Source organism: Leucoraja erinacea, chromosome 17, assembly GCF_028641065.1.
Source record: "Leucoraja erinacea ecotype New England chromosome 17, Leri_hhj_1, whole genome shotgun sequence".
Classification (NCBI taxonomy): Eukaryota; Metazoa; Chordata; class Chondrichthyes; order Rajiformes; family Rajidae; genus Leucoraja; species Leucoraja erinaceus.
Window position 1 is genome coordinate 16,736,284 of NC_073393.1, and position 288,358 is coordinate 17,024,641.

At 46.3% G+C, this 288,358-nt stretch overlaps 3 protein-coding genes across 5 annotated transcripts; 1 reads left to right on the forward strand and 2 right to left on the reverse strand.

The window, feature by feature from the left end:
- Positions 1-44,782: 44,782 nt before the first annotated feature.
- fbxl9 (F-box and leucine rich repeat protein) lies at positions 44,783-62,364 on the forward strand. Of its 2 annotated transcripts, XM_055648688.1 has the most exons (8): positions 44,783-46,146; positions 46,239-46,449; positions 50,787-50,888; positions 52,752-53,735; positions 55,687-55,902; positions 57,530-57,739; positions 58,665-58,882; positions 59,870-62,364. In XM_055648688.1, the coding sequence occupies exons 2-8, from the start codon at positions 46,417-46,419 to the stop codon at positions 60,036-60,038; spliced, it is 1,932 nt and encodes a 643-aa protein (XP_055504663.1). In that variant the 5' UTR covers positions 44,783-46,146; positions 46,239-46,416; the 3' UTR covers positions 60,039-62,364. The 2 variants fall into 2 exon arrangements, with proteins under 2 accessions (XP_055504663.1, XP_055504664.1); XM_055648689.1 differs by having other exon boundaries at positions 44,783-46,449.
- A 7,462-nt stretch (positions 62,365-69,826) lies between these two features.
- Positions 69,827-153,318, reverse strand: elmo3 (engulfment and cell motility 3). 2 transcript variants are annotated; one of them, XM_055648691.1, is made up of 22 exons: positions 153,172-153,297; positions 152,685-152,793; positions 124,494-124,610; positions 118,863-118,903; positions 115,058-115,130; positions 114,006-114,056; positions 109,737-109,906; positions 107,111-107,210; positions 105,199-105,350; positions 102,289-102,367; positions 101,858-101,908; positions 101,263-101,385; positions 100,231-100,362; positions 97,887-97,991; positions 96,897-97,005; positions 95,723-95,859; positions 79,894-80,057; positions 77,983-78,095; positions 74,520-74,624; positions 73,563-73,645; positions 71,313-71,393; positions 69,827-70,118 (listed from the first exon to the last, which is right to left on the reverse strand). In XM_055648691.1, exons 3-22 carry the CDS (start codon positions 124,569-124,571, stop codon positions 69,906-69,908), a joined length of 2,160 nt encoding a protein of 719 aa, XP_055504666.1. In that variant the 5' UTR covers positions 124,572-124,610; positions 152,685-152,793; positions 153,172-153,297; the 3' UTR covers positions 69,827-69,905. The 2 variants fall into 2 exon arrangements, with proteins under 2 accessions (XP_055504666.1, XP_055504665.1); XM_055648690.1 differs by lacking the exon at positions 152,685-152,793 and having other exon boundaries at positions 153,172-153,318.
- A 5,567-nt stretch (positions 153,319-158,885) lies between these two features.
- e2f4 (E2F transcription factor 4) lies at positions 158,886-191,222 on the reverse strand. The gene is made up of 10 exons (XM_055648692.1): positions 191,042-191,222; positions 177,900-178,009; positions 172,136-172,297; positions 171,211-171,254; positions 170,812-170,876; positions 170,400-170,682; positions 168,754-168,957; positions 167,592-167,639; positions 164,277-164,321; positions 158,886-163,789 (listed from the first exon to the last, which is right to left on the reverse strand). Exons 1-10 carry the CDS (start codon positions 191,156-191,158, stop codon positions 163,674-163,676), a joined length of 1,194 nt encoding a protein of 397 aa, XP_055504667.1. The 5' UTR covers positions 191,159-191,222; the 3' UTR covers positions 158,886-163,673.
- Positions 191,223-288,358: the final 97,136 nt, after the last annotated feature.

Consider the following 288,358-nt stretch of genomic DNA (forward strand, 5'->3'; position numbering starts at 1 on the left):
CTCTGTACTGTACACTGACAATGACAATTAAAATTGAATCTGAATCTGAATCTGAATTCAGCCCAGTTTGCAAAAATCTCTGCACATAGGATAATGCAGCAACCTCCTGTGACACCCCGGAAATCAGTCTGGAGATGGATGCCAGTATGCGGGGTTATATGCTATATCTTTGGTCCTTCGCTTGTGTCAGCTGACAGCATCCAGCACAGCTCAAAGTGGTTTCCCTCAATTAGTTTTAGTTTAGAGATACAGCGTGGAAACAGGCCTTTCGGCCCACCATGTCCATGCCTACCGGCTATCACCTATCTGACATCCTTTTGTCTTCTTTTCACCTCAAGGCTTTATCACTTACTCCACCCACCTGCCAATCACCCCCCCCCCCCCACTTACCTGTATCCACCTATCACTTGCCAGGCTTTGTCTCGCACCCCCTCCTCTCTTTTCTCGCTTGCTCTCCCCTAACCTAATCATTTTGAAGAAGGGTTCCAACCTGAAATATCATCTATCTATTTCACACCACAGATGCTGCCTGACCTGCTAAGTTCCTCCAGCACTTTGTTTTTTTGGCCTGTATATAGTAGTGAGAGGGAGAGGTGAGACAGAACCTGGCAGATGATAGGTTGAACCAGATGAAGGGGGGAATGAAGGTTTGGTAAAGCCCAGTGGGGTAGAGGGAGGGGGAATGATGTGGCAGAGGCTGGTGGATACAAGATACAAAGACAAATATATAGGCAGTTGGAGCCAGGAGGGGTGAGGAATAAGGCTGAGGGTGGTAGGTGAGAATGGGAAGAAGATTTGGTAGGAAGGATGGACAGATGAAACCTAGCAGGGGAGGGGTATAGGAAAGGTGAAGTGAGGGAGCAGAAAGCCTTGCATAGCTGATGGGCGGATGGAGACAGATGGGAGCGGGAGATGATTCTAAGTAGCAAGGAGCCGGGGGGGGGGAGGAGGTGGGGATGGGTAAGGTGAACTCCAAGGGAGGGAGATCCATGGATGGAATGTTGAGAATGGGAAAGGAACACATTTACAGTGGCTCACCTGTAATGGGAAAATTCAATGATTGGGCCATGGGCTACCCAACAGAATATGCGGTTGCCGTTCCTCTATTTTGTGCTTGGCCTCGTCATGGTGGTGAAGAAAGCTGAGGACAGATGGGTCAGTGTGGGAAGGGGCGTTGAAATTTCAGCAAGAGATCAAGATGTCGTTTGTAGAGAAAGGACAAGAGTTCTGCAAAATGGTCGTCTGGTCTACACTTGGTCTCGTCATTGTAGAGGAGGCCACAGCGAGAGCTGAAGATACAGTAGATCAGTTGGAGGATACAGTGTATTTATATCACTGGCTCGCCTGGAAGAGCAGTTTGGGTCCCTGGATGGTGGTGATGGAGGTGTTGGGTCAAGTGTTGCTGGGGAAAGTGCCAGGGGACAGGTGGCTGGGGGGGAGGGAGTCACGGAGAGAGGGGGGTGGAAAGCAGAAAGGGGGGGGGGGGGGAGAGAAGAAGTGATTGGTGGTGAAATCCGATTGCACTTGGCAGATGTTGCAAAAGATGAAGGTTACACAAAAAAGCTGGAGAAACTCAGCGGGTGCAGCAGCATCTATGGAGCGAAGGAAATAGGCAACGTTTCGGGCCGAAACCCTTCTTGCAAAAGATGATGTTCAGCTGGGATGAAAGGTGAGGGCCAGGTGAACTCTACCCATGTACTGTCTTGGAAGGTGTGGGGTGAGAGCATGCGTGTGACAAAATGAGTTAAATACGTGTGAGATACTGGCCATCTCCTCTCTAGACTCAGTCCTGATGCAGACTCTTCATGCAAAACATTGACCACCTTTTTCCCTCCACAGATGCTGCCTGACCTGCTGAGTTCATCCAGAGTTCTTTTTCTTTTGCTCCAAATTCCAGCAGCTGCAGTCTCTTGTGTTTCCAGCCTGGGGTCCATGTTCTAGGAGCATACAGAAGTCCGTCAGCAATGGCAGAAGGAGAGGACCACCTCACAAGTAATCCAACAACTCCAGCTCCTGTCCCGTCTGTGGAACTCTCCGCGGTTCCAACATTGGCCTCTTCGGTCTCCTCGAAACACACGGGACCATGGTGGAAGCAAGCCACCATCTACAGGGAAGATAGACACAAAATGCTGGCGTAACTCAGCGGGACAGGCAGCATCTCTGGATGGGAAGGAATGGGTGACGTTTCGAGTCGAGAATGATGGGGAAGGATTGCCAAAGAGGAATCCCATCGGCATCTTGACGCGGAGTTGTTCAATTATTCTTGGCTGAGTAGGGGTGAGTATTTAGTGAGAATAAACTGAAGTATTTATACAGAACAGCCTTAAGCCTTTTATTCACCCTTTATCTCCTACCCTGCTTAGTTCCATCTGTCCATCCCCTATTTTGTTCTGTTTATCATCTACCAGCTGATTATTATGAAGGGCAGCACAGTGGCGCAGCGGTAAAGTTGCAGCCTTACAGTGCCAGAGACCTTGACTATGGGTGCTGTTTGTACGGAGTTTGTACGTTCTCCCTGTGACTACGTAGGTTTTCTCTGGGTGCTACGCTTTCCTCCCACACTCCAAAGACATACAGGTTTATAGATTAATTGGCTTGGGTGAGTTGTAACTTGTCCCTAGTGGGTGAGATAGTGCTAGTGTATGGGGTGTTCGCTGGTCGGTGTGGACTCATTGGGCCGAATGGCCTGTTTCCATGTTGTATCTAAAGTCTAACTGGAACGTGAGCTGAAAATGCTGGTGATAATCAGAAGGTCAGGCAGCAACTTTGGAAAGAAAAAGATTTTTAACTACAATTTTAAGTTCCATTATACAAATTGGCAATATAACTCAATGTACTAGGTTTTGTAACTTGGGTGCAAAATGCTTACCTTTGGTTGCAGCTTTTGATAAATTCACACACAAAACAAAATAAAGCCCCACTTTTCCTTTTGATCTTTCCATTCATTTTTGCTGCTGTCGTTTTTAACTCCATTTCACAGCCTCCGCCCCAGAAGGACTTCTGTTGAATGGGAATTCCTGGCATTTCTGTCCAGGCAGTGGATTTCACGGTGGCCTTTGATGAAGAGCTGGCTCCGCTCTTTGTCCCTGTGAGGCTGTACAGTGCAGTGAGTTGACAGAGGGGAGAGATGCAGTGCCTCCATTGTCCCAGCCATTAAAGGGGCCATTGTGGGAAGCAATTCCAGGCATCAAATTCCTGGTTATAAAGCCCGTTTAATAGAAGCGAGCTGGGTGAGGGGGGAGGAGGGGAGGTTTGGAAGTGCAAAAAGGGAGGGGAAAAAACCCCTCTTTGCTGCACGGATCACACATTTGGCAGAAAACGCAAAGTTGTTGTCATAAATCAACAAAGCTGCATCAAAGTCACAGGGAGGCCCTCGCTGAGTGACACACAGTTGTTTGGTTGTGGCTGGCTTTGCCCTGTTGAGGAAACTGGTTTGATGGGTGTGTGAAGGAGGTCTGTTTATCACCCGGCTTGGCTGTGTTATTGCAGCTCCAGCCCAGTGGGAAACTGCATGTTTGTGGCTCATAAAACCCAATTACCCCGGCACCATTTGGTGCGTTAATGACCTGTAAATGGCACCACTTGTGTGCTCGTCTTGGCCAGTCACCAAGCTTTGTCGCACTCCTTTTTTGGTTCAATCTACATTTTGTTAAGTACTTTTTTTCTTTTTTTTTAAATCTCCTCCTGCATCGCATCCGAGCAGAGAAAAATCTAAAAGTAAATTAGTCACAGAGTGATACAGCGTGGAAACGGGCCCTTTAGCCCAACTTGCCCACACCGGCCAACATGCCCCAGCTACACCAGTCGCATCTGCCCACGTTTAGTCCATATCCCTCCAAACCTGTCCTATCCACGTACCTGTCTAACTGTTTCTTAAATGTTGGGATAGTCCCAGCCTCAACTACCTCTTTTGGCAACTTGTTCCATATACCCACCACCCTTTGTGTGAAAAAGTTACCCCTCAGATTCCAACCTTTTCACCTTCTGTGCATCTACCTGATCGATTCCTCTCATGATATTCCTCTCAATTGATAAGTAAAGAGATTTAAAAGGTGCTGGTATACTATTTTTCTATCCTGTCTGCTTTCCCACCTCCTTGTGTTGTGATATAATTGCACCGGCAACTGTGGCCACATGGAACGCTCAACTCCAAATCTGTAAATGGTCAGGAAGTGAAAGGCAGCAACTTTTGTCGGTGCCAAAACGTGGCGACACTTGCATACTGCTTAGGTGAGGTCTGCTCCATGATTTTACCAGGTTGTATGCAAAACAAAGCATTTCACTGCACTTAGGTACATGTGACTATAAGATATCATTGAATTATCGTGCATCTATCTATACCATCTATCTAACCTGTTCTCCAGCATGTTGGAGAAAAGGATTAGTGTGGATAGTTCCATAATGGTGCAGCACAGAAACAGGCCCTTTGGCCCACCACGTCCTTTCTGACCATAGCTTAGTTTAGATATATAGCGAGGAAATAAACCCCTCGGCCAACCGAGTCTGTGCCGCCCAGCGATCCCCGTTACACCAGCACACACTCGGGACAATTTGCCACTTTTACCGACGCCAATTAAACTACAAACCTGTACATTTTTGGAGTGTGGGAGGAAACTGGAACACCATGGGAAAATTCACGCGGTCGTGGGGAGAACGCAGAAACTCTGTGCAGACAGCACCTGTAGTCAGGATCAAACCCGGGTCTCTGGCGCTGTAAGGCAGCAACACTACAGCTGCGCCACTGTCTTTGTTCTTTTCTATATGGCTCCCATTTACCTGCAGTTAGCCCATCACCGTCAATGCCTTGGTGAAACAAATGCTCATGTAAATACTTGTTAAATTTTGTTACAGTCTGTGCCTCCACCTCAGACTGTGTGTTTTCTGATTGAACAACCCACTGGGTGAGATAATTCATCCTCAATCTAAATCTCTAATGCCTCACAGTACAACATTGCTTTGAATTTTAAACAAGGTCTCCTCAGCTTGAAGGAAGACAACCCTGATTTGTGCAGCCTCCCCTCATAAGGAAATGCTCCATCCAACATCCTGGTAAAGCCTCTCTGCTTACATTGATATAGCACCCCTCCCAACCTCAGCATAACTGAAAATGGCTAAAGACAATTGGATGACTTTAAAGATGGACACAAAATGCTGAAGTAGTTCCACTGAGGTACTCCCATCTTTTTGTGTCTATCTTCGGTTAACCAGCATCTGCAGTTCCTTCCTACACACTGGGTGCCTTTGAAGATGGACGCAAAATGCTGGAGTAACTCAGTGGGTCAGGCACATCTCTGGAGAGAAGGATTAGATGACATTTCAGGTCAAAACCATTCTCAGCTCGAAATGTCACCAATTCCTTTACTCCAGAGAAACTACCAGACACACTGAATCACTGCAGCATTTTGTATCTATCTTCAGTGTAAACCAGCATCTGCAGTTCTTTCCCGCACGGGGTGCCTTTGAAGCTTAGTTGACTTTGTATTAGGGAAACATGCACGCAGCATGATCCCACAATCTGAAAACCGATATTGAAAGGAAATCATGTGAGGATGATCAGCCATGATCACAATGAATGGTGGTGCTGGCTCGAAGGGCCGAATGGCCGCCTCCTGCATCTATTTTCTATGCTAATATAATTGTATATGTTTCTATAAGATTCTTAATGGAAGACAATGGATGTTCTTACCTTCTGAACCTTCCGAATTTGTAAAATGGCAGGGCAGTACTCTGCATGTTGCCAATTCGGATGTGTTGTGCATACTAACGTGCTGTTAATGCCCCCTTAAAACTGTCTAGGGAAGGTGATTTGACTACATTGTCTAGTTTATTCCATTCCCTTAAGGTTCTAACAAAGAATGAGTTCTTATAAATATCTGTCCTGGCAAATGGGGTTTCTATTTGCATATAATTACTCTTTCTTGTTTTCCTTTCTGTTGAGTATGTTATGTATCTATCTGCAGTTCTGCCCACGATCCCTTTTTGAATCTTGTACAACATGGCTGGTCTGTTCCTTGTTCTTCTTGTTTCCAGCGTTTCCCACTCCAGGTCGGACAACATCTAGGATGACACTGCTACCTCTATTGTAGTTCCCGATGCAAAAGCATGCTGCTTTCCTCTGTACCCCTTCTAGTTTGTTGATATGACCAGTTTTGTATGGGTCCCAGACGCATGAAGCGTATTCCAGTTAAGGGCCTGTCCGACTTACATGTCCTTGGCACGCTAATTACGCGACCTCGTGGCCACGTTGAGCGAAGGTCACGCGCGACTTCATTCGACCGCACAGCCGTCTGGAGCGTGTGACGTCAGAAGCAATGGGTGATGTTTCGGGTCGAGGACCTTCTTCAGTCTGAAAAGAAGGGTCTTGACCCGAAACGTCACCCATTGCTTCTCTCCAGAGATGCTGCCGGTCCAGCTGAGTTACTCCAGCATTTTGTGTCTATCTTCAATTTTCTTGGCCCCGCTCTGGGAGTAGAAGTGGGGGGCGGATCCGGACCGCAACGGCCATGAGCCCCAGGCTGAGTTCGGCAATCGTTTACCTCCTGCTGCTGCTGTTGGAGGTGAGATGTTGCGTCGCGCCAGGGTCTTGGGCCTGTCCCACTTTGGCCGTCAGTTACGCGACGGGCCTTTGGCACGCAAAGATTTAGTTTGCTACAAAAATTTCAGAGCCCCGCGCGATGTCGCGCACAACTACATACCCCACCGCGCTTCTCAGTGGGACCGGCCCCGCGTGGCCATACGATGCCCTTGCGCCTCAACGTGACCATCAGGTCGCGTAAATTTGCGTGCCAAGGACACGTAAGCGGGACAGGCCCTTAAGGGTCTAACCAATGCTGTATATGCTGTGCTATCCTTAATGGAAGACAATCCTTAATGGAAGACAAGGCTTAAGGCAGATCAGATGATAAGGAGCGCGAGTAGGGACTATTAGCGATGCATTTTATAGAAATGGGGTGAGAAAGAGACATCAGCATGACAATGGGAAACTATGAGAGCAGTTTACCAACAGTTGGAGCATTTCATGTTATTGCAGAAGGTGTAAAGTGTCTAGACACAAGATAAGATATTCTTTTAGTTTAGGTTTATGATTTTCACATGTACAGTTAAAAGCTTTGTTTTGCATGCTATCCAATCAAATCAGATAATACTATACTAAATGCAATCTATCCAGACTCAAGTACAATAGGTAGAGTGATTAGAGGGAAAGATACATAGTGCAGAATACATTTCTCAGTGTTGGAGCACTACAGAGTTCCAGCATACAGCACAGAAACAGGTCCTTCGACCCAACTTGTTCGTGCTAACAAAGATGGCCCATCTAAGCAAGCCCAATTTTCCCGTATTTCGTCCATATATCCCTCTAAACCTTTCCTATCCACATCCGGTCCAAATTATTTAAAATGCTGTTTTAGTACCTGCCTCAACTAACTCATCTTTCCAACTTTCTGTCCTCCAAGGGACAAAGTTCTGGCCTGCCCAACGTCTCCCTATAGCTCAACCCCTCAATGAATGTATCATCAGATGGTCGTCGGTTTGTGTTTGGTCTGTCCAATGAAGAGGAGATCACATTGTGAATATTGAATGAAGTACACAGAAGTCATGGCGAGATACAGAACAGAAACGGGCTATTTGACCCATCATGTCCATGCCGATCATCGATCGCCCATACACTCGTTCTACATTTTCCCACTTTCACATTGTACACACTAGGGGCAATTTATAGAAGCCAAATAACCAACAACATCACACGTCTTTGGAATATGGGAGGAAACCGAAGCACCCGGAGAAAACGTACAAGGCCACAGGGAGAACGTACAAACTCCATCCAGACGGTACTCAGTATCGAACTTCCGCTGTGAGGCAACAACTCTACCGCAGTAGCCCTACTGCTGTGCCACCCTTCACCCAGTGACTCTACCTCCCTTGTTGTTGGAGCAAGTCCTCCCACAGGCTTTGTTTATGTTCCTAGCCAGGCACTGCTGACAACACTCGCTGCTCATTCCCAATCACTTTGTGCCAGCAACTCCCTTCATCTCCAAAATTCAGGAATTTCAACTCTGGGAATGCTGGCGCCACCAGCACATGGAACAGACAAAGGGATCAAGAAGAGGTGGGGAGGAAGGAAGGAGCATTCTGTGGCCCATTCTCACTAGGAGCTATTTGTTGTGTCTGTCGCATGGGGTTGTTGTCCAAGGGCAATTCAGTGCTTGACCATGCAAGCTATTTTCATTCTTGGTTTTATGATCACGGCAGGGGGGGGGGGTCTGGTCTCACCTCACCGGATGGGGGGGGGGGGGGGGGGGGAATACCCTTCGCTCTCCTCACAGTCTGCTCAGGACATTTGTTTATTGGGAGAGGCTGGTGGGGGGATGGGCCAGGCAGACAACATCAGCAGAACAACATGGAGGATTCAGAATTAAAGAAACATTGCAATTGGGATCATTAGATATTTATCTCTGTGTTGCTGTGTTTACAGGCCCGTTACGCTGCAGCAAGTCAGAGTTTCATTGTTCCCTTGTTGGTAATGACAATTAAACGCTCTGCTTGAGTAAAGCAGCATAATATCCGGCAGAGGGAAAGGAGGCAAAGACAGGAGCCAAGCAGCATTGGAAATATCCAAGGTGTCACTAAAGCAGCCATCTGCTCGGTGTGACGGTTGGTGTCCAGCAGAATTACGGTCTGATCTACGATGAAACCTGCGGGGTACGGAAGGTTTTCCTGGTGAATGGGATCAGGAATGCGGTCACCTACATGGAGCATGTCAAGCGCAAGATGGTCACTGCCATGGATGTGGTGTACACTCTGAAACACCAGGGCCGCACTCTCTATGGGCTCGGCGGCTGAGGAACAGCCCCTTTTCTCCAAACCACAATGAAACACTCTTGACCCGTTATTAGGGAGTATTTGGGGGGAGTGTGTTTACATTCTCCCCTCCACTGCCCACACTCTGGGCCACAGACTGTCAGATGCCACCTCTGTGCCTTCCCATACACAGGGCACACACACACACACACACACACACACACACACACACACACACACACCAAACCACACACACTTACACACACTGCCCGCACTCGCACACCACAGCACACACACACACACACAACACACACCACACACACACCACACACACACACACACAGACACACACACACCTACCACACCACACACCACACACACAACATATCACCACCCCGCCCACACACACCTCACCATCCCCCCCACACACACATACCTCATCAATCCTACACAGCCGCACACATACACACCTCACCACCCTACACATACACACAGCCTACCCCACAAAACATACACCTCACATACCTCACCACCCCCACACACAGCACACATACCACTCCATACAGCACCCTACACACACACACACACACACACAGCCTAACCCACAGACTATGCCCCACACAAACTCCACACCTCCCACACAGCCCAACGCCCATGTCACACCTCACACCACCCTAAACACACACACCCCACCCACACACATTATCAGATAATGCACACCTGCACCCACAGACACTCCAAGCACACTCATCACACTCAGATATCCCACATATAGGTCGCTCTCTCCAAACCCCACACAGTCCACACCCCGTACACTTTATACTAACCAGAGGCCACATATGGTACATCCTCACAAATCCCACCCTGTGTTGAAAGACCTGAACCAGTCACAATATAACTCCGGTAGACATAAATGCTGGAGAAACTCAGCAGGTTTCGACCCGAAACGTTGCCTATTTCCTTCCCTCCATAGATGCTGCCTCACCCGCTGAGTTTCTCCAGCATTTTTGTCTACCTTCGATTTTCCGGCATCTGCAGTTCCTTCTTAAACAATATAACTTGGGCCGAGAGCACACTGCAAACTGCCCTCCTGCAAGGTGTTGGGGGATGTAGATAGGGTATTGTCTAATCATTGTCCATGTGCTCAATGCAAGTGGCAGTTTTTAATGGTAGATCAGGTTCCCCTCTCTGGGACATCCACAATGTCCGCTTGCTTCAGTAAATGTGGTTTCACCCCTGCTGTTGCGGGTGGAGCCCTCACCCGTGTCTCCTCCGTGTCCTGTTGTTCTGCTCTCGCTCCTACTCGGCCCCGGATAGAACAGGGATAGAATTCCCCTGGTTCCCACCTTTCATCCCAACAGCCTCCGTATAAATCTCCAACATTTCCGCCACCTTCAAAGTGATCCCACCCCCATCACATCTTCCCGTCCAAACTCCTTTCCACTTTCTGGTGGAGGCCACTCCCTCCACAACTCCTAGGTTCGCTCATCTCTCGCCACCCAAACCGCATCCTCCCCAGGCACCCGTCCCTACAGATCCCCTCCCACTTCCATCCCGGGATCACAGCAGCTTTTCCTGGTGAAACAGAGGGTCACATACACCACTTGGGTAGCTTACACCCCAATGATATGAAGATTAAATTCCTAAATTTCAACTGCTACACCCTATTGGCTGCTTTTCACCTTTAGCCTGTGTCACTTCACCCATCTGACAATCACCCCATCGCTTGTTTCCACAAAAGGACACAGAGTGTTGGAGTAACTCAGCGGGCCTGACAGCATCTCTGGAGAACATGGATAGGTGACGTTTTGGGCCAGGATCGTTTTGTATCCACCTATCACTTGGCAGGTTTTGTCCCAGCCTGCTCTGGGCTCTGTACCCCACTGCTGGAGTGGGACTGTCCTCACTGCCCTTGTCTCAGTCATGAAAGGGCTGCGGATAATATGGACAGAATGGCTCCCTCTGATGGATTGATTTACAGCCGCACAAGAGGCAGATTACCCAGCTGGTCAGAATGGATTGCTTTTCTTTTTGTTTTTTTGGGTTAAATGTTGGAACCTGCAGGCTCTCCACAGGAGTTTGTACGTTCTCCCTGTGACCTGTGACCTGCGTGGGTTTTCTCCTGGTGCTCTGGCTTCCTCCCACACTCCAAAGACGTACAGGTTTGTAGGTTAATTGACTTTGGTAAATTTTTGGTCCTTAGTGCGTAAGATAGTGCTAGTGTATCGGGTGATCGCAGGTCGGCGCAGACTCAGGTGGCCGAAGGGCCTGTTTCCTTGCTGTATCTTTAAAGTCTAGATAAGGCCTAGGAAATGCACACTGACCACAGGAGGGATGAAGCCATTGACAAGCACGGGTTTCTAATCTGAAGTAGGGTCTCAACCCAGAAAGTCGCTTAGTTTAGCTTCTTATTGCCATGTGCAGTAAAAAGCTGTTATATTGTGTGCTAACCAGTCAGCGAAGGATTTTACACAATTACAATCAAGATGTCCACAGTGCACAGATATATAGGATAGACACAAAATGCTGGAGTAACTCAGTGGGACAGGCAGCATCTCTGGAGAGAAGGAATGGGTGACGTTTCGGGTCGAGACCTTTCTGCAGACTGAGATACAGAGATAAGGTAAGTGTAAGGTATGAAAACGAGACAAAGGGGATGGAGGTCAAGGAAAATGTCGAATAGATCATTGTTAGCTAGGAGAAGGTAATGACAAAGCAAACAGATATAAATTGTAAATGTGAGTCAGACAGATACAGGATACAAGATATAAAGTTTAGTGCAAGATAAAGTTGAGTAAAGTCCGATTAAAGATAGCTCGAAGATCTCCAATGAGGTAGATGGGAGGTCAGGTCCGCTTTCAAATTGGTGAGAAGACAGATCAGTTGCCTGATAACAGCTAGGAGGATATTGTCCCTGAATCTGTAGCAATGTGTTTTCAAACCTCTGTACATCTTGCCTGATGGGAGAGGGGGGAAAAGGGAGTGACCCAGGGTGAGACTGGCCTTCTAGAGATGTTGCCTGAAAGAAACATAGACAATAGGAGCAGGAGTAGGCCATTCGGCCCTTCGAGCCAGCACCGCCATTCAATATGATCATGGATGATCGTCCAAAATCAGAACCCCGTTCCGGCTTTTACTCCATATCCTTTGATTCCTTTAGCCCTAAGAGCTAAATCTAACTCTCTCTTGAAAACACAGCTTTACTGCGGATCATTGCGTTCTAAGTGATCTTCTACTGATCTTCCACTTTTCCATTTCCACCTACTGTGAGTGACAGAGCACAGGACGTTGCAATCCGTCCACTGGGGCCAGTGTTGGGGGAAGGCCGCTGGGCTGGGGTGATGGTTATATTATCAGAACCTCTACAAGGCTACTGGTAGAAACAGGGAGTTGGAGCTCTGGACATGGCTGGGTCACACCGTTCCCCAGTGTTTGGTTGAAGAGGATGTTGCGTATAGTGTAAGGCCTCCTGGGTCAGGAGTGGTTGGAATGTTTATTTTGCTACGTGTAGGTTTGCATTCTTCCCTTGCACACAACTAACAATGACCACAATCGCCGTACCCTCCCCCTCCCCTACACAGACCAACCCCTCCCCCTCCCCCCCACCAACTCCTCTGACCAGAGGTTTGGTGTCAAAGAGGCCTTCTGACTGCGAAGCTGCTGCCCTGCTGCTGAGCTGCTTGGTTGCCACGGAGACCGCAGTTAAAATGGAGCAGAATCCTGATCCGGAGCCGCCTCTGGAATGCTTTCTCCCTGCCTTTCCACCCTTTCCACCCCCACATCCCTCCCGGATTGCTTGTGGTGTTTTCCTGCTCTCCTGAGGGGAAGCAACACATGTCTCTTGTGGAGATGGTGGTCCAGAACTCTTCCCAATCTCAGTCCCCATTCCCTACCCTCACCCGACTCTTCTGCAAACCCTCCTTCTCATAATTATCATTATCGTAATCATACTTTATTAGCCAAGTATGTTTTGCAACATCCAAATAATTATTTCCTCCCTCCTGACTGTATATGTAGGAAGGAACTGCAGGCGTTGGTTTATAGGAAGATAGACACAAAGATAGAGACTAGAACTCAGCCTGAGGAAGGGTTCCGACCCAAAACGTCTGGCATCTTTTTTCTCCAGAGATGCTGACTGACCTGCTGAGTTACTACAGTATTTTGCATCTATCTTCGCTCCTGACTGGATGAGTTTGTTTTACAGATACAGCATGGAAATGGGTACTTCGGTCCGCCGAATCCGCGCTGTCCAGCGAACACCCCGCGCACTAACACTATCCTACACGTTAGGGACAATTTACAATTTTACCAAAGCCAATTAACCTACAAATCTGTACGTCTTTGGAGTGTGGGAGAAAACCAGAGCAACCGGAGAAAATCCATGCGGTCATGGGGAGAACGCACAAACTACGTACAGACAGCACCAAATCGGGTCTCTGGCGCTCTAAGGCAGCAACTCTTACCGCTGCGCCACTGTGCTGCCCCTACTCTGAGCCAGTTCCACACAGCCCTCTGACCTGTTGGAAAATGTATCTACGTCCACTTTAAATATTTCTCATGATCCAGCTTCATTTTAAATATTTCTCATGATCCCGGCAATAAATTCCAGAGAGTCACCATCCTCTGCATGAAGAAATTCCTACCCACCTCTGTTTTAAATGACCACCTCCTCATCTTGAAACTACATCTCCTTGTTCGAGACGCTCACTGGCGAAAACATTTCAATGTCTATTAGTTATATCCCTTTAGGATCTTGTATACTACAATAAGATCACTCCTCATTCTTCTGAATTCCAATGCATATACACCTTCAAGCGTCAAGGGGGCTTTACATAGATACATAGAAAATAGGTGCAGGAGTAGGCCATTCGGCCCTTCGAGCCTGCACCGCCATCCAATATGATCATGGCTGATCATCCAACTCAGTATTGTCATAAGTCCCGAAACAGAACAATGAAATTCTTACAGCAGCAAAACACATATGTAAACATAGTAGGTACTCTGTAAACACTATAATAAACAATAGAATATGTGCATATGGCCCAATATGAAACAGAACAATGACATTCATGCATATATAAAACAATCAAAGAATACCAGTGCAAAGACAAAAACAATACCCCTAAGTCTATGCAGTTAAGAGCTTATTTGGATGTTGCAGTATTTAATAGCTCGATGGTTGAGGGCAGAAGCCGTTCCTGAACCTGGACGTTACAGTTTTCAGGTTCCTACACCTTTTCCCCAATGGCAGGAGTGAAGTGAGAGTGTGGCCAGGGTGGTGTGGGTCTCTGACAATGTTGGCTGCCTTTTTGATGTTGATCCTTTTGAAGGTGGTCCTTGAGAGTATCCTGCCCCCTCAAGCTGATGTAAAAAGTCCAGCAAGACCAGCAGTGCCTCTCCCAAATGCTGGACAACAGCATTATTTTGCTAATATTACTGATACATGTTAGTACACATAATGGCTGGAGAAACTCAGCGGGTGCAGCAGCATCTATGGAGCGAAGGAAATAGGCCACGTTTCGGGCCGAAACCCAAGGGTTTCGGCCCGAAACGTTGCCTATTTCCTTCAGATTCAGATTCAACTTTAATTGTCATTGTCAGTGTGCAATACAGAGACAACGAAATGCAGTGTCCTTTGCTCCATAGATGCTGCTGCACCCGCTGAGTTTCGCCAGCATTTTTGTGTACCTTCGATTTTCCAGCATCTGCAGTTCCTTCTTAATCACTGATACATGTTGCTGGGTTACCCTCCATCCATGGACTCTTGCTGTGTACAGATTCAGGCTGTTTCCTCATTGGTTGCAATGCAGCTAGGGAGGCTGCGATGTGAATGCAGGTCACGGAAGCCCGTATCAGCGTGAGTCAGCATCATCTGGAGACGAGAAGTCACAGGCAACCCGATGAGTCGAAAGAAAAGTGACTCAGCTCCAGGTGATGAATTATTCCTGGGCTTCGAGATATTACTTTCCTATTGTTTGAACTCGGTCTATCATCTTTGCAGATGCAGCCATCGCTGTTTGTCTGCAAAGCTTTCCTGATGCAATGAGTCATTTAATCAAAACTCGGAGAGATGCGTAATCCCTTGTGCTATATTTACAAAGGTGAGGTGAAATAGTCTTCAAAATGGATGTAAATAAATGATGGGCTCCTTGTTAGGGGATGTGAGGGGAGGGGGATTGAATTAACACTTGTCAACCAAGCTAGCGTTGAACTGCCTGCAGGATTATTTGTATGGTAATGTATGCATGAAGCTCCCAGCTGTTCCCTTTGGTTGGGGAGGTGGTCCTCCAGGAGCTACAAACCCCCGCCTTGTATTTGCAGTCCCTCTCTGCCTCTCCCTTTATGCGCTTCTCATTGTGAGAGGGAACTGGTTTCAACCGGAACGGTTCGGACACATGTTTATGAAAACCTGTGTTTCTGGGTCTCCCCGGCAACTCCTCAGTAGGGGTGGTGGAGGGGGAGGGGGCGTTAACCCTTTGACGGCTGCTACAGGTCAGTGCTGCAGTCCCTGGTCTCATTCCAGGATTAATCTAGTTTAGAGATACAGCGTGGAAACAGGCCCTTCGGTCCACCGAGTCCGCACCGACTAGCGAACCCCGCACATTAACACTATCCTACACACCATGTTTTACACATACACCAAGCCAATTAACCTACATAGTGAAGAAGGGTTTCGGCCCGAAACGTTGCCTATTTCCTTCGCTCCATAGATGCTGCTGCACCCGCTGAGTTTCTCCAGCTTTTTTGTGTAACCTACATACCTGTACATCTTTGGAGTGTGGGAGGAAACTGCAAATCTTTGAGAAAGCCTATGTGGTCACGGGGAGAGCATACAAACTCCATACCGACAGCATAGAACCATAGAAACATAGAAAATAGCTGCAGGAGTAGGCCATTCGGCCCTTCGAGCCTGCACCACCATTCGATATGATCATGGCTGATCATCCAACTCAGTATCCCATCCCTGCCTTTTCTCCATACCCCCTGATCCCTTTAGCCACAAGGGCCACATCTAACTCGATCTTAAATATAGCCAATGAACTGGCCTCAACTACATTCTGTGGCAGAGAATTTCACAGATTCACCACTCTCTGTAAAAAATGATTTTCTCATCTCGGTCCTAAAAGACTTCCCTCTTATCCGTAAACTGTGACCCCTAGTTCTGGACTTCCCCCAACATCGGGAATAATCTTCCTGCATCTAGCCTGTCCAACCCCTTAAGAATTTTGAAAGTTTCTATAAGATCCCACCTGTAGTCAGGATTGAACCTGGGTCTCTGGTGCTGCAAGGCAGCAACTCTACTGCCGTGCCAACCCGATGCCCTGTTAAACTAAGTGTTAAAGAGGGAACTGGGCAACGAATATCAAACGTCCAGCAGGAACTGAAGAAGGAAACGCGATATATTCAGGCTGGTTAGAACATGAAACATCGAACAGTACAGCACAGAAACAGGTCCTTCAGCCCACAATGTCTATGCCGAACCCGATGCCCTGTTAAACTAATCTCCTCTGCCTGCATATGATCCATATCAATCGTTCCCCTGTAATTCCATGTGCCTATCTAAAAGCCTCTTCAACGCCACTATTGCATCTGCCTGCATCACCATCCGTGAAGCGTTCCAGGCACCCATCATTCTCCGTGCCAAAACACTTGCCCCAAACATGTCCTTTGAACTTGCCTCCTCTAACCTTAAAGGCATGCCCTCTTGCCTTTGATATTTCCACTGTGGAAAAAAGTCTCGCCTGCCCTATCTATTGCCCACTCATAATTCTGTATACTTCTAGCAGATAACACCACAACATTCGACACTCCAGTGAAAACAATCAAAGTTTGTCCAACTGTTCCTTATAGCTAATACCCTCTAATAGAGGTAGCAGTCTGCTAAATCTCTTCTGCACCCTTTCCAAAGCCTCCATATCCTTCATCTAATGTGGTGACAATACTTCAAGGTACTGCCTAATCATAAAGCTGCAACATGACTTTCTGACTTTTACATTCAATGCCCTGGCTGATAAAGGCAAGTCTACCAACTGTCTGACAGGTTGAGTTCCTCCAGTAATTTGTATTTTGCTGCAATGTTTTTTTTCACAATGGCCAATGCACCAACCAACATGCACATCTTAAGGATCTAGGACTGAGGAAACCCACACAGTTGCAGGGAGAAGGTGCAAACTCCACACAGACACTACCAGAGGTCAGGATTGAATCTAAAGCTTGTGAACTCTGATGAAGGATCCTTGGTCCAAAACTTTTTCTCTGTTTTTCTCCCGACAGATAGTCACAGCATTGTACAGCATGGAAACAGGCATTCTGGCCCAACTTGTCCATGTTGATGAAAGTGCCTTCCTGAGGTAGTTCCATTTGCCCATATTTGGCCCATATGCATCTAAACCTTTCCTATCCATGACTGTTTTTAAAATGTTGTAATTGTACCTGCATCTACCACTTCCTAATGCCCACCATCGCCCGCGTGAAAAAGTAGTTCCTCATGTCCCCTATAAATGGGGACATGACTTGAGAATTAAGGGACTGAAGTTTAGGGGTAACATGAGGGGGAACTTCTTTACTCAGAGAGCGGTAGCTGTGTGGAATGAGCTTCCAGTGAAGGTGGTGGAGGCAGGTTCGTTTATATCATTTAAAAATAAATTGGATAGTTATATGGACGGGAAGGGAATGGAGGGTTATGGTCTGAGCGCAGGTATATGGGACTAGGGGAGATTATGTGTTCGGCACGGACTACAAGGGTCGAGATGGCCTGTTTCCGTGCTGTAATTGTTATATGGTTAAATCTTATATGTAATTAAGATGCTGGTTTGTATCAAAGATAGACACAAAATGCTGGAGTAACTTTAGTGGGTCATGGAAACACACATGGAGAAAATGTATAGGTTGTGTTTCAGGTCGGGACCCTGCATAACGTCATCTGTTGCCGCCCCTGATTTATCCTAGTCTTTTCTTGCTTCCAGTTCCCTCCCCCTACAATCAGTCTGAAGAAGGATCCCAACCCTAAACTTCACCTATCCATGTTCTCCAGCGATGATGCCTGACCCGCTGAGTTACTCCAGCAGTTTGTGTCTATCCTTGTAAATCGTTCTCCTTTCACTTTAAACCACAACATTTTACACTCCCTTAACCTGGGAAAAAGACTGTGACCATCCACTTTATCTATGCCCCTCATGATTTTATAAACCTATACAAGTTCACCCTTCAGCCTCCTTCACTCCAGGCAAACAAATCTAGCCTATCCAGTCTCTCTCTATAACTCAAGCTGCTTAGTCCTGCTCACATCCCTGTGAATCTTTTCTGCACCCTTTCCCATTTAATCACATGCTTCTTCCAGTAGGATGACCACAACTGCACAAAATTCAGGTGGACTGATTAGTAAAGCTGTAGATGACACAAAGTTGGTGAAGCTGTGGATAGTGAGGAAAGGTTCAAAGGTTTGGATAGTGAAGAAGCTTTGGATAGTGAAGATGCTTTTCAGGTGAAAGATCAGTTACTAAATGTGAGCAAGGAAATAATAGCTGGAGTATAAACTGGACAAGTGTGAGGCGTTTCATTTTGGGAAGTGAAGCTTCCCCGTGGTCTCAACGTCGGAGCTCCCCCCCCCGTGGTCTCCGTGTCAAATAGTAAATTTACACGTGCACAATTGCACTTCTATTTCTAACTTACATAACTTCTGACACGCAACATAGCCCTTATGTAAGTTGGGCACCGGCTGTATGTAAAATTCTAGGAGACATAGATCTGGTAAGTAGCGAGAGTCTTTTTCCTCTGGTGGGAATGTCAAACACTGAAGGGCATACCTTTAATGTGGGAGGGGAAAAGTTTAGACGAGTTGTACGAGGTTTTTTGCACAGAGAGCAGTTGGTACCTGGAATTGACTGCCAGGCGAAGTGGTGGAAGCAGATAGGATAGCAATGTTTAAGAGGCATTTGGACGGACAGTCAAAGAATAGAGGGATACCAACCATGTGCAGGCAGATGGGATTAGTTTCAGATTCAGATTCAGTTTGGATTGGCACTATGGCTGGGATAGATATCGTGGGCCGAATGGCCTGTTCTTGTACTGTACTGTTCTACATTCCAAGTTTCAATGCTTCAGGTGCAGTCTGACAAGCATATTGTATAACTGTAACATGACGGTTCGCGTACTCAATGCCCCGTCCGCTGATACTGCTTGAGCTGCTCACATTTCCAGCCTTCCCTGGGTTTGTCTTTGCGTATTTTTGTTCCCTGTCAGCGTGGGTCCGTACTCACATGGCAAGGACGCTCCCAGCCAGGGTTGTTAACTGTAGCAAAGGCCAGACCAGGCACATCACTCAATGAGAACCGGACAAAGGCTATAAACGCCACATCTCTATAAAAACACACAAACAAAAATCATGCTGTGGATATTTTTAGCAAGCTAATTTGAAGGCAATAATGGATAAAGTTATTTAGTTTAGTTTAGAGATACAATGCAGAAACAGGCTCTTCGGCCCACCGAGTCCGGGCTGACCAGCAATCCCTTCACACTTACAGTATCCTACACACTAGGGACAATTTACAATTCCTGATGTTGGGGGAGTCCAGAACCCGGGGCCACAGTTTAAGAATAAGGAGTAAGCCATTTAGAACAGAGACGAGGAAACACTTTTTCTCACAGGGAGTGGTGAGTCTGTGGAATTCTCTGCCTCAGAGAGCGGTGGAGGCAGGTTCTCTGGATGCTTTCAAGAGAGAGCTAGATAGGGCTCTTAAAAATAGCGGAGTCAGGGGATATGGGGAGAAGGCAGGAACGGGGTGCTGATTGTGGATGATCAGCCATGATCATATTGAATGGCGGTGCTGGCTTGAAGGGCCGAATGGCCTACTCCTGCACCTATTGTCTATTGTCTATACCAAGCCAATTTAACCTACAAACCTGGCACGGCTTACGGAGTGTGGAAGGAAACCGGAGATCCTGGAGAAAACCAATGCAGGTCATGGGGAGAATGTATACAAACTCCGTATTGACAAGCACCCATAGTCAAAATTGAGCCTGGGTTTGTGGCGCTGTAAGGCAGCAGCTCTACCGCTGGGCCATCGTGCTGCCCAATTATTCCTGCCTTTGAAATCATTTATCTCAGCATCTTGCAATTTACTCCATGCATTTTAAGGTTGAAAACTGCCTAAATTATCACATTATTTAGCACTGAAGACCCATAAGTCAGAGATCACGTTTGTAAGTTCTGCCTAATTGGAAATTTGGTGATTCAATCACACCTATTGTCACATTTTTACATTAGATAATAATAGAAAGTGGATATGCAGGGATCTGTAGGAGGCAACATGTGTGTAATACCGTAATGGCTATCTTTCAAATTGTAAGAAAGTTTGATGTCAGCCTTATTCATTCTTTCTGCTGGCATCAGAAATATTTCCAAACTTGGAGCAAATGAGGGAGATTACCAGCAAATGGGAGTGAGGGAAATTTACTAGTAAATACAGGGACAGTCAGAGAGAGAAAGACATAAAAAGGTGACAGAAAGGTAGGTAGAGAGATGAATGTGAATGGGAGAGACCAAGCGGGATAGCGAGAGGCAGAGAGAGATAGATAGAGAGTGTGAGAGAGAAAGAGAGACTGAGAGGGTGTGTGAGAGAGAGAGAAAGGTGTCAGAGAGAAGGAGATAAAGGTGTAGGAAGAACTGCAGATGCAGGTTTATACCAAAAGATAGACACAAAATGCTGGAGTCAATGGGTCAGCAGGTCTCTAGAGAAAATAAATAGGTGACGTTTCGGGTTGAGACCCTTCTTCAGAGAGGTAATGGGGAAAGCCAGTGACTAAGAACTGAGAGAGAGACAGAGACAGAGAATAGACAGAGATAGACAAGGAGAGAGGGATAGCAGGGCAAAGTTGGGATAGAGTTGAAAGACAGGAAGGACAGAGAGAGAGGGAGAGTCAGGAAGAGACTCGGATAATGTGGAGAGAAGAGGGAGAGGAATAAAAACATGTAAGAGAGAGAGGGAAGAGGAAACGGAGAGGGAGAAGACAGATGATCACTTTTCTCCATTTGGTCGGTGTGCATTCAGCACAGATTCAGCGGCCTGCATGGGACCAGTAATTTGAAACCCACGGGCTCTTTGTAGCCCAAGGACTCCCCGGGGTTCCATTCACTGGTTTACTGTCAAACCCAGCAGCACGCAATACCAGGGGCCCCACGATCACTGAGGTTGGAGCCAAGGCTTGAACCTATGACCATTGGCAGACTGGGACACGGAGGGTGGTCAGGGCAGGAGATCCCAACTCTGAGGCACAAGATGAGGGAGAGGGAACCTGATGGTAGGGAGGTTGGGAGGGGATTGGGGAAATGCAGCACCTCCTGAGGCTGAGACCTTATCGTGGGCTGACAGTCACTGATGCAGCCAATAAATTAGCTACTCTGGTGTTATGTTCTTCACGAAGCGTCCTCTGCAAAATCTGAACTCTGGAGGGTTGTGCAGCCGAGGGGCTTTTTAAACCTGGTCTCGCTGCGGAGCATATTGTAAATCGAGTCACTGCAGTCCGTTTCTTCCACAACCTGGAATATCCAAGTGGGCAACATTGCTCCCTTATAGACATGTCCTTATTCTGTAAGGTCCACCTGTTTTGGGCAGCCCAAAGGCATGTATTTTAGAGTGACGATCTTCCAGCATCTCAGTATAAGGCCCAGTGAATAGCATGTAGATCAGAAAGTACCCTGTTTCATAGCTGCTGGACACAATCTTCAATAAAGGCCATAGATCAGAATATCATAAGTGAACGTAGAATTAGGCCTTTTCGGCCCATCAAGTCTACTCCGCCATTCAATCATGGCTGATTGTCCGCGTTTTATTATTTTTTTGTCTGTGTTTTTATGTAGTTTTTGTTATTTTATGTTGGGGTGTGTGTGTGGGGGGATCGGGGGGGAAAGTGAGTGCTGGAGACCCGACCTTTTCCTCGTCGGTTTCCGTTTCGTTGGGGCCGCAACGAGGAGCGGCCTCCAATGGAAGAAGCCGGGGACTGGTGCAACTCACCGTCGCCGCGGAGCTGGCCGAGACCGGAGCGGGTGGATGGGAGGACATGCTGCCTGCTGCTGCCGCCGCTGCTGCTGCTGCTGCCTGCCGATGCCGCTGCTGCTGCTGAGTCGGAGGCTGCTGCTGCGGGTCTGCGGACAGCGGCGCCGGGAGCCCGCGGATCCCTGGAGGGAGACCGCTTTTCTTCCTGCAACGCAATTCTCAGTGTTGCGGGGGTTGAAGAGCTCCTGGAGGGGCCTGAATACTGCCCCGCGCGGCTGGAATGGCCGCGCGGGACTTTGCGAGCACACACCGGGGGCTCCAACACCAAGACCCGGTGTGCGACCTCGCACCACCGGCGTGGCTTCAATGGCCGCGGGACAATCGCCATCGCCAGCCGGGGGCTTTGACTTTGACTCTGACATCGGGGGGGGGGAGAGTGCAGTGGAGAGATAAGTTTTTTTGGCCTTCCATCACAGCTATGTGATGGATGTTTATGTAAAATGTATTAGTGCCTCTTTTGTGTGTAATGTATGGCTGCAGAAACAGCATTTCGTGTGGACCTCCAGGGGTCCAAATTACAATTAAATTGACTCTTGACTCTTGACTGATCTATCTTCAGACTCTGCTAGAGAGCAGTATAATCACAGAGGGGGAACAGTGAGAGAGCAAACCACAGAAAACTTCCTCATGAGAGACACTATCTTTTTAAAATTGTGACTGTGTGACTGCGTTGATTCACCTCGTACACTAGCAGACCCATTGCCACACTCCCCACTTCCTCAGATTCTGCCACGGGGACCAATGCAGCCAATATATTCCCACATGATTCTGCAGCCAAACAGGAAACCAAGCCTGTAAACTTCCTGGGAACTGCAGTAAATTGTACAAAATCATAGAAACTCTTAGTTGCCTTAGCAGGACTTAGAAGCCAAAAAAAAAACAAAGAGTTTGAGTAAACTCATCAACTGTAAACCATCCCACAATTTTATCTCCAGAATTTTTAAACACTCATTGAAGTACAGCTCTATATTTATTTATTTTTTAAGCAATGCCTTGGGATTAAGGCTGACTTGCTTCCACTCCAGTTCCACAGAGGCTGAGCGGTGGCTGTGGGATTGACGGGACGGTGTGTCCACGGGTCGAGGTGGTGGTGGAGTGGGCCACAAGAGGCTCTGAAGCAGCCGGGCGATCACGTTGAACGGGTGCCACTGGAGGCTCCACTGAGGCCGAGCTAGTAGATCAGACGTGGCCTGCAGAGAGGCAGAGCAGTGGTAGAGGACACTGGCAGCATCGCCAGGCCAGGTCAACCCTGCAACACTGACCCAGTGTCGCCACCAGGACAATGGGCCTTTAAGGTCAAGATTAGACAGTACTTTTAAGAGCTTTGAAACTTGAAGGGCACATTTTGGTGCCAGAGATGCGGCAACTCTTTGTGTACTGCCACGGTGAAGTCTACTATTCTTACACTGCAGTCGTTGGACTTTTGTACCTATCCATCATTGTACCTATGTACAGTATGATTTTACTGGATTGTATGCAAATCAAAGAATTTCACTAGTACTGAATCATTCTAACAAAAATACACTGAATCATTCTAAGACAGATCCCCGGACCCTGTCACAAATGGGGCAGGAGGAGCCCGATGGACTGGGTGGACAGATAGATTGGGACGTTTCACTCTCTTTCCACCGTCTGCAGAGAATATTCTGCACTCCTGACACTGGGACTGGGACACTAGGATTCCTCCAATCCACACCCAGAGCTGCCTTCAGATGAACGAAAATCCAAAATGAAAATTGCAGATGCTGGAAATGTGAAATAAAAAGAGTAAACAGTGGAATCACTCAGCGGCTCAGGTGGCAGATAGAGAGAAACATGAGCTGGAATATGTTCTAAGCAAGTTCCAGTGACGTCAGTGAGTTCGCGGAAGCAGTCACGGACTTCATCGCAACAGTAACCGACAACATCGTCCCCACGGTAAGGGTAAGCACCTTTCCGAACCAAAAACCCTGGGTAGACAGGTCTGTTCGTGTGGCCCTGAATGCTCGCACCGCTGCCTACAACTCGGGCCTGGCATCAGGAAACATGGACGTCTACAAGGCAGAGTCCTACCGACTGCGAAGGGCGGTGAAGGACGCAAAGAGAAGGTACAGAGACAAGATGGAGTTACAGATGGAGCAGCAGGACACCAGAAGCCTGTGGCAGGGGCTACGGATTGTAACCAACTACCGGAGCACCCCTCCCTCATCCGCAAGTGCCGGCACCTCCCTAGCTGATGACCTGAACTCCTTTTACGCTCGTTTCGAGAGGGGCAACACCACTCCAGGTCTGCCGACTATCGACAATACCGCCAGCGGGCTGGCTACCGAAGCTGAAGGGAGGAATGTGCACACATTCTCGCTGTCCGAGCACGATGTGAGGAGGGCTCTGACACGGGTGAACACGAGAAAAGCTGCAGGCCCCGATGGCATCTCGGGGCGAGTACTCAAGTCCTGTGCTACGCAGCTAGCTCCAGTGCTCACTACATTATTCAATCTCTCCCTGGACAAGTCCGTGGCCCTGCCTGCTTCAAAAAATCCATCATTGTACCGGTACCAAAAAATGCCTCCCCAGCCTGTCTGAATGACTACCGTCCGGTGGCCCTTACCTCGGTAGTCATGAAATGCTTTGAGAGGCTGGTGAAGAATCACATCTGCGCCTTCCTCCCTCGGAACATGGACCCGTTGCAGTTCGCATACCGTCCGAACAGATCCACGGACGATGCGGTCTCCCAGGTCTTGCACACCGCTCTCTCCCATCTGGACAGCCAGAAGGGGGGCTACGTGAGGATGCTGTTCATAGACTACAGTTCAGCCTTCAACACGATAGTCCCCACCAGACTGGCCGGGAAGCTACTGGAATTGGGGCTCAACACCTCCCTGTGTGCCTGGGTCCTGGACCTTCTCACCGCCAGGCCCCAGGTAGTCAAGATGGGAGGGAATACATCGAAGTCCCTCACCCTGAGCACAGGATCGCCCCAGGGTTGCGTCCTCAGCCCCCTATTGTACTCCCTGTACACACATGACTGTGTGGCTAGGTTCAGCTCCAACTCAATAATTAAGTTTGCTGATGACACTGTGGTGGTGGGCCTGATCTCAGACAATGACGAGAAGGCCTACTGGGAGGAGGTGGCTGGTCTAGCACTCTGGTGCCAGGATAACAGCCTCCTCTTGAACATCAAAAAAACTAAGGAGCTGATCATGGACTTTAGGAGGGCACATCATCCGAGGACGTACACTCCATTGAGTATAAATGGGGATCCTGTGGATAGGGTGAACTGTTGTAAATATCTGGGAGTCCACATCTCCGAGGATATGACATGGGCATCACACGCCTCAGCACTCGTGAGTAAGGCAAGGCAGCGCTTTTACCACCTCAGGCAATTGAGGAAATTCAGAGTGTCTCCGAGGATCCTCCAGTGCTTCTACGCAGCGGTGGTGGATAGCATCTTGTCCGGGAACATTACCATCTGGTTTGGGAATTGCTCTGCCAAGGACAAGAAGGCTCTGCAGAGAGTAGTGCGTTCGGCCGAACACACTATGGGAACTTCACTTGTCCCCCTGCAGGAACTATACATCAGGAGGTGCAACTCCAGAGCCAACAATATCATGAGAGACCCCTTCCACCCCTGCAACGGACTGTTCCAGCTGCTATGGTCAGGCAAACGCCTCCGTTGCCATGCGGTGAGAACGGAGAGGTTGAGAAGGAGTTTCTTCCCAGAGGCCATTCGGACTGTAAACGCCTATCTCACCAGGGACTGACTCTACTGAACGTTTTTCCTTCCATTATTTATTATGTAAAAGAACATGTGTGTTATGATTGTGTTTATAGTTTGGTTGTTTGTCTTTTGCACAAAAGTCCGCGAGCATAGCCACTTTCATTTCACTGCACATCTCGTATGTGTATGTGACAAATAAACTTGACTTGACTTGACTTGAGCTAACATTTCAGGTTCCTGTCTCAGAAGCTACTGTCAAATTTAAATTAGTTGTCAAGGAAAGGACAAAGCAAAACTGCTTGCATTCTTGAGAACGCACATTTCCTGAATGGATGAAGGACAGTTTTCTTAACCAAAATGTTTTTCAGCTCGTCAAAAATCAAATGCAAAGAGAACAGCTGGCAAGAAGGCCGTCATAATGTGTTAAAATTCAATGTTAGCATGGAGAAGGATCAATCACCAAGCTTTTACATTGAGGTTTTAAGTACAAAAGGGACGAGGAAGGAACTGCTTAGAGTAGTCTGGAATGAACTATTAATTAATAAAACTATAGAGAAGCGAGTACACTGAAGTATTTAATGGCAGAAATAAGTTTTTGGGAAATCCTTAAAGGACAAGGGCTTTACTGGGGAGTTAAGAGAGGCTGGATAGAAGAATTTATGGTGAAAAAGGCCAGTGGAGCTATAGGGGAGACCATAAACTACAGGGCAAGTGGTAGAATGATTAAACACAAGGAATGTGAGGAGAATTTTGAAGGACAAGAAACAAAAACTGGAGACTCGTATAAATTAACGGGAAAGTGGGGTGGTTGAGGTGGGGGAGGAGGAGATACTTGTGACATTATAACCCAAAATTAGGAAATGGCAGGCTTAGTGAATGGCTGCATTGTATCCAACTTCACAGCAGAGAATGGGGATCAAATACCAGAGATTTGCAGGAGCCTAAAAATAGACCAAGGGGTGGAACTAACCTAATTCAGAATAACTAAAACAAAATAAGGATGGAAAAAGTAATGAGTTTCCGTGCTTCCTCCCCGGATATTAAAAGCAGGAGTGAGGACATTTTTGAATCGCCAATCAGGATGTTCGACATCTCAACAACTGCTCTTGGACTGGAAGCCTGTTGCCACGTCGATCACATACTGACTGGAAGCTATAAATCTCCTGTAACAGGAGATATAACAGAAGAACAAATAAATTCGAAGCAGGAGTAGACCATTCAGCCCTCCTGCCTCTAGCGCCATTCAACGTGAGGATTCCATTGCTATCCCTATATTGCCCCAGGAATGGACATTGATCTCACCCGCGAATATACCCAGCCACTGAGCATCCGTAGCGTGGGGCAAGTTTTTACACAGAGGGTGATGAGAGTGGGATCATGCTGCTGGGGGTGTTGGTTGAGGCAGATACGACAGATATCTGGCAAATGAAGCTATCATTTGTCAAATCTTATATTTACATAAACCATAGGAGGCCATTCAGCCCATTGAGTCCATGCTGGCACCCAGTGTCTTCTCACTTTTTTCCCTGCAATCTATTCTCAGCTATTCTCTCTCACATGTCCATTTACACTCCCAGCTCCTGATTTTCCTGAGTATTTCCTACCTCCCACTAACACAAGGCCAACTAAACCACCTTTGGATGTGAGAAGAAAAGATGCAACTTCCACACAGAGAGTACCATATGCAGAATTAAACCCGTGTCACTGGGGGTTTGAGACCGTTGAGTGAGTTGGCCTCTGATATCCATCTCTGACAATCACCCTCAGTGCTCTGGGTAGAATAAAGAGGAAGATACAGAGTGCAGAATATCATTCTCAGCATTGTGGCACAACAGTTCCATAGACAAAGCCCATTGTTTGCAATGTGGTAGAGATGAAGTGGATAGTATCCTAACATATTGAAGGACTATTTGGAAGACTGATAACATGGGGGAAGAAACTGTTCCTGAGTCTGGGTGTGAATGCTTCCAAACTTCTGTACCTTCCGCCCAAAGGCAGCAGGGAGAAGAAGGAATAACTAGGGTGGGACACGTCTTTGATTATGTTGGCTGCTTTTCCGAGGCAGTGCGAAGTGTAGATGGAGTCAATGGTGGAGAGTATTGTCTGTGTGATGAACTAGGCTAGATCTACAACTCTCTGCAATTTCTCGCATACTTGGGCAGTGCTTTGTTCTGTTTGCAGTTTGCGCATTTTCCCTGTTTTTTTTCTGGGTTCTCAAGATTCCTCCCACATCCCAAAGATATGTGGATTAATTGGCCACTATAAATTATTCCCCAGTGTGTGGGTGAATGGTAGAGTCTGGGGAGGTTTTTAGGAATGTTGGGAGAATAAAATAGGATGACTTCAGGATCAGAGTAAATGGATGGCTTATGGTTGACATAGACTTGATGGGCCAAAGGGCTAGTGTCCATGCTGTACGACTCTACCCAGACCAAGAACTTGGATTGAAGTGAGACAAGGAGCTAACTGACTCCCCTGTCAACAGGTCTGGCTTGTATCAGTGGAAAGACCAGATGGATACATCTAGTCTTTATCCCATTGGATGAGGTGTGGTTGACACAAACAGATCTACCTCAACCAGCTGATTCTGGTCGAGTTTTGTGCTCAGCTTTATTGAGAGAGTAACAGCAGCTTTCTCTCTCTTCCTCTTAAAAGTCTATTAGGCCGTGTGGGCAGAACTAACATAAGTGGTTGCAGGTCATGGGTTTTGGACTGAAATTGTGTTGAAACTTCATTTGTGAGCCTAACCCCTACCTCTGTTAGTTCTTAACCTGAACCCATTACCTGAGTCAGGATGGCATCAGATAAGATGCAGTCACTATCAGGGCGGCCTGTTTGCTTTGGTGGTGACCTCGGAGGTGACAGGTGAACAACCGGGTGGTGACCTCCACTGGTGGTACTAGGTCAAGCTCTGCGACCTCGTCTGCAAGACCAGTTAGAAGGGAAAGGACGGTACAGCCAGTGGTCACAGCAGGTTGACAAACTGATCGCTTGCTTCTGAAGGTTGATTCAGGAGGATCATTGAGATGTGCTTGGTGAACCCTGCAGCCATTCAGAGACTGCCCCAAGGAGGCCTCTGCTCTGAATTGTACTGTTTCAGTCAGGTCAGCACTGGCACCTGTTGAGAAGGGCAAGAGACTTTACAAGGTGGTGTGGGCAAGTTGGACCGAGGGGCCTGTTTCCACACTGTATGATTCCCTGACTCTAAGGCGGCTTAGTGGTGCTGGAAGATGAATGAAAATCACCAAAGAAACAGCTGATGGAAAGTTTAAATGTTTTTCTCCGAGCACCTGTTTGCAAGTGTATGTCTGAATCTGTGTGTTTGCAGGCATGTGTAGTGTGTCCAACTGCATGTAAATGTGTAGAAACGAACTGCAGATGCTGGTTTAAACCCAAGATAGACACAAAATTGTGGAGTAACTCAGTGGGACAGGCAGCATCTATGGAGCGAAGGAATGAGTGACGTTTCAGGTCGAAACCCTTCTTCAGACTGATGTCAGGGAGAGGGAAATACATAGATAAGGAAAGGTAAGGTGTGAAAACAGGACAAAGGGAATGAAGTTTGAAAGCAGGATAAAAGGAATGGAGATCTGCATTATAAATGTGGTCAGGTGTACACGCATGTATATGCTCGTATGCAGGTGGACATGTGGATTTGCGCCTGTTTGTACATATGTATGTTTAAAACATAATTGGGTATATGTCATGTCACATGAAATGAATTCAAGTCGAGTTGGGTTTAATGTCATGTACACAAGTATGGTGAGGGCAGACATAAAATGCTGGAGTAACTCAGCGGGACAGGCAGCATCTCTGGAGAGAAGGAACGGGTGACGTTTCGGGTCGAGACCCTTCTTCAGGCTGATGTCAGGGGAGTGGGGCGGGACAGAGATAGAATGTAGTCGGAGACAGTAAGATTGGTGAGAGAAGACTGGAGGTTCTCCAGTTTAAACCAGCATCTGCAGTTCTTTCCTACACAAGAATGGTGGGCTACAGGTACAATGAGAATCTTACTTGCTGCAGCATCACAAGCACATAGACTCAGACAACACACAAACATCATAAATTATACATAAATTACACTTGAATGCTGCAAGACATTGAAAAAAAGACGGCAAAAATACAAGATGGTGCAAAACACGATTAGAAAGAAAGCAAGTCCATGGTAGTGCAATGGGTTATCATAGTTGAACACAAAGTGCTGGAGTAAACCAGTGGTTCAGGCAGCATCTCTGGAAGGCATGGATATGCAACGGATCAGGGCTCTTCTGAAGATGGGTCACAACCCAAAACATCTGAAGAAAGTGTTCCGACCCATAACGCCGCCCATCCATGATTTCTGGAGATGCTGCCTGACCTGCTGAGTTACTCCAGCAGTTTGCGTTCTACAAGTCATCCCAGTAGTGATCCTTCAAGCAGTTCAACATTGTAGCTGGTGGATCCGCTGGTGCAATTCATCCCCTGCCAATTGTACATGGCATTGGCTATACAGCACTTTTAGATTCTGAGAGGTTGAGAAAGTAATCAAAATCCAATTTTTTTAACCACAATGTTGAATGATATACAGACAGTCCCCTAAGTGAACTGTGCCTACAGTTATTTCAACACATGCTGCCTCTGAACAATAAATCCTCTGAAGTTGTTTTAGTCCATGGGAGCAGCAGCAGGGATGTTATTGAGGGTATTTGGAAAGCTCTGAGCATGATTCTGACTGTGTAGAAAGCACCAGTGTAATCAAGTAGCTGCAAGATTTATACTCTATAACATGCCTTTTCTCTGCCTCATACATCTTTTTGGCAGCAGGTTTAAAATTTGCAGTGTGCAGGTGCGTTGAGTGGCTGGGCTGCTGGCAGCCAGCGTGCTGCCTTGCATTGGTATCGCGGCCTGAACCTGCCTCGGTTTAGGTCAAGTGGGATGACCTAACATCAATAACATCATTAGATAACATCAGAGCTGTTTGTAGGCGACACAGTTTGCAGCTGGTGGAATCATTGCCTCACAGTGCCAGCGACCTGCGTTCAATCCCGACCTTGGGTGCTCTCTGCGTGGAGTTTGCACGCACTCCCTGTGAATCATGTGGGTTTCCTCTGGGTGTACTCGCATGCCTACGAAGTGTGGGTTGGTAGATTAAATGCCCCCTTTAAATTGCCTCTGGTGTGTAGGTGAGTGGAAGAATTTGGGGAGGAGCTGGTTAAAATGTGGGGATAATTTAAAAAGTGTCAGTAATGTAGAATTAGTGCAAATGACAGCGTATGGTCAGCATGGACTAGATGGGCTGAGAGGCATGTTGCCATCTTATATCGTTCCGTGACTATTAATCCAGAGCCTACAGGCAACTGTTGAATCCATGATCCGTCCTTAAAATGTCCCTCTGGTTCACCAATGTCTGTCTGCATGGAGTTTACACGTACTGCCTGTGACTGTGTGGGTCTCTTTGCTTTGTGGTTGATTCTATCTGGCCCAGGACCTGATTCAGTTCAAGTACGACAGACATCGGCATGATGACGTGAAAGACGCAAACTGAAATGAGTTCTTGCCTGTCTGCTCAGGAAGTAACACTCTCGCAGGGCTGTTTGGTCTGGACTCCTGGCCAAAGTGTAGTCGTAATCCAAATTCAGAGTACTTGATCATTGCTGTGTGTGGATCTTGCTGCCTGTAGAAACTTGAATTAGGATCAAGAGTGGGACATCTAATCCATCATCTCCACCATTCATGAAGGTCATGGTTAATCTTCCACCTCGAGGTGATTTTCCAACGTCAACCCCATAATCCCCCTTTCTCCTCCCACACCTTCCTGAAGGGCCCCACCTGGATTTCCAATCTCTCCACCTCCCCCCCCCTCCCCCCGGCTTTTCCACAACAAACCTGTCAACCCTAAAGCTCTGATCTGTGGCCTTCGTTCTCCCACACAGCCCCTTCTGCCATGTTTACCAATCTGCCATGTTTACCAATCTGGTCCATATGTGACTTCTGACCCACCAATGTGGATGCATGCCACCTAAATAACCCAACAAGCCACACTTCATACAATGCCCAAATCCCCCAAAAAAACAAAAAACAAGTGGCCACAGTTTAAAAGAGTACGCATTCAGCTATGGAAAACTTGCAGGCATGCTGAGGCCATGGGATTGGTCCAGGTGTAAAGGGTTACGGAAAAAGCAGGAGAATGGGGTTGAGAGGGAAAGACAGATCAGCCATGATTGATGTGCCGAATGGCCTAGTTCTGCTCCTACAACTGATGGACATGAACAGGTGACTGCCATATAATTGCACATGAGTTGGGTTTGATTGTTGTGATGTAATCAGTGGTGGTGACCTTTGGTGAAACCTGAAGATGTTGACCTGAAGAAACAGAGACCGACTCTTTACAGAGAACATGGGGTTCCCAAGGGGAAAGGGGGAGAGGCGCTGGCAGTACAGCTTGATGGAACTACTCAGTGGAACACTTAGCTCTTGGTTCTGGCCTGTCATCAACCAAGCTTGAACCTAGCATTGGGAGTACAGACCTCAAACTCCACAGGGTAACTCCAACCTGAGTCCCTCGAATCAGGTTTCATCTCCTCCATACTCCCCTATCCCAGTACACATCTCCAGAAACTTACTGTGTAGGAAGGAACTGGAGATGCTGGTTTACACCAAAGATAGGCACAAAATGCTGGGGGAACTCAGTGAATTAGGCAACATCTCTGGACAGATAGCCTGAAGAAGGGTCTCAACCCGAAATATCACCTATTCCTTTTCTTGATATGCTGCCTGACACACTGAGTTACTGCAGCAGTTTGTGTCTATATCCAGAAACTTAACCCTCCCTCTCCAAGTAAGCCCCCTATAACTCATACATCTCCAGCCCATTACCCCCCCCCATTCCTCAGCCCTCCCTTCTCTATACAGCCTACCTGATATAGTAACCTCCTCCATACCTCACACCTTCTTACTTCAGTAACTCCCTCAACATCTCACCTCTCCCTTTCTCAGTAACCTCCCCCAGACCGCACTCCACCCTATCCCAGAAACATCCATACCACCTCACCCTCCCTATCTCAGCATCCTCCTCCAAAACCTCATCCCTCCTTATCCCAATTGTGCCTTCTTAAGCTCTCGTTTAGGGCGTCCAATTCCCAGTTCATCTCATGCTCCCCACCCCCTGCCAGGTACTTGATACCCCCTGCGTATCTGCCCTGGGGTAGACACAAAGTGCTGAAATACTTAGCGGGTCAGAAAAAGGATGGGTGACGTTTCGCGTCGCGGCCTTTCTTCAGACTGCCCAAAAAGTTGGACTGTTGTTGATGTTGTTGGAATTACTCCCAAAGCAGCCTGTAACATTTGAGACAACGCCAGTGACTAACAGGCCACCACAGGTAACCATAGCAACCGGCCTGTCTGCAGGCTTCGTCATCGTCTAGTACTCCTAATCATGTGCTAGTAAACCACAAGCACATAATTCGGAGTACTAGTCACTGAGAAAGTACATCTCTTGATGATGATTCTGGAATAGTTTATTCTAAGCTAGCCCCAATTGCCTGCATTTGGTTCATATCCCTTTAAACCTTTCCTATCTATGTTCCTGTCCAAGTGTCTTTTAAATGTTGTTATAGTACCTGCCCCAACTACATCCTCTGGCAGCTCATTCCTTATACCCACCACCCTCTGAGTGAAAAAGTTGCCCCTCGGGTTCCTATTAATTTTTTCCCCTCTCACCTTAAACCTATGTCCTCTGGTTGTTGATTCTCCTATTCAGAGTAAAAGACTGTACATTCACAGTATCAATTGATTTTACGCATGAGGGGGATTGATAGGGGATTGAAATAAAAGTAAAAGCAGAAACAGAAAGTGTTGGAAAAGTTCAGCAGGCCAGGGAACATTTACGGAAAGAGAAACCAGGTAATGTTTTCAGGACAAAGACCCTTGTATCAAAATGGGCTGGGGTGGGCAGTGAACAAAGTGAGAGATCAAGGAAAGGACCTATCAAAGAAGGTCAAACCAAAGAGAAATTTGTTTAGTTTAGTTATTTTCACGCGTACAGAGATACAGTGCTTTTTCTGCATGCAATCCAGTCAAATCATTCTATAGTCAAGTACAATAGATCATCTTGCCACATTCTGGCACCATCTTGCAACTTCTATGTCCCTGAAATGTCTGATCATGGCCCAAGGGGATGTGTTTAGTTTAGTTTAGTTTAGAGATACAGCGCGAAAACAAGCCATTTGGCCCACCGGTTCCACGCCGACCAGCGATCCCCGCACGTTAACACTATCCTACACCCACTGGGGACAATTTTTACATTTACCAAGCCAATTAACCTGCACGTCTTTGGAGTGTGTGAGGAAACCTAAGATCTTGGAGAAAACTCACGCAGGTCACGGGGAGAACGTACAACCTCCGTACAGGCAGTACCCGCAGTCGGGATCGAACCCGGATCTCCGGTGCCGCATTCGCTGTAAGGCAGTAACTCTACCGCTGCGCCACCGTGACCGCCCGGTCATATGTAAGTTCTTATTTTCTGACTTTAAGGCCCGGTGTCCTTGTGACACTGGTGGCCTGCCCCAGCACGATGCCGGCGGCACTTTCCACCACCCTGGAATCATCCTGGGATTTACTCATGTTAGATGTTATTTCACCTCAATTAGTGGTAAGAAAATGGACATCGATGACTATAGACTCATTATTCCCACAGCAATAAACTGGATTAAACTGCAGAGGCATGAGGCTGAAGGCTATCTGATTTCTGACTCCTACTAAACATGGGATTATTCTGACACATTTAAAATATCCTCCCTGGAAAGTGTGAAAAATTAGACGTGTGAGGATGTTACCAGGTCTGGAGGGTTTGAGTTATAAGAATAGGCTAGGTCTTTTCATTCCTTGGGGCACAGGAGGCTGAGGGGTAATGTGTAGAAGTATTTTCCATCATGAGGGGCATAGATATGAACAGCCAGAGCCTTTTCCTAAGGATAGGGGAGTCTAGAGATTAGGTTTAAGGTGATAAGGGAACAAACTAAAAGGGACCAGAGGGGCAACCTTTTTACACCAAGGGTACAAAAAACGAGCTGCCAGACAGAGGAAATGGTGAAGGTTGGTACAATTACAACATTTAAAAGTTGCTTGGACAGGTGCATGGATAGGACCGAATTAGAGGGATCAGAGCCTGGTGCAGGCAAATGGGTCTTGTTTGGTTTGGCAACTTGGTTGGCATGTATGAGTTGGGCTGAAGGGCCGGTTTCCGTGCTGTATATGTCTCATTGGAAGATTCATTGATAGATCTCAGGCTCATACCGCCTGTGTGCGGTTCATGTGCACCGACCTCATAAGTTCCTGCACTCAGCTCCTGCTGAAACCCTTCCTCCACAAGTCCGCAAACTAACTGCAGTGTGTTTATACTTCGGCCTCAGTCTGTTACAAGTTCATCTCCGAGACAGCCAACGCAGTTTATTAAACACAGGCCCTGTGGTGAGACAACATGGAATGCTGTGTCACAGTTGGTCTGGAGCGGAGCTGCCCATTAGTGGAGCCCTGCACGGCAAATGTTAGCTTGTCTGGCAACCGAAGTCAGCCTGAGAGGCACATGAGCTCCCTCTGTGCAAAGATACTGTGGAGCACTGGGGCTTCCCCCAGATACTAGTGGAGAAACAGAGTTCAGATACCAATCCTCCAGGAACAGAACCAAGTTGAGGGGCCTCCTGCTGCCCCAATGTTCACAGGTTATAGACTGTGGACCTTCAGCCCACTGAGTTTGTGGTCTCTATTAAACACCCATTGACACAAACCCTACATTAATCCCCTTCTGTTTTTCAATATCTCCCCACGTGTTCACCGATATTTTGGCTAGGGGAAGTGCCCCCGGGGCACGAAGGTTGAAGATGGCCAGGCAAGGAGAGGGAGGCTGTTCCGTGGGATGAGGAGGCTTTTATGGACAACTGCTGTTAGGACTGTGAAATGGCACCAAAACCTGACGGACTATTGTATATTGACTCAGTGGGCTGTTTCTGTGCATTATGTACTTAACTGAGGATTGTATTTATATATGGCAATAATCTTATTGATCTGTATGCAAAAAAAAAAGAATCTCAATCCCAATATATATGGCTCTTCGGAATCTCTGGCACGAGGTTGCTGGAAGCGGGGATGAAGCATTGGGAATGGCACGGAGAGGTGTTGGTCGTTGCCTCAGGAGCACGCAGAAGTCAAGTGTCAATGACAGAAGGAGCGCTCCACCTCCACCATCCTCACCCTGGCCTCATCAGTCACCTCAGAACCAGGGCGGAAGCAACTCACCCCTGATCCCCAGGGACCTACTAGGAAGAAGATGGCTCAGAGTCATTGAATCATCCAGAGACGCTGGTAAAGGAAACACTTGTATTCCTGTAAAGTCTGTCACAACCTGGGGATATCCGAGAACCTGATGAAGACAACTGACACCTTTGACATACGGTCAGTGTTTGGCTACAGGAAACTGCCAGCTGCATTTTGAATGAATTATAAACCATTTAGGATAGTGTGTTATCCCTTTGGGTGAAACAAATTGTGTCCTTTATCCTAATTGATTCGTACAAATAATAAGTGCTCCCAGAAATGTAGTGACCCAGAACGTCGTTATGAGAGTCATAACTTCACTTGAATAGAGGTCAGTGACCAGTGTAGACAGCAGATCCCAAGTGACTCATCATGACTCTGCAATTCCAGGTAGCAGACACTTTCTACCCAGCAAGATCCCACCACAGGCAGTTAATCTGCTTTAGTGATGATGACAGAGGCAGAAGTGTTGGTCAGGACTCCGGGGAGAATTTCTCAGCACTTTTTTTTGAAGAGTACCAGGTTCCCGTAAATGTCGACATCTCAGGCTGCGCATAGCTCTCAGCGGGCAACAATGTGGCGGCTGCTACTTATCGCATTTAGCCAGTGATGGGCAAGAATGGAAAGCTTAGAGTTATGGAGACACAAGGCACTCAGATGCTGGCAAGTGGCTGAAGGAACTCAGAGGGTCATAGTCACACAGCATGGAAACAGGCCCAACTTGCCCATGCCGACCAAGATGCCCCATCTTAGTTAGTCTCATTTATCCACATTTGGTCCATATCCCTCTAAACTTTTCTGATCCAGGTCCAACTATCTTTTAAATGTTGTTATTGTACCTGCCTCAACGACCTTCCCTGGCAGCTCGTTCCATGCACCCACCAGCCATTGTGTCAGGGAATGGGCAGATAACATTTCAGATTGTGAGCCTTCATCAGTCGAAGGAGGGGGAAGAAAAGAGAAATAAGGGTGGGGCAAAGCCTGGCAAGTGATAGGTGGGTACAGGTGTGGTGAGGACAGATGATTGGCAGATGGGTGGAGCAAGCGACAAAGGCTGGGGGTGAAAAGGAGACACCTGGAGGGAGGAATATACAATATGGGAGAAGGGAACAGAGAGGAAATATGTGTGACTGGGCTGGGGAGGAAGAATGCATGTAGGGTGGGGGTTTACTTGAAATTGGAGAATCAATGTTGGATTGTAAGCTACCCCAAAATATATACAAAATGAATAGAAGAATAGAATAGTTTCTTTATTGTCATTGTAACATGAACCATGTACAACGAAATTTAAAATGTCAGCCAGTCAGTGCAGCATTCAAACATTTCTAAAAGCTAATGATACATACAAGGTAAAATATTAAAGATAAACAACTAAATAAATATCACGGACAAAGCACGCATACACACCCAACCCTCCATCCTTCTGTCGATTCCACAGTTACCACAGTCCCTTAGTCTGTATCGCCCCTGCGTTCCTTGGCGGCTACATTTAGTGCTTTTATAGCAGTGGGGTAAAAACAGTTTTTTAGTCTATTTGTCCATGTCCTTGTAGATCTGTACCGTCTGCCTGACGGCAACAGTTCAAACAGGGAGTGTCCGGGGTGGGAAATGTCCTTTATGATGGTGTAACTCAAGTCTGAAGAAGGGTCCCAACCTAAAACACTGCCAATCCGTGTTCTCCAGAGTTCAGGCATGTTTTCCATGTTATTCAGTAATACCAGGTAACCAGACCATAACAGTGCAAGGTGAAGTTAATAGTTTAACCATATACAAACTCCATTGAAGTTTGGCACTGGCTGAGGTCGAGTTGTGGTTAGGGTTGTGCCGGGTGGTTCAAGAGCCTGATGGTTAGTGGAACGAAGCATTCTTGAACCTGGTGGTAACTTCAGAGGACTTGTGAGAATTTGCACAATGCTGATGTCTGTGTTTTTTAAAGATTGAGCCAGAATAGGACAAGGGTGAGAGTTTCCATACCCAGGATTGGACTGCACCAAGATGGGTGCCATCTCACTGTTGGATTCGGATTTCTGAATTTCCCTGAGGGGATCAATAAAGTATTTATTACTATTATTATTATTATTATTATTATTATTATTATTATTATTATTATTATTAAAGGCAAAGAGCTGCAGATGCTGACTTACAAAAAGAAAAGACGCAATATGCTGGAGTAGCTCAGCAGGTAAAGTGAAACCCCTGGAGGATATAGATAGGTGATGGTTTTGGTCGGGACACCTCTTCAGGTTGATTGTAGGGGGGAAAGAAAGCTGGAGGAGGGATGGGACAAAGCCTGGCAGGTGAAAGGTTGATTACGGTGACGAGGACTTTTTGATAAGCAGGTGGTTGGACAAAGGCTAGAGATGAAAAGACAAAAGGTGTGAGAAAGGGTTTGAGGAGTTGTGAATTTTGAAGCTGGAGCAAGGAATTTAGCTGGAAGAGGAGGGTAGAAATAGGTGAAAATCTATGTAGGGCACAGGGGGAGGGGGAAGGTATAAAGGTGAAGAAGGAAAGTGGGAGACTTATGTAGTTACCTAAAATTGGAGAATTCAATATTGATACTGTTGGGTTGTAAGCTACCCGAGCGGAATATGATGTGTTGTTCCTCCAGTTTGTGTGTGACAATGGACGGGGCCCCAAAACAGAAAGTTCAATATAGGAAAAGGAATTAAAATGGTTTGCAATGGGAGATCCAGTAGGCATCCAGGAGCGCAAGTGTTCACCAAAGCAGTCATATAGTCTATGTTTGGTCTAGCTGATATTTTCAGGTGATGGATGTTGTCTGTTGATCAGAATCAATGCTCAGGTGGGGAAACTGGGTAGGAACTATCATTTACAGAGACAAGGAGAGAGTGAGGGCATAGGACTGATGTTGGTCTACTCAGAGCCAGTGTAGACTTAATGAATCTGAAGGCCTCATTCTATGCCATATCTTTTTTACAATTCCTTAAACATGCCATCCATTGAGTGAATTATCTTTGTTTGCTTACAATTAACTTGTTGCTGTGTCACACGCCCTTCCAATAAATTGTCTGACGGTGTTGAGGGTACATGTTGTACCTTATATTGGGGAGGGGGGTCAATACAGGAAAGTTCTGCTGTAACAATCAAAGGTGTAGAGGTCTGTTTACCTGTAAAATAAAGACCCGATGCAAATTCCATTTCATGAGACCAATCTGAAAATAAGGGGTTGGCCATTTAAAATGGAAGTTTGTAGAAATTTCCCTCAGAATTTTGGAATGTTTGGAATTCCCAACCCTCCAGCAGGGTGACATGAGACATATTCAAGGTGGAGATGGATAAATATTTGACAGATCGAGGAACTGGCACAGAAGGGGAGATGAGGCCAGCATAGATCAGCCATGATCATACTGAATTGTGGGGCAGTCTAGAAGGGCCGAGTGGCCTGCTCCTGCCCCAGCTCCTATTTTTTGTGCTCTTGTCATGAGTGAAGACTGTCAGCTACAAGTTTGAAGCATTCAGTGACCTTAACATGCTCATCACTGCCCTGACCCAGTACAGTGACTGTCCTTGACAGTTCAATCATTAACTGTACCTTCTTCCCTCCCCCCGCATCCCAGATAAATATCAGCTAGGGCTCAAGCAGCGGCATTCTCACTTCTCAATCAAAGAGTTGTGTATCAATGCAGATCATTAGAACATAAAAACATCAGAAAGACACATTTAGTCCCTCGTACCTGCTCCACCATTCCACACAACCATGGCTGAACATTTATTGTGTCACATTCCTGCACTAACCCTATGATTCCCTGAATACACAAAAGTCTATTGAGCTCTGACTTGAATATCCTCATTGCCTGAGCCTGCACCACCCTCTGGGCGAAGAGGTTTGTTCTCATCCCTGTCTTGAATGGTCGACCTCTTATTCAGAGACTGTGACCCCTGGTACTAAATACCCATTCAGAGGAAGCATTAATTCTGCACCAGCTCCGTCAAGCCCTGTAAGAATTTTGTACATTTTGATTCACTGCTCCATTTCCTAAATTCTAGAGAGACCATGCTCAGTCTTAAGGACTCCTCATATGACAAATCCACCATTCCAGGCATCAGTCAAGTGAATCTTTGCTACGCGCCGTCCATTGCTTGATTATCCTTCCTTAGTTTGGAAGATTAGACCTACTCCAGATCATTCTTGATACAGTCTCACCAGCTCTAGATAATTAGTCATCTGTACTCTTGTTTGAAGGCACTGGGCCTGTACTCGCTGGAATGTAAAAGAATTAGGGGGGACCTCAATGAAACTTACCGAATAGTGAAAGGCCTGGGTAGAGTGAATGTAGAGGGTGTTTCCTCTAATGGGAGAGTCTAGGACCAAAGGCCATAGCATATAAAAATGACATACCTTTAGAAAGGAGATGGGAGGGAATTTCTTCAGTGGGGAATCTGTGAAATTCATTGCTAAAGACGGCTGTGGAGGCCCTCAATTGATATTTCTAAGGCGGAGATTTTTGATTAGTAAGGATTTCAGGGGGTATGGGGCAAAGGCAGAAGAATGGGATTGAGAGGGAAAGATAGATCAGCAATGATTGAATGACAGAGTTGACTTGATGGGTTGAATGGCCTTATTTTGTTCCTAGAACTTACGAACTTTAAATCTTCTTGAAATAATCAACATGCGGTTATTCTTCCTGATTGCTTGCTGTACAATTCAAGAGATTTGGCACGTCAGTGACTTTGTTACAAACAGTTACTTTGCTACACCGATCAGGTTCTTGAACGGACTTGCACAACCCTAATACTACCTCAGCAATAGAGTACTATAGACCACTTCTTATACGACCATTGACTTGTTTTCTAATTGTGTTTTGCAGTAATATCTATTTTTTGCTGTCTTTTTCTGTGCACTGATTTGTAGAATTTATTGATAATTTATGTTGTCTGATAGAATCTAGAGTTCGCAACTCCAGAGGGTTGTGGAGGTAAGATCATTTAAAGAGGTAAACTATTTTTTTGGAAGATCAGGACATTGAGGGCAATGGGGAATTGACACAGAAGAGAACATGAGGCCAGCATAGATCATCCATGATTGGACTGAATGGCAGGGCAAGCTTGAGGGGTTTAGTGACATAGTTAGTTCTGTTTCTACTTTTGCCTCTCCATATGCCTCAGCTCCTCTGCTGCCTAAACCCACATATTGGCATGGTGGCACACCGGTAGAGTTGCTGCCTTACTGTGCCAGAGACCCGGGTTCAATCCTGACTACGGGTGCTGTCTAAACGGAGTTTGTACATTCTCTCTGTGACCATGTGGATTTTTTCCGTGTACTCCAAATTCCTCCCACACTACAAAGACGTACAGGTTTGTAGGTTAATTAGCTTTGGTAAAATTGTAAATGGTCCTAAATGCATACGATAGTGCTAGTGTATGGGGTGGTCACTGGTCGGTACAGACTCGGTGGGCCGAAGGGCCTGTTTCTGCACTGTATTTATAAAGTATAAAGATGGCCTCTCTTGCCCTGCCCCACATAACCCTGAGGCTGCCACTAACTCCACTGCAGATGTCCTAACATACCATCCTTTGCTGCCAACCACACCATCTCTGGCCATCTAAAATTCCGATGCTTGCTCTCAACTTGTTCCCAATCCCTACTTAATGCTCCAGTGGTTCAGGCCTGAGGATCAGCCCTGAGTACAATTGCTTGGGCGTCACATCTATGTCCACCGCAGCCCAACTACTGAGCTTTGGAGATAGACACAAAATGCTGGAGTAACTCAGCAAGACAGTCAGCAACTCTGGATAGAAGGAATGGGTAACATTTCGGGTCGAGACCCTTCTTCGAGCTCTGGAGTTCCTTCTGCCTCCCCACCTCCTGCCATGTGAACCTTTGCAGGGAGTTGATGCCTGCAGACTTTGCATGCACTAGTCAGGCCTGAGAGCCGGAGATTGGGCCCTACATAAGACCTAGGTCTGGGATCATGTACACACACCTTAATTAATTCCTATGATGCTGATTTCACAGATAACTGTTGGATAATGAGTAATTTTTATAAATAATCAGATTCCGTAAATCAAATCCAGTTTGTTTCCACAAATATTGAAGAGCTCCCTTAAAATCAAATTTTATGCCCCATACACTGTGTCACACTGCTTGGTCGTGAAATGCCTTGGGACATTTTCCAATGTGAAAGCTGCAATATAAATACACAGTGTGCTGTTGTTTAAGTAACTCGTTTTGGTTTGAATTAAGATGCAGGCAACATTTTTAGATGGAAAGTTAAAAAAAAAAACTGTATATGGTCTCCGACCTGCTGAATGCTTCCAGAATTTTCTGCTTTTATTTTAATTTCAGCAAAATCCCACTTTAGGTCAAAGCCTGGTGGGCAACAGTGCCATCAATTGGTCAGGCATGGGACTGCAGGTGAATGTCGCAAGGAGAAACCGTTCTTTCCACTGTTGCAACAAAAGCCTATGATAGTTACAAACATCTCCTCATGAGTGACACAAAATGCTGGAGTAACTCAGTGGGAAGGACAGGCAGCATCTCGGGAGAGAAGGAATGGGTGACGATTGGGTCGAGACCTTTCTTCAGACTGACAGTCAGGGGAGAGAGAGACATAAAGATATGGAAGGTTAAAGTGTGAAAACACAGATCAAAGGGGACGATGGTCAAAGAAAATGTAGAATGGTTCATGGTTAGCTGAGGGGAAGGTCATGACTAGGCGTACATTCAGTAAAATTTATTGAGGAAGTCAGTGAAACTAGTTGGAGAACTAGGATGGGGAGGGACGGAGAGAGAGAGAGAGAGAAAGCAAGGGTTCATAGAGCTGGAGAGCTGGAGGAATCACAGAGGGGGAGCAGTGAGAGAGAGTGTTGCAGAATTCCTGTCAGAGAGAGTAGGAGAACTTCTTCAAAGTAGGCATACCTTGACGAGATTTTGCAGTGGAGCAGACGAAATGTGCAGGTTTACACCCAAGATAGACACAAAATGCTGGAGTAACTCAGGCAGCGTCTCTGGAGAGAAGGAATGGGTGATGTTTCAGGTTGTGACCCTTATGAGTGACCAGTTTTCCCCACTCCCCTTCTGCATTGTCATCAGTGTAAGCAACTAACATTGAGTTTAATCACTAATCTTTGCACGGCTGAAGATGACTAAATATACACATGTCCTGCATCAATCTTTCTTGGTTCCCATTTTGTTTTAAAACAGGACACAAATGCTAATACATAGCAATTCTATCAGGAATTAATGAATCAGTTCACACTGTACCTTCGACACCAATCTGTACTCCACACATACAAAACAGCACATAAATTATGAACTGCTTTAAGAAGGAATTAAAAGTTGTAGAATCTGAACAACTGAACTGTACAGAAACAAATTTCCTGAAGAAGGGTCTCGACCCGAAACGTCACCCATTCCTGAAGTGTCCATTGCATTTCAAAGTCCACAGATGCTGCCTGGCGCTGAGCATTTTCAATATTTTCTTTACCTTTTTCTACTGATTTGTTTTAGACATTGCCTGGTAGTTAGATTGTTTAATTGCAGTCTCCTGACTGGTTTTAGCAAGAGCAGAAGTGGGTTGGCATTCTATTGAAATTTATTGCCTCAGTTTGCGACGAGTTAGTTGGAAGGATAAGCAATTGGCGCTGACTTCAAAATAGGCAGCAAATAAAATAGATATTGCATGGAACCATGTTGCAAAATACAGCCGTGAGGCCAGGATCCGAGTGTGATGCGTTCTGCAGTTCAATAACTGTTGATAAAGTTTTCATAAAACAGGGAACAGTACAGTACAGGCCCTTTAGTCCATCATGTTTGGCACAGACATTATGGACTAAAGGACCTGTTCCTGTACTGTACTGTTCTGTTTTATGAAAGCAAACTGAGGCAATAAATTTCAATAGAATGCCAACCCACTTCTGCTCCTGCTAAAACCAGTCCACGAGCCTGCAATTAAACAATCTAACTACCAGGCAATGTACACAACAAATCAGTAGAAAAAGGTAAAGAAAATATTGGAAATGCTCAGCAAGTCGGGCAGCATTTGTGGATTTTGAAACGCAATTAACACTTCAAGTCGACTGAAAAAAAGGCCAAAGATAAACATGTAGGGTCTTCAGGAAGAAGAAGGGTCTCGACCCGAAATGTTGCCCACTCCTTCGCTCCATAGATGCTGTCTCACCCGCTGAGTTTCTCCAGCATTTTTGTCTACCTTCGAATTTTCCAGCATCTGCAGTCCTTTCTTAAACAAAGATAAACATGTGATAAGATCTAGGCTGTGTTTTACAGGATGTTACCTCAACTATGTAATGTGCCAGATTCATGAACATTGTACGATCTCCGTGTCAAATTAATTCTCCATCGCTCACACACTCTTTGACCTTGTGCAATGAAGCTTGTGGAACCACTTGAGAAAGATGGAAAAGAGAGGTGGGGCAGACAAAGCTTGGCAAAAGGTAGGTGGATACAGGTGAGGAGAGTTGATTGGCAGATATGTGTAGAAAGCCTAGAGATGAAAAGGGGACAAAGGGCTACAAGAAAAGGAGAGAAACATAGAAAATAGGTCAAAAATGTGAAGGGTGTGATAGGTGTAAGAAATGTATTTGTATACTTTTTTGTAAACTAGCATTAGCAATTCCATATCTCCACTTGTTTCTTTATGTCTCATTATCATCTTCCTTCACCCTGCACTGACACTCCCTTTGTCATTCATACTCTCCATCTATTCAGACCTCTTGTTCCTTTCTCACCTGACTTCTTTCTTTCCACCTTTAATATTGTTTATCTCTGATATCTTCCATTTTTTACACAGAGTGTGGTGAATCTGTGGAACTCTCTGCCACAGAAGGTAGTTGAGGCCAGTTCATTTGCTATATTTAAGAGGGAGTTAGATGTGGCCCTTGTGCCTAAAGGGATCAGGGGGTATGGAAAGGCAGGGATGGGATACTGAGTTGGATGATCAGCCATGATCATATCGAATGGCGGTGCAGGCTCGAAGGGCCGAATGGCCTACTCCTGCACCTATTTTCTATGTTTCTATTTCTGATGTAGGGTCATTGATCTGAGATATTAGGTGTGCTTCCCTGTTGCTGCTCACTATTTAGCATCACATTATTGACCTCCACATTTCCCTTATTTAGAAAGACTTGGCGAAGCTCCACCATAAGACTTGGCAGACAGCACATTTAAACTACATTACCCACAGGGCGTTGCCTCCACGTGTCCATACCTGACGACTCTAAACGTAAACGCGCATGCGCTTCTCTCCGAACTCGGCCGCTCGTAAGGTCGTGACCCGCGTTACCGAGGATCGCAGGCGCGGTGGACTACAGCTCCCAGCATGCCCAGCGCTGAGGACATGATCTTGTCGGCCAAGGGAGGAGATGCAGAGCAGAGATCATAGAGCGCTCCATGATCTTTGATGCAGAGAAGAGAATGGATGAGGAAGAGGCTTGGCGATAGTGGGAGGAAGTGTGTATGAGAAATAGAAAGAGAGATATAGAGAGAGGTATAGGGGCATATTAACATATATAAATAGAGAGAGAGAGCGGTAGTGAAGGGGAAAGTGAAAAGGAGGGAAGGAGAAGAAGAGAGGGGGAAAGGAGGAGGAACAAATGAATACAATAGCGATAGATAGATAGTTATACAAAGGAATGAGATCTGGGGTATTAGATACTGGGACACATGGATATTGGAGATTAAGAAGGAAATATAATCAAAGCCAATGTGGGTGGGAGGGCAGGCATTATATTGGTGTTCAGCAGAGCCAGCGGGGAGGGAGGAGGGGTAAAAGCTCACTGAAAATCTTGGCTTTCTAATGGCAGTTCAGAAGGGAAATGTTGCATTGTAAAGTTGGGTTTGCACAGACTGGTTTGAAGTGACAGGAGAGTGATAAAGTAGTAGGTTGTAGATGAGTGATACAAAACATTGTGTTAATAGAATAATATAGTGAATAGATGATAAAATAACTGATTTAGAAAACGGTATCACAGCTATAGGTACAGTGAGAGGAAGCTGGATATAGTGGAAGTATATGGATAAAAAAAAGGCTGTAATATAAAGAGACTTCCTACAGTATAACAGATGGAAGGGCAGCCAGAATGAACACTAGGCAGGAGTAGTGAAGAAGTCACAACTTTAAAGAGTCCTAGGAAGCAGGTCAAAGAGACATGAACTGCTTCTGTCATATTAAAGGGGTTTCCATTGAAACTGAATTCATACAAAACACCAATGAGTTTCTATAATTAGGTATGGTGTGTGAAATTTCCATATTACTTTCAACTGAACAATGATTGTATTCCCAGTTACTGTTGCTTGTTTTAATCTGGATTGACACTGGGGTTAAGGTAAGTACGGATCAGGGAGGGACTCGATTTGAAACTGATTAACATACGATTGGTTAAGTCTAACATCTATTTATTTTTTCTCTTTGTCATAGTATATCGAGACATACACAAGCAAATTGGCTGACTTTAATTTGAAGAGGTTTCAGAACCAGTTCTGGCAAAGGAAAGCCAGTTATGATGTCCAGCTCTTGACAAATTAACTGTATAACGTAGGAGGTTTGTGCTAACTGTGAGACAAAATGTTATAAGCGCATTGGACTGCAAGAAACCATGGAAACAGAGGTCCCAAGTTTACCTGTGGAGGTAGGAGTAGGAATGTTACAGAATTTTGGGATTTAAAAAATCAAGCCTGTAATTTATCCCATCAGATAAAGCATAAAAAAACCCTTTAATATTTACCTAATTTGCTTTCATATCTTGACTATTAAAAAAGTTATGGTCATTTTCATTCGAGGAAATTAGTATCTTGTTCCCTATTTTGCTAATTCAAAAGCTTTGATCGAGGACAAGCCTTGTCACAAGGGCCGTTTTACACAGACACACATACAGATCTGTCATGGCTGCCGCCATGTACAACACAATCCAATCTGTATGTACTGTGAAAGTTTTTAGTCGGATATTTAGCATGAAAATAGTGATCATGGATAGACAATTACACAATACGGATAATGATCATGTTGCCGATATTGGGGCCTAATTAACTTATTTCGCATCATCAGTTAAAATTAAATTATGCCAAAATCTTGATAAGATGTTAAATAAACGTCCTATATACCTTTTCTTTTAGCGTGAACTTGCAATCCGTGATTTTAAAGGCCTTGAATTTGAGCCCCGACTTTCAAATCCAGCGATTCAATAGATCAGAGCAACGTGATGAAAAAAAAATGGGAACGGATGACAGAACGGGATTTCCTCTACATCATAAGATTGTTGCAAGAGGAAATCCCTCCCTGACAACAATGTAAAACCTGCAGTTTACTCACTGCCCCCCCCCCCCCCCCCCCCCCCCCCCAAGCCTATCAAGTCCCCCGCGCACAGCAGTTGGCAGATCTGGAGCGCCACTGATGGCAGGGATTGTAACAACGCTAGGAGGAGGATTTCACTGCGCCTTTAAATTTGTCATCGCTTAGAATTTTAGTATCTGTGCATATTTCCATTCAGTGGTTCAATGGTATTTTATTGTCACGTGTACAGTGAAATTCTTTTTCGCATACGGTTCATTGACAATCCTATTATACATTAATCACAATCATACTAAGTTTAAGAATGTAAGATAACGGGCCACATTGAGTCAGTCCACAGCAGCCGCCCCGTTTTAAGCGTCATCTTGCACCATTCAATTCCGAAGTGTAGAAAAAATGTCGGAATCTTAACTTGACCATAAATACCTGCTGTCCTGGCGGTTTCTCTGGGTCCCATTATTTTTTCATTGGAATATTACCACCTCCCACCAGCACTGTCCAGAAATTAGTTTATGCCAACTCTACTGCTTGTACCCTTCCTGACACCAAGCCCTGTCAACCTATCACACTTTTCCTTGGTGATCTATATTCTCTTCGGTTTTTTTTCAAACCTCTGCAAAGTACTGGTTAGTTTTGAATATTGGCAACAATATATAAATGGGAATTTCTTCATTTACGACTTGTATTTTCTTCAGTTTAACGAGGTAAACAACAAACAGAGCACTGACTATAGGATTGAAATGAGAATGCATAGATTTCACATCATTGGGTATGTACTCAGTTTGGGGTCCTGTTAACCCATACAACCTTTCCTTGTAAAGCAATCCATGCATTCCAGATCAGAAGGTTTTCTCCAAAACCCTTCAATGCATTAAGATCCTGAAATAAAGTCTATTGTCTATTGTCTAAAGTGCCCAACTCTATACACAGTACTCCAGATGAAATCTCACCAGCGCTCTGAATAAACAAAACCTAACTTCCCTACTTCTGTAATCAATTCCAATGCAATAAAATTAACCAGAATGTTAACACTATTACACGTGGCATTTTCGCTATTACCATTCTGAGGGATATTTTTGCTACCACAGCAAAGGTCTGCAGCTATTGAAAGGGTGATAATGAGCCAATGTTTTGGTAGCTTGTAAAACTACACGGAGAATGACAAGGGTGAGGGAGCTCAATATTTGAGGTCCTGGAAATGAATGAGCTTGACATGAACGCATGAAGGGCTTGAAGAAGGGTCTCGACCCGTAATATCACCCATTCCTTCTCTCCTGTCACGCTGAGTTATTCCAGCATTTTGTGTCTATGAAAGTATAAATGACGTATTTAATCTATGAGATAAGTTAATGGAAAAATTAGAAAAATTATAAAAGTTTACAATAGGATGATACACATCAAAATGAACATTGTTGATAATGTATGTCTATATTCAGTCAAATTAGATTTGGGTTTAAAAATCAGGACATATCCCCTTATTTTGAAACAGGTGCACAACCTTTTATCCGAAAGCCTTGGGACCAGACACTTTTCGTAATTCAGAATTTTTCGGCTTTCGGAATGGAAGATTTTTAGCGTAGATTTTAACGGCTGGCTCAGTGGTAGAGTGCTCGGCTCATATCCGCAAGGTCGCGAGTTTGCGCCTCGATCCCGGCAGTTACTCGATCGCGAGTTTGAGTCTTCAATGTAGTTTTTTCTTGCAGAATAGGAGAGAATAGGGAGGGTTAGGCTGGGATCATTCTCTGCGAGATAATCTTAGTGCGGGAGACAAGTGTAGGAGAGGTGTACTGACTGTGTGGGCAGACCTTTGGAAGTGATTGCCCACCATTCTCAAAAGACGCTGTGTCTCCCTGTCCCTCCAACTCCAGAGCAATCCGCTGCCCGATGCGCCGCTACGGCGACAAGTGGCAGTTCGCCCACAGCCCGAGCTGCGCCCCCTCATCCGCAACCCGGGTTCCTCTGGAGTTGGAGCGGGGCTGGGCTAGAGTTGTTGCTGGCTGTGAGTCTCTGGGATCTCCGTGCTTGCAGTGGGCCTGGGGGTCGGTGTCCCGATGAGGGGGCGCAGCTCGGGCTGTGGGCGAACTGCCACTTGGCGCCGTAGTGGCGCACCGGGGAGCGGCTTCTGGTGGTCCTGACGTCTCTCAGCTCCTGTCCAGGGGGATGGCCGGAGACGTCAGGACCAACAGGAACCCGCTCCCCGATGCGCCGCTACAGCGACAAGTGGCAGTTCGCCCACAACTCGAGCTGCGCCCCCTCATCCGCAACCCGGGTTCCTCTGGAGTTGGAGCGGGGCTGGGCTAAAGTTGCTGCTGGCTGTGAGTCTCTGGGATCTCCGTGCTTGCAGTCGGTGTCCCGTTGGTCCTGACGTCTCCGGTCACCCCCCTGGAATGGAGCTGAGACTGGGAACTGTACCGCCCTTGCCCCCTCCCTCTGCAACTGCAAACAATCCCACTCTTCTGCTCACCTGCAAGGGCGGTACAGTTCCCAGTCTCAGCTCCTGTACAGGGGGGTGGCCGGAGACGTCACAGCCCGAGCTGCGCCCCCTCATCCGCAACCTCAAGACCAAGACGCACCTTGCACCATCAGCTTCGGTCCCTACGGGGAGCGTGTTCCCCTGGAATTGGAACGGGGCTGGGCTGCTGCTGGCTGTGGGTCTCTGGGATCTCCGTGCTTGCAGTGGGCCTGGGGACGGTGTCCCGTTGGTCCTGACGTCTCCGGTGATTGGCACTAGCTCCGACATGAAGACAGTGCAAAACCCCCGCGCCGGTGCAATGGGCAGGGAGCTGGAGAGGGGAGGGAAGGGGTCACACGCATTGCCTGGAAGCAGAGGGGTGTAGGTGGGGTGAAACTTAAGGGAGCGACAATTTGCTGCTGCCTGCCTGCTGAGTTAAAAAGTTCTCATGCAAGACTCACGATACACTGTGTATCGTGTCTACCGTGGGAACTTTTTAACTCAGCGGGCAGGCAGCAGCAGATTGTCAATTATTAACCCTCCCGCGCAATATACCCTCACCTTCTCTTTTATGAATGGGGATTTAGTTCCCCTTTCTTCGAGGACCGACCGGAGGTTCCGCTGTCACCTCTGCGGGCCGCCCTCGGTGAACGTTTTCAAGGACCTTTCTTCAAGGACTGAAAAAATGTCGCTATTCGGAGGTTTTCGTTATTTGGAACTTCGGATAAAAGGTTGTGCACCTGTACTTGCATATTCAGAAGGCTGCGATAGACACAAAGTGCTGGAATAACTCAGTGGGTCAGACAGCATCTTTAACTGAAGAAGGGTCCCAACCCGAAACATTAATCCTTTTTCTCCAGAGATGCTGCTTGACCCGCTGAGTTACTCCAGCATTTTCTATCTTTGGCATATACCAGCATCTACAGTTCTTTGTTTCTATATGTCATATCAGGTTAGATATTTGAAATGTTCAATTTAAATATGAACTTCTTATTCACAAATGCTGGTGCACAAATTGAAGAGAAACGATCTGCCACAAGCACATAACATGGAAATGTTGGAAATTGCATGAAAACATTAGGTGATTATGTTGGGCACGACACTGATTTATTATAAATAGAAGTTGCATTGACCATTTCTCCAAATAAAAAAAACTGGATCAGCAAATAGTTTCTCATTGGTAAATCCAGCACTTTTGATCAGGACTACAATTTCTCTCTTGTCAGGTCATTTGCTACATCCTGAGCTTCTTGTCAACATCAGACAGGAAGGAGGCATCACTGGTAAACACAGCCTGGTATGCTGCCTCCCTGGATCGTAGTCTCCAGGTAATTGATTTTTAAAATAATAATAATAATGTTTATTTATATAGCACTTTTCAACAAAACCAGTATTTGAACCAAAGTGCTTTACAGAGATTGATTAAATTAATTGAACAGATCAATTGCAATAAATCCATACAAAACAAAAAAGAGAAAAAGAAAAAAAGACACAGAACAGTACACTATAGAAATCAACATGAAACGTCCCCCCACAGCAGAATTCACTGTGAGGGAAGGCACTAAAAATATCCAGTTCTCCCCCTCATAGTCCACCCGAGGTCGGGGCCTATATCTGGCCTCCTCAGCCAACCCGGTGTTTTCAGGCCCTCTTGCCGATGCTGTTATAATTTTGCCATCTGTTTCTGCGTTACTGCATCATGGGTGGCAATTATCCATGAATATCTCGCCAATCATCATGGTTGCTCTGAGCATTTGGACACCACTTATGGTCTGAGTATTTGGAAACCACGTGATGGAAAACACTAAATCTGGGCCTGACTTTCCCTCATTGCCTTTAGATATTAATTAAGAATCAGAGTGGCGACTAATTCGTTTTTTTTCCCCCCATTGGACCCCATCCCTATCATGGGTGGGATTATAATACTCACTGCTGCCTGACCAATCATCAGATAATTCAATGCCAGAATCATTGCCACAGTTCTGTTCCCTACTGAGGGAGGAATCCCAGTAGAAGCGAAGCAGGGAATGTGGAAGATGGAAGTGAGTAGAATGATAGCAACTCTGCAGTCAAAGGGAAGGGCTTTCAGGAGAAGGAAAGGTCTGAAACAGCTGAACATGTGTAATAGAATGAAATCAAGGATTACATTTTGGGATTGTCTCAGGTTTGAGTGGGATTGGGGTGTCTGGAGGGAGTTGGGGTGGGTTAGTGCGGCTCTGCATTGGGCTGTAAGGAGTGTTGAGGGCATGTGTACGACCCAGTTACCCTGCGTGTGATGTCTTGAACAAGTTGGAACTCAACATTGTTCAGGTGTGAAACAGAAACATGGAGTTGCTGTATAGTACTATTGTAGTGAATGAGGCCATAGGAAGTTCTTCAACTGGAAACACTTCATGGTTAAAGCGCATTCATGCATTGCTGATGAGGATTAGCTGGGATAGTTCCATCGACTTTATGTGGTCTTCTATTATCAACTACAGTCAGGCCAATCCAAAGAGTATGCTTTAACTGGTTATGTGGGCAGCAAATATTATTGTAAGCTGGCTGGGGAATTGGTGCTCTGACATCTGCAGAACTAAGAAATGTTCCCAGATCAAACACTCCCTCTCTAGAGCAATGGACACATCTTGCTTGAGAAAAGGACACAGTTATAATTCACAGTACAGTGACCTAGAATTAAGTGTGCATGGAGCAGCCAGCATTTGTTCAGCGAATAAGCCCGATGTATTAAACATCTTCAGTATATTAGCTTGGACAACATTTAGGGAAACCTTTGCTTTTGTGTTTATCTCACCCCACATCTCTACCAATCCTGAACGTACTGATTGACCATTGTGATCCAGCTTTGTAAGTCCCAATTAATCTCAGTTCCTATGACCATGTGTGAGGCCAGACCACAGATGGGTGGGCAAGCTTGACCCGACCACCACACACACTATGATTCCTTTCTAAAACACCATTGCTGGATTAAACCTGAGATACAGCTGGTTGAGTCGTTTGGTTCCAAATTGGAAGACGTGTGCTTTATATAATCAAGGTTGACACTCCAATGTAGTACTGAGAGGCCTTTGTGTGTCCTTCATGTGTAGAAACTGGCTGTTCTATTTCCGTCATTAATGTAGTGACTACGTTTAATTGATTGTAAAGTACTATTTGGTTATTTCATCACACTGATATTTACTTCTATACAGAAAAATGTCATCTACAATTTTCATGCATCATCTGCTTGTCTGGAGTCAATCAGAGATTTAGGTTGGAGGCAAAGTCCAAGTGTGGCTCTGAGAAATTTCGATGGGGTACCCATTTCAAATACGGTCATTCAGAGCATTATGCTCCACCTGGCTCCAAATCTGGAGAACCTGTCTCTGAGGGGCAGTTACATCAGCGAGTCCTCGTTTGTGTCCCTGATCACATCATGCCATAACCTGCGAGGACTCGACATCACTGGCTGCAACTGCCTTTTCATGAGTGGCATCTTGCTGTACAAAGACAAGAGCAAAGCGATGATGGCTGAAGCCCTGGTAAACCTCCAAGAACTCAACCTCTCCAACCTATCGTACCTCTCTGACCTGACCTTCAATCGACTTACCGAGTGCACACCCAACCTCCGAAAGCTATCTCTTGCCAGCTGCCACATTACCTTTGGGTTTGATCCCTACCGAGGAATGAGCGTATTCAATTCGACTGCTTTACTCTCGTTTAGTAACATTCTCCATTTTATAAATGGACAGGCAGCCACATTGAAGGCCTTAAACCTTAGTCGTACCACAATCACTAACGAGGCGGTGTGGTCGATAGTTCAAGTTGCTGGGCTCTGCTTGGAAGAGCTGACACTTCAGCATTGTAGAGACATTACGGATGAAGCGGTTTCTGCCATCTGTGCGTGCCAGCCTGGGCTCACTACGCTGGATCTTGCTGGCTGCTCTGAGCTGATGGGAAAATCGGTTTTGGCCATAGTTTCAAGCCTACAGTGCCTGGAGAGCCTGTCCCTGAGCAGGGTCAGGAACATCACGGACAGCGTGCTGAAGGAACTCGCCACAATACCGACCCTCCAAGCCCTTGATGTCTCTGAGTGCTACCAAGTCAATGGTTATGACCTGATCATGGGATTAGCCTCGCCTAAGGCGGGGTCGAAACTATCGAGGCTCAACTTCAGCTGCTGTACCATGGTGAATGTAAGTCTCTGGGAACTTTACTCACGCTAAATTGAGCAATGTATTGAGTTTATCGAAACAAAAAGCTGGAGCGGGCCAGATTGCATCTCTGGAGAAAAGCAAAAGGTCTGAAGAGTTACCTATTCCTTTTCACCAGAGCTGCTGCCTGACCTGCTGAGCTACTCCAGCTTTTTGTGTCTATATCTTCAGTTTAAACCAGCATCTGCAGTTCCTTCCCACACACAATGTATTACCTTTGTTATCTCCAGATGGTGGTGGATCAGAGTTAATGTTTGAAAGGGGAAAACTCAGAGGAATTCAACTAGGAACCAGTCACCCCACAACTTTTCAATCTTTTCTGATGAATATTAAGCACAAGTGGTGGAGTGGAGATTTTCAAAATACTGTCCTCTTTATCCGATACGGACTATCCAGAATTCCTAATCCACCTGGACCCTCTTTATTTCTCACTAGATTCCTCCAGATTCCGCATACCTCCAGATTCAGGGACAGTTTCTTCCTGGCTGTTATCAGGCAACTGAACCGCCGTCCTCTCACCTAGTAGATGGTAGTCCTGATCTCCTATCTAACTCATTGGAAACCTTCGAACTATCTTTAATCAGATTTTACTGGACTTTATCCTGCACTAGACATTTTACCATTTTCCTGTATCTGTGCACTGTGAATGACTTGATTGTAATCATGTATAGTCTTTACGCTGACTGGACAGCATGCCACAAAAAGCTTTTCACTGTACCTCAGTACACATGACACCTATACGTGACTAATTGCTGCTGCAACAATGAGCATCTCAATTTTTCCATTCCCTGCACTCACTTTTGCCTACTCTTTTCTGAACTTGCAACATTCTTCTCATTAAAAACCAACCCCAATCTCATCATCAAACTCACCAAAGGTAGTGCCATCTGTGGTGGTTAGATAATATAGGGATTGATCTTTAGTCAGTGGAGCGTGAAAGTTTGAATGGGGTTGGTTAGAATAAGTAAGTGAATGGAAAAATTGCAGAGGCCATATGTAAGCCTTATAACAACGGTAAACGAAGCTGTTAATTCTTTCCTAATTTTGTAGTTACATGCAGCTCCCCGTGTACTAGTAATGCATCGGGACCTTGCCTGTAGATTAAACAAATTATATGCTTTGCAGTGGTTCTGCGTTGCTTGTTACCCCTGCTACACTGCCCTGTGAAGGCAGCTGCTGTTCTTAACTTGGTGACAATTTTGTTGGTTCTCCTATGGATTGGGAATCCCAGGAGTTTTGCCCAAATGTTTATATATTGCTGTTTTCCTCTATTCCTGTACCCCCTCAATGAAACAATAAATAACACAGGGGCGCAGCAGTAGAGTTGCTGCCTCACAGCGCCAGAGACCCAGGTTCCATCCTGAATATGGGTGCTGTCTGTGCGGAGTTTGTACATTCTCTCTGCGACTACGTGGGTTTTCTCCAGGTGCTCTGGCTTCTTCCCACACTCTAAAGACATACAGGTTAATTAGCTTCGATAAAAATGTCCCTACTGTGTAGGATAGTGGTCAGCGTGGACTCGGTGGACCGAAGGGCCTGTTTCTGCGCTGTAAAGTTTAACTAGGACCGGAGGGGCTTGATTTATAAAGAGAGATTGGATAGGTTGGGGCGGTTTACCCTGGAGCATTGGAGGCTGAGGGCTGAACTTATAGAGGTATATAAAATCAGAAGGGGCATACATAAGGTGGATAGCCATAGTCTTTTTTCCCATTGTAGTGGTGTCTAAAACAAGAGGGCATGCCTGATTTGCTGAGTTTCTCCAGCATTTTCTGTTTTCCGTTTCTTTAATGAGTTTTGGAGAATACATGAAAATGGTAGATTTAAATTATAATCAAATTTTAAATTAGCAGTGATGGACATGAATTTCATCCATCTGTAATTGCCCGTAGTTATATATATTTTTCTCAGTTTTGCTTTGGATTAAATTTGACAGGACAGTTGCGTGTTCTCAATGGCAAACGTCTTGGGCGGCAGACTGCGAGAGCTGGACCTCACGTCCTGTGTGTACATCACCGACATCAGTGTGTGTGCCATTGTTTACCACCTCAGGGGTCTGACCGTGCTGCGTCTTGGCTGGTGCAAGGAGATCACAGACTGGGGTCTGCAGGGAATGATTGCATCCAACAATGACAGCGAGTCATACAGTAAGGTAACTGGTTTGTAGTTGTTTATCCACCTACTTCTAATCGCTTGATATGAAATTCTGTCTTCCTACAGGAGCTTTAGGCTAGCATCATATCTAATGAGGTGAATACTGGTGGTTGCCAATTGAATATTCACGCAAAAAGGTGTCCTCTTGACTCTTTGCTTCTTTCTGAGCCTTTTGCTTTGTATTGCTGATTTGTAGGTGTTCTCATTTCAATCTTGCTTTTAACCCCCCTCTCAATTTATTCCTTCCTTGCTAAAACTGAGAAAGCAAGGAATGAGTCATTGCGTTACAGGGAGATGCAACATGGAAACGGGTTCTGCAGCCCACTGAGTCCATGTTGACCACCATAAAACATTGAACATGGAACAGGCCCTTTGGTCCACAATGTCTGTGCCGAACACGATGTCGAGACAAACTCTTATATGTCCGAATATGTATATCCTTGTGCCTATCCAAAAGCCTCTTAAATGCCACTATTGCATCTGCTTCTACCATCACCTCTGCAGTGCGTTGCAGGCACTCGCCATCTTATGTGTGTGAAATAAAAACCGTTCCTCTCACATTGCCTTTAAAGTTTGCTCCCCTCACCTTAAAACAATGTATTTTAGTATATGATATTTTCACCGTGGGCCAAGGAATCTAACATAGATTCTAACCCATTTATGCTTCTCATGATTTTATCTACTTCTCTCAAGTCTGCCCTCGCCCTCTGGCGTTCCAGGAGAAGCAATCCAACTCACTCATTTACACAACTTCTATGCGAATCCTCCCATTTTATATTCTTGGCAATCTTATCAATTTTACCAGATTCTTCCATTTACCTATGCACTAGCTATAATTTACAGTTGCCAATGAACCCAGCAATCTGCATGTTTTTGCGATGTTGGAGGAAACCGGAGTATCTGTAGGAATCCCACACAGATCGGGACATGCAAACTCCATGCTGAGAGTACCCGAGGTCAAGATTAAACCTGTGTCTTCAAACGTATGAGGCAGCGGCTCTACTAGCTGCACCTTTGCTATGTACTAATGAGGACGTGCCTTTTAAAAAAAAAACTAAGTGCTCTTAGTTCAAATACTGCACTAGTTTGAAAATCCACTCCTATGCTGTGAAATATTGAATTTTTAAATACTTAATTCCATTGTGCACAATAAAAATAACATGAATATAAATTATCTCTGCATGATCTCTAGTCCAGACTAATTCACAAAGCTACAATCTGTAACAATTCGTGGTCAGACACCATTATATGTATTATATGTACTTATTACAACAAGCTGCTCAGCTCTTCTGTCACCGTTTTGCCATTCCTTAATTGTTTCAGGTTTGTCGCCCTCGGTAATGTGTAGATATGAGATTTTTAGTATTAATAGCGTATAGAATTTGGAACTTGCAGCCATAGGACATGGTTGAGGCAAACAGCATTCTTTCATTTCATAGGAAAGTAAGTGCATGAAGAAACATTGAATTAAATTTGTCAACAGATTTAAATGGTGTGCATGGCACAACATAAACCTGTTTTTTTTTCTGTGTCACCGTTATGTAGTTTTAATGAGTCAGCATGTTCTCATCAAATGAGACTTAAAGAATGACTGTAACTAACGGTACCATTTGTCCCCCTTTCAGGGCGATTGTGAGCCAGAGTTGAGCAGGAGCTTCGGTAATATGGGATTTTTTACTCCTCCCAAATATTTGAACGAGCAGCCTGAAGTCGTAACTGAATCTGACATTGAGGCCTCCAAGGAGCAAGAACGAGCTTCACTCAGTTCATTGACACGTCTGAAGGAGCTCAGTCTGACTGCCTGTACCAAACTAACAGATACCAGCATAATAAAGGTACTTTGCAGAGGTCAATGCTGAGGCTGTAGTTCATACCTGTAAATCGTATGCACTGGAGAATGGAAGTAAGCTGATTAAAAATATATTGCAGTAAAATTCAAAAGACTGACAGATATTCTGGGCAATTGGATAATACTCCTATTAATACACCACCACACTTTTAATTCTTTTATTTAGATGCTACATGGTAGAATATCACATTTTTTAGTGAACCCGGTAGGCTCAATGGGAGGTAGGCAAAATTGCTGGAGAAACTCAGCGGGTGCGGCAGCATCTATGGAGCGAAGGAAATAGGCAACGTTTCGGACCGAAACCCTTCTTCAGACTTAATGGGAGCATGTGAAATAAAACCTGGTCCGTTTAAAGGGAATGTGGGGAACCAGACCCAGGTGAGTTTAAAGGATACAGGGAAAATGGGAGCCACGGTGAGTTCACAGGAATTGGGGGAAACAGATTTCTGTTCAAGAAATCAGCTCGTATCATGATTTTACCTAATGTGAAGTCGCATCATCTGTGTATGTTCAAAAAATATAAGCAGAAAAGAAAAAAACAACATCTGCAGTTTATTTCTACACATGAAAGGGAGAGGAATAGGAGGAGGGAGAATGGTGATGAAGGACAAATGAAACTAGTGAAGAGGAGACTATACATTGGAGTAAGGTGAATGGTGTGTTCTTTAAAAAAAACAGATAAATCTTAACAGATACAAAATGCTTCTACATGTTCAAATGTAAATTGGCCTTCCTATGCTAAGCAGGTAGTAGACACCTGGATACCTGCATATGGATCTGCCCTCTTGGATGCATGGCCTAGGAATATATAGACAGAAACATGAAGAAGGGCAGCAAATCTGTAACCTTTGCAAACTAATTAGAAATCACTCTGTGCTGGCATGTGATGCGTCTTTCAATTACTGCTGCAGGAAATCCGCTTTGAGGAGCTAAGGACCCTGTCACTGAGCATGGTACGTGAGATAACGGATGAGAGCTTCATCTCTATTACGACGCACTGCCGTAGCCTGGAGCGACTGTCTCTCAGCCACTGTAGCCGACTGACTGACCAAGGGTTGATTGGCGCTGCAAGCCACTTGAAGAAGCTGACTCACCTCGACATCTCCTGCTGTGATAAGATCACCAGCCAGTAAGTAACTCGGAGCACAAGGCAAGATCTGCCTAGTGAGATCGTTCACAAATATATTCTGTTTGGAAAGTTTGTTCAATGGTGTACATTAAGTGATGTGCTTAATATGGCTTAGTGGTAGCATACTCATTGCAGAAGCAGAACGTATTGTCATAGTCATAGAGCCATACAGTGTGGACACAGACCATTCGGCCCAACTTGCCCAAACCAACCAACATATCTCATCTACACTGGTCTTACCCGCTTGCATTTGGCTCGTATCACTCTCAACCTATCCTATCCATGTACCTGTCTAAATGTTTCCTAAATGTTGTGATAGTATCTGCATTTGTATTCAAGTCCTTTTGTGTACCTTGTACCTTTTGTGTTCAAGTCCCACTCAAAAGACTCAAGACAATATATAGGCTAATATTCTAGTTCAATACTAAAGTAGTACTGCAGTATTGGAGATGTTGTCATTTGAATATGGTGCTAAACCTTGTCTGAGATTCAGATGCTAGATATTAGAAAAGCTCTTGTGTTCCAATGAACACTTTCCTTGGTCAGCAGCACCATCGAAATAATAATTAGATATTGTTCTCTGGGAGTTTGTTTGAGGATGGGGGTGATGGAGGGTGATGGGAATGGAACTCAAAGATCAGCTTCATCTTTTTGTTTCTCTCTGTGTGAGCCATGTATAAAAGGGTGTCAGTAAGTCCAGTCGGGAATTTGATAAAAACATCTTTCGACACAAGGTGGTAAGAGTGCAAAATTTGCTTTCAAATGATTTAATCGATGGGAGGTGGCATGAAGTGCAGTTGAGTGAAAGCTCGATAAGCAAAGGAGGAAAAAAGGAACGGAAAATTATGTGGATTAGATTTGGAAGGAGGAATTTCTCGTTCCATAATTCTTACTATGGATCTGTTGAACACGTGGCCTGTTCTTTTGTTGTAAAATTGAATCAGATTTGATGCTTGTGGTTATTATCCCGCCTGCTTCTGTCCCTAGGATGCTGAAGGTCCTCATGAATGAGTGCAAGTGGCTGAAGAGTTTGGACGTCTCCATGTGCGGTGGGCTGACTGTTGCGGACATTGAACAACTTCAGCTACTCCACCCCACTCTCACTAATGTCCAGGCGAGGTGCTTGGGTGGAGATGACCTGCCCCTAACATTGTGAACAAAGACTGAATGAAAGACTTGAGGCTGCAGATGCTGGAATCCAGAGCAAAGGTTGAGCTGCTGGAAGAACTCGGCAGGTCGGCAGCATCTGTGGGGAGCAAAGGGATGGTCAATATTTTGGGTTGAGACCCTGCTACAGAACTGAGAATGTAAACAAATGATAGCCTGTATAAAGAGGTGGGGAAGGGGGAAGGATGAGGCAGGAGTTGGAAAGCGATAGGTGGTTTCAAGTGAGGAGGGTTTGATCGGCAGATGGAGGGTTGGAAATAGCAACAGGCTGGGGGTTGATAAGTGAAGACCACGAAGGAATGCAGATGAAGATGGACACAACATGCTGGAGTAACTCAGCGGGACAGTCAGCATCTCTGGTGAGAAGAAATGGGTGATGTTTCTGGTCAAGACCCTTCTGAAGTCTGAAGAAAGGTCTCGAACCGAAACGTCACCCATTCTTTCTCTCCAGAGATGCTGCCTCTCCCGCTGAGTTACTCCAGCATTTGTGTCAATTTTTTGTGTAAACCAGTATCTGCAGTTCTTTCCTACACACACAAGAATACAGACGATGGACTCTGATCAGAAAGGATGGTGATGAGAGGAACCAGGTAGGGAAAGGATGGTCGGCAGTTTGGAACAGTATGGGGAGCAGATTGGTGATCCAGTGGGTTGTGTGTGGGTGATAGCCAGGTGGAGGCAGGTAGGGAATGGGAAACTGGGTAATGGGGTTGGGCTTGGAAAGAAGGGGGTCTGTAAAAGGAATGGGATGGATCAGAAGGAGCAAGAAAGGAACAGTAGAGTGCATGTTACTTGTAATTGGAGGATTCAATGTTCACACCATTGGGTTGCTGTTCTTCTAGTTTGCATTTGGCTTCATCCTGATGGTGGGGGAGGCGAGGATAGAGGAGTCAGTGTGGGAATGGAGAGGGGAGTTAAAGTGGCTTGTAACAGGGAATCCAGTTGCAGGGACTCGCCCCAAAATAACAAACAGCCTCATGCCTCTGTAGATGCTGCCTGACCCACAGAGTTACTCCAGTACCTTGTTTCTTGCTCAAGTTTAAAATACAACTGTTTCTTGTTTCTTGTTTCCTGTTACCTCACGCAGCCAAAACCTGGCTTCCAAACTCAGAGTAAGTGCTTCATGTAATGCAACTCCACTCCTGGTTATTCTCACATCTAATTGCAGGCAGTTTGGCATGTTATTAGGGTGAGATGTGGTAAGGTAGGGTCCTAAGATCGAGCATAAACACTTTAAACTCTGCACAGGGACCAAATTATTTAATGTGTACAGGGACAGAGTTGAATGTTGCAATTGCCCTTGTATAAAGTTCCAAGTTCCAGATCACTATTCCAATTAGATCCTTTTTGCTGGATATGGAAATTGAATTTCCATGATGTTGCACTTATCCAATAACCGACTGAATGGCTAGTGTGAAATGGAAAATAGTCCTGTGGGGAACAGACTGTTGGGGCAATAGGTATCCCACAAGAGTCAGTGTTAAGAAACGGGTTTCATGTTATTTGTTCTTAAATTACAACCATTGGTTTTCATTGTGTTTTAAACTTGTTTCCTATTCAGTATCATATTTGTACCTTGTACTTGCACTCCTGGGTCACTGGTAAATTGTTATTAGATGGCAGGGTCGGCACCTTGCCCTCCGTTTAAACACATTCCACCTTATCGTCAAATCCATTGTGAATTTAAGGGTTTAGCAGGAAATTGATGTGATGATATTTTGAAGTATTAACTACCATTAGGTGAACTTGTGGGATTGTTTTTAGTTCCCAATTTGCCTAGGATAAGATGAAATCTCAAACCTGTACTATTTGAAATAAAGCACATTATCTAATGTGTTTTGTCGCGGTGTCTTAGCTTGTTGGTAAGGTTGGGACGTGTGTGAAAACACCAAATAGCAGCTTAGCTGTTACTGCTTCCCTTTAACCTGTATTTGTCACAGATTCAAGAGTTTGTATGTTATCTTTGGTAACAAACAAATGGCTTCCACAAACTCCAAGGACGCGGCTACCGGATGCTTGGGAAAACAGCCACTCCCAAGTTGCCTCCATCACTAACTATTCTGATTTGAACACGTAATGCTGTTCTGTAATTGTTGTTGGGTCAAAATCCCCAAAGCCCCTAGCTAATGGGTTTATCTTGACCAAAAGTGTAGATTGGCTATTTCATACCAGCCAATTATAGTTGTGGCTCCGCCTAGTATATGCTTTATAGTATCAAAAGTTTGCTTACGTTAGCTAGTAGCAGTAGCAGCTTGGAGCTGTAACGTATGCAAATCCTATGCTGTAAGTGATTTAATAAACATGTGTTCGTGTCACATCATTACAAAAAGGATTACATTTCTTCAAGAGACAATGCAACTTCCCAAGGACAGAAGGGGATGTCGCCCTTGCCATATAGAATTCTTTGTTTTAATTTTGGGGAAGCAAGCTGAAGTATCGTCAGCAATTCAATTAAAACCTAAATTATAATCCACAGGAAAAAAAGCTGCAGATACCAGAAATCATATGAAAAATGCTGGAAATAACAGGCCAGGCAGCAACTGTGGAGGGACAAACTCTGTTTCTCTTGCCACAGATGCTGCCATCCTGTGTTTAGCATTAAACAGGACTGCACATTTATTATGTGACTGTTTTTGGAGCTCTTCAGTCTGTCTTTGCATTAGAGAAAAAACATGATTTGCCTTTCCTGCTTCGAAGTCCTAACCATTGCTGAGACTTGCATCAATGTGAACAAGGCCATTTATCAGGGCACCCTGTGAGAAGAGTCATTTTGGGTAGAAGGAGGCTGATTTCCCAACTTAAAGGCCTATGCTGATTCTATAGACATTCTTGGAAGTGATCTTAAATTGTGCTGAAAAGTAATAGCAGTCCCCATTTCAATCTGAAATAGCTTTGTAACATATGAAGAATTTCAGAATCCTCAGAATGTTACTTGTTAACAAGTATGTTGAGTTTCTCATAGGAGCCATACCCCAATGGATGCAGGATCCTAATAATAAACTTAGATTGTTTTCTCTAGAATGTTGGAGGTTGAGGGGAGACCTGCTAGAAGTTTATAAAATGGTGAGAGGCATAGGTAGGGTAGACAGTCAAAACCTTTTCCCCAGGATGGAAATATCAAATACTAGAGGGCATAGATTTAAAGTGAGAGGTGCAAAGTTTGAAGGAGACTTTTTACACAGAGTGGTTAGTGCCTGGAATACCAGAGGTAATGGTGAAGGCAGATACAATAGTGGGATTTAAGAGACTTTTTGAATGGGCACATGGATGGGCTAGGAATGGAGGGATACAGATTGTGTAGGCAGATAAGAGTTGGTCTTGGGAATGCTTGACTCAGACATTGTGGGGCAGTTCGGGTTCTTTCGACATATTAAGGACATGGCAGCTTTCCATCACTGTTATTGTCCCAGCCCTGCTCTGTTTTGAGAATAGCTGTAGCAAGCAAAATATATCTTGACTTGTTGTGCAAGAAGGAACTGCAGATGCTGGTTTAAACCAAAGATAGACACAAAAAGCTTGAGTAACTCAACAAAAAGCTGGACTTTCCAGCATCTCTGGAAAGAAGGAAACTGGGTGATGCAGCTTTCCATCACCCTATCTTCCCAGACCTGGTCTAGGGGTAGCTGGGCAAGCAAAATATATCTTGACTTGTTGTGCAAGAAGGAACTGCAGATGCTGGTTTAAACCAAAGATAGACACAAAAAGCTTGAGTAACTCAACAAAAAGCTGGAGTAACAGCATCTCTGGAAAGAAGGAATGGGTGATGTTTCAGGTCGAGACCCTTCTTCAGACTGGTTAGGGGTAAGGGAAACGAGAGATAACTGGGCAATAAGAAAGATAATCAAAAAAAAGTACCGGTAATGATGATTCCAACAGGCATTTGTAGCCTCACTCTGACAATGGAGGAGACCTAGGTGGGGGATTGAGACAGAGTCTGTGCCGGGGCTAATGGAGAATTGAGGGTCCAGCAACCGATAGATCCACTGGGCTTAACAGCCCAATCAAAGCAAGATGGTGTTCCAATTTGCATTTAGCCCACTCTGACAATGGAGGAGACCTAGGACCGACAGGTCTGTGGAGGAATGGAGAATTAGTGTCCAGCAACCGATAGATCAGGTTGGAGGAGGTGCAAGTGAATCTCTGCCTAACCTGAAAGGACTGTCGGGGGTCCCTGGACAGAGTTGAGGGAGGAGGTATCGTGACAGGTGTTGCATCTTCTGCGGTTGCAGGTACCTGGGGAGGGGTGGTTTGGGTGGGAAGGGATGAGTTAACCAGTGGTGGGATCCTGTTTAAGGTGGCGGAAATTTCGGAGGATTATGTGTTGTATGCGACGGCTGATGGGGTGGAAGGTAAGGACTAGGGGGACTGTCTTTGTTGCGACTAGGGGGAGCAAGGGTGGAGCTGCGGGGTACTAAGGAGACATGAGTAAGGGCCTCATCTATGATGGGAGAGGGGAAACCCCGTTCCCTAAAGAATGAGGACATCTCGGATGTCTTAGTATGAAACACTTCATCTTGAATGTCTTCGCAAATGTGGCTTAGACGGAGGTATTGAGACAAGGGGATAGAGTCTTTGCAGGAAGCAGGGCGGGAAGAAGTGTAGTCGAGATAGTTATGGGAGTCAGTAGGATTGTAATAGACGTCAGTCAATAGTCTTTTTCCTGTGATGGAGACTCTGATATGTAGAGAGGGGAGGGAGGTGTCAGATGGTCCAAATAAATTTGAGTGCAGGGTGAAAGTTGATGAAGTCCATGAGTTCTGCATGGGTGCAGGAGGTAGCACCGATCATCAATGTAACAGAGATCGAGTTTGGGGAAAGGGCCAATGTATGCTTGGAACAGGGATTGCTCATTGTACCCTACAAAGAGGCAGGCATAGCTGGGGAACAATGCGGGTGCCCATAGCTACTCCTTAGACTTGGAGGAAGTGGGAGGAGTCAAAGGAGAAGTTGTCGAGGGTGAGGACCAGCTCTGCTTGGCAGAGTAGTTTTGGTAGAGGGGAATTGTATGGTTCTGTGGTTGAGGATGAAACGGAGGGCTTTAAGGCCTTCCTGGTGGGGGATGGAGGTGTAGAGTGACTGAACGTCCATGGTAAAGATGAGGGAGTGGGGGCTCAGAAAGCGGAAGTCATTAAAGAGACGAACAGCATGTGAGGTATCTTGGACATATGTCGGGAGAGATTGGACCAGGGGGGGGGGGGATAGGATGGAGTCGAGGTACGTGGAAATAATTTCCGTGTGACTTGACTTGTTTATCACTTAGGTGGAGATGAGAGCCCCTCTTAATAAAGGGTATAATAGTGATCCATATGCCTCTGTAATATTTTGATTATTATTAATGTTTTGGTCATTGTGTTGTTACTTTGTGGGAGCTTGCAAAGTACAAAATGGTTGCCACATTTTCAACATTACAATAGCATCCATTGGCAATAAAGCAGTGAGCTGTGAAGACAAGTAATTGCAAGTTTCTTCAGGGCTGGGTATTGTGTTTAGGAGGGGAGGGGAAAGACTACGTGTACTAAATGAGCCAGGCAATGCAAGTGCCGAAAGAGTGAGCAGGGGTGCATTCTTTTCGAGATAAATTGTGGAAACAGGCCCTTAGGACCACCTAGTCCGTGCTAACCAGTGATCATCCTGTACACTAGCACTATGCTACACACTAGGAGCAATTTTACCAAAGCCAATTAGCCAACAAACATGTACGTCTTTGGCGTGTAGGACGAAACCGGAGCACCGGGAGAAATTAGCAAACTCCGTAGAGACAGCAACCATAGTCAGGATCAAACCCAGGTCTCTGGCAGTGTAAGGCAATAACTCTATTGCTGTGCCACTGTACTCCCCTATATTATAATGCAATTTGCCATGCTGTGCAAGTAGCACCTCCATTCATCCACAACAGGCGAATAGCAAGGCGAATAGTCCATTAAAAAGTAATCACCTCCAGGAAGTCCACTGTGCTTATGTACAAAAACAAGATCATGGCAGAGCAACATATTTTATTCTGATCTCAGAACAAGGCAAGTTTGTTAATGCCAAGGAAGATCTACTGATGTTCAGTAGCAGAAAAAGATAATTTTCTTACAAAAAATGTTGAGACTTTATATACACATACAGTCACAAAAATACCACTCCCAAAACCCAAAGCAATAGTGTTGTAAATAAATTAATGAGTCAATAGCAATACTCAAGTTTGATCCAGTGTATGTCTGTGGCTGTGCACAGATTGTCAGCCCCGTGACTGACAGCCGCTGGAAACCAGGTGGAATCAGTTTGTTGAACAGGCTCCTGTCACCGTGAGACGAGCACATCGCTGTGGTGTGGTCGGGCCACTTTCATTCTGAACCCAATTTTGCTCCTGCAGCTGCTCCCTTCCATCTCCTGAGGGCCCTGTTAGCGATCCACAGGTACTCCATTGTATTCTTACCTATAGATCCTTGGATGAGACATCTTTGTGGGCTTTTTGACCACTAGAGGCAAGCAGTGAAAATCAGTTGCAAGGTTTGCCTCTTGATCCTGGGCTCTGAGCAATATGAAACCGGACATAGTCACATCTCATTGACCCAACAGGTAGTCAGTTCCACTCCAGGGCAATGGCAAGGTAATGCCATAGAATTGTCTTTTTCCCCCCCCTGACAGATGGAACAAGTCTGTGATGTTACATCAATGGTGAATAGCTAACAGTTGTAAGACTTCTGCATTACATCGTTAGCAGATATGTGTACGGACTTACTCAACTGATAACCTGGAAACCTTGTTTGCCAAAGATTTCAGTACATCTTCAGGTGGATGTATGGTGTAGAGAGTGTACCGCAGGTGGAAGTAATAGATCCCTTTATGTTATACAGAGGAGCAGCAAAATTCTCCAGTGACCTCTCCCGAGCAACATCACTAAAAAGATGGTCTTATCATTTACCACACTGCTGGTTGTAAGCTTGACTGATGTGTTTTATGCATGAAAATTGCGTAGATACAGTTGTGCAAAGTACCTTTGAGATGGGAAGAGGTCAAGGACGATACGACTGAAATGCAGTCAGTGAGAGACCTTGAGCACATCCAACTATAGTTATCCTTCCTACGCTATTTAACAAGGTCAGGAATTATCCCCTAAGGGGAAAGCAGCAATGGTTCACCAAAGTAAAAGTGGGGCTTTAAAGTTTAGATTGTACAGTCCGTTACATAAATATTTTTCCTCAGAACAAAGGTGCACTGACTGAAGTATTTTCAAACATCATAAGAATTTGAAGGTGCAGACAAAGTGGAACTATTTCTTCAGTAGAAGGAATCAAGAGTAAAGGTGCATAATTTGGGAGAGAAATCGGGGAACTTTGTGCCACCCTTAGTCCCAAAACAAAAATAATTTTAGCCAAAATCTGGGACTTTCATGTAAGGCTGTAAAACAATGAGGAATAATTGGAGCTACCTAGACTGAAATTGACAAGTAAATCAAGGGATGTGGAAGCAAGGGATATAGATCAGCATCTTAAATTAAAGATGGAACGAGGTCACAGAGCTCAATGGCCTTGTGCTGTCCCCACCATCGTCCAGTGGGCGTTGAACATCATTGCGTGGCTTAGCCTTTGAATAGTTAGTCTTCGTTTCACAATGAGACTATTAACCACTGCATAAAGCATCAAATGCATAGCTTTCTTTAAACATTGCACCTTCAAATTGTCTATTTTATGTCAAATTGTCTACATTGCTCATTTTAGTGCTATGAGCAAGGTCGTTCTGACATCCTGATTATCCTGAGTATCCCGATTCCCACTCCGTTTCTCCGACTTTAAATTCTTAGCTGTTCCCAAGGTAAGATTTCAACAGGTGGTTAGTTATCTGGTATCTTTGCCAAATAGTCCTTGGGCTGGCAGTTCAAGCACAAAGGGCTAGGGAGATGAATTGACCACCCAATATCCAAATGCACACGCGCACTTATATTTCTATCAAATAGAGATCACAGAGGATCACAATTTTGAAGCAGAAACTCTTCCTTCTCTTTTGTTCACAGGACAATGAAGCTGGCTGGGGCTTCTGACACAGGCCAGCATTTGTTCAGCAAACAGAAGACAAACCCCAGGATAGAGCCCACAGGTTTCCCAGCTTGGACAGCTAAACAATCTGTTAGTAGCTCAGTGCGTTTACAGAAAAGCTTGCAGAAATCCTGTCCCAAATTATGCCTTAGAGCAAACTAATCAACCCTAAAGCAGACCCATGTCCCTCTACAATGGTGAATTTGATTCAAAGTTCTATATTAATGTTAAGAGTCATAGCACCACGCCATTACACTCACAACTCCTGACAGATTAAGTGTCCGATCCAGGTTAAATTCCAACCTGAAAAGAATTATCTCCTTGCAGATTTTGCCCACACTTTGTTCTTTCAGAGCACTTTAGTAAAATACTGCAAAAGCTGTAAATCAAAAATGAAACAGAAACCGCACTAAACACAGGTCGGCAGCATCTATAGAGGGAGAAACCCCAAGTCAATGCATCTGGTCATCGCTTCAGATGTTTCACTTGAAACATCAACTCTGTTTCTCTCTCCACATATGCTGCCCGGCTTGCTGAATATTTCCAGCATTCTGTTTATATTTCACTCAAAGAATACCTTTCAATTATTCTTCCCTTTTCCATGTGCTTCACTTGCACTATGATGATGATTTGAGGCTGTTAGTCTGTTGTACTGAATTAGGATTATACTAGGCTGAAAATCTGGGCCACTCAAATCCAATAAACGTTGGACTTGCAGGACACCGATATTATAATCCAGACTGACATACTGCCATTCCATAAATAGCATGTGAGGAGGGGGGGGGGGGGGTTCTTCTGTGACCACTGGAAGGGCTCACTGATTGTTAGGCATGGTTTTCTTGCAGAAGTCCATTGTACATACACCTGATTATTGTTCTTTAAATACGCAAAGCAGTTGTACAGGAACAATGATCAGAAGCTTGGACTTGTGCCTGACATCTGCTCCCTGGTCTATGCCCTGGGTTGATTTACGTCAAATGTCAGGTCAGAAATTCAATCCCTGATCAACATTAGCTACTTTAACAAAAGCTAGTTGGGATGCATGGTTTACTCTTATCCTGGCAACATTCTGTTATCTATCTTAGCCAGAATAGGGCAGAACTAAAATTTGGTTCAAAGCCTGTCAGAAAACAAACTAAACAGCATCACAGAAACCACCATGGTCAATGTCAGCCCTCATCCAACACGGCCTTGCTTCTGAGGCCATGTCCAATTACCAAATTCACAGCTAACTAGCATCTGCCTGGCTGGCTTCGCCATTCCATCTACTCCACTGAAGAGAATCAAAAAGTGGCAACAGCAAACTGTTGTGAGTTTCCAGCCTTCCCTTCCAACTCTTCTAGCATCTATGGAGTGAGAAATGTGAGGCCAACATTGCGGGTTTGTAATCCTCTTGAGGATGAAAGTTTCCCAGCTGAACATATCCGTTTCTCTCCACAGCTGCCATTAACCGATGAAGCATTTGCTACATTTCACTATTTTTCTTTACATATAACAATCCATAACATCTTGCTTCACCTCCACCTGCTCCCCCCCCCAACCCCAAGGATTCCCAGTTCTGCTGGCCTGAACCCAGTTTCATTGCAATAGCCTTTGCCAGCTGAGGAGTGACATACTGCCCTTTCTTGCAAGTACCTTTTCCAATATTGCACACAAAAATATTTGAGTCGCTACCTGGGTATAAAATTTATCTGTACATTAACCATATAAAACCCGTGTCAATTCTGTAACCCTCTCTTCCCCTTCTCCCACCACCTCCCCCACCCCCCCCTCCCTGCCACCTCTAACAGTGAGGAAGTGCTGACATGTTTGAACGTGAAGCCACTCTGACGCCATCAGTGGTCAGTGTGGCTGAAGTCGTAACAGAAGTTGTAGTTGCTGGGCACACTGGGGATGGGTGGAGCAACATCTGGGATGGAGATGTTCTCCAGGTCCAAGAGCCGCAGTTTGATCTCCATGGACAGCAGGATCTCCAGCTCACTCTTGGTCTGCTCGCTGTTCAGCTCCTTGCCCAGGAGGACACTCAAGCCGTCAGTCCACAGCCCGAACTGGTGGAGACAGGGAGAGAAATGGAACAACAGTTTAAAGAGAGCAGTCAAAGAGGGAAAAATACGGTCTACTCTGAACAGAATGGCGCTTAATTTGTTAACTAATTGTACGATTTATATACCTCATGGCTTGTTAAGGAGGAGGCTTGTTACGTATTGCACTTTTGATAGATGTTTGAAAGAGTTTTACACACAGCACCTTCCCAGTGTAATTATCCAGTTTTGTTCTAAAACATTGTTGAATCTGCTTCCATCATCGTCCAAGCAGTTGCATTTTAGATCATGGTAACTCACTGCATAAACTAAATGTTCCCCCTTACTCTCTAGTTTTATGGCCTCTGGTTATGAGTAAACTTGCTTTTTCTCTCAGATACTTTACACAGACAGGTTTGTTTGGAACAGTCCAGTCACAGTAGGAGGTGGCATATATTTAGGACTAAGATGCTCTACATTCAGAGGGCTTTAAGGCCCTGTCCCACTTGGCGATTTTTTCGGCGACTGCCGGCGTCATATCAGTGTTGAAAATATTGAAAAATGTCCACGAGAGCCCCCGAGTACCTACGAGCGCCTATTGCCGTAATTCTCCGAGTTCGAATCAAGGGAAACTCGGGAGAACTCTTGAATTAGCTTATACAGTGGGACAGGCCCTTAACTGTTACTATTTTCTCAATGTTCTGGTTTCTCCATTAAATATCCATTTAACAATCTCTGTTCTAAAGAGACAAGCCACAGTTTCCCCACATAATCAAAGATCTTCATCCTTGATGATTTTCCAATTGATCTCCTCTGCAGGATGTTGACCTCGTTCCTTTTGTAGTCAAAAATAACTCACGGTTCAGCTTCCATGTTTCAAAATGGAGAAGAAATTGATTTCACCTGAATATTGGGATCTATCTCAAATCTTGCCTGACAGTCCACCCAGAATCATTTTGGAATGGTATAAAAAGATAAAAGTGCTAAATAAACACCAGCTATTGTTGTTGCCTATGTCTTTCTTAACGTTGCTATAATGCCCTTCACTAGTTCTAACCCAGAGCATGTGCTTCACCTTTAATGAATTAAATGTTGCCATCACTTTGCTCTCGAGCATCATCAATTTCATACTCCGAGACTGCAACCTCAGAGTCAGAGCAGCTAATCCCATATCCCCTTCTTCCCTAGTATGGGTGACCTTCCACCACATTCAAGACTCACATCATATTTGCTTGGCGCGATGAAGTTCAACGAGTAGTCCTCTGCGTCGTACAGAATGGAGAAGGCTAGATCCAGCACCTCCTGAGAACAAAACACAGCAGAACATAAAAAGGTGGGTCAAGAGTAGGCCCACACGACTGTTGGAAACTGCTCAACCATTAATCAGGATTATAGGTGATCGGACCTCAGCACCACTTACCTCTACCATCCCCGTATCCCACAATTCCTTCCACCAGAAATCTATACATTTCTATTTTGATTAAACACGGCGACTGATCCTGCACAGAGAATCCCAATGGGGGCCACAACACTCTGCATGAAGACGTTTCTCTTCCTCTCAGCCTTTCATTTTGAGACCAAGACCCTGTTTTTGGACCCCTCAGCCAGGAGAAACATTCTGCCCATGTTTACCCTCTTGAGCCCTGCACCCAGGATGAGGTGTTCCATACCAGGGCATCGGAGATGTCCTCATTCTTTAGGGAACTGGTGTTCCCCTCATCTATTATAGATGAGGCTCTCACCAGGGGGTCCTCTCTGTCCCGCAGCTCCGCTCTTACTCCCCATCCCCCCCACTCGTACCAAGGACAGAGTCCCCCTTATCCTCACCTTCCAACCCATTAGCTGTCGCATACAACATATAACCCTCCGACATGTTTGCCACCTCAAACGGGTTCCTACCACTAGCCACATCTTCACATCTCCTCCCCTTTCTGCTTTCTGCAGAGACCGCTCCCTCCGTAACTGCCTGGTCAATTCGCCCCTTCCTACCCAAACCATCCCCTCCCTGGGTACTTTCCCTTGCAACCGCAAGAAATGCTACACTTGTTGCTTTACCTCCCCCCTCGACTCCATCCAAGGACCCAAGCAGGTTCCCATTAAGTCTTTCCCCCCCTCACCTTAAAACTCTGTCCACTGGTCCTCAACTCTGGGCAAGAGACTCTATGCATCTACCCAATCTATTCCTCTCATGATTTTGTACAGCTCTATAAGATCAAGTCTTACTTAAAGCCTCTCTCTTTGACCAAGGTTATAGTCATACATTCTATCATCTACCTATGCAGCTTGATGGCAAATTCTGACCACACAGGGTGTGAGATGTTTTACCACAGCAGAGGTGCAGTATAAATGCAAGTAGTTGTTGAAGCTGTGGCTTCAGGAGGGTCACCTAAACTCAGTTCTCTGATGTGCAGTTTGAGCAATGTGTGGGCTGTGGTGTGAGGCCAGAGGCAGTGAAGCGGATTCCAATTCATTCTGCCGTAACTATGAATGACTTCGAGCTTACAAAAAAAGCTACGAATTAGGAGGATGAATAGGCTGTTGGTCCCTCTTGCTGTTCAATAAGATCATGGGGCTGATCTGATTGTAACCTCAAAGCTGCATTCTGTGTTCTCACAGTAACCTTTCACCCCTATGCCTATCAAAATCGGTCTAAAAAACATTTAAAGACTTTGCATCCATCACCCTTTGAGGAAAAGAACTCCAAAGGCTCATGACCCTCTGAGAAAAAAAAATCTAAGTTCACTGCAACGTTGTCTTTGTATAGTTTTAGTCAAAGAGCCCCATGTCTAAGGTTTTAAATAGAATTACATTTCCACTAGCTCTTGATTACCTCACAAGAGGAAACATCCTTCACGTATTCACTCTACTTCGACCCCTCTGGATCTTGTATTTTTCCAACAACTCCCTTCCCACCCTGCTAACCTCCAGGGGATCGAGCCCCGTCTATCCAATCTTCACTAAGAAGACAATCTACCCACTCTTAAGCTATCTCGTAAACAGTCTCCGATTTGTTTCCATTCACATCCTATCGTAAATAAGGCGACTAATAGTGAATGGTACCCGAAGTATGAACTTACTAATACTTTCCTACTTTTATGTTAATTTTCCCTTGTCATAAAGAATAACGTCTTATTAGCTGTGGTAGTCGCATGCATTACCTGCACACGGGACTGTGAGGGCTAGTGTAAGGCTGTCAGGGGCAGTGGTGTGGCCAGTTAGTACTGAGATGTAAGACTTGGAGCTGTACGATGGTCAGCTGAGCACAGCCGTTGCTGGGTACTGGCAGCAGCTACTCTGTGGATTGACCAGAGGTGGATTAGAAAAGGGGTGGGGGAAACACAAGAGGCAAGGGTTACCTGGAAATGGAGAGCTCAAATGTTCATACCATAGAGTTGGTGATTGACCAGACTACTGCAGGGAGTGGGGGTGGTGGAGGAACATTGTCCTTTAGCCTTGGCTGTCTGGACTCACCCGGTTCTGTTTCAGTGTGCTCTTCTCCTTCATGTGAGGGCAGTCCTTCCCAGTCACCAGAGCTTTAATGTCAGCCACGGGGACTAGAAAAGAGAGGAATGGTAAAAGGGTGTCGCGGGTCAATGTTTACCAAAAAAAAAATGAAGGCCTCTGACTAACCCGAGCCCTACGTGGAAGATAGACACAATATCCTGGAGTAACCCAGCAGGTCAAGCAGCATCTCTCATGGAGCTCTGCACCATTGAGTGCACGGGCAGGTCAGGTCAGAGCGTGGAATCAGGCCCTTCAGCCCAACTTGCCCATGCCGACCAACATGCCCCATTTACACTAGATCCATCTGCCTCTGTTTAGTCAGAGGTGAATGGCTACTCGATTGCTTTGTTAAAGCTATCCAATTAATTCCATTCCCCCACAGCCTTGCAAATGTTTTCCCTTCAAATATACGTATCAATTCCCTTTTCAAGGTTACTAGGCAATCTATTTTCAAGCAACATGTTCCAATTCACGATCTGCTATGCAAAACATTACTTTCCCATTGGAATGTGCAAGTGTAGGGGTTTTATACCACCATGCCCATGAACCTGCTCTGCCTTTCTATAAGGCCGAGGCCGATTGGATCGTAAGCTCAACTCTTGTGTTCTCATCTACCCCTGGTAACCTTCTACCCCCTCAATATTAGCTTCTGACAGAAGTCCAAAGAGTCCCAAAAGCTCAGCGATCCCAAGAAAATATTTTTGCCTCATCTCCATCTTAATTGAGCGACACTTTGTTTCTAACCAGTGTGTGTGTTCCACTTCTGCAATCTCCCCCAAGGACGACTATCCCCCTCAACCACATATGAGCCACTCCACATTGGCCAATCTCAGCGAAACTCCTCACAACTAAATAAGCCCCTTCAGAGGTCAGGGTAAGGCGAGGGGGAGGGGGGGGGGGGGTGTGTTTTGCTTCTGTACGCACTCTTCTCCTGCAGCCACTCGATGGCTGGGTTCTCCACTCCTTCCTCCACATCTCCATAGTGCAGCACCTTGTGATTGGGCGACAGGCGACAATACCACAGCTTGTCTGCCGGATTAAACAGAAGAGCAAAGTTAGCCCTGGGCCCAGACCTCACTCCAGATCTTGACGTCTGCTGGAGAAATGTTGGCAAATCAACTTCACAAGTTCACGTTCACAAGTTCTAGGAGTAGAATTAGGCCATTCGGCCCATCGAGTCCACTCCGCTATTCAATCACGGCTGATCTCTGCCCCCTAATCCAATTTTCCTGCTTTCTTCCCATAACCCTTGACATCCGTCCCAATCAAGAATTTGTCTATCACTGCCTTAAAAATATCCACTGACTTGGCCTTCACAGCCCTCTGCGGCAATGTGTTCCAAAGGCCCTCTGACTAAAGAAGTTCCTGCTCACCTCCTTTCTAAAAGAGTGCCCTATGACCTCTGGTCCTAGACTCTCCCATGTTTAGTTTAGTTTAGAGCTACAACGTGGAAGTAGGCCCTTCGGCCCATCAAATCCGCATTGACCATTGATCCCCACACATTAACACTACCCTACACACACACAAGGGACAATTTACACACACACCAAGCCAATTAACCTACATACTTGTACGTCTTTGGCGTGTGGGAGGAAACTGAAAATCTCTGAGAAAACCCACGCGGTCATGGGAAGAGGGTACAAAATCCGTTCAGATATCACCCGTAGTCGGGACCGAACCTGGGTCTCTGGCGCTGCAAGCGCTGTAAGGCAGCAGCTCTACTGCTGCGGCACCGTGGCTGCCTGGTGGAAACATCCTTTCTACATCCACTCCATCTATGCCTTTCATTATTCTGGAAGTTTCAATGAGGTCAACCTTCTAAACTCCAGCGAGTAGAGGCACAGTGCTGTCAAACGCTCATCATATCCCAATCCACTCATTCCTGGAATCATTCTTGTAAACCTCCTCTGGACTCTCTCCAGAGCCAGCACATCCTTACAGGCACCGACTCCCTATCTGACTGTCGCTGAATGTGCCGGCCTCTTTACATTGAATATACAGTGGCTTGTATCCAGTCCCTCGTGCTCATGCACAACGTTATCTGAAAAGCTCCATCTAACCCCTTGGGTCATCTCTAATTCTACCTCCTGCCCTTTTCTAAAAAAAAGATACAGCCTGGAAGCAGGCTGTTCAGCCCATCAAATCCAACGCCGACTATTGACCGGAGATTCAGAAGGGACCTTCTTCATCCAGAATGGTGAGTGCGAGGAAAACAGTGGCTGGGGGAGTGGTGGATACAGAGTCACTGACAGCAGTAAAGTGTACAGAACAGCACTTGAATTACCCAGGCAGTGAAGGCTGGGTAATTTGCAGTCCTGGAAGATGGGCTTAATATGTTCTGGTTGTATAACTAGAGCACCCAGGGGAAATCCAAGCAATCATAGAGAGAGCGTGCAAACTCCACACAGACAGCACCAGAGGTTAGAATCGCTGCAGCTACAAGGCAGTTCCACTACTGAAGTTAAGCAGACTGGGACTAGGTTGAGAGGAATAGATCGGGCAGACGCACAGTCTCTTGCCCAGAGCAGGGAAATGAAGGGGAAAAGATTTAACAGGAATCTGAGAGCTAACATTTTCACACAATGGGTGGTGGGTGTATGGAATGAGTTGCCAGAGGTTTACGTAATACAAAGTTTACGAAACAATTAGGCAGGTACAGGGATAGGACAGGTTTGGAGGGATATGGACTAGAGCAGGTGGGGCCAGTGTAGATAGGACATGTTGGTCAGTGTGGGCAAGTTGGGCTGAAGGGCCTGTTTCCATACCTTATGATAATGACTTCACAACAAAACTTTCTGCTTCTGCAATGAGTATACTACCACTGAGCCATATAAAACACTCCACTTAATGTTCAATACTTGGGCACCACTGAGCAAACCTTCCAAGCAGACTATATTTGTGAACAATTTCATTATAAATATGAATTATCCAAATACAAATGTTGGTCGATGTGGGCGGAAGGGCCTGTTTCCACGTTGTACGACTCAGTCTATAACTCTACTTGCACCACTGCGCCATCCCAAGGCGAACAGATCAAAGTGCCTGGTCCACCTTTCCCCCTGCATAGAGCAGGCTGCTGCAGGCTAGGATCAAAGGCCATAACATACAGCCTGCTTACAACAAGGCTGCCAATTCCAATTACATCCAATCGCATTAGCGCAGAAGGAAAATCAAACCTGCTGCTAATGAGGCCCTGCACCTTTGGAAGTGTCCCCCTCGGACTCCCATTTTAATAACATTGATCCCCATTCCACTGCGGCCCCTGTCACTGGGGAGGGTACGGCCCAGCATTAGCTATACTCTAGGAATTCACACTCGGTGATTTCACAGCAATAAGCTGCTACCAGCGGAAGCAGGACAGGGCAATAAATCCCCCCCCCCCCCCCCCCCCCCCCCCCCCCCCCCCCCCCCCCCCCCCCACCCCCCCCCCCCCCCCCCCCCCCCCCCCCCCCCCCGGGGGACAACGCACTTCCTCCCTGCAAATGACTCCATCGGTTTTACCTCAAGTCCTCTGCACAAGGCCATCCATCTGACCTTTAACCCCCAAACCATTAACCAGGCAAAATATAAAAGCGCACAGCAGGGCGCATCCTTAAAGCAAAACACTTGCCGTTCAATCATGGCCATTAAAAGTCACCATTCCGATATGCCAGAGTCAAGGGTTTCTACTGCACAGTATCTGTGAGGCACAGAACCACCAGAGTTGCTCAGCACATCGAATGACCTTCATCAACAGTAGGGCATTCCAATTTTTCCCTGTCGCCCACCCCCCCGACATTGATAATTCCCTCCCTCCTGCCCGAAAAAACCGTGATCTTTGCCGAGTATAAATCCATACCCTACTCCTTCAGGTACACTGTAATTGTGTGGGAAAGAACACCAAAGATGGACACAATATACTGGAGTAACTCAGCGGGACAGGCAGCATCTCTGGAGCGAAGGAACGGGTGACGTTTGGGGATGAGACCCTTCTTCAGACTTCAGAATGATCAAGGATTTTGACGTGAAGTGTCACCCATTCCTTCTCTCCAGAGATGCTGCCAGTCCCACAGAGTTACTTCTTGCTGATTCCTTCTAATTACGTTTGTGAGCTGGGTGGGTGTTTCCTGTAGTTTCACAATTTCCGTAACCAAAACTAAATTTCCATATCAAATTGATTAAATTGCTTGCATTCAATTTGCCCAGCTAGCGTGTTGGTTTACGTGGCCATATTTCTGGGGCTCTGGATACTCTGATACATGAACCACTCTGGGCTGGGACATGTTACAGTGGGCTGGCCTGACCAGGCCACACTGGAAGATACACCAGGTACCGTCGTGCAGCCAGGGCCAGGTGAAGGGAGGGGGAGAGCAGAGGGAGGAGCAGTCACGTGTCGGGGAGGGTGTACCTTGGCGCCGGCGGCTGCTGATCTTGCGGAAGAGCGTCCCGTCACACAGGCGATTGAGGCGTTGCTGCTTGATCAGTTCCATCAGCTCTGGTTTCAGTCTCTCCCTCAGCTCCCTGTGCAACAGGAGGCATGGATGTTACAGCCTGCTGCCACACGCAGGTACAATTGTACAAGCCGCCCATGTACACACACACACACACACACACACAAGAAGGCAAGACACAAAATGCTGGAGTAACTTAGCGAGTCAGGCAGCATTTCAAGAGATGCCAGAGATACTGCCTGTCCCACTGAGTTACTCCAGGTAAACCAGCACCTGTAGTTCCTTCCTACACATACACACACACACATTGATACCAGCAGAAATAATCTTCAGGAAGGGGCCCTGCAGCGGACATGTGGGGTCCCAGGCCAGGTTTACCTCTGCAAGCAGTGGACAAGATGAACCATTTGTAAGTTTGTCAACGCCAGAAACCTGGCGACTCTTTGTGTACTGCCTAGGTGAGGTCCGCTGTATGATTGTACCAGATTGTATGCAAAAACAAAGAGAATTTCAGTCTACCTAGGCGCATGTGACAAAGTATCACAGAATCATTGAATATTACTGCAATTGCTTTTCAATGATAAGTATTGGATGGGAAGTGCACAGGGAATGGTTAGGGGTTTACAAAGTACGTGGTGCACAACTGGGGCTGCAGCACCAATGTTTTTGCTTGCTCAATGGCCAGAGGGCTGCAGCTACCTGGGCTATTATAAGGACATGAAATTAACAATGACACCACCTCCCGACCATGTCTAAATATACATCCAACCAGTGGCAACCCTAGACTACGGACTGGGGATGTAAAGATATGTATTTTTAGCGATCAATTCTCCTTGCATCAATACCTATTCCACAAAGCCCCTTCATTCACAACGCTGAAAGCTCCAGTCACCAAAATCCCTTCCTCCAATTCATTCCCACTGCAGATTCCCACGGACTGCATCCCTTCCTTGTGTACAAAATTCCAATGGGCCAAATTCCTGCCCTTTCACTCCAAGTGTAAAGAATTCCATTGGACTCAAAATTCATTTAATTTTATGCAATTCCAATGAACCAGGACCCTCTTGTTAACTGTTGTTGTTTGAGAGTTTGATGGGGTCGGGCTGGTGCAGAGTTTAAAGGAGTTGAGTGGGAGGACGATTTGGTCCTTCTCGTAGTTCTACCCAACAGCTATGACAACGACATGCTTTGAACAGCACCAGCAGTCTTGCAAATGTTAATGTGAATATTAAGTTTGATAATTGAATTGGGTTATAATGTTCTTGATGAGGATAGAGAGGTGGAGATGGTGAGGGAGGGAATTCCTGAGTTCAGGACTTTGGTTCATCGCTCTTTGCTCCACCATTAAGCAACGACCAGAACTGGAGGAACGCAGGGCTCTCAAAAGGTTATAGGGCTGGAAGAGATTATGGAGATGGTAAAGGACAAAAAGATGAACAGATTGGAAGTTGAGAGCAAAACTATGGGTAGCATTGGAAGTAAACTGACCGTAGGTCAAAAGGACAACATTAGGATTGAACATTAGAGCTTATTTAGAGCTTAAAAGAGCTTTATTTGAAGTCAAATTGATGACATCTTTGTGTATTCCTACACACATTCCAGAAGCAACCACTAGATGGCAGAGGGAGTGATGCTTGTTCTCCACGACCAAGGATCAGTAATTCAGTACAATTTTTAAAATAAAAAACAAATGTAATTAAGGGACCCAGCAAAGTAAGGAAGTGGCTGGTTCACCTCAACTTTGGTGGACTGACGAGGTCCCCATCATCTGTGGATAGAGGTTAGTAGGTACATTCAAACGTCTCTAGTCCTTGCCCGCCACATTTCCACTTCACACTACGTTCAACAAGGCCTTGTGAAACTCTTACAGGACTGGTGGTGCCAAGGTCTCCTCCTGGTGCATCCTCTCGGTCTGCCGCAGTTTGAGGATCTCACTGTAGTTCAGGGCATTCACCTTGTTGCGAAAGAGCTCGAGGGAGGTAGGCTTGGTGGCCAGTGTCCGTGTGATCTGCTCCCGTACCACCTGCATGACCTAGAACACATTGCACAGGGTAACGTTATACAGGTGTCTCACGGTCCCCTGATCTGAGGGTTCACTGCTCCACACAATGGCAAGGGGCGACGGTGCTGGAAGAGGGCCAGCCTTCAGATCAGGCAACTGAGTCATCCTATCACAACCCGAGAGCAGTGCTGAACTACTATCTACCTCTTTGATGACCCTCGGACTATCCTTGATCCGACTTTGCTGGCTTTACCTTGCAAAGAAGGGAGGGGAGTTCTTCCTGGTTCTTTCAGCAGTAGTTAAACAAACAAATCAAAATATAAGCCAGGACATGCCTGGCAAGGCTGTCATATATAATTTAAACAATTCTTTAACATATAATCTAAATTATATTTTCCCTACCTAATCATAAATTATACAATTTACAATATTGCATTGCCTGCATTGACTCTGCCTTGTATGAACTTACAAGCAATTATAAGGGTGGCATGCTGGCGCAGCGGTAGAGTTGCTGCCTTTCAGCACCAGAGAACCAGGTTCAATCCTGACTATGGGTGCTGCCCGTACATTGTTTGCACCTTCTCCCCCGTGACCTGCGTGGGTTTTCTCCGGGATCTCCAGTTTCCTCCCACACTCCAAAGGCGTACAAGTTTGTCAGCTAATTGATTGGTATAATTGTAAATTGAGCCAGTGTGTGTGGGGTAGTGTTAATGGATGGGGATCGCTGGTGGTGCAGACTCAGTGGGCCGATGGGCCTGTTCCGCGCTATATCCCTAAACTAAATTAAGCTAAAAACACTCTCAATGTTTACTTTAGTTCAACATGGTTTCAATATTTCATTTCTAAACATTGCATCTTGCTAGGTTTGATGGGTTATAACCTAAGACCCAGTGCAGCAGTGCCAATGGAAGTGGCGGCACAGCTGCTGCCTGGCAGCTCCAGTGACCTCCATTCATTCCTGACCTTCAGCGCTATCTGAGTGGAGTCAGCACCTTCTCCGTGACTATACAAGTTTCCTCCACTTGCTCTGGTAAACCCACCAACATGTGTGGCAGTAAATTGATGGACCACTAGAGTGTAGGCGAGTGGTAGAATCAGGGGGAGTTGACAGTTTTGGTCCCCTAATCTGAGGAAATACATTGTTGCCATAGAGGGAGTACAGAGAAGGTTCACCAGACTGATTCAAGGGATGGCAGTACTTTCATATGAAGAAAGACTGGATAGACTCGACTTGTACACGCTAGAATTTAGAAGATTGAGGGGGGATCTTATAGAAACTTACAAAATTCTTAAGGGGTTGGACAGGCTAGATGCAGGAAGATTATTCCCGATGTTGTGGAAGTCCAGAACTAGGGGTCACAGTTTAAGGATAAGAGGGAAGTCTTTTAGGACCGAGATGAGAAAAACATTTTTTACACAGAGAGTGGTGAATCTGTGAAATTCTCTGCCACAGAAGGTAGTTGAGGGCAGTTCATTGGCTATATTTAAGAGGGAGTTAGATGTGGCCCTTGTGGCTAAAGGGATCAGGGGGTATGGAGAGAAGGCAGGGATGGGATACTGAGTTAGATGATCAGCCATGATCATATCGAATGGCGGTGCAGGCTCGAAGGGCCGAATGGCCTACTCCTGCACCTATTTTCTATGTTTCTATGAACGGTTGGGAGAATTAAACGCGATTAGCATAGAATTAGTGTAGAGGGGTGCTTGCTGGTCAGCACGGACTGGATGGCTGAAGGGCCTGTTTCATTCTTGTATCACTGTCGATCTGCTGTAAATCCCGCACTGTGGCATTTCACTAATGGACCCTCCGCAATGGCTGCATCCCTGGGCATGGACTCCCACACCTTGGAAGCATTCCCTTATGCCCCTGTCCCACTTAGGAAACCTGAACGGAAACCTCTGGAGACTTTGCGTCCCACCCAAGGTTTCCGTGCGGTTCCTGGAGGTTTTTGTCAGTCTCCCTAATGGTCAAAAGTGGTTTCCGCTTCTTTTATGTTCCGGCGATTATTTCGAAAAATTCAAAACCGGCCGCGACTAAAAATAGGTTGCCGTTTTAAAAATCGGTAATTTTTTAGTTGAAGCCGGTTGCGATGCCAGTTGGAGGTGGTTGCCAGAGGTTGCAGGTGGTGGAAGGTCTTACGTTGCACTACCTGCAACCTCCGGCAACCACCTGCAACTAGCATCGCATTAGTGAGGTGGTTTGCAGAATTCCCCCACCCACCTTTGTTAACAAACCACCTCTCAGTTTTATGTCTCCATTAGATAACCACTCACTTTTCTAGAGATGATAGCCCACCCTTTCATTCAAATACACTGATATTTATTCACTAATATATCAGTAATTACCTCTCAATCATTTTTTTAAAGGAAAAGACTTCATGGTTGGGATGGCAACTGGCATGTGTACTATTGTCTGACTTCTGAATAGTTTGCTTCCCGGTATATCATCCCCCCCCCCCCCCCCCCCCCCCCCCCTCCCCCCCCCTTCCCTTCTCTTTAGCCTATCATTTATTGCAGGCTGTTGTGTTTAAGAAGGAACTGCAGATGCTGGAAAATCAAAGGTACACAAAAATGCTGAAAAAAAAATCAGCAGGTGCAGCAGCATCTATGGAGTCTGAAGAAGGGTTTCAGCCCGAAACGTTGCCCATTGCCTTCGCTCCATAGATGCTGCTGCACCCGCTGAGTTTCTCCAGCACTTTTGTGTACCATTTATTGCAGGCTGTTAGTTGTTTTCTGTCGAACCAGCTGCTAATGTTTCTCCCCTTCAACTGAAATTGTTGGCAACGTGCTAATGCTTATCCAAACATTCAATTAACATTAGTGTCAGGATTCAGCCCCTTTCCAAACCAGTTATCTCCTCGCAAAGCCCCAAAGCCAAATCACAATCATCATTCCCTCACATTTTCCACCATCTGGGCTATTTATTTGTTTGTGATCTGCACCCTCCCCCACCACCTCTGGGGAGGAAAGAAAAACCTCACTAGCATAAAACCCAGGCACGGTGAGACGATGCCTCACATCTGTGCAAATGCTGGTGAACTACAGCCATGGTACGCGGTTGGGTTACGACTGGAGATAGATAGAGGAATGCACTCAACTGATGTACCACAGAAAGCGCATCAGAAGGAAACATCTCTCAGCCCAAGGTAGACGCAAAATGCTGGAGTAACTCAGTGAGACAGGCACAACTCTGGAGAGAAGGAATGGATGACATTTCGGGTCGAGACCCTTCATTTCTTTCTCCTTCTTCACCAATGAGAGAAGGAAAACAGAAGGCTTCAGGGGTGGCACAGTGGCGCAGCGGTAGAGTTGCTGCCTTACAGCGCCAGAGACCCGGGCTCGGCCCTGACTACGGGTGCTGACTATACCGAGTTTGTACGTTCTCCCCGTGACCGCGTGGGTTTTCACCAAGTGCTCCAGTTTCCTCCCACACGCCAAAGACACGCAGGTTTGCAGGTTAATTGGTTTCTGTAAATTGTCCCTGGTGTGTAGGATAGAACCAGTGTACTGTATGTGTGATTGTTGGTCAACATTGACTCAGTGGGTCTGTTTCTACACTGTATCTCTAAATTAAATTAAGAGAGTGGGCTGTTTGCCCCTCATGCTGGCTCTACCACTCAGTAAGTGCCACTTCCCTGCACTGACCATTTCACTTGAATCCATTAATATGTAGAAATCTATCGACCCATCTTGAATATAGTGATTGAGTCCCCCACAGCCCTCCTGGGTAGACGTACAGATTTCACACCCTCTGGCCTAGTCTCATCTCTTTCCTACTTTGGAGTGATTCAAGGTCCCTCAAGAGCATCAAGCGGTTGAACAGACCGCAGTGGAGGGGGGGCTTCTGCTTGCAGTGAGATTGGGGGTGAGCAATGCCTCAAGGGGGGAGGCAATTGTCAGGTACGAGTTCAGGCCTAGGGCTCGAGTGGGTTGTCACTGAATGGGGGCGAAGAAAGTCCACCACCATCCCATACGCAACACAGTCCCCCGCAGGTAATCCCCCTGACTGCTCGGAATAGACTCAGAGTTACATAGCACACCAACAGGCCATTCGGCCCAATTCATCCATGCAGACCAAGATGCCTTTCTGATCTCGTCCAATTTCCCTATATTTGGCTGCTATACTTCTTGACCATTCCCATCTATTTACCAACTCGTGTTACTCCCACCACCCTCAGTGTAAAAGCTGTCCCTCAGCTCCCTTTCCAAATCTTTCCTCTCTCACTTTAAACCTCTGCCCTATCCTGAGAAAAATCCTGTGTCTGTCCACCTTATCTACATCTCCTATGATTTAATAAACCTCCAGCAGGCTGGAAGAGGTTGGGCCCCCGGGAAATGTGCAGAGGGATTTCCCAATGGGTCTTCCCAGCGAATCAGACCTTGGATCAGAAACCAGAACAAGATGAGGCCGGGAGCAAGAGTGAGATGCAAACTATCGTTAGGGACCCGAAGATCTTTGGGAAACAAACTTCAGTGTTCACGGCACTCAATTAAAGTTTTGTCCACACCGTGGATCAACAGGGAGTGAGCAGAGACATGGATCACAGCGAAGTGGGTCACAGTGAGCGAAGGGGTGTGGGAGTGAGGACAGGTGGTGGCGGGACATGGAGGCAGGTGGGACGGGTGGGAGACTGTTTGGTGAAATTTGAAAAATGTAAAAAAATTGTACTGAAAAAACTTGTATAGTCTCCGAAAATGTCGGATGAATTTTGTTTTGTTTGAATGGTTCAGGAATTGTATATATTTATCAATGAATAAAGTCTATTTTGAAATAAAATAAAAAAAAAATGGAGGCAGGTGGGGTGGAGAGAGAGAGGAAATGGGAGAAGGTGAAGGAAGGAGAGGTGAGAGGAATGAAGAGGAGGAAGGTGAGAGGTGAAGGGGGGGTGAAAGGAGAGGAGGAAAGGGAGAGATTGGAGAAAGATGAAAGGAAGGGAAGGGAGAGGAGGAAGATGAGTGGACCTTGGTGAAAGAAGGGGAGGAGAGAGGATAAATAAACAGGGGCAGAAGGAACAGGTGGGTGAGGAGAGGAGGAAGGAGAAGAGCCATAGGGAGTGGAGGGAGGTGAAAACGTTTTCAACAAAGTGAACGTTGTACAGCTCCCTCACACAGAAAGGGTTTAGAGCAGAGATTGATGCCAATTGCCTGGGGCACCCGATTCATGTAGAGGAAAGGACAATAGGCTGGAAAATGAATGCCAGAGATCAGAGAGGGGGGTCTAAAATAATCAGTCGGCACCAGTATCCATGGCTACTGATTAATTTCTGCTGGGGGGAAGTGTGCTGCGTGAGAAAGCCAGTGGGAGACGAGAGTGAAGGTTTGGGGGTGGGGAGGGGGTGTTTGGGGAGACCTGGAGAGGCGAAGCTGGAACAGACTAGGAGAGGGGAGCTGAGGGTGTGGGAGAGGCCATGAGGAGAGAGGGACTGGGGGCTAGGAGAGATCAGGAGGGGAGGAGGCTGGGCGTTGAAGGGATCAGGATGGAGGGGGGGGGGGGGGGGGGGGGGAGAGATCGGGAGGGGGAGGGGCTGGGAGACACTGTGAGGAAGAGAGGGTGGGGGGGGGTAGAGAGGACTAGTAGGGCGTGCGGTCGAGGGGTAGGTGAGACTGGGAGGAGAAGAGGCGGGGGGAGGGGTTAATTGGCTATATTTAAGAGGGGGTTAGATGTGGCCCTTGTGGCTAAAGGGGATCAGGGGGTATGGAGAGAAGGCAGGTACGGGATACTGAGTTGGATGATCAGCCATGATCATATTGAATGGCGGTGCAGGTTCGAAGGGCCGAATGGCCTAATCCTGCACCTATTTTCTATGTTTCTGTTTCTATGAGCTGACAGTGTGGCTCAAGGAGACCGGGGGGAGGGGGGTGGGGGGATGTAACTGGTGGTGGGGGAGGCCCGGGAGGGTGGAGGGGTTGGGGGACACTGGGAGAAGGGAGGCTGGGGGTGGTAAGGACTGATAGGGGAGAGGGGGGCCGATGGGTGGGGAAAGACCGGGAGAGGGCCGCTGAGGGGTTGTGAGAGCGGAGGCTGGTGGATGAGGGAGGTTCTGAGGTACAGGATAGACCAGGAGCGGGTTGCTGGGGGGGGGGGGGGGGGGGGGGGGGGTGGGGTGGGAGAGGTCAGGGTGATGAGTTTCAAGCCCTGCATCAGAGGTGGCTGGATAGTCAGTGCTACTCACAGCCCATGTCTTCTCATTCCTTCCCTGTGCACAAGGCAACCTCCCATATTTGGAACGTTGGTCTAATTCTGACACCACCATCACACAGAGTGACGCTGCTGTGTATTGTTGGCAGAGTTTAACTGATATGTTGCTGAACAACAACTTGACAATGAACAAACCTGGGCACATATTTTCTACGTGGTTGTTCCTAAAAGGAAACTAAACAAACACAGTCAGCCCCTCCAACCTGTTCCACCACTTAACACTTGACTTCAGTAAATTGTAAATTGTCCCTAGTGTGTAGGATAGTGCTAGTGTATGTGGTGATCGCCAGTTGGTGCAGACCCAGTGGGCCGATGGGCCCGTTTCCACGCTGTATCTCTAAAGTCTATCAACCTGAAACGTCACCTATCCACGTTCTCTAGAGATGCCGCCTGACTCGCTGAGTTACACGAGCACTTTGCGTCATTTTGAAGATCATGGCTGAGTTGCATCTCACCTTTCAATCACCTGCCTCAGTTCATGGCCAATAAAACACCAAGGTGGCAGAGCAGGGGACGGGGGGCATTCAGAAGCAGAAAGATCACAACACCCACTATTCCGCACACAAGGGGCATGCATTGTGTCTCCGCCCAAAGGCCCTCCCCATACAAGATGCCAGGTATTCCTTGGGATAAAGAAAGTGGATCTCTTGACTCACAGACCCATTTCCCTTTTAAATAAGTTCCATCCAACCCTTTGAAATGTGCGCGTGATAATAAAAGTAAACGTCTGGGTTCTTGCATTCTATATCTTTGTGCCCCAATTATTAAACCTGGGTGATGCGCGGCGCTTTCAGAGAAAAGGAGAAAACAATCAGTCTTACCTTAGAAGAGACCCTCACCTAGTCTCCAACATCTTCCCAGGCAGAGTTCTTAGGGGGGGGGGGTAAGAGATTCTCCAGCCTGTCTTTCCAATCACCCCTACAACTCCTCCTCTCTACACCGGGAGAAGCTCCACAGCATTGAAAGATGTAGCACCAGGAGAAATTGTTCTGGCTCCAACATGCACACTGTCTCTCAGCCCCTACACTTGCTCACTCTTCCCCACATGGACCCTCTCACCTACCCCTGTGTTCAGCCGTCCCCACCCTCACCCTCTGACTATCTACACTCGGGTCTCTCACACTGACTATACTTCAACGTCCTCGCTCCCTCTCTGTCTCTCCTTCCCCTCTCTGTCTCTCCTACCTCTCCCGCCCTCAAACAAGCTCAGTGCTGCCCACTACAATATCCTGGGTGAGAGAACGAGTGCTGATCTATTGGGGAGTGGGGAAAAGACAAAATGCAGCCCAGCAGAGGTCCACACAACATCATCTGCACCTACTTCGTTGACCCGATTCTGTTGGGGGGCTGGGTGGTGGGAGTTACCTGCCTTGCCTTGCGTGGGAGTCTCACCTTGCCTGGGGAGTCTCGCTGCCGGCTCAGGAGCTGTTAACCTTTCAACGTGCTCATCCGCCCCCTTCTGTTCTAAACAGCAAACTGAACTGGAGCTGCCGCCTCTCAATTAATGTTATATCACGTAACATTAACTTTAACCCATTGTGTGCCTGATTCTATCATCAGTGACAGGATCTGCAGGTTTAAGGCAGATTCTAGTGATGCGAGTTTCACATTCTCCAGCGATAGACATCTCTGCTGCCTTGCCTCCCCATGTAATCTCCCCACCCAGTGCCGGATTTAGATGAAGAGAGGCCCTAAGCTGTTCCACTTGTGAGGCCCCCAACGACCGGACAGCCATGGCGGCCAAATCTCCCACAATTCAAAGCGAGGGAGAAAAGTGCCCAGCGCCGACCAGTTGCCGTTGCAGTGCGCATGCGCAGGGCGGCTGATGATGTGCTGGCCGTGGTTGTGTGCATGTGCAAGGTGGCCTGCCGTGCCGGCGGATGAGGAGCGAGCGGAGCCCGGCAGCCCGGACACGGATAGCGGGGGGAGATGGAGAGAGAGAGAGAGAGATAGAGAGGGGGGCCGCCCAGAGTTGAACGGTAGGTGTTCTGCCTTGGCCGGAGGCCCCCCTAGACCTCGAGGCCCATCAATTTTTTCGGGGGGGCCCCTAGAAAGTGGGGGCCCTAAGCTATAGCTTGTTTAGCTTATATGTAAATCCGGCACTTTCCCCACCCCACTCTCCCCAATCAATACACCCAAGGATCATTCTCAACATCGCTCGAGCTGACCCATGGGAACATCATTTAACCCAAACCCCAAAGGCACCTCAGTCTGAGAGTGAGAGGACTATCCAGAAGATGGCGTCAGTGGGAGCAGCGGGTGGCACTGCTAACTCGGACAATCTTTGATCGGACATTACTGGCTATCTTGCACTACATGTTATTTCCATTATCATGTATGGGTGGGAGGTGGGACTAAGGGGAAATAAATTTGTTCGGCATGGACTTGTAGGGCCGAGATGGCCTGTTTCCGTGCTGTAATTGTTATATGGTTATATGGTTATATGTATCTGTACACTATGAATGGCTCGATTGTAATCATGTATTTTCTTTCTGCTGATGGACACAAAACGCTGGAGTAACTCAGGTCAGACAGCACTTTGGAGAAAGGGAATAGGTGATGTTTCTGGTCAAGACCCTTCTTCAGACCACTTCCCACTGACTGGTTAGCACGCAACAAAAGCTTTTCACTGTACCTCAGTACATGTGACGAACTAAAGTAACTAACTCAGGAACCAAGATCCAAGCCGAGTCTCGAGCACCAAGCCCAGATGGTGTGCGGCACTGTCCGAGGCACCGCCTTCGGTACGAACCAGCGTCTCATTCCACAGTTCCACAAACGCAGCCTGCGGCCAATTCCACAGCCAACACCACTTTGTTTTGCAGATAGACACAAAGTGCTGGAGTAACTCGGTGGGTCAGGCGGCATCTATGGTGAAAAAGGATGGGTGACGTTTTGGGTCGGATATCCTTCTTCAGTTTCTTGCTACACATCTAACCACTATGTTTTTGTGGAGGTTGTTCTGCACAAACTGGCTGCTGAACTTCATACATAACACATTCACTTAATTCATTGGCTGTAAAGCATTTTGGGGAGATTCTGAGTGGAGTCATGGAGCACAGAAACAGGCCCTTCGGCCCATCACATCCATGGGGACCAGGCCTTATAACTACGCCAGTCCCATTTGCCTGTGTTTGAGCTGTGTTCCTCTTAACTTTTGGTATCTGAAGAAGGGTCTCGACCTGAAACGTCACCCATTCCTTCTCTCCGGAGATGCTGCCTGTCCTGCTGAGTTACTCCAGCATGTTGTGTCTATTTTTTGGTATCCATGTACCTGTCGTTTAAATGCCGCGATTATTCCTGTGGAAGCACGTTCCATATCCATGTAGTGACATATAATTGTCTGAAGAAGGGTTTCGGCCCGAAACGTTGCCTATTTCCTTCGCTCCATAGATGCTGCTGCACCCGCTGAGTTTCTCCAGCATTTTTGTGTACCCTCTAAATTGCAGATATTTCCAGCATTCTCTATCCTCCGTCTCTACTTCACAATTGGCATTACACATTGAACAATACACAGATACAGAAGTGTTTAAAAGGGAGGGAGAGAACAGTTGTAGGATGCAGAAGAGATTGATTAATTTAGTAATTGCAGGGATGGGAGACTTTAGTTGTTGGACAAAGTGGTGATGTTAGGGGTATTCTCCTTCACAGAGAAGGCTGTGAGGGGAATCAAATGGAGGGATTTATAATCATGAGGGGTACAGGCAGATTCTTCTTCCCAGTGGCAGAAGAATCAAGAACACACGGATTTACAATGAAGGTAATTGAACAATGGCTAAAACTGACAGCAGAAACTATTTCTTTTTTTTAACACGGTTCAGGCCCAAAATACACAGCTGAGTGATGGTGGAGATGGGTTCAACTGTTGAATACAGTAAGGGGCAGGAGGATATAATGAAAGAAAATAATTTGCAGGGCTACGTGGTTAGTGCAAGGGGGTACGACTGCTGGATTGTTCTTGGATAGAACAAGTACTAGCTCAACAGGCTGAATGGCCTCCTTCCATATTGTAACCCATATGTGACTCTCTATGGCTCCATTATCTATCAGCGAGGGTTCTAGCCCATTGTTGCCGATCTAGGGAACCGTTTACCACCAGTAAATATCTGCCACCGCACACCAGAATCCATTTACACTAGTCTACCAAATGGTCAACATCCTTAAAGAGACAGCCCAGGTGAAACTGACAGTTCCACTCTATCTGGTTAGACATATACACATTATGCATATCCCATATCTCACACTCACAGATTAACACCATGGAAATGCACCGACTCTCCTGCTAGTGCAGTGAGCAATATAAGTGAAGTGTAGCTACACCTGCCTGAGGACAGGAGCTGAGATCCATGGGAGAGATGAATGGACCTGGGTTGTAGTGGTGGGGCGGCATGGGAAATGGATGCACAAACCCATCCACTAAATTACCCTGTGTGGGTCGCCCCCCCGAGACGCAAAGATGCCTGGATGAGGAGAGGAGAGGGATGTCGGATCCCGGGAACTGCTCCGGTACATTGAGCGCGCGGACTGACTGGGCTTTGGACTTGGGGAATGGTGCCAGAACATGGAGGTGCCTGCTTGTGCATTGTGTACAAAAATAATTTCACACATGAAGCACCATTGAAGCATTGAACCTTTGACTTGAAGATGAAGACTATGGAGTCAAGATGAACACTGTGGAGTCAAGATGAATACTATGAAGTGGGTTCTTGGGATCTGAAGGGGTTTGAGTGATCATGTAGCTCTGCCCATAGCAGTGTTTGCTCCTACCTGGCTGCATCGACACCTTGCCCTTACCTTGCGTCCCTCGCTGGGAGTGGTGCACCGGGAGTTACTGGCTGCGGGCTGAGTGAGTGGGGAGGACATGTCCAGACCACGGTCCGTCGCAGAGGCAATGTGTCCACCTCCACCCGCGGCTGACCGTTCAGATCAAGCGCCGGAGGGCACTAGTAACCGGGCTGATAGACGGCAGGCTCCGGATAAAATGATAACAAAACCACCCGGGGATCGCAGCTTGTTAATTTCTCTGCAGCAACTCGCAGAACACTCTCCGTGCTGACACCAGCACATCCCCAGCACAATGGGTTGCGGTGCTGTCCAATCAGACCTGGGCCCGGACAGCCTGTGTCAAGCCCCTGTCACGGGGACCTTCATCAGCTATTTACTTGGCTGCAAGCCAGCAGAGCCGACAGCTCACTAAAACTGATGCAAACCCATTTCAAAAATTGTTTGTTCATTTGCAGCATAGATTCATTAAAAAATCAGGCCAGGATTAGGCACGGCAAAGTCATACAATGCCGGGGCAGAGGCAGGATAAATACTGCTCCGTGAACTATCCCATATTGGCGCCATGGACAGTGTTGGCTCCATTTTCCCCAGCGTGGTGGGCTGTCCACAGACCCCGTGCATCAGGCGCGCTGGTCTCAGCTGCAATTCACGCATTGCTGTCTCGACTGGCTGGCCCAGCAAATAACTCATTATCACCTATCCCACAACCAACAATGGCCCATTGTGGGCTCTACCTTTCCTTGATCAACGTTCCTTTCTGAATATCTTTCATTCATTTGTCCTATGTACTTTCTATCGTATCTCTCGTTTCCCTTTCCCCCACTCTCAGTCTGAAGAAGGGTCTCGACCCAAAACGTCACCTATTCCTTTCCTCCAAAGATGCTGCCTGACCCGCTGAGCTACTCCAGCTTTTTGTGTCTCTTTGGTATAAACCAGCATCTACAGTTCCTTCCTCACAAGTTCATAAGTTGTAGGAGCAGAATTAGGCCATTCGGCCAATCAAGTCTACTCCACCATTCAAGCATGGCTGATCTTTCTTTCCCTCTTAACCCCATTCTCTGCTTTCTCCCCATAACCCCTGGCACTCGTATTAATCAAGAATCTATCAATCTCTACCTTAAAAATATCCATTGACGGCACCCACAGCATTGAATTCCACAGATTCACCACCCTCTAAAATTCCTCCTCATCTCCTTTCTAAAGGTACATCCTTTTATTCTGAGGCTATGGCCTCTGATCCTAGACTCTCCCACTAGTGGAAATATCCTCTCCACATCCACTCTACCCAGGCCTTTCACTATTCGGTAATCTTACACAATTCAATGGAAGGGATCCACAGAGGAGGGAGGGTATGTTGGGACAGGCAACCGTGGGCCTGTAAGCCAGAAGTGGACCAGGTAAATAATGGAGAGGAGATCTTTTGACGAGGTAACATGGTAGATATCATGTGCAGCTTAGACATTGTGAGCCAGAGGGCCTGCTCGTGTGCTGTTCTATGTTACAGAGGGGAAGGGAGAATGGGGAGATGGAGGTGGGAGAAAAGAAACTTGAAAGGTAGCTCAAAGTCAAAGACCATCAATTCTCAAGATTTTTCCATGAGAGAAACCCTATATAATTGAGCAGTGCTGGTGATTCCCCTGATAGCTGTGATCACGTCCCAGGACTCTATCTTTAGACATACAGCATGGAAACGGGTCCTTTGGCCCACCAAGTCCGTGCCGATCAATGATCCCCGTACACTAGCACTATCCTATACACTAGGAACAATTTATAATTTACAGAACCCAATAAACCTACAATCTTGTACATCTTTAGAGTATGGGAGAGCACCAGGTCACCCAGAGAAGACCCATGCAGTCACAGGGAGAATGTACAAACTCTGTATAGACAGTGCCCATAGTCAGGACCAAACCCGGGTCTCCAGCATTGTAAGGCAGCAACTCTACCACTGTGACACTGTGTAACTCTTTGCCCTGACTCAGCAGCACTTTCTGCAGAACCACAGTTTTGGGGAGGTCAGATCAACTGAATGGCGACAAAGTCAACCTTCCCAACCTTCATCTTGTGGTTTGGACACTTCTTGTAGTATCAAGCCCCATATTGATGGAAAGATTAAATGAGAACTTACCGTTTAAAGTTTGATCTGGATTTTATGAAAAGTTGGAGTGAGAGACTATGTGAGGAACCTGCCAGCCCGCATGCGCAACTATCTTCAGAGCCACTGTATGAAACCACAGTCCACTTAAACCAGAATCAAGCTATAGAAAGATTAATAACCTTTGACTTACCGAATGAAATTTATGAGATTCAGGGTTGGGAGTGGAGGGCACGTAGTCTCTCACTCCAACTTCTCATAAAATCAAGGTCAAACTTCAAACGGTAAGTTCTTGTTTAATCTTTCTATTTTATTTCAAAGTTTTGTGACGAGACTTGTGGTTTCATGCAGTAAACCAATCTGTATGTGAACACACTACACAGATAAACCATAAATGGTAGAAAATACATGGAACATTAACAACATGATGCTACCTTTACATACATGTACATTGCCCTTAATTGGACTACAGTCCCATTTGCCTTTGAGTTGGACAACAGCTCATGTAGCACTGCCCACAATTCTATCTGCAATCGTCCAGACATGTTAAACGATATTTTATAACTTCCAAAAGAGCGTTCATCTGAGCCTCCTGCTGTTGCAAGAATGTGACCAAGAGGAACATCCATTCTATTAGCTGCTGCCATGCCTGGGAGAGTGTGACTTGAAATTATCTGTATTCACTCCCGCTTTCAGCTGCTTACACTCTATCCATCTTGAAATAGTCTGCACCAACACTCTCTTGTGAGACTATTTTATAACTTTTCCTTCATCTCATAGGTTCGTAGTAACCATTAGTAACCTTAGTATCTTTTCACATAATAAACGCCACAATCTCCGATCTGGTGGGCATGCTGTCAACTCCAACTTGTACTCAACCGTGCCTACTCTGCTTTATAAGTTCATTCACATAAAATGCTCCCCTCTTGTCAGATATGACCAAGTGATCCAGTCGGAGATTGCGTAAAGACCGAGTTCTTCGTGCTGAAGTAAGTGTCAGAAGCATGGCTAACTTAAGAGTAACTGCCCCAACGTTAGGGATGCAGCTGATGTCAATTTGTGTTCAAAAATGTTTAATTCTGATTACACATTCCATACTACTTTGTATCTAGGCTTTAGAGGGTTCATATTAAAGACACCTTCCATAACCTTTGTCACCAGTGGGTGGGAGCCAATCGTTTATTGTTCCACTTCTAGTACTAGATACGATGACAAGCACTACGAGCAGTGTTAATTGCGCTATAACTTATCCGCTTCTCATAAAACCAAACTGAGAGAAACCCCCAAACCTCTGCTACTTCTATTTAAAAGTAGCTCACATGTGTCTCTTCACAAGACTTCTCCCCTGTTTTATGTAGGTGGCATACTGCTTTCTTGTGCCATCTCATCAAGCTGCAGTGATCACGTCAATTGTCTTGCTGGATAATCCTATAAGCTTGCAGGGTCTCTATAAATCCTGCAAATTAATAAATCAATACGATCATGCAGTGGATGTGGTGCACGAGTGACAGGTTGACTAACCACTGTTCGTGTCTGTGAGCAAATACAGGAGCTTCTTTCAGCAGACCCATTTACAATGGAAACCATGGTTGAGGAGGCCAATTTGGCACTACTATAATTCACGTTGCCTCGTCTTGAATTATCTTTTGGAGGCATCTTCCGATATTTACACCCTGTGCATGCCTCTACAATATTCTGTTTCTTATCTGTGGGTGGTGTGACAGACATATCTGGAGAGTTTATGACAAAACCTAGATACGTAATAGATTTTGTCGGCTCCAGTATGGACTTTCCTGGATGAATAACAAACCCAAGATATTCTAGGAGTGCCTTGGTTGCTGAAACAGCTAACTCTGTGACACATGATGCCTTCCCTACAATGAGCATGTCATCTATAATCTCCATGACAATATGCCCTTTCGATCCAAGTAGGGCAACATTGGCTTTAGAATCTAGTAAATAGCCTAGGGGCTGAACTCAACCCATTGGGTAGAGCCTAAAATTGCCACAACTGGCCTTGCCAGATAAACTTCAGATATATCCTGTGACTCTCATGTATTGGTACTGAATAGCATGCATCTTCGAGATCGGCCTTACAAGCAGCTCCCTTTAGGGCTTAAACGGAGGTTGCTGTGCAGGTCGCGCCTGTCAGTGTCTCCGGGCCCGGTTCGACAAGTTGCTCCTTTTCGAAGCCTTAGTGGAGATTACTGTGAAGGTCGCGCCTACCAGCTACTCCGAGACCGGGCCACCTGCTCCCGGGCCAGGTCACCTGCTTTAACAGTGGTTGCTGTACAGGTCGCGCATGTCAGCATCTCCAAGCCCGCTGCACCTCTCTGACGGAGCATCTCTGAATGCATCCGTATCTCGTGCCATGCGACGAAGTATTGATGCGCATGCGGGCTGGCGGGTTCTTCACGTAGTCTCGTCACAAGGCTTTGAAATAAAACCGAATATCCCATGTACGTTGCCTAGAGCCATGCAGGACTCATTGTTGCCACCGATGTCACTTCAACGACAGATTGAACAGCACACAAAGGTCATTGAGCCCCATCCCCATTCTGGCCTAACACAACACTGCCCCGTCATCCTCAAGTTCCTTCAAGTTATAGTTATTACCTTATCAAAGTCTTCTTGTGTGGCTCGCATTTCCTTCCATGTCTTGTTCAAGAGCTGGATGCAAATACAGAAGAATTCTTCAAAGACCCTGTCCTGGGCAAAGAACATGGGATAGAAGTCCTGTCCTGTTTCTGAGGCTGTGGACAAGAAAACAAGATGCTTTTAGAAGACAATGAAACCACTGATATGTAAACTTGTCCTGTTTTATTGTGTTACTTTGAAGAAAAAAAAAAGAGGGGTTGGATCTTCTCTGGGTTCTGCAAAGGGGTGAGGGATGTAGGTTTGAGAGTGGTGTTAGTGTGAGCAGGATTTCACAGCAGCGTGCCTTAGGTGGCATAACTGGTAGAGTTGTTGCCTCACAGCGCCAGGACCTGGCCTCGTCCTGGCCTCCAGCTGTCGGAGAGGACCCTGGCATATCAAACCAACAAGGTCCACAGATGACATGGCAACCAGCTCAATTATGTCAGGTGACACCAACCAGATGTCTGAAGAAGGGTTTCGGCCCGAAACGTTGCCTATTTCCCTCGCTCCATAGATGCTGCTGCACCCACTGAGTTTCTCCAGCTTTTTTGTGTACCTTCGATTCTCCAGCATCTGCAGTTCCTTCTTAAATACAGATGGCAGAAGTGTTTGGTAGATGTTTGCCAGTGCTGGACCTCACCAGTCCTAACAAAACCACCCTCAAACCCCTCCACACACACAAGGAACAACTCACTCTTTTTAATCCGATGACAAGCTGTAACAAAGGACGTTGGAAGGAACTGCAGATGCTGGTTTAAACCAAAGATAGACACAAAATGCTGGAATAAATCAGCGTTTCAGGCAGCATCTCTGGAGAAAAGGAATAGGTGACATTTTGGGTCGAGGATGTTTGATGAACTCCTTCACCAACTAGTGAGCGGTCCTGATCTACCATCGACTTCATTGGAGACCCTTGGACTATCTTTAATTGGACTTTGTCTTGCATTAAACGTTATCCCCTTTATCCTATATCTGTACACGGTGAGCAGCTTGATTGTAATAATGTATAGTCTTCCTGCCGGCACGCAACAAAAGCTGTAAACTGTACCTCGGTGCACATGACAATTAACTTAACCACTATAAGCTCCCACGGACCAACTCCCTCTGTTTAATCAGATTACAAAGTGTTACAAAGGATGAGTGATGAACTCACGTGGGTCTCCGATCTTCAGTATCTCGCAGAGGATGATGGTGAGCTGAATACTCCCACGGCCAAACGGACACTCGTGCTTGTCCTCCCGACTGCTGTTCTCCAGAACAAACTGTTCATTGGGAGGGGTTGAAGCGGAGAGGAGGAGAGAGGGAGGGAGAGATTATTTACTGAGACTTGTTCCAATCCTGAAACCGAAAGGTGACGACTCCACCGTCTCCTTGTAACTACTGAGCCAGGCTGTCATTCTGGACCAGCGAGAGCAAGGTGAACCGTGTCGAGGGGGGGGGGTGGAACCACCGAGGGGGGGGGGGGACCACTGAGGGGGGGGGGGGGGGGACCACCGGGGGGGGGGGGGGACCACCGAGGGGGGGGGTGGACCACTGAGAGGGGGGGGGGTGGACCACTGAGGGGGGGGGGGGGAGGGGGGGGGGGGGGACCAAAGGGGGGGGGGGTGGGGGGGGGACCCATTGAGGGGCCACTGAGGAGGGGGTGGGGAGGGGCACTGGCAGGGGGGCGTCAAAAACGTAGGGGGACCTGGGGGGGGGGGGGGGGGGTCGCCTGCAGGCAGCAGCCCTGGTTCGCCGTCGAGCAGAAGATAAGTCTATCTGATGAACTTCATAAAACTTTGTCGGCACAAGAAGCGTGGCGTCTCTTGCCTAGGTGAGAGCTGCTGGATTGTATGCAAAACACAGCATTTAACTGTACCTAGGTACATGTGACAATTGAGTATCACTGACATCCTGACATCCACACAAGCAGACACATGGACCTTCCGCCAAGATTGCAGCAAAATCACCTCCAATGGATCCAGTCAAAGAAGCCCTCGACCAGTCTACCTGAGATCAGCCATCTCCCTCCAACAACTAACCAGCTGGATGGAAGAGTCAGGCTGCTCCCAGCTCGATTGTGATTCTCGTCAGTGTTTCTGCAGACGCGAATCAAAGTCGTGGGAAAGGGCGGAGAGAAAGAAGTTGGGCGTTGGCAGCTTACCCGATTGTAGGCGTCAGAGTGGCGAGAAGCAAAGTAGATCATGTTATCCAGAGGCAGTAGCCCAGGAGGGGTGCGACTGAAGTCCAGCGAGGGGTTGGCATTGTTCTACAGGGGGAGAGACAACACATTTACTGACAGCCAGTGACTGGGGGCAAGGGGCAGGTGGGCCCGGGTGTACCTCCTGTCCTTTTGCACCCGTCATGAGCAGCAGAGAGTAACGAGGAAGGTCACACACCACCTCCCGCACAGTAACACACCCAGCAACAATGGCAACGTTAATCTGATGTTGAAGCAGGGAAGGCAGATGCTGGAATCTTGTGTTGAACACAAAGTGCTGGAGTAATTCAGCGTTTTGGGTTGGGAACGTTATTCAGATTAATTAATCCTTCCTTCAAATTAATCTATGGCTAATTTTAGTTTTAGATGTAGGTACAAAGGATAGAGGGGGGGGGTTGGTGAGATGAGGGAGAGGTGAGGGGGGTGCAAGAAGGGAGGTGAGTAGTCGAAAGAGGGGGCAGCGGGGGGGAAGAGATGGCGTGTTGTTTGGGGGCAGGATGGGGAGAGGGGGGGGGGGAGAGAGAGAGGGGGCGCAAACGCTAACTTGGATGGTGTTTGCTCACTTTGAATTAGATGTAGGCCAAGCACTAATGCACTTAAAACCCAGGCTCAGGCTATGGCAAGGGCCAGAACAGACGAGGCTAGGAGACAAGGGTGGCACAGTGGTGCAGCGATAGCTTTGATGCCTTACAGTGTCAAAGACCCCTGTTCGATCCTGACTACGGGTGCTGTCTGTATGGAGTTTGTATGTTCTCCCTATGACAGCATCGGTTTCCTCCGGTTTCTTCCCACACCCCAAAGACGTGCGGGTTTGTAGATTAAATGACATTTGTAAATTGTCTCTAGTGTGTGTGTAGGTTGGAACTAGCATGCGGGTGATCAGCGGTCGGTGTTGACTCGGTGGGCCAAAGGCCTGTTTCCACACTCTATCTCCAAACCAAACTAAACTAAAGTAACCTAAACTAAAAACTTAACTAAACAAGTAACAAATATCAATGCTACCTGACAGGTACTTGGACTGGGATAGGACATGCATCCTCAAGAAGACTCTGGCATAGAATGAAAATGATCTTTCTGATGTATCACTGATCTTTACCTTGTTATGTGTGGCAGGGGGGAGGATGAATCTACTCTTGGATTAATTCATACAAAATAAAACTGTGGTATTCACCAGATAAAAGAATTATTCCAATAATTCAGGATTGGAATAAAAAAAGTTTGCTAAAAAGAAAGTCAGGGAAAGTAACATGAGATCAATCCTTATGGAGAACACCAGCATGTAATAATTTGGAGAGAGGGATTTAGAATCTTACTGACTACCAACTCACTAACCTTGACGAGACAGGGCAAGCAACTTGCTAAATTTCACCTGGCTAGGTTCCAGGGCCTGACAACCACACTGCCTCTGAGGAAGTAGGTTAACTTTTCCAAAAACAAGACGACCAAATCCACAAGGTATTTTTCTGCTAGATAAAAGTTCTACTTTAAAAAAAGGGTCGCCTCAATGTAAATACTTGCAATGCGAAATGCACAACCACTCACTAACAAATATGGATCACCAAAAATATTGGCAATGGTCAACGTATCTCCATGTCATAGGTGTGAGAGTGGCTTACTTTTCCTCTCAACAGTGATGTTTATAACCAGAGGACATTGGTTTCAGGTAAGAGTACGAGGTTTAGAAAGGGTACAAGAACGAACATTTTTACCCATAGGAAGATTGGAATCTAGAACACATTGCCCAGTAGGATGGGGGAGGCAAAGACTGTCACCAAGTATCCATGAGCACTTGAATTGCCATGACTTAGAAGGCTTTGGACTAAGTACCAGTCAATGGGATGAGTGTGGATGGTTGGCATGGTTGGGGTGGAACTGTTTCTATACTCTACGGATCAAAGGAAAGTCACAATAATGAAAATTAATAACACTACACTTAATATAATTTTAAATGCCAACACCGATGAGGAAAGTACTGACACCAAATTAGTGTCCAAGCATCTCTTTCAATGTATATCATGGAAATAGGTTTTTGAGGAAAACGATCAAGTATTTCCGACTGGCCGAAGGGAAGATGGACTTGGGCTTTGTCGGTGAGTGAGCACCATTGTATCTCTGCCTGTCCTGGAAGGATGTATCTGGGAAACCACTGCTGAACACCTAGATGAGGAAGTGAATGGGCAATTTATCTGTACCAGAAAAGTGGGCCCAGAAGTGAATGCTTGTAGAATACAGGTTCCGGGACAACATACATTCTGCCAAAAAGGGGGAAGATGCTGCATGAACTCACCGGAAAGCCCAGCCTCCTGAACTCTCTGGAATACAAAGACTTTCGCCGGTCCGTGTTGAAGTTCCCAGAGGTGGTGTCAGCATCGGACTCGAAGGCTGCCTGCCGCAGGCTCTGTATCATTTCCCTCTGGTCCTGTCAGGAAAATATACAAGACATACCATGACGGAACTGCAGCAGAGGATGGATCTCCACAAATTTCATATCATTCCTGAGGATGCCCATTCTAGGCGAGGGTCACAGAGAGAATGTTGGACATCTTGTACTTTGAGTCACCCGATCGGTAAAGATGTGGGAACTTGAACAGGAATGGGACTTGCTCAAGGAATGCATTCCATCTCTCCCCCTTCTCTACAACTTTAGTTTAGTTTAGTTCCATTTTTATTTAGATACAGTGTGTAAAAAGGCCCTTTGGGTCACTGTGTCCACGCCAATCAGCTATCACCCCCTGGACTAGTTCTATACCACCCACTAGTGACAATTTACAGAAGCCAATTAACCTACAAACCTGCGTATCTTTGGAATGTGGGAGGAAACCAGAGCACCCGGAGAAAACCCACGTGATCACAGGGAGCACGTACAAACTCCATATAAACAGCACCCTTTGTCAGGATTGAACCTGGGTCTCTAGCACTGTAAGACAGCAACTCTACCGCTGCGTCACTGTGCCACCCTAAAACATGTTTGATTTCTAACTTTTCTAATAAAAAACATCTTTAACCTGAGATTTTGTTTTGGTTTCTCTGGCCACAGATGCTACCCAACTTAATAAGTGCTTCCAGCATTTTTGTATTTTTATGGCAGAGTTACAGCATCTGCAGTTTTCTTTGCACTAATGTCTGCAGCCTCTTTGGCTCTTTAGCAGAAAATCAGCTGTGAAGGACAGTGACAAGGCATCCGTGGCTGGCATCAATCTGTTGGGCCAAGTGGCTGGTGTCCTTACATCAACTACCAACTTTGCCCCCCTGCAGGTGTTCGCACCATGCTAATGAAGTCGTCACCTAGCTCCCTATTCCAGGTGAGGTCACAGTTTACCTGGTTATAGGGGTCCATTGGGATCTTCATCCTGGGCTCCAGGAGGTTGAGGGAAACGGACTGCAGGACGTACAAGTAATGGGCCATCTCGTCTCTCATGGTGGAGGAACTCAGGATAATGTTCTGTCATAAAACACAGCACATCCCTCTTTCAATAAAGTTGGTTTAGTTTAGTTTTGATGATCAAAACCCCACAAATGGCATGGCATGGTGCTGTTTGCCATTCGTTAAAGGAGCAGCCCTAACTCTCCAATAATAATGGAAGATCATCCAAGCTTCCAGAGGACAGGGGGCGGGATACAACTAAAATCCATTAACCCTCAGACTAAACTATCAGATTAACAATTCATCTCCGCTCAATGTTCATGTTATATTCCCATTAGTTTGTCCAACCACCACCTTCCTCTCTGAAGGACCTGTCCAATCCCCACCTTTCCTCTAAATGACTTGTCCAATCCCCACCTTCCCTCCAAAGGACCTGCCCAATCCCCACCTTCCATCCAAAGGGTCTGGCCAATCCCCACCTCCCTCCATAAAGCTTGTCCAATCCCCACCGAGTGGCCTGTCTGGGTTTTGGCCAATGCAAGTGCCTTACCTTGAAGACATATTGCCTCAGGTTTCTTTTAATGAGAAACTCCATTGTTTCCTGACAGGAATAAAAAGAAATATATTCACCATGTCCAATGAAAATATGTGGGATATACTACTTGTTCACGTTTAACGAATGAATTAAAATATCCGTGGAGCGTGGATAATGGATAAGTCGCCAATGAATGTTAATAACTGTGGTTATTCCATGCCCACGTTTTTCCACTGTATCTCGGTACACGTGACAATACTAAATAAATCCCAATACTATAAACATCTGTCACCTTGCGGAGGACTCTATGTGACACAGTCGTGGTGTGACATTGCTCACACTGTTATTGACTGTACAGAGCTAGACCGTGTCATGTTATAGCTTCTGTCATGGAGCGCACGAGGGTTAGTTAGCATTGCTTCCAGTACGAGAGATTGAAAAGGTACCTTCCTCTCATCGTCGTTGGAGCTGAGGAGCAGGGCTATGATCAGCGCCATTGCTTTCGTCTGGATCATCTGGTTTGTCCTGTGATGGAAGAGAGGAGACAACGAGCTCAACCAACGAGCAGAGATTGTCAGAGGGCAGAGGTCGCAGATGGGGCCGCCAGAGGGAGGGTCGCTGCCAGAGGGCAGAGGTCGCCGCCAGAGGGTAGAGGTCGCCGCCAGAGGGCAGAGGTCACCATCAATAAGTGGAGAAGTGAGAGCAGTGCTCAATAAGCAGATACCCAACATCATGCAGCCAGTGAACCTCAGCTATTGCAAGCACGGTGAAGATGTCTAAAATTGGAGGGCCGAGGATTCAGGTGAGCAGGAGGTTTGAAGGGGATCTAACAGTTAAATGCTTCAGCTGGCATCTGGAATGAGCTGCCAGAACAGGTGGTGGAGGTAGGAACAGCAACAGCATTTCAGAGGCCTCTGGACTGGTTCGTAAATGAGCAGGACGTGGAAGGAAATGGAATTAAATCAAGCAAATGAGATTAGTATAGTTGGGCATGATAGACGCAGTGGTCGAAGGGCCTGTTTCTATACTGTAGACCTCTATGACTCTCATGTGGATTGGATTGCCATCTATCATACTGGTGAAAAACAATGCCTTTCAGGAAAAGCTGGTTCAGCACTGGAAAGGAGGGTCTGTTGAGGTTAGGATATGACTCAGAAGTGTAGGCTTTGAACAGACCTGTTGGGGCGAGTGACCCATCTCCATTCAGTGCAAATAACACAAGAGGAGTCAGAGCCTGAGATTCAGCCATTCCCTTCCCGATCCCCAATCTATAGGTGTCTCTGCGGATCTCTGTGTTGAAGGATTTAATCGGCTTCTTGGAAGCAGGGGGCTTGCTAGATGGGAGTCCCACAATTCCAGGAGTGGCTTTTGTCTTGGATTTCATTCGTGCTTCCTGAGAGAGAGAGTGTATAAGATGTTGGTGAGGCCACATTTAGAATATTGCGTTCAGTTTGATCACCCTGATAGGAAAGATGTTGCCAATGCTGGAGACGGTGCAGGGAAGGTTTACGAGAATGTTGTCAGCATTTGAGGGCCTGAGTTGTAGGGAGAGGTCGAACAGATTAGAGTTCTATTCCATGGAGTGCGGGAGGATGAGGGGTAATCTAATAGAGGTGTATAAGATCATGAGAGGAATAGATACCAGAATAGGGGAATCAAAAAACAAGTTTAAGGTGAGGGGTGGAGGGGAAAATAAGAGTTAATAAGAACCTGAGGGCCAAATTTTTGTTTTTACAGAGGATGGTAGGTATATGAAACGAGCTGCCAGAGAAGGTAGTTGAGACAAATACTACATCAATATTTAAAAATCATTTGGATAGGTACATGGATAGGAAAGGTTTATGGGGCATGGGCCAAACGCAGGCAGGTCAGACTAGTGTAGTTGGGACATCTTGGTCGGCATGGACAAATTTGTTGATGAACCCGTTTCCATGCTGTATGACTCTATCCCATCCATAGCTCCCAGCTCAAAATAATTCCGGGTGGAAACTGGGCAGGGTGGTTCTCGGATCAGTTCAGTTTAATTTAGTTTAGAGATACAGTGCGGAAACCGGCCCTTTGGCCCACTGAATCTGTGCCGACCAACGATCCCCGCACCCTAACACTATCCTACACACACATGGGACCGTTTTACAATTTTATCAAGCCAATTAGCCTACAAACCTGTACGTCTTTGAAACCGATGCACCCAGGGAAAATCCATGCAGGTCACAGGGAGAACGTACAAACTCCATCAAGACAGCACCCATAGTCAGAATCGAACCCCGGTCTCTGGTGCTAAAAGGCAGCAACTCTACCCGCCTGTCTGCGTTACTACTGCATAGGTAAGGATGGGGAAAGGGTGGGAGAAGGATACTGTGTGATGGTGAACAGTAGTATATCCAAACAGAATCAGGTGCAGCACTGTTTACAGAAGAGAACATGGTGCAAATGCAATCAGGAACAGCATGTCGTGTCGCCTAACTGTACGAGAGGAGAGGAAGGAGTCCGCCATGTTACAGAGGGCAGGGGCTAACCTTCACTCTCACGACCATCACTGGGAGCCACTGGACTGAGGTGTGGGCCTGGTTCCATGGCACATTAAGGCCAAGTGTGCTTTGGAAGATAGTGCAAGACTGGTGGCCATCAACAGACCTTGGTTTGAATTATCTCCAGAGTGTTGCTTCTGGAAGCTATCAGAGAACAATCACACATCCTGTGCCCTTATTTCTATGCGTACAAGGCAACATTTTATGCCCCTCTGCCTCTTCACAAAGCACTGGGCAGCCATCAACAAAACCTTTCCCCAGACCACAGCCATTGCTACCGGCCCCTACAGCTGGAAAGCCTACAGCAGCAGTATCCACCCGGCGCGGCCTGTGGACTTTGGAAGCCGCAGACTCCGGTAGGAGGGGGACGCCGCTGAGGACGTCCCGCAGCCCTGACGTCGGACTTTTAACACCCCGGCGTGCGGTCCTGAACATCGGGCCGCCCGTAGCCGCAACTGCGGAGGGCTTTGGGAGGCCCTGACCACGGGGAATAGTGGAGGAAGAGACTGACTTTGGTGCCTTCCCACACAGTGGGGAACTTTGATTCTGCTGTGTGGGGATGTTTTTTGTCAAACCCTATAGTGTGTTGTGTCCTGTTGATTTTTATTGTATGGCTGTATGGAAATTCATTTCACTGTGCCATCAGGCACACGTGACAATTAAATCTATCTTGAATCTTGAATCTTGAATCTCTCACATAGCTCTTCCTCGCCATTGCCCGGAGGCTGGAACTTGGGCCTGAATGAGTTATCGTGTGTTTGGGGAAGTGGTGCAGGGTTCCCGCGGACAATGGGGGAGGGAGCGCTGGTTTGACTGGCTGCCACTTACACTTGGAGGTGAGAGATGAGCCTGTCCAGGGGCACCTCGTTCTTCACCAGCTGAAACAGGTAGCTGCTGCTGAGCACCATACTCTCCAGGATGGCCAGAGATAACTGCTGGATCGACGCGTCCATGGCCGACTTGTTCACAAAGCCTGCAATCTACACATGTACACAGAAGGTCAGAGCCTAAGGTCAAAGGTCACAGTGCCAAAGCGCAGCGCACGCTACCCTTTCACTCGCTTTTCTTTGCTTCCGCTCACTGTATTCCCAGCCAAACATCTGATGACTAGGAGAGTGACCCCAGCACTGACCCCCACCCCCCCCCCCCCCCCCCCCCCCGTGTCACTCCACCTTCACCATTTGATGAGGGATGAGGTTTGGTTTTGATGCCTCCCTGATTAATTAAACTTCCCAATTTGCTCATCGGGAATAATGTCCACCCCAGGTCTCCTGTGCATGTGATAATCCATCCGGTGTCAGGACCATGGGTCAGACCAAGGACTTCCAATGCAGCACCAACCAGCAACACAATGCCTTATCATCAGAGCAGGTGGTGCAGTGGCTGGAGTGCTACCAGCTAGTAAAATGGATCTCCATATGTACACCGGAGAATCCGGCTGCCCATTCTCTCCCTCAAAGCCGACGCAGCCAGACTAACCCAGCAAAACCTGTGCTCTGTCCACCAAAGCAGGCTAGCTTTCCTGGTTCCTAACCATTTCAAATCCCCTTCCCTTTCCCATACTGTCCTGGCCTCATCCACTGCCAGAGTGAGACCTCATGCAAACTGGAGGAGCAGCATCTCATATATACCGATGGGTAGCTTACAACCCAACTGCATGAACTTTGAGTGGAAACAAGCGACCGCAGATGCTGGTGTACAATAAACTACACAAAGTGCTGGAGTAACTCAGCGAGTCAGGCGGCATCTCTGGAGAACATGGATTGGTGAAGGTAACCCACCTATTACTTGCCAGGATTTGTCCTGCCCCTCCTCTCTTCCAGCTTTCTTTTCCCCTTCCACACCCCCCACAATCAGTGTGAAAAAGGGTCCCGACACAAAACATCACCTATCCATGTTCTCCAGAGATCTTGCCTCATCCACAGTTATTCCAGCACTTTGTTTCTTTATTGACCTTTGCATTTTCCAATTTCAAACAAAAGCCCTGACCCTCACCTTCTCACCTCCCCCCACACAATGCACACACTCAACTTGTTCCTTTCCTCTCTTCCTCTGCTCATCGCCCACCCCTCCCAATTGCGAGTCACCAATATATATTTTATCCCCTCCCCCCTCTTTCCCCTTCAACCTATATCCCTCCCTCCAGCATTACATTTCAGTCCTCCTCTTTGTTCTCTACCGGGCACCTTTTTATCTCCATTTCATCTCTGGATTTATCATTTCACCCACCAACCACTCATCCCTCCTCACCAGTCTCAGTCTGAAGAAGGGTTTCGGCCCGAAACGTCGCCTATTTCCTTTGCTCCATAGATGTTGCTGCACCCGCTGAGTTTCTCAAGCATTTTTGTGTACCTTCCACCCATCACTCGCCTGTTTTGGTCCTGTCTCCACCCGTCTTTACCAGTTTTCTCCCCTCTCCTCCATCAGACTGAAGAAGCCTGAACCAAAACGTTGCCCGTCCGTTTCCCTCAACAAATGCTCCCTGACCCTCTGAGCTCCACCAGAACTTGGCTGTTTCCCCAGTGAAACCAATATGGGTTCAGAGGTCCAGGTGACCAGCCAACGATATCCCCATGTCACAGGAAGCTGGCGACTGATGAAAGATCTTTGACTTGAAAGGTTAACTCTGTTTCTCTCTCCACACACGCTGCCAGGCTTGCTGAGTAATTCCAACATCTTTCGGCTTTTATGTCAGATTTTCAGCATCTGCGGTTCTTTGAATTTCAAGCTGTGGACTAACCTTCTTAATGAAGACGGGGGTGAGGGTTTCCCAGGAGACGACACCGTGTTCCATGAGCTCTATGAATGCATTCAGAGTGTGCGCCAAACTCTCACCCGTGCTGGAAGACACAGAAAGTAGTCAGAAAAACTCTCCCGCAGTTACTCTGTGCCTCAGAGCCAAACAAAATGGCCGAGGTAGAGGAGCTGGCAGCCCCCGAGAGAGTGGAAGGTGTCATAGTCATACAGCATAGAAACAGGCCATTCGGCCCACTGGGTCCACGCCGACCATTCACCACCCATTTACATTCATTTATATCCTCCGTCAATCCTACATTGTCTCCATGTCCAATTTACATCCTTTATTAATCCCATGTTCTCATCCACACCTCCTAGTTTCCACCACTGACTTACACATGAGGGGAAATTTACGCCGGCCCAATCCACTTAGCAACCTGCACATCTTTGTGGTGTGGGAGGAAACCAGATATGCATGTGGTCACGGAGAACGTGCAAACTCCACACAGACAACACCCGATGTAAGGATTGAACCCGGGACGTTGGAGCTTTGAGACGGCGACTCTACCAACGGCGCCATAACAAACATGTATTTCCATTAAGATCATACACGACCCAACCCGTGTGTACATTAGAAGTGTGGTCATCACTGAGAGCGTTCCGTCCTTCTCCCTTACAGCTTCCCCCCCCCAATCCTCCACCACAATCAGTCTGAAGAAGCAGCCCGACCCGAAACATCACCTATCCATGTTCTCCAAAGATGCTGCCTGACCCGTTTAGTTAATCCAGCAATTTGTGTCTGTAAACCAGCATCTGCAGTTCCTTGTTTCTCCATTCTTCTTACCCATAGTGGGGTGTGCCTGAGCCAACCCCAGCACCTAAAGCTGACCTTAAACATACGAGCAAGGGTAGGCCATTCCGCCCTCATGCCTGCTCTATAGACCATTCAATATAATCCTTGCTGATCTATGCTGGCCTCAATTCCTCATCTGTGCCAGTTCTCTAGCAACAGAAGCAAATAGGCTACTCGGCCCATCGACGGCTAGCTATCCGAGTACCCTGCCTTGCAAAACAAGCTCAGCATTGATGTCCAGAGTTCTGGTGGTCACACTTTTCATGCACTACTTCAGTCCGAACCCAGGGTGCTGACATGAATAGTCACCCATTTCTCTGCCCCCACGGATGCTGCCTGACCTGCTGTGTTCCTTCAGATTTGTTTTTTTCCCCCCTCCAGATTCCACTATCTGCAGTCTTGTGTGTCTCCTGTTAACTGGAACAGACTACAGTTACCACAGGAGGGTAGATAGTTGCACCTGAGGGTAGGTTGTGCGCAGGTGATTTCAGGAGAGACGACAAGTGTCGGGAAGCTGTGCCCAATCCCTTGGGATTGTTTTGAGGTTCAGGAAAGACAGCCATTCGAGGGAACTCGGTTCATGACCACATCCTTTTAACTTCCTCATGAGTGAAATAGTAGTGTGAACTGTACCAGGCCATTTAGCCCACTAGTCTAGTTAGCATTTGTGCTCCACATGCACCTCTCCCTACTCCCTCGTGTATAGGATCGCTGGCCGGCGCGGAGTCAGTGGGCCGAATGTCCTGTTTCCACGCTGTATCTCTAAAACTCTGCGGGTCAGGCAGCATCTCTGGAGAAGACGAAAAGGCGACGTTTCGGGTCGGGACCCTTGTTCAGTCAGATTGTAGGGAGGGGCAACCCACACTTTGTCTTGCCTCTCATCTTTCCCAGATTTCTTTCCCTCCCCTCGCACCCCTCTTCAAGATCCTGACCCTAACGTCACCTATCCATGTTCAACAGAGATGCTGCCTAACACACTGAGTTACTCCATTGTCCACAGAATGGAGAGTTTGTGCCAAATATCACTTAGTTTGAAAGATGTTGTTGACAGAGTATCATGTGGGGTGTTAGGTTGGGATCAGTTACACACGGATTGCTGGTCCAATGCATTTTAACTTATCTGAAGTATAGATAGGGGACTGTTTGTTGGGGGCAGATTGAGCATCTTTGGGCTTTGGGATGAAGGGGAAGTTGGGCTGGTGAAGCAGCATTGACTAGCTGGTGGTGGTGTTCATGCACCTGCTGTCCTTGACATTCTTAGTGTGCAGGCGGTGGGTTTGGGAGCTGCTGTTGGGGTAGCCTGGGTGACTGACGGTAGTGTATCTTACAGAGAGCACATGCTTGGTGTGATTAGGCTGCTCAAGTGGGGCTGGGGTATCTGTTTGTAGGCATCAGGACATTTTCCCTCTCTTGGGACCTTTAGGGGTCAAGGTTATAGGGGTTCTGAGATCTATTGAGGGGCTGGGTCCTAGTGGATGTAGACTGTCAGGGTCCATGTCATTGAGGTATGAAGTGTGCCTTTATGTGTTGCCATAAGATCGTAAGTGATAGGAGCAGAATTAGGCCATTCGACCCATCAAGTCTATGCCATTCTATCAAGGCTGATCCATCTAACCCTATTCTCCTGCCTTCTCCCCCATAATCCTTGACACCCATACTAATCAACAATATCTATCTATCTCTGCATTAAGAAAATCCATTGACTTGGCCTTCTGTGGCTAAGAATTCCACAGATGCACCACTCTCTGACTCGAGCCTTGCCCAGCCCTCTACTTACTCGTTGCCGTTCTCCACAATGCGGACCAGCGCTGCAATGCCGTCCTTGCTGATAAACTCCTGGGCAAAGGTGATGTCCTTGGAGAGGACTGCCAGCCCCTTCAGCGACTCAAAGCGCACGTCATAGTTGCCACTCTGGGTCCCCGTGTACAGATTCTCCGCCTCTCGACTCTGGAACCGGGAAAGAGACATGCCAGTGAATCTGGGGCACTCTTGGGAATGTGGGAAATGAAATGGGAAGAGCATGGCATCAGTGTAAACAGTGGGCTGTAAGGATTGTTTCTGTGTTGCATGACGTGATTTGATTGCTGCAATGTAGCCCAACGTAGTTGTGGCAGAGTCGCGACTGAGCAACAAGGATGCGTTGGGCAGACACAAACTTTCAATCAGAGTAGACATATCTGAGGTGTCCACATGTTTAACCGCCCTCAGTTGGGGCAGGAGAATGATGTTGAGAGAGATCGATCAGCCTTGATTGAATGGCAGAGTAGACTTGATGGGCTGAATGGCCTAATTCTGCTCCTATAACATGAACATTCCCACCCAATCTCGGTAACTGTTCTCCCCCTCCGCCTTCATAACATTTAAATATGCTGCTTCCACAAGTCTCTGAGGAAGAGGGTTTCAAAGGCTCACTTCCCCCAAGAGAAAAAAAAAAGCCTCATTGTTGCCTTAAATTTACTCCTTATTTTTAGAGACGTCACCTCTGGTTCACTTCCCTCTTGTCAAAATCCCCTCAGGAACTCATATATATCAAGCAATCCCTTCTCACTCTTCTGACTCCAGCAGATACAAGCCTCACCTGTCCTACCTTTCCTCGTGAGACAACCTGCCCCTTGTGTGGTAATGGGCCTGTCCCACTTAGGCAATTTTTTAGGCAACTACAGGCGACTAGTTTGTCGCCACATGTTCGCTGGTGGTTGCCGGGAGTAATCTCCTCAGTCGCGCATAAAGTCGTAGCGTCTTTCTGGTCGCCGCTAAATTTTCAACATGTTCTCAACATGACAGAGGGTTTGACGCCAATGAGCGTAGCCACTTGGCCACTCTTCTGTCCAAACCACTCTGTCCACTCCTGCACCATATGCTTTTACTTTCCCCAATAACTTTTGACCTGGCACTTTCTTCCAATTGTTTTCTCGCTGTGATTTGCATTGCCTCTTGTTTTTAATTTTGCACACTTTTTCTTTTCGCTGCCTGTAATTTAGGTATAATTTATGTTTTGTGTGTCATCTGACTCTGATGTTGCTGCAAGCAAGATTTTCATGTTACTTACACCTCAATCAACAGGAGCTTTTACAATATAGTTTATATTTCTGGCGCGTTTTATCACAACCTCTAATTTTTCCTTCCCTCTATCTTTTAGTTTTTCATTGCCATCTTTTAGGGATTGGCAAGAAATGCTGCCATTTCCATGACAGAATGTTGAACAGTATAGCACGGCAACAGGCCCACGGAGATTTGCGCCACATCTCGCACTTCTCCAACTTTTGGAAAAGATGATCTTAATCTGCATCAGAGCAAGCTCCTGACATGCATTTCCATTGAATGAATCAGTGAAACATTTGAAGCTATTACTACTCAAGCAAACCTTCTTTAAAAGGGTCTTGGAAGCAAGTGCAGAAACTTAGTCCTCCCTGTGTCCAGGACTTGAACATGCTTCTACCAATGCTATTGTCAAAGAAGAAGAACTATTTACCGAATTTGATTTTTAAAATGGCTTCATGTCCCTGCCCAGCTTGGTTGAGCTGCCGTCTGGCTTGACACTATCTATCTCCCTGTCACATTTGGTGCCAAGTGCCACAGTGGAAGCATGCTCAGTGTAGAGGTAGTGGGTCCAGTGACCAGAACATATCATAGGGCTCTGGCATTGTACACAGGCCTAGTCTCGGTACGCTTGTCAAACAGACAGCGCACACTCACCAATTGATTCTTGGATGGTGAGCTTGTCCATAAACAAATTAAGCCCATCTTCTCCAGAAGATAGAAGAGCGAGAGGTTCTGCACAAACACAGTGGGCCGAAGGGCCTGTTCCTTGCTGTACTGTTAGGTTTGACAGGGACACTGCCTTGGTGGCGAGAGTGCATAGAATTTGGTTCACCTCGTGAAAATAAGGAGTCAACCATTTCGGACAGAGATGATTTTCACCCAATATGTGGTGAAGTTTTGGAATTCGCTGCCCAAGAGAGGTGTGGGCCCTCAGTCACCGAGTACATACAAGATGGAGATCAATAGGTTTTTGGATGTTGAGGGTTGTGGGGCTCGTGCAGTTAAGTGGTGCTGGGGTAACAGCAGTCCTCATCGTACTGCACGGTGCAGGAGACACAAAGTGCTCAGTGACCAAGTCTGTACATGCCTGCTGCCTGAGACACACACACAGAAAAGCTTTGATGCACCACACACAGACACATGCCATTTTCCTGGACTGACTTCTTCAGCTTTCAGTTCATTTTTCTTGTAATTTACTGGCTTTCCTTTAAAAAGCTAACCCAGTTCACACACCATAGTCGATGTATAATTCATGGAGAGTTTCTTCCCCGCTGTTAAGGCAACTGAACCATCCTACCACAACTAGAGAGCAGTCCTGAACTACTATCTACCTGAATTCGAGACCCTCGGACTATCTTTGATCGGACTTTACTGACTTTAACTGGTACTAAACATTATTCCCTTTATCACTTATCTGTACATTGTGAATGGCTCAATTGTAGTGATGTATTGTCTTTCCACTGAATTGTTAGCATGCAACAAAAGCTTTTCACTGTACCTTGGTACACGAGACAATAAACTAAACTCAAATGCAAATTCATTGGGATACTCAATGTGCCAGCAACCCACTGTGCAGAAAGTAATCTCTCCCAATATCCTCCCCCTCCCGTGAGGATTCTACATTTCTGACGTGGAATCCATCAGAAAAATGCTACATCTGTAATGTTTTTGAAATGTTTGTATTTTTTGGACCTCTGCATATCTATTTTCATGTTTCTGATGAGTTTTAATATTTCCTTCTCTGGTAATCTCTCAGTCACGTGTTGGTTTTTATTATACTCCACCCAATTCTCTGTCCTGCCATTTAGAGAATGTGCAATACCTCTTAACCACGATGAGTAAAAGCACTATTGCAGGGTTTTTTCTGCTGACGGTGCAGAGGTGCAGTACCAGTGTTGTACACCAGGAGACGCACTCGAGGCCGTGCTGGATGCCAGCTCTTGATGTGAGCTGGTGTTTGACGGGTTCGGAGAACAGCTTCTGTCTATACGGGTCCCTTAGTCTGGTGAACAATCCCAGTGCACTACAGCACGACAATGGACACTCCACCAAGATTAGCGGAGAAGAGGAGTAATGAGGATTAGCAGAGCTTAGGGTCCAGACACTCAATGGTGTAAATCTTACTTGTGATGACAGAAGGCAGAACAGATGGGGTAAATGTATAGAGTCTTTTACCCAGAGGAGGGGAATAGAGAAGATTTAATGGAAACCTGATGGGTAACGGTTTTACACAAAGGTAGGTATGAGCTGCCAGAGGAGACAGTTGAGGCAGGTACTATCACAATGTTTAAGAAACATTAAGACTAGTACTTGGATAGAATAGGTTTTGAGGGGTGTGGGCCAAATGCAGGCAGCTGGGACTAGTGTAGATGTGGCATCTTGGTCGGCATGAGTTAGTTGGGCCAATTGGCCTGTTTTCCCACCGTATGACTTTATGACTCTATGAGGCCATTCTGCTCACAGTCAATGTCAACTCCCGTATACGGCAACCTCGTTAGTCCACTTACTTCTCCATGCTCCTACAATTTATTCTCTCTCATATGCCCATCAAATCTTTGTTCCTTTTGCCATTTATCCACAACATGGTAAAATTAACCCACTACATCGTACGTCTTTGGGATGTAGGTGGAAACCAGAGCAGCTGAAGGAAACATACAGGGTCACAGGGAGAACAGCACGGACACACACACACACACGCATGACAACACTGGTGCATAAACACGTGCATATGTGTACACGGACAGACACACGACAGTACATGTGCATATATACACATGTCTGTGTGTACAAGGACTGACACACAGCAACACGCGTCTCATATACATGAAATGCTGGCATGCAGGCCCATTCCCAATAAACCCATGGGATGGGATATGACCCAAAGCAAAGCCACCAGTCTAACCCAGTCTTCCTACAGGAAGGGTTTGGCCGGTGGGATTACCATTGTCAGGGCCCCGTACTGAAGGGGACAAATCTACCTGTGCACGAACGGGGAGGAACTTACCGGGGCTGTGGCCAAACGCAGAATGCTTCCGTTCTTAATTTCATGCCGATTCTGTAACGAGTCAGGAAGAAAGTCAGTGGGCAACAGTCCGAGAGCAGAAAAAACTTATTAGCCCTGACTGTCACAACTTTAGACTTACCCTCCCCAGATATTGTCCCATCCTGCAACTCTGCTCATTTCCCAGTCTTTATTCAGTAACCTTTCACAAGACATCCTTGATTTTGCTCGCACCATCTTTTCAGGTTGGCCCAACACTGTGCAAAAGTGCTCTCCCTTCCTTTACACTTTAGACTTTATAGAGATACAATGTGGAAACAGCCTCTTATTTAAGAGCCAATTTATAGAAGCCAATTAACCTACAAACCTCAGGTATACAAAAATGCTGGAGAAACTCAGCAGGTGCAGCAGCATCTAGGGATTTTTGTGTACCTTTGATTTTCCAGCATCTGCAGTTCCTTCTTAAACAACCTACAAACCTCTATGTCTTTGTAAAGCGGAAGGAAACCGAAGCATCTGGATAAAACTCATGTAGTCACAGGGAGAACGTACAAACTCCATACAGACAGCACCCGTAGTCAGGATCAAACCCGGGTCTCTGGAGCTTTAAGGCTGCAACTCTACCACTAGGCCACTGTGCCACCCTCTTCAGTCTTATCCCAATTGAATGAATTCTGTGCCCTTGGTACGTTGACTCCCCCCCCCCCCCCCTTTAGAAATAATTGCCCTTAGAAATAAAGCCACATAAAATGAGGGAAAGCCCAACAGAATCTCTCCTCCAAGGGGAACAATCCTGTTATCTCCACACTCTGCACAGTTTCCCTTGGCCACGTGCTGAGAGAATGTGTCAATGAAGAGCAGCATCTCCACACTGATGCATTCCCCTTCGTGAACAGCGGCACTTTGTCCGTATGTTGTGGTTGCAACAGAGGACACCTTGAGACCAACACCACCAACACCACTCAGGGGGAGGTCTCCCCAGCACATCAGCAAGGCCCAAATCCCCACAGCCACCTGTCCCTGTCATCTCCATGGACACATGCACAGTCCCTCACCGTCTCTGTGATGTAGCTCTGTATCCCATCCGTGTACTGAAGAGCGTACTGGTCCGGATTGTTCTTATTCCACCTTGATGTGAAGGAAAATCCAACATTAATTTTGGACCTCAGACTCTAGAAACAGGCCCTTTGGCCCATTGAATCCGCGCCGACCAGCGATCACCTCGTACACTAGCAATATCCTCCGCACTGCACAATGGAGACGGCACAGAGTTTGAGTGAATTGCTTTGCACATTTGACCCAACTCCACAGCTTTAACCAGTGGTAAAAGGCAAAGTGGAGGTCTGAAGAAGGTTCTTAACCCAAAACATCACCTATTCCTTTTTTCCCCAGGGGTGCTGTCTGACCCGCTGAGTTACTCCAGCTTTTGTGTCTATTTTAGGCAACGTGAAGGGCCAGCCTTTGATCTGCTGAGTGTTTTTGTCATTGGTTGCTTTAATCCTAAACACGTGACCACCATTTACCAATGCCAGAGGATAGCCAGTTGGTTGCTACAGAGAGAGAAAGGATTGGCCTTCACTTTGCCTCTGCTCAACTAGACGACAAGCGCTGGTTAAATCTGTGGGAATGGAGTGGGCCCAGATTGCCGGGAATGCACGTGGCTTCTCCAGTGTGCAGTGGGCTGCCACTGCCGACACGGTGAGATGCAAGTACAACGCTGAGAGACAATCACTGCCTACAATAACTATTCAGAAAGGTACTTCAGCAAGGCATAGCAGCAAATGAGCCCAATGCAGGCAAATGGAATTAGTGTAAATGGACAGAAGGTCAGGACGGTTGTGGTGGACGCGAGTGTATATTTGCGTGTGCACTTGTATCTGTGTCTCCGTGAGTGTGCGCACATGTCTCTTTGTGTCGGCACATCTCTGTGTATGAGGAGCAATGGGTGTTTGCACCCAGGGCTGGTGTCAAGGGCTTCTGTCTGAGGCTGGGACAGCAGTCCAGGCTGGCACAGAAGGCAGTGCCTGGCAGTTTGGGCAGTGTGGAGGGATAGGCTCAAAGTGCCTGGGGCAGGTACAGGCAACAGGTAGAGGAGACTTGGGTGGTTGCTGACACAGATGAAAGGAGTTTGGGGGATTTGGCACAGGCACTGAGGGGCACTGGCAAAAGTGATTTGGGTTCAGAGTCAGGGTTGGATACTGTTATCATTCCAAAGCATGGCAGTGCCCTGGTGCTCACTATGTCTTCTGCACAAGCAGCACAGTGGCGTGTGTGGGACGGCACAGTGGCACAGATGGTTGAGCTGCTGCCTCACAATGCCGGAGACCCGGGTTCGATCTTGACCTCAGGTGTCTGCGTGGAGTTTGCACGTTCTCCCTGTCACTGCATGAGTTTCCACCTCTCAAAGATGTGCGGGTTTGTAGGCTAATTGGCCTCTGCACACACTGGCCGCTAGTGTGCAGGGAGTGGAACTAGTGTGAATGGGTGATCACTGGTCGGTTTGGACCCGGTGGACCGAAGGGCTTTTTTCCCCACTGATGTATCTCTAAAATCTAGACTTCAATCTCAGGCTCCAAGCCTAGATTCAAAAACGTGCCGACCTACTATGAACAGGAAAGGAAAGATGTTGGCCAGCACGTGGGCATCATTGTGGAATACTCCACACGTGCGGCTCTCGCAGTTAGTCAGCGTAACGCTGCTCAGAAACATCCGCAGCCATCGTCTAGGAATAATGACCGGGGGGCATGGTTCACTGATCACAGCAGTGATGAGGAAAGGTGAAAGTGCATTGGAAACCAGTGTCAGGTTCAGAGTACAGTCTACACATTAGTGTTGGTGACAGAGTACTGTCTACACTGGTGTTGTCTGCATTGGTGTAGGCATCAGGGCACAGTGGCGCAGCAGTAGAGTTGCTGCCTTACAGCGTTAGAGACCCGGGTTCGATCCTGACTATAGGTGCTGTCTGTACGGAGTTTGCACATTGCCCCTGTGATCACGTGGATTTGTATGTGGTGTTATAGAGAAACGTGGGAGAATTGGGATTACAATGAAACTGAATGCGGGAAACTAGACGGGTTGAATGGCTTCTTTCTATGTTGTAGGAAAACAGTGTTGCTGGGAACAAGATGTTTAGGTGTCTAAAGCAGGACAAATCCAATCCAATCCAGCCAGTTACCATTCTATCTCTCTGCTCTGAATTCACCAAAGATGGAAAATGCCTCAACAGCTTCCCCGACCGGCACTTGGTCTCCAATAATCTGCTCACTGACACTCAGCTCGGGTTTCTCCAGGACCACACCACATCACAGTCTTGGTCCAAACACAGGGCAAAGAGCTGAAATCCAGATGCAATACGCCAGTGATTTCACTTGTCATCGCGCCAGCATCTCACCGAGGCAGCCCTAGTACAACTGAAGGCAATGGAAGTATAAAGCAAGTGGGAAAGAACTGGAGCAGGGAATTAGAAGGGCTAAAATGGGCCATGAAATGTCACTGGCAAGTTGAATGAAAGAAAATCCCAAGGTACATAACCCACAGATTAAAAAGATGATGGGGCCTGGGGGGGAAGGTTGGACCAGTCAAGTATAAAGAAGGGAATTTACGCTTGGAATCAGAGATTGGATACAAAGTACTGAAGGAGAAGGACATGGAGGAAAGTGAGGTCAGTGTGGGATGTACTGATTTGCCAGAGCAGCTTGAGATCAAAGTGGCAGTGGTGTTGGGATTCTTGAAAAGCAATAGGATGGATAAATCCCCAGGGCCCGATGAGATCCTTCCCATCTTATTGAGAGAGACAAGATAGGAGATGGCAGGGCCTTGTCGATCCTTGTGTCCTCTCTACTACAAACAAGGTCTTGGAACACTGGAGAATAGGCAATGTTATTCCTATGTTTAAGATATATACCGGGTGCAGTGAGCAGCAAAAACAAGTGAGGTGTTGTACAGTTCCATGTTGTAGGCACAAAGCATAAATTATTAAGGGAAACCCTTCACAGGCCTGGACAAGTGAAGCGCTAATAACTCTTTAGGAAGCTCAACACCATCAATGTTGACGCATGCCATTTGATTCATACTTTATTCGACACCCAAAACATTTGTTCCCTTTTATGATCACCATGGAGGCTGTAGTACGCACCGTCCACAAAACTGACATATGATGAGCGTTTGACAGCACTGGGCCTCAACTCGCTGGAGTTTAGAAGGTTGAGGGGGGAACTCGTTGAAAACTCACAGAATAATTAAAGGCATAGAGTGGATGTAGAAAGCATGCTTCCACTGGTGGGAGAGTCTAGGACCAGAGGTCATAGCCTCAGAATTAAAGGGCGCTCTTTTAGAAAGGAGGCGAGGAGGAACTTCATTAGTCAGAGGATAGTTAATCTGTGGAATTTATGGCCACAGAGGGCTGTGGAGTATTTTTAAGGCAGTGGATATTTTAAAGAAAGAAATACACACATTTTTGATTGAAATGGGTGTCAAGGGTTATGGGGAGAAGGCAGGAAAATGGGATTAGGAGGCCATGATTGAATGGCGGAGTAGACTCGATGGGCTGAATAGCCTAATGCAACGCCTAGAACTTGTGAACTTGGGAAAACGCACTGTGGTTACTCCGGCTACTCCAACCGCCCCTTCCAAACCCACAACCTCTATCATCCGAAGGGAAATGTGTTCATCACAAGGCAGGTCACCATCGGTGGATTCCTTCCTTGTCCAGCACTCGCGCCAACGTGGACGTCTATCGCTCGTCCTTCAACATCGCCGGTTCACTCGCTTCCCTTTAACCTAAACCTTCCTACTTTGGCATCTTGTGTCACGCATTCCCCAGACTAACGAGGAGACTATTCGCAGGCGGCAGGTACTTACACGTCACAGACTTCCTTCAGGACGGTTGACAGAGGCTTTTTCTACGGGATCAAAAATAAAAATATTCAGTACCTCAAAGCACTGTGATAGGAAATGAAAGTCATACAAAACGCAGAGAGTCTGAGGCTTCTCCGTCATTTGAGCCCCTTCAGTTGCCTCAGTTTATTTATTTTTGTATTTACTCACTCTCTTGCCCTCTATCCCCCTAACCTTTACCGCATCCTTCCCTTCTCCCTACCAACACTGATGTGAACCATCTCACATCTCCATGAAGGATCCAATACCCTGAAGTGTCTGCTGCTTCCAGGTTGTTCTTGAGGGCAAATTATTTGGGCAAGTAGGGATTGCAATTGGCTTTTCAATGCTCCTGGTTCTGCTGCGATGGCCTTTCGACCTGGTGAGCCATCACAGCTTAACCCAGCCCCCACCCCGTCAGGCACGTCCAGATACAAGGCTCCTGGACTTGGACTAGTTCTCAGTGGATGGTGGGAGTAGCTGAAAAAGGGGCATCATCTTCTCAGGCAGTTGTCTCGCAAACATTTCCTTGTTTGGGGAATGGTCAAGCTTGGTTCATGGTCCTGGATTCCTGTCTCCATAACTCAAATCTAATTAACATTATCACAGATGCAGCATTGAACAAGGGTGGTGGTGGTGGGGAATTCCTGGCATTAAACAGCATTGCATCAGGCTCTTCGGCCCAACTTGTCCATGTCGACCAAGTTGGCTACCTGTGCTTGTCCCATCTACCTGCAATAGACTCATATCCTACCAACCCTTTTTCCTTCCGCCCACAATATTACTTACAAAATTCTTAAGGGGTTGGACAGGCTAGATGCAGGAAGATTGTTCCCGATGTTAGGGAAGTCCAGGACAAGGGGTCACAGCTTAAGGATAAAGGGGAAATCCTTTAAACCCGAGATGAGAAGAACTTTTTTCACGCAGAGAGTGGTGAATCTCTGGAACTCTCTGCCACAGAGGGTAGTTGAGGCCAGTTCATTTGCTATATTTAAGAGGGAGTTAGATGTGGCCCTTGTGGCTAAGGGGATCAGGGGGTATGGAGAGAAGGCAGGTACGGGATACCGAGTTGGATGATCAGCCATGATCATATTGAATGGCGGTGCAGGCTCGAAGGGCCGAATGGCCTACTCCTGCACCTAATTTCTATGTTTCTATGTTTCTATATTTAATATGTAAAAGAATATGTGAGTCCGTTCCATTCTGTTTGTAGTTTGTCTGGTTTATTTTTTTGCACAAAGTCCGCGAGCAATGCCACTTTTCATTTCACTACGCATCTCGTATGTGTATGTGATGAACAAACATGGCTTGACATGTACATATCCTGCCTCTACCACTTCCTCTGAAAACTCATTCAACATACCCCGCAAACTCTGTGTGAAAAAGTAGCCCCACAGGTCATTTTCTAATCTTTACCCTCTCATCTTAGACCTATGCCCTTTAGTTTTATACTCTCCTAAGACTGTGACTATTCATCTCATGATTTTATAAATCTCTATTATATCACCCCTCAGTCTCCTTCAGACTGTGAGAGCAGTCCCAGCCGATCCAGTCTCACCTTGGAACCCCGGCCTGCCGGTCCCAGCAGCATCCTGGTGAATCTTTTCTGCACCCTTTCAAGTTTAACAACATCGGCTCTATAACCAAGCGACCACTGCTCCACACGATGGTGTGGTCTCATCAACATATTGGACAACCAATCAACCCTTCTCCCCCCCCCCCCCCCCCCCCCAACACAATGTCAAATTTCCATTCAAACACAACAACCCAAACTGGGGGAAAAAAACGACTCTTGGCCAAAATCTGCTTTGCCACTACTTTTGATATTGCTTGAAGCTGACATGACATCTCCCAGAGCTACAACCAGTGGCACCAGCAGTCCTGCTGGACTGGTTCATGCACAAGAGACATAAATCACTTCAAACTTCACAACATTGGGGACCCTCAGACTATCTTTAATTGGACGTCACTGGACTATATCTTGCTCTATACATTATTCCCTTTATTCCTGTATCTGTGCACTGCTGACGGCTCAATGTAATCATGTATAGTCTTTTTGCTGACTGGTTAGCACGCAACAAAAAGCTTTTCACTGTACCTCGACAACAATAAACTAAACTAAGCAGATAGGGATAAGGAAGGTCAGGCAACAAACCGACCAACAAGTGTCTAGAACAAAGCTAATGTCAAATTCATCCATGCCCAGCTCCCGGTGTCAATCACGGCATCCGATTCTTTGTCATCAGAATTCCCAGGGTGCGGAAATCCGTCCCACATTGTCCCCCTCTATGTTTGAAACAGCAGGAAAGGGAATCCAGGTGCCGAAGTAAAAGGTCATCTCTGAATCTATTGAAAGATGGGGCAGGCATGAAGGGCCGAATGGCCTGCCCCAGCTGCTATTTCTTATTTTTGCTGCTCACTGCATTTGGTATATTTTGACACAATGGCCCCCTTTCAATGCTGGGCCAGATTTTGTTTTGTTTGGTTATACAGCATGGAATCAGGCCGTTCGGCCCACCAACCAGCCATACCCTGGTTCTATCCTACACACTGGGGATAATTCACACAAGCCAACTAACCTACAAACTTGTACTTCTTTGGAATGTGGGAGGAAACTGGAGCACCCAGAGAAAACCCACGCGGTCACAGGGTAAATGTACAAACTCCACACAGTCTGCACCCCTAGTCAGGATCGAACCACTAGAGCGGTAAGGTAGCAACTCTGCTGCTGCTCACTGTACCACCACAAGACACTACAATTCTTCCTACCTGACTCCTTGGGAACACCCTGTATAAGGCCGGAAATTCCAACCAGAGAGCTCAGCCTTGACTGAATCCAGTCCTAACCTCTGTCCACTTCCCTCCACAGATGCTGCCTGACCCGTTCAGTTCCAGGAGATTGTTTTTTTCCCCCCCACAAGACTACAGTGTCTGTGGTCTCCTGTGTCAACTAACTCTGTCCCACTGACATCTGTCAATTCAGTGAGAAACAAATCAGATGGGGCAGCTCAGCAAGAGATGAGAATCACTCCAGTCCTCCAACGTCCCAGTTTTGCAATTCTCACCACCCCATGGCCTCAAAATACCTCTTGCCCGACATTTCTCCTGACCTACAACACCCTCAGTTCTTTGCATTCCCTCAGTTGTGGCTCTCGTGAATCCCCAGATGCAGTCGTTCCACTACTGAAGGCCACGTCTTCCACTGTATGGCACTAACCTTTCAAATGCCTCCCTCAACATTGCATCCTCTTCACTGCACTCTTTAATCAGTCCTTCTAATGTCAACGTGTGTTTTGTGTTAAATTTACTTTGGTTGTAGCCTCAGGAATCATCTTGTAAAGTTGTACTATGTTAAACAGGTTGCTATTATGGAATGCGATCGAACTCAAGACTGCTCGCGTGTCTGAGCTCGCGGTGTCTTCGGGGAAACACCAGAACCACAGCAAGAGAAGGCGTCTAATCACAACTACCATCCAAAGGAACGCCCCTGGCTGCTCGGGCCATCAGGGAATTAGAAAACCCAAAAGGGCACCCTGGGAAGGGTACCGAGAAGATTTACGAGGATGTTGTCAGGTCTCTGGTGCCTGAGCTATAGGGAGTGGTTGAGCAGACTCGAACTTCATTCCTTGGAGTGCAAGAGGATGAAGGGTGATCTTATAGAGGTGTACAAAATGAAAAGAGGAATAGATCGGGTAGACATACAGAGACCCTTGCCCAGAGTCAGAGAATCGAGAACCAGAGGACATAAGGTGAAGAGGGGGGGTGGGGGGGGGGGGGGGTAAGATTTAATGGGAACCTGACGAGTGGTAGGTGTATGGAACGAGCTGCTAGAAGAAGCAGTTGAGGCAGGTTTATTGCAATGTTTAAGAAACATTTAGACAGGTACATGGATAGGACAGGTTTAGAGGGATATGGGTCATAAGCAAGCAGGTGGAACTAGTGTAGATGGGACACATTGGCTGGTGTGGGCAAGTTGGGCTGAAGGGCCTGTTTCCATGCTGTAAGACACTATGACACAAAGTGCTGGAATAACTCAGCAGGTCAGGCAGCTTCTCTGGAGAACATGGATAAGTGATGTTTTGGGTCAAGAACATTATTTAATCTGAATTTAAGATTCCAACCCGAAACGTCACCTATCCATGTTCTCTAGAGATGCTGCCTGACCTGCTGAGTTACTCCAGCACTTTGTGCATTAACCAGCATCTGCAGTCATTTGTTTATGCATTTAGAAAACCCAATACTTTTGCTCAGGAGTTAAATTTGTGCTTTGATAATTTGGAGGGCCTCAGAGTTTCCTGACTGAAGCAGTTGTTAACAAGTTCAGGGATGGTTACGTACAGCAGAGTGGCTTAATCGGTAATCCATGGGTATTCGTGAATACAGTTTAAGAAGCACAATGTCTGGCTTTGTGCAGATTTTTAAGAAGCTGTAAGCACGAACTGACATCATTATCAGAGCGAGTGACTTCATCTTTACACTCTGGACTCAATTCATTCACTTGTACTGCCCAGAAGACATTTTATCAGCCAATGATGTTTCCTTGATTATCTACGGATTACTCCCCCACCCCCGTTCCTCCATAATCACCTTTAGTTTTGGAGATACAGCACGGAAACAGGCCCTTCGGCCCATCAAGTCCACACCGACCAGCAATCCACGCACATTAACGCAAACCTACACACTAGGGACAATTTACATTTATACCAAGCCAATTAACCTACAGGTTTGTAAGTCTTCGAAGTGTGGGAGGAAACTGGAGCACATGGAGAAACCCCACGCGGTCACAGGGAGAGCGTACAAACTCTGTCCAGACAGCACCCGTAGTCAGGATTGAACCTGGGTCTCTGGCGCTGTAAAGCAACAACTCGACCGCTGTGCCATCGTGCCGCTCCTAGCACTAGCAGAATCGCACAGAACATTCAGCCACTTGACAACCACCCCAGATATCCACAAGTATGTCATCTACCCTATATAAGTTGAGAACTCTGGTCCCACTATGCTTTAGAGAATGGCCTTTAAGTTCATAAGTTCTAGGAGTAGAATTAGGCCGTTAAGCCCATCAAGTCTGCTCTGCCATTCAATCGTGGCTGATATATCTTGCACTCTCAACCCCATTTTCCTGCCTTCACTGCATAACCCCCGACACCCTTATGTCCCTGTCCCACTTAGGAAACCTGAACGGAAACCTCTGGAGACTTTGTGCCCCACCCAAGATTTCCGTGCGGTTCCGGGAGGTTTTTGTTAGTCTCCCTACCTGCTTCCACTACCTGCAACCTCCGGCTACCACCTGCAACCTCCGGGAATCGCACGGAAACCTTGGATGGGCCGCAAAGTCTCCAGAGGTTTCCGTTCAGGTTTCCTAAGTGGGACAGGGGCATAACTAATCAAGAATCTTCCAATCTCCGCCTTAAAAATATCCATTGACGTGGCCTTCACAGCTGCCTGTGGCAATTTTCACCACTATCTGACTAACAATATTCCTCCTCATCTCCTTTCTAAAGGTACGTCCTTTTATTCTGATAAGGTAAGGCAGCAAATCTACCGCTGGACCAAGAGAAATGAGCACCAAGTGTAAATTTCCTGTTGTGGGTGCAGTTCCCCAGATGCGTCCCTTACCTGGTCGAGGTCTATGAGCTGAGGATAGGCTCCAGGCATTTGCACAGCGATCTTCACAATATCCTTGGGAGGTGGCATCTTGATCTTGGTGTAGGCTCACCTCACTGATGTGGGAACCTGACAGAGTGAGGACGAGGAGATGAATTATATTGGAAAAACAATGCAAGGCAAAAGACATTCCTCCTTTCCCCCATCTTCCCAACTTCCGTTGCTTCCAATGTAAACCTACGGAGGTCTGCAGGTGGTCATATGGGCAAGTGCACTGTGAATTGGTAAAGGTGATTAGTACCTGATTAGTACAGGTGTCAGACGTTACGAGGAGAGGGGAGAAGGCAGGAGAATGGGGTGAGGAGGGAGAGATAGATCAGCCATGATTGAATGGTGGAGTAGACTGGATGGGCCGAATGGTATAATTCTACTTCTTTTCCTTACGATGTACACGTGACAACAAAACTAAAGTGAAGTGGGGAGGGGGGAGGACCATGAACCCCTACAGGTCAAAGTTGTTCCCATGGAAACGGGAAGGAAAATGACAACAAAATAAAAATAAATGAGACATCTGCATTTGCTTCAAAATTGCCATCGGTCCACTAAAACCCTTCCCCATTCCCACATTGTCACAGAGGCACAGCCAGGTTCAATGAGTGGCCCAGTGGAGCACTCAGTACTGCTGCCTCGCTGCTCCAGTGACACAGGCTTGATCCTGACCTCGGCTGCTGTCTGAATAGAGTTTGCATGTTCTTCCTGTGATTGTTCAGTGTAGTTTAGTTTAACTTATTGTCACGTGTATCGAGGAACAGTGAAAAGTTTTTGTTGCGTGCTATCCAGTCAGCGAAATGACAATACATGATTACAATACAATACATGATTACAAATCATTATTCCAGTGTATAGATACATGATAAAGGAATAACATTTAGTGCAAGGTAAAGCCAGTAAAGTCCGATCAAGGATAGTCCATAGGTCAACATAGTTAAAGTATGAAATGTTGCTGTACGAATAGAGATTTAAGAGTGTGGAGATTGTAATATGTGAGTGTAGATCTGTGGCTAGCATGGAAATAGTTGCCTGGGTTGGGCCACAACTTTGTTGACTGCTACTGTTTCCTCCCACATCCTAATGAGCACTGACTGGTTAATGGGTCACTTTCAATTGCCTCTTCATCCAAAACGAGGTAAAAGATCCCAACAGGAATTGAGACCCAAAGAGAATATGTTAAAGGTGTGGGATTGATGGGTTTATTTTGCTGGGATCCAGAGGACTCAATGGGTTCTCCACTGTCCCAAGAAGCAAGTTATTTTCAAAAGAAAAAACAAATGGCTAGTTTATTTCATGCTTTTGCTGGGTGTCAGTCATGGAACAATACAGCATGGAAACAGGTACGTTATTCACAAGGTCCATGCCGACCATCAACTACCCAGATACACCAATCTTATATTGATTCCATTCTTTATTTTCGCTACATTCCCATCAACACACCCCATCCCCCCAAATTCACCACCCATCAACCCTAGTGCCAATTCATAACGGCCAATTAACCTACCAGCCCACATGTCCACTGGAGTATAGGTACATTGAACAGCCACAACCTTTGCCCCAGGGGAGGGGAGTCTATAACCAGAGAGAAGAGTTTGATCCTGACTACGAGTGCCGCCTATACAAAGTTTGTACATTCTCCCTGTGACCACGTGGGTTTTCTCCAGGTTCTCCAGCTTCCTCCCACACTCCAAAGATGTACAGGTTTGTAGGTTAACTGGCGTCTGTTAATTGTCCCTAGTGTGTAGGATAGAACTAGTGTACGGGTGATCACAGGTCGGCATGAATTCGATAGGCTGAAGGGCCTGTTTCCACGCTTTAAACTCAACTAAAGGAAATAAATGGGCCAGGTACAATAACAACATAGATAGATGGATAGGAAAGGTTTGGAGGGATAAGGGCCACATGCAGGCAAGTGGAACTAGCTGGGTTAGGCAAGTTGGTTGGCATGGATGAGTTGGGCTGAAGCCCCTGTTTCCATGCTCATAGCTCTCTGGCACTACGAGTCCATGGCTCTCATGTTGCAAGGTTGCAGCTGGATTACATGGAGACAACTATCAAGAAGGTACAGACAGGTCTGCCAGGGCAGGTTACCTGTGTCATACACACGTGGCATGGAAACAAGCCATTTGGGCCCTTCATGTCCACACCGACACATCGGTATGGAACCCATATTCAAGCATAGCCATCTATGTCAAGGCAATTTACATGCACCCTTGTTGATCATTTATGTATCCGTAAACATCACCTACTGAGGCCAGAGCAACAGTGTAAACTGATACGCAAGTATCAGCCCATAATCATCTCTCCTTTCCAAATCATCTAATTCCACTGCTTTCTACTGCAGTTGTATAGGGTCTTGGTGAGACCACACCTGGAGTATTGCGTGCAGTTTTGGTCTCCAAATCTGAGGAAGGACATTATTGCCATAGAGGGAGTGCAGAGAAGGTTCACCAGACTGATTCCTGGGATGTCAGGACTGTCTTATGAAGACAGACTGGATAGACTTGGTTTATACTCTCTAGAGTTTAGGAGATTGAGAGGGGATCTTATAGAAACTTACAAAATTCTTAAGGGGTTGGACAGGCTAGATGCAGGAAGATTGTTTCCGATGTTGGGGAAGTCCAGGACAAGGGGTCACAGCTTAAGGATAAGGGGGAAATCCTTTAAAACCGAGATGAGGAGAACTTTTTTCACACAGAGAGTGGTGAATCTCTGGAACTCTCTGCCACAGAGGGTAGTTGAGGCCAGTTCATTGGCTATATTTAAGAGGGAGTTAGATGTGGCCCTTGTGGCCAAGGGGATCAGAGGGTATGGAGAAAAGGCAGGTACGGGATACTGAGTTGGATGATCAGCCATGATCATATTAAATGGCGGTGCAGGCTCGAAGGGCCGAATGGCCTACTCCTGCACCTAATTTCTATGTTTCTATGTTTCTATGTTTACCCCCAAACCCTTCAAATCTCCCAATTCCTCTTCCAGCTTTCACACCACTTCCAGAGAGAAACATTGAAAATTAGGTGCAGGTGTAGGCCATCCGGCCCTTCAAGCCAGCACTGCCATTCAATATGATCATGGCTGATCATCTAAAATCAGTACCCCGTTCATGCATTTTCCCCATAGTCCTTGATTCCTTTAGCCCTAAGAGCTAAATCTAACTCTCAGGCTGCTCTGTGAAAAACCTGTTTCTTAATTTCTCCATTGGTTGTCACAGCCATGAACTTAATATAGTCTTGTGGTTACCGACTCTCCAGGTTGAAAAAAGAATCTCTTCCCAGTGGATCCGAATCTTTCTAATTTCACACAACTCTGACAAACCCAAGACCCAAGATGCAATCCAAGATGGCGGCAGTGGAAGGTGAAGAGAGAGTAGGAAGCTGCGATTGGTCCGTGCACTCAGCCTCCGTCACCCAAGGCAACCGGCCCAAGTTCCGTGATTGGCTCAGGGAATGGCGACCTCACATATGGGAGTGAAGGGGCGGTTGCCGGAGGTGACAGACTGCGTGTTTGCGGTGGGCGTGGGTTGGATTGTTGGCAGAGGCGGACGCGGGTGGCCCTACACCAGCTGTGTGAGCGAGTGCATCGAGCCTGCAGCAGCACATGGAGTGGCAGTGGAAGTAGCCGACAGCATCAAGGGTATTGTGCCGAGCTAGACTGACACCAACTCCATCGGTCCAGTGCCTCCAGGAAGTGAGATACAAGGCGTTACATATCTCCTTAGGCCAAGATCAGACATTGCAATGATTTGGAAGTTGCAAGATGGTGCCGTAATGTGACAACACTCTGTGTGCTGTTCCAGAAGAGGATCTATTATAACCATGTATGGTCTGAAGGAGGGTCTCGACCCAAAATGTCACCCAGTCCTTTTCTCCAGAGATGCTGCCTGACCCGCTGAGTTACTCCAGCTTTTTATGTCTATCTATGGGATGATATGAATGGGTAGCATGCAGATCTGGCATTTGACTGTACAATAAATAAACCAAACCAAACAAAATCTTCCCTTAATTTCCTCTGCCAAAAGAATAACCTCAGCTCTCTCTATCTCTCCGCTGAAGCCCCTCGTCTCAGTAACATTCCTCCGCACCCATACCAAAGTCCTCATGCCTCACCAAAACTGGCACCAATATCCTGGTAGTTCATGAAGAATTAGTACGACTTCCTTTCATCTGTCCTGATGCCTGATGACTTCCTTCATCTGTCCTGAAGGAAATGGATTTTCTCCTTGGCAACCTGCCAAACCCCGGTGCAAGTCATCGAACCTTTCCTCCGCTCTCAGTGAGCAGATGCAGGCTGTGGTGTGACCACAGTAGTAACAGATTCGGACTGATGATTCAACCGTCCGGCACCCAACTCCCTCTTGCTGTCTCAACTACATTGACTTGTTAGCAGAACCTTGCCACCACTTGCAGCTTTACAAAAGTCATGCTGCAGCTCGACAAGACTTTGCTTCAGCACATTTGGAGTATTGAGTGCCGTTCTGGTCGCCCCATTACGGGAAGGAAGTGGAGGCTAAAGACAGGGTGCAGAAAAGGTCAACCAGAATGCTGCCTGGATTGGAGAGTATTATCTATGAAGAGAGATTGGACAAACTGGGATTGTTTTCTTTGGAGCGTCGCAGGTTGTGTGGAGATTTGATGAAAGTGTATAAAATCATGTTGAAAATTCAGCGGTGACCAGAAAGACGCTACGACTCTTTGGGCGATTGAGGCGATTACTCACGACAATACAGGTGACACCCTGTCGACATATCGCGGGGGTGAAGCCTGTACGGCCGTGAGTAGTCGCCCAAAGAGTCGTACCTTGTTCTGGTCGCTGCTGGACTTTCAGCATGTTGAAAAGTTTCGGCGACCTGTTGTAACGACATATGACGGGTGCCAGCAGTCGCGAAAAAGTCGCGTAAGTGGGACAGGCCCTTAAGAATCTTTAACTTAAGGTGGAAATGACAAAGATGAGAGGGAATAGCTATAGAGTCTATCATAAAGTAGAACATTTAAGGAAATATGCGAGTACGTGGTGTCGGAGACAGATATGAAAGTGCATTTTTAGAGGCATGAGGTGGACACATGGATACATGCATGAAATGGAGGGATGTGGATCACATGCATGCAGAGATTAGTTTAACTTGGCAACATGTTCAGCACAGACATTGTGGGCCGAAGGGCCTGTGTTGTACTATTCTATGTTCATTCTCCTTGCCGGGAACTATTCTCCCTCATGACACTGTGGTAGATGGCCGTTGAGAGTTGACTGTTATTCCCTCCCATAAGCCAGCTCGTTCAGATACAGCGACCAAAAATGCAATGCAACAAGCCAAGTGATGGATTATCGGAAACCTCAAGCACTTCCCTCATCAGAATCTTCCACTATTACCTGGTCTGCTATTGTGTGTAAAACAGCTGAGTCACCATTTCCCTACTCGAGTGGGTGAGTACGATATCAAACAGACAAGCCCAGCGCCTTCTATCACAGTGTCATGAGGGAAAACAGTTCTGAAACAGTTGGTGAAACTTTGGAATTCTCTGTCCCGGTGGATGATGGAGGCCAGATCATTAAGGTGGAGGTGAAAGATCAAGGGATTGAGTGTTACGGGCCCAGTAGCGTTGAAGTCAGTATAGATCAGCCTTGAATATGTTGAATGAGGGGTAAGGCATGAGGGGCCGAGTGGCCTATTCTTGCTCCTATATTGTGATCATACTCGGCACAGCCACTGGCAATGGCCGCAGGCCTGAAGGCAGGAATTCCCATGGACGGTAATTGAAAGGTCTCTCTCCAATTCCAGCACAGTGTGCCAAGGAGCAGTATCTCTGGCAGTATTCCAGGGAAGGGCCAAGCAATGCTGGCTCAAGGTTATCCCTGTATGGAGGAGGGTAGCAGATTTTCCACACAGGAGCTCTAATCTCCCCCTTTGGTCGGGGTTCCATGTTCTTCGACTGCTCCAAAACCTGCCTCAAAACAATCTAGTACTGTACAGATTGTAGTGATATAAATGTAATGGTGATTTAAATCATGTGATACTTTGTTGTTCAGGGGAAGGGCAGGGTGTGGACACCTCGGATTCGATGCAAGTACAAACGCCCACAAATTCCTCCAGTTTTTGACTCTGCTTATCTCCACCCTGCCCGTGCTTGCGTGAAGCTGTGAAACCAGAGCTCGGGGTCGAAGGGCTTGTTGGATAATGCGCTGAGCAACAGCTGGATCGGAACGCTGCCAGAGGTTGTGGGTTGAGATAAATCAGGAATGTAATGGGAGCTCTGTGAACAGACAAGTCTAATCATATTCTTACAAATCATTCCTAACTCCACCCAAAGGAATACAATCCAGCACTTAACCCCAAAGTTGCCGTAGGAAAGTCAGCACTCTTCAGAAGATGTCTAGTTAGCAACTGATAAACACATGTATGATATGCAGAGAGTGGAGAAGAGATGTAAAAGTAAACGATATGACAAAAGGATTACAGATAGAGAGGGGGGGGGGGGGGGAGGGAGTGGGGGGGGGAGGGAGGGGGGGAGAGGGGGGGAGAGGGAGAGGGGAGGGAGGGGGAGAGAGAGATAGAGAGGGAGGGAGAGACAGAGAGAAGAAAGAATGGGGGGAGAGAGTCAGAAGCAGGGTGAGGGCGAGCGAGAAGGGAAGGGAAGCAGAGTGAGTGAAAGAGGAAAAGAAGAGGGTGGTGGGGTGCAGAGAGAGGGAGGCAGGAGAGGGGGAGAGGGAGTGGGTAGAGAGAGACAGAGTGGAAGAGAATGGGACACACAGTGGGAAAGAGATAAAGTGAGAGAGATAGCTAGAGAGAGAGAGTGGGAGAGAATGAAGAATAAAGAGAGAGTAGGGAAGAGAGTGGATGGATGGAGTGGGAGTGCATGGAGTGACGGAGGAAGTGGGCGTACCTGTCGTGAGGGATTAAGCTGGAAGGGAGTGGAAAAGTGGATGTATCAGCGTTCAGGGGGGTGTAAATGTGGGGAAGCGAGCATGGGGTGAGCGGAGGGAAGGAAGGCGGGAGGAAGGGAGGGATGTGGAGACAAAAGGGGCAGAGGGGAGATACATTTCAAATTATTATTATTAAATATTATTGACAAAGTATTTTCTTTAAAGGAAAGCATTGGTGAATGAGTGAAGTGTAAATAATTGAACTTAGACTGATAGTCTGCACCCACTAGGAGGCTCCTCTGAACACGCATCTTGCAATCTCTATCACCTCTGTGACATCCAATGCTCTTTGGAATCAAATGGCTGGTGTGAAGTGTGGCCCCTGTAGTAACTGTGGCATAGGAGAGATGCACAGCAAGTTTCACAAAACTGCAATGAATTAAAGAACAGGCGATGTTGGCTGAGGAAAGGACATTGACCAGGGCAGTGGGGAAACCATTATCTAGGTCCACCCACAAAGGCAGAGTAGGCCTTGGTCTGATAGGCCTTTGTACCATCAGTCTTATATGTCCTTAAACTGAGATGGACCTTGAAACTGGTGGCCTGGCTCACATTCAAAGGGTATGGGCTTCAAGACTGAGCCAGCATTTAATTTCCTACCACTAATTGCCCTTGAGAAGGTGGTGGTGAGCTACCTTCCTTAACAACTGCAGTCCAGGAGGTGTAGGTATACCCACAATGTTGTCAGAGACAGAGGTGCAGTATTTTGACCAGTGAAGGAATGACAATATGTTTCCTAGTTAGGATGGTGTGTTACATCAGGCTATTAAACACCACAACCTCCAAATAAGCTCTAAACCATGTAGACTTGGGGGCATTGGTTATGTCTTTTTGCAATATTATTGTTTGTTTATTTGTTTTTATATATATATATATATATGTGTGTGTGTGTGTGTGTGTGTGTGTGTGTGTGTGTGTGTGTGTGTGTGTGTGTGTGTGTGTGTGTGTATGTGTGTGTGTGTGTGTTGTTTTTGTTTGTAGATTAATTGGCTTGATAAATGTAAACATTGTCCAGTGCTGAGCGATGTTCTACCTAGCGTTTTTCAGCATACTACATCCAGATCCAGATATAAAAATACTGAACTTTTTGTTCATTCATTATGTTTACATATTCTGTTGTGTTTCTACAAGTAAGGATTTCATTGTTCTGTCTGGAACATATGACAATAAAAACACTCTTGACTATACTTTGCCCTTGTCCTTCAAGCTGGTAGTCTTTGGAAGATGTCCTTCAAGTGTCTTTGGAAGACGCTGGCTAAAGAGTCTTATGCCCCTGTCCCCCTAGTGAGTTGCTGCAGAGCACCGTGTACATGGTACTAATTACTGCTGCTGTTCATCAGTGGTGGAGTGAGTGAATGGCTGTGGATGGGATACCTATCGTGTGAACTGATACAGTATGTCCTGTGCTACGTCGGGCTTCTTTAGTGTTGTTAAAGGTGCACTTACCCAGGCAAGTGGAGATTATTCCATCACTCTCCTGACTTGAGCTTGCAGATGGTGGACAGGCTGTGGGGAGTTAGCGGCAATCCTTGTTACAGTATTCATAGCCTCTGACCTACTCTTTCATTAATTTTGCACCCCTGTATGCCCTGCTCATTCATGTACCTGTCTAGATGCCTCTATAACGTTGTTACAGCTCCTGCCTCCACAACCTCCCCTGGCAGCTCATTCCAGATACCAACTACACTTTGTGTGAAGACTTTACCTGTCGAATCCCGTTTAAGCCACTGCCCACTCACCTTACATAGTTTTAGACTCCCCGATCCCGAGAAAAAGATTGTGACCAACCCCCTTATCTCATAAGGTGTCAAGGGTTATGAGAAGAAGGGGAACGGAGTTGAGAGGGAAAGATAGATCAGTCATGATTGAATGGCACAGTAGACTTGATGGGCCAAATGGTCTGTGCTCCTATAACATATGAACTCATGTTCATAAAATTATGCTTATAATTTTATATACCTCTATAAAGTCATCTCTCACCCTCTTTTGGGCAAGAAAAACAGTCCCAGCATATCCAGTCTCGCTTTATAACTCAGGCCTTCCAGTCCAGCTGACATGCTTCCGAATCTTTCCTGCACCCTCTCAAGCTTTATTATCTCTTCCCTAAAATGTTGTGACCAGAACTATACACAATACTCCAAATGCCACCTGAGGTTTAAGATGATTTGTTTTCTCTCTCAGAGGATTGGGTCTAGGGAATTCTCTTTTTCCAAGGGTGGTGGAATGAGCGTCATTGAAAAATGTATGGGAAACGGTAAATAGATTCTTGATAAGCATTGAAGTGAGAGGTTACTAGGAGGAAGCAAAGAGGTGAAGTTGAGGTTATAATCAGATCAGTCATGATAATATTAAAAGACATATTAAATAGTGGAAATCTGACAAAATCTATTGGGGGGGGTGGGGGGGGGGGGGGGGGGGGGGGGGAACACACGGGTAAGGGTTTTTGTTTGCATGATGGAGGAGGGGGGGGGGGGGATATTTTTCCCTCCTCAACTCATCAGAGCTATTTGTGGCAAGATGTGGGCAGTCATGAGGATGTTGCTGGGATTGGAGACTTAGCTATGGGGAGAGATAGACTGGGCTTGTTTTCCCTGGGGAGAACGAGGTTGAGGGGATGACACGATCAGATTAGGAGAGACATAGATGTGGAAGATAGAGAAAATCATTTTCCCGTGGCAGTATCAAAAGTAAGGCAGAGGGTTAACGTGGGGGTGGGGGGTGGGGGGAGCTATAAAGGGGAACACACGGGTAAGGGTTTTTGTTTGCATGATGGATGGTTGAAATCTGGAATGCATCGGCAGAGGAGGTGATGAAATCAGAGTGAATCGCTCCGTTTAAGAGGCAATCAAACAGACATTTAAATAGACAATGCACAAAAAGACACCGTCCTAATGTCAGCAAATTGGATTAGTGTAGATGGATAAAATGATCGGCATGAACATGATGGGCAGAAGGGCCTGTTCCTGTGCTGTACAATTCTATGACTTGAAGTCTAAAGTTGTTGAACCTGAGGCAGATTAATTCAGCTACTTCACCCAATCCCTCTGCACTGCCTTCCCTTCCCACCACCCCATCGCCCCCACCTACCTCAGTTTCTCTCACAGGCAGCCTGTGCGGCTTCAGAAGCCCCAGGGATCGCTGACAGACCTCCTGGCAACAAGACAAAACCCTGCTGCCGGCCTTCCTGCCACCCTGGAGCTTCTGTTCCAGATGGCCAAACATAGCAGATGTTGAATGATCAAACTGGCTGCTTACTCACAAGACGCCAGCTCCAACACATCAACCATGCAACCCTGCAATGTTTGCATTGGTGCGGTTGGACTCGTGGAGCAGCTGGCCGTTTCACTTTAACTCATGCGTAACGGCCATCACCACCCTGATCACAGGTTCCAACACTTCTCTATCCCTCATCTCAAACCAAATGGCACTTTAGAAACCTCCATCAGGTTCCCTCTCGTTTTGAGGTTCCTCATCTCTGACCCAGTTACAGTACAGTCCCACAAAGTGGACATTTAACCACAACTCACACGTTGCAGCAGCATCTAGAAAAGCACTTGAATTACTGAGGGACTACTAGAGATAAGTACAATGGTCAGCAAAGACTATGTGGGCCGAAGGGCCTGCTTCCGTGCTGTATGACTCTATGGAACCTGGGTAAAACATCCAAACTAACTTTCCACTGCAAGATCAGACTAACTGTGTGTGAGAGAGAGAGGTTGCTCTCGTACATGAGTAGAAAGATTCACTAAACTAAACTAACTGATTTATCCATGGCTGACAAGAGAAATTATGTCTGTGCTAAACTGAAACTCAAGGATAGAGTCTGTACACTGCAAAATCCTTGCAGGTGGATTGCCCGCGATATAGGGTATGCTAACAGCTAGCTTGACCGGGGTGGAATACAGTATGGAAACAGGCCCTTCAGTCCAGCAAGTCCACACCAAACATCAAGCACATACCCTTTGACATGAATTTTAGCCTAAATCATTGCATTCTCTCCATATTCCCATCAATTACCCCCTAGATTCCATTGCATATCTACACAAGGGCACTTTACAGCAGCCAATTAACCCAGCAACCTAGAGATGTGGGAGGAAATCAAATTACTTGCAGGAAGCCCAGATAGTCACAGGGAGAATGGTAAACTTCACGTAGACAGCATCCGAGGTCAGCATTAAACCCGGGTCTCTGAAGCTGTGAGGCAGTACTGTGCTGCCTATTCAAATGAATTTTACAAACAAAGCAGGAGTTTTGTTTCTTAAACAATGTGGTTTCTTAAACAATGGGGTTGTCCCAGTCTCAACTACCTCCTCTGGCAGCTTGTTCCACACAACCACCACCCTTTGTGTGAAAAAGTTACCCCTCGTATTCCTATTAAATCTTTTCCCTTCACCTTGAACCTATGTCCTCTGGTCCTCGATTCCCATACTCTAGGTAAGAGACTCCATGCATCTACCCGATCTATGCCTCTCATGATTTTGTACACCTCTATAAGATTCCCCTTCATCCTCCTGCGCTCCATGGAATAGAGGCACAGCCCACCATGAGTTTAAAGAAGGGTTTCGACCTGAAATGTCACCCCTTCCTCTCCAGAGATGCTGCCTGTCCTGCTGCGTTACTCCAGCATTTTGTGTCTATCCCAACCTACTCCACCTCTCCCTATAGCTCACACCCTCTAGTCCTGGGAACATCCTCGTAAATCTTTTCTGAACCCTTTCAAGCTTAACAATATCTTTCCTATTCTATGTCATCCCACTTTGTCATCCACTCTCCGCACAATAGAGAGAATTTACAGAGGCCATTTAACCTATAATCCCGCACGTCTTTGAGATTTGGGAGGAAACATGTATTTTTTATTTCTATTTATTTTTTCATGCACACTGAATGGACACTGGTTGAGCAACGTTTTTTTGTTTCCTCTGGGTATGCGAATACTCAGGAAATGACAATAAAGATATACAATACAATACAATACAAAAACAGCATCAGAGGAGACCTATGGGGTCACAGGGAGAACGTGCATACTCCACACGGACAGCGTGTAGAGAACTACAAATCAATGTCGGGCACTGAAGAGGTGCAGAAAAACGGGAAAATGTTTGAGGTTGTATGTGAGTATTGACAACATTCACAGCAAGGTAAATGAATGAGTGGCACATTATGGGAAATAGGGCTGCAGGGTGACCTATACTGGGGACTAAATAATCCAAGGACATTCAATAATTAGGAAGAATAGGCAAAGGGAAAAGTAGGTGGAATAGTTGTATTAGTAAGGGAAGAGATCAATGCAGCTGTAAGAAATGATCCTGGCTTTACCGATCATGACACAGAATTAGATCGAACTTGGCTCAAGCGAAGAAGGATCAAATGACAGAGAATATTGGATGGAGCTGGGGAAAAGGCTCCAAATTGTAGTTTTAATGTCAGGTGTGGCATTAATCATAAACTGGAGCTGCATGTAGCTGGGTTGAGTAGTAATTATGAGAGACTAACTACATATCTTATTGTGTATTGTGTATTCTTTTTAAGTGTATTGCTGCTGGCAAATTCATTTCACTGCACCTTCGGGTGCATGTGACCAATAAAATTGACTTTGACATATAGACTCTAATAAAGTGAACAATGAACTCATGGAATATATTCAAGAATTATTTACGTAAGGTGGGGTAGCGACTTGGCAAAAGATGAATTTGTATCTTGTTTAATGCAATGAGAAACATTTGATGAATAATCTTGTTGTCAAGGAGACTTTGGGGAAGAGTAATCATAATATGGTAGGATTTGACATTGAATTTGGAATTAATGCAGTTCAATGCAAAAACAGGCTCTTAAGTTTAAGCAAAAGAAACAACGAAAGCATGAGGGATGGCTGTGGTTGAGTGAGGGGAAAGGCATGATAGAGGAGGGACAATTGTTAGCACATGAAGAAATTATGCATATTCTTTAAGGTGCAATGTAATAATAATTCTTTAAGGCACAAAACAGAACAGGAAAAAATTATTTACCCATGGCTGACAAGAAAAATTAAGTTTGTGCTAAATTCAAGGAAGTGGATTATGAAGTTGCCAGAAATATGTAGGCTTTAGGATTAGGAGCATTTTAGGATTTAGCAAGAAGGATTAAAAGACTGATAATGAAAGGCAACGTGAAATATGAGAGTAAATGACAAGAAACTTGAAAATGAACCGTTGAAGCTTTTATCTGTACATAAAAAGGATTAGACTACTGACGGTGGGCCTCTTACAGGCAGAGAGAGGGGAATTTATAATGGGCAACAAGAAAATAGCAGGAGGAATGAAACAATTACTTGACATCTGTCTTCACGAAGAGACGTGCACAATCTGACCGACATGTTAAATAATAATTGAGTGTGACTAATTAACTGAAGGAACAAAATAAGATGAGTTGTAATAATGAAGCTGAAAAATCCCATGGGCCATGTCCTGATGCAGGGTCTCAACCTAAAACATTAACTATCCTCTGCCTCCACAGATGCTGCCTGACCCACTGAGTTCCTCCAGACCTGCTTGTTTATTGACCTCTGTAAATCGCCCCTAGTGTGTACAAAGTGGAAGTGAAAGTGGGATGACATAGAATTAGAATGAAAGGGTGATCGATGGTTGGCATGGACTCGGTGGGCCGAAAGGCCTGTTCCCATGTTGTATCTCTAAACTAGTGAACACCTTATAAAGAATAATAGGATTAAGCAAGTTGAACATGGATTCCTGGCAGAAAATGCATTTGACTAATTTACTTGAGTTCTTTGAGGTTGTAACTACAGGTGCACAACCTTTTATTAGAAACCGAAAAGCTCCGAAATTTTTCCAGATGTCGTGCACCAAAGCTCGCGTTTGGCGCCAAACTGACCCAAAACGACCCACGGCAACCCAGGTCTGTACTTGTAGATTCCTCCCTGGAGACCGGAATGTGTAAATCATTGCTTAAATGTTAATCAGTTAGTTTGGATCTTTTATGTGAAGGGGGGTGAAGGGGTAAACTTTAATTCTTAGTCCCCTACCTGGTCGGAGAGGCGGGGAGCGGTCAATGCCATACCGGGTCGCTGTGCAGTAAGATCTCTCCGCAGCGCTGTGGCCGGTCTGGCCGCGGGCGGCGCCGTTTGTAGACCCCGGCAATCTACCCCTGGCTGCGAGGCGCTCCAAGTCCAGCGCGGCCCGCGGTCGGACGCCCAGCTCCGCGAATGTCAGGAGTCGGCGGCGTCGCAGCGCTGGGATACCAGCGGGGTGCGGGCAATGCCTTACCAGGTCGCCGTGCGGCAAGCTCCGGAGCGCTGTGGCCGCCGACACATAACATCGCGGAGCGTCGCTGGATTTGGAGCCGCGCAGCCAGGGGTAGAGTTGCCGGGGTCGGAGCTCCAACCGGCGCCGCCCGCGGCCGGACGGAGCCCCCAGCTCCGCGAGGTTGGGAGTCGCCGACCAGGTAGGTAGGGGACTAAGAATTAAAGTTTCCCCCTTCACCCCTACACCACCACCACCACATAAAATCCCTCCAAACTAACTGACTAACATTTATGCAATGATTCTCCCGGTCTCCGGGGAGGAGGCAGCTGCTCCAGACTTTTCAAGCCGCCCGCGCTACCTACCTAATCTACGCTAAAAATCTTCCATTCTGAAATCCGAAAATGTCCGAAATCCGACAAGTGTCTGGTCCCAAGGCTTTCGGATAAAAGGTTGTGCACCTGTAGTAGAATAGATTAAACTGAATTTGGATAGATGGAGGCTTTGGATTTTCATAATGTGTTTGTAAAGATCCTGTTTGGCGGGTCGGTTTGCAATGTTAGAGCAATTGGGTGCAAATACTGACACGGGCTGGGAATTGGTTATTGGATAGCAAGTGAACAAACGGATCCTTCTTGGGCTGGTCAGCTGTGACTGGTGGGATGTCATGGAGGCTAGGGTTGCACCCAGCTGTTCATGATCAACACCACCGATTCAGCAGAGGGTACAACATGTCATCTTTCCAGGCGTGTGGATGGCATTAACCTGGGCAGGGGTGCAGAGGAAGATGTTCAAAGGTATCAGGAAGACATGGACAAGCAGAGCAAGTGGACAAAATCATGGCAGATGAACATAATGAAGTTATGACATTCAGTGCACAAAACAGCTCTTTTTTACATTGTTATAAGCATATAAAGCTGCCGAGAGAGGTCATCGAAGCCCCAACGGACTCACCATGAACTCAGAGATGTTTAAGAAAGAACTGCAGATGCTGGAAAATCGAAGGTAGACAAAAATGCTGGAGAAACTCAGCTGGTGAGGCAGCATCTATGGAGCGAAGGAAAGAGGCGACGTTTCGGGTCGAGACCTTACTGAAGAAGGGTCTCGACCCGAAATGTCGCCTATTTCCTTCGCTCCATAGATGTGAACTTAGAGATGATCTGGGACACGTGCAGTCATGTTTGATGAATGGATGCCTCAGAGAATGTTTACACGGCTCCTTTGCTTGGAATTTACTCCGCCACAACTCACTGAGTCATCAAAATACGTGTCTACTTCAATGTCAAATGCAGGTTCCAAGTTGTACCTCAGCCCATTTAAACCATTCACACTGAGACTGAATTTAAATGAGGAGCATTGAGTGGGTGAAGAACTGCTGAATGCAGTCATTTTGTATGTGTATCTCTCTCTCTCTCTCTCTCTCTCTCTCGTTAAGGAAATCTGGGTGAAGGGTCAAGGGCTTCAGTGTGCAGCGCAGACAATGTATGGGACTGTAGCCGGGTCCACAAGGAAGCGTCAGGAACACTTTGTATTTTCAAGGCCTGGTTGTTGGAAGAGAGAGCAGAGTGGGTGGGATTGTGGTGTAAATAGCAGAGCTGCTGCCTCACAGCACAAACATTGTGGGCCGAGGTGCCTGTTCCTGTGCTATTTTGTTCCACGTCCAGCAATTCAGGGTTCAATCCTGATCTCTGGTGCTACCTGTGCGGAGTTTGCACCTTCCTCCTGTGACTGTGTGGTTTCCCCTGAGTGCTCCGGTTGCCTCCAACATCCCAGCTGCGTGCTGGTGGGGAGGTTAACGGACCACTGTAAATCGCCCCAGGTGTGTCAGTAGTCGATGAGAATGTGGGGAGAATGAAATGGGATCAGTGTACATAGGTGGTTGATGCTGTTGTGGACTCAGCGGGTCAAAGGGCCCGTTTTGTGCTGCTTGACTCTGTGACCCTAGTTGGGAGTATGGGGGGTGCAAAGAAAGGCTGGGAAGAAATGGGATATTGGAAAAGTGGCTCCAGAAGACAGAAGGGGGGGAATGCAAAGAAGAGCTAGGCAGGACGGCCCACAGGGCGGTTAAAAAGAACTGGAGAGGAGCAATTGTTCTCGAGAGAGTTAAAGCGGCAGGCAAACGTGTACGCAACGGGACCGAGAGACGTTCATAACAAGCGGTGCAGTAACAGTGCAGGAGGCAAGGACATAAGGCTAAGGCGCTCTGCCATATCCATTTACGGGTGCAATTGTGTGACCAGGTGAGGGAAATGTGCCAACTAGTACACAGCCCCTTTATGAATGGGTGTGAATATAAACATTATATGCATTACAGTTAAACATTTGTCTCTTCAATAGGATTCCTACTCAAGGAAAATTAAGGGCTCCGATGGAAAGGGAGAGCTGATCCACAGGAAGTGTTACCATCTAAAAGGGAGAATCTATTACTAAGAGATTAAGAGACAATTCAAGAAACACGTTTAAGAAACATTTGGACAGGTACATGGATAGGACTGGTTTAGAGGGATATGGGCCAAATGCAGGCAGGTGGGACTAGTGTGGATGGGACATGTTGGTTGGTGTGGGCAAGTTGACCGAAGGGCCTATTTCTATGCTGTATGACTATGAGATCGGTACCAGCCAGCGCAGTACTGTATTAGCCAGGATGAGAGGGTGAACTCCCCAGGCCCTTGTTGAATGGTGCAAAGGAACTCCAGTGAGGTGCATTTCACCTTATATTCATGAATGTGCTACGACTGAAATGTTTGAATGAACAAGTTCAAGAGGCTGAGCTTGAAGCTCTCACATTGCTGTCTAACCGAGCTAACTAGTTAGCAGCCTCTCACACATTGCAGTGATTGCTTTACAATTAGGGAAACCATTTGGCCCATTGAATCAATACTAGCTATTGGTACAATCCCATTAATCTGTGAAATTTATCACATGTCCAATATGTTTCTATTGGAATCAAGGGATATGGGGAGAAGGCAGGCACGGGTTATTGATAGGGGATGATCAGCCATGATCACAATGATTGGCGGTGCTGGCTCGAAGGGCCAAATGGCCTCCTCCTGCACCGATTTTCTATGTTTCTATGTCCGTTAACACAGCCACGTGCCAGTCCCCTACACTCGGGGCAAGTTACCGTTGCAGTTGCAATGTATCTGATATCGGGAACATGTTTCCTGCCTCTAGCATGTCCAAACCCTTAATAATCTTATATGTTTCAATAAGATCCCCTCTCATCCTTCTGAACTCCAGAATATACAAGCCCAGCCGCTCCATTTATGGCCTTTATAACACGAGGAGTCGAGTATAGGAGCAAAGAGGTCAGTTCTGCAGTTGTACAGAGCCCTAGTGAGACCACACCTGGAGTATTGTGTGCAGTTTTGGTCCCCTAATTTGAGGAAAGACATTCTTGCTATTGAGAGAGTGCAGCGTAGGTTTTAGAAGGTTAATTCCCGGGATGGCGGGACTGTTATATGCTAAGAGAATGGAGCGGCTGGGCTTGTACACTCTGGAGTTTAGAAGGATGAGAGGGAATTTTATTGAAACACATAAGATTGTTAAGGGTTTGGATACGCTAGAGGCAGGAAACATGTTCCCGATGTTGGGGGAGTCCAGAACCATGGGCCACAGTTTAAGAATAAGGGGTAAGCCATTTAGAACGGAGATGAGGAAACACTTTTTCTCACAGAGAGTTGTGAGTGTGGAATTCTCTGCTTCAGAGGGTGGTGGAGGCAGGTTCTCTGGATGCTTTCAAGAGAGAGCTAGATAGGGCTCTTAAAGATAGCGGAGTCAGGGGATATGGGGAGAAGGCAGGAACGGGGTACTGATTGGGGATGATCAGCCATGATCACATTGAATGGCGGTGCTGGCTCGAAGGGCCAAATGGCCTACTCCTGCACCTATTGTCTATTATTGCCATTCTCTCAGCATATGACAGTCCCACCATCCTGGGAATTAACCTTGTAAACCTACGTTGCACTCCCTCAATAGCAATAATGTCCTTCCTCAAATTAGGAAAAACTGCACACAATACTCCAGGTGTGGTCTCACTAGGGCCACATACAAGTGCAGAAGGACCTCTTTGCTGCTATGCTCAACTCCTCTGTTATGAAGGCCAACATGCCATTAGCTTTCTTCACTGCCTGCTCTACCTGCATGCTTACTTTTATTGACTGATGAACAATGACCCCCAGATCCCGTTGTACTTCCCCTTTTCCCAACATGACACCATTTAGATAGTAATCTGCCTTCCTGTTTTTGCTACCAAAGTGGATAACCTCACATTAAACTGCATCTGCTATGCATCTGCCCATTCCCCCAACCTGTCCAAGTCACCCTGCATTCTCATAGCATCCTCCTCATGGTTCACACTGCCACCCAGCTTTGTGTCATCTGCAAATTTGCTAATGTTACTTTGAATCCCTTCATCTAAATCATTGATGTATGATCCAGCTTTTTGTGTCTATCTTCTGTTTAAACAAGCATCTGCAGTTCCTTCCTGCACACATGTCATTGAGATGTGGGTGGGGGGGACAGAGCACCTGAATGACCCACATGGTCACAAGGAAGAAATTGCAAACTCCATAAACGGATGGAGATAGAGGTTAGGATTGAACCTGGGTAGCTGGAGCTGTGAGGTAGTGACTCTAACTGCAGCCCCCTTGGCTGAGAGTCCCGATGTTCACCCGCAGGCTGGGCGCAAGGAGGGGCGGTTTCACCTCACGCTCACGTGACCACCAGTCTCGGCCAAATGGTTTAAGCACAGGCAACCTTCATGAAGTCTTGGACTACACCATCAGCATTGCAAGGTAGGCAGGAAAGGGAGGGATACCACATCCGAAGGAACTATATTGGTCAACAATTATGAGAAAGCAGAACTGCCCTCTCGTCTCCACACTCAGAGTCGTCAAGTACAACTTTAAAATAAGAACTGAAATCCCCTTGAGATTGAAATAATGAAAAAGAATCTCAACACGTCACTGCTTTTACCCGATTATTTGATGTTGAAAAGATAGGCCATGTGTTTCTTCCAGCTCCTCCGGTTTCTTCCCACATCCCAAAGGGTTGGAGGGTGAATTGGCCATTGGAAATTCACCCATCATGCAGGTTAATAGCGACCAAAAAAATCAAAGGGAAGTTTGAAAATTCTCTCTCAAAATCATAGTTTGAGAGAGAATTAGTTGCTAGGATGTGCAATAAGGAGGGGGGACAAAATCAGAACAATAGGATTGCCCCCCTGATAATCAGCATGGACCGATGGGCCGAATGAACTCCTTCAGTGACACAGCAGTAGAGTTGCTGTCTTACAGTGCCAGAGACCCAAATTCAATCATCACTACGGATGCTGTCTGTAAGTACTTTGGACATTCTACCTCTGACTGTGTGGGTTTTCTCCGGGTGATCTGGTTTTCTCCAACATTCCAATGACATGCAGGTTTGTAAGTTAATTGGCTTCTGTAAATTGTCCCCAGTCTTATCTGTCGGATAGAACAGCGGGACAGGAAGCATCTCTGGAGAGAAGGTGACGTTTCAGGTCGAGATTTTTCTTCCTTTTCTCCAGAGATGCTGCCTGACCCGTTGAGTTACTCCAGCATGTTGTGTCTCTCCTCATTGTAATCCAGTTTCTGCAGTTCCTTCCTACACAAGTTTCATGGGACTATGGGAAAATAGATCCAGATTAATTTCGAGGGAGGGCAGTCTACAGATCAGGTGAGTTTGAAGGGATCACAGGTACCAGGTCCCCAATACATTGAAGGTAGCACAGGATCCAGGGACCCAGTGAGTGGAGGAGATGACAGGAGTCATAACCTAGGATTATAGGATGTTTACCACATTCGGTTGTAACGCCGTGATGCCTCTGGCAGGTTGCAGTGTGCACATTTCAAAAGTGCCCACACTTTATGGAAACATAATATACAAATGTAAAATGGTTAAAGGCATCTCAAGGTTGTGGAAGGTGTAATATAAATAAAGACCAAGTTTGATATTCATGTGAGAAACATTGGACTTTGAACAAGGACGAGATGTCTCCAAGGTTAAAAACAAAGTGGCTAATTGAGGAGGAGCTGCAGTAGGCAGATGCACACTTGGGTTTCAGAGGAAGAAAAAAAAACAGGAAACTCAGAGTTCCAATTGAGAAAACCAAGAAAATAATGAGTCAGACCAGGCCAAAGTTCGCTGAGTCATTTCAACACAGGAAGGGTTCAGGATGCAATCGTTCCCTTGATAAAGCCAATAACTGCATGATAAGCACAGTAACTCATTCCACCCGTGACTCAGAATTATTTTTTTTAGTGCTCTACTTGTGAAGCTGTGCATTGCTTCATATTTAGATTGCACTTTTCCACATTTCTCCGGAAGTCTGTGAATTAATCACAGAGAAAGAATGTATCGATCACCCTCCATAGAGTAAGATGCTAAATAGTGGCTGGATGGCAAGCTGGATTGTTGTGCTTTCATGTGCAGGAAGGAACTTCAGACACAAAACACAGCGGGTCAGGCAGCATCTCTGGAGAAAATGGATGAGTGATGTTTCGGGTCGGGTCTGAGGAAGGGTCCTGACCTGAAACGTCACGCATCCATTTTGTCCAGAGATGCTGCCTGACCCATTGAGTTACTCCTGCACTTTTGTGCAAATGTGAAATCCATCCACATTTATCTTGGTTCACTTCAACAGCACTTGCCAGATCTTCACCTTCTACCAGAAAGGGACAGGAATGGAGTCACCATCTAATTCTCCTTTAAACAAAGCTCCGTCCTGACACAAACTATTCCCTTAGTGCTACCAGGCCAAAATGTCAGAACTCCCTGCCCAATGGGCTGTCAATGGGAACCACCTCCATATTCTCCAGGTAGATGGCTCACCATCCTGCCTGCAGGAGGCAAAGGGAAGGATTATTTGGACTTAGTGGTGAGCCAACAGACTGCTGTGGGTCTGGGATTGAAACAGGCCATTCTGCCCATCGTGTACACCCCAAACAGTAAGCACCAACCCGCATCTTCCAGCACTTGGCCCCTAACCTTTATGGTGAGACCATTCGAGTGGCCATCGGCTGTTTGTCCTTGGGGGTACTGGGAATGTGTCACATTGTGGATGTCGACAGTCCCAGTGGGGAGCTGGCTGTCATTGCTGCGTTTACAAATTTCTCCCCTGAATCCCGGTAGATACTTACTTCTACACATGAGACAACTCCCCAACCATCAGAATGATTGTGGGCGGTACAGTGGCCCAGCTGGTAGAGCTGCTGCCTCACAGCGCCAGAGACCCAGGTTTGATCCTGACCTCAGGTGCTGTCTGTGTGGAGTTTGCATGTTCTGCCTGTGTCATCGCGGTGCTCCAGTTTCCTCCATATTCCAAAGACGTGCAGGTTTGCAGGTTAATAGGCCTCTGTGAATTGCCCCTAATGTTTTGGGAGTGGCTGGGAAAATGGGATTACATAGAACTAGTGTGAAAAGGTAATCGATGGTTGGCATGGACTCAGTGGGCCAAAGGTTATTTTCCATGTTGTATCTTTAAAATTAAACTAACATCTGGCTTCATACCGTGAGAACAACGGGTAACAAGTTAATCAGTGCAAACGACACTACATTGGGGCAGATTATCATGGATGCTCAGATGGGCCGGGAACTCAGCCTATTTCCATCTGCCCTCAACTTTCTTTCAGGAACTGAAGAAGGGTTTCAGCCCGAAACGTTGCCTATTTCCTTCACTCCATAGATGTTGCTGCACCCGCTGAGTTTCTCCAGCACTTTTGTCCACCTTTGATTTTCCAGCATCTGCAGTTCCTTCTTAAAAAACTCAACTTTTACACCCCTTTTACTCTTCACATTGTTTATCAATGATTTAGATGAAGGGATTGAAGGCTTTGTGGCCAGGTTTGCAGATAATACAAAGATATGTGGAGGGACAGGTTGAGTAGAGAAAGCAGTGACTCGGCAGAAGTACTTGGACAGGTTGGGAGAGTGGACGGAGAAGTGGCAGATGGAATACAGCGTAGCAACGTGTGGAGTCATGCTGTTTGGTCGTAGTAATTGATGCGTAGACTATTTTCGAAATAGGGAGAGAATTCAGAAATCGGAGGTGCACAGGAACTTGGGAGTGCAGGATTCCGAAAAAGTTCCAATTTGCAAGTTGAATCGGTAGTAAGGAAGGCAAACGCATTGCTAGTATATATTTAGAGAGAACTAGAATATAAAAGCAAGGAAGTAATTCTGATGTTTTACTAAGGCTGGTCAGACCACATTTGGAGTATTGTGAGTGTCCCTCTCTGGTTCTTGATCCCCCTGCCTTGGGTAAAGACTCTGTGCAAGAATCCTATCAATTCCAAGGAGACAGATATTTACAGTTCAGAGGAGCTTCACTGAGTTGTTCCTGGATCAAGCGGTGTTTTTATGAGGAAAAGATGAGCAAATTGGGTTCACAATTCAATGGAACCTAGAATTATGAGTAAACATCATGTATAAGATCACGAGAAGCTTGACATGACAGTTCATGTATACAAAAACTGGAATATAATGCTGAGGCTCTATAAGGCACTGGTAAGGCCGCATTTGGAATATTGTGAGCAATTTTGGGCACCATATCTGAGGAAGGTACACAAAAATGCTGGAGAAACTCAGCGGGTGCAGTAGCATCTAGGTAGGAAATAGGTGACGTTTCGGGCCAAAACCCTTCTCCCCCCCCCCACCCCCCATCAGTCTGAAGAAGGAAGGAAAAAGGGAGGAGGAGGAGCCCAAGGGCGGGGGGATGGGAGGAGACAGCTCGAGGGTTAAGGAAGGGGAGGAGACAGCAAGGGCTAGCAAAATTGGGAGAATTCAATGTTCATGCCATCCGGACGCAAGCTGCCCAGGCGGAATATGAGGTGCTGTTCCTCCAATTTCCAGTGTTGCTCACTCTGGCAATGGAGGAGACCCAGGACGGAGAGGTCGGATTGGGAATGGAAGGGGGAGTTGAAGTGCTGAGCCACCGGGAGTTCAGGTAGGTTATTGCGGACTGAGTGGAGGTGTTCGGCGAAACGATCGCCCAACCTCCGCTTAGTCTCACCGATGTAAATCAGCTGACATCTAGAGCAGCGGATGCAGTAGATGAGGTTGGAGGAGATACAGGTGAACCTTTGTCACACCTGGAACGACTGCTTGGGTCCTTGAATGGAGTCGAGGGGGGGGGGAAGGGACAGGTGTTGCATTTTTTGCGGTTGCAACGGAAAGTGCCCGGGGAGGGAGTGGTGCGGGAGGGAAGGGAAGAATTGACAAGGGAGTTGCGGAGGGAGCGGTCTTTGCGGAAGGCAGACATGGGGGGAGATGGAAAGATGTGGCGAGTGGTGGGGTCACGTTGGAGGTGGCGGAAATGGCGGAGGATTATTTGTTGTATTTGCCGGCTGGTGGGGTGAAAGGTGAGGACCAGGGGGACTGCCCTTGTTGCGAGTGCGGGGATGGGGAGAGAGAGCAGTGTTGCGGGGTATGGAAGAGACACTGGTGCGAGCCTCATCTATGGTGGAGGAGGGGAATCCCCGTTCCCTGAAGAGCGAGGACATTTCCGATGCCCTGGTGTGGAACGTCTCATCCTGGGAGCAGATGCAGCGTAGGCGGAGGAATTGGGAGTAGGGGATGGAGTCCTTGCAGGGTGGGAAGACGTGTAGTCCAGATAGCCATGTGAGTCAGTGGGTTTGTAGTGTATGTCGGTCAGAAGTCTATCCCCTGCGATGGAGATGGTGAGGTCAAGGAATGGTAGGGAAGTGTCGGAAATGGTCCAGGTGTATTTGAGTGCCGGATGGAAGTTGGTGGTGAAGTGGATGAAGTCAGTCAGTTGTGTGTGGGTGCAGGAGGTGGCCCCAAAGCAGTCGTCAATGTAACGGAGGTAGAGGTCGGGGATGGAGCCCTGGTATGTATTGAACAAGGATTGTTCGACGTACCCGACAAAGAGGCAGGCGTAGCTGGGGCCCATGCGTGTGCCCATAGCTACGCCTTGTGTTTGGAGGAAATGGGAGGAGTCAAACGTAAAGTTGTTGAGGGTGAGGACCAGCTCCGCTAGGCGGAAGAGAGTGTCAGTGGCTGGGTATAGGTTGCTCCTCTGGTCGAGGAAGAACCGGAGGGCTTTGAGGCCATCCTGGTGGGGGATGGAGGTGTAGAGTGACTGGACCTCCATGGTGAAGATGAGGGGGTGGGGGCCTAGAGAGTGGAATGCGCGGAGGCGGCGGAGAGTGTCTGAGGTGTCTAGAACATAGGTGGGAAGGGATTTGACCAAGGGGGATAGTATGGAGTCAAGGTATGTGGAGATGAGTTCGGTGGGGCACGAACAAGCAGAGACAATGGGTCTGCCGGGAGAGCCGGGTTTGTGGATTTTGGGGAGAAAGTAAAACCGGGCCATGCGGGGCTGGGGAACGATGAGGTTGGAAGCTTGGTCGGGCAGGGTGTGGGAGTTGATGTGAGGAAGGATGTGTTGGCTCTGGAGAGAGTCCAGAGGAGGTTTACAAGAATGAACCCAGGAATGAGTAGGTTAACCTATGATGAGCGTTTGTCGGCACTGGGCCTGTACTCGCTGGAGTTTAGAAGTCTGAGGGGGATCTCATTGAAGCACACAGAATAGTGAAAGGTTTGGATTGAGTGGAGTGGAGAGGATGTTTCCACTAGTTAGAGAGTCTAGGACTAGAGGTCATAGCCTCAGAATTAAAGGAAGTCCTTTTAGGAAGGAGATGAAAAATCTCTTTAGTCAGGGGGTGGTGAATCTGTGGAATTATTTGCAACAAAAGGCTGTGGAGGCCACGTCAGTAGATATTTTCAAGGCAGAGATAGATAGATTCTTGATTAGTGCAGGAGTCAGGGGTTATGGGGTGAAGGCAGGAGAATGGGGTTATGAGGGAAAGATAGATCTGCCATGATTGGCAGACGGAATAGAATTGCTGGGCTGAATGGCCTAATTCTTCTCCTATCACTTATGACCTTATGCCACTTCCCCAAACACTGTAAGTTGAGCTGCATCCGGGCCTGGGAAGTGAAGCTCTCTTCAATGCATGGCCGAAGCTTTGATGTGTGGGTGAGCTCAGTGCTAGCTTTACATCTTCCTGAAACTGAACTACCAGACACACCCTTCAGGGCAATGAGTGATCACGGCCTCCATCAACCTTGACCCTCATTTCTCATCTATTCCCTCGGTCGTGGGAACCATCAGAAAGAGAGAACTTGAATTTATACAGCACTGTTCACAAACTCCCAATGGCAAATAGTTGTCAATGTCAAACCACGGGAGGTTTTTAGTTTTTAGTTTTAGTTTTAGAGATAGGGCACGGAAGCGGCTCACCGAATCCGCTCCGACCAGCAATCCCCGCACATTAACACTAGGGACAATTTACATTTATACCAGGCCAATTAACCTACAAACCTGTACGTCTTTGGATCGTGGGAGGAAACCCATAATCTCGGAGCAAACCCATGCAGGTCATGGGGAGAACATACAAGCTCCGTACAGACAAGCACCCATAGTCAGGATTGAACCTGGGTCTCTGGTGCTGTAAGGCAGTAGCTCCACTGCTATGCCACCATTAGAGTGGAGGTATTAGAGATGGATACAATTACAATGTTTAAAAGGCATTTGGACAGGTACATAGACAGGAAAGATTAAGTCATGAAGAGTCACGAGTGTTTTAGTGTATTATGTCCCGAAACAACAGCAATGAAATTCTTACCTACGGCAGCACAACAGATATTTAAACATAGTACTCTGTAAACAGCGTGAAAAACAACAGCAAACGATCAGTATATTTAAAAAAACCCAATAATAGCGCAAAGACAAAAACAATGCCGCCGAGTCTGTAGTTCGGAGCTTATTTGAACGTTGTAGTGTTTAAATAACCTGGAGAGGGACTTAAGCCCAATTCAGGCAAATGGGAACAGCATAGATAGACATCACAGTCAGCATGGAACAGGTGGGCCAAAAGGAGCAATTCTGATCTTTACAACCATCTACTTCTAGGGCGACACACTCAGTTCATCTAATATATCTGGTTGCTTTCCGCAACCACAAAGCAGTCCTGAACTACTGTCTACCTCATCGGGGACCATCGGACTATCTTTGATCGGACTTTGAAGGCAGACAAAAGTGCTGGAGAAACTCAGCGGGTGCAGCAGCATCCATGGAGCGAAGGAAATAGGCAACGTTTTGAACTGAAACCCTTCGGGGCTTTACCTTGCACTAAACGTTATTCGCTTATCATGTATTTGTACACTGCGAATGGGTCAATTGTAATCATATATTATCTTTCTGCTGGATGGTTAGCACGCAACAGAAGCTTTTCACTGTACCTCGGTACACGTGACAATAAGCTAAACTAAACTGAACTGAACCGATATGTACTTGGTCACAGTGCAATGCCATGAATTTCATTAACCTCCCCACCCCAACTCTCTCTCACATACCCATTGATTCCACCACAATTCTCCTGCTATCCGTTTACTCTTGGGGGAAAGTTACAGCGGCCAATTAGTCTACCAACCTGCACATCTTTGGAGTCATGCTGCCATAGCGTGAATGTGCAAACTCCACGCAGACAGCACCCGAGGTCAGGATTGTACCTGGGTTGCTGGAGCGGTGAGGCAGCGGCACTACCAGTGTGGTGACCCTTTCATCGCCTGGCTTACCTCTCTTGGGCAACAGTCACCTGTGGAGCTGCTGATAATTCCTCATAAATTCTTACGTGTTTAGTCTCAGCAACCACTCCAGCTACAGAATGTAAACAAACTAGCTACCGTAAGCTTTGGGCTGTTTTTTAAAGAAGTGCCAAGGAAGTTGCCTGGTCTCATGCAGCCTTGATGAGCGATAGGATTTTACAATCCTATAAGGAAACGTCCCACTGAGGAACGTTCATCTCTGGTCACCTCTTTACCCCCACCTCGATCATGCCATCGGTAGCGCTGAGTCGTGACTTGCAGCTTCAAAGACCCAGGCTCGATCCTGACCTCAGGAGCTAACTGCATGGAGTTTGCTTGTTCTCCCTGTGGCCGTGTGGGTTTTCTCTGGGTGATCTAGTTTCCGCCCAATGACAAAGATGTCTGTTTTTTTTTCAGGTTAATTGCTCCTAATGTGTTGGGAGTTGATCCAAAAGTGGGATAACATACAACAAGTATGGATGGGTGAAAATGGTCGGCAAATGGCCTGCTTCCATGCTGTATCTCTCAATCAATTACTAGTGTGCAGATGAGTGGTAGAATCTGGGGGGAGTTGAGCGGAATGTGGGGAGAACAATAAGTAATTTGTATAAATTAAAAGTCAGTTTCGAAAGGCTCCAAGATGGGAGTGGCAAGATTTAACAGGAACCCGAGGGGCAACCTTTTCACTCAGTTTATGGAACAAGCTGCCATAGAAGATAGAAGATAGTTGAGACAGATACTATAACAGAATTTAAATGACACTTAGACAGGTACGTGGATAGGAAAGGTTTAGAGGGATATAGGTCAAATGGGACTAGCTTAGATGGGGCAGCTTGGTTAGCAGTCGAATTGGACCGAAAGGCCTGTTTCTGTACTGTTGGACTCTCTGAATCTAAAATTCCACTTGAGCCTTCACTGCTTGAGGTTGAGTGTTCCCTCGCCACATATCTCCATCTGTACAAAACTCCTCTTGAAACCCACCCGTTACCCTGTCCCAAGCAGAGATGGGCAATAACCATGTTGGGATGGGGAGTCAGCAGCTAGAATTCTGAGAGCATCTTACACCACTGCAAGGTCTGGAGGAAGGTGTTCCATATCCTACAACAGCAGACTGTGCAAATTTATTCAACTGACGGTCAAGGGGGGGGGGATGGGAGATGGAAAGGAACATCCCAGGCAAACTCTTCAACGTCCCTTGGAGTCATTGCAGTTTATCAAATGCAACCAAAAGGAGAAGCAGAGCTCACTCTGACACCAGTGTCCATGCACACTCTCAGCAACGTAGCAGACTCACCATGGTGTCCATTTCCATGGTATCACCAATCACTCTGCAGGAGCGGGTACAAACGGACACCGGTCCGACACTCACCCAACACCGGCCCCGGGGCCAGAGGCCGCTCCCGGAGGCACAGTCCGATCCCAGACCACCCAGGCAGGTTCAACACCAGCAAAACTGCCAACCAGCCCAAGCGACAAACCTACAGCCAAGCGGGAGATGGATCATTTTCAGACAGCGAGAGTGGAGGTTATTTTTTAAGAAGAAACGATTTAAAAAGTTGTTATAAAAAGTTTTGAAAAGTTACCGAGGCCGCAAGGAGCGATTGCAAAGTTGTGATTTACAAATGATTGAACAGTGTGCAGAGTGTCTGCAGCCTGGGGCTGGGAACAGACCTCGGCGTCAGGTCCCTGTCCCTGTCCCCTCTCTGTCTGCTCCGTCCGACCGACAGAACTTGGGCAGCTGGTGAGGCAATGGGATCGCCCCTCGTCCTCTCCCTCTCCCCAGCCGGCTCCAGGCCGTGCCCGTCCCAGCCGACACCCAGCCCCCCATCTCTCCCACCCCCTGCCCCGGGACTTACCGGATGGGAGCGGGGTGCAGGCAGGACCCCGGTGAGAGCGGGTGAACCCCCCGGAGTTAGGAGCGCAGATGCCGCAGGGACCGTGTCCTCCGGGATCGCGACTCGGCTTCCGGGTTAGACATTGACACACGCCAGCTCCTCCTGCTGGAAAACGCAGCGCCTGCCGGCGGCCAGACCCACAGAAACCGGTACCCTCCTGGCCCGGCCAGCGACCCCCACTAACCACCCCTCCCCACCCCAAATCCACCCTGTCTCTCCTCTCCCCTGCCACCACACCTACTGCTCACCCACCCTACCGCACCTGCTCCTCACCCCTCCCTGTCTCTCCCCTCCCCTGCCACCACACCTACTCCTCACCCCTTATTACATACCCACCCTAACACACCCACTCCTCACCCCTCCCTGGGCTGGGCTGGACTGACCCTCACCAGCCAGGAGCTGAGTGGAGCAACTGACGATGGTGATGCTACAAGTGGGTGTGAGAGTTGAGTTTGATTTCCTAAATTCCACCTTCTCCGTGTCGCCAACGCCAGGGACACTGCAGTCTCTTCCCGAGGTCATCGCTCATCCGACCACTCCAACTGCCTGTCCTAGCCCATCCCCAAACTCACCCAGACCTCTGCCTGTGCCTTCGCTGCCCGATCCTGCTCCCTGCCACCCACCTGTGTGTACTCCCATCACACATGTCATATGATCTCCTCCCATCCATGTTGTATGTTCTCCCTACACGTGTGTTGTTTTCCCATCACACATGTCATATGATCCTCTGCCACCCATGTCATATGTTCTCCCTACACATGTCGTTTCCCCATCACACATGTCATAAGTATCTTGTCACCATGTCATGTTTCCCCATCATGCATGTTGTAAGTTCTCACTTCACACCTATTTAGACATTAGAGATACAATGTGGAAACAGGCCCATCGGCCCGTCGAGTCTGCGCCGACCAGCGATCACCCCGTACACTAACACTATCCTACATACTAGGGACAATGTACATTTTTTACAGAAGCCAATTAACCTACTTTGGTCTTTGGAATATGGAAGGAAACTGGAGCACCTGGAGAAAACCCACGTGGTCACAGGGAGAATGTACAAACTCTGTACAGACAGCACCCGTAGTCAGGATCGATCCCAGGTCTCTGGCGCTGTAAGGCAGCAACTCTACCGCTGCGCCACCCATGGATTAGCCCATCACCCATGTCATCTGCTGCCCATCACCTATGTTGTATGTTCCCTGTCATCCATGCTACTTGTTCCCCATCACCCATGTTGTTTTTCTCTCACCTGCCATCTATTCTACTGTCACCCATGTCATATGTATCCCAACATCCGCACTGCTTTCTCTGCACCCGTGTCAAATATTTCCCATCACCAACGATAGATTTTCGTCATCACTCTTGCATGCTCCCCCAACACTCACCACCTGAGATGGCCACAGAGCATTTGGTCATCTATCTTCATGTCACCCTATATGGCAGGGTGTCTGATTTTGATAACATGCCCGTGAGGTGGCTTGGAAAGATTATCTCCATCTTGGTGCCTAATTAAACCATTGTTGGTGGCGAGTTGAGTTTTCATTGTCACGTGTACCAAAGTGCTTTTTGTTGTGTGCTATCCAAAAAGCAGAAAGACTATACACGATTATGATCAGACCATCCACAATGTACAAATACAGGATAACGGGAATAGTGTTTAGTGCAAGATAAAGTCCAATCGTCCAATGAGGTAGATGGCAGGTCAGGTTACATCTGGGAAATGCATGCATCTCCCCCACACAGACCTGGGAAATACATGCATCACAACCAACATTGAATTGCTCCCGAGTCCATTGGAGAAGCCCCCTGTCATTGTGTTGACAGGTCACAATGTCACTGCTTCATTGGGGAACTCACTTCTACTACAAATGTTACAGTATACAGCAGGTTTGAGAACCTATCCTCTTTGAACCACTAGACTTCCTTCCTCTTATTGTGGGGTGTTAATGTTAAGATTAGGAAATGGAATCTGTAATATGTACTAACACATGCTCGTACATTTGCCTGCTTGGATTGGGTTCCAGTTTGTAACTCTCTTCCCCTCAATCCAATTTTCTTTGTAGAAGTCATTCGATTCTTGCCTCCAATGAAGAGGCCACCTGTAAATAATTTCCCAATGTCCGTTGTAGTTTAAACGTTATGGTTTAGCCGTGGTGGTGGAATTTATTTTTAGATATTTCTGTGGGAGGTGAGCTCTCCCACCAACAGTATCCTGTTAGGTATCACGTAGGTTTGTGGCTGAACTTTCAAAGTTCAATTCTAGCATTTTCAAATCTGCTCAGACTTCTGTGCAATGATGTTTCCGCTCTCCCAAATCAGCACAAAACGACACTGTGGAACTAAGTCACAATGATGTGTAATCAGTCTAAAAATGCAACTATAAATGAAAGTTAATACTCAAATATTATTTCTTAGGGAAATTCTCCTCAGTATTAAATGCCTACGATTCAGCCACAAGGAAGTTGGAGTAATCGGCTGGAATCAATTCCTTTCTGGCACTTTAATAAATTCTTCTTTAAATAAATCATTTTCCCCGGTCTCTATCAGCTTTCAAGAGAACAAACTTATCTACGTTTCCCAGTTCTCAACATTATAGCATAGTTTGCATTTTAAACGTTCTTTATAAAGTCAACCGTTTACTATAAGTAGAAAATACTGGAGATGTTTAGTAAGCTGGATAGCATCTGTAAAGGAAAGCTCAAGGTCAACATTTCTGATTGGAGGCCATGCATTAACTGCTCCTGTGTGAAACTCGTGACAACATATTTTCAGATTTTCTTGTAACAGACTATTTGGCCCATCAAGGAAAAGTTCTTGAGGGTAAGGATCAGCTCCGCTAGGCGGAGGAGGATATTAGTAAACAGGGATTGGTTCGTTCTGCGGTGGTGAAAGAAACAGGACCATCCTGGTGGGGCGTGGAGGTGTAGAGTGACTGGACATCCATGTTGAAGAGGAGGGAGTGGTAAAACCGGGCTGTGCGGGGCTGGGGAACGATGAGGTTGGAGGCTTGGGAGGGCAGTGGAGCGGGAAGCGATGAAGCCTGTGTGCGGGGCTGGGGAACGATGAGGTTGGAGGCTTGGGAGGGCAGGGAGCGGGAAGCGATGAAGCCTGTGATGGTGCTTGAGATAATGGTCTGTCGGGTCATGGTCCAAGAATAAGTAGTCTGAGAATTGGCGTCTAGCCTCAGACCGGTAGAGGTCAGCGCGCCAGACTACCACGGCACCTCCCTTGTCAGCGGGTTTGATCACCCAGTCGAGGTTGTTGCAGAGTGAGTGGAGGGCTGTACGTTCAGGAGGGGAGAGGTTAGAGTGAGTAAGGGGAACGGAAAGATTGAGGCGGTTGATGGCCCCCCGGCACTTTAAAATGAAAAGGTCTAAAGAAGGTAGATGGCCATGAGGGGGAGTTCAAGAGGAGGGGGTCCTTTGGAGACGGGGTCATCACTAGGGCGCAATGACTCCTTCCCATGGAGAAAAGCTCGGATGCAGAGGCGACGGAAGAAGAGCTCCACATCGTGGCAGACACGGAACTCATTGAGGTGGGGACGGAGGGGAACAAAGGTGAAGCTTCTGCTGAGGCCAGACCATTCAATATCGGAAAGGGAGAGGTCAGGGGGGGACGGTGGGTTTCATATTTGTTTCAGAATTCTTCAATCTATAATAACTGAAAATTTCATTCAGTTCTCTTAACTTTTAAGAAAGTTATGGGCTTTTGACTGTCCTCGATCACAGGCTTTGTGTTGCCAATGGAAATGCAAAAGAGAACAAGATGCTAACTTCCGATTATGAAAATGACCATAACTATTTTAATACTGAAGATATGAAAGTGAATTAGGTATCAAATTAAAGTTCTTTTTATGCTTTATCTGATGGGATAAATTACAGGCTTGATTTTTAAAATCTCAGAATTTTGTAACATTCCTACTGTGTAACATCTAAACAAAACTGATTAAAGTGTGCTATATTAATAGGACGAACATCCAATAGAAAATCTGCCGGTCTGGCTCTAAAGTCCTGTGAGTGCTGTAGAGGGTACACGTGGACACAACCTCCCCGGTGACTGCAGGATGCCGATTGAATTCGGGAGTCACAGGCTGAACACTACCACCACCCTGTGGCCAGGCTATGAATTGCAGTCACTTCAATTGTTGCAGTCTGAAGTGTTTCTAATTTGTGTTCAGTTCAACTAAAACACGGTGCTAATAATTCCCAATAATTATATCCTTGCAATCAATCATTCAGCATCCCAACCAGTTTCTGATGAATAACCATGTGCTTACTTATGGCTTGTACACGCTAGAATTTAGAAGATTGGGGGGGGGGAAATCTTATAGAAACTTACAAAATTCTTAAGGGGTTGATGCAGGAAGATTATTCCCGATGTTGGGGAAGTCCAGAACTAGGGGTCACAGTTTAAGGATAAGAGGGAAGTCTTTTAGGACCGAGATAAGAAAATAATTTTTTACACAGTGGTGAATCTGTGGAATTCTCTGCCACAGAAGGTAGTTGAGGCCAGTTCATTGACTATATTTAAGAGGGAGTTAGATGTGGCCCTTGTGGCTAAAGGGATCAGGGGGTATGGAGAGAAGGCAAGGATGGGATACTGAGTTGGATGATCAGACATGATCATATCGAATGGCGGTGCAGGCTCGAAGGGCCGAATGGCCTACACCTGCACCTATTTTCTATGTTTCTGTTAAGAAACGAGGAACTGCAAATGCTAGTTTACAAAAAGACACAAAGTGTTGGAGTATCAGGCAGCTGGAGGTCAAAGACCAGGTAGCCTCTGTGGGACAGGGGAGTGGATTTGTCAGTTGGTTACCTGAAATTGGAAAATTCAACGTTGAAGCAAGCAACCGAAGCGTTCTGTTCTTCCAATTTGCGTGCGGCCTCACTGACAATGGAGGTGGCCCAGGATAGCAAGTTCAGTACGGGAATGGGAGTTAAAATGGTTGGCAACCGGGAGATCCAGTAAGCCTTGGCAGACCAAGCGCAAGTGTTCCACGAAATGGTCGCCTCGTCTATGCTTGGTCTTGCCTTGTTTACTTCAGCCTGCTTTACTCCTTTGATTGAAGGTTAATGTCTGTGTTGATATCATTCCTCTCTCCTCTTCACCCTCCTCCCACCTCTGGAACAGCATTACCCTGTTCCTCCACATCTGGACCAACCTGACCCAACTTCTTATACTCAAATGTTGTTTCTTGGGGAAATTCTCCTCAGTATTAAATGCCCATCTTTCAGCCTTAAGGAAGATGAGATAATCTGATGGAATCGATTATTTTCCAACACTTTAACAAATGATTCATTTAAGAATTCATTTTCATTTGTCTCTATCAACTTTCAAGGAAACAAACTTATCTACATCTACCAGTTGCACCACCATGGTCAGAAATGGTCTGGCAGCCAAATGCTCAATCCCTATTCCTTGAACCAGCCACAGATAGCATAAGTAGAAGCTGTTTCTATTTACACAATAAACAGGTCATTTTGGCCTTCAATGCCTGCTCTCCCATTCAATAAGATCACAGCTGATCTGTTAACATTTGATGACTTCCCCACAGTAATCCCATAAACCACTAACTAAACATTTATTACATTTTTTGCTGTGGCTGGAATTTGATCCCAAAACTTATTTTGTTTCTTTTTCAAACACCAAATCTATACAGCATAAGCACAGAATCTGGAAAAAAAGTTTTATTAAAGTACTGTACAATTCCCAAATTCACTGCAGTTAAAATACCAGATAGAACAAGAGCGGTGATGGGAGACACACTGGCGAGGGTACATGTGCATTTGCTGTCTGGTATAAAACAATTAAACAAAGTACAATGTTCAACCAATTTTAAAAAAGCTCATAAAAACAAATGAGTTAAAACAAAATTACAATTCAAATAAGCTGAGGAACACAATGTTTGCAAAAACGTAACAATAAAATTGCAAATTTTCAATCATGAAGTCACTTTCCCCAACTAATTTAGACACTATTAAAACACAAGAAGAAAAATAATATAGAAATTCTTCCTTTGCAAAGCCAGCCTACAATGGAATGACCATCTGTTGTCATATGATACAATATAAACATCTGATTTCTCTAAAGTGCTATGTTGAGATGAATTTCAGTTTACAAAAGGCATTGTGTAAATTGTCCAAAACTGGCATATTGTGATTTTCAAATATTTCCCCCCACACAAAAAAGTACAAAAATAGGTTTTATTTTGAGAACAAAAACAAATGTTATCTTACATCCCGTCATAGCATTCAGCTCTGTCCACCGAACTCCAACCGGTGCAAAGCATTAAAACAATCTGTCTGCATTCAGCAAAGAGGGGGAGAGTCTGTATGAAGTTGCAGTCTGGCAGTAGATTAAAGTGTATGATGTGGGCAGCGGGCAACACTGGGAATGATTTTGGGGGGGGGGGGGGGGGGGGGGGGGGTGAAGGCGAAATAACAAAACAGTCCTCTTATTGCCATTTAGCCAATAAGTGAGAGACACTTTCCTACTTCAGTTTCAGAAGAAATATCATTCGATACCGTGCATTCAGTCGAATATTTTCATACAGGTAAACATATACGCAAGGTTTACTGGGACATTTTTCATTGCAATAGAGGCAGGTCTGTGACAATGCATGCAAACATACAGCAATAAAGTAATAATATTCAAACACAAGGAGTCCAATACAGGTCCCTGAATTGTGGACCAAACTGAGTACATGTCACTACAAATGAGGCATCTTTACTTTGCGATTTCTCTGACAAGTGCAATCCAGCTGTTTATTGAATAATCTTCCTTGAAACTTTGTAACCTCTCAACAAGATGTCAGACTATAGGCAAATGATGAGTTTATTTTTAAAACTTGTATTAATATAATTGAAACAGTTAGCCTGTTTGGTTTCTTTCCACAAAGGAAGATGAATGGGGGAAAATGAGGTGTTGATACATAACTATTCTGAAACAAGAGTACCAATTATGTAGGTGTGGACATAAGACATTTTTAAAATAAGAGTTTACTCAAAGAATTCGAGCATCTCTGGCAGGCAGACATCAAAGGCGTTGCTGAAAGCCTCAGGGCATGTTAATTGTATTGATTCGAGTCAGAACCCGGCAGTCCGACCTCTGTAACAGTTATCTTGCAAGACTTTTTAAAAATACAAGTCTTTTTTTAAAAGAACATTTGAATAAAATCCAAGTAGGAAGAACTAGAATCTAAAAACAGTAATAGGCATTTATTCACTGCAAGGTACTTGCACATTCTTACTCCAACTACCCCTGGAATGTAGTATAGAGTTCTGGCCTCTCTTCCTCAGGAGGATGTGCTTGCAAAGGGGGCAGTGCAACAAAGACTCTGATTCCTAGGAAGAGGGCAACACTGCAGAGGAGATATTAGGCAGAGTTCAGATGAATCAAAAGTGGTCTCATTGAGACGTACAACATTATATAGTCAGGCACGGTAGATGCTGGTTTCCGTGTTCTGAGGAGCCAGGCATAAAAGAAGAGGCTGGACTTTCAGGTTAGATGCAGGTGCTGAATGTTTGGAATAAAGGCCACATTTAGAAATAAATAGGCCATTACCCAAGAGGGAAGAGAGCAGAAAGATTTGGAAAGTTAAAGGAACAAATCAGAGTGACACAAAATGCTAGAGTAACTCAGCGGGACAGGCAGCATCTCTTGAAAGAAGGAATGCGTGACGTTTCGGGTTGAGACCCTTCTTCAGACTCGACCTGAGACGTCACCCATTCCTTCTCTCCAGAGATGCTGCCTGTCCCACTGAGACTCCAACATTTTGTGTCTATCTTCAGTTTAAACCAGCATCTGCAGTTCCTTCCTACATAAATCAGAGTGACAAACTGAGGGAGAATGGAATTATTGATTAATTTGCACTACAGTAAGGAATTGCTGAACCGGAGCAGGAGGCAATTAGCAATACAAGGTTGAAACAGTAAAGGTGAAGAGAAGAATGAGGCAGTGATCATGGGTGGTGTTGCTAAAATGGAGAGTACTGACTGGGAAGGTACAAGAGAGATATATGATAGAATCACATGGATAAAGTACAGGAACAGGCCCTTTAATCCACTGAGTCCATGCTATCCATTCAACCACCCACGTGCTAATCTTTTCAATTAATTAAATCCTATTAATACAAATGTTTTTCTCTCCACCTTCCCACAGTCCCCAGATTCTACGTGCTCGGAGCAATTTGCTGCAGCCAATTAACCCACCAACGCAACTTTAATACATAGGAAAGAAACAGAGTATGGGCTCCACCTTTCCTTGGTCATCTGGTGCCTGCCCTGCTTTGTTCTGACCTTTTCCTACCTCCAGTTCCCTCCCCTTTCCTTTCAGTCTAAAGAAGGGTTCCAACCCGAAACATCATCCATCCTTTTCCTCCAGAGATGCTGCATGAGTCGCTGAGTGACTCCAGCACTATGTCTACCTTCATGCCCAAACTAATCCCTGGTCTCGGTAGTTTGCTTCCCTTGAAGCAGAGGCACAGAAGTGCAATGTTTGAGGCCAGGCCAATGGCACCATAGCTTAATCCACTCCTGAGCTAAACCCCATTTTGGGATGTGGAAAAACAGGTATAAACATATAAAGAATGAACACGATCGTACTCACACCACTAGGGTCTGCAATCAAAATTGGGCAGGGCAGTGAGATGCAGCCAATTTATGTGAATGACTCAATGCAAGATTAGGGATGCAAACACCCCCCCCCCCCCCCAAAGTAACTGCAATCTTTCCTTTCTCTATGGAGTTGCTTCCATAAGTGTCATACCATTGGGCTGCTCACCCACCCACCCACCACTGCACTCACCCTCTCAGTCCACCTCCACTTTTATAAAAAGCAACACTCCTGATCTGTGCATACAAATCTCCAAGGATTATCACCATCTGAAGTCTCCACGAGACCAATCCATCAATGGATTAAAGTTAAAAGATATATTTTATCTTTTCAAAACAAAAGATTTAAGCTTGGACATTGGCAACTGCAAAATTGGCCCTTTATGTGTAATGTAGGATATTTCTCTGAGAGGTGCCATTTTAGCCTTGGTGACAATTCACAGTAATGACACTCCTTCTCTCACCCAACTGATCCCTACAATTTGGAAATGGACGTCGGCAAGAAAGACCATCAGTTTATAGGGTTTAGCCCCTTTGGGCTACTTTGTGCAGGATATGCAAATAATGGTAGTGCCTCATTCAGATGAGACATCCATCAAGTCAAAATACTTGGAGTGAATATTTTAAAAAAAAATTGCCATTGGCACAGTTCCATTTTGGAAAGCTCGTTGGGGGAAGAATTGTTCTTTTGTGCGAAGGGGTGGACTTCCAAGAACCCCCTCCAACAAGCATCGAAAAGAACGAGTGCCTTAATGCAACAATCAACCCCAAAGTATTAAGCACATTGCATCCGAGAGACCAGTGCAAGATCCTCTGGGCCAGCTGGGACACAACGTCCACATCTTTGAATCAAGTTGTTTCTGTAAGTGTCGTAAAGTTGGGCTGTCTACTCACCCACCCTCCCAACATTGCACGCAGTCTCTCAGTCCACCATCCGAGGACAGCAAAGGTAGAACGAATAGTCACAACTTTTCAAATTGCTCCCCCCCCCATTTAGAGGTCCATTACAGTTTTGTATAACCCACTCAAGCAAGACCAGCATGATTATATTTTCTTGACTGGTGTGTTTGACGAATTGAAGCCCCCACCCCCACCTGTCCCAGACCACATTGGGCACTGTCAACACTGGGCAAGACAAAGAAACAGCAGAAAATGTTGAGACTTTGGGACGCTGTCATCTTTCAAGCAGAGCTGCCCCTGTTTCACAACAAATGTGGAAATCTGTAGGATTAAGACCCTCATAACATCGAAGACTGACTGTTTTATAAATACCTCCCACTGTCTTGAAAATTGACTGTTCCCCTTGGAGATGTCACATGATGAATGGCTAATAGAAGGAGACGGATTAAAACTGACAGTGGCACCATCCATAGAGTAGAGGAGGGAGAACTTAAGTCTTGAACACATTCCTCCATTGGCGACCTCCATCACTTGGCACCACGTTGGTGTCTTGCACAACCCCATGCATCCACTTCCTGAAGCAGCACCAGAGCTGCAGATACGACTGGCCCTGGACTAAAGGAGGGTCCCAGCATCCTCTTCATAGGCGAGCAAAAAACAAAAACAAAAAACAAACAAAAAAACAAAATCGAAACCGCCAAACATTCTGGCAACATTCATCGACAACTTGCCCTTTTCATTATCTCTTCACTGCATTCTGGTGCAATCACATCAAGCGTTCACTCACTCTTGGAGATCCATTTCAAACTGGAGATCCATGTGGAACTGCAAAAAATGCTATTTCCTTTTTCTTAAAAAAAATCTTTTTTCCTTTTTTTTGTTTTGTTAAAAAGATGTTTTAAAAAAGTTTTTTTATACAGCTGCCGGGCGACCAAGTCCAGAAGATGGTCAAAGGTTAAGAATGGGCACGTCAAAGAGGTCGCAGACGCCTTCACTGTCATCGAGGTTGAAGTAATAGTCGTGGTCTCCCGGAGGTGGTGACAGCCTCAACAGAGGAGCAAAAACTGCAAAGGAAACAACACAAGATGGGTTAATTAATGATCGCTGGGAATGGCAGTGAAGATTAGCCCCAAGGGCAGCTGACACTTGTACAAAATCAACGAAAGACAGGTCCGTTCTCCGGCTCCCCACATGAGTCCAGTCAAAGTGGTCACAATACTTTTAATCTCCAACCCCAATAAATCATTCCTCTCTTCAACCCACCCCCCCCCCCACCCAACTCATCTACCCATCCCTTCCAACCCCTCCCCTCAAATACAGCCACCTACAACCCTCCTCCCATCCACCCCAACCCCTTCGAACTCCCAAATGCAAACACCCTCCAACCCCAAAATCATCCCCCCAACCACCCCACTTGCCTGCTTCCCCCAACCAGCCCCCCTCTAACCACCACTCATGCAGCCCGCCTATCTGCCTCACCCCACTCCACTGCCACGCAACCCCCTCCGTCCCCATCCACCTCCCTCCAAGTCCCAGTCACTCCATTCCCACCTTCTGAAGACATCAGCTCATCTATGAGGTCAGAATGCATACATTCTGCAAAATAAAAGCATGGGTTTCAACAGACAGCAAGATGGAAAGCTGCACATTACACAGAAAACAGAAGCATGAGGCCATTTGGCACTTCAAGGCTGCTCCACCATTCAATGTGATCACAACCAATCCTTCACTTTAGTAGCCTGCTCCCGTCTCCCTCCATTGCTCCACACTAAAAATATCACCAGCTCCCAATTGAATATAATTAATTGACTTGACCTGTCATCTCAGGATTAGAATTCCACAGATTCTCCAACCCCTGGATGAAGATATTTCTAATCTTGGTTCTAAATGATGTATCTAGTATCGAGAAGACATGATGTTGGTTCTGGATTCACTATTAAGAACATTCTCCCTGTACCTAGTCTGGTCCTGGTAGAATTTTATTGGCTTCTCTCTCTTTTGTGCCAGTGAATAAAGGCCCAACACTGATCAACTCTTTCCTCATACATTGAGCAAAGTCTTCATCGTATAAACCACTCTTCAGACAAGGAGATTAAACTGCACACACAATTTCTGATGGTCTCTCCACGACCTTCAATACCCTGCAAAGGCATTTCTGTACTCAAACCCACTGCAATAAAAGCAATTTGCTGTCCTTACTGCCCCTGAATGCTGCTTTCAGCAACTGACATGCAAACACACTCAGATCTTGTTGCCTTTTCTCAATCTGTCACTGTTCAGATTTACGGTGGACAAAGAACTGTAGATGCTAGTTTACAAAAAAAGAAAGTTCTAGAGTAACGCAACAGGCCAGGCATCATCTCTAGAGTACACGGACAGATGACGTTTCAGGTCTCGACCCTTCTTCAGACTGATCCACATGCTACCTCACCCACTCCAGCACTCTGTGCCTTTGACTTCAAATAACAATATTTGTTTTTTCTAATGTGGGAGGTCCCTGCTGATAAGGTGGGGTGAGGGCACGAACCATTCATTCCCTGTGTTGTCCTGCACACCTGCCTATGGCCACACCATGCCATGAAAACTCCCATAATTACCCAGAGGAAAACAAACCCATTAAATGTCACGGCAACCTTGCACTTGAAATAATTGTGTACCACTCCCAGCATTAGAAACATAGAAATTAGGTGCAGGAGTAGGCCATTCGGCCCTTCGAGCCTGCACCACCATTCCATATGATCATGGCTGATCATCCAACTCAGTATCCCGTACCTGCCTTCTCTCCATACCCTCTGATCCCCTTAGCCACAAGGGCCACATCTAACTCCCTCTTAAATATAGCCAATGAACTGGCCTCGACTACCCTCTGTGGCAGAGAGTTCCAGAGATTCACCACTCTCTGTGTGAAAAAAGTTATTCTCATCTCTGTTTTAAAGGATTTCCCCCTTATCCTTAAGCTGTGACCCCTTGTCCTGGACTTCCCCAAGATCGGGAGCAATCTTCCTGCATCTAGCCTGTCCAACCCCTTAAGAATTTTGTAAGTTTCTATAAGATCCCCTCTCAATCTCCTAAATTCTAGAGAGTATAAACCAAATCTACCCAGTCTTTCTTCATGACAGTCCTGACATCCCAGGAATCAGTTTGGTGAACACTCCCTCTATGGCAATAATGTCCTTCCTCAGATTTGGAGACCATGGAATGGATTGGCCCACTCGATGACATCATGTGCCGAACACTAATGGAAGCAGAGCCCTAATTCATGAGGCCAGTGGCACAAACCACTAAGACTGCAGGGGTAAGATGCAAACATCCATAACCAACAAAGCAGACACCAAATAGGCCACTCATACCAACTGCAATAAAATTATGGCTTATCTCAGCAACATTTTCAACCATTAACAATGGTTCCCTTAAAATCTAAAATAAAGTGTTTTATCACTGTTGGCAGATCATTTTCCGTCCTGGGATAAATAAAGTTCTATTGTACCATAAAACACCTTTAGTTCTCTTTGTTAATGAATTCCAATGCTTTGCCATCTCTGGGTGAAGACATTTCTTCTCCATACAAACTATCAAACTCTGATTTTGTGACCTTAATCCCTGGTTTGAGACTCTTCAGACAGGTAAAATAAACTCCTCACATCCATGTTGTAATAAGATAGTCTAAGAATGTCCAGTGATGATATTTACCAATATTATCTCCGAATGAATAAAATAAATCTTTGTTCATTAGGAGAACATTCACTGGTTAAGTTGTCCAAGCTGCTGCTGCTGTACAGAAGTAGCTGAACAGCAGAGGGCAACAATGCACCAGAATGACCCTAAGCGAAAAGATGTTTACAAAAAAACTGCAGATGCTGGAAAAATCGGAGGCGGACAAAAATGTTGGAAGAAATTCAGCGGGTGAGTTTCTCCAGCATTTTGTCTACATAAGCTACAAGTGGTTGTTTTGTGGCCGTCTATGCTGATACTTTGTTCCGTTCATGTCTATAGGATCATGGAACTTAACAGCCAGGATTCAACTGACAGACAGCAGCCCAAGAGATGTCAGAAGTGGGAATTACCCTGGTTTTGGTTACAGACACAACTGTTAATCCCTGCCACCCTAGTGTAAGATCGACTGAATATCACCAAAAGCTGTGCGAGTTCAGGATCACTGCTAGCAGAGATTCTCTCGAGACAAGGACACACACTTTCAGGGAGCTTTCTGCGAGGGATAGACAATAGACAATAGGTGCAGGAGTAGGCCATTCGGCCCTTCGAGCCAGCACCGTCATTCATTGCGTTCATGGCTGATCATCCACAATCAGTACCCCATTCCTGCCTTCTCCCCATATCCCCTGACTCCGCTATCTTTAAGAGCCCTATCTAGCACTCTCTTAAAAGTATCCCTCTGAGGCAGAGAATTCCACAGACTCACAACTCACTGTGTGAAAAAGTGTTTCCTCATCTCCGTTCTAAATGGCTTACCCCTTATACTTAAACTGTGGCCCCTGATTCCGGACTCCCCCAACATCAGGAACATATTTCCTGCCTCTAACATGGCCAAACCCTTAATAATCTTATACATTTCAATAAGATGCCCTCTCATCCTTCTAAATTCCAGAGTGTACAAGCCCAGCCGCTTCATTTTCTCAGCATATGACAGTACCGCCATCCCGGGAATTAACCTTGTGAACCTACGCTCAATAGCAAGAATGTCCTTCCTCAAATTTGGAGATCAAAACTGCACACGATACTCCAGGTTGTCTCACTAGGGCCCTGTACAACAATCTAGGTTATTCTATGCTAAACCAGTGTAAACCCAGAGAGAGACACACAACAAACACACCACTGGCAGAGCAAGTAGGTCCCAGTCACACCTACCTTTAGTGGGGTCAAACATCTCTGTTAATTCTTTTGGAAACTCCAATTCTGTGGGAAAAAAACACAACAATGTCACCCCAAAAAAGAAGAGCTGAGGGTGCAGGTGGGACGACAGAGACAAACCAAAGATCCACACATAAAGAACAGGCAGAGCCCATGACAGCAAGTGTAAGCTCAGCAGCTAGCGGAGATGGACCACCAATCAACGCAATAACTCTTGTGATCAGTGCGAGATGCCCAGGTCAAGGATCCGTGAACTGGCTAGTAGCAAAATCCATTCCTTAAACTAGATAGCAGGAGAAACAGGAGGGTCTTTGGATGGTCAAACCTTTCATGTTTAGGAAGCCTGAAGTGAAGATGGAATTATACCTTGGCTCTCATGGATCGGGAGTGTGGTCATGAATCAGAGCCTCGGGATTGTGGCCAATGAATTACAGGCTGATGCCTCAAGGCCGGTCGTTCACATGTGAAGGGAGATCCTGGCTTCCCTTTTGATGCAATGACACCTGCTGCATTTGCTGCAGGATCTACATTCAAATCAGTAAATGGTCAAACAGCAACTTTTTGTGGGCTGTCCTTGCAGAGCAGTGTGCTGGGTGTAACAGCTGCCATATCCATACATAGCCCACCACAGTTGCCTCAGTACCAGTGTTTCCATGGGACAGGCTTGGGCGAGATCTAGGCAGTAACAATGGTGGTTAACTGATAGCTTAGTCTAAGAAACCCAAGGAGGAGGAGAGATTGAGTGGCCTTCAGCCCACCCGGCCGCACCAACCATTCACACAAATCTTACCCTAGCCCATTTTATTTTCATTATTCCCAACAGTTTCCCAGGATTCCCATGTACACACGAGGGACAATTTAAGAAAGCCAATTGACCTACTAACTGGCACTCGCGATGTAGAGGGAAACCCATGCAGTCACAACAAGAACATGCAAACTCCACACAGATAGCACCCAAGATCAGGATTGGAATTGGTGGTGCAGTGAAACAGAGGTTCCACTGTCTGCACTACCGGGACACCCATGGGAAGGAGCGTGGTTTGTCTATAACTTTTATTAACTTGGCTTTGTTTGTTCAGCAAGGCAATGAGTTCAAGGCTGAACCAAGCATACGTAACTTCAACTCCAGACGCGAGCTGCCCACAGCAAAACGACTCACCCACTGAAGTTTCAGATTTGATTGGAACGAAGGAGGTAGTGGGATTGGACAAGGACGTGCTGCTGTCCAACGAGGCGGAAGATTCCAGAGGCTGCGTATCCATCGTGGTCGCTTGACAGGCAGACGTTGGAAGTAGATTGAGGGGCTCGAGGCTTAAGACACCGCTGGTACTGTTTTGGGGCTCTTGAGCTGACACACTGGGCACTGCAAGGGAGGACACAGAAGATATCAGCGGTCTCAGCATAACAAAGGAGTTAAAGTCCAAATAAAAAACAGGCAGCAGCAGTCCAGGGAACTCTTGCATTGTGAGTAAGAGTCACTGCCTGAAGTCACTGCCAGTCAGTTACCCAATTGTAAGGTCGAAGGACAATCCCACCCTCAATCCTTACATACCACTGACGACCAGCCTCCCTGTTCAAGTTAAATTGTCATGGCTTACCAAAACACCTACTTGTAACGTAACTGCAAACAGTCAAACTGTCATGGAGGAGAGAAGTGGGAGAAAGTAAAAGAGACTCTACTCTGGTGACGTAGTGGGAGGTGCAGAGCTCAGATGTTGAGCAGGGCTCCTCCGTCAAGGAAGAAGAATAAGTAGCTGCTTCAATTGCAACACCAGACAGCATTAGGAATAATAGGAGGGTGGTGTACCTCGAGGACAAGGCACCATACAAGCAGCCCCGAGTGATACATGTAGATGACAAGGGTGTGTGTGAGCTGCACCGTGTGATCTTCTCTGAACGGGGGGGGGGAGAGAGACAAAGTAATATTCAGTGGAGCATGAAGTCATGACAAAGAAAAGATCATCGAAAATCGCAGACAAAGCCGAGTTTTTAGAGATACAACGTGGAAACAGCACCTTTGGCCCAGCGAGTCACATGCCATTCACACCAGTTCTGTGTTATTCAACTTTCTCATCCATTCCTGACACATTAGGGGCAATTTTACAGAAGCCCATTAACCTACAAACCCGCACGTCTTCGGGACTTGGGAAGAAACTGGGGCACCTGGATTAAACTCACACAGTTACAGGGAGAACATGCAAACTCCACAGACAGCACCCGTGGTCAGGATCAACGTGGGTCTCTGGCACCGTGAAGCATCAGCTCTACCAGCTAATGGCTGACAACATGGGATGGCAACCAGCTTCCTTTCCCCATGTGCACTTATGTTCAGATGTTCCTTTCCATTTGGTTAAATGGAAGGGGAGAGAAGAGAAAATGCCAGAGAGATGGAGGTGGCTCAAGCAGACATAGGCAGCAGGAGACTGCTGGCGACTGCATGGAAAGTGAAGCATTTTTTTAAAGTGCAATGGTACATCACAGCTGATGTGCTCCACATAACCCCTACAGCCAGTGGGTTTACCCGATCAGATACTGATTCACTAGATGAAAAAAAAAAATTCCAACAGCTCAACGCACAAGAGAGGTCTCCTGGACGCTAAATTAGCAACTGATCGCCAGAAGCCGCCACGTTGGGTCACCCTACAAAAGTAGAGGGTTATTCAGTGGGAATGCACTTATGTGAGACAAACCAACCACCAGATTTGGACCCCCGACCATGACCTTACAGACATGCAAACAGCAGAGCAACCTCCTACCCAGCCTCCGTCTGATGGCCTCTAAAGGTTAAAGGTGAAGGGGGCTTACCTGTGGGCGTTACCGATGTGGGCGGATGGGGAGGCACCCGAGGGGCTGTGGACGGAGAGACGGGCCGGGCTGGAGACCTGGTAACGGCCTCCTGGCTGCTGGCGAGGACAGGCTTCTGTGGGGTGGTGTGCACTGTGGGAGAGCACTGAATGAGGTCTTCAGGTGGAGGCACAGGAACTACCACCGGGCAGGAGGAGGACGTATCCTTGTTTACCAGCAGTACGTTGATGGGACCCGTCATACTCTTCAGGTGTATCTGGTACTTCTTCACCCCGTTGGGGACCTGCAAAACAAGCAGAGGCTCAGAAACCAGGCAGGGTAGGGCAGCAGAGAGATAGCAACCTTTTTTCGGGGTGGGGATGGAGAAAGAGGGGATATAAAGAGGGAGGGTGCAATATCCTGAAGTACTCACCCCCTCAGGGATGGGGACTTCCAGCTGTGTGCCCGAGGGTGCCTGGATTGCTAGCAGCGTATCACCTGCACATAAAGGCAGAGAAGACAGACATCAATAAAAACCCCCACCCAATGTCTCAGCACCACACAAAACAGGCCTTTGGGATCACCAGCAGCAGACCTTGGGTCTTGGTGAACGCATAGTGCCAACAAAAGGCACGGATCCCATCAGCATCTCCTCCTACAGTCCCACAAGGGGGACAATGTTGGAGAGGTGTCAGTAGCATGGGTTCACACTGGGGAACAGGGCAAAAAGGGCAGCCCAACTGCACCAATCCTTTCACCCATCACTGCCTCCCAGGACAATGTGGCTGGGTCCTGGGCCCATGCCTGCTGGACACGACTGAGAATTGCTTACCTTTGAAACATCGGCACATATCTTCATGCGTCACATACGCCAACGTGGAGCAAGGCAGTTAAGGACACACAAGGCCAATAGTGACGCCACCTCCGGGCAGGTGAACCATCTGCTGCTGCAGCCTCAATGGCCAAGTGTCAACCCCACATTTCCAGGCCAACTATCAGGACACATGTGGGGTGCAGTTATAGGAAGGAGAGGATGTTGGGTATCAATCCCAGACAGGGGACAGGTCATCCACATCCCTGACTGGATTGGAACAAGGTGCAGCCTACAGGACTGAGGAAGGCCACGTGGGCAGGCTCATGGATGGACCACCTAGTGAGAGGAGGGAAGCTGGAAGAACAGGCTGCCTCATGAGGAAAGGTCAGACAGGTTAGGCTTGTATTTACTGGAGGTCAGTAGGGAGTTATTTGTAACTGTGCTGTCTCTTATAGGACAATCTAGAAATAAGTGGTTGATAAAAATGATACAAATCTCTCTCTACCAGACGTGGCAAAAGCAGGGTATTTGATCTATTTTTAAAAGCAGAGGTAGTTTATTGATAAACTGGGGGAAGAAATGACAGGTTAGCAGGTTCATTTAGGAATGTGGAGTTGAGATTACAATCAGATCAGCCACAATCTCATTCTGTGGCAAAGTAAGCTCACAACACCAAGAGGCCTGCTCCTGTTCTGAAATCTTATGAGGTAAGAACGGGGCCTGTGGAGGATAAGATTCAAGCAATCTCACTTGCTGATGGTGTAGAAGGGAGAGAGAAATGGCAGAGTTTAGTTTACCAGCTAGAAAGCTCAACTCTGCTCTTACGGAATTTACCCAGGACAAAGCAGCCCCAAAGCCAGCGATACACCTGGGCCCAGTGTGCCGCTGCACATAGAAAGGCGAAAGGGTTGGGGAGTGGATGGGGGTCATTGTCAAAGGATATCTGCTGTTCTCTATGTCATCCGTCACGTTTTGAATGCTTTGCTGTACCCAGACTCGTTGCTGGTCCAGCTCCTGCTCCCGCCGATCGAGGTCCTCTATCTCCGCCTTCAGGTCGATGAGCTTGTCCGCGATCTCCCGTGTGTTGCAGCCCGGGCCCACTCCTCTGTGACCGAGGGCAAAGACACGAGGTACAAATTATTGACGGGGCAAGACAGAAGGCAGTGTTGTGCTCAATACTGCATCACAAGGGCCCCCCCCCCCCCCCCCCCCTCAGCAACCTCTCCAACACCCACCACGCATACATTGTCCTTGCACAAATAAATCCTGGTGTGGACCTCTGATTGGAAAGTTACTACAGCAAAATTCCCTTTATCCAGCATGATCAGGGGGATTTTCCTCACTATTAGAGGTTATCATATTAATGTCTCATCACTTTCATTTTCTTTCAACTTTTATATAGTGAAAATAATAAATTTTAGTGACCCACAACTTTAGAGAGAGCACAGGTAACAAGGCCAGCTAACTTTCAGGACAACGCAGAAACGAGAGCCCTGGCAATTGGAGCATCACCTGGAGAATTGTAGGTAATCAACTGTGCCTTTAAAATGACATAATTTTGAGCAAAAGTGATGCATTTGTCTATTTTTCATTATTTTTCTTCAATGGAGCCACATGGGGAACCATCAGGATTTCAAATGGTGGACCAGATAGTGAACCAGTGGAATTTTTGAGCAGCTTGAAAGCAGATTATCGGAGTTTTATTGTACATGCTTTAGTTAGCTGCCGCTGGAGTGTCAGTGGAGTGGGAGCTGCAGAGGGCAGGTCAGGTATTCAAATGAGGCAGGTTATGTTCACTGAATCCAGAGTTTTATTTAATCACAACTATCGCCTGCAGATATGGCCAGTTCAAACCTAGCCTAACCTACTCTATTGGATCAGCTGGTCAACTCTCACCACTAGCATGACGACCAGTTAAAAACCCCTATGGAGCAACAGAGGCTAGAGTCAACCATCCCAACACCAGTGAACTGGGAGGGGGGGGGATCTATTCCCTGGCGCCTTCCTCCCTCGCAACATGGACCCGTTACAATTTGCATACCGTCCAAACAGATCCACGGACAATGCGGTCTCCCAGGTTTTGCACACCGCTCTCTCTCATCTTGACAGCCAGAAGGGGGACTACGTGAGGATGCTGTTCATAGACTTCAGTTCAGCCTTCAACACGATAGTCCCCACCAGACTGGCCGAGAAGCTACTGGAATTAGGGCTCAACACCCCCCTGTGTGCCTGGGCCCTGGACTTTCTCACCACTAGGCCCCAGGTAGTCAAGATGGGAGGGGATACATCGAAGTCCCTCACTCTGAGCACAGGATCCCCCCAGGGTTGCGTCCTCAGCCCCCTATTGTACTCCCTGTACACAAATGACAGTGTGGCTAGGTTCAGCTCCAACTCAATAATCAAGTTTGCTGATGACACTGGTGGTGGGCCTGATCTCAGACAACGATGAGAAGGCCTACCAGGAGGAGGTGGCTGATCTGGCACTTGGTGTCAGGACAACAGCCTCCTCTTGAACATCAAAAAAACGAAGGAGCTGATCGTGGACTTTAGGAGGGCACATCATCCGAGGACGTACACACCATTGAGGATAAATGGGGATCCTGTGGATAGGGAGAGCTGTTTTAAATACCTGGGAGTCCACATCTCGGAGGATATGACATGGACATCACACGCCGCTGCACTCGTGAGTAAGGCAAGGCAGCACCTTTACCACCTCAGGCCATTGAGGAAATTCAGAGTGTCTCCGAGGATCCTCCAGTGCTTCTACTCAGCGGCTGTGGAAAGCATCTTGTCCGGAAATATTACAATCTGGTTTGGGAATTGCTCTGCCAGGGACAAGAAGGCTCTGCAGAGAGCAGTGCGTTCGGCCGAACTTCACTCGCCCCTCTGCAGGAACTATACATCAGGAGGTGCAACTCCAGAGCCAATAAGATCATGGGAGACCCCTTCCACCCCTGCAACGGACTGTTCCATCTGCTACGTTCAGGCAAACACCATGCTGTGAGAACGGAGAGGTTGAGAAGGAGTTTCTTCCCAGAGGCCATTAAGACTGTAAACTCCTATCTCACCAGGGACTAACTTCACTGTACCACTCTTCTGATTTTTTTTTAAAGAAAAATTGCTGTTTTTTTCCCTTTTTCCTTCCCCCCCACAATATTTAATATGTAAAATAATATGTGATTCTGTTCCATTCTGTTTGTAGTTTGTTTGTTTGCCTGTCTTTTTGCACAAAGTCCGCGAGCATTGCCACTTTTCATTTCACTGCACATCTCGTATGTGTATGTGACGAATAAACTTGACTTGACTTGACTTGTCACCCACACTGTGAGAGGACCTTGTCCCTTACGAGGACTAAGATGCCACTGACGTCCCTCAGGGAAAGAGGAATAAAATGGACACACTGCCTTAAAATTAGATTTCCCACCAGGAGAAAAATGGACTGCGAAAAAGCAGTTTTAAAATCATGGGATACTCAATTCCCAACCACTGGTATGATTCGCACAGTGCAAGGCCAACTGAGAGGTGGTTAACTCTGCATAGCATTTGTATGTCAGAGTGGATGCAGCAAGAAGCAATAACTTACTAGAATTGTACCTGAACTAGATTCACTAGATTGGGAGACTGCGCAATAAGGTGGTGGTAGCTGAATGCATGAGTGAAGAGGAAACATTCAAATGGCACAGCACTCTGGACGGGAGCTTTCAGGAAATTCCCAAAATCTCACCTAGTTGACATGCTATCCTGCAAACTGGATGTTGGAAGTAGCTGGACTATGTAAACTAGAAAGTCCCGAGGGAAGTTGATGTGAATGCAGGGAGAAGGGAGAAAAATAATTGAATGTAGGATTAGTGTAAATGTGTTGTTGGTGATCAGCATGGACTCAGAAGGATCTGTTTTCATTCTATATCCACAATTCCCCTTTTCACAAAGCTGGAGACTAATTGGAATCAATCTCTAGCTTGACACAAGCACAATCAACGGATGAAACGTGCCCAAAACCCACACAATGCAGTCAAAAAGCCGTGGTTAATGCAACATATTCCCTGTGAAATGGGCTCCATTTATCAAAACCTGCAGCTGTAAACCTCGCACAGGATAAGCAATGTCAGCACCAACTTCCGGGTTAGAGTTTGTCTGGTCTAATCACCACTCTGCTCTTCCTGCAAGGGCAGGAACTCATCCCTCACTGCCCCAACTATCGCAAGAACTACCATACAATTCTCTCCACCCCCAGTAATCAAAAGAATGCTCTCAAACTACGCACCACACCGTGACACCGTCATCATCATCACAACAAACCACTTCCCTCTCTCAGCAAGACATAGAGCGCAAGGCAGTAATTTAGTTTTTAGTTTAGAGATACACCACCAAAACAGGCCCTTCGGCCCACTGAGTCCGCATCAACCAGCGATCCCCGCACATTCAAACTATCCTACACACACTAGGGACAATTTACACATACACCAAGCCAATTAACCTACAAACCTGTACGTCTTTGGCGTGTGGGAGGAAACTGAAGATCTCGGAGAAAATGCGGTCACGGGGAGAACGTTCAAACGCCGTACAGACAGCACCCATAGTCGGGATCGAACCCGGATCTTCCGGTGGGCGGCGCGACTCTGGTCAGCAGCGGCCTCTGCAGTCTGTCCGCGTTTTATTATTTTCTGTCTGTGTTTTTATGTAGTTTTTGTTATTTTTTTGTTGAGGGAAACCTTTTAAATCTCTCCCTGCACGGGAGACCCGACCTTTTCTCGGCGGGTTTCCGTTGTTGTTGGGGCCGCAAAGAGGAGCGGCCTCCAACAGGAGAAGACCGGGGACTCTTCGACTCACCGTCGCCGTCGCGGGGCTGGCCGAGTCCGGAGCGGGTGGAGCGCTGCTGCTTCGGCCCGACCGGAGAGTCGGAGGCTCCAACGGCAGGTCTGTGGACGGCGGCGCCGGGAGCCCGCGGGTCCCTGGAGGGAGACCGCTTTTCAGGGCTCCTGCAACGGCGACTTCCCCCGCCCGAGTTGCGGGGTTGAAGAGCTCCTGGAGCGGGGCCTACATCACTGCCCCGCGCGGCTTGGAATGGCCGCGGGACTCTGCGAGCGCACGCCGGGGGCTCTAACACCAAGACCCGGTGTGCGACCTTGCATCACCCGGCGTGGCTTTAATGGCCGCGGGACAATCGCCATCGCCAGCCGGGGGCTTTGACTTTGACTCTGACATGGGGGGGGGGGGAAGAGTGCAGTGGAGAGATAAGTTTATTTGGCCTTCCATCACAGCGATGTGATGGATGTTTATGTAAATTATGTTGTGCCTTGGGTCTATGTGTTTGTAATGTATGGCTGCAGAAACGGCATTTCGTTTGGACCTCAAGGGGTCCAAATGACAATTAAATGTATCTTGTATCTTGTATCTTGTATCTTGTATCTCTGGCGTTGGAAGTGCTGTAAGGCAGCAACTACTGCTGTGCCACTGTGGCCACCCGCCGTGGTAATTGCATCTTTTGTCAGAGTTGCCACCCGCTTGACACTGGTCATGTTGTGGCCAGTTCAGCTTCTGCCTGTTTCCATTCAGTGATTAGCGACGTGGTCCAATAGTTTGCTGTACTGCTGAGAAGGTCTAACTCGTCAAGCTTCACCAACTATCCCAGTAATCAACCCCCTCAGAAATCCAACTCGCAGTGCTCCCAGGAATCCACTCCACTGTTGTGCTAATCGGTTGTCTCTCCCAAGGAATCAGAATGTGCTTCTAAATCCAGGCAGAGATTTCAACAGTGGGAAATTGCTCGCTTGCAATAACTCTCACATTGAGAGGTGTGAAGCAAAACAGAAGATCTGGTTGTTGACTGTCAGTAAACAAACAGTGCTAATGGGTTATCATTTAATTCTCCACATCAACCTCCATCCCTCCCACCCAGTGGCCTACTGGAGTCAAATGGTCAGTCCTCGTTAGCACCTGTACAGTGGCAGCATCATGCACAATAAACTCACACAAATTTGTCCTGCTCCTAATTCTAAAGGAGGACAGACTATGGCGATACTCAGAGCAGCTGGGTCACAGCCATATCTCACAGCCCAGTCAAAGTAGCTCACAGCCATCCCAATCTCCTCAACCCTCTCCACCCAGAGTCCAAGGGCAGCACAATGCAGCAGCTGGAGGAGTTACTGCCGTACAGTGCAGAGACCCAGGGTCGAACCTGACAGCTGTGTGAGGTTTGCATGTTCTCCCCGTGACAGTGAGGATTTCCTCTGGGTGCCCCAGTTTCCTCCCACATCTCAAAGGCGTGCAGTTAGTAGGTTAATTGGGCTCTCAATTGCCCACAGTGTGTAGGATAACATGGAACTAGTGTGAACAGGTGATCGATGGTCGACATGGACTCAGTGTGCCAAAGTGCGTGTTTCCATGCAGGATTAATAGTACGGGGCCCAGTCATCACACACCGTTACATTTCTAATGCCAATTTGATAGCGCCAGCAGGGTTCAATTCATTCCAAACAAAACTCCAGCAAGGGCACTTCTGACTGTTGCATTTTTAACCGGAACTGAAGCTCCAAGCCAGAAGAAATGCATTTGTAAGCTGACATAGAGTGGAAAAGGAAAGGGAGGGGTGGGAAACATAAAAAGAGGCAGATGGGGAAAGGAGTGGAAAAGCCAGAAGTGGAAAAGGACACAGACACTGAAGCGCCACACAGATCCGGGCCCAACCTGCAATCAGGCTTACTCACTTCCACTGAATGCTGTTCTTCGATTTCTTCTCGATCAATCCGATCCCCTCCAAAACATTGGTAATATCATAAATACGACGCTTCTGCCGCACGGCCAACGTGTCTGCTGCCTGGAAAGAGAACAAAATGGTGGAATTTATAGCACTGGAACAGGTCACTCAGTCCATCTAATGCCTACCTGGATATATGCTCAGCTGACTTTCCTCTGTCATTGTTTATCTAAATCCACTGGCAAATGTCTCTCATGTGTATCCAGCTTCCCCTTGTATTGCAATGAGCAGCTTGTTTGCTCTACAGCTCATCAAGATAAAGGCTAACATTCTACCCCAGAACCATCTTGTTGCCTTATCCCTAATATTCCTTGCTTTCCATAATAAATCTGATTGATTGAACACAATGACTAACCTTCCACAGTCCCACTGAGGAAAAAGATTTCAAACAAAACAAAATGCTGGAGGAACTCAGTGGGTCAGGCAGCATTTCAGGTGAAGACTGATACCACAGGATGAAGAAATGTATCCCAATCGCTGCCCTTAACCCATCCCTATTTACAGAAAGTGGCCCATGGTTCTGGACCCACCAGTGAGGCGAAACATGAACCTGAAGAAGAATTATGAAGCAGGCTTGGCCCAGAGGCCGGGTGAGCCCAAGCCCTGCTTGCACCAAGGATTGGTGATCAGAGAGGAGGTGGAAGGGGACGTGGCAGACACTGGACAAAGGGCCCGATGAGAGGAACCAGGGGATCTTGCCTTCACGTCCTTGAGGGCTGGAGAGGGCCAGGCTCGTGTGATAATCGGAAAGATGGCCATCTGCAATTGGGACTGTAAAATGGTGCCTCTTGCATATGGAGTCAGTGGGCTGTTCTGTGCATACTGTACTGACCGGGGCAATAGTGCTTATGTATGGGGATAGTCTTGCTGAGCTGTATGCAAAAAATGTTTTTCACTGTATCTGATACACATGACAATAAATAAAGAAACCAGTGAAACCATGTTGTTCACCCATTCCCTCCACAACCGATGAGTTCCTCCAGTCCATGAAAAATGTGTACATCAAATTAATTCTTCTCTCATTCTTCCTAGCTCACCCACTCTCTGCTCCTGCAGCAAACACACAACCTCTAGTACCAGTGTAGCGAATGCCTGCTGCAATCACACGGACATATCCTTCGTCTTGCAGCATAATGCTGCAGGGACATATGCTGCACTGTAGCTAGTCCATTAACCCAAATTAATGACAGCGATACTAGCACAGACAGGGACCCTTGTGTATTTACTTCGATGGGCTTTGTGTGTACTCAGGAAGCACCCAATGAAAAGCTATTGACCAAAACAAAAGGTAGCAAGTTAATATTGGAAACTGACATGACGGTGAAAAGTAGTTAGATCACCGTTCATGCCTCTCTACTCCAGGGACCTTGCCTCAGTTGCCATCTGTGTGAAATTTGCACATTCACCCTGTGAGCACGTGGGCTTCCCCTGAGTGTTCCACTGTCTCCCACATCCCAAAGACTGTGGGTGAAATAAATGGCTCTAACTATAGGTAAGTGGCACAAGTACCACAGGGAATTTGATGGGTGTATAAGAGAGAAAATGTTCCAGGAATACAAAGTGGAGGGGAAAAGGATGAGATTGCCACAAAAAGCAGGAGTAACTCAACGATATAGGCAGTATCTATGGGTGAAGCATTGGGTTGGGACTCTTCAGACTGAATGTCACAGGGAAGGGAAATTAGATATGAAGACGATGATGTAGAGAGAAATAGAACAATGCCATGAAAGATATGCAAAAAAGTAATGATGATAAAGGACACAGGCCATTGTTAGCTGTTTGCTGGGAGAGAACGAAAAGCTGGTGTGACTTGGGTGGGTGAGGGATGGAGAGAGGGAATGCAGGGGGTTACTTAAAGTTGGAGGAATCAATATTCATACCACTGGGTTGTAAGCTGCCCAAATGAGATGCTGTTCCTCCAATTTGAGCTTAGCCTCACTCTGACAATGGAGGAGGCCTAGGACAGAAAGATCAATGTGGGAATGGGAAGGAGAGTTAAAGTGTTTAGCAACCGGGAGATCAGGTAGGTCCAGGCAGACTGTGCGAAGGTGTTCAGCGAAATGATCGTCCAATCTACGTTTGGTGTCTACGATGAAATAGCTCTGCCAGGAATTGGCATGAACCAGATGGGCTCCACCTGTGTCTTTATAAGACAGGTCACCCACCTCCTCCTGTGCAAGTGAGGAAAATCACCGACTAGTCTGGGATGCTGGGATACAGAGGTTCCACTTCCTGTTACTGTGCAATGGGCCACTCGCTCCACTTGACAAATCTGTACATTGCTGATGAGAGATTGGCATTTCATGGAATGGTGCAAATTCACATTGACACACTTGGAATAGCACAGGAAGCAGGTGGAGGTTTCTTTCTCTGAATGCAATGGTATTTGCGAGGAGGACCAGGAGAACGGTAACAACATTTAGGCTCAAGCCAATACTACCCTTCAACGCCCTTCCAACTTCTAACAGCAACACTACCAGAGGAATTGGAGCCCTGTATCAATTACAGTCTGAGGCATGAGATGTGTCAAGGTATGTCAAAGGTGCATTCAGCTCAGTCAACACTCAGGCCATTCTTTGGAAAGTGAACCAAATTTTGCACACGTGACCAGATGTCATCACTTTAATACATTAAAAAAATCTTGTAAGAAGAAATTAATCTTATTCATTGTTATTTTCCTACCTACAGAACTATAATGCATGTCTGCTAAAGATATAAACATTCTAGCTTTTTTAAATTCACTGATTTTGTAAGACAAGACCGAGATGAAAAAATGCTTCCAAGTGAGGTCACACACGTGATCAGTCATATTTGACCTCTGACGCTAAACAAACATTGTCAGCATAACATAAACATTTCACTTGATAAATTTCCAAAATAAATGAATCATCTACAGTACAAAACAATATACCTATAATGCTTTCAGAATTAGGAGATGTATTCCACAATTTTTCATATTTTTGGTCAAAAACGTGATTAAGAATGGTCCACTCCAACACTGCCATGAACGTATTGTATGTAGTCTTACAGATTTTCATTGTACCTGCACCTCACCCTACTTGTATACATGACAATAAAACTATTTTGACAGACTCCAGAACCAGCTTAAAAAAAACAAAAGATGAACTTCAATGATGAAGCATAAATAATGGACCAAGACATCAGAGCTATCTGGTCATCTATCGGAAGCATCTACAAGACAATACCTTAAGGTGGTGGCATCTTTACATCAGGGATCCCCATCACCTGGATATGGTCCTCTTTTCGCTGCTACCTTCGAGCAAGAGGTACAGGGGTCCTAAGTCTCAAACCATCAAGGATCAGGAACAGCTATTTTCCCATAACTATCATTCCCTTGAACCAACCAGTATAACCCTAATCCCACTTCGGCAATGGAACACAACGGACCACCTCCTGGATGAGTTTTGTACCAATGTCTTGCCCCTTTTCATAGACGTATTCAGCACCTCGCAGAATGTGTATTTTATGTTGTTTCTGGGGTTGTCAGAGACTTTGTGTCTGTGATGCCGCTGTAAACAAGATTTTCACTGTACCTGTACCTCATTGTACAAATGTACGTGCATCTAACAATAAACTAGACTTATCTTGAGAATCAAGATGAAAAATCTTTCAAAAACTAAAACTGTCTCTCATTAAGAAAGATGTTTGAATCTAACCTCTTGGACTCAAACCTCACTGCATTCATCCCTGAAGGAAGCAGTCGAAGCAGAAACATTGTTGCTTCAATGCCCCTCCCTTCGTTGGACCCACAAGTGGGAATGCTCATCTATGAATGCACAACAGTTAGTGCCATGAGCTGTTTGTGCCAACATACCACAAAATCTGGCAACATCTGATCATGAGCTGGTTGGCAAGTAACATTCACACCTCACAATGACATCACCGCCTTTGCCATTCAATGACAGCCCCACCCCACCCAGCAATATCCAGGGGAGGTTCTTTCTGAGGAACTCGAGATAGTGCACTAGGAGCTTTAAACCCCTTTTTCACGGGGCGACTTGACGCAAGAGTTAACCAGAGTTGAACATCGTGGGAACCTCTTGCGATAACCGTACGGCATTCGTGGACCACCGTGGCGCTAACGGCAGGTACTCGTGTAACTTGGTGACTCGGGAGAAAATTCAAACAAGCTTGAATTTCTCCAAGTGTGACTTGTACACTTGTGGTTGAACATTGCAACATTATATGCACGTAGTGGCCAGTGCGATATCCGTACTGACTCTTGCGTGTACCGTGGGAACTCCTGCGAACGGTGAACCCGGAAGCTGGACAGAGGGGACAGAAGGTGAGTAAAAATTGTCTTCTGTGGGATTGAATTTAAAAAATAAAGATTTGCATCCGCATATGGACATCAACTTATTCATGAGTTATGTTAATAAGATTCAAGAAAATAACTATAATCTTTAAAAGGGACTTTACTGAAAGGTCCCGCATTTTTATGGTCCGTGAGAAATTTTTCACATGTACTTCTTTGAGAGATACAGCTCGGAGTCCTCGCCGACCAGCGATCGATGCCTTTCCGAAGCAGGGTCCGGAACACTACCAATCAATGTTCTCCAGAGACCCGTGTAAAGGAGTGAACTGCACATGCTGGTTTAAAACGAAGACAGACACAAAAAGCTGGAGTAACTCAGCGAGTCAAGCAGCATCTCTGGAGAAAAATAGGTGATGTTTCGGGACGAGACACATCTTCAGACTCAATTCCGATTAGGATGTCTGAAGAAGGGTTCCGATTCGAATCGCCACCTATACTTTTTCTCCAGAGATGCTGCCTGACACGCTGACTTACTCCAGCTTTTTATGTTTTTCTTCCCAGATCTGACTTACCTGCTGAGTTACACCAACATTTTGTGTCCGTGTTCACTATGAACATTGAATTATTTAATTTTAGGTAACTTACACTCTCTCTCTCTCCCCCGCCCACCCCCTCCCCCATGCAGTAAATGTTGGTTAACCAGTCCAAGGTTTGCAACGCTGGTTCCCTCTTGGGATCACACTATCCCTAGCCAACAATTGGCCTATCAGGGAACCAAATATAGACATAAAGTGCTGGAGTGACTCAGTGGGTCAGGCAGCATCTCTGGAGGAAAGGGTTAGGCGACATTTCGGGTCGGGACCCCTCTTCAAAATACCCTGCTGAGGTCATCTGTTGTTGGCCCTGATTTGTCCCGGTCTTTTCTTGCTTCCAGTTCCCCCCTACAATCATCCCGAAGAAGGGGCCCGACCAAAAATGGAATATATTCCTTTTTCTCCAGAGATGCTGCTTGGCCCGCTGAGTTACTCCAGCATTTTGTGTCTAACTTGCTGATTCAGACAGTTTTTGATTTACTCTGAAACACACGTTGGAAATTTAAACTTGGGCGCAACTAACATCGTCTTACTACCGTGGGAACTCTTTAACTCAGCGGGCAGGCAGCAGTTAATTGTTGCTCCCTTCAGTTTCCCAGGGGGTCGGGACGGGACTGGAGTTGGGAGGGAAAGGTCGAGGGAGAGGAGGGGGAGACAGATGGGGGTGTCTTCATTTACTGGCGGCGGGTGTCTGTCACTGAAACAGGCAGGTGAGATTTCACATCCACCTTGTGTGTGCCTCTCTCTCTCTCCCTCCCTCCCACACAGGCTGAGAGACTCTGCCTCTGTGAGTGTACGTCTCTTTCTCCCCCCTCTCCCACACACAGTAAAGACCGAGTAACTGTGCTCACTCCATCTGTGTCTCCCACATACACAGTAAAACTCTGCTTTGTGTGTGTATATACCAATTCAACCAAGGGAGGATATTTATAGTGTGTGAAAAAAAAAAGTGACATCATTTGTGCCACGTGATGATTTAATTACACTTGACAGTTTACAATGTCATTCAAGATTTAACGGGAAAGCTCGGGAGACGGACAAGTCACTCGCACAAATAACAGAAATGCCGAGTACCGTGGGAACTCTTTGTCTACCCCCCCGTTATATCGTGTGATATCATGCTAGACCACGACCACTTCACTCTGGCTACATCTTGCGTCAAGTCGCCCCGTGAAAAAGGACTATTACAAAGACAGTTGAATATGGCATGTTATGCTGGCTTTGCCAGTGAAATGTGCATCAAGGGCCACAAACTATTTGACTTTGGAGGTAGTTACAGGGATAATCTGCACCCCTGGCACTAAGCAGAAAAGTGGCCTCCTGCAACAAACTCTGTTCAGGTCCCTCCACACATCTATCTTGTCATCTCCTCCTACTCCTGCTGCTGGAGCTACGTTCAGCCAACAGAAACTCATATGAACAAGTCTCATTCCAGGAACTCAAGCCCAGACCTTTAGCCCTCACCACCACGTAGCACTTAAACGTTTGTCCTGCTGAAGGGGCAGCCTTTCAGATAAGATGCAAACTGAGGCCCCTGCTACTCTCCCACACAGCAGTAAAATACCCGATAACATTCCAACAAAAGGTAGCCAAGCATCCTGACCAATATTTACCCTACAATCATCCTTGCTTCCGATCATTATCACACTGCAGTTTATAGTCAACCCACTGCATCTAGGCAAACCTTTTTGCACCCATTTAGACACGAGTCTTACGCTACGCCTATTTATTCTCCCCATATTCCCCTCAACTGCTGACCTACAGACAAGGGACAATTTCCATGTCCAATTTACCTCCCCATTCACATCTTTAGGATGTGACAGGTACAGAGCACCAAGGGATGATCACATGATCCTAAGGGGGACAGGCAAACAGGATCGGAGGTCAGGATTAAACAGAAGTCCCAATACCTACAAGGCATGAGGGAATTATTGTGAACCATTCTGACATAGGAATAGCAACCACACTTCAAATCCTCTTAAGTCCTAATGTCCTGACAATGTGAAAGGTGTAACATAGAGGGTGCCTTCTATTCAATTCCAGGCCATCCAATGCCTAAACAGTCCAATGCAACATGTTCCACAGGCTGGCAGTGCTCCCTCACTTCACTTGCCACATACAACAGTCTTGATCCCAGAAAACAAAAAAATATCCTTTCCCTTGGGATTTACCATCACCCTTCCTCCCCCACCCATTGTCACATGATTACCCACTCCATCGCAACTAAATGCAGCCGAACCTGGAGAGACAGCAATGTCAGCCTACAATGCCTGTGCCGCACTGAATGGGCCAACTAATTGGTTCTACTCCACCACTCCAGACCGACATATGCCAACAGCCAATTTAATCCACAGCCAATTCCCTTCTAACTTGTACAATCTAACCATTGTTTTTTGCTTTCATTTTTCCGCAAGCAGCACCCTAGATGCAAACAAATTCCTCATTCCCAAGTTCTCCCTCACCTCACCAGCAAACGTAGCCACAAAGACATCAGGCAAAGACGACTGGTCTCAAATTGCAACACCTGATCAGCAATGAATTTTTCGTCTGCAGCCCAAAACCCCACTGTCAGCAGCTTGCGAACAACACACTAACTGATGGCTGCCTTGGATCGCACCATGACAGGAGACAAGTAGCTTCTCTACAAAATGCCACACTTCAGTTATTGGACTGTAAGCCATCAGGCGCTGCAACTCAAAGGAAGGGTAGGTGAAGTCAATCAATAGGCAGACACATAGTCCACTACTCCCACCAGGGCTATCTATAACTGTCCCTCCCCTAAAGTCCCTTCCCATACAGGTCAGTGACCCAAATCCAACAGTAAAATTCTTGTGAGCAGCTTACAACTGCCAGGACTGAGATAAGCAAACACAACATTGAATCTACATTGGATAATGGGCCTATATGGTTCCAGCTGGGACAAATATTTTCAGTGACAATCAAGGATCCACTGATCAATACCATCATTGTGGTTGGAGCAAAGGATGCATTTAGATTTGAAACAGTCTAAAAGTCTTTCTAAGCCAAGTGCATATGCCTTGCAGCTCTTTTTCCAGAGGCGCTACATGCCAAGATCACCCAGATGCAGCCAGCTGAATCATACAGATTCCAACATTCCATCTGCTCCAGAACCACCCAAACTAACTTTCACCCATCCACAGTGTAGGATTAGGAAACCAGCCCTAAAACATGCAGCAAATGTAAGGTGCCATCCTGACAAAGGCAGACGACAAAATGTAGGAACCCATGCTATGCCAGGCCTCATTAAATCAAACTGTGCCCCAGTCATAGCAGAAACATCAGCTTTGTCTTAGTTCCCAGCTTATTTCTTACTTGTTGCTGGTGAACCACCCATTTGAAACAATGCAGCCAAACAGGTGTTGGGTGGTCATTTCCGAGACATTGATCTAACCAATATAAGAACAAAGGCAATTTTTTGCCGTCAGAATAGTATCATACACAAGAAATGTGGGAGAAGGGTAGCTGGCCCCCAAGCTTGCTACCCAGCCTACACAAGTGCTACTGTCTAGATGCAATCTGAACAGATTTGCATCCATGCCCTTTGCAAACGGATAGGGGCTACCTGACCACTTTGCAAAGATGACCCGAGAGGTAGCAACTGCCAATCCTAGCCCCAAAAGACTCATTGTATTAATAAGCTTTTTGTACACCCCAGCATCTCTTCCCAGCATTCAAGCACTAGACATTTTGCACACAGGGATAATTATTGAGTGGGGCAACAAAAAATGGTAAATGTGACCACAATTTTGTGTCCAAAGAATCAGAGTGTGGAGCTGCTATTTGTAATGAAAGGGTGTAATGGCTGACGGTTCTGATGTTGGTCAGAAGACAAGATCTACCATGACATCTGGAATGGACAATGCAGCATCCATTTAATACCTCACCCAAATAGCAGCTTCAGACACCTCATCCGGTCATGTACTGGTGTTGGCTTACAGATCACCTCTCAGCCATGGCATTTGACCAAAAGCAGAATTTCCCCTCCAAATATACTTCACCCAAATATTTCTTACACAACCCAAGCTAGTTGGCCCCAAAATTAAGGTTGGCAGGCCCCCTTGCCACAACTATCCAATCACACACACAGACATTAGGCCTCAAAGCTCCAAGTATCCAGGTTCGATGCCAACATCAGGTGCTGTTTGCACACTCTTTCCACAACCATAGTCTTTCGGCCAGATGCTCTGGTCGTTTAATTACAAAACAAATTAAAAGATGGAATTATTGGGCATGAGTAAAAGAGAACAAATTGCAGTGGTGCAGGGAAATAAGGAGGGAAAATTGATTGTTCTGCTGGGAATCAGCAAGAAACCAATGAGACAAATAGTTTCCTGTTTTATAGCAGAAAGATAAAATCTAGGCTCCCACTGGCACATGAAACCAGTTGTACTGATTCCTCAGCTGAAAGCAGGCAGGTGTATGAAATGAAGGTTGTGAAGGAAACAGGCTCATGTCATGCCAGGCTGTAATAACTTATAGTTTAGTGTATTTCTAACAGAGGACCACGCATTATTTCTAATGAAAACCCTCGAGGATAAACGCACCACTCAGCTTGGACTGGCATAAGATGCCTATCCCACTGTCCGCCTTCCAAACACAGTTGGAGAGTCCTCGCTTAATGGCATTGCTTCTCTACGGATGAATAGACTGCTGTCATTCACCTTCACAGAGGATGTCCAAATTGAACAGGGCAACAGAGAGTTCCCAGAGCATCAGCATCACTCAGTCCCCCAGATAGAGGAGCAGCAAACCAGTATTTCCCTGCGCCACTGCAACTTGTTCTTTCCCTCATGCTCAGTCATTTTACCTTTTAATTTATTTTCCAATTATGGAACTGGTATCCATTAATCAACTCTGATGAACCAGCTGACAAGCTGAAAAAAACAAAGGAAACCAACACGCCGCTTGGCTCTTTTACTTTGGGCTATGGGTGCCCTGGATATTGCCAATTGTTTCCAGCATGGTGCCAGGTTGTCATCTTGAGATGGGGAGGATTTTTGTTGAATAATAGGATTTTTTTTAGTAGCCCTGCAAGGCTTTTCAGCACACTTCAAAGTTGAATTATCAATTTGCCAAGTGGGCCAGGTACTGAAGTCACTTACAGACAAACAGGTTGGCACAGAAGCTCCCACCTGGATTTCTATGGCAATCTATTTCAGGTTCACCATGTAGGATCTCAGCCTAGGATGGGGACGGAGTGGTGTGTGCAGTGTTGAAGATCTGGATCTAACCCGGAGCAAGAAAGAGCGGGGAGCAAATATGATCCAATGTCCAGCGATTGTCGTCAGCTGGGATTCTCTCATCTGGGTGGCACAGCTAGTGGAGCTGCAACCTCACAGCGCGAGAGACTCGGGTTCAATCTATGGAGTCTTGACATTCTCCATGATCACGTGTGCATCCTCCAGGTGCTCCAGTTTCCTTCCATATCCCAAAGATGTGCTGGGTGGTGGGTTAATTGGTCAGTCTAAATAAGCATGCACACGAGTCGTAGAATTTGGGGTGGGTTGATGAGAATGAGGGGAGAATTTTTAAAAATTAGGGATAACGGGAAGATTAATATGTGGGTGGTTGATAGGGCAGCATGGACTCGGTGGGCCAAAGGACTGTTTCTGCGTTGTATTATTGTATAACTCAAGAATCTCAGTCCTAGCAAAGAACATGCAATAGAAACAACAACAATACGGACAAGCAGGAGTCAGAGGGAATGGGGTATGGGGTAAAAAAAATCAGTTCCACTCAGTATTCCTGCAGCCAAGTAATATACAACATGGATGTTAAATCCCGATACATTATCTGGCTATTGCTATTCTTGAAGCATAACCCTAGCATCTGTCAGAAAGGGGTGAGGGGAAAGAGGAGCAGACAATGCCCAAAGACAGGGGGGATTTAAAAGGAAGTATCAAAAGCCACTGGTGCACTTCCGAGCAGTGGGCTTGAAAGACAGCCCGATATCCTCATCGTTGTTCACAGAAAGGCCAGAGGACAAAAGCTATGGAGGTAAATGCTGCAAGATGTTCAGCCACCAGTGAACAGCTCATATAAAGGAATTCCAACTCCTCGAGGAGAAAAAATGTCTTGTTGAAGCAATTATGGAAATTCTAAACGGCAGATAATTCACCTTTAATTATGGGTGTTTGCAACCTTAACAGAAGTTACAATGGCTGCTCAGGGTCAAAGGTGAAGGAATGCACAGGGTGTCATGAATGGAGCTAGCTATTCCACTCCACTGGAACCCATGACATCCTCTTAATAACCCTTCACCTTTCACCCTCCGGACCATTTTAACTTCCTGTTGGGGCATCATGAATGGAACAAAGCTTCCGTGCCGATAGCTTACAGAGGGCACATCGCTGTAATGCTGCACTCTGTACAAAGCATGGAGATTCGGAACTAACAAACCCTAAAATATCAGGATGGAATCTTGTTCTCAATAAAAGTCATCCTGCAGTTACATCCCTTCCTAATTGCAAGCCTGAGGGAAAGAATGAGCAAGTAGATATATCAATGTTATTTCCAATTTAAGTGCACATGCTTGCTGCATTGTTCATTTGCTTCAATACGATTCTGGACACATAATACTTCTAGTTTTACCTCTGTTACGTGATCTATTACTGTCCTTGTGTCCCAACTAACAAACACAGGGCATTTGTCACAGGAATATCACTTAGTTATTCAACCACGAGGAGAATCGTGGCACAACTAATTTCTGATATTTCAACATGAGCAACTACAATCCAAGCTTACAATCTGGCCACAGAGGGCTGCAATTCACATGACCTCAAACTTAAAATGAGGCAGATCTGACAAAAGAGCCAGCCTCCAGTATGCTACCCACAGCGACAATCTTCACCCACAGGCACAGAAACACAGCACACTATTCCATCAGGTGAGAGGTGCATTTGCTGTGAACATCACTGTTAGTCCTCCATATGTTGCCTTTGTCACAGGACACCCTTACCAGCAAGACGAGCAGAGACCCCCAACCACTGCCGAGGGGGCAACCCTGCAGCTTGTGCATTGAGCCTCTAACCCTTTGTAAGCTGTGTGTGGCATGAACAATGCGTCAGCCCACTGAACCACCAGGGCAATAGTGTATGCGCGTCTTTCTTGCATGCAGCATTCTTCAGGCCTTTAGAAACCCTGTGGACGGTCCACCTGTCCTATCCAGGAATTGTCGAAGGAGCAGATCCTAGCAGGGTCTGAACAAGCAGAGCAATGAAAAAGCAAATCTGATTGATTTACATGAATAGATGAGGTGCCTCTCTCCAGTAAATGCAAAACACTGTATTACTCCTCCGAAAGAAGAGCTGTGCGGTGGCCAATTACTACCACGAAGGACAGTGCAGATGTTTGGTTTGCGGAATTCTCTCTCCTACCTCCACACAATACTTTTAATGTATATTCTAAATAATCAACAGTGGTAAATCAACCAAGACACAACAAGTGTGGTGTCATTAGAGGATGCATGGATATTCAATTCCCACTTGGCAAGGCAGGCAATTATGCATTGTGTGCAGGTGAAGTTAGCAACTCCCACACTTTGCTATTTTGGCCATAAAAATGTGTTGATAGTTTAAAGGGGGGGGGGGGGGGGGGTATGGGAAGACAGGGATAAATCAAGAGGGGAAATCCGGGGGCACAGGGCAGGGTCGGACAGGGGACCCAGCGCCAGGTGGGGTGGGGGAAATGAGAGCATATGAGGTCTCGCAGCACCCAGGAGGGGGCAGTTGAGGACTGCAGCTCCCGGGAGGGGGCAGATCAGGGATCCCAGGGGGGGGATCAGGGTTGCTGAGCCCGGGTGGGAGATCAGGGGGCAGATGAGGAATGCAGCATTAGGAGAGCGTTTAAAGCTGCAACAACAGGGATGGGGATGGGGGGGTCGGGGGTCATGGCTCCAGCAGCAGGGATCGAGGATGATCATGCGGCGCAGCGCCCGGGTTGGGGAGATCAGGGCTGCAGCAGCAGGGATCAGTGGGGGTCAGGACTGCAGAGGCCGGATGGAGGATCAGGGGGGCGCTTTAGGGTTGCCGCAGCAGGGATCGGGGTTGCAGCGCCCAGGCGGCCGCACGTGTCGTGTCGCCTCCCTCCTCCTCCTCCTCCGGCCCGGAGCCCGGATCGCGCGCCCGCCGCCTCCACGTTCCACGGCCGGCCAAGTGCCCCCCGCCCCCGGCCTCTCCCCCCCCCCCCCGGGCCTCTCCTCACCACTTTCAGGTCGAGCACGCCGTCCTTGGCCTCCTGCAGCAGAGACACGAACTTGGTGGTGAGCAGCCCCAGGCTCTTCTCGTGCCTGCTCGGGGTCTGCGGCAGCGACTCGGCCATGGTTGCGGCTGGCAGGCGCAGGCTGGCCGCCCCCTCCCCTCTCCCCTCCCCTCCCTCCCTCGGGGTTCGGCGGCCGTTAGCAGCGCGCGGCACGCCGGGACTGATTTGAACGAGGAGCAAACCAAAGAGCAAACAGGCAGCCGGTGCGGCCAGGGAGCGTCTCCAAAGCACCGCGCCGCGCACGCGGCCACCGTCGTCAGCGGACGAGGGAGTGTCCCTCAATACCCTCTTCCTCAATGCAAGAACGAGCAGCGCACAAACAAATTGCTGGATATCCTCAGCCGCTGAAATTTAAAAAAACTGCTGGAGGCGTTTTTTTGTTTTTATTTTCAATTTCCTACACATTTCGTCCGGCATCTGCAGTTTGCTTTTGGTAATCACCAGCTGCCTTACCTGCAAAGTGCAACCAGTAGTTTTATATTCCACAACTCCCACACAGAAATTAAAGGAGGATAAAGTAGGATTAGGGTAGGATGTGGTGCAGTGTATATTGCCTGTAACTTTTACTTTGCTTGTCAATTATGCATATTCAATGGATCGCACAATGAAGAACGCAAGCACTAAAGTTTAAGAAGCATGTGCTGAGAGTTTAGAATGCAAGCATAAACTTCACTCATCTCCCCGCTGCCTTCAAGTAGAAGGTACAGGAGCCTGAAATCTGCAACATCCAGGTTCAGGAATAGACTGTGCCCCATAGCCATCAATCAGGCTATTAAACTCAACTCAAACAAAACTCGGATCATTAGATTCAGATTCAGATTCAAGTTTAATTGTCATTGTCAGTGTACAGTACAGAGACAACGAAATGCATTTAGCATCTCCCTTGAAGAGCGACATAGCAAACGATTTGAATTAAAAAAAAATAATAAGTGTCCGTGGGGGGGGTGATTGGCAGTCACCGAGGTACGTTGTTTAGTAGAGTGACAGCCGCCGGAAAGAAGCTGTTCCTCGACCTGCTGGTTCAGCAACGGAGAGACCTGTAGCGCCTCCCGGATGGTAGGAGGGTAAACAGTCCATGGTTGGGGTGAGAGCAGTCCTTGGCGATGCTGAGCGCCCTCCGCAGACAGCGCTTGCTTTGGACAGACTCAATGGAGGGGAGCGTGGAACCGGTGATGCGTTGGGCAATTTTCACCACCCTCTGCAATGCCTTCCGGTCGGAGACAGAGCAGTTGCCATACCATACTGTGATGCAGTTGGTAAGGATGCTCTCGATGGTGCAGCGGTAGAAGTTCACCAGGATCTGAGGAGACAGATGGACCTTCTTCAGTCTCCTCAGGAAGAAGAGACGCTGATGAGCCTTCTTGATCAGAGTAGAGGTATTGTGGGTCCAAGAGAGGTCATCGGAGATGTTGACTCCCAGGAACCTGAAGCTAGAAACACGTTCCACCTCCGTCCCGTTAATGTGGATGGGGGTGTGCGTGCCGCCTCTGGACTTCCTGAAGTCTACAATGAGCTCCTTGGTCTTCTTGGAGTTAAGGGCCAGGTTGTTGTCAGCGCACCATGCTGCTAAGTGCTGGACCTCCTCCCTGTAGGCCAGCTCATCGTTGTTGCTGATGAGGCCAATCACCGTTGTATCATCTGCATACTTGATGATGGTGTTAGTACCATGTACAGGTGTGCAGTCATAAGTGAAGAGGGAGTAGAGGAGGGGGCTCAGCACACAGCCCTGAGGAACGCCGGTGTTCAGGGTGAGGGTTGAAGAGGTGTGCTTGTCTAACCTCACAGACTGGGGTCTGTTGGTTAGAAAGTCCAGTGTCCAGTTGCAGAGGGAAGAGTCGATGCCCAGGTTACCGAGTTTGGTGATAAGTTTTGATGGAATAATGGTGTTGAATACTGAGCTGTAATCGATGAACAGCATTCTTACATAAGTGTCTCTGTTGTCAAGGTGGGAGAGGGCGGAGTGAAGTGCCGTTGAGATGGCATCCTCCGTACTCCTGTTCTTGCGGTAGGCAAACTGATAGGGATCCAGTGTGGGGGGTAGGCAGCTTTTGAGGTGTGCCAGGACCAGCCTCTCGAAGCACTTGGTGATGATGGGGGTAAGTGCAACTGGGCGGAAGTCGTTGAGTGCCGCAGTGGAGTGTTTTGGCACTGGCACGATGGAGGTGGCTTTAAGGCAAGTGGGGACAACTGCTTGGGCAAGTGACAGGTTGAAGATGTCAGTCCAGACGTCTGTCAGCTGCGCAGCACAGGCACTGAGCACGCGCCCGGGGATGCCGTCAGGGCCAGCAGCCTTACGTGTATTAGTCCTACTCAGTGCCACGTACACGTCGTAGGGGGTGAGTGTGAGGGGTTGGTGATCGGCAGGTAGCACAGCCTTGATGGCTGTCTCTAGATTGTCCCTGTCGAAGCGGCCATAGAAGTGATTAAGCTCCTCAAGGAAGGAGGCGTCGCTGGATGTGGGGGTGATGTTGGAGGGTCTGTAGTCCGTGATGGCCTGGATGCCTTGCCACATGCGTCGGGGGTCGGAGTTGTTGTTGAAGTGCTCCTCAATCCTGAGCTTATGGCAGTGCTTGGCCTTCCTGATGCCCCTCTTCAGGTTAGCCCTGGATGAACTGTAGGCTCGAGCATCGCCTGACCTGAAAGCGGTGTCCCGTGCTTTCAGCAGTAGCCTGACCTCGCTGTTCATCCATGGCTTCTGATTCGGGTATATGGTCACCTGTTTGAGGGAGGTGACACTATTGATGGTGGAGTTTATAAAGTCCAGAACAGAGGATGTATAGGAATCAATGTCCGTGTGAGAGTCAAGGGTGGCCTGGGCTGCAAACGCCTTCCAGTCAGTGTTTCCAAAACACTGCTGAAGTGTGAAGTCCGCTTCCTCTGACCAGACTTTAACTGTCCTTACAGTTGGTTTAACCCGTCTGATGAGTGGGTAGTACTTAGGTAGCAGGAACAATGAGACGTGATCAGACTGACCAAGGTGGGGGAGGGGGATGGCTTTGTAAGCGTCAGCCATATTGGTGTAGACTTTGTCCAGTGTCTTGTCTACTCTAGTGGGGAATGATACATGTTGGTGGAATTTGGGCAGTACAGTCTTCAGGTTGGAGTGATTGAAGTCACCCGCAACAATGAAGGCTGCCTCGGGGTTGTGCGTCTGTTGTTTGCTAATGGCAGTATGCAGCTCTTTCATTGCAAGCTTGGCATTAGCATCAGGAGGGATATAGGCTGCAGTCACAACAGTGGAGGTGAACTCTCTGGGCAGATAGAACGGTCTGCATCTAACCAAGAGGAATTCAAATTGCCCATTGCACGTTATCTGTTATTTATGTGTGTATATATATATATATATTCATTGGTATATGGTCACACTGATCTGTTCTGTATTTATTTATGCCTACCATATTCTGTTGTGCTGAAGCAAAGCAAGAATTTCATTGTCCTATCTGGGACACATGACAATAAACTCTCGAATGACTTGAATCTTGAATGATTCTCAACCTAAAGCATTAGCTCAGCTTCCTGCTCCACAGATGCTACCTGACCTGCAGAGAGTGTCTTGTATTTTCTGTTTTAATTTCAGATTTTCTACATTTGTAAAACTGATTTTGTAAAACTGTATCATCCAGTCCATTCAGTGTGTTGAGAACGAGTCTGCTTGTTGAAATAATTATGTTGGAAGGAACTGCAGATGCTAGGTTAAACCAAAGATAGACACAAAATGCTGGAGTAACTCAGTGGGACAGGCAGCATCTCTGGAGAGAAGGAATGGGTGACGTTTCGGGTCGAGACCCTTCTCGACCCAATACGTCATTCATTCCTTCTCTCCAGAGATGCTGCCTGTCCCGTTGAGTTACTCCAGCATTTCGTGTACATCTTCTTGTTGAAAGAATTGTCTGATTGGTTACATTTTCCATAGAGCTGTGAAAATTTACCACTTCACGAAATTCCCCTTTTGAAAGTTACCATTGAATCTGCTTCCACCACCCTTTCAGACAGTGAATTCCAGAATCATCCAGAAAATCTCCAATAACATTACTCGAGAATAACCCCATTTTTGAAATCGCTTCACTTCATCACACCAACTTAAAGGAGTCATTAGAGAGGTTCAAAAAAGTAATATATGTGAAGGCTGGATACAGTGGCACAGCTGGCAGAGCTACTTGTCTTACAGGTACAAGAGACCAAGGTTCAATCCTGACTCCCGGTACTGTCTGGATGAAGTTCACCCATTCTCTCCGTGATTAGGTGTACAAATTGTGGTTAATTTGTCGCAGTAAATTGCCCCCAACGTATAGATTAGTAGTGGAGCAAGGGAGAAGTTGATTGGGATCGAGGGAGAATAAAATGTGATCAGTGCATTGATCCCATTTTATCCTCCCAACATTAAAATTCACCTCCCCCTTGCTGTGGAATTGCATGATTTATCAGGATGAAGTGTGTCAGTGCACTGGGGATGTTTTCTCCACTAATAATGCAGTGTATACTAATCTTATTATTGATCAAATTGTATGGAAACAAATTTTAACATGATCACATTCAGAGCCACTATTTCTCCTTGTTAACTTTGTGTGCCACTGACTATTTCTCTCCCCGCACACAGTTTACAAATAACAGGATACAGACAATTCTGAGAGTAATTCAGACAGAGCATAGAACCAGGCCATTCGGCCCACAATGTCTGTGCTAAATATAACATAGAAACATAGAAAATAGGTGCAGGAGTAGGCCATTCGGCCCCTCGAGCCTGCACCGCCATTCAATATGATCATGGCTGATCATCCAAATCAATATCCCATACCTGCCTTCTCTCCATACCCCCTGACCCCTTTAGCCACAAGGGCCACAACTCCCTCTTAACTCTAGCCTCTTAAATCTAGCCAATGAACTGGCCTCAACCACTCTCTGTGTAATGCCAAGACCAACTCTTACTCCTTAATCCAGGTATCATTCTGGTACAGTACACACAAATGCTGGAGAAACTCAGCGGGTGCAGCAGCATCTATGGATAGCGAAGGAGATAAGCAACGTTTCGGGCCGAAACCCTTCTTCAGATTTGTTCTGGTAACCCAGCTCTTCATCCTTTCCAAAAACCTCCACGGCATTTTGTACTGTGAATCTATTCCTGACCAGTTTTCTTAAAAGCTAATTCCCTCAGCTGATTTCTATCACCTTTCCATTGTCCTCACCTCCAATACGCTTGTGGAATAACACCTCCTGTTGAGGCTGAGCATATTACAGCCTTATGGACTTATCACCGCGTTCAACTAATTTCAGGTAATCACTAATCCCACACATTGATCACCACATTCACCCAGTTGCCTCCTCTTTCTTTCCTCTTCCACTGACAATTTCCCATTGTCTTTTCCTGTTTAAAGGTTTCTCCCTTGTCATTTGCTAAATTGCTACATTACACTCCTCCCTACAACTCTTTCATCCTTGTTCATTAATTGCTAGGACAGAGAAGGAGGTCATTTCACCTCTCAGGTGCTTGCTGGTTCCCAAAAGAGCAGGCACATTGTTTCTTGCCCCCTTTCGTTATTCCTCTGTATCTGTGCAACATCGCCCATTCTCTCTCACAAATCAATCAACTCCCCTTTTTTGATTAATTTGCCACTAATCCATACTAGGGAAATTTTACAGTAGCCAGTTATCCTATCAGTACATCGAAGATAGACACAAAATGCTGGAGTAACTCAGTGGGAGAGGCAGCATCGCTGGAGAGAAGGAATGGGTGACGTTTCGGGTTGAGACCCTTCTTCAGGCTGAGAATCACTATCAGTACATCTTTGGGCTGAGGGAGGAAAATACATCACCTGGGAATGTCCCACACAGCCACAGGAGGAATGGGGATAGGGCTTAAGGGAGGGTGGGGGTGTACAAACTGCACAGCACCCAATTTTGGAATCAAACCTGGCTCCCTGGACTTTAACACACAACCTTCCCTTTCTCTCCTCACCCTCAACATTTTCTTGCACCTTAATGCATGCTTTACCTCTAATGTTTTTCATTCATAATGCAGGATCTTGACCTGAAATGTTGACAATTCTTTCCACCAAACAGATGCTGCTTGATACAAGTGGGTTGTTTTTCTAAAACTGAAACCTAACCTCTGTTTTCTCTCTCTCCACAGATGCTGTCTAACCTGTTGAATATTCTCATCATTTCCTGCTTTAATTCTGTCCTTCGCTTCTTTAGATCTAACCATCAATTGTAAAACACCTGCGGATCCATTGTTGAGTTAATAGCGCTGTAAATCTGTAAGTAACTAATACTTTGACCTCAAAGGCTCCAACCTCAAGCGAGAGATCCTTATTAGGCCCTCGTGACTTTTCTTCAATTCCCACACCAACTGCCCTTGCTAGATTATCAGTTTAGCACCAATCACGCTGTGAATTGTGGGCAGATTGTGAAAACTATATTCAAAGGGAAAACATACAATATATATTTAATCTTTACAACTTGTGTGGTGAGAATTTTGGTACATGGATATGAAATGTGGAAATACTAGTTTGCCCAGACATCGACTGTGTGAATTGAGTAAGTTTCTATAAGTTGCTTACAAACAAACACCATAAATTGACATTGTTTCACCTCTCGGATTGTGTAGGGGAACTGGAGAAGTAGCTGGATGACCTCAGGGCCATCTGGGAAAATGAGCGTTTCCCGGATAAGACCTTCAGTGAGGTTGTCACACCAAGGATACCGGAGGAGCGAAGGTGGGTGACTGTGAGAAAGAGGAGTAAACGTGGAGTGTAGGAGACCCCGGTGGATGTACCTAATGAAAACAGGTAAACCCTCTTGAGAGCTGTTGGGGCAGATGACGCTTCTAGTTCGAGCGGCGGACAGGTCGGTGGCTCAAATCCTAGCGATGAGACTCGATCAGCGAGACCGACGTCGGGCAGAATCAAAGTGGTGGGTGACTCCATTGTCCGAGGTGCGGACAGGAGATTCTGTGGCGGCAGGCGGGACTCGAGGATGGTCTGTTGCCTCCCTGGTGCCAGGGTTCAAGATGTCTCAGAAGATGACCGACTTCAGAACATCCTCGCCAGGGAAGTTGAGCAGCCGGAAGTAGTTGTGCATGTGGGCAAAAACGACGTTGGGGAGAAGAGAAAGGAGGTTCTACAACATGAGTTTAGAGAGTTAGGGAGAAGGCTGAAAAGCAGGACTTCTAGGGTGGTTATCTCAGGATTGCTTCCAGTACCTCATGCTGGTGAGGGCAGGAATAGGGAGAGGGGATCTGAATGGGTAGCTGAGGGGCTGGAGCAGGGAGCAGGGATTCAGATTTATAGACCATTGCGACCTCTTCTGGGAGGTGATCTGTACAAAAGGGACGGGTTACACCTTAACTGGAGGGGGACTGACATTCTGGCAGTCAGGTTTGCTAATGTTACATGGGTGGGTTTAAACTAAATAGCGGGGAGGAGGGGTTGACAAATTGGTAGTATAAGTATGGAGTTAAAGGGGAGGAGAGTACAGGAAAGGTTACGAAACACACCAAAATTAATGGGATGGAAAGTTCAAGAAGGGATAAGAGAGTAAGGTCAGGTGAACAAGGAACCGGTGTGAGAGGGGAGGTGAATACCCAATTAAGTGCTGGAAATGAATGCGAGTATAAGAATTAAAGTGGATGAGCTTATGGCTCAGTTAGAAATTGGTAGGCATGGTGTGGGAATTAGAGAGTTAGATAGAGCTCTTAGGGTTAGTGGAATCAAGGGGAATGGGGAGAAGGCAGGAATGGGGTACTGATTTTGGATGATCAGGCATGATCATATTGAATGGCAGTGCTGGCTCGAAGGGCTGAATGACCTACACCTGCACCTGTTGACTAGGTATCTATGTATCTATGGATCAGCAGATCATAGGATTCACATCAGTTGCCTTTTGACATAGAAGACAAACACGCCTAAATTCTCGCCAAATCCGCCACCAATCTTTCTTCTCACACCCCCTCATTATCTAGAAATTTGCTACCCATATGTGAAACAATGACGATCATAATGAAAGCTTCTAGCCCACAGCAGCGTTTAATCCTCACACACATAACAGATTTTGGGCTGTGTTTGCGACTCGCTGCCCTGTGTGTTTAACGTGTTATCAGCAGAGTGGGAGGATGCTCAGCTGGTGTCACACCCTTTCCATGTCTGAGCGGCAGGATGGATGGTCTGTGTGAAGCTCAGCCAGCCCAACTGTGTCAGTGGAGATTAACTCAATCTCCCCATCTTAGCCCAGTGTCCATTGACATACTCACACACCAACCTCAATTGTGCTTTACTGTCATGTGTGCACTGCACACTGAAATTCTTTTTGCATAGATCACGAGTGGCCATTTTTCAGCACCATCTACAAAAAGTCCATGTGCTCAATGTACTGGGACAGCTCAGGATCCACGTAAGCCTCAGGCTGCTGCAGGGCCTCCTCTGTCGCCTTTGACTGACGTTCGTCTTCTCGCCCAACCGCCTTGTGTCTCGGGGGCACCTCCTGCAGCCGACCTTGGAGTTTTCACGTTCTCCTTGCGATCACTAGGGGTTTCCTTCAGGTGCTCCGGTTTCCTTCCCCATCCCAGATTTGTGTCTAGGTTAATTGGCTGCTGTAAATTACCTCCAGTGTGAGTTGAGTGACAAGAGTTGATGGTCTTGTGAACCAGAATAAGTTACAGGGAAATGAGTAGGAGACTGAGATTGATGGGTTTGTTCCAAAGACTCGATAGGCTGAATGGCCTTCCATGTCATAAGAAAATAAATGAAATAAAGACGGATCTCCGCAAGATTTTCATTGTAACATCCAATTTCCTCACTTCAACTTCACATTGTGCCCATGTAATTTCTTGAACATTTCCTCCAAAAACAGGACATTTCCTTCTTGTGCCAATCATTGGTGTGCTTTGGGTACAAAGCAATGAGCCAATCTTTTGGGAGAGTTGTCAGAAACCTTCTTGTGGTCTCTCCTGTTAATCCAGTTAGTCTTCTCTCATGGAATACTTCGTGGAGACAGATGCCGATAACACAAAACCAAACCAAGGACAGGACAAAGACCGAGTGTTGCAGCCCTGAGCCAAGCTTTGCGCTCTATTCAGAGTGGGCGACAGTTGCCGTCAAAGGCAAGGATGCTGGGATACTACAGCTGAATGTCGAAGGTCTCACCAGTGCTAAGATATCCATCATTGAGCAGCTAGCATACGCCAACAACGCGACTATCATACTCCTGCAGGAGACACACTGCGGAACAGCGGAGAAACTCGCAATTCCTTAATTCACACTAGCTACTTTCACACCAAGTAGTAAATATGGTCTGGCCATTTTCATCAGAGATGACACGGGTTGGGCTATAGAAGGGCAGTCTGCAGAAGACTCAGATCTGCAATGGTTTGCAGTGAAGGTCCAGGCCGTCACCATCATCAATGTGTACAAGCCTCCCCCAGTGTGTCTGGCTACAACATGCATACCAGTGTTCACCCCTCCCTGTGTATACTCAGGTAATTTCAACTGCCACCACACCAAATGGGACTACTCAAGATGTAATAGTGATGGAAACGGCCTAATAGATTGGGCATCTGCCAATGACCTCACGCTTCTGTATGATCCAAAGGAGCCAAACAGCTTCCATTCAACCCGCTGGACCACTGGTACAAACCCAGACCTAGTCTTTACCAGTAACACAAAGAACCATCAGCCACCAACACGCCGGGTTCTGGAGAAGTTCCCACGGTCACACACCGACCGTCACTCATCACCAAAACACCATTGGTTTCACCAACACCGAGCAAACCTGTGAAGCGGTGGAACTTCCGCAAGGCTGACTGGGACAAGTTTCGACAACTTACCAACGCAACTGGATGAGAAACACCAAGAATGCTGGATTGAGACGGTTGAATCGATTGACTTCACCCACTCGAGCCGTAAAGGCACACAGTCAACTGCCTGACCGGCAGAGCTACATCCAAACCCGGCAAATGCATCTCAACTAGTCAAGAATGGTCAGTTCACAAGCTCTGACCGTGATTTCTCGCGCGAAGTGAGCAAAGAGGTGGCTGAGTCATGGAAAACTGACAGAGTGGATACGGACCTAGTAATGGCTTTCACCTCCGAGGAAATGGCCACAGCAGTCACGGTGTTGAAAGCAGGAAAGGCTCCCGGATCTGACAGCATACACCCAGAGTTTCTACTACATTCTGGAGACGCTGCTACCAACTGGATTCAACAGTACCTGTCGACCTCCATGGAGAAGTGCAAAATCCCAAAGATCTGGCGTCGTGCAACAGTCATCGCTCTCCCGAAGCCGAACAAGCCAAAGGATGATCCTAAAAGCTACGAGCCCATCTCGCTCCTCTGCATCGCATATAAACTCCTTGAGAGGCTGATCCACGGGCGTATCAACCCCATCATAGACCCTCAACTACCCCACGAGCAGGCTGGTTTCCGCCAAGGTCGATCTACTGCGGACCCTCCCCACCCAAGTCATGGAAGACTGCTTTGAGGCAAATGAGAAGGTGACGTTTCGGCTCGAGACCCTTCTTCAGACTGATGTCGGAAGGTAGACAGTATATATCTCTCTTTTATAGATGTTCCTTCAAACGTCCCTCTGAGCAAACTTTTGACTATAATATCTCATTGTTGTGGCATGATATCAATGTTTTGATTAATAACACATCTTGGGATGTTGTTGCCACATTGAAGATACTCCTTAAGTTGCTTTTGTCATGAAGATTACAACCATTTAAAATACTGCTATTACTTCCCTTTCCTTCTCGAGGTTGCTGGCCCAAATCCTCTTTGTGTTCTGTGCTCAAGACCTGAGCTCCCCACTTGGATTCCAATCTCTCAGTCACCCGGGGAGATAGGACACAGGTTAGAATCTCATCTTTTCATCTCGAACGTGAGATGCTCCTACTCCCCCAATCATATTCCCACTAAACTGGTGAGGAGAATCCCCTTTGGTGTCGGGCATCATGACTCATCCAGGCTCCAGATTCACCCCTCAGTCTCCGATAGGTTGGTTTATTTTGTTGAGATCAGCCAGGATTTTCAACTGTGTAAAACTCAGAGAGACCTCAGCTGAGTCAACTAAATATGGGCAGGGGGTGGTCACAGTTAGCTGAATACCCTGCTCACACTAAACTGTCCAGACCTGTACCAAAGACTGTTCCCTTGGACGAGGTGACCAAAGGTCACTGATGTCCGTGGAAGTTTTTCGGGCCTTAGATCATCAAAATCATCAAAAGAACTTGGGAAAGGAAGGAACAGCCACTTCAATATGCCGCTCAGTGAGAATTCAAGCCCGTTCAGTGACTGATGTGGGAACAACCAACAATATAATCTGATGTTGAGCAACAAAAGGTGATAAGCAGTTGGAATCAAAAGCGAATGAAGGATTTGTTGAGATCAATAGCGCCGCAACCCTGCGTCATTAAAAAAATCTTTATCTTGCTTAACTCCCTCCTGGCTGCTTTGAAGCCTTTGCCAGCTTTCATCTGGACTATCTGGGACCTCCTGCAAAAATGCAGCAGTTCCTGAGCAGCAGGTTGTATTAACAAATGGAAATTATATTGCTGTTTGAATATAATGACTTGCAATGCCTTTTGCAATGCCTTAGGGGCGCATAATAAGTCACCAAGCCACATGGGAGATATTGGTTTAAAGGATTGCCTTGAAGCAGAGAGGTTTATATTTATTCGTGTACAGCACGAATATGTGATGGTAAGTTCAGCGATCGATATCCACCTTTATTTGGCATCAAGAAGGTGGTGGTGAGCCAGCTTCCAGAACACCTCTGGCCCTTGAGGTGTGGCTATTACCCACAATGTGTTAGGCAGTGTTCAAGAGCTTCACCACCGTGACCAAGGAGGTGTATTTTAAAATCAGATTGGTGTGTGATTAGAGGGACCTCAGAAGGGGGAGCAATTTAGAGAGGAAATTGCTGATTTTTAGTTCTTGATATTCCAAGATGTGGACATTATTCAAAGATGTGGACATTATTTGGGTTTCCTAAATCACATGGCCACGTTGGGTTTTTTTCAGTTTTCTCCCACACCCCAACGACATGCAGATTGCCAGGTCAATTAGCCGCTATGATTTGTAGCTGAGTAGTAGAATTGTGGGGTGGGGAGTTGAAGGAAACGTAAATAGAATTAAAAAAAATCAAATCAGTGTTGATATAGTGGAAATGAGTGATTGATGACTGGCAGCACCTGATGGGCCGAAGGGCCTGATTTTTGTTGTTCTACGGATTGATTTGTAAAAGGTAGAGTGGGTAAATATAGGAAATGTGTCGAGGCCAGAGTTAAATATGGAGGGTGGGGTGTAAATGGGAAATTAGCATCAACATGCCTCTAACCGGTGGGAGAATCTACAGCAGAGGAACCAGAAGCCTGATGGAGGACGTTATCCCACAGTATTGCCAGTCACACAGACAATCAGTACGTTCATGCTGCTCAAGAATCGTGTAGACACAGCAGACAAACCTTGTGGGTTTCTCCCCATGATTGACAGAGAGTGGTGCGCTTGGATTTCATCCATCCTTTGTGTTGCAGCCAAGAGACTCTGTGCAAGCAGGTCACTCAATCATCATGGGCCAAAGCTTTTCATTTTCTTGGACTACTTCGATGTATAGCATGGAGCCTCAAGGGACCACACACTACGTGCCAGACTCTGCCCCCATTCAATTGCGTACATCTCTCGCTGATGGTATTAAGGGATCCATCAGTCAGATTCTGCAGTCAATCTCCAATGAGATGACAATCCTTTCCAAATCACTCAGCCAAACAAGATTACAGATGACAGAATGTGTGAACAGCAACTTAAAGCATAAGCAGGCGATGTTACTTAGGAGTTACACATGGCCCATTCCTAATTTCTTTGCTCTCCTCTCTACTTGTAACTATTTCTCCATATACATTCCCATATTCACCAGAGCCCCCTTGACCTCATCATTTCAAGCGGTCTCTCAACTCGTCCCATCTTAAGTACAGTCAAGGTAATCTTTTATAATTTCCTTGTAACCATCAAAACTGATATCCCCTTTCCCTCTTACATACTGGAGGTGTTGAACTGCTTCAGAGTTGCTGGAACTGCATCCATCCATGCAAATGGATGTGGGCTTTGCAGGCTGAGCCAGCATTCAATTCCCCATTCCAACTTTGCTCTGAGAAATTAATGGTGAGCTGCCTTCCTGAACCACTGCAGTCCTTGAGGTATGGGTTTACCCATCATACTGTTAGCAACTGAATTCCAGCTTGAGTTTGTCCTGCTTTTTGTGGATAGTTGATCCACAGCAATTGTACACATTGTTGGGTAGACATCAGTACTGCACTTTGTACTGCAACAGCCTAGTTCTGGGGTGCAGATCCTTTATACGATGATACTATGATTTATACTATGATGTCTGTTACCACAGCCCTTGTTGTATTCAGGGCACTCAGCCATTTCTTGATGCGTCAGGTGAACAGGATTCTCCTGGATGGTTTCTGTGAAGTTGGGAATCCCCGGAGCGATTGGTAAACTGTGATTGCTATTGGACCAGGAGCAAAAGGTCTGGACCACATGAGGTTGAATCCTACCATGACAGATGAATAATTTTAATCCATGTATTTGATGTAAAATAATGTTATTTTTAAAGTTGGTCTCAGTGATGAAACTCTTGGATTGTATGCAAGCCCACATGGCTCGCTAATATCATTCAGGATAGGAAACCTAGTCTGTATCCAGTCTGGCCTTTATATAAGCCAGAACTTCCAGTGTGATTGTCTCTAAACCGCCTCTTCTGTTCAGAGGTAACTAATTCAATTATTCAATTCAATGATTCAATGATGGACTGACTGTATAGGGCTCTGGTGAGACCACACCTGGAGCATTGTGTACAGTTTTGGTCTCCTAATTTGAGGATGTGCTGCTACCCAAGTGATCAGGCTAGAGCTCCACCTTAACTCAAATCAGGAGCATGTGGGGAATCGACACAGATCATCCCCGGTGAATGAGAAGCTCTCTCCGCATGTCACAGGCTTGGGACAGAGACTGGCAAAGGCAAATTCAGTATTTGCTAAATTGATTTTGGTTCCAGAACTGAGATTAATTCCCTGTGATTGGAACCCAAACTGACCTCAGTCAGTGTTTTGAAAACTAATCCATCAAAGACCTGACTTAAAATTCTGCTTCAGTATCTCTTTGACACGCTCAATGCGCATTCTTTCCTTTGCCAATTTTCCCTAACAATGCATTCACTCCCACTGGATGTTATTTCAACGGCCGCCGCTCACTGGTATCTTGGTCCGCCGCCCATTCTTCACACAGGGGGCAGTGAGGGCTAACTGCCTGACCGGAGAGGGGAGGAACGGAGTGGAGACTAAGCATTAGATATAAAGCTGAAGCCGAAATGTGCGTGCCTGGCACTCTTACACTTGCGCAACATTGGTGGAGTTTGCCGAGACACTCAGTCCCAGTGCCAGGTTTGGCAGCGAGGGAGGAATCTCTAGTCTGAACAGGAACGCAGGTTTAACTTGAAGAAGCCAACAAACTTTTGCAGTTGATGAAATGACGGTTAGAAACATAGAAACATAGAAAATAGGTGCAGGAGGAGGCCATTCGGCCCTTCGAGCCAGTACCGCCATTCATTGTGATCATGGCTGATCGTCCCCAATCAATAACCCGTGCCTGCCTTCTCCCCATATCCCTTGACTCCACTAGCCTCTAGAGCTCTAACTAACTCTCTCTTAAAACCATCCAGTGACTTGGCCTCCACTGCCCTCTGTGGCAGGGAATTTTATAAATTCACAATTCTCTGGGTGAAAAGGTTTTTTCTCACCCCAGTCTTAAATGACCTCCCCTTTATTCTAAGAGACTCGCCCAACATTGGGAACATTTTTCTTGCATCTAGCTTGTCCAGTCCTTTTATAATTTTATATGTTTCTATAAGATCCCCCAACATCCTTCTAAACTCCAGTGAATACAAGCCTAGTCTTTTCAATCTTTCCTCATATGACAGTCCCGCCATCCCAGGGGTCAATCTCGTGAACCTATGCTGCACTGCCTCAATCACAAGGATGACCTTCCTCAAATTAGGAGACCAAAACTGTACACAATACTCCAGATGTGGTCCCATCAGAGCCCTATACAACTGCAGAAGAACCTCTTTATTCCTATACTGAAATCCTCTTGTTATGAAGGCCAACATTCCATTAGCTTTCTTCACTGCCTGCTGTAACTGTAAGCCAACTTTCAGTGACTGGTGTACAAGGACGCCCAGGTCTCGCTGCACCTCCCCCTTACCTAACCTAACCCCATTGAGATAATAATCTGCCCCTTGTTTTTGCCGCCAAAGTGGATAACCTCACATTTATCTATATTATACTGCATCTGCCACGCATCTGCCCACTCATGCAACTTGTCCAGGTCACCCTGCAACCTCCTAACATCCTCTTCACAGTTCACACTGCCACCCAGCTTTATGTCATCCACAAACTTGCTAGTGTTGCTCCTAATTCCCTCTTCCAAATCATTAATATATATGGTAAACAGTTGCGGCCCCAACACCGAGCCTTGCGGCACTCCAATCGCCACTGCCTGCCATTCTGAAAAGGACCCGTTCACTCCTACTCTTTGCTTCCGGTCTGCCAATCAATTTTCTATCCATGTCAACACCCTACCCCCAATACCATGTGCTCTAATTTTAGTCACCAGTCTCCTGTGCGGGACCTTATCAAAGGCTTTCTGAAAGTCTAGATAGACTACATCAACTGGCACTCCTTCATCCATTTTACTTGTTACTTCCTCAAAAAATTCCAGAATTCCTGATTTAGGATGATCAGCCATGATCATATTGAATGGCGGTGCTGGCTCGAAGGGCCAAATGGCCGACTCCTGCACCTAGTTTCTATGACTAATCACTAATCTCACCTGATCAATTTAGTGCTGAACCTCGCAATCCCCACCAAAGGTACTGTCCAAGAAGCAGAAGCTGGTCAAGTTGCAGTTGCCGAGCAGTTTGCACGGAGTTAGAGTAACTCAAACACCCACACATACACGATGTAAACTGGTCCAATCATCAAGTCAACGGGATCTAAACCACAGCTAACAATGAATGACCTGTGGAGGAAGGAACTGCAGATGCTGCTTTTTATGGATGGTGGGAGGGAGGGAGGGAGTGACTGAGGGTAGGGGAAAGGAGAGGGAGGGAGAGGTGAGGGAGGGATTGGGGGAGGGGAGGAGGACAGGGGAAAGATCCTGGGGAGGTGAGGAGAGAGTGGGGAGATTGAGGGAGAGCAAACAGTAGGGAGGGAGAGGGGGAAAGTGGGGGAGGTGAGGAGGAGGGGTAATAGAGGGAGGGGAGGGGGGGAGAGGAGGGGGGGGGGAAGGGGAGATAGGGTGTGAGGAATAGAGGGAGAGGAGAGCAGTGGGGGAGGTCAGGAGGGATAGTGGGGGGGATAGGGGAGGTGAGTGGGGGGAGGGGGGTAGGGAGTGGAGAGGAGTTATGGAGGGGGGGGGAGGGAATGACTGAGGGTAGGGGAAAGGAGAGGGAGGAAGAGGTGAAGGAGGTATTGGTGAGGGAGGGATTGGGGGAGGGGAAAGAAGAGGGAGGGTGAAAAGGAGGGGGAGGGAGTGCTGGGGGGATGAGGGGAAATGAGCCGCGCCTGCGCAGTTGGGGGCTATGCGTGAGTGGTGCAATATTGCGTTGGGGGGACGGGTTGCATTGGGGGAACGGGTGAGTGGTGGAATATTGGGGAACAGGTTGGGTTGGGGGACCAGGCCTCCCATGTGACAGGAACCCAACGGGTCCCACTTATCTAGTCAGCTATAAATACTGGAATGGAGATTCTTATGTAGTGCCAGGCAAGGGAGCTATGGCTTCTAGATGGATAAATGAGATTGAGACAAAGATCAGCATCAGCCATGGTCTCATTGGATAGTGATATAGGCCTGAGGGGAGTGAACGGTTTGTTCCTATTCCTGTGCTCCAATGGTGAATTTCATATCGGATCTAATTGGATCTAATTGGAAAAGCTCTTTCAAGGAGCTGGCTCAGTATGAATGGTCTCTTTCTATCTTTCTATGCATCAGGCTTCTGTGGTTTGACGTCTTCATGTCTTCTTTACTGGCAATCTGTCTAAATTAATTTGGGGAACTGTCCACATCTTCCAATGAGGATTGGATAGACTATGAGGTAAGATGGTCAAAAATAGATGGATTTAAATGTGGTGGAGAAAGGATATTAGTGGCAGAAAAATGTTGTGTGGAAGAGTTGGCCGGTGAAGTTTGGACGCAAGGATAATGAAAGTGATCACATGATCCTTTAGGGGCTCATTCTCTGGAGGCACATTCTTGACCTGAGCTTCACCTGCTAAGGAGGACATTTCAACAAACAATTGTGAGTTTTACACTGCAATTTTATCAATGGAATGCTATCATAGAATCATATCAAACAACTTAATTCTGTGCTACTCAAATAGATATTAGGTCTGGTGATCAAAAGTCGACAGTTTTTAAGAGTTGTCTTAAAAGGAGAAAAGATAGGTCAAGAGGTAGAAAGGGAAAATTCCATGCTTTGGGAAAGAGGCAGTTGAAGTCAGAAGGAAGTGAAGTGGGACTTTTGTACTTATCACTTGGCAATGTGTTCTGCCAAATTTGCTTAAAATGCTTGCTGGGATTCAGGGGAATTTTGTAGGATGCTTTCCAATAAACTGTTCACCTTGCTCACCTTTGGTGTGCATTATTACAGTCTGGTTACCGAGTAATATTGATAATTTATTGTATTAACGATGATTGTACATTTATTTGTAGTGTTGTTACATGAATGTGCGTGTTAAGCTGCAACCAGTAAGAATTTGATTGTTCAGTTCCTGATGCAAAGACAATTAAACAATCTTGATGCTGAATCTGAGCCAGTGTGGACATGAGGAGTGATGCCAGGATAGGACTGTTTTTACTGTCCTATACTCACAGGATAGGTTTTTTACTGTGTATAAAACACTCTCTGATGGGCAGTGTGGACTCTTATACAACCACACAAAGTGTACACAATTCCAACCTTAAATCATACTACGACATCACAGAGCGGATGCCAATATTGGCTTGTGTACGAGCTTCACAAAATATAAACAACATTCAAACAAAGGAAAAGAATGTAGAAACTGAGCTCCAATTTGATCCAGAACATCGGTTCAACATTAAACACCATCAAATCTAAGGGACAGCTAGGCTCCAAATAGGTCCCAAAGTGGATAGTGGATGGCAGTCAAAGCATTGCTAGGTAACTCTGATAGTTGATTGAAAAGGGGTTTCAGCAAACACTGTTCCAAGGAGGCACTGCCCCTTTAAGGTTAAAATCAGATGGAAAGACATGAATAGAACGGCTTCACTCCTATCGCAGCAGAGATCCAGCGCAGAGCGGTGTCACAGCAACAACTCATCATCTGTGGTTTGCCTTTTCCCGCTACACCACCAGGTTCAGGCAGGCCAGACTCTGTCCCACTGTGCCACAATGTCTGGCACAGGAGAAGGGCTTTTGATGTTCCACATCCAAGACGTAAACTTCCCCGGCCATTACATGCTTTGGATGCATGACCAGCTCCCAGCCAGGCAGATACAATGCTACCCTGACAGAGAGTGCAGGGAGAAAGCCAAAGGCAGTTGGACTGACACTCTTGGCCAACAGATCGACTCATTATTTGAGAAACCAAGGCATTAACTATTTCAGAGCTAACAGCAGTGTTCAATGTTGAATTCACCCACTATTATCCTTCCTTGTCTGGAGGTTGCAATTTCACCGTGAGGTGTGCTCCTTGTTAGACAGGTGCATTGAATGGAGGTGTGAGTTGGGCTACCCTTTTATCAGGTCGTAGCCCAGGGACCATTGGACCAGACGGCACGGTGGCGCAGCGATAGAGTTGCTGCCTTACACCGCTTGCAGCGCCGGAGACCCGGTTCGATCCTGACTACGGTTGCTTCCTGTATGGAGTTTGTATGTTCTCCCCATGTCCAAGTGGGGTTTTCTCGGAGATCTTCAGTTTCCTCCCACACGCCAAAGACGTACAGATATGTAGGTTAATTGGTTTGGTGTATGTGTAAATTGTCCCTAGTATGTGTAGGATAGCGTTAATGTGCAGGGATCGCTGGTCGGCACACACTTGGTGGGCCAAAGGGCCTGTTTCTGCGCTGTATCTCTAAACAAAACTAAACTAAACCAGACCTCCAAATGGCAGCATCAGCTGGAGGGAATCATAACCTGCTATGATAAGTCACGGTATACAAAATTGCTGGAGAAACTCAGCGGGTGCTGCACCCGCTGAGTTTCTCCAGCAATTTTGTGTACCTTCGATCTTCCAGCATCTGCAGTTTCTTCTTGAACAACATGACAAGTCACGGTTCTGGTCAGCCTTTGACTGGGCTCAAGTTAGCAATTCGAGGCTCAGCCTAGAGTTAGGAACACTGTAAATAACCAAACTGCATAAAGCTACCATGGCCCATGTGTGAGTAATAATCAGAAAGGTAAGAGCTATTATTTGTGTCGCACCTTTTGTAATCTCTTGTGTATTGCATGCAGGTTATTAAGAGCTTTCTGAAGCGTGGTTACAATTGCATTGTTGCAACTGTTGCAGCAAATTTGGATACAATGCCATGGCAACTGAAAGCTAATAAAATGCTGCAGATACTGGAAATAAAAAATAAAAGCAGAAAATGCTGCGGTTTGTTCGATAGATTGGGCAGCATCTGTGAAGAGAGGAATAGAGAGATAACATAGTCATCAAACACTGTGCAGTGATGCAGGGAAATACCTCCAGGTATCCAAGGCAACAAATGGGAACACTGAGAACTGCTGTTGTCAGCCTTGTCAGAGCTAAATTCCACTTGCATTTCTTGGCCCACCGTCCCAAATGATCTAGAGCCTGTTGTAAAATTGGATATCCTCGCTCTCTGGTGCAAAGTACTCTCACTACCCAGCAAAGTAGATGGATCTTTTCCTGATTCTCCATGTTTTTGCCACGATCTGGTCAGTAACGTGATAATTCCCACTGACCTGGATTAACAACTTTGATGCAATTGAGAAAGGGTCTACCTTGTTGGTAGACCCAGGTGTAGACCCAGGTGTAGACCCAGGTGTAGACCCAGGTGTAGACCCAGGTGTAGACCCAGGTGTTGGGAAAGGACTCTCCGTTTACTTAGTCCGGATGTTGGGTCTGTTGAAGAGCAGCTGTATCTGCCCGTTAACAGTTTGAGGAGAACTTTTACCTCCTATTTATGGAGGATATTGGTTGGGCCTCTCTCTGCTCTTTATTCAGGTATTGAGAACAGGGTCCCCACCTGCAGTTTATCCTGATGCCGAGGCTCTACCTGTGATTGTCTTACAGTTAGGGAGGCTTTAAATTTAGCCTAGTGTTGGGGGAGGCTCAGTACCAGGTATTTAGCATAATATTGGGGAGGCTTATTTTCTGCATGCTATGAAATGGGCAATATCTGCTATTAATCTGGATGTGGATGAGGAGATATTGTACACTATCTATGTTGGGGAGAGACTTTGTGTGTGATGTGTGCAGATATTGGTGGGGTGATGATGTTATTTAGCCTTGAGTTGGAGTGTCACTCTCCATATGTTGAGAATGTTTTATCTGCTGCTTGGCCAGTCACTAAGGGAGTTACCCGCTAATCCAGATTTAGTTTAGTTTACTATTGGCATGTGTAATGAGGTACAGTGAAAAGCCTTTGTTTGCATGCTATCCAGTCAGAGAAAAAACTATGCATGAATACAATCAAGCTGTCCACAGTGTTCAGAGAAAGATAATGGGCACAACATTCAGAGCAAGATATAGCGCTGAAGTTCGATAAAATGCGATTCAAGATAATTCAAAGGTCTCCAATGAGGTAGATGGAAGGTCAGGACTGCACCCTAGCTGATGAGAGAACCGTTCAATTGTCTGATAACAGCTGGGAAGAAACCGTTGTGAATCTGAAGGTATGCACTTTCAAGGGAGTTACTGGGGTGAGACTGGTCCATGATTAAGCTGGTGGTCTTGCCGAGGCAGTGTGAAGTGTAGATGGAGTTAATGAAAGGGAGGCGGGTTTGTATGAAGGTCTGGGCTGCGTCCACAACTCTCTGCAATTTCTTGCCGTCTTGGATGGAGCTGTTCCCAAGCCAGGTTGTGATGCATCCCCCAAAAAATGCTTTCTATGGCGCATCTGTAGAGGTTAATGAGAGTTGTTGGGGAAGTTGGTGAGAGGATGTTGGGGTAGAAGAAAAGGCAAATACATTCATTTTAAACACAATGGTCCCAAGTAGGTCTGAGTGCGGGTTACTGAGATTCATTGGCAAAGCTCATCACTGAACTGAGAGTGTGCCAGGGTGAAGACAAGCCTGGTGAGCTTGTTGTCCCCATCATCTGTATCTAAGGTGAATTGTTGTTGTTATGCTGCATGAATTGTCTGAATGCGTTTCCTATGGTTGCGGGTGGGAGTGATGAGGTGGTGATGGAGAGGTAGAGCTAGTGGAACACATTCCAGCCTGCTCCGTTATTCCCGACATCACCTTAGATCAGTGCCCCCACTTGCGGCCAGTTCTTGTCTTGGGAGGGTGCTCCCCTGCATGACCCGGCAGGAGGAAGGCTTTAATCGACGGCAGACGCATGCTAGCCTCTGCCATGGTTATTTCTTGCTCTGCCATCGCACTTTGAAACAAACAGCACATATTTGCCATAGCTCTGAAATGTCTTCCTTCTTTCTGAACCCTGTCTAACTCTTGACCATTGTTACAAAAGCATTTTGAAAGCAACTCATCCATTTCCCCCACAGGTCTGACGAAGGATCCTCGATGCGAAGTATTATTTTTATTTCTCTTCCCGCAGATGTGGCTTGACATGCTGTGTATTCCCAGTGTTTTCTGCTTATATTTTAGTTTTCCAACATGTGTAGTTTTTTTTTGTTAAGGTTCTTTTTTGAGTGTACCTGAAGCTACAGTGGCCGAGGATCAGGTTGGGGTTTGGAGGTGTCGATTGTATGTGTGGAGGACACCTGAAGCGGTGTCTGAATCTCATTTGATCGCTCGACACTTAGCGATTTGCCCTGGGGTTTGCATGCTCGCAGGAGACAAGGGCCATTTGAAAGGCTGACCGTGACTTCAACAACACACGGCACAAACAGTGCAGGTCCTATACCGTGCCGGTGAAACCCGATGCCTCTCCCTCTCCAGTTCATGCAGTGCTAAACCTCCCTGTGTTTGGAATCCAGTAGCCATGACCCCTACCTCCACGCTGAGGTCTCCAATGGGAAGCCATCTGTCATTAATGTTCTGTGGTTACAAGAGCACGATTTAAACCAGGAAGTAAAATGGTCAGCTTATTATCCAACATCCTGCGCTTCTGCACTTCAAAGGCACAATGCACAGTTTTGTTTTGGAGAGGGTGGTGGGCAGGGGAATAATTTACTGCTGTGGGACTACGTATCCTTTTATCAGTTGCATATTCAGGTGTAGGTCAGAAGGTTCTGCGGTGGCCTCGAAAATCATGTCACGGTCCATTATATTCCCCAAACCCAATAGATCAACACTGCATACAATGTCGACAGGGTAAATGGCTTGCATGCATGTTGAAGTAATTATGGCCAAAGTAATCACACTCTCTCCTGAATGAGACGTCCTCCTAGCCAACAGTCCTGTCAGCTGGGTGCAAAACATGCCACAAAATCGGTCAAAGAAATATGGCAACTCACCCATAGGGATGTGTCTGCTCGATAGCATCCTCCACTGCCTCATGCTTTACTGTCAATTAAGTACTTTTGGTGTGTATGCTGTTGCTCTGTGGAAAAAGCCACAGCTAGTTTTGCTTGCAGCAAGATTCTACAAACAGCAATGTGGAAATGACCAGACCATTTGACTTTCAGGACGATAAAATGAGCGAACATCAGGGAGAGTGCAACAATTTCAGATAACCAGCCCTTCCAGTTTGTTTTAGGAACGACCTAATCCGATAATAGGTCATGAGCACAAAATGTTCACTGTTTTTGTTTCTTCAATGATACTGCCCGATCTGTTGGGCAATTCCTGAATTCTGTTTTACTTGAGACTTCCATAATCTACTATGCTCTGTGACCATTCCAAATTTTATTCCCTATTCATTTGTACTTGCCGCCTTCTATTCACACCTTTCCCCTCAAGTCAGGTGCGATCAACAAGCCTTTATTAGCCCCTCTCAGCTCTCCCACCCTCCCCTACTCTGCTGTTCGAGATGCATTTTTCCAGCAAGTGGGATTAGTGTAAAAGGCTGGCATGTGCCAGCTGGGCTGAAGGTCTCATCTATGATCACTGATTCTATGAGAAGAAAGCCTTCACCCTATTGCTTCTGTGGTTAAAGAGGGCCAGTCTAATCCCACTTTCCAGCATTAGGTCCATGACCCGCTGTTGATTAGTTCTTTAAGAATACCTACAGTTTAAATGCAGTGAGGGCTTCCCCCTCTCCCACCCTCTGACAGTGAGTTCCTGAACCCTTTACTCCTCTCTCTTCTCTAATCTTTTACAGCTACTTTAACTTTACAGTCTCTGCCTCTCTGGCTCCTCAGCTCAGTGGAATAGATCCTTTCTATTTATTCTATTCAGGCGAGTCATAACTTTCTATGCCCTGATCAAATCTACACTCAGCTTTCCCCATCCAAAGAAAACACCTTCAACTCACAATAGCTATAATGTTCCAGTACTGGCAATGTCCCACTCCAGTCCAATCACACCTTCCCTGGAATGTGGTGACCTGAAATGTACACAATGCTCAGCCAGTGGCCCGACCAGTGTTGCAGTCTAACCTCCCTGTTTTATATTCTACACCTCATCTAATAACTTTCCGCATTACAGAATCCAAAGCTTTTGAACGTACAGTGGATAAATATTTGCAAGACAAGGTCATGGAAAGGTAGGGTGGATTGGGAATACATGGAGAAGTTGAGAGGAAACCCGCGTGCAAAAAAGGTTGTGTTAATAGATGCCCTGCAAAGCAATCCATACTGCTTCAGGAAAAGGTACTGTGTAGTTTAATGTGGGGAATGGAGCATTTTTGCATTACAGACCGTTCCAGGATAATAGACATTCTGTTTATACAGAAGCCTACAAGTCGATTTTATCAACAAATTGAAGAATACACAATAATCATTTGGTATGGTAAAGGGCCTGTCCCACCAGCATGCAACTGCATGCGTCTAGCACGACCAAATGTGGTCGCTTGAGGCGTACGGCCTCGCGGGGCTGGTCTCAATTCGAACTACGGAGGCGTATGGAGTTGTGCGGGGCTGGTCCTGACACCATACTCACCAATCAGCTGGGCAGGATGCGCGCCGACTGAATTTGGATGTCGCACAGCGTCGGGCAGTGACGTCATCACGCAACGGCACGCCGGGCGGTGACATCATTGCGCAACGCCACGCGCTAGACGTACGCCATCAAGACGCTGCGTACAAAGTTAAGACACTGCGTACAACGTCAAGACGCTGTGTACGGCCTCAATGCGGCTGCGGGCCGACAGGCCGTTGTCACGCGGGATTTTTGGACAGTGCAAGATTTTTGGAGCCCCGCGCGATGTCGGGAGAAGCCCCGTACAACTCCATACACTTCCGCCGATCGAAGTGGGACCGGCCCCGCGAGGCCGTACGCCTCAAGCGACCACGTTTGGTCGCGCTAGACGCATGTTATCGGGACAGGCCCTTAACTCTACCTGCACCCTAGAACATAAAGTGCTGGTAGGTCAGGCAACATCTCTGGAGGACATGGATATGTGATGTTTCAGGTCGGGAGCCTTCTTCAAATTGAAGACACGTTACTATTCATGTTCCCGTTTACTAACACTCGCCTGGCGGAACTTGCCCTCACCTTTAACAACTTCTTTTTTGACTCCTTTCACTTTCTTCAAGTTCGCATGACCCGCAGCTATGCCTGCCTTTTTGTTGGTTACATTGAACAGTCCTTGTTCCAAATGTACACTTACACCATCCATCAGCTCTCTCTTCGCTACATTGGCGACTGCAGCGGGACTGCCTCCTGCACCTGTGCACAACCTGTTGACTTCATTAACTTTGCCACCAACCTTCATCCTGCCCTCAAATTAACGTGGACTGTCTCTGATATCTCTCTCGCCTTTCCTGATTGCTCTGTCTGCATTGTAGGGGACAGACTATCGATTGACATCTACCATAAGCCCACGACTCCCACATCCATCAGTGGCTGACTTCCCAGTCCTTTCGCCCTTTACGCTATTTTTCGTGTGTCTAAATGTATGTTTTAACGTTTCTTAGTATGTCTTATGTGGGAGGGTGGTGGTGGGGAATAGGGGGAAACCGTTTCTCAGTCACTTACCTGGATGGAGATGCGTCATTTTTCCCTGTTGCATCTTGGCCCCCCACACCCCCCTCGAGGATTACCAACTGGATTGGTGCGGCCTTTCCTACTGGAGACGGCCCAGAGCTTCCGCTTCGAATTAACATCGAGGGAGCGGGTCGATCCCTTGCCAGGGGTGGCCAGTGTTGGAACTCCGGAGTGTTGGGCCTGCTGACTTTAACACCATAGAGCTGTGCTTTGTGGAGCTTCTAGCAGTGGGCACTGACTTTAACATCATGGAGTTTAAGAAGGAACTGCAGATGCTGGAAAATCGAAGGCACACAAAAATGCTGGAGAAACTCAGCGGTGTAGCGGCATCTATGGAGCGAAGGAAATAGGCAACGTTTCGGGCCGGTTTCGGCCCGAAACGTTGCCTATTTCCTTCGCTCCATAGATGCCGCTGCACCCGCTGAGTTTCTCCAGCATTTTTGTGTAACATCGTGGAGGCCTGGGATCTTTTGCCAGTGTCTACTCCTGCACCTAATTTCTATGTTGGAGCTCCGTCCAGCTCGGCCTGTGAATTTCGGAAGCCGCGGTCTCTGGTAAGAAGCAGCTGATTCGGAAACTCCAGGCCGCAGGGTGTGTTCCTCCGTTCCGACGCTGGAGTTTCGATCATCCCGGCAAGAGGGCCTGTACATCGGGCCGTCCGTAGCCGTGACTGTGGAGGGTTCAAAGTTCCCAATCATGGGTAAACAAAGAGGAAGATGACTGAAATTTATTGCGTTCCATCAGATTGTGAAATGTTGATTCCGCTGTGGCGGATGTTAATGTTAAACTCCATTGTGTATTATGTTCTTTTTTGATTCGTATGGCTGTATGGTAACTCAAATTTCACTGTACCAATCGGTGCATGTGACAATAAATGTGAACTTGAACTTGAACTAGTTATCTGGAGCTATCGTGACTGAGAGAAGAAATTCCACTTTGTCTCCAACTTTAATTCAACAATGATGCTCTCTTCCAGATACACCACAAGCAGAAACGTTGTCATCAGGTCATAAATGATCGTAGTAGAATTAGGCCATGGCTGATCTATCTCTCCTTCCGAACCTCATTCTTCTGCCTTCACCCCATAACCTCTGACACCCGTGCAAATCAAAAATCTATCTATCTCTACCGTAAAAATCTCCACTGACTTGGCCTCTTCTGTGGCAAAGAATTCCGCTGATTGAGGTTTGAAAACAGACTGTTTTGTCTTGAAGCACTGTACACCAGGGATTGATAATGGGAGAAGGTGGGAAGCAGAAGTCAGGATGAGAAGGATCGATCCGAGCTGCCCAGGACTAACTATTCTCTTAAGTACAGGTGCACAACCTTTTATCCGGTGTTCCAGAAACCGAAAAGCTCCGAAAACCGGCCATTTTTTCCAGATGTCGTCTGCGCACCAAAGCTCGCGTTTGGCGCCAAACCTGACCCAAAACGACCCACGGTCAACCCAGGTCTGTACTACTGTAGCGGCTGCCTCCTCCCTGGAGACCGGGAGACGCTTAAACATCTGTAAATCATTGCTTAAATGTTAGTCAGTTAGTTTGGAGGGCTTTTATGTGAAGGGGGGTGAAGGGGTAAACTTTAATTCTTAGTCCCCTACCTGGTCGGAGAGGCGGGGAGCGGTCAATGCCTTACCGGGTCGCTGTGCAGTAAGCTCCGCAGCGCTGTGGCCGGTGGGGCCGCGGGCGGCGCCGGTTGTAGCTCCGACCCCGGCAACTCTACCCCTGGCTGCGAGGCGCTCCAAATCCAGCGCGGCCCGCGGCCGGACGCCCCAGCTCCGCGAATGTCGGGAGTCGGCGGCGTCGCAGCGCTGGGATACCAGCGGGGTGCGGGCAATGCCTTACCGGGTCGCCGTGCGGCAAGCTCCGGAGCGCTGTGGTCGCCGACACACAACTTCGCGGAGCGTCGCTGGATTTGGAGCCGTGCAGCCAGGGGTAGAGTTGCCGGGGTCGGAGCTGCAACCGGCGCCGCCCGCGGCCAGACGGAGCCCCCAGCTCCGCGGCTCCAAGTCCAGCGACGCTCCGCGAATGTTGGAAGAAGGCGGCCACAGCGCTCCGGAGCTTGCCGCACGGCGACCCGGTAAGGCATTGCTCGCTCCCCGCTGGTATCCCAGCGCTGCGACGCCGCCGACTCCCGACATTCTCGGAGCTGGGACGTCCGGCCGCGGGCCGCGCTGGATTTGGAGCGCCTCGCAGCCAGGGGTAGAGTTGCCGGGGTCGGAGCTACAACCGGCGCCGCCCGCGGCCGGATGGAGCCCCCAGCTCCGCGAGGTTGGGAGTCGCCGACCAGGTAGGTAGGGGACTAAGAATTAAAGTTTCCCCCTTCACCCCTACACCACCACCACCACCACATAAAATCCCTCCAAACTAACTGACTAACATTTATGCAATGATTCTCCCGGTCTCCGGGGAGGAGGCAGCTGCTCCAGACTTTTCAAGCCGCCCGCGCTACCTACCTAATCTACGCTAAAAATCTTCCATTCTGAAATCCGAAAATGTCCGAAATCCGACAAGTGTCTGGTCCCAAGGCTTTCGGATAAAAGGTTGTGCACCTGTAGTTGGAAATGTTAAGCTGGGAATGTTGTAAAGTGCCCACATGAATGATGAGGTTCTGTTCGTTACCTGAGCTTCATTAGAACAGCATATGCAATGGTGGGCAGAGACGGAGGGAAACAAGGGTTTCATGCTCCGAGTGGCACCACATGTGCAATGAGACAATCCACAGAGACGTTCATTACTCTTGGTGTGCAGGTCGCGGCATGTGGAACAAATACATCATATGTGATCAGAAGAAGTTGTTTCTCTGGGCATAGGGAAATGAGAAGGTTTACAGATTCAGCTTCACCAACTCACATATGGAGAATGGTAGTGAGGCAATGCTCACTGCAAGAATGCAGGCCAAGCGCTGGGAACTGGAATTTGACATACTGTACTTTGATATTGACTCATCTGGGCCTATACTTGTTCCTGCCATACTGCCAGCAAGGATACCATTCCATTCTCTCGTTTCCACCTTCCTAGTTGACCTGACATGGCCAGTTCTCACACGAAAGCTTCACACCACTCCTCCATAATTGGCAGGGCCTTTGTGCGAGTCCAATTCACTTTCTGCACGCCACTGTACAAGCCTTTTCTCTTCGTGAAACACATCAATATTACCCTTGCTCTTGCCTCCACATGAAACCACTGAACACAGAACATAGAACAGTACAGAGAAGGAACAGGCCCCATGGCCCTCCATATCTGTGCTGACCATGATGCCATTTCTGCCACCTCCAGCAAAATATAATCACAAAACACGTTGAACCCCTCCTCTTTGAGATACATCAAGCGACCATTCCCTCTACAACGTTCAGTACTCGTCCTTAATCACTCCAAATGTCTCTCTCCCCTTTGCACACAATCTTCCCAGATGGTGGAAACAGATCCCATAACAATCTTTGAAAGGGTATTGGGTGCATACCTCAAAGGGGATATACTTACATGGCAAGTCTGGTTAGATAGAGCTGGGACAGGTATGATGAGCTCATTAATCTTAGGCTTGTCAATTTTTGATTGCTTTCAGAATGTTAGCACAAATCAAAACAATAAATGCTGGAAACACTCATCACGTAATCTGCAATGATGATTCTGTTCCTCCTTCCACAGATGCTGCCTGAGTTTTTACAACAACTTTTGTTTCCCTTTCAGATATCCAACATCTGATAATTATAGATGTTCCTTGAACTTTAGCACAAGTTTGTTTTTTTAAACTAGCTTGGGCGTACAATTGTGGTTCATAATGCATGGGAAGATAATCCATGGGAATTATTTAATTCCAGTTTACTGTTGTGCAGCACAGTGGTGCAGCTAGTGGAGCTGCTGCCTTGTAATGTCAGTGATCCTGACCTCGGGTGCTGTCTGTGTGAAGTCTGCACATTCTTCCTGTGACCGTGCGGTGATCCCACACATCTCAAAGACATGCAAGTATGCAAGTTAATTGGCTGCTGTAAACTGCCCCTGGTGTGTTGGTGGGTGTTAGAATCTGGGGGGCAGTCGAAGGGAATTTGGGGATAATAAAACAAGATTGCGGTAGGGTTAGCGGAGATGGGTGTGGACTCGATGGGACAATGGGCCTGTTTCTGTGCTGTTTGTCTCTTTAATTAAGACGAAATGAGAGGAAGTTGGTGAGGACGAGGACGGTTTGAGGTAACAGCAGACTTTCCAGTAAATTAAAAGCTGCCGCACATACCTCAAACGGATGGCCCCATCCCAAGTCTTGTGCTCCTGGTAGAATGGGATTGATTAGCCAGAGTAAATCCCGGGATTACCTACACAATATATAAACTATCGTGTGATGATAAACTGCGGGTGGACACACAAAGGGCATGAAAATATTGGCAAACAATCTTGTTGCTCAAACATTGCTCCTTCAACAAGCCCCGAATGTTTTGCTACCATGGCAACAAGGGAAAGGCTGGCGGCAAGGTGAGGCCTTGTCACCAACGGGAGACTAAATATTTGGGTGACCTTTGACTTCGTTTTTGAGCCAGGTGCCGACACATGAAAAATGAACTTGTAAACAGCACGTCCTTTCCAAGACAAATGAATAATCAGATAACAGATAGTAGGGGCCATTAGATTATGGCTCAGACTTTTCACAATGGATTTCATAAACTGTACTTCAGAATAGAACATAAATAACTTAAACTGTTGCCCGGTTCATGAAAGTGTGCCCTTTAGTCTGGAACATTGGAGGTTGAGGTGAGACTTGATAGAAGTATATAAAATTATCAGAGGCATAGATAGGGTAGACAGGCAGAAGCTTTTTCCCAGGATGAAAATGTTTAACACCAGAGGGCATAGCTATAAGATGAGAGGGGGAAAATTTAATGAAGATGTGAGGGCCAAGTTTTTTACATAGAGAGTGGTGAGGGTGGTGGTGGAGGCAGATACAATAGTGGTGTTTAATAGGCACATGGTATTGCAGGGACTGGAGGGATATGGATCATGTACAGTCAGATGAGATCGGTTTAACTTGGCATCATGTTCGACACATACATCGAGGGCCAAAGGGTCCGTTCCCCTGCCGTACTGTTCAGTATTCTATGTTTTATAAGCTCCTGCAACACCCTCCCATTTGAGAGAACCCGAATGATCCCTGGAACTTAACTTACAAGGGAAAGATTGATTCAATCTACATCTGATGATGGGAGCAGTCATGGCAGGAGACAAAGTAAATGGCCAGTTACTCCCTTGTTACCAGTATCCAGTCTCCATTTCCAGTTGGAGCACTCTAGATTCTGAGGCTGTCCTTTAAATGACACCTTCCAATCGCTCATGTGTTGCCTCTTTTCCTTCGAACCTCACTGTTTTTGAACTTTATATTCCATGGGCCCAATGACTGCCTCTTCAGATCGCTGTGAATCCTTTCCCCAGCCTTTTCCCAGCCAGCTGTTCATCAGCAGCAAATCTGGGTAGATCGTGTAGAACTGTATAAGGTCATGAGGGGAATAGATAAATTGAATAATCAGAGTCTTGAATAATCAGGTGCCCCTCCACCTTCCCCAGTGTAGAACCAATCAAGAACCAGAGGACATGGGTTTAAGGTGAGAGGGGAAAGATTTAATAGGAACCTAAGGTGCAACTTTTTCACATGGTGGTGGGTATATGAAATGAACTGTTGGAAGAGGTAGTTGAAGTAAGTACTATAGAAACATTTACTGGGAGTGAAAATGTACCAATACATTCTGATTAATGTATTATTATTATTATTATTATTATTATTATTATTAAGCTGTATTTGGACTCAAGGTCTAGGCAAGGGACAACATGACATAAAATACATTGCATATAAAAACACCATCAACTACACAAAATCTTAGAATATCACTTATAAAAGCATCATAAATAATATACAAAAATTATATATATTAATATACTCTACTATAAACTGTACAAATATATTCTGATATATTAATGTAACAATATACTCTGGTACATTAATGTACTAATATACTTTGATATACTAATTTATTAATATACAGAATTTCTTGTTGTTATTTGCGAGCGGAGCACCAAGGCAAATTCCTTGTATGTGTACATACTTGGCCAATAAATTTATTCATTCATTCATTGTTCTATCTAGGACATATGACAATAAAACACTCTTGACTCTCTCTTGACTCTCTAATATGCTAATGTACAAATCTACACTGATAGAAAAATGCACTAATACATTCTGATACAGTAATTTATTAATATACTCTATTACACTAACGTGCATACATATTCTGATATATTAATGTAGCAATATAGTTTGATATACTAACGTACCAATAAATTCTGGTACATTAATGGACTATTATACACTGATACACTTAGGTACTTATATACTCTGATGCACGAATATACTAATATATTCTGATACCCTAATGTACTATTATACTTTGATATTATACATTATAGAAAACACCAGAAGTAAGACGTGTAAGTCAAGATTGTTGTTTATGTAAAATTGGTTGTGGACACTTACTTTAAAAGGCTGACATCCCTTCAAGCTTTGTGCTTCTGTGATTTCTGACCCGCACAATAATTTACCGAGTCCCAGAAACTGTCTATGAAGAGCTTCGATAAACACACACTGTAGACACAAGAATCTACAGATTGAATAAAACACCAAATGCTGGAGTAACTCAGCAGGTCAGCCCTTCTTTGGGCTGATTGAATCTGAAGAAGGGTCCCGACCCAAAACGTTGTCTATCCATTCCTCCCTAGACACTGCCTGACCTGCTGAGTTCCTCCAGCAGTTTGTGTTTTGCTCAATAAACATATTGTTTTATTTGCATTTGCCTGTACATTGTGCAATGGGCTTTGTTGGAAGTTAAGTGTCCCTTGAGCACACTTACTTTGCAAAGACTGGCACCAACAACCTGCTAATCCATTTCAAAGTCTGGTGGTGCCAACTTTGCAAGCAGGAAGAAAGCAAAAAGCAGATTAAGACTTCTAACCAAAGATCCTATAGCGAGCAAGATGGTCCACTCCACTAAAAAGCTGTAGTAGGGTCATGGGTAATCTTCAGCGCCATTTGCGTAACCGGTTGCCGTCATGGCATCAAGCTAATTCAGGGAGATTCTGCTATATTGCTAAATTCTGCTATAAAGCTAAATTGCTTCTTCTCCCACTTTGAAACATCACAACAGCAGCACTCACCTGCTACAGCCCTGTTCCCACCCTCACCTGGCTCCTGTACTACCCCACTCACTGTCAGGGAGCACGATGTCAGACGGGTGCTCCTGGCAGTGAACCCCAAGAAGGCTACCGGCCCAGATGGAGTCCCTGGTAAGGTGCTCAAAGTGTGCGTCCACCAGCTCACTGCCATCTTCACCAGAATTTTCAACCTCTCCCTGAACCAGGCAGTTATTCTGTCCTGCCTAAAATCAGCCACAATCGTCCCAGTGCCGAAGAAGTCTCCCATCACCAGCCTTAATGACTACCGTCCTGTGGCCCTCACTCCGGTAATCACAAAGTGCTTCGAGAGATTGGACCTCCAGCACATCAAGGACTATCTACCACCAGACTTCGACCCCCACCAATTCGCCTATCGCCAAAACAAATCCACAGAAGACGCCATTACCGTAGCTCTCCACTCTGTGCTGAGCCATCTGGAGCAGGGGCAGAGCTACGTCCGGATGCTCTTTGTGGATTATAGCTCAGCTTTTAATACAATCATTCCGGACATTCTCATTGGTAAACTGGTCACTCTCGGCCTCCCCACTCTCACATGTGCCTGGATAAAAGATTTCCTCACCAACCGGCCCCAGACTGTGAGACTCGGCCCCCACCTCTCCTCCACTCGCAGGTTGAGTACCGGTTCCCCACAGGGCTGTGTGCTAAGCCCCCTCTTATACTGTCTCTACACCTACGACTGTAGTCCGGCCCACAACAACAACCGCATCGTCAAATTTGCTGACGACACTACTGTAGTCGGACTTATTTCAAAGGGAGACAAGGCAGCCTACAGAGAGGAACTCCTGAAGTTGACAACCTGGTGCTCAGAAAACAATCTGGCTCTGAACACCAGGAAAAGAGCTCATTGTCGACTTCAGGTGGCACAGCACCGACTTAGTCCCCCTACACATCAACGGCGAGTGTGTGGAGAGGGTCAACACCTTCCGGTTTCTCGGCGTCCATATCGCTGCTGATATCTCCTGGACAGACAACACGACAGCGGTCATCAAGAAGGCTCAGCAGCGGCTGCACTTCCTGAGGGTCCTCAGGAAGCACAACCTGGACTCTAACCTGCTGCTGACCTTCTACCGCTCGTCCATCGAGAGCCTGCTGACATACTGCATTACAGCATGGTATGGCAGCTGCACCATGGCAGACAGGGAGAGGCTTCAGAGGGTAACTAGGACAGCGCAGAAGATCATTGGTTGCCCTCTCCCCTCCCTGATGGACATCTACACCTCCCGCTGCCTTAGCAGGGCAAAGAAGATCATCAAAGACAGCTCCCATCCTGCGTTTGGACTGTTCGACCTGCTGCCCTCTGGAAGGCGCTATAGGTGCATCAAATCCAGGACAAATAGACTCAGAAATAGTTGCTTTCCGAAAATTATAACTACTCTTAATTCAAATTCACACATGCACTGACTTCACAGCCCAACACCCGGACTTCCATCTGTATATATGTATATAGCGCCGCAGAATTGTGCACCTATCCCCCCCCCCCCTTCTCCCTTCTGTTTTTGTTTTTTCTGTTTCTTGTTTTTTGTACTAAATTATATGTATGCACTGAGTACGAGCAGCTTTCAATTTCACTGTACATGTATAGTGACAATAAATGGCATATCATATATCATCATATATCAGGCTGAGAGGATAAAAGGATAGACACAAAATGCAGCGCGTTGGGCAGCATTTCTGGACAAAAGGAATAGGTGACATTTCGGGTCGAGACCCATCTTCACTCAAGCCATCCCCCCCCCCTTCTCTCCGACACAGACATGGAGCGATCACTGGCCCCCCCTTTTTTTTGTTAAACATCTATTTCCTAAATTTCCCCCTTACCATATCTGTACTTTTTCGATAGCTGCCCTGACCCATTTGATGTCATCCTTCGCCCTGCTCCTTCTCTCGGCCCGCACCGATCTGCTGGACATGGTGTGTGTGTGTGTGTGTGTGTGTGTGTGTGTTTGGCGCCATCTGAGGGGTGAAGCGCTGGCACCAAGAGCGAGCGAACGCGCGGACAGACGGACAAAAGCAACGATCATAGAGCGGAATAGGCGACCAAAGATCTTTGCAGGTGACATTTCGGGTCAAGACCCTTCTTCAGACTGAGTCAGGGGAAAGAGGAGCAAGAAATATAGACGGTACTAAGGACAAATGAATGGAAGATATGCCTATTTCTCCCGTTTCCCTTTCCCTTGACCGTCAGTCTGAAGAAGGGTCTTGGCCTGAAATGTCCACCAATGCCGCTCTATGATCATTGCTTTCATCCATCTGTCCGCGCGTTCGCTCGCTCTTAATAATAATAATACATTTTATTGTCATTGCACAGAGATGCAACGAGATTTGGTATGCAGCTTCCATCCGATGTCATAACTTAATCAACTGCAAATGTAAATACCCAGAGAAACATGATTTACATACAACACGTCAGCCCATTGGATTTCGCAGGAGTGGTCTATCTTGCTCGCTATAGGATCTTTGCTTCGAACTCTGAGGAACTCCATGGCCTCCATAAGTACAATGTGGAACAGAGCCACCCAGTGGTCACAGAGAGAACTGCTGAAATCTCCCACACACAGTCTGACTATTTTTCCAAGGTTAACTTAACATGGGACATCAATATTTGAAAGGTGGGAAGGAGCAGCCAATTATTCCCCGCATCACCATTGAGTAAAATTATTGAGAAATATATTAAGCAATGAAATAGAAACCTTCCATCCAAAGGCAAGTAAAAGGAAAAAAAAGTCCTGACTCGAAACGTCACCAATCCATGTTCCCCAGAGATGGGTCATGCCTGACCCATTAAGTTACTCCCGCACTTTGTATCTTTAAAAAAAGAAAATAAAACCTCTGCTCATGGTTACAAAATTGATTTAAAATAAAATCAAAGAAATAGTTTTATTTTAGTTTAAAGATACAACATGGAAACAGTCCTGCTGATTCCCCCCTGATCACCGATCACCCGTTCACACGAGTTGTATTCTATCCCATTTTCTCAGCCACTCCCTGCACACTAGGTGCAATTTACTGCAGCTAATTAATCTACAAACCCACATCTTTGGGATATGGGAGGAAACCGGAGCACTGGGAGGGAATCCATATGGTCACAAAGTGAAAGTGCAAACTCCACACAGACAGCATCAGAGGTCAGGATCCAACCTGGGTGTCTGGCACTCTGAGGGAGCAGCTCAACCAGCTGCGCAACTGTGCCGCAATACTTACTATTAAGCCAACGTTTATTTTCCTAGGGTGTCCAATGTCATGCATTTTGCGGGTGGTGTTTTTCTTTCATGTTTGCCAAAGGTTTATCGTGGAAGGCTGCGCAGAAGGTCAAAATTTACCTGCACAAAGAATATAGTCTTTGCTGTGGAAACTCTGGACCATTAGTTTCCTGGGTAACCAGAGCGAGCACATGGTTGAACAGTCTTGTTCTTTGGGAGGCTGGGCTGCCGGTTGACACAGTTTGAAGTCCTGTGTCTTTCACTGTATCTGAGTATCCCATCGTATCCCCTCTTGAAAAAACATTGCATTCCCTTTCTAGAATGTGTGTTCCAATCGGACTTCAGTTGTGAGGTTACTGGTTTTGTATTTGCTCCTTCATCTGGATGTGAATCGCCCTGTTAAATGTAGGTCTACGAGTGGTGATACAGTTGAGGATATCATTCCACTTGGGTATGTTCCTCAATGTAGCAGCCTGATTTCCATTCCTGAAAGATGGTAATGAAACAATTGGGCTCATGTGATAATCTGTTAGACTCGTGGTGACCCAAGTCACTTTCTCTTGTTTTTATTCTGAATTTAGTTAATTATTTGTTAATTATCCTCGGAATGCAAATCACAGACGGTCTCACCTGGTCCAGGAACAACACTGGGATTGTCAAACGGGCCCATCAGCGACTGCACTACCTGAGGAAACTCAAACAGGTCTCACTCCCCACCAATATCCTCAGGAATTTTTACAGGGGCACGGTGGAGTCTGTACTTACGTACTGCATGAACACATGGTACTCTAGCTGTAACTGCTCAGACAGGAAGTCTCTGCAGAGGGTAGTGAGGGAAGCAGAGAGGATCATTGGCGTCTCGCTATCCTCGGTACAAGAACTGTTCCAGAGCCGCTGCCTGAAAAAAGCACTGAGCATAGCAAAGGACAGACTGCACCCACTCCACACACATCTAGATCTCCTGCCATCAGGAAAGAGATACCGTAGCATCAAAGCCCGGACAACCAGACTGCTAAACAGCTTCCTTCCACAGGCTGTGAGGCTGCTAAACAGTCACTCCACCTGATTCTGCTGCTTTTGCACTGACAATTTAATAACTGGCACTGAGTAATAACTCTGGCACTGGCTCAGGCCACTTAATCTTAAGCTGCCCTGGACATTTTATGACTGTTTTTACTTGTATTTTTAATGTTGCTGTTTTTACCTGCACTTTTTTAAACTATTCGTACTGTTTTATCAGGAACTGGATTGTTTTTTTAATCGTTTTTATTTTATGCGTGAAATGTTTAAGTTTTTATGTGCGATGCTCCGGTATTCCCTGGGAAACGTCTTCTCATTTTGCACTGTACAACTGTTGCTTTGGAAGGTGACAATAAAGGATGATTATGATAATGATAAATCTTCCATCAGCACCAAAAACAGGTCAGAACAATGACATTGCCAGCCCCAACAGATGCATCTGTATCTGTGGCAGACATCAGACCAGCCTTTTCCTTATCACGGTTTAAGAATAAGGGGTAGGTCATTTAGGACTGAGATGAGGAAAAACGTTTTCACCCAGACAGTTGTGAATCTATGGAATTCTTAGTAACAGAGGGCAGTGGAGGTCAATTCACTGGATGTATTTAAGAGAGAGTTATATATAGCTCTTAGGGCTAATTGAAGAAAAGGATATGGGGAGAAAGCAGGAATGGGGTACTGATTTTGGATGACCACCCATGATCATATTGAATGGCGGTGTTGGTTCGAAGGGCCAAATGACCTTCTCCTGCACCTATTTTCTATGTTTCTATGTTTCCTGACAGTTAATCCACAGAAAATGAAAGGCCAATTGCATGCGGCCAAGAAAGCGTTGCAATGCTTCTACTTGCTTGGACCTCTCATGTTGGACCTCTCATGTACTAAGGATGGATCGTCGATCTTCCAACCTATCTCATTGCAACATTGCTTCCTTTATCTGCACTTTTTGTAGATAGAAAACATAGAAAACATAGAATATAGGTGCAGGAGGAGGCCATTCGGCCCTTCGAGCCAGCAGCGCCATTCATTGTGATCATGGCTGATCGTCCCCTATCAATAACCCATGCCTGCCTTCTCCACAGATGCAACACAATATTCCGTTGTGCTGCTGCAAGCACAAATGTCCTCGTTCTGTCTGGGACATATGACAATAAAACACTCTTGACTATTGTTATTCTGCACTGCTTATGTTCTCTTTTGTGCTACTCAATGTACTCATGCGTGAGATGATCTGCCTGGTTAGTACACAAAATAAAATGTTTCATTACATCTCAGTGCACGTGACGATAATGAACACCAATAGGCATCATCTGCTCTATTCTCGTTAATCATGAAGTAGTAGGGTCATGCCGCACAGGAACAGGATGTTACGGCCCACCACGTCCATGTAGATATGGACCATATTATTTTCCGTTGAATTGTGAAAGGAACTGAACATTGGACAATCACCAGCAAACATCCCGACTTGGACTTTATGGTGAAGGAAGGCCATTAGTGAGGATGGTGAACCTCTGCCTCACCTGAAAGGACTGTCGCGGTCCTTGGACAGAGCCGAGGGAAGGGGTTTAGGGACAGGTATTCCAACTCCTGCATTTGCAGGGGAAAGTACCTGGGTGGTTTGAGCCTACCTACCGTGTTCCCCTGACTAGTTTCACTGTCCTCCTGATTAAATTTTACTGATTGTATGCCTCGTTCACCTTCCCCTTTGATCTCTCATTTTCACACCTTACCTTTCCATAAAAGCAGGCAGCTGGGTCAAAGGAAATGAGAAGACAGTTTTTCCAGAGCTACATGAATCCCGGCGCATCAGCTGAAACAGTTTTAAGATTATAACTGAGAGGGGCTCCCCCATTACTAGTTAGTCATTTGTTTTGCTCTGGGTGTCATGTCTCTTTATTTGTATTCTACATATTCATGGAACTGTGATTTCTCTATGAATCAATACACTATTCTGTTAAACTGTAATGTTTGTAGAAGGCTGATGTCTTACATCTAAGCTGTACAGCTGACAAAGCACATCATTAATAAACCCTGGCTTATAGCTATGCATCTCAACTCTTCGATAACTTGGATGCTGCAACTCCAATTCAGTGTTATTCATTGCTGTACAACTGAGCTCATGCAATGATCCCCATTCCCAGTCATCTTGGCAGTCAGTGAATTTCAAAACAGGTCAATAACTGGTATCCAATTCCACGAGGATTATCTGCAGTTCAGAATCTCTTATGTCGCTTCCATCAAATGCCTTGTAAGATGTCCATAAATTGTAGTGTTTTAATCTTAGTTTCTAGGTAGTTTTGAAAGGGACAAAAATGAGGTTGGGATTTATACACCGATAAATAAGTTTTGGTAGAATTTAGTGTTTGTGACTTGTTCATTTCTGCATTTCATTTTGCTTACAGAAATGAAATCGTAAAGCAAAATGTAGTGCATTACTAATGCAAAAAAAAGTGTAATTTGAATTGCTTTTTATTCATTATTCAAATTTATAGTGGTAAACCAAATATAGTTGAAACCAAGAGATATTTTCCTAAAATTGCAGTCACCAAAGTGATAATAGATCACACACAGATGTGACATGCATCTGATTTTAAGATACAGTAAAAAAATGTTGTCCCTGAATGTATTTTTTTCCTATTATAGTTAACTTTTCAAATAACTATATGAATCTGATTAGGAGGCATGTCCATACACATTCTGGTCAGATGGAAGCAAGCTAGATCACACACACTGTCAGACTGTCAACAAAATAGTTAAAAATCTCAATTAAATTTCATATGACCTGCCCAGTTGTGACTCTGAGACATACCGCTGTAAATTCACTTATTAAAAAGAAATTACTGCCTCTCTTCAACCTGCATGCTAATCTCAATTGGTGTGTGAGTTTCATCATATTTGTGAAACATTGCGCTTCAGTCTATGCAAGTGCATAACTTCCTGAGAGAGACAGTATGGACATAGCAGCATAGCTACTGCCTTACAGCGTCAGAGGCCTGGGTTTGATCCTGACTAGGGGCGCTAGTCTGCACGTCTGCTAGTTTGTAGGTTCTTCTCGTGATCTGCATGGGTTTTCTCCCAGATCTTCTGTTTCCTCCCCACACTCCAAAGGAGTGCAAGTTAATTAGCTTAGTACAAATGTAAATTGTCCCTCTTGTGTGTAGGACTCATGTTAGTGTGCAGGGATCGACTGTTTCCACACTGTATCTCTAAACTAAACTAAACACAAGTGGACAGAGTGGTAAAGAAAGCATTCAACATGTCTGCCTTCATTGGTTAGAATATGAGTATGTCATTTAGCAGTTGCATAATAGTTTGGTGAGACACATTTGGAGTATTGTGTGCAGTTCTGGTCACCCCATTACATTTTGGACAATATGGAGAGGGTGCAGAATGTTTTACCAGGATGTTGCACGGATTAGAGAATATTAACCATATGGAGAAGTTGGATAAATCTGGATTGTTTACCTGGAACTATGGAGTTTCTTTTCCAGGGTGGAAATGTCAAATACTAGGATGCGTAGCCTTAAGGTGTTAAGTGGGAAAGTTTAAAGTAGATGTGAGGGGCAAGTGAGGGAGAAGGGGAGCGGGGGTGAAGGGGGGGGGAGGAGGAGGTAGGAGGGGGGAGAGGAAGGGGGAGTGGGGTGGGGGGGGGAGGAAGTGGAGAGGAATGGGAAGAGAGAGGGAGGAGGGCGAACTTGAACTCGGTGTGTGTGGGCGACTCGGACGGGGCCGACTGCGAAAGGGCAGCGGTACCTCGGCAGCTCTCTGGCGTCACAATTCCCCATGTCTCTGCGATCAACGGAGGAATCGCAGGTTTCCCAGATGGAGTAATGGCTGCCGCCATGTTCTGCGATCAGGCGGGGAAGATGGACAGGATTCAAAAGATGGGCCGGTGGCCTCCGTTGAGCGGCAACGACCTCCGGATCCGCAGAAGTTGCTCGTTCTTTCTGCGCTTTTTGAAGAACGCGGGGGGGGGGGGGGGGGGGGGGTGTGGGGGGGAAAGGTGGCGAGAAGAGGGGGGGGGGGGGGGGGGGGAGGGAGGGAGCAGGAAGTGGGGAGCGTAACTGGCTCATTGAAAATCTGCGGAGCTGGTCGGGAGGAACAAAGGCATTGTGACATCAGGAGCTGGCCAGCGGCGATATTTGTGTTTGTTTGGTGAACAATTTGTGTGAAAATATCGGGCAATAATTGACCAAATTTACAGAGGAGTGGATTTCTAAAATCATAAGGTCAATCGCTACTGAAATCTGAAAATATTTCCCCGTTTTGGCGTCTGGTTTTCGAGGAGATAACTTTCAAAGGCAAAATGACCCACACCCCACCCACACACCCACACACACCTTCTTAAGTCACATATGCTAATAATTCAAGATCTAAAATCTTCTCTGCAGAATTATGAAGAAAGCCCCACAGAAGTCCCTGCAGAAATGATTTCAGGAATTTGTAAATGTAAAACCAATTAAACTGAATTATAGATCCTTTAACAGTGGGATTAGGGATGGGATTACATTAAATTCTAATGCATTTTAAATTAATATTTGATTTAATGAGGTATTAAACTTTTCTGTTATTTCTCTCTGCTGTGGACTGTAGTCAGTGTTATTGTCATCTCTCTCCCTCAGCCTCCCCCCCCCCCCTCCTCTCGACATATTCTGTCTCTGTGGACCTCATCATGGTAAACCTCTTTCCAGGTGACATCACAAAGGGAACCAGAGGCCGATCACAAATTAGCGCACAATTCTGCCAAGGAGCAGAAGACTCCCGGGATCTGCCGCGGTGCAACGGCCAAACGACCGGCGGGCCCAGAGCAACCTGGTGGGCAGGCCATCGAGAGTAAACCGACGGGCCGCGCTGCCGAGAACAAGGAGGGACCCGGCGGGTCTAGGCGGTGAAAGCCATGAGGGACCCTGCCCGGGGGGGGGGGGGGGGGACACCCAGAATGAAGAGGGACATGGAGGAAAGCCGCCAAGAACGGAAAAGGATCCGGCGGGCTGCCTGCGGCCACGTGTGGTAGCGGGCCTGGTTCACCGATGTGAGAAGATAAGATTGTACTAAGAATTTTTGAAACTTTGTCAGTGCCAGAAACGTGCCGAATGTTTGTGTACTGCCTTGGTGAAGTCTGTGGTATGATTTTACCGTATTGTATGTTACAAACAAAGAATTTCACTGAACTTAGGTGACAATAATGTATCATTGAATCATTGTATCGTTGAATTCCCCTTTACAACCCCCTGAGATCCAACTATTCAATACCAACTTCTGATATACGCCACAGAGTCAACGGTTCAATCTATGGTATTTTGTTGACATAGCATGGAGCGCAGTCTGAATAAAAATTCCTCCGCCTACATGAGTTGGGAGATAACTTTACATCATTGAAATTCTGAGCGATATGTCTCATTAAGTCTATCCCTGTGGCAGCTGTAACTGGTAAGACTCTCACCTCCGCAATATCCAGGGATCTCTGGCAAGTTTCTCATAACTATCACGCTTGAAACATTTATATTGTTTATAAAGGTTCATATGGCTCCACAATAGTCCTTGGTCAGGCCCAAATTGGAGTATTGTGGAGCCATATGGGATCCTTTCAACAACAACAACAAGATCACCCTGGAGAAAGTACAACACCGAGCAGCCCGCTTTGTATGTAATGACTACAAGCGCAACTCAAGCGTGAATAATATGCGGACTTCTCTCGGATGGGATACCCTAGAGCTCCGCAGACTCAGGCTGAGACTTATTGCAATTTACAAGGAGATTCACAAAATCACGCCATCAAATTTCCTGTCATCCCAGAGCACCAACTGCAATGAAACAAGACAAAATAACGGTCCCTACATCATCAACTCGCTAATTTCAATAAACGTTGCTACCAATATTCCCTTTAGCCAAGGACGATAAGGGAATAGAATAGGTTCCCACCCAACACACGGGCCGCTCCCGATGTTAAGTCATTTAAAAAGGGGATTGGGCAACTAAATCTCCTCAACTTGGTCAAAAAGGCCCACTTCAAAATTTAATCACTACTCTACTCACTCCGACCTGCGTGAGATAACCACATACGAGGTGTTTGTGCGGTAATCAACCAGAACCAGAACCAGATATTCACATCAATCTCAAATCAGAGGTCCACTGTGATACCCAATGTGAATCCATCAGTTTCCTCTTCTGCTCCTATTGATCTTGCGAAACCAAACATGTCTCCAGGCGACATCACAAAACTCCCACCTTGTCACAATGCAGCCAAGCTCCAAACAGGAAGGGTTTCACTGCCAGGGGCCAGGTTCTACTCACCTGCACTTAGTTGATCATGGCATGTGTAATAATGTTACAAAGAACCAATTTCTTTAGCTTGTTCCAGCAACTGTGATGTGGCAGTTCAGCAAATAGTTTCTGGGGTGGTCTCGTGTCTCTAACTAGTTAATTCCACGGGAAAGGAAAGATCCTCGTGACCAAAATGTGGAGAAGTATCACATGGATTCTGTGACAGAAACATCGGAAATTTCAGCAGGAATATACAGCCATAGTCGTACAGTCTATCTTCGGTTTAAACCAGGATCTGCAGTTCCTTCCAATGCAAAACCAGGCCCTTCAGCCCAACCCTTCCATGCTGACCAAGATGCTGCATCTGAGCTAGTCCCATTTACCTGTGTTGGTCCATTCCTATTTAAACCATATCTATCCATGCACTTGTCCAAATGTCCTTTAAATGTCCTTATTGCATTTTTCAGTTAGCAATTGTCTGCTTCAACTGCCTTCCCTGGCATCTCATTCCACATACCTGCCATCCTTCCCATTAAATATTTCCCCTCTCACTATAAACCAATGCCCTCTTGTTCTTGATTCCTCTAGCCTGGGTAAAATACTCTGTAAATACACCCTATCTGTTCCCCTCATGATTTAATACACCTCCTATGCTGCCAGGAATAATGCCTCAGCCTGCCCAATCTCTTCCTATGGCTCAGGCCATTGAGTCTTGGCAACATCCTTGTAAATTTCTTCTGCACCCTTTCCAGCTAATGGCATATTTTCTATACCAGGGTGACAAAACAACTGAACCAATGCTCCTGCTGCGGCCTCTCCAATGTCTTGGGCAATTCTAACATCATGTCGCAATTTCGATACTGTGTTGTTCAACTGATGATGGCAAGCATGCCAAAAGCCTTCTTTACCACCCTGTATATTATATTACCACCTTGCAACGGGCACTTTCAGGGAACTGTGTACTTGTAGTCTCAGCTCCCTCTGCTCTGCAATACTCCTCAGGGGCCTATCGGTAACAGTGAGGCCTTGCCCTGGATCGACCCCTCAAAATGCAAACACCTCTCACTTATCTGAATTAAACTATCAGCCACTCCTCGACGCACTTGCCCAGCTGATCAAGATCCTGCTGCAATTCTTGATAACCATCTTCAATGTCTACGACCTATTTTAGTGCCATCTAAAAGCTGTCATTCTCATACAAATCGTTGATATAGATGATAAACAGCAATGGATGTCGCACTGAGCCCTGAGATGCACCGACCTCTGAAGACACAAGACATAAAACTACCTTCAATCACCACCCTCTGCTTTCTACTATGAAGCCAATTGTGGATCCAGTTACCAAAGCCAAAATGTTGGGGGATCCTTAGTGGCATTGTGGTACAACCATCAGAACATTTCATTGGAAGGAACATCAACGGCAACAAATGGTGTGTGTGGGGGGGGTTGCTTGAACAGGCAGAACGGTGGCGCAGCAGTAGAGTTGCTGCCTTGCAGTGCCAGAGACCCAAATTCGATTGTAACTATGGGTGCTGTCTGTATGGAGTTTGTACGTTTTCCCATGGCCACATGGGTTTTTCCCGGGTGCTCCAGTTTCCTCCCACACTCCAAAGAGGTTTGGAAGTTAATTTGCTTTGGTAAAGATAGTAAATTGTCCTTAGTGTGTAGGATAGTGCTAGTTTACGGGGATCGCTGGTCGGCGCGGACTCGGTGGGCTGACGGACCCGTTTCCGCGCTGTATCTCTATACTAAACTAAATTAGACTCCTTCTTAAAAGGCTTCATTTGCTCATTACAGCATGTTAATCACAGTGTGGTGAATGCATTACATGTTAATCACAGTGTGGTGAATGCACACTGTTTTGTGGCTTGTGTATACCAGCTGTTAAATTTAACAGTTATTTTAAGGTTGACGAGTCATTATTATCAAGGAACTGGGTTGCACGGCTGGTTAAGTAATGATGTGTGCACCGGGCTTCAGTTCCACTGAGAAAGTCGACCACCTCAATCAACAGGTTTGCGGTCTTCCGGTACCACAAGACATCCATAAGGGAACACTGCTGAGTACATGCTAAGTGATGCACATGGTGCAGTCAAAGCAAAGGCATTTTGGGGAAGGACCCCAAATCAAGGTGCTGCCACCATAAAGTCATAGCGTGAGCCCTTCGGCCCAACTAGCCCATACCGGCCAACATGTCCCAGCTACACTAGTCCCACCTGCCTGCGTTTGGCCCATATCCCTCTAAACCTGTCCTATCCATGTACCTGCTAATTGTTTCTTAAACGTTGCGATAGTCCCTGCCTCATCCACCTCTTCTGGCAGCTGATGGTTATGTGGGACGAGCTGCCAGAGGAAGTAGTAGAGGCAAATACAATGACAACATTTAAAGGATATTTGGACAGGTCCATGGATTGAAAAGGTTTAAAGGGATATGGGTCAAATGTTGTCAAGAGAATTAGCTCAGGGAGGCACTTTGGTCAGCATGCATGAGGAAGAGTCTCGACCCAAAATGTCACCCATTCCTTCTATCCAGAGATGCTGCCTGCCCTGCTGAGTTACTCCAGCATTTTGTGTCTATCTTCGGTAAAGCAGCATCTGCAGTTCCTTCCTACACACTGAGAAAAGGGCTGTCCAGCCTCCATATCTATGTCTCTCGTGATTTTATAAAATCCTACAAGGTCACTCCCTCACTTGCTTCAGGAGAAACACCCGGCCTATTCATTCTCTTCTCATAACTCAAGCCTCCCTGGCTATCTTTTAGTGAATCTTTTCTAGATCCATTCAAACTTAATCACATCCTTTCTGCAGTATGTCCATAAAAGTTCTTAAATATAATGAGACTTACAAGTTCTTGACTGACACGTTTTAACTAACTGAAGTGTATACGCTTTATTGTGAACATGTTCACCCATCTGCACATCTTCCCTTTTCCCTAAAGGGGAAGTATTGTGATATATGTTTTATGGCTTGTGGTTGTTGTGTTTAACTGTTAGTTTAAAGTTGATGGGGTTGTTTTTATCTCTTGAAGCTGTGCTTCATGCTTAACGTAGCTTCAGTTCAGTTAAGAGTTTATTGCCACAATACAGGCAGATTCCTCTGCTGCTCCAAGCTTGAGTGAGCTTTTGTTATACTCCATCGTACAGTCACAAAAGAAGAACCCATTACACCACACAAAGCAAAGCTTCACCTAGGCTGACCCATTAAACACATATTGGACATTTACAGAATGGAATATGGGAGATTAAAATGTGTTCCTTGAAAAGTGGTGAATGGTGGGCAAAATTGCAAAAGCGCAAAATTGGATCTGTGTGCAGAGTTCACAGAGGTAACCACATACAGTACAGCTCACTAACTTGCTGTCTCCATCCCCTGAAGCGTGCTGGTTCAGATACACTGAGGATAAGCAGGTAAGAATACAATACGGTACGGGGTGGCACGATGGTGCAGTGGTAGAGCTGCTGCCTTACAGCACCGGAGGCCCGCGTTCGATCCCGACTATGGGTGCATGTCTGTATGGAGTTTGTACATTCTCCCCGTGACCTTGTGGGTTTTCTTCTGAGATCTTCGGTTTCCTCCCACACTCCAAAGACGCACAGGTTTGTAGGCCAATTGGCTTGGAATACGTGCAAATTGCCCCTTGTGTGTGTAGGATGGTGTCAATGTGTGGGGATTGCTGGTTATTGCAGACCCAGTGGGTTGAAGGGCCTGTTTCCGCACTATCTTTAAACTAAACTAAAGATACAAATTCCTTTCCATACACCAGGTGGGAAACGATTTTTACATCAGTTAATCCGTGATCAAGACTTCCCATCGTAGGCTGATTGCCCCCGGCCCCAGGCAGTGACTGACCTGCAACATTCAACATTGCATACTCCAGCATTTTGTGCCTATCTTCGGTTTAAACCAGCATCCAAAGTTCCTTCCTACACAATCCCTACAAGGAGCTAGGTATACCCCCAACCATCAACTTGTACTAGAAAAATCACACCCATGACAATCTGAACGACACTTTGATTTTGCTTTCTTTAACTTGTCTTTGTGCTTCAATTCTGTGAAACATTGTTCCTTCCTGATCCTGTGCTAGTGAGCTAGTTTTTTTCCTCTCTAGGAAAGATCATCTCTCCGCATTTATTCAGTTCCTATGACAGGCCATTGATGTAAACTATTTCGCTTTCATTTCATTTGCGTGCAGAGGAATTTTTGTTCTCTAGGCTTAGTGCCACTGGATAATGCGAATGGCTAAATTTCTACATGTGCTGTGCCTGACGTTGCTCTCTCTGAATCTGCCTCGTACTCGACCTTGCCTAGAGCTGTTTGATGGAATGGTTAGGATGGAGCTCTAACCTGCATCTAATCCAGGCTGTACATCTCCAGCAAATGGAGAAATGAAGACATGGGCTCTGCATCCAACCTGTGCTGTATCTGGCTTGGAAGTCTTTAATGAGTCAGCAAAGAGGGAACATTATGCCACTAATGCTGACCATTAGGTCCTTCTAATTACATGCCTCACTGCACCAGAGTCCCGGGTTCAATCCTGACCTTTGGTGCTGTCTACATGGCGTTTGCACATTCTCCCTGTGACCACGTGTGTTCCCCACACAGCTCCGATTTCTCTCACATCCCAAAGCTGTGTAGGTTGCTGGGTTAAAATGGCCACTGTACATGGATCCTCATGTGTAGATATGAATGGTAGAATCTGAAGAGAATGTAAGGAGATTAAAAAAAGGATTAATGTAGGATTAGAGGAAAAGGTTGTTTAATGGCCAACGCAGATTAGAAGGATCAATAGGCCTGTTTCAATGCTGCATCTTTCCGTGACTCCATGACCATGGTTTCACAGTTTACCCCAAACTTTATTACCAAAGATGGGAAACATGTCTTCAGCCATTGAGAAAGTGAAGAGGTTTACTGAGATTCCTATTAGAGCAGGATTTTGCCACAGTTTAGTGGGATAATCCATGAGAACCATGTCAATATACGTCACAAGAGGCATTACCTCCGATTTAATAACTTTGTAGGTTTAACATATGATAAAACTACATGTGGATCACAATGATGTACGAATCTTATAAATGGATTGCCCGATAGCCCCAGCTCAGTGCAACCCAGCTTGATGATGATGCATCAACTCTGGATTCCAGAGAATGGTTTTGCTTAAGCCCTATGTTTCCCAAGCTGGGAAAATAGAGGTCACAAAAGATAAAGCTTCAGACTAAGTTCATGCCTCCTCAGCAGCTGCAGCAACTGTACGTTACAGTAGAAGTACAGGATATTTCAAGGTGTAGTCAGGCTTTCTCAGAACCCCGGGTGAGAGGGGGCTGTGGCAGTGTCTGCTTCCAGGAACAGGGACCCAGCTGGGTATTTGGTGGGTGCCTTATAGTGGTTAAGAACGATGGTGAGAATGGTAGTTGACGATTGCTTCTCTGTGGAGAGAGGACCCAGATGGTGGCACAAGACACAAAAGATTGTGGACGTTGGAATCTACAGCAACAAATAAAGTGTTGGAAGAACTCAGCGGGTCAGGCATGCGTGCTGGCCAGAAATGACCATTGGTTATTTACAGCCAACTGTCTCGCAGAAGCCAGGTCATGACAGGTTGGAATCCCAGCTATTTCTCAGCCGCCGGAGTTCACAGCTTCATTCTGGTCAATCATTCATTTGGTGGTCATATTATATCATGCATTTTACAGCTGTGCCATCTTCCGAAGGTCACCAAGACCTTTAAGCCTTGATAACCTTTAATCCTTTGACACCAGGAGGTCAACGTATGCCTTAATCTTCTGCCCGAGGAATGCAAAGGATTAGGACAGGGCACTAGTTCATTTTCTGCCTCACAGGCTTAATATCAGTTTCACTCGAAACCAGAAATCTACAATATAAAAGATGGGCAGTCAGTCAGGAGGGGTTGCAAATAGATTTCAATAGAAGGACGATTCAATGTACATATACATTCAGCATAGGGATGGGGGACTTTCTTCCCTTGTATCAATCAAAGAATGCAGAGGGCATGGCATTAACAGTCCAGGCAGGGCCCCGGTTATGACAGGGTTCTGTCCCTGAGTACCATTCGTAACCCAAACTGTTTATGTCAGAAGTGAACAAAACCCGTGTGTGTGAGGGGTTCACAGAAACAGCTGTGATGGGAGAGTGAGCAGGAACAGGTGAGGCAAGGTGTCTGTGAAGGGTGCACCTTCTCTCTATGAACCCGTGAGTTATATACGAGTGCTCAGGTTTGCACACTTCATAGTAGATTCATTGGCCTCTGTAAATGGCCTCCAGTGTAGCTGTGTGGTAGTGTCTGGTTGGTGGGAGGAGAGTTGATGTGAGGAGAATAAAATAGGATTAGTGCAAATGTGTGCTTGTTACTCAGTATGGATTTGGCGCTGAAGGGCCTTTTTATGCTGTGTGACTTTCATTAAGTAAGAGTCAGGAAGGATTATTGGGGAGAGTTGTAGGGGAGGTAGTCAGAGGTTGTTCAGCCACAGCTGATAGCCACATACTTCCCCTCCTCATTTGCCCTCACCTCCATGGCAGCCTTTTATCCGGCTGTTCTCTTGGGGCTGACCCACTTCCCAGCAGGCAGTGCAGAGTGTCATGGCAACCACAGGTATTTGTCACTGTGACAGCCCAGGTAAGCAGTCGCACAGTGACTTTTTATGGACCAACTTTTGAAATGGTCTTTTTCGTCAATTTCCTAATTAATTTGCTGGTCACCTATATAAACATTGGATGCACCGATAAATCTCTAGGCAAAGGTATTTGGAAGGCAGGAAGGGAGGCTAAGATAAATAATTCCAAAACACAAACATTGTGTTCATTTCTGGTCAATACACTATGAGAGTCTTGTAAAGGATACAAGAAGGTTTAGTCAATGGGAATGCGTGTGTGTATGACCTCTCTGAAGGATTTACAGAGTTGGCACCACTTAACAAGCCAGCGTGATTAATGACTAAACTGTTTGATCGAGTAATACCTTTCTTTGTTTGGTAACTGCATTTACTGTATGAACAACAGAATCCCTTTCATTCTGCAAGGCCCAGCAGCGGGGCAACAAACAAAGGTGAGGTGTAGCTCAGTGTCAGCCTGAGAAGAGCAGGGGCAGTGGAAATTATGATGGAAAGAGAGAGAGAGAGAGAGTGGATGTTTTATTACCTTTGGCTTGCACTCACTCAAAAGTGCCCTGTGCAAACCCGAGCTGAGATCTGTGCATAAACTGGGCTGAAATGCTGAGTGAGAAGGGTCGGAGCCCCCGGCTGTTTATGAACTGCCTACAGTGGAGCTCGCTTTGACATGTCATCTGGAGATAGACACAAAATGCTGGAATAACTCAATGGGGCAGGCAGTATCTCTGGAGAGAAGGAATGGGCAAAGTTTCGGGACGAGACCCTTCTTCCTGGAGGTTCACTGATAGTTGTCCGAGCCTGAAAGCTCGGAACCTGGCGATCCACACCCCCTTTCTGTGGTATCAAATGCCTAATCCACCTGACACTCTCATACACTGACTGAATGTGGGAAGGAACTGGAGCTGTACAGCTGGACGCCCTCGTGAGGGTGTTTGAGATAGGGGTTATAGTGAGGTGGTCACACCCAAGTTGCAGACAGAATGTAGATGTGAGACCACCAGGAAGGGTAAAGGGATTCGGCAGAGAGTGCAGGAAACTCTGCTAGCCATTCCCTTCGAAAGCAAGTATACCTTTCAGATATTGTTTGGGAAGGGGGGGTGGGGGGGTGGAAGGGGATGATCGTGATGGGGAAAGCAGCAACAGTCAGGTCTGTGGCACCAGGTTTCCCTCTGAGGAAGAGCAGAGAGCAGGGTAGGGTGAGGTCCAGCAGGTTTATATCGACCAGAGACTGTATAGTTAGGGGGAGAGGCAGGAGATACTGCAGCAATAAACAGAACCCCAAGATTGTGTTGCCTCCCTGGATGGCTCGGAGCAGCTGAAGAACTTTCTCAAGAGGGAGGTTGTTAGAACATTGGTACCAACAACATAAATAAGCTAAGGGATGAAGTCCTGCGGGTGTATGGGGAGTTAGGAAAAAGATGAAAAAGCAGGACTTTGAGGGGGGGGAATCTCTAGATTACTCCCAGTGCCATGTGCCAGTGAGGACATGATCAGAGAGATAGGGCAGATTAATACATGGCTATGCAGCCTGTGCAGGAGGTAGGGGTCCAGGTTTTTGGATCATTTGGATCTCTGCTGGTCCAGAGACAACGACAAGAACAGCAGGTTGCACCAGAACTGGAGAAGATCCAATATTATGGAGAGGGGGAGATTTGCTAGCGCTATTTGGGGAGGTTTACAATTGGCACATTGCCACATTGGCAGGGAGGAGGGTCCCAGAGTATAAATGAGGCAGATGAGAGGTTAGGGGAAATTACTGCAGTTAAAGAGAGAATGTTTACAGACAGGGCATGCATGTGCACAGTAAAGAGAGGTGAAAGACCTCTTTGGTTTGCACTGTATTTATTTAAACACTGGAGGTTTAACATTGGGGCAGTCGGCAGAGGAGAGGGAGATCGAGTCACAGGCCTGCAGGTTTCCTGGATCTGGGGCGCTCCAGGCCCTTCAACTTGTGGACTGCACTTTGGAATTTGCACTGTTTGTGTTTTCTGTTTTTTTAATTTTAAATGGCGCCAACATTGTAGCGTTTGTGGTTATGCAAAAGAATTTCACTATGGGGTGCAGATGTGACAATAAAGAACCATTATACCATTGAACCATTGCACTACCTCTTTGTTATCCCACTTTTTCCATCCACTCTCTACACATTAGCGGCAATTTATTAACCACAAAAAACATATATTTTGGGAGGAAATCACAGCACCGAGAGGAAATCCATGTGGTCACAAGGAGAATGTACAAACTCCACCCAGACAGCACCCGAGGTTAGGACTGAATCCCTGTGTCCGGTGCTGTGAGGCAGCAGCACCACCAGCTGCATCACTGTGCCGTCTGTTTAGAGGGTTTTGGGGGTAAATGCAGGCCAGTATGCCGAGTTCTGGTGGGAACAACTGAGATTCTGGAGGTAGTTCTGGAGGGAATGGGCTGAGACATTGGAGGCAGAGGATGACTTGGAGTCGGCAGCAGGGCACGTTGTTATGGTCAAGAGCTGCTGAGAAGTGGTTCGAGCAATTTGTGGTATTCTTTTATCTCAATCCTTGAACCATCCTCACTTGAGGCAAAATTATTGGAGTAGCAGGTCCTATGTTGCCATTAATTGTATGTCTGTGGTTTTGCTTCATTGTTTCGTTAAGTTTAGTTTAATTTAGTTTAGAGATACAGCGCGGAAACAGCCCCTTTGACCTACTGAGTCCTTGCTGACCAGCGATCCCCGCACACTAACACTAACCTATACACACTAGGGACAATTCACAATTTTACCCAAGACAATTAACCAACAAGCCTGTATGCCTTTGGAGTGTGGGAGGACCACACTGGAACATCCGGAGTAAACCCACGCTGGTCATGGAGAAAATGTACAAACTTCATACAGACAGCACCAGGATCGAACCTGGGTCTCTGACGTTGTAAGGCAGCAACTCTACCGCTGCGCCACTCCACTGTTCCCCTTTAAGTACTAACACAATGTGTGAAGGCATTTCAGGTAATAGAAATTCACAAATCACCACCAAAAAATTTGAGATACGGAATAAAGTTTCAATTTATCAGAGGAAAAAACGGAAATAAACACAAAATATGGAAGAAACACCACATTTTTTGTCAAGGGTTTGAGTTAGAGAAAATCAAGATGTTGGCGTTTTTTTGAGGAACCCACCCCCTTTGTTATGGGGAATATAAAGTGGTATTAGCATTTAGGTACGTTAGACTTTAGACTTTAGAGATACAGGTCTTTCGACCTATCGAGTCCGCACTGACCTGCAATGACCCCTTACACTACACACTAGGGACAATTAATTTTTTTTACTGAAGCTAATTAATGTACAAACCTGTATGTATTTGGAGCATGGGAGGAAACTGGAGCACCAGGAGAAAACCCACGCAGTCACAGATTAGTTAAACTTGACATAATGTTTGGCATGGACACTGCGTCAAGGGGCTTTTTGCTGTGCTTTTACTGTTCTGTGAAACTGGCCCAATGAATTCACATCAAGCACTAATTTACACTAATCTGACACAAATCCCATTTAACTCCCCCACATTCCCATCAACAGTCTTCCCTCTCCAGATTCTATCCCTCACCCATACGAGGGCTAATTTACAGCAGCCTATTAACTGACCAACCCACTCGATTTTGGGATATGGTTGGAAACCAGAGCACCTGGAGGAACCCGTGTGGTCACAGGGAGAACATGCAAACTCGATACAAACAGTGCCGGAGGTGAGAATCGAACCCGGGTCACCGGAGCCGTGACGCAGTGGCTCTATCAGCTGTGCCACTGCACTGCATTCAGACTCACAATTTTCCAACAGGATGCTATACTGCAATCAGAGGAGATAAACACAAAATGCTGGAGTAACTCAGTGGGACAGGCAGAATCTCTGGAGTGAAGGAATGGGTGACGTTTCGGGTCGAGAATTCCTTCCTACACATCAGAGGAGGTAACCTTATCTCGCACCACGAGACTGAGGTACTTCAATCCCCACGTCAGTTATCTCAGTGAAGAGCCACTATGAGTGTCACTGCAAATGCACGCAGGAAGGTTCTCAATTCAGCTCCTGAGACAAGCCTATTTTTTGTCCCATTTTACTCAGAATCCCTGTTCAGAATCTGATGAAACAGGCACGTTTTTTCTTTCTCAGAAGACGAGATGATCATGTGCTGGGGCTTGAATGTAACAAAAGCTTGTTAGAAACTCCGCTTGTAACACCAGTTTAATGAATGTATTATTTGTGCTCCACAATCCAGGGAACCCTCTGTGCAAACTCCTTAGAATTTAAAGAGAAAACCCATTGCCGCTCAACAAAACTAACCACATGTCATGAATACAAAATCAGCAAAAGCGAAGGACTGGTGCCCCCTGGGACAGAGGCTGTGGTTAAAGGCCTTTGTCTGGGTAACAAAAAGACTATTAGTAGCAGCTAGTGAGTTGTGCGAGGTGACCCTTCACAGTCAAACTCCATCATGAGAGGCTTTCTAAACCAAAGCCCCTTGCTTCCTGATTGAAGTACTGATTGTGTCTTTGGTGACATCAAACAGTAAGCCCATTAACAGTCTGTGCCGCACAATTTATCACAGATTCACTGATCAGCATCAGACTGACCATCTTTTGTCTGGCTGTTTCCAAGTTAGAGCCATGGATAGAAACAGCATGGGAATAGTCTCTTCGGCCCACCAAATCTCCACTGCCTATCAACAACTCATTTACACTAATCCTACGTTAATCCTATTTTTTTTTATTCTCCCACATTCTCATTGACTCCCTTTAGATTCTATCACACACCCACAAAGCTACTTCAGGCTTTAGATTTTAGAGATATAGCGTGGAACTGACCAGCGAACACTAGCACTATCTTACACACTAGGGACAATTTACAAATGCCAATTAACCTACAAACCTGAGGAGGAAACCGGGGCACCCAGAGAAAACCCACGCGGTCACAGGGGAACATACAAACCCTGTGCAGACAGCAATCATAGTTAGGATTGAACCCGGATCTCTGGTGCTATGAGGCAGCCGCTCTACCACTGCACTACTTAATACACAGTGGCCATTTAAACTACCAGCACACGTTTGGATGTGGCAGGAAACTGCAGTATCTTGAAGAATCTCATAGTGAGATGTGAAACGCACAGAAAGAGAACCTGGTCAGGATTGGCACTGGCGACAACGCGTCTGTCTACACATTCTTTTTTTTTTTTTTTTTATTTTATTTTTTTTTAATCACATTAATACATCGCATATATCTTATTACATTATGTTGTACCACTTCATTTTTTGAGCTTTAAAAAAGATAGAAATAAAAGAAGGAAAGTAAGCAAGAATCATGAAGGTGCAGGAAAGTGTTGGGAGAAGAGAACCCCTTAGGGAAGGAAGCAAAGAAAAGAAATAAGACCCTAGAAAGAAAAGAAAAAAAAAGAAGAAAGGAAAATCAATCGCTCTATTGTAACACAAAACTCCGCAAAAAAGGATAAACCAACCGTGTTTTTATTAAAAATTTATTTTATACACATTCTGTGTAGGAGTTTAACATGAAGATTCCTCTTCTAATATAGCCTATTACCCATTGACCATCTCACTGACCATCTAATCTGATTTACTAAACATCTAATCCGATGGTTGGCACGGATCCGGTGGGCCGAATGGTCTGTTTCCATGCTGTACCTCTCCGTGACTCCATGACCACTCCCCGTGGCAGACCAGGTGAGGGGGAGGCAGCCAATGTGATGTTCAGTGGGTGACCAACCGCAAGTACAATCCACCCAAGAATCCGTCCATGCTGCAGGTGGCTGCACTCCTCTGAAGTGTGGCACAACCAGTGAGGCTGAGAGCAGCCATTTTAGTCAAAGGCGTGTCAGAGGTTATGGGGACAAGGCAAGGAGAATGGAGGAATAGGAATAGGAATACTTTATTGTCACATGTGACTAGGCACAGTGAGATTCTTTGCTTGCATACACAATGTATACAAATAGCAGCCACGGCGCTGACAAAGTTATAACAAAGTTATAAAAAAGACACCGGCTCCCCCTTTTTATCCCCCCCCCCCCCTTTTGTCCCCCCCCCCCCCCCCAACAGTTCCCCCACGTGGGTCCCCATCGTCTTTTGCCCCCCCCCCCCCCCCATTGTCCTTCCCCCACCTCCCGCGCCGGGTCCTCCATTGTTCTTCCCCTCCCCCCCTCATTGTGGTCCTCCACTCTCTCATCGTGGATCATGACAGAAGCCTCCCTGTGGCGATCCCTGGATGCGACGACACGATTCACTCTGTGACGCGTCGGGCGGCAATTCTGTCAACGTGTTGGACGACGACAGAAGCCACCAGTGAGCGACATCGTCTGACACACGAGCGAACAAACTCTCTCATTGACCGTCGACCGCGGGTCGACCCGTAAAGTATCACCGCCACCTCGAGGCCTCACCACCGCTGATGCCCCATCGTCCCGAGGCTTCACCGCTGACGCCACTGAGGAGGGAGCGATAGATCAGCCACGATTGAATGGCAGAGTAGACTTGATGGGCCGAATGGCCTAATTCTACTGCTATCTCATGATCTTATGAACAATGTCTGATGCTATGCAGAGGTCAAACATACCAGAGTGGGAACATGTAGAAACAAAGAACTGCAGATGCTGGTTTATCCTCGAGGTATGCCTACCAGAGTAGGACCTGAACTGAAGAGCGATCTGGTAATTTTCTAGGCATAGGTTTCTTTCCAAATACCTGCAAATGGGTTGATGCAACAGGAAGATGAGAAGTGAGTCTTAATCTCTTTGCAAATTTACCTTCGGTTACAGCCTCACTCTAATGCCTGACAAGAGAAAGTCCCAGGTACACAAAAATGCTTGAGAAACTCAGCGGGTGCAGCAGCATCTATGGAGTGAAGGAAATAGGTGATGTTTCGGGCCGAAACCCTTCTTCAGACTGATGGGGGGGGAGAAGGAAGGAAAAAGAGAGGAGGAGGAGCCTGAGGGCGGGGGGGATGGGAGGAGGAGACAGCTCGAGGGTTAAGGAAGGGGAGGAGACAGCAAGGGCTAGCAAAATTGGGAGAATTCAATGTTCATGCCATCCGGACGCAAGCAACCCAGGCGGAATATGAAGTGCTGTTCCTCCAATTTCTGGTGTTGCTCACTCTGGCAATGGAGGAGACCCAGGACAGAGAGGTCGGATTGGGAATGGGAGGGGGAGTTGAAGTGCTGAGCCACCGGGAGGTCAGGTAGGTTATTCCGGACTGAGCGGAGGTGTTCGGCGAAACGATCGCCCAACCTCCGCTTAGTCTCCCCGATGTTAGTCTCCCCAATGACAGAAGTGAAAGTCTCAAACAGGATGGCTCTGTAGGAATGAAACTGAAGAGAGACACAAAATGCTGGAGTAACTCAGCAGGACAGGCAGCATCTCTGGAGAAAAGGAATAGGTGATGTTTGGGGTCGAGACACCTTCTTCAGAAACAGTCCCTATTTGTTCTCTCCAGAGATGCTGTCTGACCCGCTAGGTTACTCCAGCTTTTTGTGTCTCTCTATGATAGGATTGCTCTGCTATGAGCTGACCTCGACTTGATGGGCTGAATGACCTGCTTCGGTTTGAATCAGTCATCAACATGTTAATGATAAGGGGGGATCCAGTGGACACTTACGCTGCACAGTACAATCCGGTAAGTTAGTTGCCAGGGGTTGATTTTGTAATAGTCAATTTAATGAAACCACTGAATGAAATGTGAGTGGATTAGTACTGGGAGGTAGGAATGCACAGGGAAATATCTTAGTGGCCGCTGAACTGAACCACAATATAGATTTATAGATCTGTCAGCTTGCTGAATTCATCCAGCAAAACAAACAGTTAAAAAAAGAAGCTAGTTCCAAAAGGTCTGGTTTTTGTTGCAGTTTGAACTCCTTGAGCAGGGTCAGAGGTTGGGGTCAGGGTCACATAGCCGGGCCCAGGACCCAGGGGATTAGGGTGGGCAACTTGCCATCAAAGATTGCCGTCAGTGACAGTGCCTTGACCCCCTTCAATGAACAATTAGCGGAGGTTTCAGCTTACTCCGGATTGAAAGTTGACGTAGAGTGTGAAAGGGCAGAGGTGGGGAGTGGGCTGCAGCTGGGCGTCACAGGGCACCAGTTGAACTCAGCACCCTGTCCTCCAGATACTGCCGAGACGTGGCGAGTGGGTGAGGAGCAGGGGAGGGGTAGTGGACCACAGGAGAAGAAATGCCGGAGCAGAGGACAGAGTTGTATCGATTGTATCAAGAATGGCTTGATTGTAATCACGTATTAGAAACATAGAAACATCGAAAATAGGTGCAGAAGTAGGCCATTCGGCCCTTCGAGCCTGCACTGCCATTCAATATGATCATGGCTGATCATCCAACTCAGTATCCTGTACCTGCCTTCTCTCCATACCCCCTGATCCCTTTAGCCACACGGGCCACATCTAACTCCCTCTGAAATATAGCTCCCATCTAATCCCTCATAAATATAATATTGTCTCCCCGCTGACTGGTTAGAATGCAACTAATGTTTTTCACTGTATCTCGGTACACGTGACAATAAACTAAACTCAAACTCAAAGTTGTTGGCCACTCACGGACTTTGACAGACACACGAGGAAAGAATGCATTGACTATGCTTATATTCACTGGAATTTAGAAGGATGAGAGGCTATCTTATAGAAACATATAAAATTCTTAAGGGATTGGACAGGCTAGATGCAGGAAAAAATGTTCCTGATGTTGGTGGAGACCAGAACCTGGGGTCACAGTTTAAGAATAAGAGGTAGGTCATTTAGGACTAAGATGAGGAAATACCTTTTCACCCAGAGTTGTGATTCTGTGGAATGCTCTGGCACAGAAGGCAGTGGAGGCCAATTCACTGGATGTTTTCAAGAGAGAGTTAAATCTAGCTCTTAAGCCTAATGGAATCAAGGGATATGGGGAGAAAGTAGGAATGGCGTACTGCTTTTGGATGATCAGACATTATCATATTTAAAGGTGGTGCTGGGCTCGAAGGGCCAAATGGCCTACTCCACCTATTTTCTATGTTTTTAATCAGAACAGGACGAGGGTTGGAACTCACCATAAACTAAGGCAACAGAGCAGAGGGACTGACAACAAATGGAGAGGGTAACTAGGATGAGAAGAAAGATTTCTCACATGGTCGGACAAGCGGGATACCATTTGTGATGCTAATGTGGTCCCTTGTTCTGTGGTGACAGAGACACAAGGCAGACGGAACTCTGGGTAAGGTGGGCTTGAGGTCGGGAGGTTGACGAACATTGAAAATAAATGAGTTTGGTGGTTTATAAGGAGGGATGAGGGAGGAGCTAAGGCTTGAGTTTGGAAGAGGGAGATTCGGAGGAGGGAGTAACCCATAATGTCACAAACCACGTAGAGATGAGGATATGATTTTAGTTAGATGGTCAGGGGGCACGGAATCAATGATTGTGATCTGAGTGACATTAATCATCACAAACTCCATGCAGCTGCAGGAGATATGGAAGCAAAGAATCAGAAGCAGGTCAGCAGGGTGTGGTGTAAACCAGGGGTCAGCTTTACAGTCCAGGAGCTGTGGCAGGGGCAGCTTTGTAGCAGCAGTGATGAACATGGTTCAGCCTCAGCAGATGGTAAAATAGTGACACAGACTGTGTGCAATTCTAGAATTACTAGAGATTCGAGAAATCAATATTCTTGTTGCTGGATTGTAAGCTGCCCAAGCAAAATATTCCATCGGTGTCTAGATTTCAATTTAGCGCAGCTATACCAGTTAGACCAGAAAAAAATAAATGATTATTTCCTTTGTCATATCCATTTAGTGTTATGTTGGAGAAACATAACTAGGGGTCGTGGGATTGTGGAGGACAGCAGCTCACCAAATGGATGAAGATAGACACAAAATGCGAGAGTAACTCAGTGGGACAGGCAGCATCGCTGGAGAAAAGGAATGGGTGACGTTTTGGGTCGAGACCCTTCTTCAGATAAGAGTGAAGAAGGGTCTTAAGAAAAGTCTCGGCCCAAAACGTCACCCATTTCTTCTCTCCAAAGATGCTGCCTGCCCCGCTGAGTGACTCCAGCAGTTTGTGTCTATTTTTGGTTTAAACCAGCATCTGAAGTTCCTTCTTACACCAAATGGATGAATGCGGCTGAGGGCCTTCAGTTTTGTCATCGTCAGGTGGCTCAATGGTGCCACCTGCAGGCAGCACAGGTGCAAGGATTTGAAGAGTTTTACGGAGTACCAATTTATTTGCAGTTATCAATACATAATCTGGTAAAACTGCATAATTACACAGGTCCAAAGTACAGAAGGAAGGCTTCTCTCCCGCTATATAGACTCATTGACAGAGAAGTAGATGATAAATACATTAGATTCTCTGAATGCTGAGAGCCTGAGATTTATTGTGAGCAGTCCCACAAGGGATCAATACATAATGCTTAATTTCATTGAGGCAAAGGCTTCTATTTTTATTAGTTTGCGAGACTGACAAGGAAAGGTAATTTGCAAATGTGCACCTGCTGGATAATAAATTGTTATTTTACTCTGAAATCAATCGCAATTAACAGAAGCGGGAAGATCTCGTTGCATCGAGCATAATTGCTTTGAAATGTTCACAAAAATGCAGCAAATTAAAAGTATGAAGCTTCAAGCTGGCAGCTGAGGAAGGCCAGATGTCAGCCGCCGACACTCCCTGGCCTGGTGGATAGCAAGGGAGATGGTGGCTGCTTCACTGACTGATGCTGGAAGTATTGGCGTTTATCATTGCCCTAAGCTATGCCCAAGCTGCGCAAACAAACAATAACAACATCACTCAGCGTCATTCGCACAACATGGCTACCATGTGAAGGCGCTTTGTGCACTCACTCTGGGCAGTATGGGCATCAGCCTGCAGTCAGCTGGCACCCAGTGGGTAAGCTTCCAAAATGGCACCCAACCCAGGCGACTATTTGCGTGCAAGCCACAGAAGCAGATCTACAATCACATATTACAGTCGCTCCACACTCTTAAATCTCTACTCCCACAGCACCATTTCTTACTTTATTCCCTTGTCATGTATCTATACACTGTAACGGCTCGATTGTAATTATATATTGTCTATCTGCTGACTGGATAGCATGTGAGGGCAAGTGCAAATTGGAGGAACAGCATCTCATATTTCGCTTGGGTAGTTTACACCCAGCACTGTGAACATTGACTTCTCTTATTTTAGATAACCCTTGCTTTCTCATTCCTTTCCCTACCCCTTCCCAGTTCTCCCATAAGTCTTACTGCCTCTGCCTACCTCCTTTCTTTTTCTGTCCCTCCCCACCCCCCTCCCCGACATCAGTCTGAAGAAGGGTCTCGACCCGAAACGTCGCCTATTCCTTCTCTCCATGGATGCTGCCTCACTCGCTGAGTTTCTCCAGCATTTCGTGTCAACCATAGGAAAGATGTGGAGGCTTTGGAGAGGGCACAGAGGAGATTTGCCGGAATGTTGCCGGGATTAGAGGGTTTCAGCTATGGGGAAGATTGGGATTGTTTTCTCTGCAATGCCAGAGGTTGAGGGGAGACTTGACAGAAGTTTGTATAATTATGAGAGGCATAGGTAGGGTAGACAGTCAGAACCATTTTTCCCAGGATGGAAAGGTCCAATACTAGAGGGGATAGAGCTATATGGTGAGAGGGGGAAATGGAGATGTGCGTGGCAAGTTGTTTTACACAGAGAATGGCGGGGGCCTGGAAATGCATTGCTAGGGATAATGGTGGAGGTAGATACGATAATGCCATTTATGAGACTTATGGTTGGGCATATGGAAGTGCAGCAAATAGAGGGATATGGATCATGTACAGGCAGATTAGATCAGTTTAACCTGGCATCATATTCGGCACAAATATAGTGGGCTGAAGGGCTTGTTCCTGTGCTGTCCTATGTGCTATGTGCTGTGTGCTATGTGCTATGTTCTAAGTTCTAAGTTCTAAGTTCTAAGTGCTATGTGCTATGTGCTATGTTCTATGTTCTATGTTCTATGTGCTATGTTCTATGTGCTATGTTCTATGTGCTATGTTCTATGTGCTATGTTCTATGTGCTATGTTCTATGTGCTATGTTCTATGTGCTATGTTCTATGTGCTATGTTCTATGTGCTATGTTTTATGTGCTATGTTTTATGTGATATGTTTTATGTGATATGTTTTATGTGATATGTTTTATGTGATATGTGATGCGTTCTATGTGATGCGTTTTATGTGATATGTTCCATGTGATATGTTCCATGTGATATGTTCCATGTGATATGTTCCATGTGATATGTTCCATGTGATATGTTCCATGTGATATGTTCCATGTGATATGTTCCATGTGATATGTTCCATGTGATATGTTCCATGTGATATGTTCCATGTGATATGTTCCATGTGATATGTTCTATGTGATATGTTCTATGTAAAGTCTGGACAGATACTCCAATGCTTTGCTGTCTGAGACTTCGTTTAGTTTAAAGATACAACATAGAACAGGCCGTTCGGCCCACCAAGTCCACAGCAATCATTGATTACCTGCTAACACTAGCTCTACATTATCCCAATTTCCCATACATTCCCTACACACTAGTGGCAATTTATGGAGGCCAGTAAACCTGGAGATCCACACATCTTTGGGATGAGGGAGGAAGCCACCACATTTAGGGACCGTTTCATCCCAGCTGTTATCAGGCAACTGAACCATACTGTCAACAACTAGAGAGCAGTCCTGTGTTACTATTTACCTCATTGGGGACACTAGGACTATTTGTAATTTAACTTTACTGGTTGTTCTCTAGCAAACTAAAGGTTATTCCCTTTATCATGTAACTGTACACTGTGGATGGCTCAATTGCAATCATGTACAGTTTTTCCGCTCACTGGTTAGCATGCAACAAAAAGCTTTTCACTATTTCTCAGTTCACGTACGATGAACTAAACTAAACTAAGCCGTAACACTTGGAGAAAACCAACCGGTCACAGGGAGGACGTGCAAACTCCACACAGGCAGCGCAGGTTAGGATCGAACCTGCGTCTCTGGCATTGTGAGGCAGCAGCTCCACCAGCTGTGCTTCTGTGCTGCCCAGATATGCTGGCTGTTGAAAAAAAGTGTCCTGGAGCCAGGCCCTTCAGCTCGTTGCATCTGTGGCCACTATCAGACATCCATTTACATCAATCTCTATTTATTTTGGGGACACACAAGACTGCAGATCATGGAACAAAGGGTTGGAGGAACTCAGCAGGTCAGGCAGCACCTCAGGAGGAAATGGATTGGCGATGTTTTTGGTGGGGACCCTTCTTATCCCTTCTCCCCCACAACTCCCCCTCCTGATTCTACCTCTCACTCACACACAGGACTTAATTTAGTGGGGTGATTTAATCTATCCACACGCCTTTGGGATATTGGAGGAAACTGAAGCAGTTTTCCGGGGAAAACCCATGCGGTCACAGGGAGACAGTAGTAAAGATCAACATCAAACCTGGTTCAATGGAGCTGTGAGGGAGCAGCACTAACTGCTGAATCTCTCTGCCGCCTGCCATGATAAACCTGAACTCTCGCTGTTCCCTCTGCTGGACACCCATCAACAGAATAGATCTTGGGAGAGCACTTTAACCTGTTCTGACCCATGCCTTCCTCTGTAGGAAGTATGCTGATGAGAACTTTGGAGAGGGTAAAGAGACAGATTCACATGGATGCTGCCTGGATTAGAGGACATTAGTTTTAAGGAAGCTGGAGAAACATGGATTATTTTTTCAGGAGCATTGGTCACTGCGGGGAGACTTGATAAAAGCATCTAAAATGTATGTGGCATAGAGAGGGTAGACTTTTCGAGTTTAGCTTAGAGATACAGCTTGGAAACAGGCCCTTCAGCCCACTGAGTCCGCGCCGACCAGCGATCCCCGTACACGAGCACTATCCTACACACTAGGGACAATTTACAATCATTACCAAAGCCAATTAACCTACAAACCTGGACGTCGTTGGAGCGAGGGAGGAAAGTGGAGCTCCTGGGGAAACCCCACGTGGTCACAGGGAGAATGTACAAACTCCGTGCAGAGAGCACCCATAGTCATGATCGAACGTGGGTCTCTGCCGCTGTAAGGCAGCAACTCTACCGCTGCGCCACCGTGCTGCCGCTGCCAATTTCTCGACTGTCAGATCTTTTTCCCAGGATGGAAATGTTAAATATTAGAGATTAAAGCTTAAAGCTCAGAGGAGGAATGTTTAAAGTGGATGGTATGTGGCAAGTCCATTGTACAGAGGGTGGTGGGTGTCTGGAACGCACTGCCAGAGATAGTGGTGGAGGCAGATATGACCGTTGTGTTTAAGAGGCTTGTAGATGGTCACATGAATATGCAAGGAATGGAGGTATGTGGATTCAAAAGCAGGCAGAGGAGATTGGTTTAACTTGACATCATGTTCGGCACAGACATTGTGGGCCGAAGGGCCTTTCCTGCGTTGTGCTGTTCCATGAAAATAATGGCTGTGTTCAACGCTGCAGTACCTCCAGCTGCCACATGAGGCTGCTGGATGCTCAGTGTGCCTCCACACCATTCCTCCCAGACACAACCTCAGTCACCCTTTCCTCTCCCACAGACCTTCGGTTAACGTTCAAAGCAAACAGCAAATGTCAGGGTAATCCAAAACCAATTAAAATTGATTAACTGCGCTGGCTAAAAATCATTTGAAGAGATTGTGTTTTATTTTTGTTACAAATGAAATTGGCATTGGAAAAGCAAATTTGCTGCTGTGAATCCTCCAGTAGGAATATAGAAACAAAGAACTGCAGATGCTGGTTAATAGACAGAAGCACATTAAGTGCCGAAATAACTCAGCAGTCAGGCAGTATCGGGAGTAATTCAGCAGTTTATGAGCCACTGAGTTACTCCACCACTTTGAATCCTTCAAAGTTGTAATAGTGAAAGGCCTGGATAGAGTGAATCAAATAGTGAAAGTCCTGGATAGAATGAACGTGGGGAGGATGTTTCCACGAGTGGGAGAGTCTAGGACCAAAGGCCATAGCCTCAGAATAAAAGGACGTACCTTCAGAAAGGAGATGAGGAGGAATTTCATAAGTCAGCGGGTGATGAATCTGTGGAATTAATTGCCACAGAAGGCTGTGGTGGCCACGTTAATGGATATTTTAAACACAGAGATTGATAGATTCTTGATTAGTGCGGGTGTCAGGAGTATGGGGAGAGGGCAGAAGAATGGGGTTGAGAGGGAAAGATAGATCAGCCATGACTGAATGGTGGAGTAGACTTGATGGGCCGAATGGCCTAATTCTGCTCCCGTAACTTATGAACTTTAGTAATTGAGTGGCTGAGTTTTGAATCAACCAGCAGAATTCCTGCTCCAGGGAAAAACTGCCCGGCAATAATGTCCGGCAATAGGATGGACGGGGTGTCCACCAGAGTCAGCGGCACAGAGCTGGCCTTTGGTCCCGACCCATCCACAGGGTCAGCTGTTCACACACACCTGTCACTGCTGGCCAGGCCACAGCTGCCCACTCGCTGCTACATCTCAGAATAAGAGACATGATAATAACAGGATTCAATCCCTTGGTTGGATAAAATCAGCAGTGATAGTCGAAACAAAAGAAAAGTAAAAGGCTTTTCATGATACATTAAAACAAGGGAATAACTAGGGAAAATGTAGGTCCGCTCACGGGAAAAGGAAGGAAATGAGGCTTGGAGCCAGAGTGTGTAGGTGGGGTACTAGGGATATACTTTGCAGCCATTCACTAAGGGGAAGGACATGGAAGACAGGGACATCAGCGTGAGGAACATTAATGTGCAAGGGCAGTTGGAAATCAAGAATGAGGTGGTTTTGAAGCTTGAAAAGCATAACTCTTCGCGCCCATGGGTCTTTTTTCTTGATCACTTTTTCCACACACTCACAATTCTATCTCACTTTCTTTACCTTTTTTTTCTTTTTAAAGCTGAAAAAATGAAGTGGTACAAGAAATGTATTGTTATATTTGGCTCATATTATTGTGATGTACTTTACTTCTAATAAATAAAATAAAAAAATAAATTAAAAAAAACTAAAGCATTAATGCGGATGAATACCGAGGGCCTGATGGGATCTATCCCAGGGTATTGAGAGAGGCAAGAGAAGGGATTGGGACCTTTTTGAAGATCTTTGTACCTTTCTTACCCACTGGCGAGGTTCCAGAGAACTGGACAGTAGTCAATGTTGTTCCTTTGTATAAGAAAGAAAGGAGAGATAATTGAAGTCATAACTAGGGTAGACAGTCAGAACCTTTTTCCCCAGGGTGGAAATGTCAAATACTAGAAGGCATAGCTTTATGGTGAGAGTGGCAAAGTTGAAAGGAGATGTGCGTGGCACGTTTTATTATACAGAGAGTGATGGGAGCCTGGAATGTGCTGGCAGTAGTGGTGACGGAGGCTGACACAATAATAGCATTAGGCGGCCTTTGAAAATGCAAACAGATTTCCAGGGAAGGAAGGGATATGGATCACGTGCAGGCAGAGGAGATTAGTTTAACACCATCATGTTTGGTACAGTCATTGTGGGTCAAAGTCCTGTTCCTGTGATGTTCTCTTCTATGTTCAATGTTCTAAACAACTGCAGATGCTTGAAATCTAAAATAAAATGTTTCTGCTGAAAGGTTATCAATCTGAAATGTTAAATGTTTTCCTTTCCGCAGATGCTGCCTAACGTGCTGAGTGCTTCCAATGATTCCTCTTAGTTTTTCTGGCCATTCACTTGGACTTTTTCCAATGTAGTTAATGGTGTTCACCGTTCACAACATGGCCTCCCCTACATGGGGGAAACTAAAGGCAGACTGGATGATCGCTTTGAGGAGCACTTGCACTCAATGTCCATCAACGACTCTGATATTCCCATTATCTACCATTGACCGTCCCACTCTCACTTGAACCCGTCTGCCTGTGGCCTCCTGCACTGTTACAATTAAGACCCTTGACATCTCAAAGAACACCACCTCATAATTCATCTGGGCATGCTTCACTTTGCAGGATTGAATACCGAATTCTCCAATTCAGATAGCTTTTCTTCTGTGTGCATCAGGACTAGATTTTCTGTGCCTGCCAATCTCTTCTTTTCATCTTTCCTTAGTATATTCTGGCCTCGTGGGCATGTCCCAGTTAACCAGACTACACAGCATTAACACATTGCACCAGATAAAAGAGCCTCACTGTCCATGCAACACTCACATCATTTCACCATACGACAGATATTCCCTCTGCTCCACCCATTGATTTCTCAATTACACTGCAGGGGCATTGACCTGAAATGTTAACTCTTTGTATTTTTCACAGATGCTACCTGACCTGCTGAGTGTTTTAAGCATTTTCAGTTTTAACTATCAGTGGTGTCTTGCCTTCCACTGCTGTGAGAACCCCCCCCCCCCCCCCCCCATCCTCCGGCCCCCCCCCCCCGCAATGTTCATTTATTTTTAGGGCCAAATAAACAAAGCCTTTCATCCTAGGAAGATCCTTTCACAATTCTGCTGCAGCGTCTCTACACTCCAGAGGTTTAACTTCTGGAGAACAATCTTTTACAATAAAATTGCTTTCTAAAAACTACCTTGGAAAGGCCAGATCATCGGTCATGGGTCTGGATGCCTTTTGCTAAGTTCCCTTTGTGTCTCAGAGTCTGGAGCTCTGATGTGGTTGGAGGCTGATAGCTGGCTCCGCAATGGTATATTTATGCCGACTTCAATCAGCTTTCATGTTTCAAAACATCTGAGCTCAAAGCAATCACAAACATTATAGAACATACAGTAGATCAGTACAATGCAGGGGAACAGGCCCTTCAGCCTTCCATGTCTACACCAACCATAATGCCAATGTAAACAACCCTTCTGTCTGCACTTTGGCTGTACCCTGCCTGTTCATGTGCTTTAATGCCTCTTCACATGCTGTCAAACCTGCTTCTACCATCTCCTCTTGCAACATACCCCAAATATCTACCACTCTCTGTACAAAACAATTTGCCCCACAAAACTCCTTTAACATTTCTGTCTTTCATCCTAAACCAGGATACATATTTACATATTTTTCTAAAAAATATATATATATATTTGCTATTGTCTGTTACTATTGTAAAGCGACTTTGAGTCTTAGAAAATCGTAATAAAAATTAAATTTATTATTATTATTGTATATGGGTGTTTAAGAATAATATATATGGCTGTATGGTGGGTTAGGTGCCATCATTTTGTAAGGGAGTTTCGAAATCAGTAAGTGTTCCATATGCCTTATATGTCAATTGGATCCTCGACTTCCTCATCTACAGACCACAGTCTGTCTGTATTGGTGGAAATGTGTCTTCCTCGATAACGATCAGCACAGGAGCGCCTCAAGGCTGCGTGCTCAGCCCTCTGCTTGACTCACTCTATACTCATGACTGCGTAGCCGGACGGAGTGCGAACTCCACCATCAAGTTGTGGGACGAATCACTGATGGGGACGAGCTAGAGAATAGAAGTGAGATCGACCGATTGACCAAATGGTACCAACACAATAACCTGGCTCTTAACACAGGCAAAGGAACTGATTGTGGACTGGAAGGGGTAGGATAAGGACCCATAATCCCTTTTACATCAACGATGGTGGAAAGGGTCAAGAACTTCAAATTCCTGGGCGTGCACATTTCTGAAGATCTTTCCTGCTCCCAGCACACTGATGCAATCATAAAGAAAGCACATCAGCGCCTCTACTTCCTGAGAAGACTACAGAGAGTCGATATGTCAAATAGGACTCTCTCGAATTTCTACAGGTGCACAGTAGAGAGCATGCTGACTGGTTGCATCGTGGCTTGGTTCGGCAACCTGAGGGTCCAGGAGCGGAAAAGGATGCAGAAAGTTGTGACCACTACCCACTACCATCACCGGCTCTGACCTCCCCACTATCTTTCGCAGGGATCTATCGCAGCCGCTGCCTCAAAAAGGCAGCCAACATCATCAAGGACCCACACCATCCTGGCCACGCACTCATCTCTCCATTACCATCGGGCAGAAGGTACAGGAGCCTGAAATCTGTTACATCCAGGTTCAGGAACAGCAGCTTCCCCACAGCCATCAGGTTATTAAACTCGCCATCAAACAGACTCTGAACTGTAACAGCCTATTGCATTTTATCTGCTTATTTATGTGTATATTGAACTGAACGTCTCTTGACTTGACATATGTCTTATAAATCTTTTTTTTGCATTCTTTTTTCAAATTTTGGAAGTATTCCATTTTGGGCAAATAGTGGTTGTTTTTTTTTATCACAAATTAGCTCCAAAGGATCATAGGCAGGCCCATTTTTTAATCCTGTGGTGTTTAATTATGATTTAATAACTTTCAAATGTGTCCACCCATGTCACAGGTTGGTATCCTTATTTACAGAAACACCCATATATATATATATATAACTGCCTTACCTCTATACCTATAAAAGTCTCAACATGTATGTGTGTGTGTGTTGTATGTATGTGTGTATGCATTTGATTTTGTATTTTCGCCAAAACACTACGCAGTAGCGCTTAAATGCTCACATATTCTGACACATTTTTCCCCTCCACGCAGTGTTCAGGTTCACTTAAGATTTGATGATATATTTCACATGTTATTGGTGAATGAAATTGAAAAAAAAAGACAAATCAGCCTTTTTAATCACCTTTCACACACAGATTCTTCAACCAGCTTTGACTGAAGACGTCACAATGAGGTGGGCGGGCACCATGGCTCAGTCGGCGCCCATTTCACACATGCCCACCCGCGGCCTTGCTCAATTCCTCAGGTCCATGCCCACCCGTGGCCTCGCTCGGGTACTCGTATCCACACCCGCCCACGGCCTCCCTGCTTCCCTCCCACAGCACGGTGCTCCCTCCTCACCGCCCCCCCCCCCCCCCCCCTTCCCTCCCACATACTTTCCATCGCGGACCAAATATGATTTGAAAGTCATACGGCCAACTCTCAACACCATAGTAAAGGAATTTAATCTCACTTACAGACAAGCTTCTAAAGTTACTCAAGGCTACTCCAACTTCACATTCCTGACAACAGCTCAGAAACCATAGAGACTTCAATGCACATAGTTCTGAAATTTACTCTGAGCAAGAGAAGGACCAAAATTGGAAAGCCATAGTGTTATCCCTTCTACCCCACACCCCTCCCAAACAGCCCACTCCCCCCTACCCTCCCCTCCCCACCCACACCCCCCACCCCGCACACCCTCCTGCCCCACACACACCCCACGTATATATAAGGTACTAGACTAAGTAGAACCCATTGGATCCCAGCATCACACGGGAGGGCTGGTCCCCCAATGCAATATTCCACCTCTCCACCAATTCCAATATAGGTTGCCAGTAGGGGGGGGCTTTCTGGAGTGCTAGTATGGGTGTTGTGGGCTAAAGGGATTGGTTTCCAGAGGGCTAGTATGGACATTGTGGGCCAAATGGGTTCTTGGGCTGGCGGCTCAGTCACTCAAGCCTGTTATGCTGGCAGCTCACTCACTCACGGCTGGTGGGCTGGCAGTTGACTCACGGCTTTTCCTTGAAATTCCATTTCAAGCAGGGTGCAAGGCAACCAAATTCAAGTGCAGTTTCTTACCACTTCAAGCAGGGTGTAAGGCCACTAAAGACAGAGAGTCGGGAGCTCTCCCTCATCCATCTTGCAGAGACTGAGCTACACCCACACTTCTGGGTTTTATAGTCCCTCTCCCCTCCCAGAAGGGGTGTGGTCTTCAAGGCATGATTGACAGGAGAGAGAATCTTAACATTTTTTAAACACTAAAAACTCTTTTATTTTTCATCGATGGGAAAAGTCCTCGGCACCTGATGAGCGGAGGGGGACTCTGAGTAAGATTGCCAAAAATCACAGCCATACATCGTAGCGTTTTTTTTTCTAAAATCAATATAAAATGTAAACAGGAAGTGGTCAACATTAGACTTTTAATTATATAGAAGGCAAGGCAACTTTAATTAGGCAAGGCAACTTTAATTAGGCAAGGCAACTTTAATTAGGCAACACAGCTTTAGCTTTAAAAAACCTTGAGATCATCTGATTAGTCCTCTTGCCTGTCAATCACCGTGATGAAGGTAACGCACCTTCTGGGGAGGGGGAGGGGGGGGGGGTGGCAGGACTATAAAACCCCCGGATGACTGGACGTGAGTCAGTCATTCTGTAAGATCGTGAGGGAAAGGCCAAGACTGTCATTCTAGGCTGTGAATCAACTGAACTGTGGGTTTACAATGTACTTACAATAATTGAATTTTTTAGCCCTTAATGACAATGCCATGAGTTGTTTGGCCTGCTGTCCTGCCTGTGCTTGAAAGTGCAATACTTGATTGGAAATGAAATGACAATGCCACAAGTTGTTTGACCTGCTGCCCTGCCTGTGCTTGAAACTGCAATGCTTTATTAGGTCTGGCTGTGTTTGGAAGGAATAAATGCTTTATTAGGTCTGACTGTGTTTGGAAGGAATAAATGCTTTATCAGATCTGACTGTGTTTAGTCCAAAAGTTGTGCTGATTGCGTAATTTCTGGTGCGTGCAGAGGTTTGTGCTGATTGTGTAATTTCCAGTAAGTGCAGAGGTCATGCTGATTGCGGACCTGCCACTGACTGCGGAAGCCCCACAGTGGAGAGGCCGCGCTCAGCTGTGTGAGTAGATTCAAGAAAGTTTACTGTCATATATATGGTATGTTAGTATGTATATGTGTGTGAGTCTGTGAGTGTATGTCTGTGAGTGTGTGTGATTGTATGTTTGTGTGTTAGTGTATATGTGTATGCACGTGTGTGTGTGTGTGTGTGTGTGGGGAATTGGTGGAGAGATAGAATATTGCATTGGGGGACCAGCCCTCCCGTGTGAAGCTGGGACCAAACAGGTCCCACTTAGTCTAGTATATGTTTTATTTTTCTAAAACTCCTAAGGGTTCTTTATCCTATTTGACCCCTTTAGCTCTCCTCTTTCCATGTTTATAGTTCTTTCCTGCTAAACATCATCAGGGTGAACAACTGGGGTACTGGGAAGTGATGCAGTCTGGCATGAACCCCATGCTGATCCAGTCTTCCAATTTGACCATTTATTTTATTTGATAATCATCATTCATTCAGGTCGGGTAGATGATGTTTAAGAACTGACAGTTGGAAAGGATCCTGAATGTATGATTTAAAGCTCCTGACTTGATGTGTCTAGGATAATTAAACACCACAACCAGCCTCACTGGATTTCAATAACCATCGATTATATTCTCAGGAAGTGCAGCTGGAATAGGTCCAATTGAGAATTCTTCTTGGAATGAACCAGTAGTTAGAAACCTCAGAGTTTTTAACTGAAGTGAGCATGGTCTGTGCATGACAGAGGTCTAAGCAGAGTCTGAGCAGAGAGTAGCACAGCTCCCTGTTGTCATTGACTTGTGCCGCCAGATACATTGCTTGAGGTAGGCTGGGAATGTGAGACAACTTCAAACATGGAGCCAGGGTCGTGTTGAATGAAGTCCAGTTTAACTGATGATCAGGCATCATGATGGTGATCAGAGTCTGGAGAGTGAGCTGGAATATGATGGGTTGTGCAGGCAAAGCACGGGGCCTGGAAAGCATCTGGGGGCAGGGTTGGGGTCTGCAACACCAGAGGGTCCACAATGTGGGCCCGATTAGTGGGCCAGAAACCTTGTGTACTGTATTTCTTACGCACTTTATCCTTAGCGGGCTGACTGTAAAATCGATCATAAACAGGGCGGCACAGTGGCGCAGTGGTAGAGTTGCTGTCTCCTATTGCCAGAGACCCCGTTTCAATCCTGACTATGGGTGCTGCCTATATGGAGTTTGTATGTTCTCCCTGTGACCTGCGAGGGTTTCCTCCGGGTGCTCCGGTTTCCTCCCACACTCCAAAGATGTACAGATTTGTAGGTTAATCACTTTCGGTAATAGAAAATATGTAAATTGTCCCTAGTGTGTAGGATAGTGCTAGCCTACGGGATGATCACTAGTTGGCATGGACTCGGTGGGCCAAAGGGCCTGTTTCCATGCTGTAAATCTAAAGTCTAAACCGTTTTAACGTAACAAAAATCAATTAAGATTGTGTGCATGTATTATTTGAAATAACATCCAGTTGTCTGGAAAATCTGGCACTTTACCACCACCAGAGACCCATGAGCCAGATCATCAGAGGGTTGAAATTTAGGGCTGAAGATAGAGTTTGGAACCAAATTGTGAGAGGGGCATGGGAGAGGTGAGGTGAAATTTAGAAGCTTACAGAGTTTAACGGTAGTGAAATGGATAACAATGACTGGAGTGTGACGGGAAGGGAGTGTGTGCAAATATTGTGTTTCAGTGTCGTTTAAGAGTCTTTTAGATGGGCACATGAATATGTGGGCAGAAGAGATTCATAACTTCATAAGTTATGGGAGCAGAATTAGGCCATTTGGCCCATCAAATCTACTCTGCAATTCAATCATAACCGATCTTTCCCTCTCAATGCATTCTCCAGCCTTCTCCCCATAACCCCTGACATCCGTACTAGTTAAGAATCTATCAATCCCTGCTGTAAAAAATATCTATTGACATCCCCCACAGCCTTCACAGAATCTGTGGAATCTTTGGCAATGAATTCCACAGATTCACCTCCCTCTGACTGTAGAAATTCCTCCTCATCTCCTTTCTAAAGGTATGTCTATTTATTAAGAGGCTATGGCCTCTGGTCCTAGATGTTTAAACTAAATAGTTTAATTTAGTATCATGTTCGTCAGAGGCAACATTGCTGAAGGGCCTGTTCCTGTGCTGAATTGTTCTATGTTTTATGTTCCATAAAGGTTAACCTGCTAAACCTTTATGGAACATAAAATATAGAACAGTTGAGCATAGGAAAGGGCCCTTCAGCAATGCTGTCTCTACTGAACATTATGCTAAATTAAACTCTAACTCTATTAAAGTCTAAATAGGAAAAAAGAGGTGAAATAGAACTAAAGAGGCTGCACAAAAGAATTCTTTGGCGATTGACCTGATGGCAATTAGAGATGTGGGTACAAGATGTCTCGGGCTGGAACTCAATATTTCAAGGAACCCAACATTTCAGAGGGACAGGTAGGAAGGAGCTCTGTTAATAAAAATGCATGTTTCCACTGAAAATCATAAGATTGTGATCATAAGATCATATCTGATAGGAGCAGAATTAGGCCATCCGGCCCATCATGTCTACTCCACCATTCAATCATGGCTGATCTATCTCCCCATCAACCCCATTCTCCTGCCTTCTCCCCCATAACCTCTGACACATGTATAAATCAAGAATCTATCGATCTCTGCCTTAAATATATTCAGTGACGGCCTCCACAGCCTACTGCAGCAAAGAATTCCACAGATTCACCACCCTCATGACATTGACATCCTCAAGACGCTCTCAAGACTAAAAACAAGACATTAAATGAGTTTGAAGGTACACAAAAATGCTGGAGAAACTCAGCGGGTGCAGCAGCATCTATGGAGCGAAGGAAATAGGCAACGTTTCGGGCCAGAAACGTTGCCTATTTCCTTCGCGCCATAGATGCTGCTGCACCCGCTGAGTTTCTCCAGCATTTTTGTGTACCTTCCATTTTCCAGCATCTGCAGTTCCTTCTTAAACACATTAAATGAGCTTGTCTGGAGGAAAGGAACAGCAAGGGATGGAAGGTCAACGTCGGGGCTGCTAACAGGAGATAAGCTGTAGGACAGAACATATATCCAAAAATAATGGAAGACACGGTGATAATTGTGGGTGACTTTAATCTTCGTATAGATTAGATAAATCAAATTGTCAAAGATAGCCGTGAGGAGAAATTCAGAGTTGGTTTTGTGGCATCTTGGAATAAATACACAGTGGAAACATTCAAGGAACAGGCTCCTTTAGGATAAGGTCATGGGAAATTGGTCATTAAAGATCTCACAGTAAATGATCCTCTGGGGAAGAGTAATGATAACATGATAGAATTTCACATTCAGTTTGAGTGCGAAAACCTTATGTCTGAAACTAGTGCCGCCATTAGCCAGCCAGAGTCACCGACTCGGCCCCAGAAATAACCCCCGGCCAAGATTTGGTTCAGTGTAACATTTTCTGTGCTTGCAATGAGTGTGGCAAGGGTGCTGCACCCGGGATGGAGGGTGTGGTGCTCGTGAACAGCATGGTGCGGGGCCAAGAGAACGGGCTAAACTGTGACTGGGAATGAGACCAGGGACAGGGGGAGGAGAGTGAGCAGGAGTGACATGAGTAGGAGAGTGACTGGGAGCAGGAGCAGGGACACGGGTAGGAAGAGAGTGACTGGGAGTGGGGGTAGGGCCAGGGGGGAGGAGAGGAGTGACTGGAAGTGACGCCGGGGCAGGGGTAGAAGAGCGAGCAGTAGGGACAGGAGGAGGAGGAGAGTGACTGGGAGTGAGGCCAGTGACATGTAGGAGGAGAGTGACTGCGGGTGGGACTGAGTACACAGGTAGCTGTGGGTCCGGGAACAGGATTATGGTGTGAGCTGGGAGTGGGGTCAGTAATGCAGACAGAACACGGTGGGAATGGAAAGGGCAGTGCAGATGGAATCTGACACTTGCAGTACCTCACACAATCAAACTGAAAATAGATCCAAAATGCTGGAGTAATATCTCTGCACAGAAGGAATGGGTGACGTTTCAGGTCGAGACCCTTCTTCAGAAGTCTGTCCCATCCCGCTGAGTTACGCCAGCGTTTTGTGTCTATCTTTGGTTTAAACCATCATTTGCAGTTCCTTCCAATCAAAATGGCAAGTTTCAAACTGCAATTGTAGCAACTAACAATGCTGTGCTTTGTTCATGAAACCTGCCAGAAACGTCCCAATTACAGTCATTTGCTTTTCCTTTTCGGGAGAAAGCGTTCCTGAAAATAACCTTGTATGTTGTCGTTTAATGTTTTGACATTTTATGAAATGAAATTTAATTGGACTGTGCCAAACAAAGAGCCCTGAAAGTATTTATCTTCATCAACTTTCGACGGTAATGAAATAATTGATGCGCATGTTGATTTGCAAGTTCTCGTATCTGTTGTGCATGGCTCAGCTGGTCTGGAAATAGCGCTGAGAGCTGTAAATCGTCCATGTTCACCAACATGCTTATCTATGCTCTTCTCATTTGCCTGTACATCTTGAACCGTTCCTATACATATACCTGACCAAATGCCTTTAAAAATTGTAATTGGACCCACCACAACTACTGCACGACTGCACCCGCAGCTCAGTTCATACACCAATCTCCTCTGCATGAAAAATATATCCCTATTAAATCTATCCCCTTCCATCTTAAATGTCTGCCCTCTAGTTTATACGGTCACCCCTCAATCTTCTTCACTTCAGGAAAAACAGTCCCAGCTTCTCCAGTGTAGGAAGGAACTGTAGATGCTGGTTTACACAAAAGATAGACACAAAATGCGAGAGTGACTCAGCGGGTCAGGCAGCATCTCTGGAGAAAAGGAATAGGTGATGTTTCAGGTCGAGGCCTTTCTTCAGACTGAGAATCAGGGGGGAGGAAAACTAGAGGTGTGAAAAGGTATAGAATAAATAAAAGACAGCACTGATGGCCAAAGAGCCCACAATGGTCCATTGTTGGCTGTGGAAGAGGTGATAGCGAAGGGATATGAACAGTGAAACTAGCAGGACAACTGGGGTGGTGGAGGGATGGAGCGAGAGGGAATATAAGGGTTACTTGAAATTAGAGGCCAATATTTGTGCTGCTGGGTTGTAAGCTGCCCAAGTGAAATATGATGTGCTGTTCCTCCACATTGCATGTGGCCTCACTCTGACAGTAGAGGAGGCCCAGGATAGAAAGATCTCGATAGGAATGGGAGTTAAAATGTTTGGGGAACGCGTAGGCCGAGGCGGATTGAGCAGAGGTATTCAGTGAAACGATCGCCGAGTCTGCGCTCAGTCTCGCTGATATATAGAAGTCCAAACCAAGAATAATAGATACAGTAGACGAGGTTGGAGGAGGTGCAAGTAAACCTCTGCCTCACCTGAAAGGACTGTCGGGGCCCCTAGTTTGAGTTGAGGGAGGAGGAGGGACGAGGGAGTCGTTAAGATATGTGTGTTGTTCCGTTTATTGGCCGCTGTAAATTTTTCCTGTTGTGTAGATGAGTGGGAGAATCTTGGGGGGGGGGGAGTTGGTGAGAATGTGGGGCGATCAAACAAAATGTTAACTGTGTAGCCTTAGAGTTAATGTGGGGTTGAGAGACAGTGTGGAGATGGGCGAAAGGACTTGTTTCTGTGTTTTGTTTCTCTATAAGACTGACACAGAGAAGTGGAGTAACGCTGCAGGTCCGGCAGCATCTCTGGAGAAAAGGAATAGGTGATGTTTCGCATCAAGACACTTTTTCTGTCTTTGGTTTAAACCAGCAGCTGCAGTTCCATCCTACACACTTTGTCTGTCCATGACTGATTCTTGCTGGCACTGCCCTGGGCAGATTGGCTCACGACTTCAACAGCAGTAAAAGACAAGAGAATATCAGACATAATGATGGAAATGGGAGAGCATCACAAAGGCATAACAGTGGATCTTCTGTTAATTATAGTAAATTGACCTAATCTGCACATGAACATTAGGTTAATTAAGAAGTAATTTTGCATCCACCTCGACCCGTAAATCCAACCTTTATAATGTGTTGAGGGCATAATTATGCCTTTTGCAATACCCTATTCGTAGATCATGCTAATGACTTCCTGCTCGCATCCGTTTTAATTAGAAATGTGTTTTCCCTTTTCAATCCAAATCTGTTTTTGCTAACCCAGGTGACTTGGCAGATCCATTATTGTACTAAACCTTGAGATATGTGGCATGCCACAAAATGATTGTAAAGGTGATGGTTCTTTATGGAAGGGCTGAATTTACTCAGAATGGATACAGACAAATGTAGAGACTATAAAAGTGGTTTAAGATGCGTGCATACAAATTCTCCCTTTTCATCGCAAGTACATTGTGATCACAGGAACAGGGTGAGTGTTTAAACAGGATAACAGAAATGGCATTGACATTCTTAGACAATACACATATAACGTGTTGGACTGAGAACACCAATGGACTCAGTACTGAGTTATACAAGTATAGGTGTACCTCCCTTAATGCTGCCCCCTATAGTGCTGCTTTGCTCCAGCACTCTTTCATTTTGCAGCATTATTTTTCCCATCTCGCCTTGGTTTTAATGATTGCTGGTGTGTTAATTTGCAACATGGGGGTGCTTTTGAATTTGCTTCCATGTCAGAGGGACCGTGGTCAGTCAGAGCCGCTGTGTCGGGTGTGCGGAGGTGTTAAAGGATCGCTGTGACAGGCTCCTTCTGCAGGGTGAGAAAGTGTGATTTTCCCCAGCCACTGGAGGAGTGCAAGCTGTTGGATTTGCCGGCTTGTGTAGGGCTGGAGGAGTCTGAGAAAGGGTGATTCAATGATTCAATGATACTTTATTGTCACATGAACCGAGGTACAGTGAAACAAGCGGCAGAAATCACTATCAAAACATGGGGGTGGGGGACACGCACAATTTATTGGCGCCCGCACACGCATGCGCACACACGCGAGGCTTCGGAGGCTTCGGCCGTGGGCCCTGTGGACGATAAGATCGGGAACTGTCCTGGTTGGTACCGACTCGGAACTCCAGCAACAGCAGCTTCGTCCACCCCGAATTGTGGGGCTTCAATCGGCCCGTTCACGGGGTTTCATCACCCGGCGCGGCTTAAAACCGGCCGCAGAATCTTCCATCGCACGGCGGGGGCTTTACGGCGGGGGCTTCAACATCGGGAACCTCTTTCGTCTCGACGCAGTAATTTGACTGCGGGGTGATGGAAGATCCCACGGCCGATTTTAAACCACGCCGGGCCGGGCGATGAAAGACTCCGTGAACAGGCCAATTCAAGCTCCGCACTATGATCTTTGCTCCACCAGGACTTCTCCCTCCTCCAATCATCGCGCTGAATCGTCATGGAACGCCCACCACCCCCCCACTGCCTGCTGACCGACGTCTCTCTCATCCAACCGGCGCCCTCGATCATCAGTCCCACCCCCACTGTCTCGTGGAATGCGGAGATTTTTAATAGATTTTTCACCGAATTTCAAAATTCGGATTACAAATCATGGGGGGGATTGTCCCCCACCTCTCAAAACATGGAGGGGACGTCCCCCCCGTCCCCCCCGGGATTCCCGCCCATGAGTGAAACGCTCCGTTTTGCATACAACCTGGTAAAATCATCCAGCAGACCTCACCTAGGCAGTATCAGGAGTCATCACAAAGTTACAAAAAGTCAATCGAACAGTTTTATCTTCTGCCTGCAGTGGTGAACCGGGCCTGTCACCACACGTGGCAGCAGGTGCCCACCCCCGCCGGGTCCCCCCTTTGTTCCGTGCCAGGCGGCTCTCAGCGACGCATGTCCCCCACATCGTTCTTGATGGCCCACCTCACTCACGGGTCCCTCCTCGCTCTCAGCAACACATGTGCCCCACCTCGCTCCTGACAGTCCACCTCACTCTCAGGGCCCTCTCTCGCTCTCATCGACAGCGGTGGCTCGGGGCCGAGTCCAGAGTGGGTGGTAGGTGAGGCCCGGCCTACCGGCGGGTCCTCGATCACGGTCCACGTCGGGTGCGAGTGGCCCATTTCCCCACTAAGATTCCGGTGAGTTAGGTTCATGCTTCACCGGATTAGTGCTTTGTCCCAAGTTAGGTTTATTACTGGGCACAGGCAGGATATAGTACAGAGCACCCCTGGGTTAGGGTCTGTCTTTTCCCAGGATACAAGGATGCTGGAATCTTGCTTAGATTACAAAGTGTTGGAGTAAACTCAGTGGGTCTGGCAGCATCTCTGGAGGGATTTGTTGGTGTTGAGCAGGGGAATCACAACTCCAGTCGGGGAATCAGGGAATCCGATCAGTTCAATTCTCTTTTTATACTGAAGCCGAAAATTGAATAAGTGAGTCAAAAATAATCAGGATTGCATCTCCATTTATGCTATGTTATAATGGCCTCTATTAGCACTGTTTCTCTTGGCCCCCCATTTTCTAGGAAAGTATTGAAAGTGTTAAACGAGGCATTACTGTATTATGATGGGACCAGGAGCGACAAACTCCAAGCTTGTCATGAAACTAAGTTATGGTAGCTTGCAATTGGAGCAGGAGCAGGGATAGAGGTAGGGGGGGGGGGGGGGGGGGGGGGGGGGGGGGTGGGGGGGGGGAGAGGGGGGGGGGGGGATATGAGAGGGGGGGGGGGGGGGGCGGATAGGAGAAATAAGGGTGGCGATGGAGATGCCCCACATGTATCTAGGTCCAAAACAACGATGGGCCAATTGAGTTAACGGTGGCATAACCGTGTCAACGGGGACTTCACAGACATGCGTGAGAGAGAATAATTTGTAGGTAAACAGGGAAATGGGAGAGTGCGTATGGGGCTGAGTTAGTTCTTGGGAACCAACACGGACTCAATCGTCTCCTTCTCTATCATTTTAAATACAAAATGACAAAATGAGTGGGAGCAGCCACCCGGCCCTTCAAGCCTTCTCTCCCATTCCATTTGGTCACTGCTGATTCTCTATCTCAACACCATTTTCTTCTCCTCTCTCTCTTCCCATACGCGTGACACATTTTGTGCCGGAAGTCAAAGTGTCATTCTTTTGAACCCCACACGTACAAGACCTTTCAAACCCTGGTAACGCTTCAAATTCTTAAAAATCCAGCTCTGACTTCAAACGGAAATATCAAAACAACTTAAATGTAAGATTATGGGATAAAAACAGGACAGTAAAAAAAAATATATATAATCTTTACTGATTGAAATCTGCCAAAAATACTGGATGTTTAGTTTAGTTTAGGGATACAGCGTGGAAACAGGCCCTGTGGCCCACCGAGTCCATGCCGACCATCGATCACCCGTTCACACTAATTCTATGTTATCCCACTTTCTCATCCATTTTCTATATACATTAGGGGTATTTTTCACTGAGGTTAATTAGCCCATAAACGCGCTTGTCTTTGGGATGTGGGAGGAAACCATTGCACCTGGAGTAAATCCACGCGGTCACAGGGAGAACTGACATCACCCAAGGTCGGGATCGAACCCAGGTCTCTGACGCTGTGAGGCAGTAGCTCTACCAGCTGCGTCACATTGCCACCCCTGGATGAAAAAAATGTTTTTTTTTATCGTTTGCTGTGTTATTATTAACCTTGTAACATTATGTAGAATAATATTACCATGAGGGTTAACATTATAATACCTATAATATGATTGAAAAAAAGCTAATCCCCATTAATTGTGCAATTCTAAAAATAATCTGGAATTAACCCTGGTGTTAATCACACTAAGACAATGGTGGAATACTAATATTTTGTAAATATTGACAACAAATCTTTATCCTTAATACTGGGCTGAAAGAATAGTTGAAGCCTGCTCAATAAATCAGAGGTACTTTCAGCATGTTCTGTCGTTTTCAGAGAAAGTATTTCCCAGCCTGGAGCGCTTCCTGTTACAATTCACCTTGATGCAAAATTAATTTCCCCATTACTGACAGACTGATGAAAATGGATCAAAAGACATCATCATTGCTCACTCATGGAAAAATAATGAGCTCATCAGGGGTAAGTTTGGAGCCAAAGATGAATTGATGAGACTCTGTGGGGGGGCATTGTATCTTCACCAACCCCACACTGAAACTGACCTTTAGCAGACCACCTGCACTTGCAAAGAACGCAGCATCTCTGCAGTAAGTCAGTTTCAGTTTAGTTCATTGTCACGTGTACTGAGGTACAGTGAAAAGCTTCTGTTGCCTACAATCTCTGGCTCTGATGATCACTGTGCCTATGATAAGGACTTGTTATGAATCCAAATTAACCAGCACTGCACTGTTTAACCTCCCGATTAGCCCCTGCAACGCCCTTGCCTCCGCCCCAGGCAACACAGAATGAAATGGCAAATTTGCAGATGACACAAAGCTGGGTGGCAGTGTGAACTGTGACGAGGATGCCATGAAGTTTGTAATTTAATTGGCTGTAAATTGTCCTTGGTGTGTAGGATACAGCTAGTGTACAGGTGATTACTGGTCAGGGTGGACTTGAAGGGCCTGTTTCAACGCTGTATCACTAAACTAAACTAAACTAAGGTAAATGAGAAGGCAGTGGGCCAGGTGCTGGAAGAAGGTGTTAATATGAATGGGTACCCACTGGTCGATGTAGATGTAATGGGCCGAATGGCCTGTTTCCCTGCTGCATGGTTCTAGCTGAGGGGTAAGAGTCTGACCTCAAGCAGCTATGTGTGACCATCCCCCCCCCCCCCAGCCCCCTCCCCATCCACCAACATTCACCAATGACTATGGAAAGCAAGGCATTAAAAAAAATGGGAAGACCCCAAGGTTTATTGGGTGAGGGAGAGGGTGCTCTGGATGGGGAGTTTCTTTTGTAGAAACAAAGAAGCATTCTTTATATCCCACACCAATCTTCTTCACTCAAATATGTGCAAAAAAACCCGAAAAGGTAGAGGGTTATGTGATCCTTCATTGGAGCTGGCACAGTGGACAAGTGGTGATGGCAATGAGCTGGAGTATTTGCATTGGAAAATATTATTTCTCTTTTTTAATACCTGGCTCCGTAATACATTCTACTCAATGTCGTCCATTTAATAAAAAACTAATTACTGTTCTTTCGGGCAAGACTGACATATTGATCTCGTGATTATTTGAGCTGAAGTTGGGTTCGGAATGATATTATAATGAATCGCATTCCGAGCCCTTGCCTGCGAACTGCAATGCTCACCATTAAAGCGAAATCCCCCCGGCCGGCTGCAATGAGTTGTCATCCCACCAGGCTGCTCAGTGACACTGTCCAGCCTCCCGTAATAAATCATCGGCAAGTATTCACACTGTGACAGGAGGACAGCACAGGGGTCGGGAAATCATCAAATTGCGCTGTGCTTCTGAGCGGAGCTTGTCACAGTATTGTCTAACTTACTTAACAGGGGTAGAGACACCATGGAGGTTACATTCCCCAATCAGCCACCAATGTCTCACCACATTAACAAGGCGTGCAGAAAAGTACTTGAATCTCCAAAAATTTGACGGCTATGAACCACATGCTGGTAAATAAGATGGAAACATAAAAACAGAGAAAATAGGTGCAGGAGTAGGCCATTCGGCCCTTCGAGCCATTCAATATGATCATGGCTGATCATCCTAAATCAGTAGACCATTCCTCCTTTCTCCCTAGATCCCTTAATTCCATTAGCCCTAAGAGCTATATTTAACTCTCTCTTGAAAACATCCAGTGCCTTCTGTGGCAGAGAATTCCACAGATTCAGGATCAGATGTATTGATACAATGGATGACACGCACATGATGGGCTGAAGGGCCTGTTTCTACGTAGTACAGCATTCCCAAGGCTTGAGTGGAAGTTTAAAGCTTCCTCGCTGACCAATTTGTTATTTCCAAGCAGATATTGCCCCATTTCTACATTTTACCATTTCGAGTTATTTCCTGGTTGCTTTGTATTCCTTAAAGGCCGTGTCTGATTTCATCATCTTAAATCTGTGCAACCAAACTACACCTCACCCACTGTGATTCCCGCAACAAACATAAAATCTGGTGAAAGATTCACTGCTGAAACATCAACAATTTCTCGCTCCATAGATGCTGACTGACTTTCGAGTTTTAAGAATAAGGAGTAAGCCATTTAGAACAGAGACGAGGAAACACTTTTCCCCACAGAGAGTGGTGAGTGTGGAATTCTCTGCCTCAGAGGGCGGTGGCAAGTTCTCTGGAAGCTTTCAAGAGATAGCTAGTTAGGGCTCTTAAAAATAGCAGAGTCAGGGGATATGGGGAGAAGGCAGGAATGGGGTACTGATTGGGGATGATCAGCCATGATCACATTGAATGGCGGTGCTGGCTCGAAGGGCTGAATGGCCCACTCCTGCACCATTGTCCGTCCGTTGAATTTCAGAATTTTTTCTGGCTCTTCAGCACCGGCAGAATTTTGATTCTATCTGAAGAGATAGATTTGAGATGAAGAATGAAAGATTGGTGCAAGACGTAAATTAAACGGCTGGTTCATGAATTACTAAACTCAACGTTGAGGCTGGAAGGTTGGAATGTGCTTGGTTGGAAGATGCGGTGCTGTTCCTCAAGTATGTATTGAGTTTCATGGGAAGAGTTGGGATAGTGTGATTGTCGTGGATGAGGCCCATTCAAGTCAAGTCAAGTTTATTCATCACATACACAGAAGAGATGTGCAGTGAAATGAAAAGTGGCAATGCTCGCGGACTTTGTGCAGAAAGACAAACAAACAAACAACCAAACAAACTACAAACAGAATGGAACAGAATCAAGTCGTCAAGTCAAGAGAGTTTATTGTCATGTGTCCCAGATAGGACAATGAAATTCTTGCTTGCTGCAGCACAACAGAATATTGTAAGCAGAAATACAGAATAGTTCAGTATGTCTATACAGCATTAACCATATATATACACATAAATAAACAGATAAAGTGCAATAGGCTGTTATAGTTCAGAGTTTGTTTGACGGCCTGATGGCTGTGGGTAAGAAGCTGTCCCTGAACCTGAAAGTATCAGATTTCAGGCTCCTGTACCTTCTACCTGATGGCAGCGGAGAGATGAGTGTGTGACCAGGATTGTGTGGGTCCTTGATGATGTCGGCAGCCTTTTTGAGGCAGTGACTGCGATGGATCCCTTCGATGGTGGGGAGGTCAGAGCTGATGATGGACTGGGCAGTGATCACAACTTTCTGCATTATTTTCCGCTCCTGGACGCTCAAGTTGCCGAACCAAGCCACGATGCAACCAGTCAGCATGTTCTGTACTGTGCACCCGTAGAAGTTCGAGAGAGTCATCTTTGACATACCGAATCTCCGTAATCTTATCCCGATTTGGCTATTTGTCAATGGTTTGGTTTGATGTTGCTTGATGTGGTTTGCAGAATTGCATTCATTATGATCTATCACTTCACCCCATTATCCTAAGGCCAGTGGTAACAATTGAAAGATTTTGTCTGCTGGACAGACCTGGAGGTAGAGCTGTAATGAAAGGGTAGGGAAGTGAGAGGTGGAATCTGAATTTCTCAACTGAATGTTAATTTCAAAGACCGCATCATCTGATGTGCAGGTTAATTTTATCTTTGCCACAGGGATCGCAAGACATGTTGGATTAGTCCTCGTGGCCCGTTGGGGTTCAGTGCTTAGGTTAGTGATTGTAATCTCATACTTCAATTTACTCAGTTCCATTACATATCCATTTAACTGATAGAATTTCTTGTCGCTAAACAGGAATTAATTATGAAACGTTGCCGGTTTGCAAGGTAGATATTGATGCCCAAAGCCACTAGGCCACACAGATCATCCAGAAAGAAGGTCACCTATTGTAACTCCAGGATAAAAACATTAAGTGGATGATTAAAACTTCTAAGCTTCAGTAATTGCTGGGTTTTCTCCTCCACTGACCCCTTCCTCGAAGATTGTTCTATACAAGTGTCCTGACATCAAATTACCAAGTGACGTTTACTGTTTGCAACTGGAGCCCTGTTTAGAGATATGGTGCAGAAGAAACAGGCCCTTCGGCCCGCTGAGTCCGGACCTACCAGCAATCCCCGCACATCAGCATTATCCTCGGGACAATCTAAAAATTTTACCTAAGCCAATTAACCTACAGACCTGCATGTTTGTGGGATGTGGAAGAAAACCGGAGCTCCCAGAGAAAACTCACATGATCACGGGGAGAACGTACAAACTCTAACCAGACAGCACACATAGTCAGGGTCATATCTGGGTCTCTGGTGCTGTAAGGCAGCAACTCTACCGCTGCGCCACCGTGCCACCCCCCATTGTGGTTGGCCTGGTCTGGGACTGTATCGTTGTTGCTTACATGTTTTTCACATTTACGCCTCTGCCTCATTGCCGCCTACTCATCTTATTTTAATGGGCCTGTCCCACTTAGGCGACTCTTTAGGTGACTGCCAGGGACTAGTTTTAATGGAATTCACCTACGACACCTGGCGACAACCTACGACAGAACCTACGACAGCAAAAATAGTCGCCACTGAAGTTGAAGAAGGAGACAGAAGAGAGAGAAATGGACGCAATGAAATGATTGAAGGTGGAAACAGGCAACGTGGTTGATGTACTGTTCAATTTTGAATTGAGAGCTGTAAACATTGCAGGTACAGGCAGTTCTGCTATAAATCAAGAGCTATTCCTAAGAAACCTTGTGTAATAGAAAATTGCTGTATGAAAACAATAGTGCCAATGGATTTGGGACTAGAGAGTTCCAGAATCGAAATAACAAGATTATTTATCCTCACAGGATTAAAATATAATGATATTTTAAATAACTATAAGTTTATTTTTATTATTAACTTTAGACTTTAGAGATACAGTGCGGAAAAGGGCACTTTGACCCTCCGAGTCTGCACGGACTAACGATCACCCTGTACACTAGCACTGTCCTACACACTCGGGACAATTTACAATTTTACCAAACCTATATGGTTTTGGAGTGTGGGAGGAAACAGGAGCAACCGGAATAAACCCACGTTGTCACAGGGAGAATGTACGAACTCCATGCAGACAGCACCCGTAGTCAGGATCTAACCCAAGTCTCTGCTGCAGTAAGGCAGCAACTCTACCGCTGCACCACTGTGACACCATTGCAAGCTAAAAATATGAAAGGCTGCATACATTGTTTAATGGACCATTATTGCATAATGTCAATAGAAGCGATTGCTTGTCAATTTCAATGGCCATCCATGGTGGAACTGACAGACTGTGTTCTTTAGAAACAATGGTGCCTGATTACTGCTGGGAGGCCACACAGAAGCATTTTTTTCTAAGACAGCTTTTTTTCTGCTTGCCAATTCCCAAAGTAATCGTCAAATGGTTTCGGTCCTGATCAAAATCTAGTTATAACTAATTAGGTCCGTGTAAAACAAACTGTTCCCTAATTAATTGATCGCATTGTATCCAATTTGCTTCATGGAAACATACATCATAACAGAACTACCTGCATGATGACTGAAACTTAAGGAGGACCCAGTACTGTTTTTCCACTTGCTAAATTATATTTGGTGCTGATAATATGGTCTCTTCTACATCGAGTGACTACTGTACGGAACACGTTCACGTTACAAGTTAGGAGCAGAATTTGGCCATTCGGCCATTGAGTCTACTCCGCCATTCATTCATGGCTGATCTCTGCCTCCTAATCCCATTTTCCTGCCTTCTCCCCATAACCCTTGACACCCGTCCTAATCAAGAATGTGTCTATCTCTGCCCTAAAAATGCCTACTGACTCGGGTCTCTACACCACTAATCACTCCACAAACTTAACCCCATGTTCCCAGTTAATTGCCACTTTAGTAACCATCTTACTTCCAAACTAGGTTTTGGTTCTCCATCTGCATTAGGTGAGCCTGAAGTGCTACATTGGCAAAGGGGTGGATTGTAACGTCAGTGAGGATTACATCAGGCCATTATACTGGCAGAAATAGAATGAAGCAACGTGCTTCAATTTGCCTGCACACTGTGAAAGACTTTTTAAAGGCTTTCATTCCAATTTAGCTGCAGGGCACAGTCACCTTGTTCATTTTGTAAATTATGCTGTCAGGTTCATGACTTGAAAAGTAGAGGATGAAGTCCATACTTTTCAGCTTGGCTGAAATCACAGTCAAAGCCAGCTGCCTGTTTAAAGTAACTCAGCTTAAGTAGACTGGGGAAGAATATATAACCTTCTGCATTGGGGTTAAGCTGACTCTGTGGACCACCGGCTCATGACAGAGACCAACCAGATCCACTCCCCATAAAATCCAGTGGATTTGCATCAAAATGGATTCATGAAAACATAAGAAATAGGGTGGCACGGTAATGCAGAAGTAGATGCTGCCTTACAGCACTGGAGACCTGGGTTCGATCCTGACTACGGGTGCTGTCTGTACGGAGTTTGTACTGTCCCTGTGATCGTGTGGGTTTTTTTCATGTACTCCGGTTTCCTCCCATACTCCAAAGACATACAGGTTTGTAGCTTAATTGGCTTTGGTATAGATTGTAAATTGTCTCTAGTATGTAGGACAATGCTAGTGTACGGTGTGATTGCTGGTCAGCGCCGACTCAATGTGTCAAAGGACCTGTTTCTGCGAAGCATCTCTAAACTAAACTAAACTAAAAAATAGGAGCAGGATAATCAGCCCCTCAGGCCTGCTCCACCCCATTCAATATGATCAGGGCATATCAAGTCCATGCCTTAACTCCTAGTCCAAGTCAAAGAGTCATAGAGAGATACAGCAAAAAAACTAGCCCATCAGCCCACTGAGTTTGTTCTATCGAACATCTATTACACTAATCTAATCCAATCTCTCCTCCAATACTTTCATAACTCCTTCCAGATTTTCCCACTCTTCCAACACCAGGGGCAATTTACAGTAGCCAATTAACCTACTCGCCTGCACGTCTTTGGGATGTGGGAGGAAACCAGAGGGCCCGGAGGAAACCCATTCCATCACAGAGAGAACATGCAAACTCCACACAGACAGCACCCGAGGGCAGGATTGCACCTGGGTCTCTGGTGCTATGAGGCAGTGGCTTTTCTTGCTGTGCCACTCTGCCACCCCTTCGGTGCCGTATAAGTTCCATGATTTTTCAAAAAATATATATCTACCTGCTCCTTAAATACCTCTTGGGATCCCATCCCCATGACACTCCTGGGTCGTGAATTCCAGAGATTCACCACCCCCTACAAGAAGATATTCCTACGCCCCTCAGTTTTAATTTACCACTTCCTTTTATTTTAACTAAATCCCTTGTTCAAGGTTCTCCCAGGGGTGGAAACATCTGAATATTTAGCTGTCACGTGTCCTTAGATATTATATATTTTAATTAAATAAGCCCTCATTCCCCACAACTTCAAAGTTAGCGCAAGGTTAACAAGTTGAAGGTGCTCTGGTGCTTTAGGTTTCTCCTGTTCTTTGACTGCAGGTAGGGTTGTGGGAGGCTCTTACACAGCGATGAGCTGATGGGCTTGAAGATATCCTTCGATGCTTTCCCCACCGTTCAGTTATCAAGACAAGATTCATACTCACGGGTGCCCAATGTCTGGAACATGTTGCTCGAGCAGGCAGTGGAGTTAGATACCATCACTGCCTTTAAGAAGCATCTGCCGGTCCTCCCAGGAATATACAAGGCAACATATACACATGGTGCACACATGAATTGATGTTTAGGAGATCGACGGCAAGGATTGAATGGCTGCTGCAGAGTTCCAAGCATCCGCCGTGTGGAACGCTGGTTTAACTACATGTCACCTTTGGTTGTCTATGTTTTATTTCAATATAAAGTCGGGCGGCCACATGACCGACTTGTGAACTGTTTGGGTTAAGGACCCAGCCGTTACCCGGGGCAGACGTAGACAGACACTTTCATAGGCAAGGCATAGAAGGATATAGTCAAGTGGGAATGGTGTAACAGTACAATGAAGGTCGACATGGACGTGCTGGGCCGAATGATCTGTTTCTGTTCTATGACTGTGGCTATGAGGAGGAGAGAGAAATGATAATTCTGCCAGCTCCTGATAACATTAGCCTCTTCAGGGACAGCAGTCTTCACATAAGAGTATCAACCTCAATAACATTAGTGGGAGTGTTGCTGCCCTCATTTACACAGGTCGCACCCCATCAACATCACATGTAAAATGCACCACCATTACTCACAAGTCAAATGTCAAGAGTGTTTAATTGTCATATATACCAATAATTGAACAATAAAATTCTTATTTTCAGCAGTTTTAAGGGCCTGTCCCACAAACATGCGACTGCAGGCCGTCAGGCCGTTGCCGTGCGGAATTTTTAAACACGGTCAGTTTTTTGGAGCCCCGCGCGATGTCGGGCCCAGCTCCGCACAACTCCATACGGCTCCAGCAATCGAAGTGGGACTGGCCCTGCGAGGCCGTACGGCTCAAATGACCACGTTAGGTCGCGCTTGCCTCATGCAGGCGCATGCTGGTGGGGCCAGCCCTTTAGGTCGCGCTTGCCGCATGGAGTCGCATGCTCGTGGGACAGGCCCTTAACAGGCCTGTAAACACAATTTGCACCGATAAATATAATAATAATTAAAAAATGTGATAAATTAATTATTGTAATATTAGTGCAAAAAACTACAGATATCCGCAGTGGAACTAAGGACATAGTCCTTAGAAATTCACGGTTGCTGAAATTAACGTTGTGTATCTTCAAGAGTTTGATGGCTGCTGGGAAGAAACTATTCTTGAAGCTTGTGGCCATGGTTTTCTAGCTCCTGTAATTTCCCAATGGGAGGGGAGGAGTGAAATGGAATCATCGTCAGGACGGTGTAGTCTTTGATGATATTGGCTGCAGTTTTGTGGCAGTGCCTGCTATAGATCCCTTCACTGATGTGGAGGTCAGTACCTGTGATGGATCGGGCATTGTCTACCACCCTCTGTAATCTTCTACATTCCTGGGCATTCGAGTTGCTGAACCAAGCCATGATGTAACCAGTCATTGTGCTCCAAAGGTGCTCCAATAGCACCTTCTAAAGCTGTGTCCTCCTGCACCCATAGGATGGAAGGATCTGTGTCCCATGCGAATTCCCACCTCTATCTTGACTTGGATGTTGTCAGGACTCGAGAGACCAAGTTATAGGGTGAGGTTGGACAGGCCGGAACTTCATTCAAGCAGTACAGGAGAAAGCAGGGTGATTTTATAGGTACATAAAATTATGAAGGGGATTGAAAGGATGACTGCACACAGTATTTTTTACCAGCATTTCAAGAATTTCCTGTTTATATTAATTAGGTTCTAACCTGTTGGCTGCAATATCTGTAAATGAGAATGACCACACACTAGGAATTATGTGATCACAAATGTGTCATGTCTCCACATGCACAGACTAAGAAGAATCACATGGTGGCACAGCAGTAGAGTTGCTGCCTTACAGCACTTGCAGCGCCAGAGACCTGGGTTCGATCCCGACGATGGATGTTGTCTGCACGGAGTTTGTACATTCTCCTCATGACCGTGTGGGTTTTCTCCGAGATCTTCGGTTTGTAGGTCAAATTGGCTTTGTACAAATGTTAAATTGTCCCCAGTGTGTGTAAGATAGTGTGAATGTGCAGGGATCGCTGGTCGGTGCGGACCCGATGGGCCGAAGGGCCTGTTTCCGCACTGTATCTCTAAATTAAGCAACTTTTAAATTTCTCTTAAAAAAGACAAAATGTGCTTGAGTAGCTCAGAGGGTCAGGCAACATCTCTGCAGAACATAGATATGTGTTATTTTGGGTCAGAACTTCTTTTTACAAGTTCTCTGCCTTACCAGCATTTTGTCTGCATATTCTGTGTGCAGTGTGGCCTGCATATTACCCTGCAGTCTCCTGCAGTCCATCAGAGTACATGCAACCATAGTGGTGTTGTAGTGTAACAAGGCTTTAACTCAACATTTCAACCAGGAAGGGGAGACAGTTCTCCGACCTGAGATAAATAAAAGATGCCGTTGTCCAACACAAACTTTTGTTATTGACAAAGATACAACTCAGAAGTGACTGCAGGTGCCGCATCAACAATAGGAGAAGAAAGTATTCATGAAGTCATTTTACACAAAATGCTGGAGTAACTCAGCGGGACAGGCCGCATCTCTGGAGAGAAGGAATGTGTAATGCTTCTTCAGTTGAGACCCTTCTTCCAACTGAAGAGGGGACTCGACCCGAAACTTCACCCATTCCTTCTCGCTAGAGATGCTGCCTGTCCCGCTCAGTTACTCCAGCATTTTGTGTCTATCTTCAGTTTAAACCAGTATCTGCAGTTCCTATAAATAACCTTTGCATTCAGCATGAGATAACCTTAAAAAGGACAATGCAGACACCAAACTCAAGTACTGCAGATGCTGGGCATTGAAATGCCCCTTCCAATCTGCTGAATATTTCCAGCATTTTCTGTTTTTATTTCAATATTCCAAATCCCAGTTATCAATGGAAGAATGAATACTAATGGACAGATCATCATGCAGCATAACCACCTGTTTTTATATTTGCAATTGTAGTTACCCCTTAAATTTCACTGGCAGCAGAAGTGAAGAGAGTCAGATGGCATGAAGAGCAAACAGTGGTCTGGGATGGGTTAAATTAACAGCAAAACATTCCTTTTCCTGAAGGTACACAAAAAGCTGGAGAAACTCAGCGGGTGCAGCAGCATCTATGGAGCGAAGGAAATAGGCAACGTTTCGGCCCGAAACGTTGCCTATTTCCTTCGCTCCATCGATGCTGCTGCACCCGCTGAGTTTCTCCAGCTTTTTTGTGTACCTTCGATTTTCCAGCAACTGCAGTTCATTCTTGAATTCCTTTCCCTGAGCCTGTTTCCAGCTAGCAGAAGTTAGCCTATTAAAGGAATCCATTATTGAGCAGCGTCGGGGGTTAGGATTTCCATCAAACCTCGCTGTCACGGAGCACTATTTAGGAAATTGAGCGAGGGCAGGAGCTCCGTAATCTATCTGCAGTTCGAGCGGCAGCTTCAATACCTGTTACGTGTTGTGTGATTGCGACCGTCACCTCCAATCTTCCCCTCCCCTCCCCGCCGGTGTCCCATTATACCACGTGAGAGACAACTGTGGCTCTGTATGCCTGACTGACTTCAGACTGACACCAATTAATGTCCCAGGACCAGCACTGCTCTTTACCCAGACTATCTCTATTTCAGTACCGGCTTTTACCTCCCCACCCACCATGGCAGAATCACCTTCTTTTAATTGTCAATTTTTAGTAGACTCCTTACGATGCATTGAAACAGACTGTGTATTCCTTCAATGGTGATTATTGATAGATGGTATCTCTCTGGATATTAAGGGAATCCAGCAATATGGGGGAGTGCAAATGACAGATCAGACTTGAATGATAGAACAGGCACAAGGGGTAGAATGTCCTCTTCCTGCTAATGCCAAGACATGAATCCATGTCACCAGCACCTCCACAATCCCAGCCTCAAGTAGCCAGGCTTCAGGGTGGCTGGAGAACTTTGATGTTGGTGCATGCCAGGTGCTGGTGGCAAGGTTCAGCATGGACTTGGTGGGCTGAAGGGCCTGTTACTGGGCTGTGTAGTTCAACGACTTAAGTAGGGGTCAGAGGGAAGAGACTGCAGCAGGATGGATTCCCTCGGGGTAACAAGTCAAGAGCTGGCTATTACATTCATTAATCCCTAAAGCTCCAGAGCCAATTCTAGCTCCACACTTTGAGCCACAGATCCACACAGAGCAGAAACAGGCCATCTAGCCCACCATGTCCATGCTGGCCACCAAGTTCCCATCCACAACACTGCCACATACAAACACTTGGTCCACACTCTTCTGTGCCTTGGAGATCCAAGTGCCCACCTGGATATTTAAGAGTTGTGATAGTTTCTGCCTCCACCACCCTCTCAGGCAGAGAATTCCAGATTCAGCCACCATAAAGTTATCGTTGTATCTAACTTTGTACCGGGTACCAGAGGTTGCACTCCACAGTATGGTGAATTACATGCCCCAGCGTAGTATGAGAATCAGCCCTCTCTCAACGTCAGTGAATCTGACCATGATGAAATTATTGCCTATGGTGTCTGGTAATCAGTTCCCATGCGTTTGACGGTGGACTAGTGAGCAAAAACAAAAGAAGAGCAACTGGGAGAGCTCAGCATGTCGGGGAGCATCTGTGGAGAGAAATGGACAGTCGACATTTCAGTTTGGGACCCTTCATCAAGATAGTGACACCATCTGGAATAGTGACATCCTTGATATGCACTGAGTCCCAAAAAACAGTGAGCCCGTGCTTTATTTTTAAAACACGCACCAAGTTACCCACCAAGTTCTCTGATATCCTGGGAGTCCAGAATGAACACTATTTCTGGTAATCGCTCCCCACCCCTCAACATATGACAAACAGGCATTTTGTATCGTGACAATGCTCCCCAGTCTTTGAAGATGACAGCTTCAGCAAGTGATACAGTGTTACCAGTCTTTCATTTGGATCAATGAAGAAAACATTTGATTATAATTTCAAATTCATAAAAGTACAAGATCACATCCTTGTCTGAATAGATTATTAAATGTACCAGTGTGGAAAACACCTGACAGACTCGCCAATTAATCCCCTCATTCTTTCCAGCCTATGCTTTTTCCCCCCATATTTGTCCAGTTCCTGACTGAAGACCAACACTGTTTCCACTTCAACCTTGTTTGGGTGTTCAAACGCACAATCATCAAGGGTCAAGAATCAAGGGTCAAGATTGTTTTATTGTCATGAGTCCTGATAATGGAACAATGACATTCTTAAATGCAGCAGTGCAACAGATATGTAAACATAGAGCAGTATTCTGCAAAGCCCGCTATAACAAAAAGTTCAGCACATTTGTATTTAATAAAAGTCAAATAAACAAACAATAGCGCTATGTCAAAAATAATGTCTCCAAGTCTACAGTAGTTCAGACCCTCTTTGGAGGTTGTAGTGTTTAATAGTTTGCTGGTTGTAGGGAAGAAGCTGCAGGAAATACATCCTCTGTTGGGCCTTTTTGACTGTGGAGTTGATGGTGGCCTCCCATTTAAGGTCTCTGGAGATGATGGCTCCAAGGAACTTAAATAACTCCACAGATGTGACTGTGGTGTTGTTGATGGTGAGTGGGGGAAGGGGAGGGGGAGCTCTCCTAAAGTCTACAGTCAATTCCACTGTCTCAAGAGCATTGAGCTCCAGGTTGTTACAATGGCACCAGGACACCAGCTGTGTCACTTCCTGTCTGTAGGCAGATTCCTCCCCATCCTGGATCAGTCCAATCAGGATTGTGTCCTCCGCAAACTTGAGAAGCTTGACAGAGGAGTCTGTGGAGGTGCAGTCGTTGGTGTTGAGAGAGTAAAGGAGAGGGGAGAGTACACAGCCTTTCCGGATAAACCTCTTTCATGCTAGAGCTATGGTTCTTCCTCAGCTTGTTGAATGGTGGGTGATATAGCCAGCCATGCATGGAGATTCCAGCTATTGTAGCATCACGACCATTGGCAATAATGTTCTTCAAAGGATTGGTGCAAGCCTCACTGTTGCTGGTTTTATTCTGTTTGAAACTCTCCTTCAACTGAGAGTGCTTTAGAAATAAAAAATAAAGGAAATGTTGGAAACACTCAGCAGGTCAGACAGCATCCATGGAAAGAGAAAAGAAGGAGTCAACAATTCAGGTCAGAAGTCAAAATACGTCTTCTTGACAAAGGAGGCAAAATATAAAAGCCTTCCCAATTCCCCATCTGTCATTTTGTTCTGACAAAATGTGTTGTTAAAATGCCAGGAGTTTGAAAAAATATTATGAGCAGAAACAGTAAAAAAAAACCCAAAATGGGCAAAACTGTGGAAATTCAGCAACAGCCCCTTTCAATTATGAAAATGAGAGTATAAACTTATTTCCATTTTGTTGCGAACAAGCCTTATTTTATTTGTGAGGATTTTAAATGATTTTCTTACTCAATCTAAAAGACCAAATTAATCTCCTGCTCACAAGACATATTTTGGTTTTACTTTGTACAGATGTTTGGTAGAAAGTCATTATGTGGTGATATGCACAAGGTATTCTAAATATGCTGCTGTCAGAATGAAAACCACATGAAATATTACTTTTAATTATCATTCATGAATATTTTAACAATTGCTGAACAAAGCCAAAAATTAACTTTACACTTCAATTTCTCCTTTTGTTCGAGTCTCCAAGCAAATGGCTCCTCAACCATCTCAATGCCTCCGAACATCTTTTATCACCGCACTTTCTTTCAATGCAGCCTTCATCTATGTTAGATGCCTATCACTAAAAACAACCATGTGTTATGGGTTGAACATTGGTTATGGGTCTCACAAAGAGAGGGTATGTAAAGTGGTCAAGGAAGTTTCCATCCTCTACCAACTATGATGTTCTTAGGTTTAATGGGATTTGGGGAAGATACAACATGGAGGTAAGCACAAAATTGGTCCAGAATGTGGTAATATAGCCAAGGAGCTTATTCAGTTTCTACCAGTGGTGTTCTTTATGGCCAACATAATCAAAGACTGAAGAAGGTTCTTGACCCGAAACGTCACCCATTCCTTCTTTCCAGAGATGCTGCCTGTTCCGCTGAGTTACTCCAGCTTTTTGTCTGTATATTCAATTTAAACCAGCATCTGCAGGTCCTTCTTACCCATAATCAAAGACTTGTCCCACTCTGGTCATTCTCTCTTCTCCCTGCTCCCTTTGGGCAAGAGGTACAGAGGCTTGAAAGCTGGCACCATCAGACTCAAGAATTGATTAGTATGGGTGTCAGGGGTTATGGGGAGAAGGCAGGAGAATGGGGTTGAGAACGAAAGATAGATCAGACATGATAGAATGTCGGTGTAGGCTTGATGAGCCAACTGGCCTAATTCTGCTCCTGTAACGTACAAACTTATGAACAGCTTCTTCCCATCTGAACGGTCCTTTCACATGTTAGGAAACTGTCAATCTTATCACTATCTTATTGCGGACATTGGGCTTTGTGAAGGAACTGATGTGCTTCAATGCTGAGAACTGTATTTTGCACTCTGTATCATCCCCTTTGCTTTACCGATTTGTACTTGAGTTTGATGATTGTATTTATGTCCAGTATTATCTGATCTGATTGGATATCATACAAATCAACACTTTGCACTGTGCCCTCAGTATATGTGACGATAATCAGCCTACTTTTTTTTAACAAGATTAAACAAATGAAATTACTATAATAGAAAGATGTGTAGAAGTGAAGGTTTTGCGCCAATGTCCTTGTGGAGCTGCAGCAGGGCTGGGGAATTAGTCACTGCAATCATTGTCTTGGAGTCACAAGTGAAGCTTGATATCACAGAGGCAAGGTTGGGCAGCACGGTGACACAGCTGGGAGAGCTGCTGCCCCACAGCTTACATGACCTGAGCTTAAACCTGACCTTAGGTGCCCTCTGTGTGGAGAAGGGTCTCGACCCGAAGCGTCACCCATTCCTTCTCTCCATAGATGCTGCCACACCCGCTGAGTTACCCCAGCTTTTTGTGTCTATCTCCAGTTTATTCCCACATCCCAATGACATGCTAGGAAGTTAATGGGCTACTGTAAGGTCCACACACAAAATGCTGGAGTAACTCATCGGGACAGGCAGCACCCCCCGAGAGAAAGAATGGCCTGCAGCCTGTCCCGCTGGGTTACCCCAGCATTTTGTGTATATCTTCAGTTTAAACTAGCATTGCAGTTCCTTCCGACACATACTGTAAGGTACATCTTGATGTAGGTTAATGGCAAAATAAACAAAGGACATTTGCGGGGCATGTGTGACAGGTGTACAAGGAAATAAATCAGGGAAATGAGATAAAGTGAGTTGTTCCCCTGGGAGCTGGCATGGAGACAATGGGGTTAATAATGTCTTCCTCTATTAGTATCAGTATAAGATTGTATAAAATAAGATTCAAGGACATCTTATAAGTGAAGGATTTATTCCTGATTACCCAGCCTGTTAGGGAACTTTCCAATTCTTTGAACGTTGAACTTTTTTTATCTACACTTTCCCTGCACTATATCCTGCATAGCGAGAAGAAGGGTCTCAACCTGAAACATCACCCATTCCTTCTCTCCAGAAAAGCTGCCTGTCCCGCCGAGCTACTCCAACTTTTTGTGTCTATCTTT

Bases quoted from the DNA above. Each gene is read 5' to 3' on its own strand.
- e2f4 (XM_055648692.1), bottom strand. From the start codon at position 191,158: ATGGCCGAGTCGCTGCCGCAGACCCCGAGCAGGCACGAGAAGAGCCTG. The intron at 164,322-167,591 runs GTAGGTGTGACT...TTTATTTTGCAG, and splicing joins GATGTTTGACCCCACTAAAG to AATGTATGCATTCTGACCTC. The intron at 163,790-164,276 runs GTGGGAATGGAG...TTTCCTTTGCAG, and splicing joins TGAGCTGATGTCTTCAGAAG to TTTTTGCTCCTCTGTTGAGG.
- elmo3 (XM_055648690.1), bottom strand. From the start codon at position 124,571: ATGCCACCTCCCAAGGATATTGTGAAGATCGCTGTGCAAATGCCTGGA. The intron at 105,351-107,110 runs GTTAGTCCACAG...GTACATGTGTAG, and splicing joins CCCCCGTCTTCATTAAGAAG to ATTGCAGGCTTTGTGAACAA. The intron at 101,386-101,857 runs GTAAGGCACTTG...GTTTTATGACAG, and splicing joins TGAGGCAATATGTCTTCAAG to AACATTATCCTGAGTTCCTC.
- fbxl9 (XM_055648689.1), top strand. From the start codon at position 46,417: ATGGAAACAGAGGTCCCAAGTTTACCTGTGGAG. The intron at 55,903-57,529 runs GTAACTGGTTTG...TCCCCCTTTCAG, and splicing joins ACAGCGAGTCATACAGTAAG to GGCGATTGTGAGCCAGAGTT. The intron at 58,883-59,869 runs GTAAGTAACTCG...TTCTGTCCCTAG, and splicing joins TGTGATAAGATCACCAGCCA to GATGCTGAAGGTCCTCATGA.